Source organism: Pleurodeles waltl, chromosome 4_1 (assembly GCF_031143425.1).
Source record: "Pleurodeles waltl isolate 20211129_DDA chromosome 4_1, aPleWal1.hap1.20221129, whole genome shotgun sequence".
Classification (NCBI taxonomy): domain Eukaryota; kingdom Metazoa; phylum Chordata; class Amphibia; order Caudata; family Salamandridae; genus Pleurodeles; species Pleurodeles waltl.
The window spans coordinates 139,228,465-139,516,822 of record NC_090442.1 but is presented as its reverse complement, the minus strand read 5'-3'; the positions used below and the strand labels follow the sequence as shown (position 1 = coordinate 139,516,822).

Below are 288,358 nucleotides of genomic sequence, written 5' to 3'. Positions count from 1 at the left end.
GTCAGAACACCGAGGCAGTGTGAATGCTAAGAATGTTCTGGAGAGTTTGTTGCTCAGTGAGAAAAAAATATGTGTTTATTGGCAGCCCTGAGAGAGGTTGGGACATGGTCACGCTCTCCGATTGTGGTGTTGTGTAGATGGAAGCTTAGATTCCAACTTGAAAACGAAACAATGATTTCAGTACACTGCACTGGCCTCGCCCCCAGATAAGTAGTAACCCAGACACTGGGTAAACTTGCCCATGTACTCTAAAGTTTCAGTAAGGCCATCACATCTCGGACTGTTTTTAGACTATGACAAAACTATTTCAAGGTGGTTCCGATGTATGCACGTGTTGGCACGCGTAGTCATGTTGGAATGGTTTTGCCATGAAGTATAGCAACAGCCATTCAAAGATAGCAATCCGTATGCATGTGAAGCCATTTGTGGAGTATTTTTTGCATACATTAGTATTCTGAACTGTTTCAATAAGGCGGAAGCATTGCTTCTAAACATGTTGGCCATCTTGGAATGGTATAGCAAGCTTTATTGCCAAAGCCAGCATCTATGTCCGTATTTAAAGGACAGGCCGACTGGTTTTCCCAACAATGTTTATGTCTACTGCAGCACCTTTTTGTCCTAATCCTACAATGACCTAATAAACACAGTGATTGGCTTTAAATCAAATTAGGCAACTGTGTCACCTGAGTTTGTGTAGTGTGAAGTGCGTTTGGCCTGAAATGTGGTTTAAAGTTTAGTGACGTCTTTTAATTTCTCATCTTTGATAAGAACGAGGAGGCGCGGAGAAATAAGACCAAATCAAACCCATTATAGCGGTAATTATTTGGAACGCTTTACTGGTAGACCACCATGCTCATGGCCAGTTGTTTTTAGGTGCCTGTGAGGGAGGGGCCATAGAGGGACGTTGGGAACTGTTAGAGAGTGATAGTCAGGGAACCGATAGACGCCATTGGGCGGCACCAAGAAAGATTGTTGCACGGCCCTGGTAGGAAGAACGTCCAACGCTCTTCACTTTGTTGTTTGGTTGAACTACATGCCACATGGCAGTCTCCCAAGTTCCTTCTTTGTCGAAGGTCCCTAAAAGTCAAGCCAAGGAGGGTGTAAAGGTGGCTATAGAGGTTGGCTACCGCCACATTGATGGAGCCCTTGTGTATCAAAATGAAATAGAAGTTGGTGAGGCCATTCGGGAGAAAATTGCAGATGGCACGGTGAAGAGAGAAGAGATATTCTAGACTGGAAAGGTAAATACATAATTGGCCAGTGTATTATGTGAAAATATTTGTGTTTCATGTTGGACTAAGTCCTTCTTACAAGAATGTAAGTATTTCTTCTAGTTGTCAAAATCGGTGTCCGAATAAGAGCAGTATCACCTCACTGTATGAGTTACAGACCCAGCATACAAGTTGCTAGGTGCATAGGTCTTTCTTTGGCATCCAACTGATCACCCACTGCACGCCTCCTGCCATTTTGTGATAGAAGTGAGTTCATTTGTTCCCACACTCCAATTCCTACTGTTCTGTCCTGTAAACTGGAATAGTCTTCCTGATCTGGAAAGCCAGACTTCCTGTATTTCTAATTACTTCCAAGTATTATGCTTGTATTGTCAGCCTTTGTCCCTTACACATCAATTCCACTGTGTTGTTTTATGAAGTTGTAAGACGGCAATGGAAACATATACTTGTCGGGCTTAGAATAGACATATTAAGTTAGGCATCATGCTTATTTTTGTTGTCCCTCACCTTCCAATGCAGTACACAAATAATCCACTCCATCTGTGGATGTTTTTGTACCTAAATGTCAGTAACTCAGGAATATCTGCCGTGTGCAGGTCACTGAAACTGTCTGCTGCCTTGATACTCAAGAATATCACTGGTGCTTGAGCCATTTTAAAGTAATAAGTCAGTTACATTGCATCCCTTTCCACCTCCCTCCAATTTCTCTGATTTCCCTGTTTTGACCTCAAAGTGCAAAGAACATTCCTGAATAGATCTGTCTTTTCTGCTAATCCAGGAGTTGATGACACACTCGGTCAGCGACACCATGACATGATCCACGAATTCAGATAATTTCTGTTCTTTTCCCTCAATCCTAGTTCCTTTTCTGACCTCACTATGAGTCACTGTAGTGGTAAATGCTTTTTTAATCAGTGGGGTCAAAAGATACCCCAGAGTAGACCTCTCAGCATTTGCCCTTGTATACCAAAAAACCCTTCAGTGTGGTCATTGCAGTAGGTGCTCGTACCTAACCATCACCAATCCAGATGCCAGTTGATCCTTAACAATTCCGTGAATCGACGTGTGTATTGTTGGCGCTCTGATGAAGTGTGATGCCTTTTCTCTGTAGCAGATCTACCAATTCCTCCAGTTAAAGTTTATAAAACAAGGCTCACAAGACCTAGGCATCAGGACAGAGTTGTTGATGGTATTCGAAGAATAAACTGTTGCAGTACAGAATCTGCCCTTGAAAACCTCTTTGATTTTAAAGGTACTGTTAAGTGGTATGCAGAATTAAAATTCCACCATCGAAGTTGTACAAAGTTCAACATGTTTGTATTCTTTCAAGTTGTGAAGTTTGTTATCAGACAACTTTGCTTTCAGCCACCTCCCTAGGCTAAGAAGGGCTCGCAGTGGTATCAGCAAAGAATTATACCCTGCCACCTGACAGGAAGAGCTGCCAGCTGTGCTCTCCTATTAACTTATCAATTTCCTACAACCAGGTCCTTCTGCCTAGGGGGATCTGGATGACACATCCCATGTTTAAGAGTGTGTGTAATCTATGTATGTATTGTAGGATGTGATTGGCTATTGAGTGGTAAGTGTGGCTGCAGTGACCCAGGAGTCCATTTTTGTTTCTGGAGATTGAAATGTGCCTCTCAGCAACGTGAATTGCAAGGCTTCTTCAAAGCATTTGTGAGGTCCTTTGTAGTGGATCAGACTGCAGGGTGTGGAGACTAAGAAATGACTATGACTGGATCAGTCTGAGAGGAATACATAAACACCTTAAGTTTTAAACCAGTCCCAGAGCTGAGCCTTTGAAGTACAAATTCTCTGTATGCAAGCTTTTTATACATATATGGCAGATATTACCAGTCACTCTGCCAGATGTTCAAATCAGCTAGAGTAGAGGGATCCTTAGCAGAGGCGAATGAGAAAATCGTCTGTGCTCTAGAATTAGGGTCATTGACTGGCCATTATTATAGCTAGGTTTGAGAACAGCAGGCTGGACGTTCTGCCACAGGAAGAGCTGCCATGAGTCTGCTGGGAGGGAAGGAACCGGTTGACTGGTGACTAGGAGTGCTAAAATGATCCCTGCGTGAAGGAGAGGCTGCATAGAAAATAAGAACTGTGAAGAGCTGGCTCAGATGAGCAGAACTCCAACTGCTGAAACAAGGGAAGGATCTGCATTACCAGATTGTGGCGAGAGGCATTGAGACTCTGATGCCCCAGCAGCATGTGCAGAAGCTCCTGTGTTTGCCACTCAGGGAAACTGTGACTCATGTTTTTCCCTTAGGGATAGTAAGGTGTCTGTGATTGTTTGATGTTTACAGAAACGCTAGAGGAACAGAAGCCAAATCGCGTTCAGAAGTTTGGCTCTAAATCGGGATCAGGAACTCAGCCAGCAGGTTCTCCAAACTCCAGGTGGTGGGTTTTTGTTTGGGCCCAGTGAAGAACTCAAAGATAAGATCCACCCAACCACAATTAAAGCAAATGGAGCCCAGCCTCCCCCTCTGGTGTGTGTTCTCATTTGCTGGAAGTGTGTACCAGCACACAAGACACGTTGGCGTACAACAGCAACAGCATCAGCCGAGCGATGCCACCTAGGCATCACAGTGCCTATTGGGCTATGCAGAACTGCATATCACAAGTAAAGGTGCAGCCCTGCCCATGGCAAGCTGAAATGGGCCAACCTCTCCACAAATTAAAGCTAAGGATCATGCATGGAAGCAACTTGCATGAGAACTATTCACATGCTACCCGCAAATAAGTCATATTTCTTTTTGTGTTGATAGGCAATGAACCCAGAGAGGCCAAGAAGATTTGCACCCACTAGTTTTTTTCTCCTGTGAGGGCAATGAGCTTTCACTAAGTGTATTCCACACTACTTAACTACTGGGAACGGCATCCACTAATACCAACTGGTTCCCTAACAGAGTGATTGTTATCTGGTTAATACCATATTTTTGTCGTATGACTTTTATTGTGTTGAGTGTGGAAATAAAATACTTTTCTGTTGTGTAACATAGAAATTTGGACTTCTCACCATCTCCGCCCTGAAGGTCAAGTGCCAAAGGGGCATCATTTTTGCTTAGTTTTGAGTTCAATGGTAAGCAAAAACCCCAGCACACCAGAGATAAAATGCTGGCATTGTTACAGTTTGAGCTCTTTAACTCCTGTTGGCCCTTGGACTTCTCAAAAGTTCCCACACCATCCTACACCTTTGAATTACATCGAATTTTTCTTTAACTTAGGCAAACTTTGAGAAGTTTCCTTAGTTTTACATGGCTCTTCCTGCGTTCTTTCACTTTGGGGTCCTGGTCTCGAGGAGAGAGGAGCCCCCAGGGTGCAATTATACTCTTGTAGGAGGGCCCACTCATGCCCCTCTCCAACAAGGAATGAACATGTAGTGATGTGCCGACCCCCAGACACTGGCCCATCCCTGCGGGTAAATATAGCAGAGCAAAACACACTCGTTTTCTGGTATCTTCTTGAAAAGAGGCGGTGTTTAAAAATGCATATCATAGGTGTAGGAAAGTCCTCCTTTTTGCCCAAGTCACCCCCAAACGTTTTGGACAGATACTGATGGTTACTGACTCTTGGGTGTGCCCTGGGTACTGCTTACCAGTCACAGGGCCAGTGCTCTGTGTAAAGTGGATATGCAAATTAGGCTAATTATAGTTGGCAGTATCAAACTACCTATAAGTCCCTAATATATGGTAGGACATATAGATTTAGGGGCTCCAGCATAAGTAGTGCACCCATAGGTACACTGCTGAGGTGCCCAGTGTCATTGCTGGCTTCTTTTAAACTAACGTTATATGCAAATTCGACTTTGGAATTAAAAGTACTAACAAAGTCTCAAACTACCTTATTTTTACATATAAGTCACCCGTAAGGAAAGCCCTAAGTGCCCCTATGGATGGGTGCCATGTAACTATAAGCAGAGACCTCAATAAAATTGTTTCATATTTCATAAGCACTGGTGAGGTAAAGGAGCCAAATTTGTTTTTCCCTCACTGTAGTGAATGGGCTCCATAGGCTAAAATGGGGAGACTTTATTTTAATTAATAGAGTCCTCTTAGGAGCCAGATATTTCGAGTTTGTTATCAAATTAATTGTTATAATAAATCCCACTTGCCATTGTTGGATTTAATGTAACTAGTTTAGAGAACGAGTTTTAAAACTCTTCCTGAAAGTTGCCAACCTCAGGTCTGTAGTGCCCTTCTCTGATTGGCCAAGCTGCCTTGATGAGGTGTGATGTGGCCTGGGCTGAACACAAAGGATGTGCCTGGGAGAGGAAATCTGCCTCAGCAGATGGTGAAACAGGATGGAGGGAGAGCAGCCAAACTGGCCTTCGAAGGAGGGAAGGACATTTGGAGCAGCTCCGGACCTCCCCCATTTCCTGCAACCCCAGACAATTAGGTGCTCTCTTGATTAGATTAGGAGAGGGCAGGAGAGGGGTGGGCTCAGCGACACCTAACCTCCAAAAATCTGTTTCAGCCATGTTGGATTTTTAAAGAATGTTGCTCCCTGTGATTGATTTGGTGAGGGACACTAGAGGATGGGGGACCCCATCCCATGAAGTGGTCATCCAAGGGGGTAGTGGCCTGCATGTGATTGGACAGTAGCCCCCCGCTTATCACTCCAGGAGCAAGGATAAATATGTAAAAACTGCACCCACACCTCAGATCCCTACAAGGAACAATACCAGAAGGGGAAGGACTGCCCTTTGGTCATTTTGGAGTTTGAGCCAGGTGCATTCTGGGACTTGGAGTCCTAGCCCTCGATGAAAAAATCAGAGCTTCTGGAACCTTAGGTGAGCTGTGGACATCGGATCAAGATTTAATTTTGGCCCAGACGAAGATTTCCATCCTGAAAAAGTGTCTAAGTCAGAAGGTAGAATTCTTCACCAAGGTCTCCTGTGACACGTATCCAAAAAGGGTTCCAGGAAGGTCGGGTCAGATTGATGACTTTGTCCTACTGAAGAAAATCTTCAAGAAAAAAATTATAAGTGGCATACTTATACTCTGTTTGTGCCGTTTGGCGCCATTTTTTTTACGCAAAAACAGCATAAACGTAACTCCATATTTATATTTTTACGCTAGACCTGTCTAGTGTCACAATATAGGAGTTAACATAATTTTTTGGGATGCCTGAATCCACCTTGCGTCAATGAGATGCAAGGTAGGCATCCAGTCCAAAAAATGACTCTAAGCCGATAGTGCCATATTTACCCCCCGTGCAAAAATGGTGCACAGGTGGGAGGTGGGACTAAATAGTGGTGCTAAGCCTGCTTAGCGCCATTGTTTAACGCCTGGGTCAGACAAGGTGTTAAGCTACCTGTGGGTCCATTTCCATGACCAAACACCATGGAATGGGCCAACAGGTGCCCACCCCAAGCCCCATGGACACCCCCACCCACATCAGAGGGACACCAGAGGATGGGGGACCCCATCCCAGGTAAGTAGGGTAAGTATAGGTAAGTATTTTTTAAAAGGTTTCTAAGTGCCATTGAGGGCCCTGCCATGGGGCCCCTTGCATGGCACTGGGTGCAATGGCCATGCTCAAAGGACACTGGTCCCCTGTGCTGGCCATTGTGGTGGTGGGCATGACTCCTGTCTTTCCTAAGACAGGAGTCATGTGTTATGGATGGTTGTGCTTCAGGAATTACGCTAGGCTGGTTAACAGCATTTTTTTGCCTCTAACCAGTCTAGCGTAATTGTTTTAGGCAAAACCCCTTTCAACCCTACCGCCACCTCCACCCAGCTAACTGCATTTTTTCTGACGGTAGTCCAAGCATAGTGCCGGCTTGCGGCATTCCATAAATTTGGTGCCCGGCTGGCGCTTTTGAATGACGCAAGCCGGCGGTAAACCTTTTGATGCAAAACTGCGTTAGCGCAGTATTGCACCAAAAAGTATAAATATGGGCCTAAGCCCGAAGGTAAACTTTTGACCAAGGCCTCCTGCTTACTGCATAGCGGTTGGCCTCAAACTTTGACTTTGCCTCGGTCTAGTACGACCAGATTGGAACTTGTAATTTCTATAAAAACTTCATATCTCTGATTCCCCTTATCCGATTTTATCCTTTTGGTGCTAAATTAAAGATAATAAAATATTTCCTGTCTTTATAAATTGGTTTTTGAATTTTTAAACTGTTTCCTGTGTTTTTTATGACTGTTTTGTGATACTTGAATGCTTTACACACTTTGTCTCCCAAGTTAAGCCTTGTTGCTCATTGCCAAGCTACCAAGGGTTGAGCTTGGGTTAATTTAATGAGACCTAACTGAACTTATTGTGGGTTAGTGGCCTATTGCTAAGTGTAGGTACTTACCTGCCCTTACCAATAATCCACTTTCCAACAACGAGTACCATTGGGCCAATTTATTTTATCTTGTTTTTATCCTAGTGGGCATGCCTATCCAATCCGATGATTTTCATCAGGCCTCCTGGCCATACAAGGGACACTTTCTGTGGGGAGATGAATTTTCTGTCTCCCTGAACCATCTTTCTCCTCTGCCTGACTCCTGGTGCTCTTCTCCTGCTGGTGGTGGCATCGTAAGCAGCCCCTTCAAAAACAGGTGGCAAAACACCCTCCTGTCCACACTCTCCAGGCCCTAGGGCCTCCTGGCCTATTGAAGAGCACCCGAGGGGAGGCAGTGGAGTCTAGGTCCTTTCCATTGAGATCCTAGGGAAATCATCCAGGTCATTTCCCCCAACTCATCCTCAAGAGGCATTAGGCGGCCAACACCACTGGCCCTAGAGAGACCGATTTCAGTCCCGGGGTGAGCTGGAGCCAAAGTCCTTAGTTCATCCTTTACAGGGCATCAGGGGGCTTTTTTTTTTTTTTTTTTTTCCACCACTATCGCTTCACAGATTCAGGGTCCTCTCATGTGTCTGTCTCTTGTGCAGGGGTTTTAAGTGGAGTTGAAAGTTTTAGGAGCCAGGCACACCTAGCCAATATTACAATGCCACCTCACCCCTCTCCCAACAGTCATGCACAACTTTCTGTGACAATCCAAAATGAAGAGTTAAAATTTTTCTCTTGTACGGGCTCCTCTGAATGCCTCAGGTTCACCCTTAGCTGACACCACTGGCTGGTTGCCTCCAGAAGCCCTGGCCACCGCCTTTGTTTCAATGGGCCTGGGATAATTATCAGATGCAGATTTCCTTCCCAACCCTTCCTTTACCAGTAACTGGGCCAATCACTGCTGATTGCTCCTTTTGTCCGCAAAGGCCTTTGTTCCCTCATCTGGGGAGCAGAGTAATTTACAAACAGCCTGTCTATCTGGGGCAGGCAATAGATTTAGAAAGAAGATGCTGGCTTGTAGCATTAATAATTATTAGACTATATGGAGCCACACTTCAAAAATCTCATTATGTTAAAGCGGTTTTGCAGGAAAGGAACTTAGGGCCAGATATAAAGTTTGATGGTCGGGTTACTGTTCATCAGGTGGCAGAGGACGTTAGGTCCACCTTGACATACTACCGTCAGTCAAATTTAAAGATCACCGATGGCTCATTATTAATAACTAACAGTCAAGATACAAACAGTTTATTGGATGGCTGCTGTTCACCTTGATGGTTGTTCATCATACTTAAACAAAGTGCTTGTTTTTAAGTAAAAGACGTTTGTTATTAAAAAAGCAAATAACTGATGACCACTAGACCCAGGGAGTTTTTTTTCTTTGGATGTCGGGGACATTATTTGTCTTTTTTCTGTCTGTCACCACCAGGTAAAATGGACTGAAAAAAGGACATCACATTATCCCCTTTAAATAGAGTGGTCAGTATAATGCCCTTCCTCCAACAGGAGGAACTACAGAGCAGAATAGGGTGTTCGAAAGTTCTGAAGAATTGCGACTGACCCGTCATGTGCATTAACATCAAAAAATAAGTTGAACTCGGGGATCCATAATATCCCATGCAGTGGCATAACAAAGGCCCCGTGTACAGGTACTTCGCAGGTGGGCACCCTTAAGGTGTATTGCGCCACTGATCCCATGAGCTCCCTTTATTCTTTTTAATCTTTACCATTAGGGATACAATTATTCGGGACATCCACAGTTAATTTTATTTTCCATCTCAATCTATCATCTCTTCTGCTTAAACAGTAAAAACGGCAAACATGTATTGTTGGGCTGACCGTTGATAATGAGAATTGATCTCTAGCAAAATGTTCCCTTGTGGGGCCCAATAGGTATTACACTTCCCACCCAGCAAGATGTTGTGAATTTTATTTTGGAGGTGCTTTCCATTGATACATTGTTTGCTGTATGGTAGTACAGGAACTCGGGTTATGGGACAACCATTGTGTCCATCAAATACTCAAAAGGTGATGAGAGGAGTGCTTGAAAATAGTCTAAACGACAGGCAGTTACTCTGGGTAGCCCTCCAGCCCATCGTCCTTCACCTACTATGCCACTCTAGACAGAGCCCTGTCTTATGCAAATGGAGTGGAGCACCAGCAGCCCCAGACTGGTTTTGGTCTAACCTCATCAGTGATGAATAGCTTGGATCGTATGACACAGTGAGCAAGCTTTTGCGTCGTTTTTTAGCGCCTGGTCAGGGCAGGTGTTAAGGGACCTGTGGGCTCGGAAGGAGCCCAGAGGTGCCCTCCCATGCCCCCAGGGACCCCCCCTGTCACCCTTGCCCACCCCAGGAGGACGCCCAAGGATGGAGGGACCCATCCCAGGGAACATAAGGTAAGTTCAGGTAAGTATTCATTTTATTTTATTTTGTGGCATGGGGGGCCTGATTTGTGCCCCCCTACATGCCACTATGCCCAATGACCATGCCCAGGGGACAGAAGTCCCCTGGGCATGGCCATTGGGCAAGGGGGCATGACTCCTGTCTTTGCTAAGACAGGAGTCATTTCAATGGGGGTTGGGAGTCGAAAAAAATTGGGCAAATCGGGTTGAGGCGATAATTTTGCCTCAGCCTGACTTGCCCCATTTTTTGGCGCCCAAGCTCCATATTCCCCTACGCCGGCGCTGCCTGGTGTACGTCATTTTTTTTTACGCACACCAGGCAGCGCCGCCGGCTAACGTCATTGAATAAATACGGCACCCGCATGGCGCTTCAGAATGGCGTTAGCCGGCGTTAACTTTTTCGACGCACAACTGCGTTGGCGCAGTTGTGCGTCGAAAAGTATAAATATGGCCCTTGGAATCATAGCGAAAGGAGGAACCGCATAAGAGTTTGTTCCTCTCCATGTTTTAGGAATGTGTTCACTGCAAGAGCATCCGGGTCTCGCATCCAACTGAAATATCTCTCCAGTTGAAATGTCAGTCTGCTTGCAAACAGGTCTAATTGCAGAGGGCCCCAAATCTGGGATAGTCTTCTGAAACAATCTGTGTACAGCTTCCAATCTCTGAAATCCCATAAAAACCTTGAATTCCAGTCTGCACTGACATTCACCTTTCCAGGAAAATACTTTACCTTTAGGCTGATCTTGTGTTCCAAACAAAACGACCAAAGCTTCTTTGCTAATGTTGACAGGTCTGAAGATTTTGTTCCACCTAGTCGATTTATATATGTTACTGCAGAAACATTGTCCATCTTTAGCAGTACTGCTCTGCCCTGCAAACATTTTTTGAAACTCATAAGGGCATAAAGCTCTGCTGTCAACTCTAAATAATTTATATGATGTGACCTCTCTATGTGTGACCTCAAACCACCACTGTCCTGCGTTCCTAGATGTGCAGCCCAACCAGCAGAGCCTGCATCCAACACCAAAATAAATCTGGAGAGCATCCAAAAATCGCTCTGGCATTCCACGCGTCCAAATTCTCCAGTCACCAAGATAGCTCTGCTGTGGCTTCCCCATCCAGGACTACCTTGTCTCTATACTATAATAATCCCTAAGGGCATTTGCTTTTATCCTCTGCAACGCCTGGTAATGTAACAGACCTGGAAAGTTTGCTTGAATGGATGAAGATAAAAGACCTAGGAGTCTTGCTAGTTCTCTCAATGTTTTAGATTCTCATTTGAGAACAAATCTTATTTCTTATTGTGTTTTCGTGATCTTCTTAAGGGTAATTGAAGAAAGATGTTCACAGTATGTATTGTGAAAACCAAAAACTCTAGAGTCCTGGAAAAGGTTAGGACAGATGTCTTCTTGTTTACAATAAAGCATACATTCTGTAGGAGAGAAAAGACCATATTTAAGGCCATCACAATCTGCATTCAGCATTGGGACATAATGGGACTATCGTCCAAATAAATAATCAGCCAAGGTGCTGATGAGAGGCCAAAATGGAGTGCGTAGAATTGGTAAAGACGCCCCTGCCAGGTGATTTGGAGATAGGGCTGATATTCCTTGGCCATTGGGATTGTAAAATAGGCATCTTTTAGATCTAATTTCACTAGCCAATACTCTTGTAACAACAAATCTCTTAGAAAATTGATCCCTTACATCTGGAAGTGCCTGTAGACTAGGAGTTTGTTTAAATTTCTTAGATTTATCATGGGTCTCCACCCTTTGTCCTTCTTCTCCACTAAGAACAGAACACTTACGAACAACATGTCTTCTAGAGGCACCTGTAGGGTGGCTTCATATTGTAACAAAGTGTTTACCTCTTCCTCTACAATGAGCTATTGTGTAATGGTTAAATTCAGCTCTCAGAAACAGATTGGAAGAGTTCTCTCCAGAAATCTATTTTGAACCCTTGGATGGTTTCTAATATCCATGGGTCTTGTGTAATTGTTTCCCAAATATGGAAGGAGAATTTGAGTCGTCCTCTCACTTTTCCCAGGGAAGAAGGAAAAACTGTTGTTCTTACCTTGATATCTTGAAGTGGGTTGTTCATGTGCTCTGTTCTGTCTTCTACAAAAGGCGCCTCCTCTCTGGGAAGAGAAAATTCTATCTTGATAGCCTCTGCCAAATCTTCTTGATTGTCTGTAGTTTGAGAAGTGGGACCTTTGTGAGTCCTGCCCGACAGAAAGTCCCCTTCTGCTGGCCCGTCCAAAAAGACTTGGAATGAAGACTTTCTGTGCATTTTGAACAGAGCCTTGTCGAGGGCAGTAAAGGTTGCGACATACCTGTTTATCCGTTTTACTCATATCCTCTCCAAAGAGGAGGCCTTTGGGGTTTTAAGAAGGTTCTTGCTTGGCAAGATCCTTTGGTTTGGGACAAATGTTTAACAGAACAATTCTAAGTCTCTCAGTATTCAGCCCGGTGTTGGAGTTTCAAAAGAAAACAATAGCCCTTTGGCTCCATCTCCAGAGCAAAATAATATCCAAAGGAATTTCATTGATGTGGGTGTCCTCCACCATATCAGTAATCCTTGCCAGGGACCCGACCACATCAAGGGGATAATCCTGGCAAGATTTTAGAGATCTCTCAAGCCCTCTCTGTTGTGGTGCTTATGTCATTGTAATGATATAAAGGAATTCCACGTTCTGAGCACACCGAAGTTCGACGGCAGACAGTTGTGGAGCTCGATGCAGTAGGAACGTGGTACCCTGTTTCCTGTAAGGGTGAACATACAATAAAGGAATTGTGCACCTACAGTTTAGTGTCTATGGGTGCAGTCACTTCACTCTTCTTTGATCTCTACCCAGTTTAAAAAGGAAGGTTATTAATTCTGGGTCTAAGTTTGGTGCAAGGCAAATCTTAGTTATGACAGGCCGAGAACATTCAGCCTTTAGGATGTTCCTGATTCTCTTCTCAAGTGGATTAGTAATGAATTTAGCAATGTATTCCTGTGGACACAATTCTGCACTCCTTGGGTGCTTGATATTATTAGGAGAAAACATTTCTTCGCCTAAGGGATCTCTGATTATGTCATTTGAGGAAGAGGGGCGGTCTTCCTCCATAAGGAATTCATCCTGATCAAATGTCCCATTGTCGAAATCTAAGATATATTAATCTAGAGGGCTTTCATCAAAAGGTTCTTCATCCTTTGCATCAAAATCTTAGATGTCACTTGGAGCATCAGAATCCACTCTGCCGCAAAAGGTGCTATTCAATTTTGCGTTGCGTAGGGCACCCGTATTCTGCGAGATGTTTGGACCTCCATTCTACTTGAGGTGCTTTGACCTCCCACTCTTTTTATATGTTTTATATGTTATAGCCTCTCTTTCAGTAAGATCAGTATGCTTTGTCTTTCTTTTCCTCTTACCCCCTTTGTTACTCTACATCATTTTGTCAGATAAAATGGGATGAGGGTCCCCTTCCTCATCATCAGAACCTACCATAAACATGATTTGGTTTACTGTCTCTTTGGCACAAGGATACATTGCATGTTGGATCAACTTTTGGAAATAAATTCTACTTCAGGACCGGAGGCTCCGATTATGCTATCTCCTTCTTTACTGCCCAAAACACAGCAGCTAATCAGTTAACAGTAAAGTGAAAAACTACATATCCCATGATGCTAATACATGTATCACATGCTCCAATCAACAGTCATGACCTCAGTCCATAAATCCCATTGTCCCCAACGTCACTTTCTCTTTCTTTGCTGCTCCACAGCAGATAAGTCCCTTTATTTCTTCTTCTTGCTAAACTGTTTTATTTGATATGTTTAGAGCCTGTTTTTTTACATTAATGCTCAGCGAAGCAATTCCGCTCGCTTAATTTTAAACTGTAGTGTTTCTAGTGTGTGTTCTGTTATCGGCTTCTGCCGTCTTTTATTGCCCTTTTTGGTGGAGTGGGAGCATAGTGCGCGCGTAGTCCTTTTTCTATGTTTATGCCCTTGTTCATGCGTCACGTTACGAGCTGATCCTTCGTTTTCTCTTTTGAAATGGAGATCAGCTCGTGGCTGCGACGCGCTTGAGGGAAAGCCCAGTTTTTCCCTGTTAAATAGTTTGGTGCTCCCTGACGCCCACCGTGTAAAAAAATAACAATTGGGTTGTAAAATTAACAGAGGCTTTGCTTAGAGTGTCATCCAGGCTGCTCCCTCCACACTTTATTGGGCATAGTTATATGCTTACATATAATTATTTTTTCACTGGCCTGACAGGGGGTTTTACACTCCCCCTTGTGTGGATTAACTGTTAAACTTCCACCTGTACAATGGCTCACTGGAGTGAGCAAGAAGCAGGGTACGACCCTGAAGATATTGGTAATCAACTTGAAGTTAATTTAGTGGAAGCCCTTGATACCAGGGTACAACAGTCAGTTAATGACGCCCTGGTGAAAGCCTTAGGACCCTTTTCAGGGCAACTTTTCGATTACGCCCGTTCCCAGGGCTGGCTGCATGGGCAACAACCTCCTCCTGAGGGAACTAAGGCTAAATCCAAGTCTAAAACAAAGAATTTAGAAGGAAATTAGTTTCCTTCTGGAGAACTGCATGCTGATGCATTTGAAAAATTGCGCAAAAAGCGAAATGCTGAACATAATTACAGTTCTAAAGGCCTGACAGGCTATTCCCCCTCTTCCTCAGACAAGAATTCTTCTTCCATAGACTCTGACGACTCGGAGGATCAAGGTCAGAGTAAAAAAGAAAAGAAACAGTCCCCTCCTCTGCAAGTTCTGAATTTCGATCCAAACAAGATTGTACATCCGAGAGCCTCCTCTTGGATTCCTTCAGCTGAAGTTGCACAGTATGTTCACGACAATCTCAGGAAAAGTTTTGACAAGGAGGTACGCTCTCGCCTCAGAGCGGAATGTCCTCGACCGGATTTGGAAGTCAAAGTAACTGACACTCCTGTTATTGATCCCACTACGGTCACATTCATGAGAAAATTAGCTAAAGATCCTAAGAAGGGTTTGGACAGGACTTGGCGCTTATGTCAAGATAAGCTTTTGGATCTTGCGGGTCCTTTAACCAAAATCTTAGATATGGCTTATTTGGCCAAGGAGTCCAATTCACCTATAGATAACGATGTCCTGATTGCATGGGCTCAACGTGCCATTTGTCTTTTGGGCAATACTAATTGCGCTATTTCTTCTGAACGCAGAAGATCTGTCCTTATGCGCACTGACCCCAAGTTAGCAGATTTATCTTCCTCTGAAGCTGGTCCATCGGCTGATGGACTCCTTTTTGGCCCCACTTTCATTAAAGAACTGGCAAAATTTTGCTCCACCTTCTCTTCCCTGGACAAGGCACAAATGTCTCTTAAAAAAGTCTTCCGACGAGGCCTTTTTGTCAGGGCCGATCGTTTTGGAGGACGAATGTCCGGCCGTGGTACCTTCTCAGGTCCTCAGAACCACTACCCCAGAGGTAGAGGTGGTGGATATGGAGACCAGCCAGACACCACCTTCTACCCCACTCGCTAGAGAGGAGGTCACGCCAGATTCTGCAGAGGACCCCGTAGAGGTCAGCAGGGAGCAATTCAAGAAGCTGGTTACTCAGGTGAGCATTATCCCTCATTCTCAGGTGATTCTGGGAGGCCGAGTGGGATTGTTTCTAGAAAACTGGAAAAAGATTTCTGGAGATCCTTGGATTCTTCAGACAGTGCTGGGGTTCCATCTGGAATTCATTGACTCTCCGACACAGCTTACTCCTCCGATTCCTATGATTTTTTCCCATGCAGAGCAGACTTTTATAGATATAGAGGTTCAAGCCTTGCTAGACAAAGGAGCAGTACGTTTTTCAGTCCTCCATCCTTCAGGGTTTCTCAGTCCCAACTTTGTGGTAGACAAGAAAGGTGGGGGTCATCGATTAGTATTAAGCCTAAGAGATTTCAATTATTGGATCCTGTACAGGCATTTCAAAATGGAAGGGATTCACATGTTAAGGGATATTCTTTTGGAAGGAGACTTGATGGTCCGTCTGGACCTAAGGGATGTGTACCTCTCGATTCCGGTGTTTCCCCCACACAGGAGATTTCTTCAGTTCCTGTGGAAGGGGCGTTGTTGGGAATTCAATGCTCTCCCTTTCGGTCTGTAGTCAGCAGCTTGGTGCTTCACGAAACTGTTGAGACCAGTGATGGAATGGTTGAGACCCAAGGTGGTTCGTTTGATCATTTACCTGGACGATATTTTATTGATGGCCCAGGACCCTCGATCTCTTCTGACTCCTTTAGACTGGACTATCAATCTGCTCCAAGAATTGGGTTTTCTTATCAATGTTCAGAAGTCATTATTGATTCTGACATAAGTGATAGAGTTTCTGGGCTTCAAGATAGATTCGGTCCGTGCTTTGTTAATTCTTCCCTCGCAAAAGATTTGCAATATTAAGAGGGAGCTGAGAGCAGTTTTAGTCAGTCCAACTATTTCTCTGAGGAATATTGCCAAAATAGTGGGTCTTTTGGCCTCTTCTAGTCAGGCAGTCTTTCGAGCCCCACTTCACTACCGTGCCTTACAGAGACTCAAGATCAGACACCTGCAACGGGGCCTGAATTATTCAGAGCTAATTCCTTTAACTCCGGAGGTCAAATCAGAGATTCTTTGGTGGCTCCAGCACATGGAAGCGTGGAACGGCAGAGCGATTTTTGGTTCTCACCCAGAAGTGGTGATCGAATCCGACACCAGCCGCTGGGGTTGGGGAGCCCGTTGCGGTCCCCTTGTCACTGCGGGTCATTGGTCGAAGGAGGAACAGACTCTTCACATCAATTGTCTGGAACTCCTGGTAGGATCTTTTGCGATAAACAGTCTTTCCCCTCAGAAGACAGACTGCTGTATGTTACTGAGGATGGACAACATTTCAGCAGTGAGGTATGTCAACAAGTTAGGGGGAACGAAGTCCAGAATATTGGCGGAGATTGCCAAGGATTTCTGCACTATTGCCTCAAACATCGTCTGGTTGTTCTAGCAGAATATCTCCCAGGAGATCAGAACACAGTAGCAGACTGGAATTCGAGGTTTCTGAAGGACTCCAGTGATTGGAAAATGAACCCAATGATTTTTCTTCAGATACTCAGAGAGTGGGGCCCTTGCGATGTGGACCTGTTTGCATCTCGCCTCAACTCTCAGTTAGTAAAATTCTTCAGCTGATGTCCAGATCCTCTTGTTCTGACGACAGATGCTTTCCTCCAGGATTGGTCTCTATTTCGGGGTTTTGCCTTCCTACCTTTTCTGATGATTGCCAGGGTACTGTCTCAGGTGTGGAGACAGAAAGTAGACATTGTCTTGGTGACTCCTTTTTGGAGAGCTCAACCTTGGTTCCCAGTTGCCCTGCAATTAGCTTGGGCTCGACCACTTTTGATTCCTCCTCATCAGGACCTCCTCCTGAGCCCGGAAGGACATCAACATCCACTGATCCTATCAGGAAAACTGACTTTGATGGCCTGGTTGGTTTCCAGGAGAGGTGGAACTCCCCAGGCCTTTCGTCACAGGCTGCAGAGTTCATCAAACAGGCTTGGTCATCAGACACACATAAACGATGTTCATCAGCATGGCGCAGATGGCATAGTTGGTGTGATGGAAGGGGTATTAATCCTGTGGAGTCGGACGTTGAACTTATAGTAAATTTCTTAGCTGAATTGGCAGGTTCAGGTCTGGCATATAGAACTGTTAATAATTTCAGATCAGCTAGTTCGGCTGGTCATGGTCATATTGGTGGTAAACAAGTAGGTGAACATCCCCTGGTCTGCAAATTGTTAAGGGGTATTAGTTTCGCTAATCCTCCTCAAACCAGGTACTTTGTATTATGGGATGTGTCCATTGTCTTAAACTTTTTAGACGCGTGGCCCCCTAATAAATATTTGTCTCGTAAGCAACTCTCAGCTAGGCTGACTATGTTATTATGTTTAATTTCCTGTAAGAGAGTTTCAGATGTAAAAGCTTTAGACTTGTCTGGTAGGGTGTATTCCCGTGAAGGTGTTACTTTCAACATTACCAGAAGAACAAAAACTAATTGCAGGTCAGTAACTTATCATCTGTACCCGGATAATTAAAAACTATGTGTGGTTCAATGTTTGAAGGATTATGAAGTAGCTACTGATGAATACAGGCAATTTGCTAATGGTCAATTATTGATTTCCTAACAAAAACCTTTTAAACCCGTATCTTCAGCCACCCTTTCAAAATGGGTGAAATGGTTAATGAAGGAAGCAGTCAATTTGGTGCTCACTCTGTCAGAGGAGCTATGGCTTCAAAATCTTACTCTTTAGGATCTTGTTTAGAGGACATTATGAAAGCAGCTGACTGGTCTTCTGAAAATACGTTTTGTTAATTTTATTAGAAACCTGTTGTAAATGTTGCTTCAGTAGCAATTGAATAGCTTTAAACGAGCATAATCGGAGCCTCCGGTCCTGAAATAGAATTAAAAAAATTCTAGCTTTTGCGTCAAGAATTTTCAATTCTATTAAGGACACGGAGGCGAGGATTATCCCTCCCTGTAATATTTATGATATAGACAAAAAATGTTACATTTAATTTACCCTCCCTTTTTTTAATATATTAACCAAATCAATGTATTTCGGTATAGATTGACTGGTGTGCGATATTACCTTGTATTATTTAATGCTTATAGTGTCTGAGCAGAAGACTACCTGAGTACGTTTTTTCGTTGGTCGTTTGATGAGGACATCTTGATATGGTTCTGTTCCTTTGGAAGTTTGTTGGTTTCCAGTTTATGCCGAAGTTCCTTCTGGTACTCCATGACGGTGGGAAGGACTTGGCTTCAGCATCGTAGTAAGAAGTTTTCTTCTGAAGTTTTAAGGATTATCTGATTTGTCAAAGAAAGAGGAAGTGACGTTGGGGACCATGGGATTTATGGACTGAGGTCATGACTGTTGATTGGAGCATGTGATACATGTATTAGCATCATGGGATATGTAGTTTTTCACTTTACTGTTAACTGATTGGCTGCTGTGTTTTGGGCAGTAAAGAAGGAGATAGCATAATCCTCGCCTCCGTGTCCTTAATAGAACTCAAAATTCTTGACGCGAAAGCTAGAAATGTTTTTATTCCTAATTAATTCTACCCTGTAAAACTTCTGAGGTCTGTCCTTCCTTATCAGACATTTACATTTTTTACTTATGGATAAGTACAATGCAGTAAGAATAAATCAATATTAAAATTAAAGGGTGGTCTCTTAACTTATGAAAATTGTCAAATTAGTGCAGGAAACTGAATCATAAATGTAAAAGGATATGCCCGTATTCCTAAAATATGTGCTGATAGTGTTGGAAACTGTAACTGATGATGAGGAGAAGCTAAGAGTGTAACAGTGAACTGTCAGTGTTGACATGTTACTATCTCTCTATACGTCTGAGTGAAAACAACTTTAAAGGATAGGCCGAAGCCCAAAGAAAAATGGTGCTCAAACTCTCAGGTTGGGACTGGTATCTGTTGCTCCATACATTCCTCTAATATCTTCGGAGCTCCCCAAGTCCGATGGCGGCCGATGTCTGCCAGGACGTCAGACCCAAAACTCTTCAGACCTCTTGGATCGAGGCACAGGTAAGGGTTAAGGCAAGGGCGCATGTGGAGGGGCGCAGTTGGGGCTAAGGAAAGAAATATACAAACTGACTATTGTGACACTGATAGTATGAACTGCCTACATGTCAGTGGGGGTCATCGAAGACCACGGTGAGAGGGGGATTTGATAGGCAGCATGGCCCTAGTGCAGCTCGGCGCTCCGTAGCCTGTATGGTAGGCGATAGCTCTCAGACAGTCTAAAAATAAAAAATAGTGGAAGAAAATAGACAATTGGTTCCATAAATTGCAAACTGTAAGGGAACACAAAATCAGTGCAGTAAGGCAATAACATTAATCAATACAGTAAGGCAAACATATAGTATACTCATCTGCTAGCAAGCATAGAAAGGTGCTTTTTTGCCTAGAGCAGCATTTATAAGAGGCACATTTTTGTCTGCACAGACTTATTATGTACACTGAATTTTACGTTCTAGAATGTTTTGTTTGTGATGTTAATCTCTTTAGAGAGCTGTGTGGAGTGGCTTTAAAAGGAACAAATGCATAATGGTAGCCTCCGGTCTTGTAATGAAATCCGACAATCCCCAACCATAGTGTCAAATCCAGCAGGGAGAACAATTTACTGCTGCTCTTATTGACACAGGAGCTTTGATCTACGTGATGGCAAGGACCCAATTTGGTCTTTTGCTACTGAAACCAACAATCAAACCAAACTAAGGTGAACATCTTTTCAATAGGGAAAAAGCACCCCTAATCCTCAGTGGGATGTTTCTAGCCACCTAGTTCACAAAAGTTTTCAACTTCAACTAAAATATATGCTATCCAAAAAAAGTGAAAGCTCTCTAATCAGCTGTAAAATGTCTGAAGAATTGTGATTCATACTGTTCACATACAGTGTGCACACTGTTAATATCACCTTTGTCTTGGCTAAGCCTGAGGCCCTGTTTGATGGCACTAGCTTTCTGAAGAGCAATATGGTCACCTTAAAGTTCAGACAAATTAATTTTACCTGTTGCCGTCTGCTATTGGTGAGCGAACTTACACCCCAGCCGAAAGTAGAGGTAGAACTGATCAAACTAAAAAATGCAGGTATGATTGAGCGAGTGAAGGGGCTGACTCCATTGGTCTCCAGTTGTTGTTACCCGTAAACCTGACAACCAGATGAGGTGCACATTTGTGTGGCTATGCATCTTCCAGATGTCTCAGATACCACCTGACCCCTATGGTAGATGATTTAATAGCTGAGGTAAATGGCTCCAAGTTTTTCTCGAAAGTTGACATCAATCCAGGGTACTATCAATTACTCTTATACCGATGTCACAAGTGATCACAAACATTTAATTGTGCTTTTTAAATGGTCTTTATTTGAGGTGCCACAGTAGAAAAGTGGACTATTCAACCTCAGGAGTACTCTTTTTCCATAAGCTACCTCACCGGATTCCCTAATCTTGGTGATTTTCTATCTGGACACATTTGGCTGGCAACTAATCAAGAAACCATAGGAACCACATAGACCAAGGAATTTGTCAGCTTTCCAGTAGATTGATCCAGACAGGAGACAAACGTGTTTGCCAGGGCTGTGTTTTAGCCCCCTACTCTAGTTCTTCTTTTTAACAATAGCTGCATTAGTTTTTTGTCTAATGCTTACCTTGGACTTGTCCTCGAACAAGACTAAGGCCCTTTTGGACCTGGTCATCTGCCACAAGACTCCGCCTCCCTGCGCTTCACCTCTCTCTCTCTCTCTCCTGTTTTCACTCTGATCTGACTCACTCCTCCACTCTCTCGCTTTGCACTCTGCCTTCTGTGCTCTTCTGTGCTTGCCATCTGTGCATGTTCTGTCGTTGTGCCATCTCTGGCTCTTGCGCTCTTTGTATCTTTCTACTTAGTGGTTATTTGTCTTTTGTGGTTGCTTGTCTTCTGTGCTCGTTTGTCTGTCTTTTGTGCTTTTTGCTTGAGTGCCCATTTTTTTGTGCCCACTTGTCTTTTGTGCCTGCTTGTCTTTTGTGCCTATTTCATTGTTCAGTCTTCTGTGCTCATTTTTGTGCTCTGTTCCTGTCTTGTGTGCCTATTTCTGTTGCCTTTTTGTTCCTTCGGCTTTTGCTCCTCTTGTCTCCCCTGCTTCTCCCATCACTGCAGAGACCTCCCTGTCTTCTCCACCCTGTGCTTTTCTTGCCTCCCTCCTTCCCCTCTTCTTAACTGCTCTTCTGCATGCCTTCTCCCACTGTGATTTCCCGCCTCTCCCTAGCCCCTCCTCACCCCTTTTCTAAACTGCTCTCCTGCATGCCTTCTCCCCCTGCGGCTTCCCGCCACTTCCAAGCCCCGTACCCTCTCTCCTCCCCTTTCTAGAGCCTACTCAATGGCAGCTGCTTCTTGACCCCATTGAGCAGGTAACCAGGTCCTAGCTCCCAATTACCTTGAATTGGTCCCCCGACCAGTCTAAGGCACTTTTGCATCTGGTTGTCTGCCACAAGGTCGCATCTTGTTGTGCTCCACCTCTCTCCCTTGCCTTTTGCTTTCACTCCGCTCTCTGCTCTCACTCCCCCCTCCACACTCTCGCTTTCTACTATACCTTTGGTGCTGCTTTGTGCTCCGCATCTGCTCATTTTGTCTTTGTGCCCATTTGCCTATCTCTGGCTCTTGTGCTCTTTGTGCTTTTCTGCTTAGTGCCCATTTGTCTTATGTGCTTACTGGTCCTCTGTGCCCGTTTGTCTGTCTTCTTCCCTCTTGTACTTTTTCCTTTAGTGCCCTTTTTTGTGCTCTTTTGTTTTTTGTGCTTGCTTGTCTTCTGGACCCACTTGTCTCTTGTGCCCATTTCATTGCTCAGTCTTTTGTGCCCAGTTTAGTGCTGTTTACCTGAATGTGTGCCTGTTTCTGTTCCCTTTCAGCTCCTTCTGCTTTTGCTCCTCCTGTCTCCCCTGCTTCTCCCAGCTCTGCAAGGATCCACCTAACCATCCCCCTCCTGTACTTTTCCTGCCCCTCCCCTCGTTACCTGTTCTCTGGCATGCCTAGTTTTGCTGCAGTTTCCATTCCCTCCCTAGCCCTTGCCCTTGCTCTCCACCCCCTCTTAGGACCTACTTAGTGATGGCTGCTGTGTGCCCACCCAGCGGGCGAGCTCATGGTGCATCAAAGGTGCACCATAAGCAAGCCCATCTATGCGTGTCTGGTCCTGGACCGCACCCAGCACCACTGACCTTGGTCTGTCTAGTCACCGCCACTACACTTTCACCGACTTATTAGCACTCAGCACCGTATGCCGGCACGACTGCTGCCCCTGGTCTGCATCGCATCGCATGGCAAGACCTTTCTAATGCACTCACTGCCTCTTCTCTTTCAGCAATAACCCCCCATGCGACCCACTGCACACACCTCAGCCCGCATTGCTTGCATGCTCCTCAACATCAGATCTCTCTACAAACATGCCACAGAGGTCTTGGACTTAATCGACATACACTCTCCAAACATCCTCTTTCTCACCAAAACTTGGCTCAGCCCATCATCCACACTTGCCATCGCAGTGGCCATCCCCCAGCTACAAGATCGTCCACAGTGACAGCCTTCATAAAGCTAGAGGAGGCCTTGTAATTATCCCCAAAACACCATCACCTGCAGTACAACAGACCAACCAACCACTTACATGGAACTCCTGCACTTCCAACTGCATCTTAACCACACCACAACACTCTCTGGCGCCTTCGCCTATCGACCGGTGGAACCACCTTCAGCAACCTCCTCACCGACTTTATCACTGCCATTGTGCTCAGACAGGAATTCTGCTCCAACTCTGGCAAAGAACTCCTCAACATTATGAAAGAATTCACCAATCCAATAGCAGCATCGAGCACCATCTTCCCTCACAGATCCTGTATGATGACCTTTCTGACTTTTCCCTCAACAAAATACTCAAGATCTACACCAACTTTGCACCCCTTCCCATCATAAAGGACATCATCACACAGGCCCCCCACAACTGCCAGGCGCACCCACCTCCTATTGAACTGGAGCCCTCTCAACATGGATGACCGCCAGAATCATGAAGACCATCCACTCATGGTCCCCAGAGACTCCTGTCCTCATCACATGTACAACCCGGAAATCACACTGATCAGAGCCAACCTCACCACCATCATCAACTCCTCCATCCTCAGCAAAAACTCCCCTGACAGCGGGAAACATGCAGAGGTCACAGCTCTCCTGAAGAAATTCTTGGCCAACAGGAAGGATCTCAGCAAATACAGGCCCATCATGCTAGTTCCTTTCCCAGCCAAAGTACAGGAGAAAGAGATCAACAAGCAGCTCTCCGCCCATCTTGAACATCACCACTTCTTGGACTCCACCCAGTCAGGGTTCCGTGGGAACCACAGCATGGAAACCACCCTCCTGGCAGCAACAGATGACATCTGGTCCATCATGGGCAGAGGAGAAACCAGTGCTCTCATCCTACTCAGCCTTTTGGCGGCGTTTGACGCTGTGTCCCATGTCACTCTCATCACCAGACTCCAGGACTCAGGAATCCAATGGCCCGCCCTGAGCTGGATCACCTCCTTCTTCTCCAACAGGAAATAATAAGCCAGATTCTCCACTTTTACCTCCAAACACATCAGGCTCATCTGCGGAGTCCCCCAGGGCTCCTCCCTCAGCCGTACCCTGTTCGACATGTACATGGCACCTCTTGCCCACAACATTTGAACCCAATGTATCAACATCATTTTCTATGCTGACAACACTCAGTCCATCCTCTCCTCACCAACTCAAACAACTCCACCAGGATCAGCTTCACTGCCTTCATGTCTGATGTGGCCAACTGAATGTGCGAGAACTTCCTTTAACTCAATACTGACAAGACAGAGATCCTGATCTTCAGAAGTAAGAGCTCCTCCTGGGGCTCTCCTGGTGGCCACCCGACATGGATCCCATGCCCACCCCCACACACCACACCAGAAACCTTGGCATCATCCTAGATGACAAAGTCACAATGAACGAACAAGTCAATGCTGTGATTGCATCCTGCTGCCATGTCCTCAGTATGCTTTGCAAGATTTTAAAATGGCTCCCCATGCACACAAGATGCACAGTCAACCAGGTCCTCATCACCAGCAGAGTCGACTATGGCAAAGCACTCTACATTGGCATCTCCAACCAACTCACACAAAGACTCCAGACCATTCAAAACACTGTCACCAGACCCATCCTAGACATCCAGAGAAGCACTAACATCACTTACTTCCTCAATAAACTACACTGGATACCCATCCAGGAACACTGCATTCAATCTGCTCATCCATGTCTACAGATTCCTCCACAATGCATGACCTGTGTACCTCAATGACCGACTCCAACTCTACCAACCTCAAAACAGCTATGCTCCACTTCTTACTCACACAAATCCCCTGTAATCGCAGAAGCAAGACAGGAGGGCAGGCTTTCTCTTTCATCACCATCAAAACTGGAATGAACTTCCTCAATAGATCAGGTCTGCCACTCCACTTCTCAACTTCCACAAGAAACGGAAGCTGGCTGTTCAATGAGGAGCACCAAGCATTTCTTTGCTGCTGCTCCTACTCCAGCACCTAGATACCCTCATGGGTGATAAGCTGTTTCATACAAATCTACATAACATAGTACAACACAACATGACACAACATAGCATAGTTGCAAAACCGATGCCCCAATGCTAGCTGGGTAGAGGAATCTGGCTTTACTCTTCACCAATGATACCTTGCTCATTTCTAAATCCCCAAAGGGACTAACTAGGTTGTGGGCAGAACTTGCAGAGTTTTACTCCACGGAGTTGCACAAAATCCCTGTGAGATTCCACAGAGTTCTGCGGGCAGGTGGTATCTGGCACATTGTGCTGGGCCTGCCGATTTTTAGCAGCAGGAGCTTCTTCCACTCTGTAAAATCAGCATGAACGGCATCACGCAGCACGCCAGAGGGAGCTGCTTCTTTTTGCCACTTGAGTAGATTTTCTGCTTGAACAGCAGCTTTCTCAACGCAAATGGTTGCAACCTGCTGTTGAGAAATCTCACTGGGAGGCATGCTCGCACCTGAAAATTAGGCTACGGGACGCAATCTCTTGCTTGCCAATTTAACATTTTCAAACTGCATGCAAGAAAAAACTGCAACACATGGCGGTTGGCAGAGTTTTGCCCAAACTCTGGGGTCCGAGCGGACCGTGGAGTGGGCAAAAGTCTGTGAACTGCGTCGGTGGAGGGGAATTTTTCACCCACCCCTACTCCAAACTCTGCTCTGTAGGTTTCTACTTTTTGCCACACACATGGTTTGGAAGTAAATGCCCAGAAGACCAAATTAATGCGTTTTAATCACAAGAAAATGTTCAGCTGGCGTTTATGTGGTTGAGGGAGAACCACTGTCATAGAATCATTGAATTTGATTATGTGGGTATAAAAAGCGCTCTTCTCATAAAGCACATGCCCTCGGCCATCCTTAGGTTTGCTAATCTTACTTCCTCTTGTCACATCTTCCCCGTAATGGAAATTTACAAAGCCCAAGCAATTAATGCTGCTCTTTATGGTTCTGAATGTTGGGGCCACTGCAATGTTGCAAACTTTGGGAATGAAGTGAATAAATTCATAAGCCCCTTAACGAAACTCGCCAGAATACTCCTCTGCTTCCTCTAAGACTGGATGTTGCAATAAAGCCCTTCAAATAGCTTACCGAGCTGAGGCCTATAACATATTGTATTTGCATTTGGAGAAGCAAGGGGCTAAGCACATTTAGGAATCATGATAATACATGATAATACTACACTCTTGGCTAACTTATATCAGTACTTCTCATGAGTAACTATTTCTTTAATCCAGCTTCTATTTGTCCAGGCACAACCACCAGAGTAAAGGCCAGGTACTGGGAATTACTTAGTGAGAATAATGAATATTCTGTAGTGCAAGGCAATTATTCAATTTTTCACCACAAAACTGTTTTTAAGTCCAAGGGATTTTTAGATTATTTTAACCCACCACTTTTTAAGATCTTTGTACTTGAGGTTTTGATATGATGTTGTACCCCAGTAGCTAAATACATATTTACTTGGACATCATCTGCCACTAAGTCGAAATTATGTGCTTTTGCCTGATGGTAGAAGAATCTGAGGAACATTAATCAATGTTTGTGCTGCCTATTCTAGACCTGGGGCTATATGGGCCACTTTGCTATTCGGATCACAGGCATATCGGACAGTGTAAACGCACTAAGAATATGTAAAACTAATCCAAGAATGCATATTGTATCGAAATTTCTTCATGCAGAATGGCTGATAAAATCCAAAACTCTGGGATATTTAGGCCATTCCAATCGCATTTGTCGTTTTTAACTTATTTAGTTACCTAAATGTTATTAAGGGAATTTAGGATTTTAAGAATATTTATTAGTGTTTTTCCCAAATGTACTTGCGTGAGTTTATCCGGATGCTAAAACTGTTTATTCTGCATCTTGTTGATGGACTTTATTATCTGATCATGCAATAGAGAAAACGATTTTCAAATGGAGGGAACATATAAATGAAAGGTGTGATCGCAAAAGTGTTTTCGTTGAAACCAGGATTTGTTGTGTCCCTAGAGGATAGTTATCAAGGGTGCAAGTTCAGATTGCTTTTTGGGAACTTTATTTAGATACTGGTGAGAGTTAGAGGCAGTCAAGTGACAGCGAAGAAAGGAACTGAGACTGTGACACGCAGTGTATCAATCTTGAGGAAATTCAGAGGGGTAGTAATTCTGTTGAGAATTGTTACTCCTTGTAGAGTGTTTGCCCACTATCATTTGAAACCCGGAACTATAATGTCTCCTTAAGACCTCTGAGAACTGACGAAATACATAACTGTCAAGTTTTCAGATTGTCCATGGCTTCAATGCACTTATGAGTGAAATTCCACCACCCCATGTATGACACTTGGAGTGACACTTTCTTGTGGGCAAAACCAAACGAAAACTGCTCAGAAATGGATAAATATCAGAAATTATATCCTTTTGAGCAATGTGAAGTTCTGAAGTCTGAAATGAAAAGTCACAAACTCACAGTCTCTTTCTAAGATGAGCACACAGCTAGGCTTTTAATGCTGCATGGAGCTTGAAATCACCATCATTCATCGCACATACACCAGATTCATTCTCAATGTGAAACAAGCTTACACTAAGCATTTAGGCCCATATTTATGAACAATGATGCAAAACTGTGCTAACGCAGTTTTGCGTCATTTTTTTTAATGCCGGCTACCGCCATTCCTTACAGCGTTCTTTGCGCCATATTTATTAAATGATGCAATATGGCTCTAAGGAATGGCTAGCGTCTAAAAAAAAAAGACCCTAGCTGGTTAGGGATGGTGTTAGGGAAAATTGGGCTAGTGGGTCTGAAATGACGTTAGGCTGGTTAGCGGCAAAAAATGTGCTGCTAACCAGCCTAGCGTAATTTTTTGACGCCCAAGCAGCCAAAAAATGACTTCTTTCTAAGTGTAGACAGGAGTCATTACCACCACCCCAGTGCCCACCACAGGGGACTAGTGTTCCCTGGGCAAGCCCAACACACCCAGTGCCAGGCAGGGGGCTTCATGTAAGGGGCCCCCAATTGCGCTTACAAAAAAAAATTACACTTACCTAAACTTACCTGGGATGGGGTCCCCCTCCTGTAGTGTCCCTGTGGTGCGAGTTGCGGTGTTCCTGGGGTTTGGGGTGGGCATCTTTGTGCCCATTCCATTGTGTTCCACCATGGAAATGGGCCTACTTGAACACTAACACCTGATTTGACCTAGGTGTTAATAAATAATGGCTAAGCAGGCTTAGCACCATTATTAAGGTCCACCTCCTCTTTGCTGTCATTTCTGCGCCTGGAGATAAATATGTCACTAGGCGGTTAGCGTCATGTTTAGAACGGGAACGCCTACCTTGCATCTCATTGACGCAAGGTGGTTTCACACATCCTAAACGTGGCACTAACTCTAATATTTTGATGCTAGACGAGTCTAGTTTCAAAATATAAATATGGAGTTAGGTTAGCGCCGTTATAGCACCAAAATAAATGGCGCTAAAGCAACTCTAACCATCCATAAATATGGGCCCTGGTGTCAGTCAGAAATATGAATTAAGAAAATCATGCCTGTAAATGCAAGGGAATTGTGGTGGCCTAGGATGGTTAAAGTGCATGCTGCAGAGATCATCAGATGAGTAAACTGCGCACAGTCTAAGAAACAGTGAGAATGGGTGACTCACCTCGCCTAGCTACCAGCCTAAACTGTGCCTGGGGAGTGTGTCTGCGACTGTCAGCTGACCTCTTGGCTTAGGAATGGTCTTTTGAACGTCCTCCTGAACTTCTGTCTTCAACAGGTCAGCGGGGGAGGGGTCTGGGTTACCGCAGCAGGCGACAATTGTGAGCTACGCCACAATTGCACAGCTGTATTCTGGTCCTAGAAATTAAGCAGAGGTTTAACAGCATCTCAACAACAGGCATATCATAAGACTGACAGGAAACTGAAAACAGCTGCTGCAGTGCTCAATCAGGGCATCAAGGTTCCTCATCAGTTTACCACCATCACTCATGCACCCTCAAAAATCTTGTACTCCAATCTCCTTTGCGCCTCTCACCACAATATACACCCCAAATCCTCCCAGAGGGCATAAAGCACTTCATACAGAGGATATTGGCCCTTAGCAACATGTCCGCCCTCTGGCGGCGGTTCTCACCTGCATCCAGGAATATCTTTCCTTGGTTGGGATGATGGTTTTCTGGACGCTGCCTCGCTGCAGGTGCACAACTTTCCTCGACCAACTGTGTGTCTGGATGGATAGTGCTGTACTGCACTTCGCCAGGATTCACAGGCTGCTGGGGCCAGGAGTAGAGAGCTAGGACAGTCAGTATGTAATGCCTACCCCCTCCGTGTCTTGCTGTAATTAACTCTGGTGCGCACACGGCCAGCACTCCAACCACTTGCAAGCTTTCAGCGGTCTCAGCTGCTTCACAGCACCACCACTAGCCGTCTGGGCTGGAGCGGTGGCAGTACAGATGTAAGGAGGGCAACACAATCTGGTTTTGTCTGCTGCAGCCCACCTCCGGAAGAATTAAGTTAGGTTTGCAGCAACTTTCTTGCCACCTGGATGATCCAGCAGCCTGCTATGTGTGTTTTGGAGAGGCCTGCCATGGAGGCCAGAGAAAGTAGAATTTGTTTTTGCCACACATCATGGTAATTGAAAGAATGTACCTCACTGTCCCTGGTCACCTTAGCAACTAGTTTCCCAGGCACCTGCAGGCTAAATTGCCAGGCAGGCAGAGCTGAGCACAGGCTTTGACCGAGAGAAGAGCATGTCTGGACACGGCAAAGGAGGGAAGGGTCTGTGGTGTCGTCACCGGCATTGGACTGCACCACTGCAGGAGTATGGGAGTGTTGAGTGAGACATCACCCCTCCTGTCGGGGCAGGATGGACTGCGCAGTGACGAGGAGTGGGAGGTGATAAATAAGGAGGGAAAAGGGCGCAAAGGCAGTGATAGTGTGAGAGCTAATAAAGAATACATGTGCCCCCACTACGGTGTCTCTGGTGTTTATTCAGGGCCCTCCCGGGACCTGACAATTGGCGACGAAGAGTGGGCCTACCACCTATGGTAGTGACACCACCCACGACCAGGAGCACCAGACTGAGAGCCTCGAGAAAGGGCAGAAGGGAGAACACAACCCGGTGCGCCCCAAGGAGCTTTGCCTACCTTAAGCAGAACCCAGCTGCCTGTCCTGGATGGTGGCGAGTTCCCCGCTGCAAGCGGCACTGAATAGCTGCAAGACTCCAAGGCCAGGCCCGGCCTCCCCAGCAACTTGTGAAGAAAAGCGGCCGGTGTGCTGCCGCGACCAGGTACCTGCCCCCCCCGTGGAAACACGCGCTCCTCGGCGCGAGGGCGGCCAACGCCCCACCAACACACGCTGCCCAAGCGCGAGCGCTACAGGCACCAGGAAGGTGCCCCACCTCCAGCAACACGGGAGAAAAAGGCAGCCGGTGTGCTGCCAGGATAAAGGCACCCGCCCCCGGCTCTTACCAGCAGGAAAACGCGCTGCCCAGCGCGAGTGCGACCGGCGCTCCAAGAACACGCGCTGCTCAAGCGCGAGCGCCGTACAACACCAAGGAAAGTGCCCCACCCCTCCCGGAGCTACCCAGTTAAAAGAAAAAAAAAAAAAAACACACCGGGATTCCCCAGGCACTGCCCAGCGGGCGGCAAGAAACAAAAAAAAACAACAAAAAAAAGAAAGACTGCAAACGCATAGCCCGGCCTCAGCAGCCTGCAATCAAAAAAAAAAAAGGAAAGCATATATATACAAACCAAAAAAATAAAAGACACACCGGGCAGAATTATTGTCTGCCCCTCAAAAAAAAAATATATAAAAGAGAGGAACAAGAAATAACAGCAAGGCACAACAGGAAGGCGCACAAAACAAGCCCATCCCTGCAAGATTTTTGTTTTCCTTGTTGCCTCCCAGTCCAGACACAGGGGGTCATTCCGACCCCGGCGGGCGGCGGGCGAGACCGCCAAAAGACCGCACCGCGGTCAAATGACCGCGGCGGTCATTCTGACTTTCCCGCTGGGTGGGCGGGCGACTGCCAAAATGCCGCCCGCCCGCCCAGCGGGAAAGACCCAGCAACGATGAAGCCGGCTCCGAATGGAGCCGGCGGAGTTGCTGGGGTGCGACGGGTGCAGTGGCACCCGTCGCGATTTTCAGTGACTGCAAAGCAGACACTGAAAATCATTATGGGGCCCTGTTAGGGGGCCCTGCACTGCCCATGCCAGTGGCATGGGAAGTGCAGGGGCCCCCAGGGGCCCCACGACACCCGTTCCCGCCATCCTGTTCCTGGTGGTAAAAACCGCCAGGAACAGGATGGCGGGAAGGGGGTCGGAATCCCCATGGCGGCGCTGCAAGCAGTGCCACCATGGATGATTCCCTGGGCCAGGGGAAAACCGGCGGGAAACCGCCGGTTCCCCTTTTCTGACCGCGGCTTTACCACCGCGGTCAGAATGGCTCAGGAAGCACCGCCAGCCTGTTGGCGATGCTTCCGCGGTCGTTGACCGCCAGGGTCAGAATGACCCCCACAGTGCCCAAAACCAACGTGCCCCACTTTCTCCCACCTCAACTTGACACTGTTCAGGATGGCCGGCGTACCGCCATTAGAGCCCTTCACCATCACAGGCGCCCCCCCCCACCCAAGCGGCAAGGTGGAAAGTCTGGGTAGAACGCCTGGAAACGTATTTTGAAGCCCTAGACATCCAAGCAGGACAGCGCAGACCTCTCCTCCTCCACATCGGTGGAGCGGACATCCACAAAGTATTCAAGTCGGTCACAGAAGCACGACCACGCACGTATGAAACACTAAAAGGGGCGATTACAGCACATTTTGAGCCATACGCCAACCCAGACTATGAAAGCTTCCTATTACGTCAAGCACGTCAAATCACGGATGAGTCCATCGACGTTTTCTACGCCAGGCTAAAGGAACTAGCCAGCACCTGCACTCTGCCCGACGAAGAGGACGAAATCCGAGCACAATTCATACAGGGGTGCTCATCGTCAAAACTCAGAGAATGCATTCTCCAGCAAGCCAACATGCTGATGAAAGACATCCTCACACTAGGGCGCTCCCAAGAATTAGCGCGGGCTAGAGCAGCCCACATGGAACAGGCACCTGCAACCCAGATAAAGGCAGAGGCAGCCAATGCAGTAACAACGAACACACCACGGGCAAAAAGAGAACCCTATAAAGGAAGGCTACGGGGCAGACCATGCAAGTGGTGCGGCGGCCCAGCACCACATCCGACCACCTGCCCAGCGTGGGACAAGATATGCAGCGCATGTGGGAAGCTCAATCATTTTGCCAAAGTCTGCAAATCAACACCGAAGCAAGCAAACAACCCCGCAAGGAAGACCGTCAAGATGGTGGAATCCACACTGGCCCAAGACTCAGACAGCGACATGGACAATGACCAACACACAATCCATGTAGTTCACGCCGTCGGAGGCCGACGCTTACCCACATGCACCGTCATAGTCAAAGGCTCTCCAACACAGGCACTGGTGGACACAGGCACGTCCATAAACTTAATGGCCATGGACATATACAACAACCTGTCACAACCACTACCAGCACTCCGACCCACAAACATACAGGTATTTGCATTTGGAAACAGCCGACCACTAGACATAGCAGGGGTCTTCACAACCGACATCACCCACGACAACACGGAAACAGCCACTAAAGTATATGTCTCCAAAGATGGCACAGGGTTCCTACTTGGCTGCCGAACTGCTCAAGACCTAAACCTGGTGCATTTCGCTTTCACCATCCATGTGAACACACTCCAAGACTTAATGCAAGAATTTAAGACTCTGTTTGAGGGTATTGAATGCCTCAAAGGACCGCCACTACGACTACACATCGACAAATCAGTCGCCCCCACAGCGCTCAGACACCTTCAAATAGCTTTTCATCTGCGCCCCAAAGTTGAACAGGAACTACGACTTTTAGAACAAGCGGGAGTCATCGAAAAGGTATCGGGCCCAACACCGTGGGTCTCCCCATTGTAGTCGCTCGGAAACCCAAGCAACCGGAGGCCGTCAGAATCTGCGTCGACATGCGCATACCAAACCTAGCAATCAAAAGGGAACGACACTTAACTCCAACAATAGACGATATCCTCAGTGAATTGACAGGATCTTACTGGTTCTCCAAAATGGACCTCCGATCAGGATACCATCAAATCATGCTGCACCCAGAATCACGGCCCATCACCACCTTCTCCACCCACAATGGTCTCTGGAGATACAAGAGACTAAACTTCGGCATCTCCAGTGCAGCAGAAGTCTTCCAGCATGTCATTAAAGAAGTCCTTCAAGGACTCCCGGGAGTCCTCAATGTGAGTGATGACATTTTAGTCCACGCACCTACCGTTGAAATACACCTGAAGAGGTTGCGAGCAGTGCTCGCTAGACTACAAAACAGAGGACTGACACTACACAGGGACAAGTGTGAATTCCTGAAACAAGAAATTTGTTTTTTCGGATATCGCTTCTCTAAGAACGGAGTCGGACCAGATCCCCTGAAAGTCAGAGATATCCAAGAGGCACCAGCCCCCACATCAGTCTCAGGGGTAAGGAGCTTCCTAGGCATGGTCACGTACTGCAGTTGCTTCATGCAAAACCTGGCGGACATCACGGGACGTCTGCGGCAGCTCACACAAGCAAATCGCCAATGGCAATGGGGCGAAGAACAAGAGAACGCATTCCAAGCCACGAAGAGAGCACTATCCGCAAAGACCACACTGGCGTTCTTTGACTCGCGACGCCAGTCACAGTTAGTCGCCGATGCCAGCCCCACAGGATTAGGAGCAGTGCTGGCACAGAAACAGGATTGCGGAGAGTGGGCACCTATCGCCTTCGCCAGCCGCACACTTACACCAACGGAGCAGCGATACTCGCAAATCCAACGTGAAGCCATTGCCATACACTGGGGATGCCGTCATTACCATCTTTACCTGTACGGAAAACCATTCTCGGTGGTGACAGACCACAAACCCCTCCTACCGCTGTTCAAAGGCTCATCCTCAAAACCACCACCGAGGATAGAGAAATGGATCCTGCAACTCCAAGGGTACGATTTCACACTGGAATACCAACCAGGCACAAGAAACCCAGCTGACTTCCTGTCCCGACATGCCCGCACAGCCACGCCACAAGAAGCGGAGGAAGCACGGGAAACAGAAGAGTACGTCAGGATGGTAGTAGAGCGCGCCAGGCCCCTGCCCATACCACTCAGCGAAGTTGTCACAGCAACTGCCCAGGACGAATGTCTGCAGCTAGCCATAGCAGCCACCAGGACAGGAAACTGCACGCCCAGACACTTTCAGAACACAAGAAGCCCAAGCCCGACTGCATGCACTGTTCAATATACGGCAGGAACTCTCCGTAAGTGAAGAAGGCTGCCTGTTGAGAGTCATCCGTTTAGTTATTCCATCTAGTCTGATAACCAGAACAGTATCCCTAGCTCATGGAGCACACCAAGGCATCGTAAAATCAAAAGCCCGCCTCAGAGATAAAGTGTGGCTCCCTGGTCTGGACAAGCTGATGGAAGATACAGTCAAACGATGCCTAGTATGTCAAGCCAGCGGCAACCCTGACCCCCCGACGCCGATCCTCACTGAGGAAGGGCCTACAGCACTATGGCAACAAGTCAGTGCAGACTTCGGGAGCCTCCCCGATGGCTTGCACATGGTCATAGTGATGGACGACTACTCGTGTTATCCGGAAGTCGAAATCATACACTCCACATCCGCCCACACAGTCATCCCCAAGTTCGAAAAAATTATGGCCACCCACGGACTCTTCGGAGAGGTGCGCACAGATAATGGGCCCCCGTTCAATGGCCACGAATGGGCAGAGTTCTTAGCGTCAACAAACACCAAACATCGGCGCATCACACCGCGATGGCCACAAGCAAATGGGGAGGTGGAGAGGTTCGTAAAGACACTAAACAAGGTCATTCGCATAGCGGTGGCAGAAGGCGAAAACCCGGAAAGAGCAATATATACCTTCTTAAGGGAGTACAGAGTCACCCCACACGCCACCACAGGAGCCACCCCCAGCCAGCTCTGCTTTGGGAGGGCGGTGTCTGACGCCATTCCCCATCACCCATCGTGGGCAGCGAGGTTACCGCCGCCAAACAAATCAGAAACAAGAAGAGCCAGCACCAACGCACAGGCCTCCAAGAGACGGAGAGCCCGCGAGATGACGATACGAATTGGGGACACCGTCCTGGTAAAAGACCGCCACCCAAGAGGGAAGTTCTGCCTTCCATTCGAAGCACAACCCTGGACTGTGACTGCAGTAAAAGGCACCATGATAACAGCCCGACGAGGACTGGAGACAGTAACGTGCAACGCAGCACTATTCAAACATGTACCCCAAGCAACATCTGGCGAAAGAGACAAAGATGGCACTGAGGAATGGGCAGACCTGAATGCGGACACGGAAGGCTCGGAGTCCGCAAGCGGAGAAGCAGGAGATAATCCAGAGCACAGTATAGCCCACCCAGCAGTGGAGCAAAGGCAGAGACAACCCACCGGAGAGACAGCATCCAATGAGAGAGCAGAAGAGACCCAGGTATCAGACCGGTCCGGGAGTGGGAGATACATGTTAAGACACAATCCAGGCCCATCCCGGCGATACGAGGACTATGCCTGCGATTGACTAACTCCAGGGCTCCCTCCGGAAGAGCCGAGAACAGTCCCACAGGAAAGAGCCACACAGGCCAAGTAAACATGTTACCCGTTGTTTTTGATTGTTCATGTTAAATTATTCCCTTCCCCGTTGGGGAGGGATGTGGTGTCATCACCGGCATTGGACTGCACCACTGCAGGAGTACGGGAGTGGTGGGGGCGTGGCCAAGGACCCGGAGATGGCGCACCCCTGAATATCTCGCTCCGGAGGGGCCGGCGAGTAAAGGTCCGGAAGCGCACCTTCCCCGGGCCGATCGAGGTCCAGGCTGTGGGGCGAAGCCGACGGAGGGGACCGAGCGTGGGTGGGCTCCTGCGGCGACTCCGGAGAGTGCCGGAATCGGCCCGTCGGAGAAATTGGAAGCCGGCGGCCTGAGCGCGCAGCCGAAGCCGCGGCCTCGCGTGGAGCCGCGATCCGTAGCGGCGTGAGGGCGGACGGCTCAGAGCGACGGGGGACGCCGGGCGAGCTCCCCAGCGGCAGCGGAGGTATCGGAGGGGGGCCTGGGAGCCCAGGTATGGTCGCGGCCAGTCGGGGTGCGACGAGGCGGCGCCCCCGGAGGCGGGCGGCCTCGGGAGAGCACGAGAGCGGGCCCGAGATCGAGGTTGCGCCTCCGGGCTGGGCTGCGGGCCGAGGCGGCTCGGAGGCCCGAAGATAGCGGGGGACGCCGGCGGAGTCTCCCTGCGGTGTCGGAGAGGCCGATTGGGGCACGGTGGCCCAGCGGAAGGCGCGCTCTGTTGGGCAGCAAAGAGGCGATATTATAGAACACGGGCGAGGCCCCAGAAAGGATTGGGGACGGTGCGAGGCCATGAATGAGTGAGTAACGGAGCAGGGAGATTCCGAGGTGACGACCTGACCCAGGGGCAAACGGTGAGGCCACTTGACTTGAGGCAGGGCTCTGGGCCCTGGCACACACCAAAGAAGCGGAGTGAACAGAGGACAACGGGCCCTGGTGAACCCCAGCAAACACTGGCGAGATTGTTGCGGGACAGATGGTCCACTCGAGTTGGGTGCCAGAGATGGGTGGCCCTGGACCGCATCGACCCGGGACCCCAGGGTGCTGACCTGATATCCGGGGCAGGAGGATCCAGCTGACAGGGTCAAGCCAGCGAGGCAAAAGGATCAACTGACGGAACTGGTGAGTGGCGGATCGCGCCCTGGGGGTGAGCGGAGGGTGGATTGCCCAGTAGATTGAACTTCGGACTCCCCCGGGCGCATTGGAGTGCTGGAGACCCTCTAAATGAGCAGGACCGAGTGTAATTGGTGCAACAGTTGTGAGCCTATGACGGGCTAAAGGGCCCGGAGTTGAAGAGGCTAGCGCCTAAACGGAGAGTGCCAGCGCGGAGCCCCTGGCGCCACGGCCCGGAAAAAAGTGGGTCCTGATGGGGTAGAGGGATCCCGTTGAGTATCAACCGGGAATAGGGGCGAGGCCTATGGTGAACGGGGAGTGACGTCCCGGAGTGGAACTACAGAAACCGCTGGGGCCATTGCCGAGGGCCTCTGGGGCGAGGCCCGTTGTTGATCTGATGCCCTCCAACAGCCGCCACAAGAACAGAAACATGGACACTGCGGCTCTGGCTGAGAGCGGGGAACCGGACCCACAGGGCCACACGCAGGTCAATGTCCAGGATACTTTAGATAAAATACTCGGGGCGATTGAGGACACCAAAACAACGTTGCAACGGGAGATCAGCCAGGTAGCGGTTGAGGTGAGCCTACTGAGAGCGGACCACCATAAACTGGCAGACAGAGTCAAAGAGAAAGAAACCGTACTGGCGGACATTGCACCAAAGCAGAAAGACCTGGCGGCTGAAGTGACCTCCCTGGTTGACAGAGTGACGCGCCTCGAAAAGAGAGCTGAAGATGCGGAGGGGAGGAACAGAAGGAACAACGTGCGCGTGGTGGGCCTCCCGGAGGGGGCAGAGGGGGCGAACATTGTTGAATTTCTGGAAAAGTGGTTTAGTACGACAGTGGCGCCCGGGCGCCTGACCCCCTTCTACACGCTGGAGCGGGCACACCGGGTACCGGCGAGACCCCTTGCTCCGGGGAGGCCTCCCCGGGCCGTGATAGCTAAACTCTTACATTACAGAGACAGGGACACTCTCCTGCAGAGGGCCAGGGAATCAGGCCCATTTAAAGTCGCAAATGGGGAGGTGACACTATTCCCGGACTTCACCCTGGAGATACAAAATAAGCGATCTTCGTTTCTGACAGTCAAGAGAGCCCTAAGGGAGGAAGGAATCCAGTACTCGCTACTTTACCCAGCCAGATTAAGAGTGATGCTGGAAGGGAAAACAACGTTCCTTCAATCCCCTGAGGAGGCATGGGAATGGCTGGAGACACACAGCTCCCAAGCGGGAGGTTCCACAGGAGAGGGCCCGACTGAGGGCAGGGCTCGCCGAGCTCTGAAGGGAAGGAAGTCCAAAGATCGTAGACGACTGGCACCTACGCAAACACAGAAAGAGAAAGGCAGGAAGGAAGCACTGGAAGCAGCGGCACGCATGGGTGGTGAGGCATCCCCCCAGGAAGGTTCTGGGAATGAAACGAATGACACATTGGTGTCCTCTGCGGGAGACCTGGAGCATTCGGCCCGAGCCCCGAAGGTGACCCCACAAACGTCTGACGAACTTGGCTAGCCTGGGCCTGCGGAAGGTGCCGGAGACAGGACAAGTCATGTGAAATAGCGGCCCCTCCGGACTTGGCCACCCCCCGGACCAGAACCTCGCCTATTCAATAGAATGGCGAGAACTGCTGATAAGAGATTGAACAAGTTGCACGGTTGCATAGTTTTCTGGGCAGCCCACAGGTTAAGAGGTGCCCTGGGGATCAGGAGTTGGGAAACACAGTTACAAGTTAATATGGCAAAGTGGGTGGCGGAATTAGACCATGGCAAAGACATGAATACGTGGGAAAATAACTCCGAGGCTTGGGAGAAGCGGGGACATTGTCACCAGACTGTTATCATGAAATGGCTGATTACAACTTATTGACCTGGAACGTTAGGGGGATGGGCACACCAGCTAAAAGGCACAAAATACTCTCTTACTTAAAGAGAAGGGGGGTACAGGTGGCATTAATGCAGGAAACTCACTTGGCGCCTGGAGAGGGAGAGAAGCTAAGACGCAGGTGGAGGGGGCAGGTGTTTGCATCGGAATACTCAGCCTACGCCAGAGGTGCATTAGTATGGATCAGAGCGGGGGTCCCCTTCACAGTGACCTCTTCCAACATAGATCGTGAGGGAAGATTCGTGATATTAGAAGGGAGGCTACAGGGTATACCGATATTCTTAAGCTGCATTTATGCCCCCAACCAAGACCAGGTTCCCTTCATGTCGAGTCTATCGAGACACCTCACACGCCAAAGTGCCGGAGAACTATTAGTAGGGGGGGATTTTAACGCAGTGCTAGACACTAATATGGACAGGTCCACCCCGCCTCTACAGGGGGCTGCGACAATTAAAACAGCCAAAAGGTTGAGCGAATGGCTGGACACGTGGGGGTTGTCGGACGTCTGGCGAATGCATCACCCAACTGCCAGAGACTACTCGGGTCTCCACCGAGTGCACACAAGAATTGACAGAGTAGTCTGCACGGCAGGCCTGATAAATAATATGACACGCTCGGAATACTTAGCCCGCACCTTGTCTGACCATAATCCCTTGCTAATAACGATGAGGGTGTCGGAGGATAGACCCCCCATAACGTCATGGAGACTCTCTCCCTCAGCACTTGAGGACCAGGCGTACAGAGAGGCCCTACGTGGTCACCTGGCAGAATTTATTGAGACGAACAATGGGTCCACCCAATCCAGGGCCTTGGAATGGGAGGCACTCAAAGTGGTGACGAGGGGCTTCTGTTTGGGGCAGTCGGTGGGGGTGAGGCGCACACTTGAAAAGGAACTGAATGCCCTGGAAAAGGACATGCACGAGGGGGAGCTAGGACAGGGTAAGACAGCTCAGGAGAATGAAGAATATAACTGCGCCCGCAGAGAGCACTCCCGCATTGAAGAGCAGCTCCGGTGCCACGATAGGCAAAAATACTTAGCATCCCTGCAGGCGGAAGAGGGCAGATCGGGGAGACTGCTGGCATGGCTGGTCCGCCCGGGGGGGCAGGGTGAGCCTATCACATGTGTGATAGATGGGGAGGGATCCCGCAGGCTCAGGCCGGGCCCCATAAATGACGCATTCAGGGAGTACTATACGCAGTTGTACGGGAAACCCAGCGAACTGCAGACGGAGTCTTTTGATAGGTACTTACAGCAAACTCCACTACCAACACTGAGTGTAGAGGAGAGAGACAGCCTGGGGGGACCAGTATCGGTGGATGAAGTAAACAAAGCAATAGCGCAGTTAGCACCTGGAAAGACCCCAGGAACAGACGGTCTCCCCATGGATTTTTATAAAAAATACAAATCGCTGCTGGCTCCCCAATTGACAGGGATGTATGCGGAGGCACTGCAATACGGAGAGCTACCGCGCACAATGCGGGAGGCTCTAGTGGTGCCGCTCCCCAAGACAAAAGACAGGGAAGCTTCGGTGACGGACTTTAGGCCCTTATCAATGTTAAACAGTGACTTCAAAATTCTTAGCAAGATAATGGCTGCTCGGTTACTCCCCCTTATGACCAAGTTAGTGCACGCAGACCAGATCGGCTTTGTCCCCGGCCGTAGTACCTCCCTGAACCTGAGACGGGTTTTCACGATTTTGCACATGCCCAGGGACCTGAGGCCGTCAGAGGGGGCCTTACTCGCGGTGGACTTCGAGAAGGCCTTCGACTCAATCAGGTGGGACTATTTAAGGACTGTGATGCTTAAAATGGGTCTGGGGGAGGAGTGGGTGAAATGGGTGGACTTGCTGTACTCATCCCCACTAGCAAGAGTAAAAACCGGAAGGACGATCTCCAGTGCATACCCAGTATACAGGGGAACTAGGCAGGGCTGCCCCTTATCCCCACTATTGTTTGCCCTGGCAATTGAGCCCCTGGCATCGCAGCTGCGGTGTGAAGGCATGGGTAAGGGAATCGTTTGGGGTCCGACTGAGCATATAGTTTATCTGTATGCAGATGATATACTTATCTACCTGAGGGACGGGTCAAGAAGACTCACGTGGGCACTGGGGATATTAGAAGACTTCGGGGGCCTATCTGGACTCCGGCTTAATCGGAGGAAGACATATGTGTTCCCCTTGATGCCAGACAGCGCGCGCCCTGATGCGTGCCCAACTGACGTAAATTGGGCCCCGCGGACATTTAAATACCTGGGCATACAAATATTTCACGAATTGAGCGACCTTAGGGACGGTAATCTTGGTAAGACACTCAGATCCCTGCGCTCCTCGGTGGGGTTCTGGAGATCATTAAAACTAACAATCATGGCCAGAGTGGCGCTCTCAAAAATGGTCATGCTTCCACGCCTGCTCTACTACTTTGCTAACTTACCACTACAGGTCCCCTCTGCATGGTTCCGAGAGTTGAACGCCCTGCTCAGAGAATTGATATGGGATGAGGGCCGCAGAAGAACGGCGCTCTCGACCATCTGCAGACCGACACGGTTGGGGGGTCTGGATGCCCCAGACTTTGAGGCTTATTACCTGGCATCCCAGTTACAATGGGTGGCCGGCTGGCTGGCGGGTAGGGGACGGCTGGACCTGGCTACCGCACAGTGAAATTGATACAGCTCGGATAGCAGCAAATATGGCGGGCAGGAAGATTGCCCCCATTGGAGACAACATAATGTACAATGTGGCGATGAAATGCTGGAAAAAGTGCGAGAGGAGGACTGGGGTGGGGCCACCGTACTCTCCCGCTTTGCCACTGGCAGCCGTCGCTCTGGACACGGGTGCGGGAGAGCGAGGGGGACTGGGATTGGGACCATGGACGAGAGCAGGGATAGTGACAGTGGGGGGGCTATTCAGGGAGGGGGTGCTGAGGAGCTTTGCGGATGTAGCAGGTGGGGGAGTGCCACAAGGACAATTTTTACTCTTCGGGAGGCTGGTGCACACCCTGAAGGGGCATTGGGACACGATCAACGCAGAACCCACTGCCCACGGGGTGTTGCACCTCTTGCTGACAGCAGGAGAGGAACCCCACTTGATTGCAAAAATATACCGAGCCCAAATAGAGGCAGCCGTAGACCCCCTGCAATCCCTAAGAGAAAAATGGGTGAAGACAATTGGGCGGGATATGTCCGAGTCAGAGTGGAACAGAGCACTAGCTTACCCTAGGGTGATCTCACGCAACACGAGGCTGAGGTACATCCAATACAACTATCTACACAGAACATACCTCACCCCTCAAAGGCTGCACCGCATATATGGGGGGGTGCCCAGGACATGCCCCAGATGTGGAAACGGTGAGCCCGACTTTGATCATATGATGTGGGGATGCACGACACTCCAGAGGGGTTGGGGCGCGATGATGGGGACCCTTACGGAGCTGTTCAGGACGGAGCTCCGGCCAACCCCTGACATATGCCTATTGGGCCTTAGAGCCAGCGCCAGATGGAGCAGGGTTGGGGGTCGTTTTCTTGACCTGTCCCTAGCCCTCTATAAAAGACTGATTACGAAGGGTTGGAAGTCTACTGCACCCCCCTCACTGACGGAATGGAGAATCGATGTCACAAGATGGTCCAGAGCTGAGCTACAGGTCCTTAAGGCTGAGGAGGCCAGGGGAGTTCGCCAGACCCCCATCGCCTCGGAGTGGGAAAACCTAGTGACAAACTGGGACGACCTAACAAAGGGGCCGATAGCACCTGAGGGGGGTGGGATGAACTAGCCGAAGGGCCCAACAGTTATGCTGGTAGGGGGAAGGTTTCTGGAACCATGACGGGAGGAACACTAGGCGCCCCGCCAGGCCGGACGCAGGGAGAGAGACTGCGGGGGATAGGACACAATAACAAAAGAATAGAGGAGGGTGGGGTAGCGGAATATAGGCCAATCCCACATAACATGAAACTACATGACAACCCTCCCCTTTAGAATCGACGCAGATCCACCCACATAAGCCAATAAGTTTATATACAGTTTGGAGTTAAGTCTGTTATAAGGTAATTAATATAAAAAGTAACAAAGGGTACTGTAAGAACTGACACCATAAAAACTGAGTGATTAAGAGATGGAAACAATGTTGTATAAATATTATAAAATTACTAAAATGAATAGGTAATTGTGAAACACATTGAAAGCAAAGCAGAACAGAGGTGCAGATCAGTTAGTAGAAATGTACAACAAGGACAAAATGTTACTGTAAATTGACCTACATATGTAAAACAGCAAACAGTTAATAAAAATATATTAAAAAAAAAAAATTAAAAAAAAAAGAGTACGGGAGTGGTGAGTGAGACATCACCCCTCCTGTCGTGGCAGGATGGACTGCGCGGTGACGAGGAGTGGGAGGTGATAAATAAGGAGGGAAAAGGGCGCGAAGGCAGTGATAGTGTGAGAGCTAATAAAGAATACATGTGCCCCCACTACGGCATCTCTGGTGTTTATTCAGGGCCCTCCCGGGACCTGACAGGGTCCCAGCAGCTGACCTGTTGGAGACTTCCTGATACTTCCATATGTTATTATCTAGCTACTGGGCCTCACTTGGAGAGAACACCAGCTTGCCTGTGCACCACCCAAAAGCTTTGAAACAGCAACATGCCAAGGATTGCGACGCTGATCTGCAAAACAACGGGACGACTGGAACTGAAACAGTTTCATGCCCTAAAAAGCAACTGTGGATCCCACCCATCACCTTAGAGAACTTGTCCACTTACAGCGATCTTGTTGAACTCCCGGAGGAACACTGTGCCTCCACTTTCACAATAAAGCCCCGGCAGGACCACGCCAAAATAATGCTGACAACACCGGAAGACTATAGGAGTGTGACCAGTGTACTCACGGAGCAAAAACTTGAATACCACAATTTCTCCTTGACCACAGTAAAAGCCGAGCCCTTTATAATACAGGGACTACCAGTTAATAAATCCCTTGACACATCACTTGTAATTTATCGGAACTTGGACTCCCAGTAAAGAATATAACCCAGATTACCTTGCCTACGGGCAAGAACAAGACGTTTCCCCTGTTCATTGTAACCATGTCTGCAAGCCAAGAGTGAAAACCGTCTGATCTTCCAGTAGTCACAAGACTCTGCAGCTGCACCGTCACCACAGAAGCACCTAAGGGGAGATGAGGCACAGTCATGTGCTACATTGCTACACTTCAGGCACACCTCTGCATTCTGCCACCCAAAACCAAGGTGTGTATGCTGTGGGGCAGTGCATACCTCCACCCTGTGCACTAGGAATAGAGAAAGGGAACCAGCCATATTTGCAAACTGCACAGGAAATCATCCCGCAAGTTATCGCGGCTGCCCTTATCCAGAGAAAGCAAAGAAGGACGAACTATGGAAGCAGCTACCACTAAAGGTATCTCGCCACATACAGACACCAGACAAGGGCCAGCAGAAGACATACGCCCAGAAACCCGGAACATCACACAGGACCCCGACACAAACCTCAAGAACAACCATGGCGATGCACATGTGGATGGAAAGACTTACGCAGATGTCACAAGGCCCAGGCAAGGCAGTCCACCAACCACAACCACCCCAACTTCATCCTGCGACGTAAGCACTGCTGTCAACTGGCAAGAACTCATTGTGAAGATTGCAAAAGTAGCTGCAGGTATGAATATCCACCCTGTGGTGACAACGGTGGCGAACATCATTGACAGACTTTTCCATGGTGAATGAATCAACCTCAGGGCAACCAAGACTAAGAAAAACTCTGTCTTCTTGATGTGGAATGCCAACAGCATTCGAAAGAAAACAGAGTGAACGCCTGCACCTGATGGAGTCTAAGGATGTGAGTGTAGCGCTTATTTCTGAGACCCATCTCCAGGGAAACCAGAAGCACAACCTATCAAATCATAGAGTAACTCTGATGAGCAGCACACTGGTAAAACTCATGATCAGAACTGGATTCATGGAGGCCATATAGGGAAAAGGGGATCCTGCCACATGTGTCCTTTAAAAAAAAAAGATACCCATCTGGCCATTTATAAGTTGATTCCTAATTGAGTCTTCTCCTAGTTGTAAGTCATTTCCATTAAAGTATTGATTGCTGAAAATGTTAAAGTTAATTTGCAGGTCTCAGTTTCGTGGCCAAATGAATGCGGGGCTTAAGTGTTCACCTCAGAGAATAATACAAAAAAACTGCTTTATTCCTCTCAGTGGGCCAGTTGCAAATAATTGGCAAACTTGTCCACAGCACCTTACAAATAAAAGTAAGATTTACTGTTAAGTGGTTTATATTTCTTACCAAATGGCTGACAACGTAGAAAAGAAGTGCCCGGAAAAAGAATATTATTTCATGGAAAATGTGCCTCCTATGTTCCTCTAGTGTACAACTGAGATGTCTTTTAAGAGGCAATTTGAGAGGTCACCACCTCCACCATGACCTGTCAAAACTAATCTTCGTACTTAGATGCATCTTACCTTGAAATGGACATCAAAGAATGCCAAAGGTATACAACTTGCCTCTTGACCCGCTTAATAAAACTTCAGAAGCTAGGTAAGTGCAGCAATAGCATGAGGGAGAGGGTCGGCTATTGGGTGACTAACATCAATGCACAAGAATCTGTTGAGTATAACAAAATGGAGGGATTGCTGAGGCAATCCGAAAATAAGATCGGACAGCGCCAAAATTATGACTATGAGAGCTTCGGTGGAAAACAAAAATCAGCAACATATGAGATAACCTAGTAATTCTAGCTACCTATGCCAATATATATCAAAATTATGAATTTAAAGTAAGTTGATTCCTGGTGAGTATGTACTGCCTGGTTCTCTTCCAGCACAGTAGAGAGAGACGGAGATGCACACTATTTGTGGAGGAAAGTAAACTTAAAGGGATTCAACCTCAGTGGTCACATAGAGGCCTACATGTAAATTGATAATTACCACCCTGCTTCCTTTGCAAACATTGCAAAATGTATCCCATATTTATGGCACATAGGTTGTCCCAAATAATCTAATGCATCCATCATCTAGGCCTCAGTTGTTTCCTTTGCGGTCATTAATCAGCAGACAGCAGTAGACTAGTGAAGGGCTAGCTTATCTACCCTTTTTGGGAGCCATTAACTTTGCTGCCTCTCCATATGACAAGCTCTCTACAATATCTCCCACATCATCATCTTCAGTAGGATAATGTCCCTCTTTTCAGTTGTACTGATGCAGTAGGTAGGGTTGTTCCCTTTCCAACCTAGTACTGCTCTGATCTTGGAGCTTTTACTTATTTCTCCAAGAGAAGGAAAATGAATACAAGTACCAACCCAAATAGCCACAATGGCATTGCATACAGGCAATATAATAATTTATTTGAAAGACCAAGAATCATGCATCCTGAGCATTGTGAAGGATATGTACGCCTACACCTTTGTTTCGGGTTTTCTGTTTTTTGTCACAGTTTCGATTTGCTCACCACAAATCCTGGTAGTCCATGGCACCCAGCGGTTTTCCCTCTTTGATTAAATAATAGGTCATTTTCTTTTCGGTTAATACCCAAGGCACCATCACCCTGAATAATGAAAGAGTACATTCCATAGTTGAAATCATAGTAACAGATGGTTTGTATTTATCCTGTTGTGGTGGGATGTACTGATACTACTAAAATGGACTGTTTCTTAAATATTCTATGCACCTGCTCTTTCCATCTCAATTCCCACCATGTTTCTATTCCTGAGTAGACAAGCTGCTGATTTCAGGGTTTCAGTGGAGGGACAAAAGGCCTGATATATTTATTAGGACCCTGAAATATGACAGGTTTAATCTGGACTCACACTTTGTTCTATTATGAGGCCTTCCTGGTAGGTAGGGGCTTATGGTGTATCATGTGGGCTTCTTTTGGGACAACACTCATATGTGCTTAAAAACTGAATATAAAATGTATCCTGATAAACTCTTGATAAACTTAACTAAGAGCAAACACCATTTATAAGAACTGTTCCTTTTTATGTTGGACACCTGGTAAGCCACATATAAACTGAATGCTATCAATATCAATTCATCCAAATTATATTTACTATCTTCTGTTTGGCATAACTCCTACCATAGCTACCATTTCTAGAATGATAGTGGGTGAGTATGGAAGCACCCTCCTTCTTGGGACCTCTTCGCACAGTATGGGTAATCTAGTTTGGCAGAGGATGGCAACTCATGCTGTCTGTGAACACGCTCCCACTAGCTGCCACACATCACAGCATAGTAAGGATATGCATTTTCCCCAATTCAGGATCGGAATTGAACTCAAAGTCCTGATTTAGACACATGAACCTCTTTTTGGAAAGGCCAGGAGTAATATAATTGAGTGGACAAGACCTTATCAGTAACAGTATTAGCATATTTTTCTCAGAATCATATTCGGGTATATGATTATGTTAAGACCTGGTGGAAAGTTTTTCCAAGTCGGTGGCAAAATCAAGCCAAGAACTTCCTATAAATAGGGAAGGAGAATATTCTCCTCTGCTTCAGGAAAACTTTAAAGATTTACCTTTCCTAGATCTGTATTCAATTTTTGTAGTGAAATAATGATTTTTAGGGTTGAGCGCACAAAGCACTCTGTCCCTGGTGTAATCTCTCTGTGGGCTCTTAACCTCACCCATATCACGCCCATCAGTTTGGTTGGTTTGTGGGCTTGCCTTTTAAAATTTCTTGATTTAATTAGTGCAAAGCATGCATATGTCATGCCCTTTCCGCTGTTTAGCCCGCCTCGAGCGCAGCAGGCAACTACTGAAAACATACAAGGCTCCATGTTTTCCGTATGGTTTCTGGACTACTTTTTCTCTTTATTTCGTAGGCAGCGCGAACTCGCTGGGCAGTAGTCGAGCACTTTGCATGACATCGACCCTGTCACATGGATAATTGCACTTTTGCCGATTACATGGATAATTGCACTTTTGCCGATACGTTTCACTGCGAGCGAATTTCTGGTTTCTTTTGTGTGTCTGCTTTGAGCTCATGGTGGCCATGGGCTTGCTTATGTGAAACTGTTTAACTTTTCATTTTCAGTTTATGTGCAGAGCAATTACTAGAGAAATTGCTGTTTCCACACTGATTGCTGCAGGTTTTTCTTCCATTCGGGAACTTTTTCCACAATCACACTGGTCAGGATTTTTCCTGCCAAAACGCGGGTAGGTAAAACACTCGAAGGCTCGGCGTTCACAACCTATACCCGGCTGAAGATAAACAGTGGCCGATAAATGAATCGATAAATAGGTGCGCCTTGCTAATACCTGGCACCACAATCCAACGGCAGCATGTGTTATGCTAATGTTAATACCATAATATATCATAACATACTAACAAGAAAAAAGAGAGGAAAATACATGATTACCATCTGACACGTGAGTTTTTCATTCCAGTTCTGAATGACGTCCTAAATAGTTTATGCACCGAAGTCTGGGATAGTGCTCCTCACACTACTACACTATCAGCTGCGGACTACTAGAGGAAACTGGCACTGCTGGTGTCATGTTGCACTGAACGGGCACTGCAGACTGAAACTAACATTGGTAGAGGCAAGGCAATACCAGACAAAGCTTGCACTGCAATACTGGCAGAGCACCATTGTACTGCTATGTTTCTACAGCGCCAGCTGGGCACTGCAATTGTAAAATAATTCTACTGGAACCCTAACGCACAGACAGAGCACTGCTAAAGGAATCTTGCACTGCTGTATATCCAGAGCACTGACTGGGCACAGCTAGAGGAAGTTCACACTGCTATAACATAGAAAGGCCCTAGGCGCTGCCAGAGATAACTCGTACTGCTGAGGCCCTATCAGTGTTGGACTTGCTGTTTTGGGCAGTCTGCCACTGCCAAATGGGCCAGTTTGAAAGAGGTGGTCTGTGGGAAGTTTATATTTGAGCACACGGGCCAACAAAACAGCCCACACTCGGCCCCTTTTGGTGGCCCATCTGGAAGTGCCAGAACGCTAGAGTGCCCGAGAGGCCAGTTCATCACGGGTCCTGTAGCAATGACAGGGAACTGGCGGAGATTACTAGTACTGCTGCAGACCCAGGGCACTGACTGGGCACAGCTAGAGGAGGCTCACACTGCTGAAGTCCTAAAGCACAGCAATGCTGGCACTGCCGGAGACATCCAGCACTGCTGTAGTTCTGTAGCACTGCCAGGGCACTGCAGGAGGAAGTTCACTTTTCTGTGTCCATGGGGCGCTGCTGGGAGGAAACTCAGGCCGCCGAGGCTCATAAAGACAATGGTAAAGCAAGCTGAAGCTAATCTAATTCTTTACAAAAAAAGATTCAACATCCCAGTGCTCCCAGACGAGCACTGCCTGGAGACTGGGACAGCCTTTCTGCCCCATACAGTGTAAATCACATCACCAGCGCTGTCTCTCTCTTTCTCTCTCTCTAACCCCTCTATTTCTCATTACAATACAGTTTCACCGGTTGAAGCTTTAACGGAGTGTTTCTGCTCTTAAATCACTAGTTTCTGCTAATTTAACCCCATTTCAGTCTAGATGACATAGGGTCAAAATGTTATGTAACTCCGGCTTTCCTGGGCCCCAGTCCTCCCTTACACCACAGTCTGTTCATAAATCCTTCCTACTCCACAATCTACAACTCCTTTTGATGCCCCTTTCCTGTAATGTTTATCTGCGCACAGGCCATAGATGGGAGGTATGGATGAAAAGGTTTTAAAGGGAGACAGCTAAAATAGTTTCATTATTACCATAAAAATCATGATTCTTCAGACTAAGGCCCTCATTACAACCCTGGCCGTAAATACCGCCTACCACCGTACTGACGGCCACCAACATACCGTGACCGTGGCAGTATTCCACTACGGGTATTATGATCCACACTGAGAAATCCGCCACAATACAGGCACCCATACAAGTCCGCCAGACCAAAGGTCAGTGATAAATTGGCCGTACCAAAACCCACACTGTTACGCAAACAGGAATACACCCACAGTTTCAGGACCCATGAGTCTATCAACCGCGGTAAACCATTGGCGGTACACACCGCCGCGCTCAAAACACACACACACTAACAAAACTACACACACCAGACACACATACACACACCACACCCACACTCCCAAACCAATATAAAACACACACCCACATTACCCGAAACCATTTCAACTAAAAAAAAGATTGCCAACAGAGAGAGACACAAGCCAGGAGCACCCACTCAATCTGAGCCTCAGAACACCATCACCCATACACCATACACGCACCTCATAGCACACACCACAACACATCACCCCACACATCCTCACACATATCACTCACACCACATCCATGGCACCCCAAAGACACCCCAGGTTTTCAGAGGAGGAGCTAAGGGTCATGGTGGAGGAAATCATCTGGGTAGAGCCACAGCTATTTGGATCACAGGTGCAGCAGACGTCCATTGTTAGGAAGATGGAGCTATGGCGGAGAATCGTGGACAGGGTCAACGCCGTGGGACAGCATCCAAGAACAAGGGATGACATCAGGAAGAGGTGGAACGACCTACGGGGGAAGGTGCATTCTGTGGTTGCAAGACACCAGGTAGCTGTACAGAGGACTGGCGGTGGACCCCCACCTCCTACCCCACAACTAACAACATGGGAGGAGCAAGTCTTGGCGATCATGCATCCTGAGGGCCTGGCAGGAGAAGGAGGAGGACTGGACTCTGGTAAATCATATCTTTACTACTATATCCCCCACCCTACCTGCATGCCATCACAAACTCCTACCTCCTACCCTCACCCCCATCACTCCACCACCTCAAATATACCTCACTATCACAACCCACCCATCCCAAAACCAAGCACTGCATGTAACACCAATGCATGGACACCCCTTACACACCTGCATAGACACCCCTCACTAAAGCATGCACATTAGAGAGAATCACCTAGCCCACAAAATCACTACTCACACAACGCAAAGCTGCCAGGGCAATAACAACCATACAGGGCAACGCACCCATGCACAAGATGATACACACTGAAACAATAACACTGCATTTACATCCCCACAGGTCCCCCACCCAACGTCACCGGAGAGGAGGTGCCAGCAACTTCCAGTCCACCCCCAGAAGAGGCCCACAGTGATGACAGCAGCTCTGCACGCCTGGATCACGATGACCAACGTGGCCCATCAGGGACCTCTGGACAGTCGGTTACCCTGCCACAGTCCCAACCCACCACAGAGGCTCCCCCCTCAGGAAACACAAGCACAGCACCCACCCAGCGGGCCCATGCCACTGTCCCCAGAACACTTCAATCAGCAGTGTGTCCACCACTACAGGGACGATCAGGGACCCCCACCAACACAGGACGATCAGGGACCTGGGGTCAGTGGCAGTGGGCACACGGTTCAGGGGACAGAGGCACATGAAAACAGGGAAACTGGGAGGACTGCTGTGTGACAGGAGGAGGACATGCCCAGGGAACTGACTCTCCAGGAGGCACTCTCCAACATCCTGGGAGCATACCACCATTATCAGGAGACCATGGACCAGATACTGTGCAAGTTGCAGGAGACCCAGCGGCTGCAGGAGGGACAGTACCTGGGGATCAGGGAAGATCTCAAAAACATCTACACCATCCTGGTCACCATTGCAGGGGTGCTGGCAGACATTGGCAAGACCATGAGGGAGGCAGTGGCACAACAACGGGCCCCTGACACTGGCCACACCGAAGAACAGCCCTCCACCTCCGCCGGTGCTAGTGGACAGGATGTCCACAGGACCAACAGGCCACCAGCACCCCATCCCCTGCTGAAGGAGAACCACCCCGCAAACGGTCCCTGCGATCCAGGCAGAAGCCAGAGAACATTGCCAAGACCCCTGCCAGGAAATATGACTCTCCTGATTGTCACCCTTCTGTCCCACTCTGTCACCCTCTCCACCTTGAACTGCCATTACTCCCCTTCCTATTCCCCATTGGACAATGCACCTGTGATACCAAGAGACTGGACTCTAACTGGACATTCCTCCACCATCACCCCAGCCCATTGCACATCCCCCTCTACGTATGAGCACTTAAATAAACACCCTTGGAACAAATACAAATCTCGAGTCTGTCAAATGATTGAAATATGTATTAGTGCAACATTCTGAAAACATTGCAAGTCATATGTACAGTTATTTATACATTGGTATGGCCTTTAGTGGACAGCAGTAAACATACCAGGAGGCAACGTGGGCCACAGAGATCTGAAAATAGAGATGCCAAAGGGTACAAGTAAGTGGCCATAGACATAGGGAAATCAGGCTGCCATGTACAATGTCCAACAGAAAACTGAAATTTAAAGTGAAGTTACAGTTTCTTACCTGTGTGTCACTGGAAGTACTGCTGTATTATATTACTTCTGTTGTCCACATCTTCTTCCTCTACCTCCTCTTTGTCACTGTCCACAGGCTCCACCACTGCCACAAGACCATCTCCAGGCTCATCCTCCTGCAGAAAAGGCACCTGGTGTCTAAGGCCAAGTTGTGCAACATGCAACGATGATCTGGCACACCTTCTTGGGTGAGTAGTACAGGGATCCACCTGTCAGATGGAGGCACAGGAACCTGGCCTTCAGGAGGCCAAAGGTTCTTTCAATTATCTTTCTTGTTCACCCATGTGCCTCATTGTAACGTTCCTCTGCCCTTGTCCTGGCATTCCTCACTGAGGTCAGTAGCCATGAGCGGTTGGGGTAACCAGAGTCACCTGCAAATATCTAGGGATACCTGTTAGCCACACACTAACCCTTAGGGACAACAGCATACCCAGACACCAACGTATACTGGGTGGAGACCTTGGGCTCACCTATTAGCCACATCCGGTGCCTCTGGAGTTGGCCCATCACATATGGGATGCTGCTATTCCTCACAATAAAGTCGTCATGCACAGAGCCAGGATACTTGGCATTCACACAGGAGATATACTCGTCCTCCAAACACACCATCTGCACATTCAGAGAGTGATAGCTTTTTCTATTCCTGAACACTTGTTCATTTCTCCGGGGGGCGGGACAAATGCTACATGTGTACCATCAATGGCACCAATGATGTTGGGGATATGTCCCAGGGCATAAAATTCAGCTTTCACTGTGGCCAAATCCTCCACCTGGGGAAATACGATGTAGCTGCGCATGTGTTTCAGCAGGGCCGACAACACTCTGGTCAACAAGTTGGAGAACATTGGCTGAGACATCCCTGATGCCATGGCCACTGTTGTTTGGAAGGAACCACTTGCCAGGAAATGGAGCACTGACAGGACCTGCACTGGAGGGGGCATACCTGTGGGCTGGCAGATAGCTGACATCAGGTCTGGCTCCAATATGGCACACAGTTCTTGGATTGTGGCCCGATCTGGTCTTATGTTAGGATAATGTGTCTGTCCTCCATAGTCGCAAGGTCCACCAGGGGTCTGTACACCGGAGGATGTTGCCATCTCATATTCATCCTCAGCGGTTGAAGCCTATGGAGGAAAACAGTGAGCAGAGGGTCATATTCACACATCAATTGAAATAATGATGCATCTTTTCCTTTACAGAACCTGTATGTGAATCAGTTGCTCTGCAAATGTCTGCTGTGACGCAGTTAGGTGCCATGGCCTGTGCCCCCCTGAAATTGCGGCTGCCTGACCTGTGAGGAGGGACAAGTGGAAATGAGGTAATTCCGCTGGCGTTGTGCGCCGTTGCGGTAGGTGGTCGACGACCGCCACGCAACTTTGCATTGGTTGTCATTGGGCCCTATGGACTCCAGGAGCCAATGGTGTTGTACGTCGGCGGTGACGGTACGCACCCCCGCGGCTGTGACCGCCATTTTCTATCTATTCACTCACTTGCTACCTGACCTTCAACAGGAGAGGACCTACACTGCAAGTGCTGCTGTGACCTGTGTCTGGAAGCAACAATGGCTCATGTGTCTGGGGAAAGGGCCCCTGCCTTCACTGCAGAGGAGTTGGAGAAACTGGTGGATGGGGTCCTACCCACGTACACGTTACTCTACGGTCCTCCAGACAAACAGGTGAGTACACTGTGAGCATGATGCGTAGGCCATGAATGTATGGATTGCTGTGTGTGTAAGCCACGTGTAGGGGCAGCTGAGGTGTCCTGGCCAGGGTGCTGCATGTATGGTGGTCAATGTATGTGCGTCAGGGGATGGGAGGGATCTGGTGGGCCATGAGTGTGATGGTCTGGACAGTTAACTAATTCCCCTTTCTGCTGTCTTTTCCATGCAGGTCAGCGCCCATCAGAAAAAGGGTATTTGGCGTGCAGTCGCCAAGGAGGTGCGGACCCTGGGGGTCTTTGACAGGCTGAGCACCCACTGCCGCAAACGGTGGAAGGACCTGCGCCGCTGGGCAAGGAAGACGGCTGAGGCCCATCTGGGTTGGCCTCCCAATGAGGAAGGGGTGCCCGTCGTACCCTGACCCCTCTGATGTCCCGCATCCTTACGGTGGCCTATCCGGAGTTGGCAAGGAACTTGAAGGCATCACAGCAGCCACAAGGGGGTGAGTACAGATTCAGAATCATGACTGTGCGCGTGTTAAGCTTTACCGGGGTGGGGGATGTGGGCTGTGGGTGCCCCTAGGCGAGGGCGAACATGGCAGGGTAGGTCCCTTGTTGGGCAGGCTCTGAGGCACTCCACCCCCAATAGTGTTAGTGGGCATCTACTACTGGGCAGGGTCCTGTGGGTTTCAGGTGTGCAGCTAATGGCGTTATGCATTGTACCCCATGGGCTGGTGACTATCTTAGTAACTGGTAGTGCATGGCCTAGTGCCTAGGGCTGCTCCCTGCGTGTTGTGTACGCCAACAGTAGTGGTGTTGCTGGCATTGACCAAGTGTATCCTCTTTCTCCCCCCCCCCCTTTTTGTTTTGTCACCCTGTCCTTGCGTGCATTTGCATCATCTGACGGAGGAGCAGAGGCACCAGCAACGGAGGAAGCTGCATTGCACATGGGCCTGGAGGCCGAATCCACCGACGGTGAGGGCACCAGTGGGATGGAGGGCAAGGGGAGCACCACGACGGGGAACAGGAGGAGACACCACAGACAGCGACTCCTCCTCCGATGGAAGCTCCCTGTCGCCTGGCCTCCCCAAGAACAGGTACAGCTGCCACCCCCGCTACCAGCACCGCCCTCCCAGCAGCCCCTCAGCTTGTTTCCCATGCCCGAGCTCCCTCACTGTTGGGCGGTCAACCGTACTGAGTGCCATCCAGGGTGTCGAGAGGCATTTGCAACAGACAAATGCATACCTGGAGGGCATTCACTCTGGGGTGGCTGCCCAACAGAGTGCATTTCAGGCTCTGGCCTCAGCACTGATGGCAGCCATTGTCCCCGTCTCTAGCCTCCAACTTCCTCAACCCAGTCCTAATCCCCCCAACCTCAACCTATCCCAAGCACACCTTCAGACCAGCATGCACCCAAATCAACACACAAAAGTGGCTCAGGCAACACACATCATCTCACAGGCAATCACACAAGCACCATCCCCATGCAGACACGCCAACATCGACTGCCTCCACTGTGTCCCCCCTCCTTGTTGTCCATCTCCCTCCCAGTAGCGTCTCCACTCACACCTGCATGCACTACATCCTCATCCACTACCTCCATCACCAGCACGCCCATCACAACACACCCCTCACTGGCAGTCACCACCCCCACATCTATGCACACGTCCCCTGTGTCCTCTCCCAGTGTGTCTGTGATCCCTCCTCTCAAAGTACACAAACGCAAGCACCCACCCACCCAACAGCCTTCCACCTCACAACAGCAGCCAGCCCATGCACCTGCACCCAAACTCAGCAGACAGAAACTTCCTACAACCACTCCCTCTTCCTCCACTCCCAAGCCCTCTCCCACTTCCCGCCCCAGTGTCCCTATGAAGCTTTTCCTGACCAACTTTGACCTCTTCCCTACCCCTTCCCCCATCCTTCCCCTTGGGCCAGGGTGGTCAGAACCCAGCCCAGCACCTTAGCTACCAAGTTGACATCCGCTGTGGTTCCTGCAGCTATCAGAGGCTCAAAGGGGGCACCCGTCAGTCCAGCTAGTTTGCCACCAACCCCTGCCAAGGCCAAAGCCATTCCGCCACCTGGCAAGGTGAAGAGGGGACAGGATCCAGCAAGGGGAAGGAGCCACAACCACCCAGCAGGGCCATCTCAAAGACTCCAGCTGCCAGGTCACACCACCATCTGCCAAGGTGAGGAAGGGGCAGAAAACACCAGGCAAGGCACTTCAGCCATCCGATGCTGCAGGTGAAGGCCTGGTGGCTACCAGAACAACCCCCAGTACCACCACCTGCACTGCGGCCAGCACCCCTAGCAGCCCCACCGCTAGCACCGCCGCAAGCACCGACACCTGCACCGCCGCAAGCACCACTCCTGTCAGCAGCAGCAGCCCCAGTGGGCAGCCTCCGAGGCTGCAGGAGAAGGGCTGGAGCGTCCCTCCACCAGTGGCAGCACCGGCACCTGCACCACAGCGAGCACCCCCACTAGCACCGCCGCAGGCCCTGCCGCAAGCACCGCCACCTGCACCGCTGACAGTAGCACTACTACCAGCAGCAGCAGCCCCAGTGGGCAGCCATCCGAGGCTGCAGGAGAAGGGCTGGAGCTTCCCTCCACCACTGGCAGCACCCGCACCAGCATCGGCACTACCACCAGTTTGCAGCCGTAGCCGTCGCCGGATAGAGTCTAGCCCTGCCTTCATGTACTATCATGCAACCTGCAAATCTTGTGCCTCAGACACCTAGGTGAGGGACTGTGAACTGCCACACCCCAAGTGTTGCATCACTGGGCACAAAGCCCCCTCCAGAACCACTGGAGATATGCATCCACTCACCCTATCCTTGGCAGGATGAAGCACACTGGGCACAAAGCCCCCTCCAGAACCAGTGAAGATATGCATCCACTCACCCTATCCTTGGCAGGATGTAGTGCACTGGCACAAAGCCCCCTCCAGAACCAGTGGAAGAAGGCATACACTCACCCTATCCTTGGCAGGATGAAGCACACTGGGCACAAAGCCCTCTCCAGAACTAGTGGAGATATGCATCCACTCACCCTATCCTTGGCAGGATGAAGCACACTGGGCACAAAGCCCCCTCCAGAACCAGTGGAAGAAGGCATCCACTCACCCTATCCTTGGCAGGATGAAGCACACTGGGCACAAAGCCCCCTCCAGAACCAGTGGAGATATACATCCACTTGAGACTGTGGCCTTGCACTCCCCAGGACCAAGCAGAGGGCAAACCACCCACTTGAGAGACTGTGGCTTTGCACTTCCCAGGATCAAGCAGTGGGCAAACCACCCACTTGAGAGACTGTGGCTTTTCACTTCCCAGGACCAAGCAGTGGGAAAACCACCCACTAGAGAGACTGTGGCTTTGCACTCCCCAGGACCAAGCAGTGCGCAAACCACCCACTTGAGAGACTGTGCCTTTGCACTCCCCAGGACTAAGCAGTGGGCAAACCACCCACTAGAGAGACTGTGGCCTTGCACTCCCCAGGACATTGCTGTGGGCATGACGCCCCCTCCAGGAGTAGTGGCGTTTTACCATCTTCCGGCTGAGGTGCCCCCCCTTCACCCTCCCCCTGAGGTGCCTGTGTGTTTTCGACCTGATGCCCCTGCAGTGTTCTCTCCGTATTGAGGCAGGAGTCAATTGTGGGCTTGGCCTATGAGTTTTGGCCCAGTGGCCCACGGACATTTTGAGTGGACAATGTACCGCCTTATGTACATATTGTATATTTTTGTAAATACTGTTTTTAAAATGATTACGTATATCTGACTATTTCTAAAATATCACTGATTTGACTCTATTCCTTTTGTCCTTGCGTTCGCCCAGGGGGTTATGGGGTGTAAATGTAATGTTGATGCATGTGTTTGTGTGTATGGTGTTGTGGGTGAGGGTGGGGGTGTTGCATGTTGTGTGTGTGTGTCACTCTCTTTCTCCTCCCCCCCTGCCCTGTGTACTAGGTGCAGTACTCACTGTGGTCGTTGCCATCGCCGTTCGTACTCCTGGTAGATGAGGAGGTAGACGAGCATGGGCAGGACGTGCAGCTCGGGCTCCATGGCGTCCTGGTTCTTCGTTGAATGTCGAGAGGTAAGTGGTTTCCCTTCCAAGTACTGTTTCTGCCGTGCTTTTGATGCCGTTGGTACCGCCCGGAACAGCTGGTGGATGGGTGGGTTGTGATGGGGTGGGTGGAACATTGACTTTCGCCTGTCTGTTGGCGGTTACCGCCGCTGTGTTTGTTGCTACTGCCGTGGCGGTCGGAGTGCTAAAGTGGCTGAATGTGTTGGCAGTTTCCGCCGTGGTTGTGATCCCATTTTTTTTTACCGCCAGCCTGTTGCAGTATTACCGCCGCTTCAACACTGACTGTCAGGGTTGTAATGAGGGCCTAAGTCATCAGTGTTGACATGCATCAACGTATTACTATATTTCTCCTCTTAAGTGCATTCCCTGGCACTTTTTATGTATAACTAATTAGTCCCTAAATGAGGATGATGCTCATTGTATCAAACTTGAAAGGATGAAAGGCTGAGTAGGCCTGACGAGATCAAAGCCGCAAGCTGAAGCACACACATATTTCAGCTGTACTTTCTAATTAGTTCCAGGCAGTGGGCAGGGTGAGGCTCCATTTATTAATTGACCGTTGTCACAGTTTTCATGTGTAGGTTACAGCTTTTCCCTTATGCCGTGCTACTACAGGGCTAATTTTAGCACTAGTGGCGGCTGGTGCAACAGTCTTTGTTGGCGCCACCTCCATGACCTTCTCCACATATTCCCTCACTACCACCCTCCAGTAGTGCCCCTCTTCTCTTCATAGCTGCTCTCTGACATGAATTTCATATTTTCATAGCACTACTCGTAGTTCACTCACACTCTCATCTGTGATCTGAATGATACACATTCTTTGCAGCAGGCACATTAACCCTCTGAGCTACTCTATGATGAGGCAAAACTGCCACTAGACAAAACTTAGATCTCCCTCCAGTAGGAACATTATTCACCAGAGTTATCTTGACATTTTTATTGTTGCCTGAAAACTGTTGGGCACAAAGAGAACTCTACAGCAGGGGCTTGTAAACTCATAAGTTATTTTTAAAAACAGGGCTCTCTTCCACAAAGGTCAGCACCACGTCCGGCTGCACCAGTCACTTTGCCTAAAATCCAGCCCTGGTGCTACAGCATTAGCCAGTTAAGAGGACAGGGTACAGAAAGCCCTTCTTCAGTGAGGTAAGCCCTTCCCTCCGTCATACGTAATTTTGTAGCATTCACCTCCATTAATAAGGGCTCGCATCCCTGATCAGCGACATTGGAAATGCAGATATAAATGGCGGTTGTAAATACCTTTGCACTGCTGTCAGCCTGATATTGTTTGCTAGCAGGCAAACCTATCTTAGTATTAAAAGAAAACTTACAGAACAGGATTCCACCCACCCAAAAATGTTTTAAGTTACCCCTGATGGGATCAATTGACAAAGGCATTTATGAGGACGGTCACTAGGACTACAGTAGTACTGCTCCATTTAGTATTAAATTCCTCTGTGAGTTGGCCTCAAAATATCTGACAGGAACATACAGGAAATATTTATATACACTGCTAGAAAAGAGGGAAACCCAGTCGGATCTCTGGTCTGTTGGTCATTAATGAGCTGGATCTGGTGTGGGAGTTGAGCAGAATGACCTGCGTTCACTTTGTCTCAGGGATGCATGCTCACACTTTTTAGGTCAAGCGCGCAAGCACTCTGATGTGTTGTAATCTATCTGTGGGCTTTTTACCACGTCCACTGCATGCCCATCACTATCACTTGTTCAGGGGCTTGCCTTTCAAAAATCCTTAGTTATTATTGGTAAATGCTATACGTTTGTACCTCCTTGGGGTAGTTTTGTTACCTCCGTGGCTATCGACCCTGTTACATGGATAATTGCACTTTTGTCAATACATTTGACTGTGAGCGAACTTCTTTTTCCTTTTGTGTCTCTCCTCCGCGCTCATGGCAGCCGTGGCGCTTTGAATCGGCTCACTTATGTCAATTGTTTTACTTTTCATTTTCAATTTATGTGGCAAGAAAAGTCCAGTTAGGAATTTACAACACTAATAGCTCTAACATGAGCAAATGCGAGACCCATTGCATTGCAAGTGCTTGTTATCTGGTCTTACCTATTTGCTTGGGAGTGTCAGGGTTTGAAGCACTATATAAATGTGTAGTATTACTAATTATGTAATAATAATAATAATAATGATAATAATAATGATAAAACAAACTATAACCCGAGAAAACGTTGTTTCAGAGTTTGGGAAAGTCTCTGATCAGCCATTAGCAGTAGTGATATATTTCAGCCTGAAACAATTTTCTTAATCACCTAATACACCTCAAAAATTCTAAAACCTGTCAGGACCACACTGTCTGAATCCAAGGCGCTGGCCTTGCTTCGGGCAGTTGGGGGGACTTTTACACATAAGATATTTTACTGCCCACCCATGAACTGCTTCTGGAAGTGAATATTCACGGATGGATTTATTTGAGAGTGTAACCATTCGGTTACATCAGATCACCAGGTGAGGACTGAAACACTAGCAACATTGGTAAATGCTTTATGTTTGTACCTCCTTGTAGCAGTTTTGTTACTGCCTTGGCTATCGACCCTGTTACATGGACTTTTGCAAATACATTTGACTGCAAGTGAACTTCTTTTTCTTTTTGTGTCTCTCCTTTGCGCTCATGACGGCCGTGGCACTTTGAATCGGCTCACTTATGTCCACTGTTTTACATTTCATTTTCAATTTATGTGGCAAGAAAGGGCCTTTTTGTTGCCCCCGGGTCCCATAATAAATGTCTTGTTCAATTCATTTTTTTCTGCTTTTATTGCAGCACAGGCGAGTTTGCCTTTCTGCATGAGTGATGGACGTGGATGGGGGTGGGACTTAACAGACACAGGCTCAAAGTGACAGCTGGGCCTTGGAGTGAAGTGCGCATAGCAGACTGGACAGATGCCTTGCTGTAACCAGCCAGACATGCGCACTTGAACCCTCCCCTACTTGCACAAAGTTACGAGCCCAGGGGTTTACAGCCATAGCCCCCAGGGTCTCCTAAGACGTGCTGGGCTCACCTGACCGTGCCAGTCTCTGCGCTGCTGTCATGCAGTGTACTAACGAACAGCAAGGTAGCAGCGTCTAGATTGGCCCTGGAGACGCAGGGGAGGGACTGGAGGGCAGATCTGTTCAACAAAGCATGGGCACAAGGTTCCATCATGCACACGCATAGGCAGCTCCTCGTGAGTTCTGAGCAAGAAATGTTCAGGTAAGGATTGTGCCATCTTTTAAGGAAACAGGATAGTTTACATTGATTTGCATTACTTATGAAAATAATCGGCACAAACTCTTATTAGGTGAAGTGTTAGTAGAATATAATGACGGTCAGTCTCCGCCTGTTTCGCTTCTTGTTTTCGAGCCTGAATGTCTCAGCGCCAGAAATCTCCTACATGTTTGCATTTTTTAAACTTTACAATTACTTCACAACTCTGAACAACTTAGCGTAGCAGCCCTCCGCGCGCTGCCTGTGGAGTGCGCCTGTCATGGCGGTGCGGCCTTCGGGTAGTGGTTAAGAGTGGTTTATCAATCTCTCCTCAGCTACCACACGGGGCCTGGTCATGAGCACGCAGGATGACAATGGCCAGAATCCTGGCACGGGGAGATAGGACTATCTGCAGACACCAGGGGGCGCGATGGCCCCACTCGTTCACACACAGTAAGACTGTGTGACTGTGCACCATTTAAAGCAAGTGCACACAAGATCCAATGTGTTCAATGAGCAGAATCCATTTCAGGTCTGAGGCTTGCCATAGAAGCAGAAAGGGGGAGCTGCCCTCAGCAGCCAGAACTGGATGGACCATTGAAAGAGGGACGCACAGAGAGCGTGTGGTCTGCGCACGAGTTTATGAGAAGAGAGATGGGATGACGATGAGGGAGAAGATAGGAAACCAATGGCAGACAGTGCAAGAAAAAAGTAGGGAGAGAGAGGGCATGCACGACGAGGAAACACCCTAAGAAAGACCTTTAAAGAGTGTAGAGTTACCAGATGACCACATGCCTTCAGGGGCACCGAGGTTCCTTTTACAAATCATTGATTTTTTAAAGTAGGCGTGTAAGTCCACTCCTTCGCCTGTTTAAATAAATCAAACCTACAACTCCCAGAATGCAATAGCAAGTTAGAGGAAATCCTTGACTGGCCTATGGACTTCCTGATGACATGGAGTTATATCGTAACCTTTACAGAATACAGGGAGCGAGAGGGCGGAACCATCAGACTGTGAGAGAGAAAGCTACCAAACTCAGAATAGAAAGTAATAATAACAATATTACATTGGTTGTGCTAATTACCTAAAATCATTACAATCATACACAAACGAGAACCGGACAGAAGTAAGACGGACATTAAACACAAATTTAACAAATAATAGCGGGGACTGCCCTAATAATAACAGAACCTAAAAACAGTTAATCAAACCCATCATTCACAGCCATGGCCTTGACTATAATTGTGTTACAAATTAATGGGAAGAAACCCACCCTGGACCGATCACTGCGCTTAATAGGCACACTCTTTCAACCAGTAACTGTACCTTCATCGGCACTCCTGGATTTGCAACCACGTGCTAAGCCCCTCAATTCCACGCAGGTGTTTCCAAAACGTTTACAAGACAGCCCAGCTGTTAGCTGTTAGCTGTAGAGCAAAGGTCACTTGGCTTTGCATTGTGTGACAGGGGGCGCAGGAGAGGCCCAGGTTAACGTAGACATGGCTCTCTCCTCCCCGCCCATTAGCTCCGGCGCTGATTTCAGCTGCCGCGCGCCACGCACACACCTTAGCGCCATAGTGCAAGGGCGTGTGGGTGAGCCTTGCATAGGTTCTGTACAGGAAGGGTATACTTCCTGTGCGAAATACTATGCCTAGACAAGTAAAAACCTTTTCCTACTTTGGATGTGTGCTGTACAGTGCAGCGCACATGCAAAGTCGGAGAGCACGGAGAACATTTCTCAGTTTAACGCCTGTTTTTCAGTGCCATTAATTTTTGGCGCTAAATCCTGTCCACTAATGTTTGTGAATATGGTTTAGCGTCAAAAAGTATGGGTGGTTGCATGGGTATGCCCATGTACCACCCATATAACGCCCCATTGACTCAAAGTAATGCAAAGCAGTGTTTAGCGCTGCTTTGTGTTACTTTTACATACAAACACAAATACCAATTTGTGTTGATTTGTTAATCCACCAAAAGGTTTAGCATTAAAAAAGTAATGATAACCCAATGCTAAACCTTTGAGAGTCTGTGCCCCTCTGTGCTGCCATTAACTGTAGTATGGTGCGTTCTTTGCCTCCCCTCGCTAGCCGCACTGTCACACATCTTTTGCAGCAGTATGGTTTTGAGTGCAGTCATTGCCACACGTCAGTTTCTACCTGTCATCGAGATACTGAGTGGCAGTGCAGTGCTACGTAATCTAGGGCCAGATGTAGGGAGATTTGATTTTGCGACTCGGAAATTGCGAGTTGGTGCGACTTGCAATTTCCGAGTCGCAACATCATATGCAGAATGGTGTCTCAGACACCTTCTGCGAATCGCAAGGGGGTCGCAAAGACCCACCTCATTAATATTAATGAGGTGGGTCGCAATTTGCGACCCCCTTGTGATTCCCTGCACTCACAGGGATGGTGGCCTGCTGGAGACAGCAGACCTCCATGTCTGTGACTGCTTTTTTAATAAAGCAGTTTTTTCTTTGTATTGCAGCCCGTTTTCCTTAAAGGAAAACGAGCTGCAATACAAAAGAAAAAATGAAACCATTTGGTTTCGTTTTTTCAGAAAAAACATTTATTCTGAAAAAATATTTATGGCGACATTCACAAAGGGGAAGGGGGCCCATGGGGACCCCTTCCCTTTTGCCAATGAGTTAGCACCCACTTGACATAGGTGCTAACTGCAAATTGCTTTGCGACCGCGTTCGCAGTCACAAAGCAATTCTGCATTGCGGTGCGAATCGCAGATAGGAAGGGAACACCCCTTCCTATTTGCGAGTCGCATTCCCATTTTGCGAGTCGGAACCGACTCGCAAAATGGGATTGTGCATTGCGATGCGCGTTTTGCATGGCGCAAACTGCGAATTTCGCAGTTTGCGCCATGCAAAACGCTTCGTACATCTGGCCCCTAATCTCTCTTGCTGGGCACCTTAATTTTTTTAATCTGGACTGTGTCTTCAGCCCTCTATCACTGCTACCAATGGCAGCACCAGTCAGCAGTCCTAGATCACAGGCTGACTCCTGAGCCCTTTGTGCTTTCAGTAGTGTAACAAAACATGAGGAGGGAGTCCTGCTAAGTCCATCGAGGGGCCCCCCTCAAGACTCACTCAGGAGCTCTCAGACTTGGTACTGTGCTGAGGGGTCCCCCTGGACCTCGGCACCCCATCTCACACCCCTCCGAAAGCCCTAGTTATGCCACTGCTGTCTTTATGGCCAGATAGATGGCTTGCAGACCACATGAATTGGTTTGCTGAAAGCTGGTGCTTTCCAAGCAGCAAATTCAAGCCATCTGTCAGGGCATTAACAAAAACACAGGGCCTGGTAACAGGTTCCATAGGATGGCACCGACATACTGCCTTGGGCTGTACTTTGTTCTAGTACTGTAAAGTAATCTTTGAGAAGAGAGATCCCAGGAGGCCCCACTTGTCTTCGATGCACCCTGCTCTTGTGAACAGACCACTGCAGGGAGTTCCAGGTATGTGAAAATGCAGAAGTGGATTGTTACTTGGAAGCAATTATAGAACATCTATCAATAAAACCTTATTTTTGTAACACGGGAATGAACAGCAGCGATTGCGTTGTGTGTCATCATGTGTTAAATAATAGTTTCTGCAACACTTAAAGGCTTAGGTTTTAAATATTGCAGTAACACATGTTGCAATACTTGCTGTTCATTCCTGTGCAGTGCTAGTTATGATTGACATTCTATTTTTAATTCTGCTCGTGCTGTACGGTAGTACTGAACAAGAAGCTACTCATGTCATTTTCACATGAAATCTCCTTATTGATGTCATAACTACGCTTCCACAATTGCTTTATTCACCTTCTTTCTTTCTCAAATTTGCTTGTGAATGCACCATTTGCTCTCTTTTTTCAAAATGTTCCCGGTGGGAGAACCACCCTGAATCCTCCTTTTGACGGTTAGTCTTGCTCTCTACACTTGCTCGCCACAAGGCACTCATCCCAAACTTTTACACCCCACCACTTTCAAATGTCACCAGCCTCCATGGATAGTCAAAGTCCACAGCACTGTAGGTAAGTAGATATCAGTGCCAATACTAAGGGCCAGATGTAGCAAAGGGTTTTACCCATTCTGTGTCTATGGGAAAATGTGTTCGTACATATGGCCCTAAATCTCTTCCTTTTTGTAGCATGTCGGGGGGAGCAATGTCTAGAGGAGATCCTAATTTGACTGTGTTCTTTCTATATGAAGTGCGGGAAAATCAGAGAAAGTAGGATTAGCAGGAGTCCTGGTCATGTTATCATTGAGCTGATCTATATCGATAGTTGTAGGTAAGGTGCGTATGATGTTATTCACCGTTTCTAAAAAGAATTCAGCTAGGGTGTTGCACCACTCCACTGATGGAGCTGGTCCCTTCTGAGATTTTGCTGGCTTCATAAAGCTGTTCATTACTTTAAACAGCTCCTTAGAAGTATTTGCTGCACTTTCTATTTTGTCACTCAGATAAATTATCTTTGCCTCTCTGATGGCATATTGATACTTTTTTAATTGCTTTTTTATAGACCGTTTTACCTTGTTCATCGTAATCTTTTCACCATTGTCTTTCATTTTTTTTGCTTCCTTCTTTCGGTCCCTAAGTTTTTTGGAATACCAAGGTGCGCAAATATCAGGGCTGCCTGCCCCTGCCATTGTCATAGGGATAACGGCATCTAAAGAACTTGTGAGCCATCTCTTGAAATGTTTGTATCTCCCTTCCAGTTCTCCCATCTTTAATCACTTGTTACTTTACTGATGCATTCTCCCAATTTTTTATATATTATCTGGACCACTACAGCTTTAATTTAGCCATATAGACTTGTTTCCGTGCTTCCTTATTGGTGCTAAGAGAGAAGTGTATTAAGTAATGACCAGTTCAGCATATTGATACTGGCGTTTCTATCCTGAGATCATTGATATTAGTGGGGTGGGGTGCTTTAGTCTTTGAGTAAGCTGAATTGTCTTCATATCATGCAAAAGGTTCTTTATATTTTGCATATTATCTTCACTAAAGTGTGTTTAAATCTCCTAGAACTGTAACATTTGATTCTCCAAACTACATTATGCGACTAATTCAGGGAGAGCTGAGTTGAATGCAGTGGCGGGGCCTGGGGACCGGGAATTTAAAGTTCCTGAAAAGGTAAAAGTGTCAGAAAATTCTAGAGAAAACAAAAGACATTCACTTACTGGAAGTTTCCTTGGAGAGAACTGACCTTTTATATTATCTTTAACGATTATTGCAACCCTTCAACCCCCCCTTCTCTGTCTTCCCATCTACATCTATAAATGACATAACCTTGAGGTAAGCCAGAACAATGTCTGAACAAATGTCTGCAAAATATCTCTAATACACTCTCACCCATCACTCCAATTCAAAATAAATTACAGGAAGAGAGTAGTTAGAGCAATCTGTTTAGGAAGTATTCAAGTTCATCAGGCCAAGACTCTCTGCAGAACAGTGCTGGCTCTATCTGCCCCCCACTGAAAGCTATGGGGCCCTGAGCCAGAGCCCACTTTGCCCATGCCTTGAAACGTCTCTGAACACTATGCATTATGCCCATGCCAAAACGTCAGAAACCTGCATTACTCGTCAGTCCATCTGATTAAACCTTGCCCATAAAAGAAACTAAATTCTAAAAACTAAAAATGGTCTAGGATGCTTGATCTACAATCTTTCTGTGCACCTGACTGTGGTAGCCTAGGTGACATATAAAACTCCTACTTAAATTAATCAATAAACTATTGCATGCGGGTACACACTGCAAACATTTGTGAGTATCATGGCACCTGGTGAGCCCAGTGAAAATAAATTCTTTGCCACACTATAATGGTGATCATGGGTGTTGTAACAAGCAACCCAACATGACATTAGCAGGCGTGCACAGCTGGGCTCCAGAATCTGTTGGGCCAGTTTACTTTCACACCATTTCTTTTAAGGCTATTAGAATGGACGTTTGGCTACAAGGGCTCAATACTGTCTGTTGCAGTGGGACGCTGCTCAGAAACTGTGTATGGAAGTCTTTATCCGAAAGGTGCTCTGAGCTGCTTGGGCCTGGGTGGATCCAGATAGCCAGCAGCAGTGGGTGTACATGGGATGTGTCATTTACTCTCACATGCATTAACATGGCCATTTACACACCTGAAACAGCAACAGGTACAAAACCAACTTGGCCCAAATAAATAAGCATTGGCTAGCCAACTGATCTTGCACCTATCATGACTTTGGTGGTAAGTCATGGGTAAAAAATAGGAAATGGTTCTCCCACTAGCTTTGTGGATCAATTCTGTTTATTGTTATTAAAGCCTCCACAAGTTGCAAAGAAACACAGTTGATCGCCTACAACCCAAAGGGCCAGCAGCGCTGAGTACCGTTCAAGAGGCAGGTGGCAGCTTTATGCCTACAACCCTGGGGCCAGCAGCGTTGCAGAGATTTAAAGAGAAAAAAGGGGAACAATAACACCCACAACAAACCTGAATCGATCGTCTACGGCAGAAAAATATGTAGGCGAAGGTTGGTCATAAAGTTGAATGGATTGAGTGTGAGGTTTTAATGTGGGGTTAAGTTGTCAGTAGGTTCAATCGGGGGGAGCAAAGGGAGCAGTTTACGATATGTGGGGCAAGTGAGTTTGTTACATTCTGATGATAGTATGCGTAAGAATGGAGCCCATATCGCAGGACAGGTATTGTTACGATGGTCAGCCGCTAAGCACATTGGTTCCATCCCTAAAATGAACCACAGCGTGTGGAGCCAGGTGATATAATCCAGAATCTTCTCAGTGCCTCAAAAGGACAGAATCTCTTGGTGGGACGTACCTAGCGAGAGGGGCATTTGTTTACCCCTCAAAGAGCAGAAAGGGAAGGTTAATGGATTAGACAACCCCAAATTAGAGTAGGCCGGGCACTATGGGATCTCGCTGTTGAAGGCTTGGTCTGTATCAACAATATGCGTTTCCCAATATCGTTCTAGCTTTGGATAGTGCCATAGAAGGTGGAGCAGGGTACCTGTAGCCATGCAGCCTCTCCAGCACTCTTTGAAATGAGCCAGATTCCATGTCTGGAGCCTAGCTATGCTTAGATACCAGTATGGCACTATTATGTAATCTGTTTCGACGCCAGCCATGTTGTGTGCGAAGTGTTGGGTTCTGTAGTAAATGTCCTCCCACTCTGTCGGATAACGTCCTTCTTTACTTCTGGTTTGGTCTGCTGTTCTGAACGGTGGGACCCCTTTTCCTAGCAAGGCTTACAGCTCAGTGATGAGGCATTTGTCATCTTATTTAAGGAGAACCCATTTCTCGAATGGCATGAGTGGTCTCTCTGCGTGTGGTTTAAGAGAGTGTTGCATCACCGAGTGCAGGACCTGCAGATACTGCAGACGGCCAGCTTCTGACAGTCAGTAAAGTTGTTCAAATGAAATAATCCCTTGAAGATCAAATCAGCACACTACCCGTTTGCACCCTCCCTCCTACCAGCGTCAGAACTAGTCCTTCTACATCCCAGGGTAAAATCTGGGTTAGAGAATATTGGGGCCCTCGGGGATGGGAAGGAAGTTAAGCTTGCGTTGTTCGCTACTGCATCTCAAACCCAGAAAACCGTGCTAGTGACTGGGAAGGAGTAGAGTCCCCATGCCCGATGTTTGCGTGGGAGCCCAGGTTCTTTCCAATCGTGGGAGCCAGTCACCGCTTGGTGCTTGAAGCAATACTGTTTCTCTGAGAGCAGGTAAATCCACTCCACTAAAAAGCAGAGCTGGTGGACCTTGAAATATTGTAGTAGACAGGGTAGTGCCAGCCCTCCCTCCCCTGTTGGGTGATGGAGCATACTTTTCGAGAGACAGGATTTCTTCCCATCCCAAATGAATTTATTGAGTGAAATATGTAGGGTCTGCAAACTATACTTCAGGGTGATCAGCAGAAGGGTCTGAAAAAGGTACAGGATGCAAGGTGATATGGTCATTTTAATGGCTGCTATCCTGCCCAGCCAGGAAAGGTGGAGTTGGAACAAAGCATTCAGATCAGCCAGTGTTTGGGACGTAAGGGCTGTGTTGTTCACTGTGATGGTTTAAGGAATGGATCGTGCAAGCTTGATCCCACGGTAAGGTATAGATTCCGCCACCCATTCGAAAGGGAAAAAGGTGCGGAGGAGCATTTCATGGGGTGGGGCATTGAAAGGTTCAGGATCTGGTTCTTGTGCATGTTTACCTTAAGACCCGACAGATTCCCAAATGCCTGGAGTTCTGTAACGAGGGCAGGCAGAAGTACCATTGAGTCTGAGATAGCTAGGATCACGTCGTTGCCGTAGAGACTAATGAGGTGTTAATCTCCTCCAAATTTTATCCCCGCAATAGCTGGTTTGGATTGGATCTTTTGAGCTAGGGGTCCCATATAAAAGGCGACAAGGATGGGGGAGAGGAGACATCCTTGTCGAGTCCCACGTTGGAAAAGGAAGGGCTTTGATGTCACCCCATGTACCCTTACTGAGGCTCTAGGGGCCCTGTACACCCTGCGTACCCAGCATCTGAATACACATTCCCAAAAACAAAATGGTTGAGGGTCACAAAAAGATAGGGCCAGTGAACTCTATAAAATGCATTTGCGGCATAAATAGATAGGAGGAGAGCTTCTTTCTGGGATCTATGGATCTTGTCCAGTAAGTGTGGAATGCGCTTGGTGTTGTCTCCGCATTGTTGGGTGGGGATGAATCCCGCTTGGTCCAGGTCCGTCACGCCGGGCATTAGCAGATTGAGGCGGTGAACCAGTATGCTAGTAAAACGTCTAGCATCAATATTGGGCAATGAGCTGGGTCTGTAGGACCCACAAAGAGCCAGATATTTAACAGGCTTTGGGATGACAGGCATGTGAGGAATGGTGCTGGGTCATGACAGATGACCTTTTAGAATTGTGAAGAAAAGCCGTCGGGACCAGGGGACTTTACTGGTTTCAGACAGGCAATGACCGAAATGACCTCTTCAATGAAGATAGGTTTCTCTAGGGCCTCTCAATGAGATGGGGTAAGAGGGGTGAGCGGGCTATCGCCTAGATAGTTCAAAAAATCACTGGGAATGCCTTCAGTGGCAGAGTACACAGTGCTACAGTACCATTTTCTAGTTCCCTCTGCACCTTAGGGGGGCCCTTGCAACCATATATGGTTTCCCATTCTGAGACTTTCTATTCTAATTGCTGTCTCTTCTCCTGGTGGCTACGATTCTCGGCAGCGGAAAGATCTATGTGTTTCCCTCATACCACTAATTTCAGTGCTTCCCAGAGGGATGAGAGAGATGTCATACCGTCATCATTGTTATGAAGGTAGTCGATAAATACCTTATGGAGGGATTCAATTGTGGATTGGGATTGGAGTAGGCTCTCCCTTAGATGCCAATGTGAAAACCTATACTGACTGGAGTCGATATGAGATACTAGTGTCAGGTGCGCATGGCCAGAGAGCGACCTGTGTGCAATGAAAGTGTTGCCGACCAGTGCCTGTAATGCTGTCTTGCTAAAAAGTGGTCAATACAGGCATAGGTCTTGAGGACGGCAGAGTAGAAGTGTAATCTTGCGCATGGGGGTGGAATTCCCGCCAAATATCTTTCAATCCACAATTGTCTAACCATCATAGTCCCTGTTCAGAGAAGGCCTCGGTCTGGTCAGAACATTGGTCACATCTGTCCTGCTTGCTGTCCACCAGAGTTCATGTCACCACCTATAAGTAATGCAGCATCTGGTGAGCAGAGAACGGGGGCAAGGGCCTCAGTGATAAACTTGTCTTGGTGTTCATTAGTTGCATAGATATTCGCCAAGGTAAAATGGAAGGAACGCACCCGTAGTCTATAAACTAAGAGTCGTCCCTTAGCTTCAGTTATTTTAGGCAGGATCTTGCCCTTAAATCCTCGGGCGAAAAGGATTGCCACCCCCCCTCACTTTGTGGAAATGGAGGACCAGAGATGATGGGGAACCATTTTGACTGCATCCTCAGTATATCTTTGGGAAGTAAATGAGCCTCCTGTGGGAGGCAGATGTTGCTACCAGAGTAGTATAAGAGGGAGAGAACTGCTGCACGCTTGATAGGGCTGTTAAGGCCTCAGACGTTGAGGCTTTTTATTTTAAGCTCTGGGGGTGGAGTAAGGAAGTTCATGGTGCGCTGTAGAGTGGTGGCAAGAGGGCAATAAGGAAAGTAGCCTGGTATAGCCAATATTATGTTGATTGCTGCATTATGCCTACGAGTTACAGTGTAGTGTGTAGAAATAAGTCTACAAAAACAGTGCCTAGAATCAATCAGGAACAAAACAAGATTTAGGAAAGGTCCAAAGTTGAGAGTGGTGTGCAACAGGGATGTGGACTAGCAGACCATAATAATAATACAATGCCAATAAAGCGACTCCTCAGGTGGCCCTCCGCTACCACAGGCCTTGCAGAGAAGGAGAAGGCCAGTTCCAGTGAGGAGCAACCATGAACAGACTGTGGATGAGAGAACTTCATGTGATGGGACTACTAGTGCCTGAGGCCCGGCTGTCCAGTACAGCTTGGCGTTCCTGTGTGTGCTCTTCTGGACCTGGCCGACTGTGTTTCTGGTGTTTGCCCGCCTTCTGGCACACTGGAGTCTGAGGTGGAGAGCTCCGGGGAAAGTTAGGCAATGAGTGGATAAGTGACTCATCTGGCTCAGCACCCAGCGTGCATCCTGTAGGGGTTTAAGGTGATGGAGCAGGCCCCACCCAACGGAAAATTAGTCAGAAAGAGTGCCTCCAGCTATAGGTCACCTCCCTAGAGTGTAGGAATTCAGTAAAAGGTTTAAACTCTCTGTGGCGCTAAAGTGTGAGGAGTGAAACGTCCTCAAAAAGACCAATAGTGTGGCCACGAAAGTGGATAGTTTGCTTGCATATGGCTACCTTTAGGATGTCCTCTTTGATTTGGAAGCCGTGCACACAAGCAAGGATATTCAGAGGTCTGGTATTGGGTCCCATGGTGCAGCTGACCCTATGTACTCTGTCCAGTTGTAGGTCAACGTCCGCCTCCCAATCCAGGATGGAGCGAAACAGTGCCTGGGTTTAACCATGGATGTCCGAGCCCTCTGCACCTGTGGGCACCTGAAACATATTTTATCCCATTGTGAGCGCTGTGTTCAAGGTCCTCGGCTTGTGCTCCGAGGTTAATGTAGTGTGTGTGGAGGCATATGATTTCTTGCCTCAGCAACTCCACTTCTTTTCCTCTTGTGGTCTCCTTGTCCTCAAGGGTGGGGATTCATTCTCCGACAAAAGATAAGTTGGTTTGTAGGTCCCACATTTCCTGGGAGAAGTCCTTTTTGAGATCCTGGATGTCAGACTTCAATGAGTCAAAGAGGGAGGCAGGGAAGCCATGTGTTACATGTGCCAGATCATATTAAGAATACCCCTCCTGGTCCGGTTGTGTGGAGGGTTGAGGAAAAAAGTATATGTCCTTGGAGGGGGTTGGGCGGAATGGGTGAGCATCTCCTGTACGGATTGGTCTCTTTTGCCCGGAGCACCTGCCATGGTCGGGGGTGGAGGGCAATGTGATGGACCAGACCTCACCGGCTCTACAAGCCAGAGACTGAAAGCCCCATCTACCCTGGAGTAGTCCCCACAGGTGACCGCTATGAAAGGGCACTGAAATACTGCTTGTCTGGGGTTATCTACAGAGCAGAGTGAGTTCAAGCACCAAGAGAGGGGCGTAGATTTAGTAGTAGGCCGGCATCCATGGCCAGGGTAGCCCAAAAGGAACAAGAGCAGGTCCAGCCTTGTGAAGCTTTATTCTGCAGTCTATGTACTCCTTCTGCTCCCTCCCATGCAACGTGGAGGTTATGTTGCTTGTATTCCTTGGGGTGATGGCCGGGGGGACCAAATGCCCATGCTCTGCAGGCGTGGAGATCTGAGAAGGCTGCACTGTGTTAGAAAGGGCACTCCAGCCTTTGTAAGGCAGTAAGGAGTACTTGCATACAAGGTCAGAGTGTTGGGATGTCTATTTTCTCTAATTGGGGCCTGGAGGTGCTCGTCCACACTCGTTCAGGCCCTTCTAGGCAGGCCCTAAGTCCCTGGGCCCCTCACTCCCTCCGGTGCTGGTGTGTGTGCTGCCCGATCACTTCCTTTGGGGGTGCAGGTCATGCCTTTGCCACTGGGCCCTCCGCCCTATGCACTCACCAGAACTGAGTGGATGGTGCTCAGGCAGGGGTGTGGGTTTCTCAAGAGCCACGCATGAGGTCGCCTGACTGCTGGATGTGCCTGCTGTGACGCTGTTGCTATTCAGGGTGAGGGGGCCTGTCAACGAGCCCATCTTCGCTGCTGTGTGCCAGCCACCAGAGAATGTCCCAACAGCGAGGTCCAGGGGAGTCTAAAGCGCACAGGGCCAAGGCTGGGATAGCCATTGCACATGTGGTCTCGCCGTTCCTCTGTAGGCAATGATGGCCGCTGCTGATCTCCGGTTTACCTGCTAGGCGTTCTTGTAAAACACAGGGGGTGTTGCAGGTTGGGCAATGTGTGTAATTCCTGTCCCGTCTGTTGGAGCAGGCACCTGTATCTTGGAGAGTGCTGAAAGGAGCCCTTCCAACAAATTCTGTTTGTATTTCTCCTCCTTGCTGAAAATAGATTATACATGTAGATTCAACAGAACTACCTTTACAAGAACATTCCATATGAATTTATAAATCTGATTATAAACCCAATTGCACAATAATCTTGACACAGTTTTTCTCTGTCTTCATTTTTAAGCGAAATACAGGCTTTGTAGCTTCTGGTTGACAAAGGTATGTACCCTGATCAAGCAGAGATCACAATCCTACTCAGGGTAAGTCACAAACACGCCATAAATTGAACTGAATTCACCCTTCGCTAGCTTGGCACAGAGCAGTCAGGCTTAACTTAAGAGGCAATGTGTAAAGTATTTGTGCAATACATCAAACAGTAAAACAGTGAAAACACCACACAAAAAGATACCACACCTGGTTAGAAAAATAGAGCTTAATTTAATAAATAAAACAAGACCAAAACGACAAATATTCAATCAGTATAACTGGAGTTATGAATTTGTAAATAATAAAAGACAGTATAGCGTCTAAAAGCAGAAAGCGCCAACTGCAGCAATCTGGGTGTGCTGGACCGGGTTAAAGCCAACAGTTCAAGCTGACCGTGTTGGAGCGCAGGTTGGATACAGCTCCAGGTTAGGCATGCTGGAATGTAACTTTCTCAAGAATTGTGCCAAGAGTCCCGCCCATGGGGAAGAAGGTCATTGGAGGCAAGGAGAGCATCACTGGCGATGGTTGGTAGGGTGCGAAGAGCAGGCCGGGTGTTGCGGACAGGGGGGCTGGAGTCTTGTGGTGATGAGCCATGCTGGCGGACGATGCATGCTGTGTGAAGAAATAAACTGCAGCCTCTTGCACTGGATTTTCAGGTGAGTGACAAGGTTCACGGAGCAAAATGGCCTGTTCACGGTTGTGAAGAGCCCGAAAACTTGACTTGAACAGCTTAAAAGCCTCTTCGTCCAAGGGCCCAGGACCTGAGAGGCACCTTTTGGGGGTCAGGTCCTCATTGAGGATGGGTCCAGGAGCCATGGGACACCTGTTATGTCTCTGAGTCACTGATCAGGAAACCTGCAGACTAGTCCTTTGAGTCACTCTGGGGTCCTAGGTGCAAGATACAGGTGCAGGTTGTTTCTCTTTCATAGGCAAGAAGGTAGCAGGCAGCAGGTCAGCAATTCCTTGTAGAGCACCACTCCAGCAGAGTGGAAGTCATTTTAGCTGTGTAACAGTCCTCCTTCCTAGCCGAGTATCCACAGGTCTAGAAGTATACTGAAGTGGTGGTGTCTGACGTCCAGTACTTATATCCAGTTGGGCCTTTGAAGTGAGAGAGAATTCAAAGGCACAGCTTTGAAGTGCACAGATGTCCTGCCCTTTCTGCCCTGGCTTCAGACTCACCACAGGGGTGTATGCAGCCCTTTGTGTGGGTGCAGGACACAACCTATTGAGGTGTAAATTAGGCTGGGTGCAGCTCCTCCCTCCCATCCTTCCAGGATGGCACATCAAGTCACACCTAAGCTCCCACTGTGTGTGGCTGTCTAGGGGGAACAGACAAAGCCCAGCTGTCACCCACCCCAGACAAGTGAGCAGAGACAGGCAGCAGGCACCAAATGGCTTAAAATGCCAACATTCCAAATGAGGCATTTTCAGAATTACAATTTACAATCCGACTTCACCATAAATTGTCATTCCAGAGACACCAAACTCGAAAAATGTACCTCTTCCAGATTGTGGATTGCACTTATAAGTGGTAAAAAGGCAATCCCAAAGTTATCCGATGGGAGAGAGAGGCCTTGCTGTTGTGAAAAAACGACTTTCACAGTTTTTCACTACTAGAACATGTAAAACGTAGAAGTACATATCCTGTCTTTTAAATACATTGCACCTGCCCTATGGAATGCCCTGTCCTACCTTAGGTTGATTTATATGTATAAAAAGGGAAGGTTTGGGCCTGGCAAAAGGGATATTTAGCCATATCGACATAGCAGTGAAAAAATGCACATACAGGCTCTGCAATGGGAGGTCTGATACATGGTTTGAGGGGTACTTAAGTGGGAGTCACAATCAGTGGTGCAGGCCCATTAGTAGCATTTAAGTTACAGGCCGTGGGTATATTTAGTACCACTTTACTAGAGAATTATAAGTAAATTAAATATGCTAAATGGGGATAAGACAATATTCAAGCAAAAATGAAAACAAAATTTTGTGCACACAATCTAAACACAATTGCAGCAAAAAGTGGCATAAACTTTGATCAATTGAAAACTTTTATAGTGTGCTGTGCTGGATAGGATCCTGCCCATACCCCTGTGACAACTTTATATGCAAGTTAGAGCCCCCCTCCTGTTTAGGGAATCGAGCACAAGCTCTTTGGCACTGGTTAGCTAAAGCCAGTAAAAACAAGGTCAGAGAAATGGAGGAGGCAGGCAAAAAGTTGGGAGAAGACCACCCCAAGGCTGTCAGGTCTAACCCGACACAGCATAAGTTTTTTTTGTACTCTGACATACACCAGAGGCCACATTTATTATTAGGAGTAAACTCAGTCCAGCTGTATACCTTCTTGGTATATGCTGCGTGCAGAAGGTGTGCTGCAGAATGCAGCACACATTGAAAGAATAAGTAACGAGTAGCAATAATAATATTTATTCTCATTAGGTCTCCGTTGAGTAGGCACACATGTTTTGCACAAGCCTAGGTTTGCATGTCTTTGAAAATATAGGTTTACATCAAGGTACATGGGTAGATGCACGGGAATGCCTATGCTCCACCAATGTAATGCGTAACTGATGCAAAGCAGCGCTATGCACTGTCTTGCGTTCCTTTGTATCTACTAAGGTACGAAAAGTTATGCAAAGTAGCTTTGCATGGCTTAGTAAATGTCAAAAATGATTTTGTGTCAGGGATGTATCACAGAAGTGACGCAATCCAACGCAAAATCATAGTAAATCTGGGCCCCAGTTTATATTCCATAAGAGAATATTCGATACATGCCCCTTGTTTTCAAAACCTAGTTGCCTTTCATGTACTACAATTCCAGTTGGTGCTGAAATAGGTCATTATATTATGCACCATTTTTGATTTTTTTTTTTACCATGAATGGCAAGGAACAGAAATTCCTGAAAGCAGTGCTTAAGTTATAAGAGAATCAGGGCCTCATTACGAGACCCTAGCGGCACACTGCGCCACCGGAGTGTCATTTTTTTAATGCTTTGGTGGTGCAGTGTGCCGGCCATATTTACATGGCCACGCAAAGCCACCTTGCGCAGTTTTTCACGGCCTTGTAAATATGGACCCCTTTCACGTTTAACACTGCGTGAAAGGGGCATTCCATGGCTGTTCCCACAGCAACACCAAATGTAATCCAACAGAATCTGACACATTCCCAGATTTACAAGTCTGGAAATATGTCAGATTTCCTACGCCATCTCAGGGGTGGCATTAAAGTGGCACAACAGGGAGAAATAACATTATTTCTTCCTGTTTTTTCCCTCCTTCTGTGTGTGCTGCATTCTGGAGCACACATAGAAAGAGGAAAATGCCATTAATGAGAAATCATTCCTACAAGGCAGGCACCCTTGCAACACAGTGCAAGGATGCCTGCGGTGGTGCTAGGGAACAACTTTTGCACCAGCGCAGGAGACAAGAACAGGAATGTCTTATAGATCTTATAGATCCGGTGCATTCCAGCCGTTTTGTTTTGATGCAGGGCAGCGCAGCAAGAAGGCTTGTGGCTCTTCCCTGCGCCAAAACATTGCAAATAAGGCCCACAGTGAGGGTTTTCTCCGGAAGTCGGCAACTTGCACTCCTGAATGTCAGGGATACCACATACCAAGGTTATCTAGTCTTTATTCCACGGCATGCCTCTTTTATCTGCCGCAGTACATTCCCTTCCCCCTTACCTCCGTCTTTATTTTTCACCCCTGATCTCAACCTGTGTCACTGTTTTTTAAATCTTTCTGTTCCTCCTTCTTTCACCTTTTTGTAACTTTCATAAAGAAAAATAAGTTCCAGGCCCCAAAAATGAGTACTGGTGTGCCTACAGACACCGGCTCAAATTAAGCACTGAAACATGAGCATGAAGGCGTGCAATGTGACCTTATTTTTAGTTTTCAGACTGGCATTTGCACTTTTGTATCAGGCATAACAACCAACTTTAATAAACTAAGATACTGCCACCAAAGAACCTGGGATATTTTTGGTTAAGGAACCGCAGGGGTTTTCAGCACGATCATGTTAGAAAACCAAAGTAAGTTAGTTATTCAGTACAAGCGCAGCAGAAGCACCACAACTTTATTTCGCTCTTTTAGGGAAAAACAGGATGTTGCAGAGAGGGGTGCCCTTCATAATAATTAGAATATAATTCTGGTAGAGAAAAGTAAAAATGCATTTCAGCATGTGCAGACCGAGGACACTGCAGGAGAGATTTACAAACTTTTGCACTTGTTTAGTGTCACAAAAGTGACGCAAATTAGCACGAAATGAGGCATATTTACAAGGCCCTAGCGCCCCCAGAGAATCACTTTTTGTGACGCTCCATGGCGCTGTGCACTGCGCCATATTTAGAAGGCGGCGCTAAGCCACTTTTTGTGGCTTAACGCTGCCTTGTAAATATGGGCCCCTCCGATGCAGTTTTCTGCGTCAGAGGGGCGTACAATCGGTTTTGTTGTAGGTGTTTTGCCCCAGGTGGCGTTAGCATGGCACAACGAGGGGAAATACTTTTATTTCTCCTTGTTTTTGCTTTTTCCATTTGTGCTGTATTCACAGCACACATACAATGTGGGAAAAGTTGTAAAGTGTGTCTAAGCATAGTATTTTGTACTGGAAGGGTACCCTTCCAATACAAAACGTATGCTAGATCCTCGCACGCACCCTTGCACTGTGGTGCAAAGGTGTGTGTGGCGTACGGCAGCTAAAATCAGTGCTGGCGCTAGGGAGAGGGGAGGAGAGAGACATATCTCTGTAGATATGGCACTCTCCTGCTCCCTCCCTGTCATGCAGTGCAGCACAGCATTTTTCAAAGTTGCACTGGGCTGCATGACTATATGGTAAATCTGGGCCTGCTAGTGCAATTAGTCTTCAAACAAATGCGGCATCCCAGTAATTTTATGCAGGTTATGATCCCATTTTCAGAGTTAGCGAACATGTGAAACAGAATGTGTTTTTGTAACCTGACTATGTACAGTTTCCACTTTGTAAGGCTAAAGTGTTTTTTGGGATTTCACACATCCTCACATGATGACCAGCTGTCTATGTCCAATAGATTAATGGCATGCTGCATTCCCATTATTGAGGACTGGCTAAATACAACTTTAGTTGTTGCCACAGATCATGTTATTGAAAAATGATAATAATCAAAAAGCATCATTGAAAGAGGAACTTTGGATCGCTCCTTTGTCCCCTCCACCCTCCCCCTGCTTTAAAGGGCCCCAGAGACCCCATCTCCTGGGGCCAGCTAACACAATGTGTCCTGTGGAGACCACCCCAGGACACAGTAGTTTCCCTGCCCGCAGGAGTGCAGGCAGAGAAGGGAAGTCTGCTCCCACCCGGTGTGAGCTTTGAAAATGCTTTCTGTTTCCCAGCCCATGCTCTTTCGAGCAGGGAAACGCAGACTGCTTGCACCCAGCAGGAGCAAGCACAAACCAACTGCTCCTGCCAAACAGGATGGGTGCATGCCAAGAGCCAGCAGGCCGTGGGGCCATGGGACTTCTTCGCAGCCTCCAACGGTGTGTGGTGTGGGTGCCTGGTGCGGACACTGGTGTTATAGAGAAGCGAGGAGACATATATATATATTGACAAAGATGTAGCTGTTTATTGGAGCATCCAAGCAGTTACACAGCCCAGGTCCAACTGCCTCCCACCTTCAAAGAACTTAGAACATTATATAAACAATTATAAAGCTCAACTATTAATATACAGGGTGAATTCATGCACAGTCACAGCAACTACAATTATAACTGAGGATTATAACTTACCACATACCTCCCTTCCTATAAACAATGAAAACAATAAAGAAAACAAATACATGAAACAGATGAAACATTTAGTACATAACAAAATCCTCAAATCTCTTAGGCATCCTAGTATTCCTTTTTTCTTTGACCACATCTGACACAGCATAATTTTCTGAAATACCTATTTCATTTCTATAATCACAATTATTTTCCACTTCAATTTATTCACTAGTAAAATCAGGGTGGTTCGAACAATCCTCATCCCCACTTGTAATCTAGTTGTCTGTATTGCACTTATTGACTTTGTTATCTGTGTTGCATTTGGCCAACCTAGAAGTACCCCACCATGTGGTGTTGTTAAGCAGGGCAGATGTTCTTCCTACTTTAACAAATTCCTAAGATCTAGAAAATTTAGAACACCCTTTCTTAACATGTCCAGGTAGCTTGATTTTAACTTTATCTCCCACATTTATTCTGATGTGTTTTGGAAAAGCTACGGTTAGTTTTTTCTTTTTTAATTCAACATTGTTCTTTACATCATCATACATTTTTTCCACCTTACAAGTTTCCCTCTGAGTAAACAACCAGCTAGGATTTAACTCTTGTCTGGGTTTTCTTCCTTTAAGTAGGAGCAAACTTGGCTGTACAATGTGGAGTACAATGATGCAACCACAATAAATCTGCCACATGTTTCTTAACATCAATGCATGCACTAACGGCTAGCTGAATACCTTCCACTAATGTCTTATTAAATATTTCCTCTAAACCATTCATTTTAGGTGCATATAAAGCAGTCTTAATATGTTGAATTCTCACACTTTTCAAGTAATCATTTATTTTGCTAGATGTAAACTGTGGTCCAATGTCAGAAACAATGGTATCTGGAAAACACTCTCACCTGAAGATGTTTTGGAGAAAGTTGATAACTGTTTTAGTATTGGGCTGAGAAATCCATTTCAATTCCACCCACTTCGAGAAATAATCAATTAATATTAACACATACGTTTTTCCAGAACCAACATTTTCATAAGGTCCTAATAAATCAATAGCTTGTTTTGACCATGGTATCTCTGGAAACATTGTTTGAACTTTAGAATACTGTTGTGTATTCAATACTTTTTCTGAATTAAGACATAAAGAACATGTTTCCACAAATGTGATGATATCACCATCCATATAAGGCCACCAGAACAGTTCTCTAACCTCAACATATTTCTAATTCCTGCAGGAGTAACAAAAAACTCCCTTTAACAATTGGATAATTTTCCAAAAATACCTCAGCTCTTACTTTCCAAAATACTTGTAGTTGTTCATACAAGTGTTTCTCTAAAGGCCATTCTTAAACAATATACTCTTTAAAGTATTTCAATGTTTCAGCACTTGAACTTGCCATTAACCATTCATCTTTTGAAAGAACTTGTCCCACAGATAACACTACATCTTCGACTGTGGCAACCACACACTCTTCCTATGACTGTTCATCATCGGCAATATGGGTACTGCCTGACAACCTGGATAAACAGTCTGCTCTTACATTTTGAATGCCTGGGTCATACATGATGGTAAAATTATACTCATATAACTTATATAACCTCACTATGCTTTGCCCATTCCGTGTTTTGTCATTGATAATATTAACGGTTTGTGGTCCGTTTTAAGATGAAAAGACTTGCCCCTCAAATACATTTTAAAGTGTTCTACCGCCCAGTTACATCCCAATGCTTCCCGTTCTATTGTAGAATACCTGGATTCTGCAACTGTCAATGGTCTGAAAGCAAAAGCAATTGTGCGTTCAACTCCATCTTTTAATTGACTAAAAACATCTCCCAGACCAGTAGCACTAGCATCCACTGTAACTACATTCACAGCATTGTGGATGAAAGGACATAAAGGTTTAGACTGAATGATTTTCTCTTTAAAACTATTGAAAGCTTAGTTGTGTTCCACATCCCATTCAAATTTTGTTCCCTTATTGAGTAACAACCTCAGAGGAAATACAACATCAGTGAAGTTCTTAACAAACCTCACGTAAAATTCGCATAAACCAAAAAATGATTTCAGTCGATCTTTGTCACTAGTATTTTGCATATTACAAATCGACTCCAACAAATCCTTTTTTTGGAAAAATGCCCTCTTTTGTAATCGTTTGACCCAAATATTCTACTTCTTGCATAAACAATTTACATTTGTCCAAACAAACAGTGATGCCCTTTTTTTCTAATATATCTAATACTTTGTTCAAAACCTGAAAATGTTGATTTGCCGTATCCGAATACACCAAAATGTCATCCTGAAACGCGACTACACCATCGATAACCATAAATAAACAAAACATTAACTTTTGGAAAACCGATGCAGCAGTTGCAAGTCCAAACGGCATTCTGATATATCTCAACGCACCATCCGGTATGATGAAAGTGGCAATGTGTTTACAATCATTAGTCAATTTGACTTGGTGGTAAGCCGCCTTTAAATCAAAAGTTATAAAGTATTTTGTCCCTGCTAGATTGGCCAACATCTCATGCACTTTTGGTAGTGACAATCAACCACAATTTGTCTGTTAACTGACCTCAAATCAACACACATTGTGATTTCGCCATTTTTTTTTTTTAGCAAGCACAGTTGGAGATACCCATTCTGATGAGTTCACATCCTCAATGATTCTCTCTTCACACATATTTTTTAACATCTGAAATAATCCTTTACGAACTGATAAAGGCACATGTCTTAACTTATGTTTGATAGGACCAGCATCTTTTTTCATTTGTAGTTGATGAGAAAAACGTTTTACCTTTCCAAGTTGTTTATCAAATAGGCTCTTATGTTTATCTAGAATACTATCTAATTATTTTCCGTCATCCACAACACTTTGTACATTTCTCATTTCTTCTGCCAAGCACACCTGTACTTTAGCATTAGAATTAAGTGTAATACCAAACTTTCCTTGATGCCTCCAGCCCAACACCTGTAGTCCATCAATTTCCACATACACTTTACCAATGATAGTTTTATACTTTAAACTTATTTCCGTTACAAAATATCTCATCATGTTAATTTCTTTACCACCAAAACCAAACACTCTCACATCAGGAGATTTTAATTTTTTGCATTGCCAATTCTTTTGAAAAAAAACATCTGAGATAATGGTATATGGAGATCCAGAATCCACCATCACACTAGTTTTCCTACCATCGATCAAAATTTCACACATAGATGGAATATATGGTTCATTATCTATATCGTCACACGTAACTTCAATATTGGTAACTGGATGAGCTTCCTCACTACTGGCAACAGTATAATCTTCGTTCTTTCCAATACAAGACTTAGGCCCTCATTCTGACCTTGGCGGTCGGCGGAGAGGCGGCGGTCGGACCGCGAACAGACCGGCGGTATTAAAAATGGCATTCTGACCGCGGCGGTCACCGCTGCGACCGACCGCCACTTCCCCACTCCGACAGCCACGGCGGTCATGACCGACGGGCTGGAGTCTGCGCACTCCGGTCCGGCGGTCGACCCAAGACCGCCAACGGTATCATGACCCTGCTTACCGCCGCGGTTTCTGGTGGTCGGGAACCACCATGCGAACCATGGCGGTAGGCACTATCGGGGCCAGGGAATTCCTTCCCTGGCACTGATAGGGGTCTCCCCCACCCCCCACTGCCCCCCCGAGTCCTCCCCCCACACCCTCCACCCCCCTGCCACCCCCCAGAGGTGGTACGAACCCCCTCCCCACCCCCACCCCGACATGCACATACACGCACCCCGACATGCACACACCCCCAACATGCACATATACACACCCCCTACACACACACATACACAACGGGGACACATACCCGCACACATACATGCCGACATGCGCACCCGCCGAACTACACACATTGCCCATAGGCACAGCAGCACTCCCCGCCCGCATGCACGCACTCACACACCCCCTCTACACACTCACACGCACACCCCCATGCACGCACACATCACACAACACCCCCCCCCCACCCCCTCCCCTCACGGACGATCAACTTACCTTGTGCGTTGGTCCTCCGGGAGGTGACAGGAGCCATGGGGAGGTGACCGCCAACAGAAGACCGCCAACAGAAGACCGCCACACAGAAATGTGGGTCGTAATTCTGTGGGCGGTGTTCTGCTGGCGTGGCGGTGGAGGTTGACCAGTCTCCACTTTCCCGCCGACCGCCAGTGTGGCTGCTGGCGGTTTTCCGGCGGAACGCTCCCAGCGGTCAGAATGCGCACAGCGGCATACCGCCGCAGTCGGCGGTCTTCACCGCGGCGGTAACTCGGCGGTCTTGCGAAAAGACCGCCAAGGTCAGAATGACCCCCTTAATATTATTACCTTCACTTCCTCCTAGCAACATATTATAAGGAATAACATGACTACTAACACTTTATTCACTGACACATAACACCACATTCTCACCACCTTGTATAACCTCATCTTCCAAACCCTCTTCCTGTATACTAGATACTCTTGTGGTACTACTTTGACATACTGCACTAAAATGTCCAATTTTTCCACACTTAAAACACTCTTTTCCCTTAGCAGGACACAATTTAAATTGAGCAATATGTGTTTTGAACCACAACAATTGCATTGTGCTCTACTCTTATACCAGTCATAGATGTATTAGGTTTGCTAGATCTACTAAATTTACTTTTAGTACCCATAGGTTTGTCTGAATTTGTAATGCTAACACAGCTGTAGGAGGCTGGCCTGGTGTGTGGTGGGTACCTATGGTACATACACCTTATACCAGGTCCAGGTATCCCTTATTTAGTGTAGTGTAGTCAGTGTGTAGAAGCCAGGCTCTCTAGATGTAGCTGTGGGTGAGCAGCCAAGGCTTATCTAGGAGATTTGCAAAGCTCATGCAATACCACTGTGTCACACAGTACTTACACACATGAAAGAAAACACTCAGTGTTACAAAAATAAAGGTACTTTTTTTGGTGGCACAAATACCAAAAATACAATAGAGGCTATACTCTCTTAGGAGGTAATACACAAATTATATACACTAGTATACAGAAATAGGCATAAATACAGTTAGAAAATAGTGCAATTAGTTAAAATCACAATAGAAAGAAATAGCCCTAGGGTGAACACAAACCATAAACTAAGAAAGTGGAATGCTAGAGTCCGTCCCCCAGCTAGGTAAGGGGAGTGTGTAGAGGGGAGCTGAGAGTACTAGGAATGCCCAAAGGTAAGTACCACAACCCACCCCAGCGACCAGGAAAGCAGGAGTAAATCACTGTAACTTCCCCATAACACCCACTTGAAAGGAAAGAAGAATAATGGAAAGCCCGGAAGAGACTGCAAGACACAAACAGTGGATTCCTGGACAAGAGGACCTGTGGAAGAAGGAGACCAAGTCCAAGAAGCCAGAGTCCAGGAAGGGCAGCAGCCCCTACCCACAAGGCTGAAGGTGCAAGAGGTGAGTTGAAGAGTCAGCACTGCACCCAAGAAGACGAAGTCGAGTTCCTGGAGGATGCAGGTGATGACCCACGCTGGAAGGAGGACTGCAGTCATGTTTGTGTCTTGGTGTTCCATCAACAAGCCTTGGCACAGGCAAAACTTGCGGTTAGCGGAAAGTGGAGCTGCCCAGGACCAGGAAGGACCAGGTGGACTTTACCCAGGAAGGGGGGTAAGAGAGGTCCCTCAGCGTCACAGAGAGCCCACAGAAGCACAGGCAGCACCCACAGGAGTCCCACAGGACGGGGACACAAAAGTCGAAGGAGCCACGCAGCACTACGAAAAGGGGTCCCACGCCGCAAGAGAACCAATCAGGAAGATGTGAGTCGCAGGAAGGAGTTCTGGGGCTGGAGCTTCAAGATGCCTAAAGATCCCTTGGAAGAGATGCCAACAAGCCTTGGCAGCTGCAAAGGACGCGGTGTATGGGGGTACTGTCCTGCAAGGGCAGGCAAAGGCTTACCTCCACCCAAGTTGGACAGCTGCAAAAGAAGACTGTCGGGACCACTTAAGTCCACCACCCGTGATGCAGGTCCACGCAGCTCAGCAAGAGAGGGGATCCACGCAGCAGGTGGCCGTTGCAGTGGTGCCTGCAGATACAGGGGAGTTACTCCTTCACTTTAAGGGAGATTCCTTCTTTCTGGTTCAGGCTGAAGACGGGCTGTCCTCAGAGGATGCATAACCGGGGAAATGTTGCAGTTGCTGGAAGGAGCTAGAGATATAATGTTTCAGGAGGCTTCATGCTTCTTTGTTGCAGATTGTAGGGTCCTGGAGAGTCCAGATGCAGTTTCTTCGGTCAGAAGTCAAAGTGGAGGTTGCAGAGGAGTCTTGCAAGGGGTGCCCACCTATCAGGAGGAGGCTCTGATGTCAGCTGCTGGCACTGGCCACTCAGATGCTCCCAGAGTTCCTTGACAACCTTAAATCCAAGATGGCAAAACCCAGGGACCCTCTGGAGGAGCTCTCAGCTCCAACCCTGGGGTGGTGATGGACAGGGGAGTGGTCACTCCCCTTTCCTTTGTCCAGTTTCACGCCAGAGCAGGGACTGGGAGTCCCTGAACCAGTGCAGACTGGTTTATGCAAAGAGAACACCAAATGTGCCCTTCAAAGCATAGTCAGTGGCCTGGGGAGGCTACCCCTCCTAAGCCTGTAACACCTATTTCCAAAGGGAGAGGGTTTAACACCCCTCTCCCAAAGGAAATCATTTGTTCTGCCTTCCTTGGCTTGAGCTGCTCAAGCAACAGGAGGGCTTAAAGCAGTCTGGGAGGTGGCAGCAGCTTCAGCTGCCCGGAAACCCTCAGAAGGCTGAAACGGCAATACTGGGGGTCCTCCATGGAGCCATCAAAGTGCATTGGATCATACAACCAATGCTTGCAAAAGCCTTGGGGTATGATTCCAACATGTTTGATACCAAACATGCCTATGTTCAGAATTACCATTATGTAGCTGGACATAGGTGGTGACCTATGTCCACTACATGTGTAAAATGGAGTCCCCGCACTAACGAAGTCTGGGAAAATGGGCCTGGAGTTAGTGGGGGCACCTCTGCTAGTGCAGGGGTGCCGTCACACACAGATACTTTGCACCCTGCCCTGTGAGTTAGAAAGCATGCCATAGGGGTGACTTATAAGTGACCTGGTGCAGTGAAAAATGGCAGTGAAAGGGTGCTGGCACCTTTTCATGCAGGCTGCAATGGCAGTCCTGCAGAACCCTTTGCTTGGGCTCCCTGTGGATGGCAAAATATATGCTGCAGCCCATAGGGATCCCCTGGAACCCCAATGCCCTTGGTACGTAGGTACCATATACTAGGGACTTATAATGGGGCACCAGTGTGCCAATTGCTGAGTGAAATACAGAGTTTTGGGAGAGAGAGCTTAATCACTGGGGTCCGGGTTAGCAGGATCCCAGTGGACACAGTCAAACACACTGACATTAGGCAGAAAAAGGGGGTAACCATGCCAAGAAAGAGGGTACTTTCCTACAGCAGCTACCCCCAAAGAGACAATATCCACTTTAAGAGTCTTGAACGAACTAATGGATCGTTCCACACTCTTAGTAATGTCAATTGCTTCCTGCAAAGATTTATTGCGTTGATGCAATAGTTGTTCCTGAATTTTCTTATTGGAAAATTGTATAATTAATTGATCTCTTATATATGTGTCAACTTGTGTTCCAAATGCACAATTAGGCTATCTAATGCCTCTGAGAAACAATCGTAATCACCTGCTTCTACTCCATGTGGTGACATTGCAGGTAAATGTTCAAAAACATCTTCCACATGCGTGCCCATTTAACTTAATAGTATAGCTTTTTTCCTTGCTGCTGGAAATGTTGTGCCATCAATTTTCCAAAAGATAATTTTGAAATTGCAGTAACCGTTTTTTCCTATTTCATTGAAGGTTTATTGGGATCACTATAAAAGGCTGTTGGTGGATTTCCACATGTAACAGACATGTTGATACAAAATCCAGCTACTGCAGTAGTGAAAAAATAATTCTGTGAAATAGATGATTAAATAAAATGTAGCTCTGTCAATACTAAAAACTGTTTGTTTTGTATGCTGTATATAAGTGTTAATAGAGTGCCAATCACCGAAACAACAATTGATTGGCAAATAAATGGCATCCAAATTCCTTGCGCAAGAGCACTTAAAATAATTTATATTGTGAAATAGTCAAATGGTGAGCCAATCACTGTAATATCAATTGATCATCATTCAAAATTCTTCACATAAGTTTATTTGACGTGGTTCATATCTTAATAAATTTTAATCTTCCCAATGTCTTAAAATGGCCGCCTTGCGTTGTCATGCATGCAATTCAATCTATTTCTTTGGAAATAGGGCTTGTTTTGTGAACAAGGACTTTTCTAAAGGAATTTGGATGTATAGGTGGCAATGATCGATGTGAATTGAGATTTTCCTAGCCTTGGTGTCTGAAAGGCTAGATTTTATTAAAGACACAGAGGCGAGTATTATGCTCATATTATGCAGTCTTTTCTTGCTTTAATTTTTAATAGCAGCCAAGTAAAAGGACTACAGTACCCAGAAAAAACACAAACTACAACAATGACATCATAGCTGAACAGCCAATAGGGTATCATACAGCAATACTAATATCTTAACTGCGAGCAACAAGTCCTCTTTTCTTGCTGCTCGCAGTCAAGATAAGTACCTCCATTATTTTCTCCGTATTATGTTATACCAACTGTTTTCACTTATTTCTCATTGCACTATGTTTCTGTGTAAACGCGCGTTTGGTGTTCCTGCTTAAACGCGTGTCTTCTATTTTCTCTGCAGCGCGTCTTTCAACTGTCGTTTTTCGGCCGTTGTAGGCGCGCGCGTAGGCATTCCTAGCATTCCTGTCATACCTTCTTGACAGGGCCCGCACCCCGTCCGGCATTTCGAGCGTATTTTTGCTCGTTTTTCTCCCAGCTGGTCTCTGCACCTCGTTTCAGCCGCTCTGACGCTTTCGGTCTCCTCTCAGGTTCTGCTTTCATCTTAGTAACCGCCCCTATTTCCTGGTTCCTGCCCCTTCAGCCACTCCCTCCCTTTTTCTTCACATTTAACCCCTGTTTCTCCAGTTTCCTATAGATTTCAGGTTTATTATTTTTTATATACTTATTTTATATTTAATTTAAAATCCTTTATTAAGGACTCTGTTCAACAGGCAGTGGCTGTTTCCATGTCAGATATCACAAAAAATTTAGAAGCCTCCTTTTCCAAAATTATGTCTTCTTCCAAGAAAATACTAAATACTGCTAAACTGCTAAATACTAAAAGCAGTTAAGTCAATAGAAATACTGGTAGCCGCACTATCAGACCATTCTCCGGTAGTAATAACCCTGGAACTCGGAATGATTACACCCGGCCGTAAACCCTGGCGCCTCCCTAACACTAGATACCGATCCCCGACTGGGAAGGAACAACTTAAGACCCATATGGCCACATACTTGAAGGTCAATAAAGGCTCAGTGACCTCACCACAACTTCTCTGGGCTGCGGCGAAAGCAACTATCAGAGGGCAATTAATGAGAGATGCAGCTATCTCCAATGCCCAAACACACCCGACAACACACGCTAGAAGACACAATAACACAGGCCATGAGGAAATACACACCACAACCCACCCCCCCAATCGCCGCTCCCTAGAACAGGCTAAAATGGAGCTTAACACCCTCTACACCTCACAGGCAGAATATGCCCTACAACGGCTGAAGGGACGCCACTATGAGCACGGAGAGAAAGCGGGCCGCTTACTGGCTGCCCAACTACGCCAACGGGAAACAGCACTTGCTATACCGGCACTACGCACCCAGGATAACTTACTCATTACACACCCCCAGGCGATTGCAGAAGAATTCGGCCGGTACTACCAAACTTTATATTCCTCAGAAACATCTGAAGACACTGCCCACTTAGACGCATTCCTGCAGAGGACGCACATCCCCCATCTTACAGATGAAGGCAGGGCTCTTCTAGAAGGGGATATTAGTAAGGAAGAGATACAACAAGCAATAGCTAATCTATCATATCACAAAGCACCGGGGGAGGATGGGTTTACATCTGAATTCTATAAATGGATGGGAACCGACACTGTAGATGTCTTATACGAGGCATTTCAAGGGGCCGAAAGGGAAGGCTCCATACATCCTATGTGTAATAAAGCCACTATCACAGTCTTGCCGAAACCCGGAAAAGACCCACTTCTTAGCGGAAGCTATCGCCCTATCTCCTTATTGAATGGAGATATTAAAATATTAGCGGGAATACTGGCCACTCGCCTTAAAAAAGTTATCCCCTCGTTAATCCATCACTCCCAAGTAGGCTTTGTACCGGGCCGCTCCTCCAGGAATCACCTCCGCACACTTTTCCATGCCATTTGGGCCGCCCGCGATACACGAGAAGAAGCTCTAGCCCTCTCGTTGGATGCCGAGAAAGCGTTCGACCGAATAGAATGGTGGTACCTCTTCGAAATCTTGAAACGATTCGGGTTAGGAGAAGGCTTCATTAACAAGGTGCACCTCCTATATGGCTCCCCGACAGCACAGGTAAACTGTGGGGGGTTCCTGTCGGACACTTTTGAGATCCTGAGAGGGACACGTCAAGGATGCCCACTATCACCCCTCCTATTTCTACTTGCGGTGGAGCCTCTGGCGGCAGCCCTCCGTAGTTCCAACCTCATATCAGGAATCCCACTACCAGGCGGAAAATCTGACATATATTTATACGCAGACGATATCTTACTTACCTTCACTGACCTGCCCACTTCCATCACTGCCCTGAGGGAGATTCTAACGGAATTTGAATGCATATCAGGATATCGAATCAATTGGGACAAGTGCGAAGCTCTACCACTTTCCCCAGTCACAGTGAGTGCCTCCATACAAGGCTTACCGATTAAATGGAAACACTCCCGACTAAGATATCTAGGAATTGACGTAAATACAGGGTTGGTCAATGTAGTGTCAGACAATATAGACCCACTGATCAATACCATGAAACGGGACTTTGAGAAATGGGGCCAACTGAACCTCTCCATGTGGGGCAGAGTACAGGCGGTACGGATGGTAACCTTGCCAAGGTTCCTATATGTCCTAGGCATGCTCCCCTTACAGATCCCCTTACCTGTATTAAGAGAGATAGACCGCTGTATCCGCTCCTTTGCTTGGGGATCCATGCGCCCACGACTACCCGAAACCACCTTGTTAGCCCGTCGGGAATGCAGTGGACTAAGCCTTCCCTCGATCGAACACTATTCGTACGCGTTACATCTTTCACAAATGGCCCTCCTACTCCCGACTGTAATAACCCCGTCGCTATGGGTGGACGTAGAATGAGCTCTTACAGGGGCCCCCTACGGCCTCCAGCTATTATACGATACGAGCCAAAAATGCCCCCGACCCACCAATCCTATGATAGGAGCCATGAAGAAAACCTGGCAGCGGTACATCGGCTCCTTAAGATAGACCCCCACTTACATGACAGGGCTCTGTTATGGGGCAACAAAGGGTTCCAAATCGGAGGGAAAACTATTACCTGGAAGGATTGGGGTCAACGAGGCATCAGACGAGTGGACCAACTTATATCAGGGGAAACCTGGAAAACTTTTAGGGACCTACAGGTGGAATTCAACCTCCCGGAATACCACTCATGGCGTTACCTCCAACTCAGACATTGTCTTAAACAGAGACTAGGTGCCCTTCCCCGACAGCTCCCGCGCTCTCCTATACTACACTATCTAGAGACATGGGGGAAGATGAAAGGTGCGATATCGGGACTCCAGGCATTGCTGAATCGCCACCTCTTCTCACTCCCACTCCTGACTTCCCTCAAAAACAAATGACAGACGCACCTACAAACTGAATATGACCTGGAGGACTGGACTGACCTGATCGAAGCCAGGGACCGCGGAGCACGCGAGGCTCGTCTGAAATTCTGCCTCTTTAAGACACTACATGATTGGTATTGGACCCCACAAAAATTACATATGGCAAGACTTCTCCCCCATGCAAACTGCTGGAGGTGCCCACACACACACTGAGACTTACTCCATATCCTACACGGTTGCGCAGCCGTACAACCTTTTTGGAGAACAGTGGGAAACACCCTCCGAGAATCCCTACCCCTCCCACCACTCCTCACCCCATCTCTTCTATTGCTACACGACATGGGAGAACTCCATAAGATCACACGAACTCAAAGTGGACTCCTACACACCGCGCTAGCAACGGCCAAATTATGCATCCTTAGACACTGGCGTGCACCGACCGTCCCCTCCCATGATGAATGGTTGACAGCAATGTACCAAGCAGCCACACACGAACGACTTATCTACAGTTTACAGGACAGAACGGAGGTGTTTCTCCAGACCTGGTCATCCTTCATCTCCGGACACTAGGACCAGATTACCCCTAGAGAACTCCACAAAATACCACGTAGTGGGAATATACCATTCCTGCTATCATACCCATGCAGGTACATCCACCCATACCTAACACACCATCCCTCCCCTCCTGGACTCAGATGACCCCCCCCCCCCCCCACCCTCCCGGTAGAAAGGTAGAAAGCTACTGTATAACCTATGATAAAAACCGCTGCTCACCATCCACTATTCATTGACCTTTTTGGCATAACCTATTCCGTTATTTATATCCCAATCCTTATACATATTATTGATGTTCATATCACCGTGTCATTCCCCGATCCATTCCCCCCCACCACACCCCCCTGCCCCAAAACATCTTATAACACTTTATAGTCTGGCTCTATTTTTCTCTTCATATGGAAGCAGCCACTATAATGATTTGCCTTTTGAATTCACACGGCCCCCTCCCCTTGGTCACTATCGCTAACTAATGTTAACATCATTATTATTACAGTGATTTTTATTGTTACTATCGTTGCCACTTCCTTATTCTTCTTCTGCCTATTAGACACCATGGACACTAATACAATCCATATATATGCCCTCTTTCCCCTTACCCCTTCCATACCCTCCCTCCCTACTCTACATTTTCTATACACTTAGATTCCTACCCAGACAGCTCTCCCCCTCACCCGCCACCCCCCCTGCCTTCCCCCATTCTCATAACCCACACTAATCACTACTTTTCTTTATATCCCTCAGTACACTCCTAATGGTCCCCCACTACCCTTGACCGTATCCCACCCTTACCACAAAACATTATGACTCACACTCTTTAAATGACTAGCAGCATATTCCAGGGAGACTCAAGAAGATGGCAAATGGGACACCTGGTTAGTATGGACCCCGACTGTTATTACAGTAGAATTGTATAACGAGGACATCATGGAGCAAATGGATCCTTGTTTTTTTTGTTCTCTCCCTCTTCTTTTATAAGTTGGTTTCATTGAATCGTTTAACATATCTCTGATTGTATATGCATTATTATAAGAAAAAAGCCGCAACTATGGCAAATGGCATAGCAATAGACAAGAGAGATATAAAATAACAATTGTACATGTATAATGCCTAGAAAAAACAGACATGTGTATTGATAATGACTCATAGAATGTAAAACTGTACTTGTTGTCTTCCCTATTGGAAACAGAAATGGCTTAGGTTAAAAGACTGTTCACTATACTATGTAATATGATGCAATTAACAATAAAAAAAATACAACACAAAAAAAAAGAGTGTGAGTTGGCTTTACATTTGGTAACAAAATATTACTGCACATTAAAGAATACCCTAGAAATTCACAGCAAAAACAAGGATTAAAGTGATGTTATAGTTACATGTAAATTTCAATGACAACGTAATGTTTTAAACTCAAAACGCCACTGAAATTCTCCAGCTATATTTATCTTTAGTAACTATAGCTCATGCCCTCACCTTGCAAAGCTAATTACCCCACATATTACATCACTCATGACATGGCATGACATGTTCTAGAACATCATTGATACAATCACTGCAGCATTTGAAAGTATATTATTGATGAAAATACTAAGCATGGTGAAGGCACAAGTTATAATTACCTTAAGGCATGAGTTATATTTACTAGAGATAAGTATAACTGGTGATATTCAATGGTTTTTTGGGGTTTAAAACGTTACGTTGTCACTGACATTTGTACCTAACCATAACTTCTCTTTGATCTTTGTTTTTTCAGTGAATATTTTAGAGAGAGAGAGGGAGATTGCAAAACACATAAAAACATTTTTCTGTTATTTAATCAGTTAAATTGCTCCTTTATGATATGTGAACCTTGTGGTGAGTTCAAGGGTTTGTCTGCAGTGCTTACTTTGTAAATAAAAACGTGCCGGTGCCAAAAACTCTCCTTTGAAACACGCGTCTGCTGCAATTAAATGTGCAAGCAATGAATGCTGAGGCAGCGTAACCCTAAAGCCGTCTCAGGCCTTTTTAATCCATTCACAGCCACTCCCTTCCCTTTCAGCTCAATCTTGCAGCTTTATGCTTGCTGTCTTCATGAAGCTTTTCCGTCTTTCTTTCCTCTGTCTTTCCCATATGTCTCTTTTGTTCGCAGTAAATGCCTGATGCAGAAAACTAAGTCCTAGCCCACAAAAATAAGTGCTGGTGCCCCGCACCGGAAACCACCGGCTCAAATTAAGCACTGATAGTCTGTAATGCACCTTTTTGCACTTTTGATTGCATTTTAAGTATAAGAGGGCTGTCAATGAATTATGTTTATAAATGGATGCCATTCCCCTTTTTCTGGAAGGCAATTATGTATACTTTTTGGTGGAAAAAATGTTGGATTGAATATTTGATTCTATTGTATGTTGGAAATATCTGATGAGGCCCCTATAGTTTCCATAACTATTGAGGTGTGAAATGTTTCTAAATTACAAATTGACACCATGTTATATTTGTAGAAGAATGGTGGGAGCATGAAAAAGAATTGAATTTGAACGTTTATTAATTTGTGTATAGCGATCTTTATTGTAAATTGTATTTCTTTTGTTTGTTACTTTGGTCTCTCATTCCTGATATTCACGAGTGCCGTTTCCTATGAGTGGGGTGCAGTTTGCAAAAAAGTGGCACCACACCCTCAAACAACATATGTAGCGGCCCATTACAAATGGGGGCTATGATAACTATGCCTCTCTTGTATGCCCACAGGTATCAATGACGGACACCATAAACGATGGGCATCATCTTATGATACCACATTAGTTAGGTGAATTGCACCATATCACTGAGCATGTATTATTTATGCTTTCATTAGAGGTAGTCAAACTAGAAGTAGCACCCGGGAGTCCACCTTGGTCCCGAAGAGGTGCCTTGGGGTAAGGCTCTGAAACATGTAGACTAGGAAGTCAGGTACATTACATTCCCCACTTCCACAGCCCCCTTTTTAATCATTCCACCTCCAAAAAATATATTAAATCATTGGAATGACTAGGAGAGAGGTATTTTTAACTCACACAAGCCCCACCACTCCTATCCCTCCTGTGATTCACATAGACGAGACTACATTAGTGCTCCCACTTATGCCCCAGGTCGTAGCACGCCCCGCTCCATAGTGGAATGGGGAGAAACCCAATGATGAAGCATGCCACCAAGGAGTAACCCTGGTGGGTGAGGGTTTTTCTAACAGGAAAATCCTTTTTCCTATCCATCCTGTGGTAGTTCTTTTAGCTGGGCCTCTTTTGTAATGTTATATGGGCTATAAGGAGGACAGACCCAGCCCCACAACCTCCTTCTCCCTCTTTGTTTTTGTATGTCAGAAATTGAAACATCATTTGTTATATAATTTCCTCTATGTTTATTAAGGTACCTATGTTTTAAAGGGTGGTAGTGCATGGCATTTGTGCAGGCTGTGATGAAGACCATTTGGTAAACACGTCTGTTAATAAATCTTTGAAAAGCACATCCTGGAGCGCGAACAATTTGACTTTTTTGTGTAGCACATGAGAAACTCACCGTTTAATTGTAACAGGTTGTCTGCACACGTTCAGCACTGATGCCATAGATGTGACGTTATAGTTGGTTCACATTCCACAAAACCATAGAAAATCAGCAGTTATAGTTACTGTTATCTCAAGTAACTATAACTCGGGCTCCCGCCATGCCCAGTTTTTTCGTCATTAATTTTACAGCAAATGTTGCTGAGACATTATCAATGATGTCATATAAGATGTTTTGAGTGTTGTAATATGTAGGGTAATTAGTAGCGCATGGCAAGGGTTATAGTTAGTTATAGTTAGTTACCTAAGGATACAAGTCATAATTTCTATGGTTTTGTGTGTGTGTAAAATGTGAACCTAACTATAAAGTCCCTGTAACCTTTGTTTTTTAGTGAATTTCTAAGGTTTTTAAAATGTCGTTTCCAGACTATAGTGTCCCTGTAACCTTTGTTTTTTTTCAGTGAATTTCTATGTTTTTTAAATGTAAAGTAATATTTAATCACCATACGTTAATTCAACTTCCAACGCGCACGCAGGTGGTTGGCCACATGCAGCCAAACCCCCAGAAGGACTCAACCTGGGTGGGGGGGGGGGGGGACACACAGCACCCTCCCTGAACTGATTTTGGCCCCAGGGACCCCATCGCCCGTGGCCTGCCATCTTTTTTTAAGGAAGTGGTATGTGCCCCGATCCCCAGCCCATATTTGACCCTGCGGACCCGAGGGGGCAAGGTGCCGCCCCCCTCCCCAAGCCAGTTTCAGCCCTGGGGACCCCATCTCTCAGGCCCTGGCCTTATTATAAAGGGAGGGTGCATGCAGCCCCCCTCCCGAGGCCAAAACTGGCCTTGGTACCAATCCTATGGAGCCCGCCCACCAACTAAAGGGGGAGGGGCAGCCCCCTCTTCAGGCCAATATGGGTCCCGGGGACCCCATCCCTGAGGACCGGTCCACTAGATAGTGGGTAACCACCCAGGGCACCCACTTCTTGTAGATAGAGGCTGTGGGGGAGCCCCAATGCCCCCGTGGCCTCAGCCGGCTCCCTGCCTCCAGCGGCATTGCTCCCTCACGCAAGGAGCAGCCAAAAAGGTTGCTCCCTGCTTTTGGGAGCAACTTTTTCATCTGTTTCACTTCCTGCCTGACAATGAGCAGGGAAAGAGATAAAAAATCTGCTCCCATTGGGCGGCAGCATTTTAAATGCTCCTGCGCTCTGGGAACAGGCTTACTGTTCGCTTATAGGCATAAAGAACATCAATTCATCAGTCAAACAATCCTCAATTTGAAAATTAATTCATTATAATTATTCGTTGTGAAGCAGTAAGCTTAAAAAATAAATAAATACTACCAGTATTCCTCAAGTTAAGTCCATCAGAATGCTCATATTTCCATCAATACATTCATAGTGACCACCTTATCACTAGTCCTTTGTTGGCACGTATTCTATAATAGGCCCCTCCATTTAAATGTTTAAAAAAATATAAAAATTCCATCCATTGTGTCTTGGTGTGGTGTCTCAAATTCAAACAATAAATCAGTCGTTCATGTTCACAGTCTCTAGTCCATAATTAAATCCTGCCTCAGTGAGCTAAGTTAGAATATTTTCAGATCTTCCTCCATATTTTGCATTAGCAATTTACTTGCTAATAGTTTCCGTCCTGGGCCGCATAAACAGAACACTCCATACTGCTGATTTTTAAGTGTGTAAGTTGCAGTTCAATCTCATGTTCCAAACAACAAGGAATAATCTGTAAAGGATTGCGTAAAAAAACAACAGAGAAACCACTTTACAAACTTCAGCACATAAAACACATTAAGCTAGCAGGTAGGAACTGTTATTTGCATGAAAGAAATAGGAGAACGTGAGCCAAGGGTCAAGATTAATAAGTACTGAGAAATGGCCTGGAGCACACCTGAAGAGTCACAACAATAAATAAAATACATGAACATAAGTTTAGAGTGTTGTGGAGGTGGACATTGTTAACGCTAAATTTTACAAATAAATATTCATGTATTCTGAATGTTGAATCTGCATAGAAAATGAGTTGATATAGAAAAATAATACACAACTTTGAAAACGTGCCTACTTGAGTGGCCATCAGTAATCACGAAGTGTCTTTATTAATTGCGTACTAATATGAAATGTCATGCTCATGTTTAAATTAATGTAGTATGTTATATTAATGATTATGTATTATGAATTTGCTTTAATAATTGTAGCCTTAAATTTGTGAGGTCTTGGGCTTAGTTGCACAGCCTCATGTTAAGTTGCACTGCTTAAATAAGTCACATGAAATGGCTGCATAAAGAAATTAAAATTTTTATTTTTCCACTGTGTTGACCAAATGCTAGTAAATGATTTTCTTTCCCATGAGAATTGCTTGTTAGAATACGCTGTATTAGTTATCGTTACAATGTAGAGTTTAGAGGGTGTGAAAGCGATGTTACCAGGAGCTAACAATGAATGTACTGGAGGACAGAGAGATACAAAATTGTTACCTGACGAGTCTGACGATGGGAACAGGAGAAGAGGAGCCAATCATCGACATGTGAAAGACAGTTTAGTTATATCTTAGATTTGAGGTTCTACTTTAATTGGACTAAAAGTAAACGTATGATTTTTGGACCAATAGCAAGGTGGAAAGAGTCCTAGAGACCTTTGACTTAGCCTGACTGCACCGAGGGGAGAGAGCTCACTTTTTCTTAATCTTTTACTGAGAAGCGTTATTCCGCTTATTCCCATTCCTGAGACATTTTTCTATCTTTAACTTTATTGCGTATATCCCGATGCTGATGTTGACAGAACAGATGAGCAACTGACGAAGACTAGCGGAGCTTGTTGATCCATACCCAGGAGAGGTATATCAGAATGTTATTGTTCTTGATGTAATTTGTCTTTTGTTGCAAGGTACCAACAGCTAATTTTTATAGAGCCATAGCTAGATATTTTTCCAAATTTGTGTTGACTAAATTGTTTTGCATGAAGCCCAAACATGCTATTCTAATCAGAAGGTTAAATAGGAGACTCACAGAAGATGTTTGCTAATTATTAGCAACAGTTGATGTTGGTTCTTTGCTGATTCTAAATGTATGCTATTACTATTGCTCAGTTACTCTTGCTCTTGATTTGTACTGTGATTCTAGAGTGCATAACCATACATGCTTTGATTAAATTGAGATTCTTTAGGAGATTCGGTCAACCGGTATTGTTTCTGTATGTTTATCATTTGATTTTGAGGCTAAGTTATGTGATATTAGCATTGTTAATATAGGGAAATAAACATTCTAACTTTTACATAAAGGTGTGGTTATTCATGGCCAAAGGGGTCATGGTGTGTGAAATTACTGACTTCCAAGATTATAGATTCTATTGATTGAGATTGTTATTGATTGGTATTGGAATTGGGTCCGATGGTGGGAATTACTCTAAGCGCAGTCAAAAGGTCCATCGAACCTCTAACGCGTCCCCTGATAAATTAAAGATAAAAAGCCAAGTAAGGTCAGACGCGCTAACAACCGTGAAGTCCTGTTCACTATGCACTGTAGTATGGAGCTTGTTATTTCATTACCATTTCTAACTATACTAACCCTTGCGGGTGCCAAGTCCCCCCCCTTTGCACAGGGTTTGATCATGTGCTGCTTATAGTTGTGCACAGGGTCTGGTATGCGGCCAGCCGATGCGTTCAACTCTCATGGGTGCCAACCCTTCCTGGGCGCCCAACACCCCCACACACACACACACATATATGTGTGTGTGTGCGTGTATGAATGTTTGCATAAGATGTTTAAGTCAGACTTTGTGTGTCTATATAGCTATATATTTATTTTATATAGAGATATCTATACACACTAATGTACAAACCCAGATTTAAACACTTCTGCAAACAACACTTCTTTGCATTGAAACGTATTTGAATACATTTTGTCTAAAGGCAGTATCAGTTCTGCTGTGTGCCTCCTGGTACAGTCACCAGCTGTGGGCCTGGGTCTGAGAGGTGGGGGTCCAGGACAAATAAAGCTGGGCACATGCCCTACCTGTCCTCCCCCTGGAGACACCAGTGCCTGGAGACATAGCTTGATGTTTTCCCTTGAAATGAACCCCAATTTCTGAAATGCAATGCTTAATTTGAACAGGTGGTTGAAAGGGTGGGTGCCAGCATTCATGTTCGATGCCCAGGGCTTATTATTCATCATTAGCCTTTGACCCAGAGCAAGACAGAGAAAGGTAGAAAATGAATAATAGGAGAGAGACAACTGTAGGAAAACAGGGACAAGGAGAGAATCCTGGGAGGAAAAACAAACTGTAGGCGTGCGATAAGATGTTATGAATTGTAGGGTGGGCAGGCGTGGCCCGTCCTTTAGGGTGCCCCCCCCCCACCTTTTGCACCTCATGAAGCGTGCCAGTCAGACTGACAGACACTCTTCATGTTCAGGTCAGGCTCCTGAGCAGACATGCACAATTTGCATAGACTCCTGGCTGCCTGAGCTGAACTTTGGTGGGCTGAAGAGGTCACAGCTCCTGTGGTCGTGAACTCCTTGACTCAGCAAAGGTGCCTCAAGGCCCTCCCCGGGTGACGAGGGAAGTGTCACCCATTGACTTTGACCTGGGCGCGTGTCAATCAGTGGCTCCTCGTCACAGAGTGGGGTGGAGTCAGCAGTCTCACTGACTCCATCCCACTCTGTGACAAAGTTGGGACTGCTGCCTTCCCTCATTGGCTGACCTAAGGTCAGCCAGCGAGGGAAAGCAGCAGTCCCAACCCTCCTGGGACCTCCGAGGCTGAAGGTAACTGTGTGTGATCTTTTTAAATGAATGTTTCATGCGTGCATGTATGTTTGAATGTTGATGAGTGTTGTTAATGGATGTGCGTGCATGCGTGTGTGTGTGAAAGAATGAGTGTGCTTCCCGCCTGCCCCCCTAAAACTGCCGGCCGCCACTGAGGGTGGGTAAAAAAAGAGGCATGAAGTAGAAATAGGACTGGCAGCCCTGACATTTGGAATGTCCGATGGTGGTCTCCTAAGAAAAAAATTGGGCCCATGCCTTTTTTTAAACAAATTAAGCACTGTTTACGTCCTGCTGTATCCCATGTGGTGAAAGCCATGTGTTATCAAATGCCAGGAGGTAGCTGTAAGTCTCATTTGTTTCATTTGTTTACTGTGGGATCACAGGAAAGAGGACCGCTCCCCATTAAAGGATTATGCGCCACATTTTCAAGGAACAGTCCACTGGCTACTCTTAAGGTTTCTTGTATGTGCCTGGACACGTGAAATAAGTTCCTGTGCCAAAGGGCTCCTAATGTTGCCTACGTAATGTAGCCTATCTATGCTAGTATTTAGATCTAGTATTCAGCCCTGGATCCATTTCGTTTCCCAAGTAAAGGCAAATTGAAGTGCCTTCTTAAAAAAGAGTGACAAAGTGCATGTATGATGGCTGATTGAGTGCCTAAGCCCATCAATGACACAAAAGGCACTTTCATCCACACGTTGATAAGCCAGACCTGCAGGCATTGCCAATGCTTGCTTTCTTTTGCTAATAGTCAAAGACAGAAAGTCTAAGACTGAATAGATACATTTCTACTTCCTTGGATGTACAGCATTCTTTGTGGCTCAGACTCAAGGCCTGCCTCAGTCGAATAGCATTTTGCTGGACTGTGCCGTCCCATACTTGCAATACTTCGTTCATCTGCTTCCAATCTCTCGGGGACGAAAATTCCATTCCGCTGATATAGGTTTCGTTTTTTTTCATGGAGCCTGTTGATTTTGTTTCTGTAAATGTTTAGCTCGCCCTGATGTAGTCCCTCCCACTGCACGGCACATTTGGCAGCTATAAGAAGCATTGCTCGGCTTGAGATCTCACTGCATCAAGCAAACAGCTCCAAGCTCTGTTCCAGCACCGAGAGCACACGGGCCTGAAGGAGAGACCATGGCGCTTGACAAGGATTCCTTCATCACAATGAGTGATGGGAACCGGATACCAGTCCTGGGCTTCGGCACCTATGCCCCGGAAGACGTAAGTCACCCTCGCCTCTCTGTCTCTTGGGAATCTCTGCAGCACTAGTTGTGACATGAGCTGAAGTTGCCCTGGAGTGTGGCTTGATTGTAACCGAAGGTTACTATTTGTGTTTCCTTGTGTAACATCCTCCTCAGCAAGCCAGCCATAACTGCCTACGTTGTGTCAATGAACAGACACTGGCAAAGCCAATAGGGTCTGTCTCTTTTTAATGTGAGAATGTGTCAAAAAGATGATGGATGAGTGAGTGCATGGATGACGGTGTGAGAGAGTGACAGAGTGAATGGATGAATTACTACATGTAGACATCTGAGTGCATGGATGGGTAAATTGGTGTTTGAATACATGTTAGTGTTCAAACTCCCCACCGAGTCTCTGATTCGTCCGATGGCGTTAATGATCAGGGGGTGCTGTTGCATGGTGTAAGATCATGAGAGTGTGCATGTACAACCAAGGCAACATGCTGTAGGTGCCGTCCTCCCGTTGCTCCCACTTCTCACATACATTTTCATCCATACCTGTGCGCGGCCACTCACCCATTCATGCATTCAGATATCAGTTCCATTCAGAATCAGTGACCTAGTTCGCACTCCCCTCTCCTCTGCTACAGCCACACACGCACTAGAGGAGGAGCTAGAAAGGAGGGACAAGCGGAGAACGCTGCACACCGGGCTGGCTACCGTGAGCACCATCACAGAACGCGGCCAGTGGAAGCAGCACTGAACACCCCAGGATTGACTGCACTGAACACCCCAGGATTGACTGCACTGAACACCCCAGGATTGACTGCACTGAACACCCCAGGATTGACTGCACTGAACACCCCAGGATTGACTGCACTGAACACCCGAGGATTGACTGCACTGAACACCCGAGGATTGACTGCACTGAACACCCGAGGATTGACTGCACTGAACACCCGAGGATTGACTGCACTGAACACCCCAGGATTGACTGCACTGAACACCCCAGGATTGACAGCACTGAACATCCCAGGATTGACTGCACTGAACACCCCAGGATTGACTGCACTGAACACCCCAGGATTGACTGCACTGAACACCCCAGGATTGACTGCACTGAACACCCGAGGATTGACTGCACTGAACACCCGAGGATTGACTGCACTGAACACCCGAGGATTGACTGCACTGAACACCCGAGGATTGACTGCACTGAACACCCGAGGATTGACTGCACTGAACACCCCAGGATTGACTGCACTGAACACCCCAGGATTGACTGCACTGAACACCCCAGGATTGACTGCACTGAACACCCCAGGATTGACAGCAATGAACACCCCAGGACTGACAGCAGCACGGAACACAGGACTGACAGCAGCACTGAACACCCCAGGATTGACAGCAATGAACATCCCAGGATTGATTGCACTCTGTGACATTCAGAGCTGCAACCAGACACTCCGGAAAGGCACAGCTGGAGAACTGAATGTTTAAGGATCTGTTACTTGAAAAAGTTGGTCACATGTTGTCAACATTTCAACAAGTCACACACAACACAGCCACAACTAAAAGTTCACCGCTTTACGTAAAAAGCACCAAGCTGAAAAAGATCCCCCTAATAGCAAATTAATTCTATGCTTAGCTATGAAATATTTTGGGATGTTTTCTTAAGAACTTTATCTGAAAACGGGCTGCAAGAAGCATACTTTGCGGGCTTCTCTTGTGAATTCTATGGGCCAAGTAGGTGGGACGCTGCCGCCTTCCTCAGCTTGGCACAGCACGGAGCTGCGTTGGAGACACACGAGAGGGAGGTCTGTAGAGGCCAGTGGAGCTCACCCAGGGCACCGCCACCTTCCTAAGTCTAGGACAGCATGAAGCTGCTTTGGAGTTGGGACTCCCCCAGGGCACTGCCTCCTTCCTCCGTCTGGCACCGCAGGCACGCTTAGGGGGTCTGCGGGGGTGTCCGTACAGGCCACGCAGCGCACTGCCGCCTTCCTCCGTCTGGCACCGCAGGCACGCTTAGGGGGTCTGCGGGGGTGTCCGTACAGGCCACGCAGCGCACTGCCGCTTTCCTCCGTCTGGCACAGCAAGAAGCTGCTTTGGAGGCACTCTTAGGGGGGTTTTGCACTGCCGCCTTCCTCAGACTGGCATGAAGCTGGTTTACAGGGACTCCGGGGGTCCGTGCAGGAGCGCTCACCCATGGCACTGCTGCGTTTTTCAGACTGGCACAGTATGTGGGTGCTTCAGAGGTGCGCTAGGGGTGTATCGAGGCCAGGGGGGCTCACCCAACGCACTCCCATCTTTCTCAGACTCGGGGAGTGTGTACAGAAGTACTCTCGCAGGACGCGGCCTTTTTTCCTCGGACTGGCACAGAATGAGGTACCTTCAGGCGGCCATTGGGTGTGTGGGTCCAGACGAACTCCCATGGGCCACTACTGCCGTTGTGAAACTGGGTGTCCTGGGGCTCTGTGCAGGGCACCGCTCCCTTCCGCAGACTGGTGGAGTAAACAGGAGCTTCAGAAGGGGGGGGGGGGGGGGCAGGCAGGCAGGTCAAGGTGCATGGCCCACTGCTCGCAGCCTTCCTCCAACTGAGCCCGAGCCTGGCAACCTAGTGCAGCTCGTGAATCATTAAACCCTACAAAATACACTGATAGTATAGATTACCAGCAGCCAAATATAAGTATCAAGTTCACTTCTAAGAGTTGTGTTCCCACAATCAGACCGTACTACAGCCAGGCTGTCGACAGTTTCCTCAAAGAGACAAAACACGGTATCAGGTTTTATCATTCTCATCACGTGTTTATCGAGAAATACCTTTCATGGCACAGCAACAGGTTGCCAGCGGTGCCCGCGCAAGAGAAAGCTGGGCCTGGCAGTGCTCAGAGACTGAATAAACGGGTGAGCGATGAAAGATCCTCAGGCCTTCTGTACTGTGTTTTTGCAGATGTGAGCACAAGTGCCATCTGTGAACAGAACAGCGATGCTACGTGTAGTGTTTCGAACTTACACGTGGTTGCGGTGTTTGGAACCTACACGTGGTGCCCACAGACGCTCTACTGAATAACCACATGCACGCTGCATGTGCCCTGTGGAGGAAACACCGTAAGTGGCCTTCACCCCATATATTTATACCCTCGGCCGCGCAATGGATGATGGTCTGATATTACCCTAAAAGGCCCTCCACACTAGTATAAATGAAAATGTCCACATGCCCATTTGATGGCGATGGCTTCATCCTCTATCTGGGTGTACCTGGATTAAGTTGTTGTAAGGGCTTTATTTTCAAATTCCAATGGCACCTACCTGCACAGCTTCACCTGGTGACACGACTCCAGACACCCTGCTGGGCTGGCATCCACAAGGACCTTGGTCCTTTGCTTGGAGTCATAGTAAGCTATTGTAGTCTTGCTAAGAAGCGCTGGCTTAAGTGTTGGAACAAATCTTCTTCCTTAGGCCCCTAGAACTACCTATTCTCTTCTCCCATCAAAGCCCCGAGTAGTTCTGCAATGGTTGATAGTTGAGGGATGTACTTGGCACAGATGGTTGCCATCCCCAGGAAGCTGCGGACTTCGGTGATATTGCTGGGAGCAGGGTCCTTCTGTATGGTCTGGGAATTCCTCGGGTCAACCTGGATGCCATCCTTAGTAAACACATATCCAAAAATCTCTAATTGAGATTTGGAGAAAGAGCACTTCTCGCAATGGAGGGTGAGGACATGATCACACAACCTTTTTAGAGTGACTCTCAGTCACTGGTGATGTTCTTCAACTGTGGTGAATGTTGTGGCTGACATTCATGATACCATGGAGACCAGACAGGACCTCACAGATGGATTTCTGCAAGACCTCCCCCACGGATGATATTTCAGAGCTAAGGAGTTAGCACCTGCGTAGGCCAAGGTGTGTCGAAAATGTTGTGATTTATTGACTGTCCTCATCCACCAGAAGTTGGTGGTAGCCGGCATTCAGATCAAGGTTCGAGAACCACCTGGCACCATTGAGTTCAGCCATAATGTCATCAATCCTTGGTTTGATGTGCCTTTTTATTTGATCGCCTTATTCGGGAGTCCATGCCAACAAAGAAACCGATCTTGCTCAGGTGCCTAGGTTTTTCAGCGATGTCCACAGAAAACATCCGTGGTGTGGGCCCAGAAACCTTCTCCACCACATTCAGTCTCTCCAGTTTCACCAGTACCTACTCAACAAAGAGCTGCAGGTGAAAAGGCATCCTCCTGTGTCTGAGGGCCACTGGTTTGCCAGATCTATCAAAGTGCAGCTTTATCTGAGGTGCGCAAAGACACCGTAGACCTTGAAACAAACTGGGAATCTGGTCAAGCAGTTCATCCACTTTGAACTGTTGTCCATTTTGTGCAAAGGATACTAGTCCCAAGTCCTCTGCTGTTCGGCATCCAATGAGAGTCTGCGCCTCCCCGTCAATGTGAAATTCCGCCGGGTATTCTATCCCACTGGACTGTACCTGTACTTCCATAACTCCTCACAGTGGCATAGGCGCCTGCCCCCCTGGCTGTAAATCTTGGTTGCCGATGGCAAGAGCACCGATCTTGGATAGAGATCGTAGGTATTGATGATAGCACATCACATTCACTGCCGCACTAGTGTCAACAAGAGCCTTAACTGTTGTGCCGGCTGTTTCTACTGTGCACGTTGGCTGAAGCTTGCATTGCCTCTTAAAGTGGTCCGTGAATTATATCAGAAAGACCTCCTCTTCCTCTGAGGTCACAGCCTCTCACAGATCTTGCAGCCAGTTGCGCTGTTCGTTGGGGCTTTGCCATCCATCTTGATTCATGGATAGTTGCTGCACCACTTTCATTAGGAACGGGCGGCCTCTGGCTCCTCAGTTTTTTGGGCCACCTCTGTATACCTTGGTAAAATGATTGAGTTTACCACAGTTTGAATATATTGTATCTTGAGCTGGAAGTTTTCCAGTGTATGCTCCTCCCTTCTGCATTTCCTGCATTGTCCTATTGCGGAGGGTGTCAGATATTTTGCTTGTGTAGACCTCATCTTGGAGGTGATTGCAACTATGGTTTCCATTTTGACGGTGGGCATTTTAGCGCTGCTTTGGTCATGTGTCAGCGTTATATCTATTTCGTAATGTGAGTGTGCCAAACTGAGGCTGTCCTCTAGGCTGATGTCGGTTTGTCCCAGGATTAACCATGAAACGTCTTTGACCTGCACCCCTGACTGATCTGTTCACAGACTTTTTTTCTGGTCATCTGCAGTGTTGTGCCGCTCGGCCAGCTCGCAAAGATGGGCATAGAAAGTGTTTACTGATTCTCCCTCACGTTGGTACGCTTATTTCAACTTAAAATGCTCAAAGTCTGGGTTTAGCTAGGGATCAAAAAAGCAAAAAGGATCTCATGACAGCACCATCAGTTTCACATTTTGCCCTAAAGGAATTGTTTAACCTGCCCACCCATGTCTTCCACCTGGGGCAAATGTGGCAGGATCCACCAGCTCACCACAGTGCGTGTGCAGCATTGGTGTCCTCTGCCAGGTGGCTTTACACTCAAGTGGCACACCTAACTCATGAAAGATGAAGCGCAGAATCCATGCTGTGGTACTCACAGAGGCGCACAGGAAGGCGTCTTGGCATGTGGGCATCGCGGGGCAACTGTCGTCCACTGTGAGGCCCACTTGTAGGAACGGCGGAGGGCATGTCAGCAATCAGGCAAGAAGTCAGGCGGAAATGAGGCCTCTGCTGTGGCATTGACGCCTAAGGTCAAGTGCTGTATAGGCCAGGAATCCTTGGCAGACATACAGGACACCTTCCTGAAGTTGCACTCTCTAGGACACATTTCAGTCAGAAAATAGCAAGGACAAGCAGGGACTCAGTGAACCGGCTAAGCCAGCGCACAGTCTCCGCCATGTATATTAAAGTGCAGCACTACCTCCAGCGTAGGTGCACCACCATTCAAGGCAGGCTCCGGTGCCCGTGCTGCCAGCAGACACACAACACTAATCCTACTGCGGGCGGGTCTGGTGAGGGGCGCCGCAACGGCAGGAAGGCCAGATAGCAGGAGTGGGCCGCTACACAGTGTCAGCAGCTCAGAGGCAGGCAGGCAGCAGCACGGACAGGGCTGCGCGCACATCAATGCAGTGATGCGCTGTTGAGGCTCAGGAGAGTGTGCCAAGTCTAGAAAAGCAATCAGGCCCGCCTCCTTGTGCTGGCCAAATACCCTCTACTGAATAACCGCATGTACGCTATAGTTGCCGTGCGGGGAAAGACCACAAGCGGGCTTCACCCCATTTATTTTTACCCTCGGCCGCGCCCAGCCCTGAAGGCTGCGTGCGCAATATCCGAGTCTCTCCGTCATAGCCTAGTGGCCGAGTTGCTCACTATAGTACGGTCCGACCTTTCCTCTGAATGAGCCTGGCAAGAAATGAATGCTTTTTGCGCACAGTCAGGGACGTAAAAACAAGCACATGTGCGCACTTACACAGCATAGCCTGTTCTGCTACATACAGCAGCTCCCTCTGATGTCCAGCCAAGGGCGAACGAAGGCCCCTGCAGTGAAGGGACAGGCCACCGTTCTGGGCCCACAACCCTTTTTGGACCATCATTCAGCAAAAGGTAAATGCATTAGTGTAAGATATGTAAGAATCAGGGGCCTCTCTTCACCTGTCTTTATTATTTACTGCTAATCACAGTCCGTCAATCCCAAACTTTAGGGATCAAAATTGTGCCAGAATTATATGTAAGTATTGGGACAAGGGAGGGTATTCAAAGTAATGAAGATTACTGATAACTAATCAGGACATCACCTCCTAACTCTTGCTTTGTCCAGGTCCTTACATATGACGATACAGCAAAGCACTATATTACAACTCTAATCCAAAAAGAAAAAAAAGTAGCACACCTAGCATGGTGCCTGAAATCATACTTTTATTCAACAAGTACACCTTAAACCATGAAATAATTTCAGAATTAACTAACTGCATCCAAAACACCGGTTCCATATTGTAGACTTTTTATATTTCCCCAACTTCAAAGGCTCGCTACAGTATAACTACTGGTACCACACTTCAGCAACTTAGAGATACACTTGGAGGAATGTGGGACGGAGACGTTGAATCACGAGGTGCACACTGCCAGAAGAATCTGTTGTGCACAAGGAGTAATTACTGCCCTAGGAAGGGATCGCGCACCATTCCTGCATTATGGCTGGCCTAGGCAAACTGGTAGCTGCTTTGTGGCACTCTGAAGTGTGCTCTCCAAGAGCTTGTTGGCTTGCCCCTGTTCTTTTGTGGAAGTCTCATAGATATCAAAGACCTCCCGTGAGGGACCTCCACTTTCTACCTGTGGCATCTGGAGAGCGGTGCCCTCTTAAGTGCCTACATCGTCTGCTGGACGTTACCTGGTGGTACCAGTGTGAGTGTGGAACTAAGTGTTGCACCTGGAGGCCATCAAAGTGCTGCCCACATTCAAGGAGTGTGGCTCTTCATTATGGGGCCACGGCACGCATAAGCGTCATTGGTAGTGAGCATATTCACTGGTTGTGGGACCAGCGTGACCCTCTTTTGACGAGCGTGCTGCATTTCTCTCGAGCGACAACCGAGTGCATGCTCATTGTTTGTGGTGACAGATTCACTGGTTGTGATCCTCAGAGCTGGTCGCGTCACCGAGCAGTGCCGCATTCTACCTACGGGATTGGTATGGGTATGGGTACCAGATTGGTAGGTTTCCATGTGCGGCATCGCTGAACTTGCGCCTGTGTGTGTGTGACCGAAACTGTCTGGTGCGGCGCAAGTCATCGCGCACCAGACATTGTGTCTCATTCCAGGGAAGCACAGGAGTGGAACTCTGTGTGGGTTCAGAATTGTCTGATGCAACTAAAGTCAGATGTTGGGCCTCATTTAGGGGCAGTACAGGATTGGTAGCTTTCCATGTGCAATCAAAACTGTCTGGTGTCACCCAAGTCATCACGCACCAAGTCATCGTCAAAGAGCTCTCCAACCCGGACGCAGAAAACAACCCTATTCCCCCCTCACAGGACCTCTGCAACTCCCTCGCAACCTTCTTCCACCACAAGATCATCGACATATACAACAGCTTCCCGACCGCCAACGCAAACCCCCACCCGGAACCCGCCACCGACATCACCACCATCCTCACCTGGAGCCCTACCACCACCAAGGAGACCACCCGCATCATGAACTCGATCCACTCCGGATCCCCATCAGACCCCTGCCCGCACCACATCTACAACAAGGCCGACAACATCATCGCACCGCACCTCCGAGACGTCATCAACGCCTCCCTCACCGCCGCCACCTTCCCGGAGAGCTGGAAACACGCAGAGCTCAACGCCCTCCTAAAGAAACCTACAGCAGACCCCACCGAACTCAAAAACTTCCGGCCCATCTCTCTCCTACCATTCCCCGCCAAAGTGATTGAGAAAATCGTCAACGCTCAACTCACCACCGCCCTGGAAACCAACGACTCCCTCGACCCCACACAGTTCGGTTTCAGGGCCAACCACAGCACCGAAACCGCCCTTATCGCAGCCACGGACAACATCCGAGCCCTGACCGACAAGGGAGAAACCGTGGCCCTCCTACTCCTGGACCTCTCTGCAGCCTTCGACACGGTCTGCCACCGCACCCTGATACACCGCCTCAGCAACGCCGGCATCAGAGGCAAGGCCCTGGAATGGATCGTCTCCTTCCTCTCCGGAAGGACTCAGAGAGTCCGCCTGCCCCCCTTCAGATCCACAGCCACGGAGATCATCTGCGGCGTACCCCAAGGATCCTCCCTCAGCCCCACTCTCTTCAACGTCTACATGACCCCCCTGGCGAACATCGCACGCAAACACGGACTCGACCTCATATCCTACGCCGACGACACCCAGCTCATCTTATCCCTCACAAACAACCCCACCTCAGCTAGGACCAGACTACATGAAGGAATGAAGGAAGTAGCGAACTGGATGACAGACAGCCGGCTGAAACTGAACACAGATAAGACGGAGGTCCTCATCCTCGGCCCTACTCCCGCCACATGGGACGACTCCTGGTGGCCCCCCGCCCTAGGCAGCACTCCCCAACCCACCGACCACGCACGCAACCTCGGCTTCATCCTGGACTCATCCCTCTCCATGACCAGACAGGTCAACTCGGTGACCTCGGCATGCTTCAACACCCTCCGCATGCTCCGCAAGATCTTCCGCTGGATCCCCACCGACACCAGGAAGACCGTCACCCACGCCCTCGTCACCAGCCGCCTGGACTACGGGAACACCCTATACGCCGGCATCATCACCAAGCTGCAGAGGAAACTACAACGGATCCAGAACGCTGCCGCACGACTCATCCTGGACATACCCCGCCACCACCACATTTCCGGACACCTGAAGAGACTTCATTGGCTCCCAGTCAACAAGAGGATCACCTTCCGACTCCTCACCCACGCACACAAAGCCCTCCACGACCTCGGACCCAAAATCATCAACAACCGCGTCTCCTTCTACACCCCTCCGCGCACTCTACGCTCGACCGGACAGGCCCTGGCAGCCGTACCCCGCATCCGCAAAGCCACCGCCGGAGGAAGATCCTTCTCTTTCCTAGCAGCGAAAACCTGGAACTCTCTGCCCAGCCACCTTCGCGCCATACCTGACCACCTCTCCTTCAGAAGGCAGCTCAAGACCTGGCTCTTCGAGCACTGACCCCCCCCCCCCCTCCAGCGCCTTGAGACCCTTTATGGGTGAGTAGCGCGCTTTATAAATGCGATTGATTGATTGATTGATTGATTGTGCCTCATTCCAGGGAGGTGCAGCATTGGTCACCTTGCATGTGCGATCCGAGTTGTCTGGTGCGACTCAAGTCATCGTGCACAAGACACTGTGCCCCATGCCAGGAAGACACAGAAATTGGTAACTCTTTGTGGGTGATCAGAATCGTCTGGGATGACTCAAGTCTTTGCACCCCAGACGTTGCCCCCCCCCCCCTTCCAATGAGGTGCATAATTGGTAACTATTTGTGTATTAGAGTGCCTGGCTTGGCTGTGTGCCACTGTGAACTGCGTGTGTCCCAAGGGGACCCTCCCATGTGCTTTGCAGACCAGGGCTTGCACCAGAAGACATGGTGCGGAGACCCCAGAATGAACTTCTATGGTGGTGGACAAACCTCAATTTGTCAACTGTTGCCATCTCCAGCTCGTGGGGGCATGATAGGAGGAATTGGTTGGAGGGTGGAGGAAGGTTTTGTCCTAGTGGGGCCTGCAGACACAGGGACAACTAACCTGCTGGATATCAGTGCACCGCATTAGGGTGCTGGGATTGAGTGTGTGAGTGAGTCTTATAATAGCCTGCCTGATATCAGTGGCACCTCATAGCGGTGCCCAGCGAGTGCGAGGGAGTGATTGCCTGTGATTGACTAACCGCACGGTGGTGTTGCCATTCACGTTGTTTCTTTGTCAGAGGACTATAACAGTTGACATTAGGTTTTACCTGTGCAATTTAGGCCATGGAGCTACTTAAAAGTGCTGAAATTCTCTGTATGTACACATTGCTGCTATTGTTGTGAACTGGGATGCACCCTATAACTATGTGATATCGAATTGGGGTGATCGCTAGGGTGGGTCTCGTTCTGACATTCTGACACCGCATGAGGGTGCTGGGACAGAAAGTATTATTTTTCTCACATGTACATACTGCTAATGTTATTTTAACACAGTTGGTCCTAGTACTGCTAGTGATATTTCTAAATGTGATTTATGTCCATATTTACATGAATTTCATGTTGTGTTAACTAATGTGTGTTTCATACAAACGTTATTTACCTACACCTTGTGTGAAGTCTCTTTTGTGATGCTCATTGTATTTGTTGTGTGAGAGATGCTGTGCAAATGCTTTACACACTGCCCTTGTGATAAGCCTGACACTCTGTGCCATGCTACCCAAGGGTGAGCGCAGGTTATAAACTGAGTGCAATGCCCTACCCCTGACATGAATTGTAGGTTTTGCCTGGTTAGGGCCTTGCCTCACTCAGACAACCAGAATATGCCTCCTCCAACACAGGCTTACCGGAACATGAAGATTAGCATGTTCTAAATCTATTGAAGTCATCCTTTCTTCTAGACTTATCACAGGAATGATCTTCTGAACTATCTCCTTTTTGAAATGTATTGTCCTTAGGAAATTGGTTCAGGGTTTTTTAGATTTATAATGATCATGAATTTCCCTAAAGGTTTGGGGACTGGGAAGGTCCTTGAGTAGACACCTTGTCCTATCTCTACTGGTGAAACTGTGAACACTGTTGTTGTCTGTAAAAGTTCTGAGATTCCCTGAAGAGGTGCCAGTTTCAAATTCAGAAGTTGGCCATGGGGTCTGGATTTCCCCCGAACTTGAAGGTACAGAAGAGAACTCTATGGAATATCCTTGCCTGACCGTGTCCAACACCCAGTTGTCTATAGTCAAGGTTTCCCAGACCTGCATGAACCAGTAAAGTCTTCCTCCAACTGGATCTGACAGAGACAAAGTATTAGAAGAATCATGGCTGCGTCTTCTTTTTTGGATAAGAAGAAATCTGAACAAGCATAAATTGGTGCTTACACCTTGAGCCATTTTTTTCTTTTATGAGCTTTTAGGTGATATTTTCGTTGTCTCTGATTTCTATTCTATCTTCTACATTCCTACAGGCTTAGGCTTACTTCTGAACTTCCACGCATGTTTTTCATTGTTAAATGCTCCCTTATGCAGCTCTGCCAATTTTTCTACAAACTAAGATGATCTATCAATTGTTAACTTGATCACAGCAGCTTTATGAGATCCTTCCAGTCTTGAAGATGGATTTGCCTTCATGCAGCAATATTTGTAATAGTTGAGTATACAACAGCTTTTAATGTATCACAACAGACATCATAGATACATTCAGCTTGCATCTCTGTTTGGGTTAAAATACCTGCATATTCCTTTCTAGCCAATGATTATGAAGATAGCAAATGAAAGTCCTTGACTAATGACCAAGATGCGTAGATTGCATATAGAGAGGCTTTAGCAGGCAAATTTAATCTAGAACATTTCTTCACAGAGATATTCTCTAACATCACTAAGGTTTTCCTGGAAAGATTGGCTAGCATTGGATCTAGGGTCGCTGTAGCTGTAGAAAGAAGATCTAGTTCACTCTTTGCCACAGGTTATAATCTTGCCAAGAATATAAGAAGACCAGATGTCTCTGGAGTTTTCCACTTTCTCTTCAAGACATCCTTAATTGCTTTATTCACTGGAATTCTAGGAGGAGAAACAAACTGTCACAGATTAACATTCCTGAACTCGTTCTGGGTTCCTCAACCTCCATTTGCAAGTTCAGATTTTCTTCAAGATATTTAAACAAATTCTTGCATACTTGATTGTGGTATAAATTATAATTTTTATAGGTTCAGGCTTTGTTTCAGTATCTGACTCATACTCGGGTGATAAATATGATAATACTAACTATGGTGAAAATATTTGTCCAGCAGAAAGGGAAAATGGAGGAAAAATTAGTGTCTTCTGAATCTGTTCTCCTTCTACTGGCTGAACAACCGTCATCATCACCTCTAGAAGTATGGTGCTGTTTTTAAGTCTGCTAGCATGACTCCATCTCTGTTCTTTTCTGATGCACAGGAACCAAGCTCACCAATTCCCCCTTATATAACCAAGGAAGTAACGACTTCGGTGATCAATGAACTGCCTGATAGACTTCTCAATAAAATAATAAGGGGACAACTCATACAGCACACCTAAAGAAGGGAACTAAGTAGAACAGCTACCACTTACTTTCAGTGCGCCATTTAGTGTACAGGTGAGTGGTATATTGAATAAGATATAGCTTACTCTCTTACCATCAGTAATTTAGAAAAAGAAAAACATTCTTTCCTTACCTAAAGTAGAGTGCAGGAACTTGAAAGCGAGTATTTTCAAAACAAAAGTAATCCAATCATGTAATGTCAGCTAGGCAGTCACAAAAAAACAGACTGTATGAGTGGTTATGGAGGTAATACAGGCTCATTGGGAAGGGTCAAGAGAACCTTCTATGGTATGATCAAAGTTGTTCTTAAAAGCCATTTCTGGAGGGGCAGAAGGGGCAGCATCTAACGTAGGAACTTAAGAACTAGGACAAGACAAGGATTAAGGAGGTAATAAGGGCATGCAGTGAGCAGACCTAGGAATAGTGGCAAGAAGCACAAAATTCCAATGATAGTCAGTGGTTGTGGCACAACCATTGTCAGGGTGAACCCTCAAGGTCATTAAATTAAACTGAGCTCAACCCCTGCTAGTTGTGGCACAGAGCAGTCAGAGTTAAAGTAAAGGCAACGTGTAAAGTATTTAGGCACTACTGAAACAGTAATAAAGTGAAAACACAACACAAGAAAAATCCCAAACCAATTTTGAAAAAAAGAGAATATTTTAATATAAAAATGGCACCAAATCTCAAAAAAATCCAATTACAAGAAACAAAGTTATGAATTTTAAAAAATTGTATTAAAAAAGCATGAAAAAGCACTAAGCACCTAGCACAGGTAGCTGGTAGCGCTATACTGGGACAAGGGTAAGATTTAAGGGTGACCGCAATGGAGCATGGGTCAGATAGAAGTCTTGATCTTGGTCACAAATTTACCTTCTCACTTAGAAACTTTATGGTGGTAGAAAGTCTTCAGCGGGGCCAGACAGTTGACTGGATCAGAGGAAGCCATGGACTGTGACAAGGAGCTTCTGTGCAAGGTCCTAGAGTGGATTGGATGTTGTTTGGCATCAGTCCTGGTGAAGCCGCTGACAAAGGTTGTCAGCATTGCTCAGTGAATCCTTGGCCTCAAGTCTTGTGAAGCTTGGCGCAGAGACCAAGGAAAGTGCCAATAAAGTCCTGCTTGGTGTTGAGTCTGGTGAGGCCCTTGGTGAAGGCCGTTGGCACTGATGCTCACCACCAAGTCCAGTGAAGCTTTCACTTAGGTAAGGAGAAGCACTCTCTGACCGCAACCAAGGGTCCATGACCTTGGGGATAGATATTGAGAGTCCAGACTCACTCCGATAGGGACCAGCTGAGGGGACCCGGTCAAGTACAGTTGGGACTGGTTAACTTGACATCAGGAAAAAGTCTCTGGAAGCTTGCTGTAGCACTGTAACTCAATCAGGAGGTCAGACAACCAACCCTTATAGTTGCTTCTGGCTTCAGGGGTCCAGCCTCCTTTCAGATTCTTCAGACAGCAAGACAGTCCTTCCTCTGATTCTTCTCAGTTCCAGGCGTGTTCTGAGAAGGTTACTGGGAATGCCACATTTATGCCCAGTGCCAGCCTGCAGGTGGGGGCAACCAATGAGGTAAGAGTTTCCAGAGGTGTCCTTACCCATTTTTACAGAATTTCCTTTGTGTTGCGCTGTTAACTACCCCGCAGTGCCTCTCTACCTAAATCCAGGATAACAGGACTTTTCTTCCCTTAGTTAGAACTCCCTGGGAATTTCCAGAGGTGTGCTATGATAATGGGAAATCCCCACCTTGTGGTCACTCCAATCCAGTTCTGGGGCTGCTTCTCCTCCCCACTGGGCTTGGAGCTAAGCTGACAAACAGGACAAAGGAAAGGGGCAGACTTGGTGTCAGGATCATCTGTTTATGACCAGGTAGGCCTCTTTGAAGTATAAGTAGCCTTTGGGCACAATACCCAAGCCATCCTGTCAAGGGAAGGCCAGCACCTTCTCACACCCAAACCCTGTGTCCTCTATCTGGGAGCAATCCACATTGCACCACAGGAAAAATAAAAGTGCCATTGAGGTATATGCCAACTTCAGTATGTTTTAGGGGCGAGCACAGCACTATACTGCAAATTAGAAGGAGTAAATTGTGCAGAGTCCTAAAGCCAATCGAATAAGTTCAGGCAAATACATGGGGGAATAGCACACAAAAGATGGTCATTTCCCACAAAGTTCATGGGGTGGCTATTTTAGATTAAGGGAATCCCCTTACAAATTGAGTTCACCTGCTGGTCTAATGTGTTTTTTAATGTGCATTGCTCAGCCAGCTGAGCTCTTGTACACTTTGAAACATTCTGTGCTACAAATGCTGGCTCTGCATCTTAACATTCTCTGTATGCTGCTCATTGGCTAATTTGAATGATGCTGTGTCTTCGATCGATCCAAAATGTGACTGATACTCAACAATAAAATGAGTATGCCTCAAGACATACTCCAGGTGAACTCAGAGACTTATTGGCCATCCAGGCTGCTCCAAACATTTTTTAGTCAGTGGTATGTGGAGGTTGTATGTGGAACTGATGGTATGCAAGGTGGAACCAGATACAGTTGCTGAGTGACTATATCACTTTAACTCACAGGGACACCTCATTTCCAGTCCTGACCTTTCCTTGTACAACACTGATTATGCATTGTATTAAAAACCAGAACAACAACTCCCAGAATGTATTTTGTAAATGAATGTCCAAGCCTGGAAACATGGTGGCCAAATAACATGGGACCATCTAACATTTGAAAATGTACACAAGTCACTGTAATTCTTATTATAGCGTTACGTGGTTCCCAACTGGCCCCTTGTCATCTACGATACATTCTGCCAATATTTCTTTTAGCCATCGGTTAGCCACATTATGGCACTTGTAGTTTCACTTTTACACAGTAAGTATGGGCAGAAAAATCCCAGGATGCAAAGAGCTGTTGGTTGAAATGGCATGATGGACTGGCTGAAGATGTCACTTAAGGCATGGAGCCACTTGACAACTATGCAGTCTGTCTACACCCAGGAAGCTTGTCAAATGCCTGTGCACATTTTCCTGTACGCAAGGTAGACACTGATTAGAGCAGGCACAAACTACCCATCCCGTCTGCACTTTCATTGCTACCCACTTCAAAGGTATCTCACCTGCTTACCTCCTGCCAGTATCAGGCTGTGGGGACCTTGTTAAACACGGGACTCGAATCCATTAGTAAAGGGGTGGTAGGTGAAGAATTCATCGTAATGCGCAGCAAATGGGTCTGTCCATGTCTTCGGCTACAGCAACCTTGTGCCAGCCTGAATCCATGCTGTCCCCGTGGCCAGTGCTGTCCACCGCTGCATTGCCTCTCTGGAGGTTATTCCTCACAAGCGCACACACCACAACATCATTACGGTTGGACGAGGCAGACATTTTGGATAAGGAAAATCCCTACCTAGTTTAGAGTCCCTGTGGACGGCTAAGACTGATGTGGCAGTAGCAGGAGTGGATTATCCTGCTGGCGGTGTGTGGGAAACATATAATAGAACAACGTGCCTCCTTTGCAAAGCATGAACACTTGACTGTTGATGCAGTGCACTGGAAGCACTCCTTGGTTGAGCTAGTAAATGTGTTGGTCAGTCAGATGCTTACCTGTCCTAAGGGTGCTTACTCTAAGATCCCCACCTTTTACGTTCTCTCCGTTTTTTGCTGTTATTGGATGAGTTCTGGCAGACAGGTAAAGTTGCCTCTACTACATGACGTAACATTGGCAGGCCTACAATGCAATCACACACATCTACTGCTTCATTCTCACTCCTCCCCTAGACCATCAAGGAGTTTGCTGTAAGAAATCTGCTTACGTTGGCGTGTGCTTTAATTACTTAAAAAGGGACACAGTGTTGTGTACATTAGAATAAATCAGGAGGATCTATTAAGCGATGACTTAAATGCCTTAAGCAAGGGAGGGCCTTTCAAGACTGAGCACCAAGCACGGGTGTTGTTTTTAAAGTATAAACTATGCCCTGGAAGGTAATGGTAGATACTCCCCTCATTTGTCTGCACTCTGCATGGAGTGCTGCAGCAGGGCTTCCTCTCAGTACACGACTTGCGTTGACCACCCTAAAGTTTGTGGCTAGTTTGCGTCCTAGGCACTAGAAGGAGGGGGCTGCTTAAGTGTCGGAGCTGAAAAAACATGCCTTTGTTAGTCGATGTCGAAAACTGCCACAGTAAATATGCCATCTGCAGTCAACAGGGGGTTGGTAGCGTGGGCAAGCACTCTTGAGTGCTGGCCGTGTATGCTGGCAGAGAGCGCTGGCAAGAGGTGGTGCTGGAGTCCAGGCACTTTGCTGTCCCCTCCTTCCTGCAGCAGGAAAGGACAGCCCACTTCCCTGGTGACGCCACGACAAGTGCTGGGGCTTTGGTCGAAGCTTCCCCCTCTCCAGTATTACAACACAAACACACTAACACCGCAGGAAGGTGACGTTTTGTGCATGTATTCCAGGATTACGCTTCACTTACATCATGTATTCACACCCAGACTGCAGAGCATTTCAAGAGGATGAACACATTGGAGCCTCGATCTTCACAAAAGTAAATTAAGCTATAAATATATGTTTGCAACTGAATGTACGTGTTTTTACAGCTGCCACAAATTCACAAAGGGATTCTTGAAACGCATAAATAGTTTTACAGGACAGAGATGTCCCCCTCGAGTACTAGGAAGATGTCGCGCCCGTTAATCCCACTCAAGGGGTGGGCAGTAGGTATTCCAAGGTGTTGTTGGCCTTGGGAACTGTCCACGAAGGTGTATTTGTGGGCATTCATAGGCTCCCACACCTTTGCATCCTGGAAAGGGTGGCACAATTAGGACGGGCTAACATAACATGTTTTCCAGGGTGGGCGGGAGAATTGATCACCCCCGGATTGGGGTAAGGGTGGCGAGGAAGGGCTTTCTTCGAGGGGGAAAATGTTTTCCTCTTGCAGAGAAAAAAATGAGCATTTACAAAAAAGCGGGCTCCATTTTACCTGTGCGAATTTCCGCTCCACCAAGAATGCTGGTGAAAATTCAATAAACAAAAAAATGCGTTGAGGTGGAAATCTTTACCTGTATTATTACATTTATTTTTGTAAATAAGCTATGTAGAGTTGGTGTAGCATTTTTACTGAGACTTTCTCTGAGGGTTAGCATCACTAACAATATCTGCTGCCCGACTATGGCATCCCCTCCTCCATTGAAATTTGGGCTGTCAGGTTATGCCACAACCGAACATCAAACACGTCCAAATGAAAATATCGTTTTTCTAAATGGTTGTGTGATTGATGTTTTAATAGAGGAACGTCTGTAACAAAGTCCACGCAAGAACCTAACTTTCCTCTCATAGTTGTTTTTAAAATACCGAAGGGAATTGCTATTTTGAATTTTGTCACACCATTTTGTGTCGGTTGTTATCCAAACCACGGTGCACGTGACGCTCCAGCAGCCAGGGCAGCTCTGTATGGCATGTAATCCAGTTTTGTGTACTTCAAACCTTGACCAGCCAGTTTGGTTGACACTTTTGGGCCTATACTCACTGAGCGGTCCTGCGTGACGCACTTTCAGCGGTCTGTGCTCCAGAGTTACTTCTCTCTCAATTGACTGACTCCCGCTTCTGCACCGGCCCCTTTCCTGGCAGGGCCTGTACCCCCCCTGCTGCCAAGTGAACCTGTGCTCAGGACGTTTCCTTGTCCGAGCCAAGCTAGGTCCACCCGGTTAATTGTCAACAAAGCTGTGCTGTGGCAGGTGGAAGGGACAAGGTGGCTGCCTTCTACTGTTACCGCATTGCCTTTTGTTTGTTAGTGTGGGAATTCAGGCTTCATTCTTGTAAAGCGACCCCGAGCTCCCAGGTGTGCTTTCACACTGCATTGTATTGCATTGCATTATACAGCATATGTATAGTGCTTAATATCCCTATATTTGGTCCTGAAGCACGTATCCGCACGCATAGCATTCTACACCATTTCTGTATGTGGCTGGCGTGTACTTCGTTTTAAACCCATGCTTGAAGTGTTCGTGCGCGGTGATCATCAATTATCATGCTATATGATGCTGCGATTGGGGGTGTGACGAATAAGGGAGTGTGAGTGTTAGCAGTTAGCAAAAATAGAGTCCCTCTTGTGTGAAGCAAGTCCTAAAGTCCTAATCACATGGAAGCTGACAATTATTTTGTTCCTCCTTTACAGGCAAACAACAGTGTACATTTAAAATCGATGTCGCAAGTTTCAGCGGATTCCTCTTTTGCCTGTTTTACCTTCTTCAGGAACATCTGATATACTCGAACATTTATAGTCAAAAGAAATCTTGATCTGACTGTATGGCGGGGGGGGGTCTGACACAAAAATGAAGTTAAAAACAATATATAACTAGTACCAAGAAGTCTAGTCTTTAAAAGAAAATCTATTGTGAGTCACACATATCTCAAACCCTTATAGAGAGCTAGTGTGTTCTCCGTCTTGTAAATACTTTCACAAATGGCATTGCTAAATCTTTTGATTCATAACACTTTGTAGGTCACTCTATATTACAGTACAATTTTCATAGTGGTCTAAGTAGCACTAACAGTAATAATATAATCTGTTGTAGTGTATCCTTCATAATGTATGACACATTATGATCCATCTAAAAGCTACATAATCGTTGTTGCTATCAAGAATGGCACATCAGACATTATTCATTCATATTTCACAAAATATTTTAAGAGGCGTCTATTAAACAATAATATCACCGTTCAAAACTTACATGATTCATGCTACTTTAAGTGGTACTCTACATATTATTAACAATTTTCATAATGATCTATAGAACAATAACAACAATGTTATAAACATTCATATTTTTGCCCTGTATATCAATGCAGTAAATAAAGGCAAAAATAAAGCCAAAGACAATACAAAACATGTCCAACCCCCATAACACAAAATAAACCATGGATTTCTTATGCCATGTTAGGCATTGTAATATAAATCCTAATGCAGGCTTAGGATCAATTCTCAATTCTTAGAATTTAGTAAAAATGATGCATATATGTATTGTGAGACAGAGCTAAAGAAATGGGCTATGCAGATCAATAAAGAAATGTGTGGCTCTTGAAGAGTTTAGTTTTTTCTTGGCAAGAATGTGACTTGGACATCACAGTGAAAGTGGAAAGCATGGAATCTTGGAGACATTGACTGACAGCTGTGCGTATGTGCAAGTGATTCAATTACCTTTTGTCAACAGAGTTGGAGCTGAACTTTAAGATCTGTTGGATGCATCTAAGTCATCATTCTGCACATCTTATCATGCATATTTTAGAAATAAATAGCAACAAGTTAGGCCTTATTTAGAATTTGGCAGATGGGATGTCCCAGTCACAAAAGTGACCAATATCTTATCTACTGTATACTAAAACGATAGGATATAATGCACTTGCAGTACGGTGGACAGAATAGGCACCATGTCTGTGAATAAGTATTCCATCCACCAAATTTACATAAAGCCCTATTTCTTTTAGAGCAGACTGAATGTAAGTTTATAATTATAAAAACAATAATTTAATTACACAAATAAACAGTGATATCTGCAAGCTATCTAAATTAATCTGATCACTCTTGGAGGATCATTATTATCAAACTGATGCAGAAGACAATGTGTGTCTGATATAGAAGCATATGTAACACAGATTCAATATCTCCTAATCTTACACTCCCCTTCAACCAAGGTTTCTTCAACTTTACTAACACAATCCACTACATTTAATTCTGCATAAAAATAAAAAATACCATCTCAATATTTCTAAAAACAAAATTGAGTGTTTTGAAGTAAAAGCAAAACATAAATTTGAGATAAACAGTTTTAGCAGTATCAATCAATCAATCAATCAATCAATATTTGTAAAGTACGGCTACTCACCCGTGAGGGTCTCAAGGCACAGTATAAATACAGTAGTGACCAGAAACTAACCAAGCATAGATGTTTCTGTTTAATGAAGGCTAAATTGATTTTTGGTAACAGCATTAACATACTTAGAATACACTGTAGAATGATATATATGTTTATTTTTCAGCAATCCAATAAACGTGTCTCTAAACATGTACGCCATATAAAAACTGTTTAGAAGTAAAATTTTAGTTTTGTCATAGTTTAGGTTATATCACAAGATGACAGAATCAGAGGCTATTTCTGTTTAGCAGAGGAATATCAAGGAATCTTTGTAATAATTTTCGGCCAGCACCAAATTAAGAGATTTAAGCTGAAAGCTTAATCAGTCGCCTGCACAGTGTGTAACAAAAGAGAAGCTAATAGCTGTTCCACTAAAAAGGATTTTAATATAACATAGAAAAATTAGCATTGTCAGGGGTGAATCTTCCTTTCATAAAGGAAATAAAATATGTGTTTTGGCAACAAATATCAGAATCACTGTTTATTAATGAAATTAACCTGAAATGTTTGCAATAGTAGTGGTCTTTATTCTGCACGGGTAGGATGTCATTTATGTTTTATTTGTATCTTGGCATTTAACTATTTAGTACCATAAATTGATAAAACCTACGCCAGTAAATCGATGCAATGTATTTGTTTTAACAAATGCAACAAATACCTTTTTCACTTTTTAAAACGTGTTTAGATTCTTAAAATACATTTAAAATTGTGATCCTATTCTTCCATTTAATCTGTGAAGGTGTAGGATATTTTGGGATAAAAACATGTAAAATCCTATTTTGGTACCAGCATAATGTGAGATTTTCAAAAGTACCTCTTTTCGATCATATAGATGTAACCATAGTTTGTTTCTGTATATTCTCTAAAGTCAGCCGTTCTTCACCATGTGTTCTATGCTATAGTAAGAGGTAAAGTCTGCCATGCCTTCTCCAGTTGTATGACAGAATATCTAGGAGCATATTAGCAAAATTCAGAAATAGTGCACAAAATGTGATCACAAAAATCACAACTACTGACTACAGAAACATCACAGTTAAAGATATCTAAAATACACAAATATCGAACCAAAAAAAAAGAAATGCACAATATTGTGATCTAGTTAAAGATTCCCACCACTACTCAAATAAGGAAAAATTATCAGCAACCAAAATATAATTACAAATAAATAAAAAAATGATTATAATTTAAAACACAATTACTAATTGTAAATGCAGTAAAATATTACGTAATACATTACATTATTTAAAATTATTTAACATGTAACCACAAATTACAATTTTGCATATAGCATGTAAAATATATTAAAGTAACATTATACTACATAAACAAAAATAACATTCAACCAACATTAATTCTGCATTACACAATCAAATCAACCAATAAAACAACTATACAAATTAAATATTTTTATAGCATTTATATAACATTAACACAGAAATACTGATTAGAGTCCACCCAAAATGGGCTAAACCATGAAAAAATAAAATTTTAAACAAGAGAACATACAACATTAACCTAACTTAATACTAATAAATACCAACATTTTACTAATTATATCACCATTATTTAAAGGACACAACAACAAGCACTCATTTTCAATAAAAACTAAAAGATTTCAAGAGGGCGACACTCCTTCACATTCTACTAAAAAACCATAAAATCCAACTCCAAAACAAGAAGTAAGTAATTTAAATTAAATACCAGTAACTAAGTACTACCATCAGTCAAACTTTTATTGTAAACTAAAAAAAAATCAAACACCTGCACCCTCACCTTCCAACAAAAACTAGAACCTCATCAAACATCTTTACAGAATAAAACATCACATCCTTAAGTATAAAATGTAAAAACATGTAATGCATGTTTAAATATTAATGCTACTTAAAACTACACATAATGCAAACATAATACATATATTATTCTAAAACCCACATATATAATGTTAAACAAGCCACATACATAAAATCTAAAAAGGTAAACTGTTATTGACTCACATGGGATATATTTAACAGTCAAGAGCACGAGCACAGAAAATTTACACTGGAAATGTACAAAGTATTATTCAAATGTATATTATGGGCGGGCTGGGACTAAAACAATATTGTACAAAATGTTGGAGCGCATAATCACCCAACAAACGCTACAGAAATCAAAGTCAGAAATATATTATATACTAATCGAAGCTAACACTAGTTCAGATGAACGTACAGAAATTATTTTGAAAAATATCATGCCAACAATTCCTGATTATACTACACAACAACTCCCAGGTATTTCAAAATTAAAAAGGCTCATAGCCAGAACCAGAAAAGCCACAAATGAAACCCATGCTTCCCATAAAAATGTGAAGACATATCCCCATTTACTTAACTACAAAACATGTATGACAACACTAACAATGACAGAAGAAGAATTTATGCAACAGAAAAAAAAACCTTCTATGGTTAAAGCAAAGCAACAAGTAGGTGATGGATGGCATGCTGCTATTGTGCCCTTAATCATTCACACAAATCTACACAATCCAGGGTGAATACCACAACACAAGCATACCTTTAGGGCCTTATTTCGAGTTTGGCAGAAGGGAAAGCCCGCCTGCCAAACTCCCGACAGGGTGGCCACCGCCTTTGTGGCGACCACCCCACCGGAGCTATTAAGAGTTTCCCGCTAGGTTGGTGGGCGGAAACCTCGGGTTCGGCTCACTGGCCTGGCAGGAAACAGGCTACAGCATTGTCTCCGGCTCATAATCGAGCCGGGGCAATGCTGTAGTCAGCAGGGTGCACCAGCACCCTCCCAATGTTCACTGTCTGCAGATCAGACAGTGAACATTGTGACGGTGCTGGGCAGGGGGGGCCCTGCACTGCCCATGCCAAGTGAATGGGCAGTGCAGGGGCCCCCCTGGCGTCCCCTGCACCTGATCTCCACCAACCTTTTCATGGCGGTGTTACTGCAGTGAAAAGGCTGGTGTAAAACAAGGTCGTAATCCACAGGGCAGCGCAGCATGCAGCGCTGCCCTGGTGGATTACGATCTCCACCACCGCCAGGCCATCGAGATAATGGATCCTGGCGGTGCTGGTGGAACCCTGGTGGTCTGACTGCCAGTGTTCTAATGGGGCGGTCGTAATCAGGCCCTTAGTCTCTACACTTTTGCTTAAAAAACAAAGTGCAACATACAACTAACTACTGACTAATATAAAATTCAAAACTAACAACTGCTATCCCCCAAAAATAATCATTGTCTTTGAACAAACAGAGATCAATTCCATTTTAAAAATACCGCCAAAAAAGTGTTGAGTACATGACAAACACCCAGTTTGCCTACAAAATGAAAACATGAACTGCCCTAGCACACTTTCCTATAACAGAAGCTGCAAACTATTACAACCTTCTCATAGAATCAGCCTTTTACCAAACACAGAAACACAAACTAAGGGCCTTATTTTGAGTTTGGCAGTCCCACCGCCGGACACCTCATGGGGAGGACGTCACTGCCATGGCTCCCCCAAGCACATTACAACGTTCCTGTTGGGATGACCGGCGGGAACATTGTAGTACGTGGTTCCTGCAGGGCTGGCCAGTGGGAACAGTGCTATGATATTGATCTCAGCTCCCTTAAGGGATCCAAAGCCAATACCATAGCACACAGCACCCTCAGAATGCGCACTGTCTACAAAGCAGACAGTGCGCATTCCAACGGTGCCGGGAGGGGGCCATGGCATGGGTAGTACAGGGACCCCACCTGTGCTCCCCGGCACTGGCTTTCTGCCAGCCTTCTCATGGCGGGGACCTCGCCTTGGGAGGCTGGCAGAATGCTGAGTTGCAATCAGCCAGGTGGCGCTGAACTCAGCGGCGTCCTGGCTGAGTGTAACTCAGACCGCTGTCGGACCGTTGGGAACTACGTTCCCGGCACAGACTGTGGTCCCCTGGCAGATCCGTCCGCCAGGGTTGTAATGTGGTGGTCAGATTGGCACAGTTGCAGTGGTCCGACTGTCACAGCAAGGCTGGAGGTCCTTGTACCACCAGCCTCGTAATGAGGCCCTAAGTCCGTTATTGAACTATTTTGAATATACTTGGAGAGCAAACTGCACAATTTCGGTCACAAATGCCAACCCAAGTATCACATACAAAGGTGAAACAAGGTATGTAACACAGGGCCCTGCAGCACAAGGAGCCCACAACCCTTCCAGGACCCCCCATTCAGGCCAAAGCCTTTGTAAGCTACTGGAGATTCAGGGCACTTTATTTCATTCTGCGGGGGGCAATCATTTTGCGTTGCATCATCGGGGGAATGTAAATGATAGTAAAACAAGCCAAAACAAACAATGTAGTGAAAGGGTAGCACAACTCCTTCCAAGGGACACTAAGCTGAAGCCAGTGTATGCTCTACCAGTTCCCAGAAATATTGAAAAATTAAAACTGCTACCAACAAGCTTCATTGGGGAAGGATTTTGACTTACAAGGGGTAAATTACTAGATTACAATTCCCACTTTAATGTAAGCTACATTGGGGGAGGTGTTGAGCATTAAGGGGGTATGAATTTACTATTCCCACTCCATTCAAAACTACATAGGCGTAGATGTTGGACGCTGAATGGAATAGATTCATAATCCTACTCTAATATAAACTACATTAAGAAAGATTTTGGACAGTAAAGGGGGTATATATACTATTCCCACTACAATATAAGCTGCCTCGGGGAAGGTGTTCAACCAGAATGTCCAGCCAGAAAAGAATCAGGGAGTCATATGCGTATATGTTGAAATCAGGTTTATATTCCCAAATTCTAAATTGAGAGGCCTCACTTAAATATAGAAGGGATGAGGGGAAAGAGATGATCCCTGAGACATCCCACATTTAACCCTGACTGCCTTGGCTTTAAATGGGCCAAAATACACAACTTGGGTACCATTCTCAAGAATGGATTGAACCCATTTTAAGTCTTTGATGCCAGTGGCTTCCACACAATTGACCAAACTTTCATGATGGATCGTGTTGTAAGCTCCAGGAAAGTTCTGCAGGACCAAGGATTCTTCTTTAGTGGGATTATAACAGCCTTTCTGAAAGAGGTAGAAACCATTCCATGAGAGATGGAGTCATGTAAAAGGGGTAGTAAGGAGCAAGCAATTTGAGATTTAGGTTTAATAGGTTTAAGATTGCGAGGAGGACAAGGATCAAAAGACGATCCACATTTCACCTTAGACATCAAAGATGCTAAGCAGTAATTGTCGATCAGAGAGAATCTATGCAAGTTGATAGGATTCCTGATGAAGCCAAAAGGTAACAAAACCAGCTCCACAGGAATGTTAGAAATACTATCCGTAATTTTGTTTATTTTGTCGTTGAGGTAGACATTCAACAAGTCACAAAACTCCTGAGTTGGTGCATTCTGATAGGCTATTCTTTCAGAACCTGAAAGTTCATTTATGGTTTTAAAGATTTAATTATGTGTTTTGATAGATTTCATTATTTAATTAGTAAAAAAGGAGACTTGTGCTGACATTGCCCAAGATCTCTGGGAATTGTAGACCCTGAATACTCTGGTTTAAGCAGATACCAGGTACTTTTGCATTACAGTTTCTCAGAGAAACCAAAACATACCCAAATTCTAATTAACTTTCTAAGTTACTTTCACTCAAGATCTTACCTTAAAAGCTCATCTGCAGTTTATCTTGGAGTGTTGGAACAGACTAAATATTTACTGACACACAAGCTACTTAACTTTCTTTCTGGGGCTGAGAGATAAAATAGGCCTCATTGATCACTTTTACCCCAAACTAAATTTGTGTCAGTGTGACACCAGGCAACTGTGTCATGTGGGCCTTATGAATAAATGTCTTTGATAAAAGTCTCTGCTATATGTTTTACCGGACTATGTGCTTCTGGAGATAATGTGGGGCCAGCAACAGATAGGTGCTCAGAACTGTAGAGAACAAAACTGACAAAATTGTGCCTCCACAGGAGTTTATATAGCATTTGCCAGCCTAGAGTTGGATGGCTCACAACCAAAGATAATGTTCCTACAGAGAAACAGACCACCTGAGCCAGAGGAATCAGCAGATGCCTGAAAGGGAGGGAAACACCTACCGTAATGCACTCCCGTGAAAACAAATCAACAGTATAGGCATTGGGAACAACCCAAAAGATGAAAGCTCGTGTAGGCCAACCACACTGATTTATTTATCTCCACCTAGGGGTGGCAAATGTTAGTGCACACAGTTCAATATATTACTTAGCTCTTAATCCGAGTGGGCTAATAAATGTCAAATTGGACACAAACAGTGATTGTGGTTGATCTGACACTGTCACTGTTTTTTTGACATTGACTCACTCAACGAGTTGAGGTATGCCCTTCCACCGTTGCTCTCTGGAGATGAGGGAAAGTAGATTCTCTTACTTGCCTACTAGCAGCAGGCCCCTGCTGAAGGGTGCAGGGCCAGCAAGTAGAGATGGCACACAATGCAGTGGATAATAAGTGATCCATAGGTTCTAAGCACTCAGGGAATGTTGGTGGAAGGGGATTTACCTAGCCAGTCTTTGCAACCAAAGCAGCAGCTGCAGCTCTCTTTTAGTCTTTAATAATATCAGTGCACCCACAGGAAGAGAGAATGAATGAATGGCAGGAGAGTGTTCATATACCGTCCTCTGCACAGGGAAGACTGACAGCATGTTGTAGGGACAGGCAACTGTGTAAATCTATTTGGAGCATGAGTACCACACCCTATCCTTCCACTCTTTGCAGTGATACATAGCAACTACGTGGCTGACCTTTAATATCTCTTTGTAGGCATGTGTTAGCAGGGCTGCAATAGGTTAATGAAACAGTCGCAGGATGCCGCTGTAGAACTGCTAACAAACAGTAAGGTGTAGGCTATTCTTAGTAAGATATGAGACACTTTCTGTGGAGAAGTACTGACATTTTCCTGCCAGAATGTTCTACTGATAATGGAGAACCACCAGATCATCTCACGTCTCAAGAAGGGATGCCACAATTTTGAATGTGAAAGTTTTGGCACTTCTCTGTTGGGATGCAGGGATGCTATGCCAGGTGAAGCACCACATGTCTCAGTGGGACTGCTGTAACTTTAATAAAGATGTAAAGTTGTATATATCTCTACAGCGGCCAAGTGCTGTCTAAAGAGCACCTCCTTTCTATAAATAAATACACTAATTGGAGTCTCTTGCAAGACTGAGCCCCTGTCCTATATAATGGGGTGCAGTATGCTGAGATGTGTCTCTGTGCTGAGCTCCTCTTCTAGATCAGGAAGTGTTTCAAAGTTGGACCTGCCCCTGGATAGCACTGTTTGTCTTTCATACTGCTTATATCTCTCCTTGCATTCCATGCAAGACAATCACTAGGCACCAAAGTGTATGCAGTAGTGTTGTGTGATAACAGGTGCTGGGTCACCTGCCAAAGCCAAGCGTGGTAACACGTTCTGAATGTGTTGGCTCTCTTGGAACCCTCTTAGAATGGTAATGTCACCATATCGTATCTTACAGTAATTGTGAAAAATTATTGTAAAATGCATGCATATCTAATCTTCTATGAGAACTTTAACACATTGCCATTACATTTACTGTGATGAGAAGCACTGTCCATCAAGGTCTTAGTATGTGTGGCATTACAGAGCTCCTTATCCAGCTGACATGGCTTCTCTGTGGAGGCATACATGGATGAGTACAAGGGAACCCACCAATTTGGATGAGTGCATAACTGGGAATGCAGGAGCTGCCAAAGCGACAATAGACCCAAGTAAAGGGATCACAGTAGCACCTACAGCTCCCACACAATGTGATAATGCATTGCATATGCTTCCTGTGACCACATTACAGACTAGGTGAACTGGAAGGGCCTGATTCACAAAGGTAAACTTACATTTTTGTGTAACTTTGCAGTTGATGTCTTAGCTTTACTACTGTTTTGGTATTCACAAATTAGAAGTGTGACTGTACCACTACTGATTTTATGAGTGTAATTTCACTACTAGTAAGGTTACTAGTAGTATAATTGTACTCTATGTGCCTGATTCACAAAGGGCCTCCGCACTTGTGGGAAAGTCCCCACAGTTGTGGAGGACTCAGCACTTGGGGCAAAATCTCCACAGTGAGAGTTCTCATTGCAAAGATTCAACCCTGAGTGCGGAGACTCCCTCACGACCGCAAGGCTTTCTCCACAAGTGCGGAGGCCCTTTGTGAATCAGGCTCGTAGTTTGTGAAAACCTAAACAGTAGTAAAGTTACTACTAATCAAAATGTAAACTTATACAAAAGTGTTTATTTAGCTAAGTTTACTGCTGTATTTTGTATTCAAAACTACGAGTCTGGTTTTAGTACTAGTATTTTTACTAGTGTGATTTTACTGCTAGTAATTTTACTAGTGTAATTTTACTACTAGCAATTTTACTAGTAGTAAACTTACGCTCATAGTTTGTGAATACCAAAAAGTAGTAGAGGTATTATTTACTTTTGTGAATTAGGCTTAAAGCTGAGTGGCGAGGGACTGTGTGACTCAAAATTCACTAGGAATTATAGCGAAACAGACACAACCTGGACATTCATAACTGAGTGAGGTGGTAACTCTGAACATGCATAATGCTTTTAATTCTTGACATAACGGGACATTGTCACGTTGTAGTCCACTCCAGTGTAATGTTTATGCTTGCATAATGGTGGTATTTTAGGCACACTTGGCAATTCTATCACCTCTGGTGCAATGCATACACTGGTGGTAGTTCTTTATATATTGTGAGCATTCTTGGCACGTTGTAGCCCAATGCAGCGTAATGTTTACACTGGGAAACAGGTGGCAATGCTTGGCATATTGCAGCCACGTTTGGCACACTGTTGTCCATTGCTGGCACTGGCATATTGATGATTCGTTTTATTTTTATAGCATTATCACTATCGCTGCTTGAGGACAAGGTAAGAGTAACAATGCGGGTATACGTGTACCCATGCTCTTCCTTACTCATCTATCCATCCCTTCGTTCATGCATTCATTTATTCTTCTATCAATCCATGTGCTCACTCACCCATTATCCATGTGTTGTCACTCACTCGTTTTTCCAACCATTCATCCATTAAGGCTTTAACTCAGTTTCACATTCATCCACTGACATATCTACACAACTGCACATAGACTCGCCAATCAAGAAAGAAGCACTTTTACTTTAAATATTTCTACACCTATTGGCTTTACCACTGTTTGTTAAGCAACAGTCCCCCACCCCTAGCTGAAATAGTTTTGGAAGTCCACTAGACCTCTCCTCACTAATTACCAGACTAGTAAATCAGAAATGATTCTACAGGCTGTAGTAGATACACCACAAGGCTGACATCGGCTTTTCTTGTATCACCCTTGATTATCACTCATTAAGGGGCATATTTAAAAAAAGTGGCGCTGCACTATGTGCAGCGCCACTTTTCTTGCACTCTTTACCACCCTCCTACCGCCGCCATGCGTGCCCCGTATTTAAGATACGGCGCACCATGGTGCAGGGTAGGGGCAATAGCGTCATTTTTCATGACGCTATTGATGTACTCTGCAGGAGTAGCAGCAAAATGCTGGTGCTACTCCTGCAGAGTACATAGGGGCCCATTCTAAAGAATGGAAGCCCCCTTTTAACGCCTGATCTGATCAGTGGTTAAAAGTTCCATAAAAAAATGACACTATGGCTATTTTTTCGTCCAACCCCCCCCCCACAACGGGGGAACATATCTTAAATACAGTACACGCATGGGTGGCAGTAGGGGGGCGGTAAAGGGCGCAATAAAAGTAGCGCCGAAAACAGTGCAGCGCCACTTTTCTTAAATATGCCCCTTTATGCCTGGCGCAGGCATAATGAAGCGCAAAGGGTTACAAAGTGGTGCAATGCATGCATTGTGATACTTTGTACATGTGGCTCGAGGATTTTGGCCTCGTTGGGCCACATTAGCGTGAACAAAATGGCACTAATGCGGCACAAGGTGGCGCTAGGGATTTATAAATATGCCCCTAAATGCAGCGCATGGAACCGTCTTAGGCACAAACAACTATGGAACATGGAAGGGGATGCTGTGTCTGCCACCAGCCTCATCTCATTACTTTCGACCTGGGGGGCACTGCGTCTTCACCCCACGTTTATATGGCATCTAATACAGGTGCTTATGTGTCAATTGCACACTCCAACTGGTGGATCTTAGTGCGGGGATCATGCCTGGCATTTTTTACCTTTAATCCCTGGCCTCGGATGGGTCCAAGTTTATAGTTCATTTCTACATGGCCCTGCTTCAGCACAAGAGGCAGGCAGCGAGTCTTGCATTTGTTTTACTCTTAAAACATGGATTACAAACAGATAGGTATCTCTGAAATTGATTTTTTCATTAGTTTTTTTAATTATGTTTAGAGCTAAATGTTTTCCTTATTTAGCAGTCGATACCCTAAGCACTTAATGGGACCTTATTGCTATATTGTGGGTTTTGGGGGAGCACTTGCACTTTACTATCAAGTTTATTTTTGCACGATACGATAGGATTGTCATTTAACTGCACTGAAGACTCGCACTGTATATTGTGTGACTGACACTTGTAAGCTGAAACAATAAAGTTGATGGCAAAATGAGTTTCTGCATTTTTTTACCACCTTGCTGAGCACCCGTTGTATCGTTTGTGCACTTTGCTCTGCACGACAACAGTGTGAACTCAAATCAGTCAAATGAGGGGAAAGGATATCAAAGAGGAGAAGCCTGAGGTGGTTTTGTAATGTCACCAAGAGAGCCCAGGGAGGGAAAGTCCATACTGCAGAAAGAGTAACAAGCGGGTGAGAGGTTGAATCCCCCAAGGGGATGAGGGAGAGTGAAGCTTTCAGCCTTCAAATTCGGGAAAAATACACTTGGTGGTTCTGCTAAGTGACAATTTCCTAATAACTGCATGTCTTCCACTAGTTACCCTTTTGTTGGGTTTAAGTCCGCCTCCATTTGTTGCTTTGGTATAAAAGCTAGACGCCTTTTTCATTCACACCCCAGTCGATCACCTTTTTAGATTACAGTATGACCTGTTTTCAGACACAAGCACTGCAGCCACAATCCTTCCAAACAGAAGGCAGGTGGGACCAGGGGATCCTGATAACAAAGAGCTCAGCCATAGAAATCTTCAACCCCCAAGTACATTTTATCAGGAGGCTTCAGCATCTTGGCTGATCTTCCTGTTCAGAAAGATTCAGCCTTGCTCCTTGATTCATGCGCGGCACTTGTTCAGACACAAATTGTTACACGCTTCACATACAGTGCTAGTAATACATGTACCTGACACTTGTCTGCCTGGACCATGGAACAGCTGCTGTCCCATTCCACTCCTGTGGCCCTACTTCTCCCTCCCCCGTTACCCAGAGATGCACAGAGATGTGGATGGAATACCCTTTCCCCTTCCACTCTAGGTGTAACGCTTGGTTGTCCTTGACTTACTCTTGTATGTCACCTTCCTGAAGCTATTTCTCAAGTCGATTCTTGGATTACCTCCAGCCAGGATTCTCTCACCCTGGTCACAGTTTTGGGCACTACCTCTCAGTTCCTAGGTATACCTAGGAGGTGAAGGAACAAACACTTATCCGATAGGTCTTTCAGCTCCTCGTGCTCCCATTCCACTTGCACTCAATGTCAAGCCGCTCTTCACTCTTAAAAGACATCGCTTCCTACCACTCAGCCTCTTTCTGTGCACAAAAAACAGCAAATCCTATGAATATACCAGAGATTTTTAAAATTGCTTCCGGCACCCCAATTGTTGTACTTTCCTGGTATCACTCACCCAGATCCTCTGTGATGCCCTCTCCTCATTTTTTTCTGCAAAAGTCACCTCTTTCTGGGATTCTAAGTCTTCTGCGCCCAAGGAGGCAGATATTGCCTCCAGGGATGGCATTTTCCCCTCTTCCTTCTTACATTTCTCATCTCTCTAGATGGAACAATACTACACAACTGCTTGTGTTAATTAAATAAGGCTTTACCTTTGAGTCAGTCACTTAGCCCTCCAGATCGTTGGACCTGTAATGCATGGTCTATTGCAGCTGTCTTTGCCAATCAAAATCCTTGAGAAAGAAGTTCACTTTCTCAAATCACAACACATTTTGGACCCTGGTCAATCAGGTTTCCTCTCACTTCACAGCGTGGAGGTTGCACTTCTGTCAGTTCTTGATGATTTTTGCTTGGTGACTGACTGGGGTGGCTCTGCCGTTCTATCTTGCTTGTTGTGTCAGCAGCTTTCAGCATGGAATACCAACACATCCTTCTGGATCGCCTCCATCAAGTCGGTAACAGAGGTGACACACTGGAGTGGATCACAGTCTACCTTCGGGATCGCAACTTTGTTAAATATCTGAGTTGCCATATTAGTCTGCTTGTTGATGCAAAGATTCTCTGGTGTCTGGACGATGGATAGGTAGACTTTTGCTACATTTAAAATTGTCATTTATTTATTTATTGATTTATTTAATAATTCTTAATGAGGTTTTGGAAAGGGCAACTATCAATCTAAAAGTCTCATGGTGCTAAACTGCACATGAGCTCAGAAGGATGGGCCTATAGTGTATTATACAGACAAAAGCCATGTGTTTAAAGATTTCCTGAATTTCAGCAACTGATGAAGAGATACCTGAACATGGTCTGCCATCGACTGCTGTTCGAGAAGTAGCAACGTAGATTTTGGTTTGATCAGATTTGTTTTCCCCACATTTGAACACAATTTCCTCTTCGTGTTGCTTTCATTTGCAATTACTTTGTAAAATTGTCCTTTTCTCCCTCTTCTATTGTGTCAGCTTATAGTTTAGTCAATAACACTAGCATGTCTAGACTACTGCAACTCATTGTATCTAGGTCTCCAGACTGCACTCTCCATGATCCTCTCCACATTCAATATGCAGCTGTATGGCTTATTTCAAACTTTCCTAAGAATCCTCATGTTTCCCATCACATTACTTCTTTAACGATACCCGCTTGTATCTTGTTTAAAACTCTTTGTCTGATTCACCATACATTTCATAAATCAAGCCTGTTTTCTCTTCAAGACAAATTCCTACACTGGTGTCCTCATTGAACTCTGTCCACTTCGCTGGACAGCTAACTGTCCCTGAAATCCTCCACTTTCGAATTTGAGACCACTCATTCTCTTCTTTTGCAGTTAAACTCAGTGGCTTCTAGCATCTACAGAGAGTGGTGCGGTGGGCAAATGGGTGGTGTATGCACTAACGCGTGCTGCAAATAAAAGAAATAAAAATTCACTTATCTTACATGCTGCCTGCATAACTTGACCTCCTCCGGACTGCACTGGCCCTAGCCAACTCCCTTGACCAATTGTGGTGCTGCTTTCATACTGTTAACAAGCATGACAGAAGTACCAGGATTGGAGTGAATGGCCTCTCGGTACTCCAGAGGGCACTGGTGGCCAGTGCTTGCTCTCAGCCCAACTATCATAAGACAGGGTTAGAGAGGTTTAAAGTGTGCATGTCTGACTTTCTGTCGTAAGACAGCCGACCAAAGGGGCATGCATACTTTAAAGTTAAGTGCACAGGCAGCCCACCACTCCTCCTTGGGGCAGCCACTCAGCAGGCCCTGTCCCGTCCTGACACTCTTTTCCGGACAGCATTATGAAAAATAAAAGATAATAAATGAACTTTATTACCATTTTATTTTTCATCTCTTGGCCTTTTGGGGGCATTTTTGTTGGTGGGGCGACGTTCCTCCACTCTAATTAAGGAGCAGCTCCTAACATTGGATTTGCTCGTGCTCCTCATCTATCTGGTAGATGACCAGCCTCTTTTTCGCAAATCATGCTAACTTGCCAACTTATCCTTCAGCGCAAAAATACCTTCCTGGGTGACAGCTGCTCACTTGAAATTTTAGCATCATCATTATCAAAGCTTTTTAAAGTTTGTTACAGAGTTCACAGTTTACAATCTGTTTCTAATATATGTATTATTATATTTTTCAGTGAGTGCAAATAGTTGAAATTGTGAACTCCCTCTTATTGCATTTGTTGAAGAATTCACAATGTACTAGAAATTGGGTTACACCATGTAGTAGCCCTTTTTACTCTTCTACTTTATTTGACACAGGGTCTCTGCTGACAATGTCTATGTCAGATGTGAGCAATGCAACTGTTGTGACGTCAAATGCCTACAAAGAAGATTAATATGTAGAAAGAGCCAAGGCTTCTCTCCCAACATTGCTTCCCAAATCTGTTTTGGTGATCACAAAGCTCTCACAAAAAGCTGTCTTTAACCAGACCTAAAAGGTACTTTACTTCAAACACAACTAAACAATAAACATACAATTTGAAATGTACAGAACAAATACTGGAACTCCATGGCCCCCCTGAACTACACATATGTACTAAAAGTTATTTAGGTGTTAATCAATGTAAATCTCTTCCTGTCTTATCATAGAGTTCACAACGTAACACCATTTTCTATTGTGTTTGGCAACGTTCACAATGGAAGCCTTCTTCCCGGTGTATTTTTTTTTAGATAGTTCGCAACGTACAAGCCCCTCACATTGTATTTGTCATGAGAATATACCATGCAAAGCCCCTTCCTACTTTAAGTGAAATAGGGGCTGAGTTAACAATGTTGTGGTGATTTGTGATCAATGTGACGTCTTCATAGGTGAGGTAATACAACTGCTGTCCAATCAAATGCCAGTATAGTAGAAGATGATCGAAAGAGGGATGAGCTGGACCCCGAGGCCACCTTACTATTGGCCCCAAATGGAGCCCCTAGTGCACCCTTTTAGAACTTGATCCTCAGGGTAGCAAGGCAGAGCAGTCCTAGGCATGCCCAGGATGGTGGTGTGGGTTAGAAACTCAGAACTCAGCAAGCACACAATAACACTTAGTATATCAGTCAGTAGTCCAGTGAGTGAACTGACAATTGGTAGCCGTGAATGAGGTTGACATTTGGTGAAGCTGTCATATGGGAATGTGGTAGAGAACGAATTCTCACCATAGACTGCACTCTTTTAGTCTCAGTCTAGTGTAGGGGTTCTATTTCTGGAACTGAGGAACCCCTGTGTTACTCTCCAGCAGCTTCATCACCAAAATATAGGTTTTGTTGCTTACCTAGTGATTGGTATGTACGTTAGAATGTTTTCACAGTATATGGCGTATGTCAGACTGCCCGAAAGTAGTACGTTTGGTTATTTTGCCTTTTAGATGAGGAAACATTGCTAGTGTCAATGTGTTATGAGTCTGAAACATAGAGAAAGCTTGGGGAATATTTACAAGAAAGTGGCGCATCGGTCCCAATGCACCACTTTTTTTGCGTCCCCCCCGTACCCCATAGCGACACCATGGTTGCACCATATTTACAATATGGCGCACAATGACAGTCGTTACCTCAACAGTATCTCAATTCATGATGCTATTGTGGCGCTTTGCTGCACTAGCGCCAAAAATGCTGGCACAGGGAGGCCCACAGGCCAATACAGGAGTGGTACTTTAACGCCTGCTTTGGGCAGGCGTTAAAAGTGACAGAAAAAAATGGCGCAGTGAAATCTTGTAAATTTCACTGGGCCATTATTCGGACCTCCCTGCAGGGGGAACGCCCCCCTTCTATACATTATGTCTGGCGCAGGCGTAATGTGGCGCAAAGGTTGAAAAGTGGCGCAATGCATGTATTGCGCCACTTTGTAAATATGGCACAGGGAAATTGCCTACTTAGCTCCGCCTTAGCATTAAAAAATGACACTAAGGCGGCGCTAAGAGGCACTAGGGTCTTATAAATTTCCCCCCTAGTGCTTAACTATATTGAAGGACAAATCCATGCGAAAGCAATGCAAATACACAATAAAGCACTCCAAACAGCTCCCCTTTCAGGAATGACACACTGTTCCTGCTTGAAAAAGTACTAGAATGCTATGTTTATTTACTGTCTCCGTTCATTTCGTCATATTTTATCACAAAGAGTACAGCATGAAACGAAGTAATTGAACCGGTGTCACCAGTAATGTGTTAATATTGTAAAAATTTTTATGAAGTTCAGTGAGAATTAATATTTGCCTTTTTGGGCAAATACCTCAAGGCTCTTGAAAGTAAAGTCGTATGAAACCAGTGCAGTGATAGAAATAGAGAAAATTTTACTAATAAACCAATATTGCTCCTTCACCCTTTCTTTATAAGAAGCTGCATAAACATCAAGGTATCTGCAGTATCGCCATATTCCGAGTACAATTTGGGCAATCCCCCAGTAGTCGTGCTGGTGGTCGGCGGTGCAGAGGTGGTTCCACCGCTGGTCCCACCCGCAAAAAGGGCTCTGCCAGCTGTATTACGACCTGTAATATGGCCTGGAGGTGTCCTGATGGCAGGGCGCTCGTGGTGGTGGGAGAGCTGGGTCCCGTCCCCTCAGGGAGAAGCACCTCGTCAGACGATGTAAGTGTCCTTTGCAAGGGGATGGGGTGTGTGAATGGGTGTGTGTATGCATGTCATGAGTGTGGGATGGGAGGGGAAGGTTTGTGCGTGCGTGCATGTGTGTCTGTGTAGATGTGGTGATTCGAGTGAGTGTAAGGGTGTTGTGAGTGTGTGTCAGGATGTGTGTGTTTGTGGGTGTGTGTGTATGCAGGGCGGGATTGAGTATGGGGATCAGTGGGTAGGGGGGGTTACTACTGGAAGTGGGGGGTTGGGGGAAGTCATCTACCGGTAACAGGAATGCAAATTCCTGTTGCCAGTGGTAGCCTTTTCGCCAGGGATTTCATTGCGGTGCTACTGTTACGGAATCCCTTGCGGATAGGAGACTCGGAATATCGGCTGCGGTATTGGGTGGCCTGCCGGGTCGGAGATACTCGTCTCCAGCCTCGCGGGTCCAACCGCCCTGGCAGTAGGAACGGGTAAATGACGGTTTGGCACAGGCCAAACCGCCACACTCGTTATATGGCGGTCTGCACCACCACCCTGACGGCGATCAAAAGACGGTAGCCGGTGTGGTGCTTCAGTTACTGTCATACTCGGAATGACCCCCTCAGTGTTACAAAAATAAAGGTGGTTGATTTTGGTGACACAAATACCAAAAATACTATAGGAGGTAAGTAATACATAAATTATATACACTAGTTTGCAGAAATAGGCATACAACTGTTAGAAAACACTGCATTTAGTGAAAGTTACAATAGGAAGAAATAGGCGAAGGGGGAGCATAACCCATATACTAAGAAAGTGGAATTCAAAAGTTGGTCCCTCACCAAGGTAAGCGTAGTGTGTAGAGGGGAGCTGGGAGTACTGGGAAAGCCCAAAGTTAAGTACCACAACCCACCCCAGTGACCAGAAAAATAGTAAGTTTCCCAGAACACACACTGAGGAGTAAAGAAGAATTTTGCAAAACCCAGAAGAGACTGCAAGACACCACCAGTGGATTCCTGGACCAAAGGACCTGTGGAAAAAGGGGACCAAGTCCAAGAATCACAGAAGAGTCCACGAAGGGCAGGAGCCCCTACCCACCAGGATGAAGGTGCAAGAAGTGAACCACCGGTGAAGAAGAAGAGTCAGCACTGCACCCAAGAAGATGAAATCGGGTTCCTGGAGGGTGCAGATGATGTCCCACGCCAGAAGGAGGATAGCAGTCTAGTTTGCCTCATTGGGTTCCACTAACAAGCCTTGGCACACGCAAAACTCGTGGTTCAGCAGAAAGTGGAGCTGCTGGGGACCAGGAAGGACCAGGTGGACTCTACCCAGTAGGCGGAGTCAGAGGGGGGCCCTCAGCAACACAGAGAGCCCACAGAAGTCAGGCAGCACCCACAGGAGTCCCACAGGATGGGGCCAGGAGAGTCACAGAAGAGGCCCGCGCAGCACTACGAAAAAGGCTCCCACGCCGCCGGAGAACCACTCAGGGAGGTGTGCGTCACAGGAAAGAGTGCTTGGGGCTGGAGCTTCAAGATGCCTGGAGAAAGAATACCAACAAGCCTTGGCTGCTGCAACGGATGCGGTGCACGGGGGTACTGTCCTGCGTGGGCAGGCAAGGGCTTACCTTCATCCAAGTTGGACAGTTGGAAGAGAGGACCGTTGGAACCACTTCAGTCCATCACTCGTGATGCAGGAACCACACAACTCAGCAGGAGAGGGGATCCACGCAGCCGGTCGTCGTCGCAGTTAGTGCCTGTAGCAGCTGGGGAGTGACTCCTTCACTCCAAGGGGGATTCCTTCTTTCTTCTGATGGAGGGTGAAGACAGACTGGCCTCAGCAGATGCACAACTGGGGAAATGTTGCAGTTGTTGGAAGGAGCCGGAGCTACAATGTTGCAGAAAGTGGTTTGCTTCTTTGTTGCAGCTTGTAGGGTCCTGAAGAGTCCAGATGCAGTTTCTTCGGTCAGAAGTCGAAGTGGAGGGTGCAGAGGATTCCTGCTGGAGTCTTGCAATCTGAATCTAAGGAACCACCCAAAGGAGAGACCCTAAATAGCCCGAAAAGGGGGATTGGTCGCCTAGCTGAGTGACCGCCTATCAGGAAGGGGCTCTGACGTCACCTGCTGACACTGGCCACTCAGATGCTCGTAGAGTTCCTTGCCAACCTTGAATCCAAGATGGCAAAAACCCAGGAACCCTCTGGAGGAGCTCTGACCACCACCCCTGGGTTGGTGGTGGACAGGGGAGTGGTCACACCCCTTTCCTTTGTCCAATTTTGCGCCAGAGCACAGACTGGGGGTCCCTGAACCAGTGTTAACTGGTTTATGCAAGGAAGGCACCAAATGTGCCCTTAAAAGCATTTCCAGTGGCTTAGGGAGGCTACCCCTCCCAAGCCTGTAACATCTATTTCCTAAGGGAGAGGGTGTAAAACCCTCTCCCAAAGGAAATATTTTGTTCTACCTTCCTGGGCTCGAGCTTCTGAAGCAGCAGGAGAGCAGAAACCTGTCTGGGAGGTGGCAACAGCCTGGGTTGCATGGAAACCCTCAGAAGGCTGTAATGGCACTACTGGGGCCCCCAGAGTTCATGAAATCATAGAACCAATGCTTGCAAAAGCCTTGGGGTATGATTTCAACATGTTTGATACCAAACATGCCTATGTTCGGAGTTACCATTATGTAGCTGGGCATAGGTAGTGACCTATGTCCAGGACATGCGTAAAATGGCGTCCCCACACTCACAAAGTCTGGGAAAATAGGCCTGGAGTTCATGGAGGCACCTCTGCTAGTACAGTTGTGCCCTCCATACAGGTACTTGGCACCCTGCCCTCTGGGCAGGAAGGCCTGCCATAGGGGTGACTTATAAGTAACCCGGTGTAGTGAAAAGTGGCAGTGATACAGTGCTTTCACGCAGGCTGCAATTGCAGTCCTGCAGAACCCTTTGCTTGGGCTCCCTATGGGTGGCACAATATATGCTGCAGCCCATAGGGATCCACTGGAACCCCAATGCCCTGGGTACCTAGGTACCACATACTAGGGGCTTTTAATGGGCCACCAGTGTGCCAATTGTGGTTGGAATACAGTGATAACAGTTATCAACAACTAAATTTAGGGGAGCAAGCATAACTAATGGGGTCCTTCCTGATTAGCAGGATCCTAGTAGACATTCTGACAAACAGGCCAAAAGTGGGGGTAACCAAGATAGAAATAGGCTACTTTCCTACAATGCGGTAAGCACAGCTGCATAAAGGCGGCAATTTTAATGTACGCCGGAGGAAACCAGCCAGCACCTGTACTCACAAGTGCAAATAATATAGGTCTGCAAACCATCTACCCTAATGATTTCGATCCTGAAGGAACCTCATCCATTCTCATGCCTAATCCATCCTCATGCTTGGCAGGTCATACAATCCACACTTATCCCACAAATATCGAGACTGCACAGTTCCAGATGTCCATCAAATCAAGGACTACCCTCAATCAAAAATTGAAAATTCATAGACAAGATAACTGCATAGCATACAGGAAGTGGGAGCCACCAAGAATGACCAACAGATTGCAAGAATGTAGACAATGTAGTAATGATGCACACTAGCCGGATGCATGATCACGCAAGAGTAGAACAGTTTTCAAAGGCATATCATGGTCTGACCACCCAGGATATTGCCACATCATCTTTCCGTGAAGATTATGGACAAGAATAATGGAAAATGACAAAGCGGTGTGGATACCACTCACCCATATCAAATGGAAGATGAATAGAAGATCTTCCTGATAACCTTTGTGGACAGAACTACCAAACTTAAGATCCCAGATCATGTTTGGTGTGACGCTGCAAAGACTAAAGCCCATATTTAAGAAAACGTGGCCCATCAGAGCTGATGCGCCACTTTTTCTGCGACCCCCTACTGGCACCTAACAACAGCATGGTTGCGCTGTATTTATAATACAGTGCACAATGGCAGTCGTTAGCACAATAGCGTCAAAATCTTTGATGCTACTGTGATGCTTTGCTACACTAGCGTAAAAAAATGTTGACACTAGTATAGCGAAGTGCAAGGAGGCCCATAGGTTTCTATGAGAGCATCACTTTCACGTCTGCTCGGAGCAGGCGTTGTAAAATGACACCAAATACTGCACAGTGAAATTTGTTAAATTTCACTGTGCCATTTTTGCAGGCCACCTAGTGCTGGAACACCCCCTTGCATACATTATGCCTGGCGCAGGCATACTGTGGCGCAAAGGTTTACAAAGTGGTTCAATGCATGTCTTGCACCACTTTGTAAACATAGCGCATGGAAAAAGCCACTTTAGCAACGCCTACGCATTAAAAACATTATGCCATGGCGGCACTAGGGGCTTTTAAATATGCCCCTAAATTTGACCACTCTCATCAACACAAATGGATTCCATGAATATCATGGCCTACCAACAGGTTCTGTGTTGAATCCCTCACTCTCAACTGCAAAAAGAGACACTAGCGTCCAGGCTTAGGGAGGCCTTGAGCCTTCCCATGTCTAGGACCTATGAAACAAACAGTCCACATACAACTGAAAACATTGAAGACCAAGTTACATGTGACAGGCAGGTACCACAACTCTGATACGCAGAAACCTTGCACTTCATACAGCTTACACTGTGTGTTAAAGTGTAAACTCAAAAATACACTAATTTTAGCATTTTTTTACATGCCTAGAGTGCAATCAGAGAAGCCGAAACTGGCCTGGTGGGAGTCATGTACACGAATATTAACATTCTCTTCAATGCTACAATGCTCTCACAAAAGACTGAGGCTTGACCTACACAGATTTTCAGAAAGGTGGCTGACCCTGCTGATCCACTTAAAAAGAATACTGGATGTTTTGACCAGTGGATTTGTGGTTACAGACCATAGAAGTACTTTTATATTGCTTGCTCATCCCGAAATATCACTGCTGTAGTTCCCCCAGAATGGCCACATACTACAGAGTGGTCATTCCTAATCTGGCCACTCTGACTGAACTGGTGATGAAACTGACCAGAAACAACAGACCGAAACATTCCAAGTCTCAAAGATACCCTTCTATATTATCCCACCATGAAATACATCCATCTTCTGAGGGCCACCAAGCTAATGGTTAATGTCAACCCCTGTGGGCAAGGGGTTCTAGTGCAACAGTAAAAGGAACCTGACAAATGGGCACCCATCAGCTTTGCTATCAGTGCTGTGACACACATTGTACCTCTCAACTCATAGATTGTGAACGAGGCCTAAGCCATTAAATGGGTCAGACAACATTTTCAATTATACTTGTATAGTCATCACTGCAGAGTAGTTACAGACCACACAATGTTAATTCCTTTTTTCAGGAATCAGCCCCTCATCAATTTTCTTTAATAGAAATGTGGGCTTTGAACTCAAAGTGTATGACTTAGACATACAGTTCCATCCAAGTGTCAAAAAGCCAGAAAACTATCTTACTCTGTAATTTAGGCCTCCGCACAAAGGCAGAACAATGCCAAGCAGAAAGCATCGAACAACATGTGCAATAGATCCTACAACAGAAAGGAGCATGCCACAAAGCAATATCGATGGAAGCAAGTCACAATTACACTAGATTAAATGAGTATCTGCAAGAAGCAATCATTGTTATCCAAGTAGGACAATAACGGAATCCATGAACTCAAACTACACTTTAAACTTTGTGGGGTGTGAGAAGCAAACTGTGCAGAAGTGAGAGATAGGTAGTCCCATGAGGAGGTTTCATTGCCATTACCACATCATTGAACAACAGAAAACTGCAGCTATCAAACAATAGTAATCGAGGTGTGTTAAAACCAAAGTGTACCTGCTGTAGAAGATCTGATTTGCCCATCTCAACACCCTAATAGAGAACCTACGTAAGCTAGTGCCATCTCTGCCAAGTCTCTTGCAATACAGAAATCGAAGCATCTATTATCACTGAGGAGAAATGTCAATCTACCTGGACAAAACTGAGCCCTGAATTCAGCACCACATCAGGTGGTCAACATCTAGCATTTTCTGTTGGTGCAGGCATCTCTAGTAGTTGAAATTGTGACTGACCTCATTTAGGACCTCATGTGCCCAAACTTGAAAAATTGCTAGCACCAAATATACCTGAAATTGTTAAGATGGACAGTAGGCTCCATTCCAAGGGTCTGAGTTCCAAGGATACCTATAGAGACTGAACAAAAGGCATGTGGATGTGGAACGGTTTATGAGGACATTCAAGAAGACCCTGAGAACTGAGTGGAGCAGAAAGTTCACACTTGCCATCTACAGCTTTTTCCAAGTGTATCTACTTCTATTAATTGCTCCTACTTGGCCATTGCCTCTGCTCCTCAGTGGATCCCAACCACCGCCATCACTGAGGAAACCTAGAAGAGAAGACACTAATACAATGAGGAACTCATCAACCCATTGTTGACTTGGGTAATATGGCATTGTTGAAGATTGACATTCCGGTGGGAAGTTCTGCATGCCATTTAGGGCACAGTTGTGGCAAAGAATGGAACTGCAATCACAGCCCCAAAAAAGAAAGGCAGAAGCATGTTAACGGCAGCTTAGTAGCAAATGAGAAAACAGGCATACATAGGACAACAGATAATAGCTTCCAAATTGAAGATGTTGTGGGCGATGTAGGGGGAATTTACATTGCTACCGAAGAAGACTCTATGGCAACACTCAATATTGTTGCATAATTCCAAGGTCAGACTCTACTTTGAGCACCTTAAATTAGTCTGTCTGCCTCTGGTCCACTTTCAGTATGTCATTATCTTTCACAGAGCAAAGACTCTGCTATAACGTCAGGGACACAAGCATGCTTCAAGCTATGCAATATCTTCATGTTCCGGCTTTGACATTCGATATGTTAAACATGTATTCTAAGTTGAGGCGTTTTCATCATGCTGGTTTAGACTGGGTAAATCACATATTAATGGAACGTTTCCCAATGAAGGCTAAAAGCCAGTGGTCAGACCTATATAAACTCCTTGAACTGATCACTGAATTGGAGAGAGCCTTCACACCAGGTTATGAAGAGAGGTCCTACCAGACTTCCATAGCATCAACTTTTATTCCAAGATTCAGTACAGTGATGAGAGGAGCTGAGCTGAGAAGACTGTGGCCCTCATTACGACCTCAGCCGCCCGCCAAGATTGGACTGCCGGGAGGCCGCCAATGCAGCCGCACACCCGCTGCAGCCATTTGGAGATCCCCGCTGGGCCGGCGGGCGGAAACCTAGTTTCCGCCCGCCGGCCCAGCGGGCGGAAACCTAGTTTCCGCCCGCCGGCCCAGCGGGGATCTCGGCTGCAACACAGGAGCCGGCTCCAAATGGAGCTGGCGGTGTTGTGGCCGTGCGACGGGTGCAGTTGCACCCGTTGCGCTTTTCACTGTCTGCATAGCAGACAGTGAAAAGCAGCACGGGGCCCTGTCAGGGGGCCCCTGCCAGTGGCATGGGTAGTGCAGGGGCCCCCAGGGGCCCCGCGACTCCCCGTACCGCCAGCCTTTTCCTGGCGGTTCTAACCGCCAGGAAAAGGCTGGCGGTAGGGGGACTCTTAATCCCCTGGGCAGCGCTGCTAGCAGCGCTGCCCTGGCGGACGGTGCGGCGGCAGCGCTTCCGCCGCGGTCGTAATGACCTGGGAAGCACCGCCAGCCTGTTGGCGGTGCTTCCGTCATAATAGCCCTGGCGGTCTTGGACTGCCAGGGTTGTAATTACCCCCTGTGTGTTTTCCTTCCAAGGGATCACTCTCTCCTGGCTGACGTCTAATAATCACAGCTGATCCCCTGTGAACAAGGTATGCAGTACGCTTAGCCCCAAGAAACTCTAGAGGCAAGTTAGCTACTCCATGCTGTCCTGGTGGAGAGCACAGATGTAGTCCTGAGGTGATAGGCAGTGGGTAAGGAAGCCAAATCATATAAAACTAGGCCACAGTCCCTGGTTACACAACAATAGTAGACCGCATCCAGCAGCAAAGACACAAGAGAATGGGGATATTATGGATGTTGCAACCTCTGTTCTCACCCTTGCCCCCTCAAAGACTGTGAACAAAGTAACACTTTGTAAGCCAATTTTCGACCCTGCGTATCTCTACTGTTATTTCTGTTCTGTTATTAGAGGGATGTTATGTTTGGATTTGTTGGCAGCCAAGCATGTGTTTTGTGGCGTAGTTAGGGTGGCATGGGTCATCATGCAAGCAAGTAAAACGGTATGCCTGACTGGTATGGGTATGGATGGTAAAATGCAACAAAATCATAGTTCAGTGGTCCTCTCAGGCCCCAAAGCGCTGCATATACTGCACATTGATAATATGCCCCTGCATTTGTTCTGTTTTCAATGGCCGGCTCCCAACACACAGCTATGAAGTGAAAAACAATGTACTTTCTACTTTGCTTATCTTGGCTGGGGTCTCTGGGAGAGTAGAGGTTACTGGCCTGGGTACTTAGCAGTAATGTTTTTTACTCCAGGTCCTGGCATTCTTTGTCAGAGTCCTAAGCTAAATGCATAAGAAACAGGATAAGGAAGATCGACGAGGAGGTAGTAACTAAACTCACCAGTATCATTTCCCACTGCACTAGGAAAAGAGTAAAGGAGCACAGCAAATGTTGGCGAGGTCTAAGCTGCCACACCTGGACCTGCATTAGTTGTATCATGCATTGTCCTGGACTCCTGTCAATACTGTTAACCCAGAACAGTCATTTACCTGTAGCCTGACGGGCTCTCCAACACAACGAAGGATGCCGGGCTCATTTTAAGCCTTGCACAGTGTGAATGTATAAGAAAAGACTTTATTAAATGTGTATTTACTCCATGGGTAAGGTATTAATGATGTGGTTCGATTGTCAGTCACGCTTCGTGTCAGCAAACAGGGAGAGGGCTTGCAACAAGACAAACCAGAATGTATGTACGACCCTAGTCTTTTGGTGAACTGAAGACTCCCATCCTCACAAGTCCACTTTAATTGATGCCCTAGGTGCCCAAAGGTCAATGTAAGGCGGGCGTAAAGGCGGCTATTGAGGTTGGATTCCGGCACATTGATGGAGCCTACCTGTACCAAAACGAGGTAGAAGTTGGAGAAGCCATTCGGGAGAAGATCGCAGATGGCACAGTGAAGAGAGAAGAGATATTCTGCACTGGAAAGGTAAGGTTAAAATAAACTGACTTGCTAATATTTTAGTTCACAAGTGTCTTTGTGTCTCATTTTCTCTGGAGGCTAAAGTTCTCCTTATGAGTTTAAATAAATTTGCAAATACCTATGGCAAGCTTTCCTCCAGTTATCAAACGGTGATCTTGTCCTCACTGAATTGAAATGTATGATGGCAGGGAGGGAGCAGAAGGAGGTAAGACCGTTTCTGATGGTGTTTAGACAAAATGTAGGAAATAAAGTTTGTGCCAAGTATATCGAGGACAAAGATATTGTGAAGGTAAGTTTCTATAGGTAAGCAAGGTGCCCTAAAGTAACTACGAATTGAAATATCTTTATTTTGATTATAAATATCATTATAAAAGCATAACCACAAAACAGGAGAACATGCATAAAACAGTTAAAACCATTCCATAGAAAACCATATGACCACATTAAAAATAAGAACATACATAATCCAGTTAAAACCATTCCATAAAATCTATATACATCATAGGAAGACTGCTCAATAGGTAACTAAAAAAAGTGTCATTCTTCATTACTACGCACATAAAATAGAACAGCAGAGCATTATACTGAAACCCATAATTCTTCACTTTATTTCAAAACAGGGTGCTTTTCAGAAAAGAGGAAACTGCCAAAACAGGAAGGTCATCTAGCAGATGAAGATAAAGAAAGGTGGGACTAAATTGAATGAAGCCCTTCGCTTTAAGAATTGGTGTTAAAAATCTCCTCCTGGGTGGTTCATAATGCCTGCAAAACAGGACAAAATGCTCAAGAGTCTCGAGCGAGGCACCATCGCAATGGCAAGGCTTGATAGAGAGGGAAGGAAAGATTGACCCAAATGATGCCCAAATTGAATCTGGTAAGAAGCGATCTCTCCCACGGATTTCTGACAAAGGAGATATACGCTTCTGGGCCAACTGTAGTTTTCAGGAATAAAAGGTGTCTCAAAGATACTCAGAGCTAGGATTGCTCTCCGTTCTCTGGCCTGCTGGAGAAATTGCTCCTTGACTAACCTTGTGTCACTCCTAGCTATTCGCTGTGGGCTATGGTACAAATCCGGGCGCCCTATCTGGGAAGCAATCCCTTTAATATAATTTAACCACAGGATTTTGTGATCTTGCTCACAGCTGAGGCAATCTTTAATGATCTCTCTATTGAAAGCAGTGTGCTCGCTGCTCCACACTGTAATCCATAAGATCATCGGAGTAATTTTCGCAAGGTCTTCTGCATAGTCAAGATCGAGCTCATCATGTACGAAGAAGCTAGAGCTTGAAGGACCTTGGCCCAAAAGCCTTCTACAAAAACGATTTTCTTTCCGTTGTATGGACTGGCAATTTCGATATCCCCAGATAGCCACCCCTTATAAGAGAACTGGCAGATTTTCAGCTTATAGATCTAGAGGAGTGGTAAAATCGGTTAGGTTTGCTCCCCAACATACAAGAGAATCTAAACAAGGACCCACAAGCTTGATTAAAACTAGAACAATGATTAGCAAGACAAGGGGTCCAAGTATACTGCTGATCAAAGGTAACCCCCAGATAGGGAAATGAGGCAACCCTATTGACAACCTGCCCCTGAATCGTGATTGGTCTAAGTTTAGAAGGACGCTGCCCACAGACCATTTAAGGTGTCTTCGCAGTGTTGACATCTAGCTCCAGTTCCCCCATGAATTGAACAAAAAAGGTACACCAAACCCTCAAGGCCATTTGATGTGTGCGATAGTAACACCGCATCATCGGCATACAATAGTGAGGGAACCAAGGTGGACTTTACCCTCAGTATATCTTTGCCATTGATAGCCAGGAAGGGGTTCAGCAGGAACAGTGTAGGTGCCAAAGCACACCCTTACCTGACCCCTCTTGTTAGACTGAAGGAGTCAGAGCACTCACCCTCGGGGCTGAACTTAACTGAGGTTTTAACCCCAGTGTGTAGAGCTCTAAGGAAATTAACAAGAGGTTGTGGCAATCCCAAATTCTCTAGAATACTCCAAAGCTTGGAGCAATTTACCTTGTCAAAGCACAACTTGGTCCATAAAGGCAAGGTAAATCGCTCCCTTCCTCCACACTACATATTTACCCACCAGCAGATTTAAGTTCAGGCACTGCTCCATCGTCCCCCTACCGTCACTAAACCGATAATGGGCTGGACAAAGGACATTATTAGCCCAAGCCCAATCCTCTTTGCAGCTTAGAATAATGCATCCTACAATCTGGGCGATAGCAACCTGGGTCCTGCCTACATCACTTTTTAAAGACCGGGACTATATGACTGCTGACTTCCAAGAGCTCTGGATTTCAGTTTGGGCAGCCGCGTTCAAAACAATAGTTAAAAGTGGAGCCCAAAAACAAGTATTCCCCTTATAGAGGTCCATAGGTACCCCTTTGGGCCCTGGGGCTTTGTTAGAAGGGCTACCCATAATGGCCAGCTCGAGCTCCTCTATTGCAAAATCAATGCCCAGTGTGAATGGTGGCAATGTCTTGGCCGTGCTCAAGTAAACGTCAACACCCAGCGAGCACACCTTCTTGAACTGTGCCACCCACATTGTGGCAGAAATGCTAGTCACTATCCCATCGATAGAAACCTTATAGGCTGGCTTCCCATTGACAAGTCTCCAAAAGCCCCTCGTACCCCCCAAATGACAGGTGCTCAATAACATCTCCCACATTTATTCCTTAAGGACTTGCTTTCTATTTTCCACTGCTACTTTGTAGGCAGCCCTGGAGTTGTTGGTCCCTGGGCTTCATCTTGAGGGCATTATACAAGTGCTTACTTGCCAATCTACAGTTTTTGTCAAACCACCCTGCTACAGAGTTTCTAGGGGGCCCAGGCATATCAAACATAATGGATCTGATGGAACAGTTTAAGATCTGGAAATCGATCAGAATCACCTCTGCTGGGGCTTTGTACGATAGCAAGGAATCTAAAATCATAGTCAGGCTTGCCTTTATCAAATTCTTCTGCAGCTTGGGGATCGGACTTTACGCCATCCAATCCTTCGTCCCTGATCTTTTGGAAACAAGCCTGTCATCCTGATGGTTCTAGTTGGTGGAGCAGTGGTTGGCATAACCAACCTCACTTCAATTGTGTTATGGTCTCTGTACCGAGAATCGTATTGAAAGGTGACAAAGGGATTTAGAAGTAAATATATTATCAATAGTCGCCTTGCCCCACCCTACAAAGGTGAGCAGACTACTGAGAGAATCCCCCGCCAGCACCATGAGAATGCAGAGGCAAGCCTGCCTAAGCATGTTGATCAGCAGCCTTCCTCTGGCATCAGGGCCCTCATGAGCAAATGAAAAGTCCCCTGCTAAAAAAGGATCAACAAAGGTAGAAATGGTGCCCAGTTCTGCATTAAAATCTCCTGCCGAAAAGACATTAAAGCAACCCAAGTTTGAGCCTGACCTGCCCTCCAAAATCGAAAGTACTTGAAAAAGTGTATTGATCTGGCAGCCCAAATCACATACTGAGTTGTAAAAATTTACTAGAAAAAATTGAAAACTTTGGGAGAAAACAGCCCATAATATCTGAATCCCATTATGGGAGAAGGGGACCTGGATAACTCTGGGGTGTTTTGCAATCCGTAACAGGGTAGCCAGACCTCCTTGCTCTATATGTCCAGCGGATGGCCAGGGCTACAAAGCTTTCAAATCCCTCCACTGTGAGTGATCCCTGGGTCCATTTTTCTTGTAATAAAATCACATCGAATTGGGAAATAAATATCAGCCACTCTGAGTCAAAGATGTTATCCCTGAGTCTCAAACAGTTCATTGAAAGAAACCTGTTTTCTCCACCCCCTTCAATACTAATTCCTATGGATGACAGATCATTGGATTTGGTGTCCCCTGTGGTAGACCACAAAACAGTGCTACTTAACAGTCAATCATTGCAATCCAGGTCAGTTGGGGGGGGAACCTGTTACTAGTCAGGGTAGGTGGTGGCACTCCAACACCCAAAGCAGAAAGGGCAGGCCCTGCCACAGTTTGAGGCTGCAGGTGTCTGTAGAAAAAGCCCAAAGGCAAGATTTTAATTGCTGTATCAGGCATAAAGGTTTCACATGGGGTGTAGATTAATCACCTTGCATTGTTCTACAGTTGACCACTATTCAATCGCCAGCAATCTTCTTTCCCAGAGGACCCACCCAGTCCACCCTTCTTGCAAATAATATGTCACTATACTCCCTGATGTTGAAATTAACGTTGCGACACAGCCAATGGCAGACTTTATTTAAAAGGTCAGCGGTAGATTTCTCCCTAAGTGACCTAAGGCAGGGCAACCCTGTTATAACCACAACATATGGGCAGCATTGAGGTGGCAAATTTAGGGTATGGTAAATTGTTGGCCCTCCGAGCTACCGCCCCTTCAACCTGGGCTAAAGGGCCTGAGAAAAGGTCACCAGAGCTGGGTGCCAAGATTAGGGGGAGGGTCAAATCAGTGTGATCAACAAAAGTCTCTGGGACTTGTGTGACTTGTTGGTCTTGACCATTAGGTATGGGCAAACTATAACTTGTGCCCTCCTTAACATCCAGGGATAAATGCTGCTCTGCAAGTTCAATCTTCTTCGCAATCACCCCCATTGCCCGGGTTAAAAAAAGAGTCAAGATTAGAGCCGTGGGAGGGCTTAGAGGGGATTTCCCTAGGTCCCTGCATGGGCTGTTTATGTTTCCCCATAACGCCCTCTATTAAGTAGAAGATAATCCTTGAAAGCAGAGGAGGAGGAACTCACCACAAAAAGCAGTGGGAATGCTGAGTTCACTTTATGCGCCTCCGGGCACAGGCAAGATGATGGCGGCCCCTCCTGCCATGTGTGGAGCTGGGGGAAGTAGTGCAGCCCCCGCTCTCTGTCAACTTGCCCCACGCAGCAGGAGCACAGAGTTCACTTTATGCACCACCGGGTGCAGGCAAGATGATAGCGGCGACCTCCTTCCACGTGTAAAGCTGGGGGATGTAGTGCACCTCCCAGGTCTCTGTCAGCTTGTCCTGCATAGCGGGAACGCTGAGTTCATTTTATGCACCTCCGGGTGCAGGCAAGATGATGACGGCCCCTCCTGCCATATCTGGAGCTGGGGGATGTAATGCAGCCCCGGTCTCTGTCAGTGCGTCCTGCACAACAGGAGTGCAGAGTTCACTTTAATGCGCCATCGGGCACAGACAGGATAATGCTAGCCCCTCCTGCGGCGTGTGGAGCTGGGGATGCAGTATGCCTCCCACCAGTCTCTGTCAGTGCATCCTATGCAGAGTAAGCGCAGAGTTCACTTTATGCACCTCCGGGTGCAGGCAAGATGAAGGCGACTCCTCCTGCCGTGTGTGGAGCTAGGGTATGAAGTGCAGTTACCCCCCCTCTGCTCCCCCAGTCTCTGTCAGCACATCCCACGCAGTGGGCGCGTGGAGTTTTCTTTTTGCACCTATGGGTGCAGGCAAGATGATGGCAGCCCCTCATGCTGCGTGTGGAGCTAGGGTGTGTAGTGTGGCTCCCACCCGATCTCTGTCAGCGCGTCCCCTATAACTCACACCCTCACCATGCACTGCTTATTACCCCAGAAATTTCAGCCCTCATGACATCTTTGATAACATCACTGATAATATCAATGTAATACTTTCAGTTAAACAAATTACATAAAAATTGTGCATGGCGGGAGCGCAAGTTCTAGGTACTTGAGATAACTCTAACGATAAAAGGTGAATTTGTGTCTGGCGATTTTAACATAGATATGAAAAAAGGTAGCACAAAACCCTTTAAAGGAATACATCTGAATAAAAGGCTAGAAAATCTGGGTTTGTGTTGCTTGACGCCCCTCCCAGAGGATGCTCTCTCTGCACAAGTAACTTTTTCAAGTGGTACAAAAAATATAAAATTGACTTCACATTAATAAGTGAAAACGCACTGCCACAGATCTTAGCATACAACTTCCAAGAACGTTCAGAGAGCGACCACTTCCCACAACTCATTAAGATACGGAATGAATGGAATCGGCTTCCTTCCACTAGCATCATAATCTCTGCTCCAGTGACTTAAGATACAAAAAAACTGAAATGGAAGGAGCCGGGCCTTGAGAAAATGATGGAAGAAGTGTATCGCTGTACAGGTAGCACTAAAGAGCTTAAAGAAACACTAAGAAAACAGGAACAAGAAGAACAGCCTCCTGGAGAATGGGTGATGGCTTGGAAGCACTTGTTTGACACTTTATTGAACAAATTCACCATTAAAAAGCGCCTCCCAATTTCAGTAATAGAGGCAAATAACAAAGTTAAAAGCGGTCTAGCGGAACAGCCATGGTACAACAAAACACTGCGCAAACAGAAAAACCAAGTCTCCAGAGAAACAAAAAAAGTTGTAAAGGACATACATTGGGGAAGGAAATCTGATAAAACAAGGCTTTTTTAACTAAGAGTCAAATACAAGAAAAATTTCTGGATGGCAAAATAGAGATATCATGAGGATTTGTGGACCAAGCTTCTCATGTCTAACAAACAGAAAAACAACAACAAGTTCTGGCAATTGATAAATGGGCTAAATCAGGGAAAAACCCACAAGTGAATGCAGGTATTGACACAGCTACATGGGAAACCCACGTATTATCAATTTATTCACTCCCAGAGCATCGTGTGAAGGAGGAGGCCTCTGAGGCAGCAAAAGACTCAAGTATGACAAACTTTGGCTTTAGAGTGAAAATGAAAACAGACTTATCCTTGACTGACAATGAACAAAAACATACTCTAATGAACATAGATATCGAAAAGCTGAGAGGCTTTATAAAGAAACTAAAATGGGAAGGGGCAGCTGGCCAGAACAGAATCCAGAGCGCCCTTTTCAGAGGAGATTCCACGTTCTGGACTCAATATCTGGCTCTGTTTTTTAATGACCTCCAGGGCACTATGGGGCTACCAGACACATGGAAACGCGGTATTCTCCACCCGATATACAAGACAGGAAATCCTGCACCCCCTCAAACTACAGGCTAATAGTCTTGAGTGATGTGGAAGCAAAACTCTATGCAGCCTGTCTATTGCAGCAACTAGCGGAATGGATATTTGAAAGACATCTAATTCCACAATGCCAGACAGGTTTCAGCGCTGGCATGGGAGCCACAACCAATCTGGCAGTCCTGGCTCTGTTGCGAAATAAAGCCAGGCTCAAGAATAAACGTGTTTTATTGACCTGAAGGCTGCTTTTGATTGTGTGCCACAAACCCACTCATGGGAGAAATTGAAAGGTTGGGGCATACCCTGCAGCGTTCTGAATGCAATGATGGACCTGTATACAGGCACTTGGGTGCAAGTAAAAATTGGGGAGGGTGGCCAACTCACCAACAGAATTCCAACAGCAAAAGGATTAAAACAAGGGTGTGTACTAGCTCCCACGCTGTTCAATCTATACCTTGCAGACCTAGCCGATGCCCTAGCAGCCATAAATAATCGTCCACCAGTACTGGCCAGGAAAGGAATAGCATGGCTACGACCACCAATCAGGAGGGGGCTATGACGTCACCTGCCTGACTTGGCCACTCAGAGGCTCCCAGAGCTCCCTGTCAACCTTGGATTCAAGATGGCAGAACCCAGGGGCCCTCTGGAGAAGCTCTGAGCACAACCTCTGGGGTGGTGATGGACAGGGGAGTGGTCACTCCCCTTTCCATTGTCCAGTTTTGCGCCAGAGCAGACACTGGAAATCCCTGAACCGGTGTAGACTGGTTTATGCATGGAGGGCACCAAATGTGCCCTTCAAAGCATACCAGTGGCTTGGGGAGGTTACCCCTCCCAAGCCATGTAACACCTATTTGTAAAGGGAGATTGTGTTACCCCCCTCTCCAAAAGGAAATCCTTTGTTCTGCTTTCCTGGGCTTCAGCTGTTCAAGCAGCAGGAGGGATGAAACCTGTCTGAGGGGTGGCAGCAGCTTGGGCTGCCCTGAAAAACCCCAGAAGGCTGATAGGAGCAATGCTAGGGGTCCTCTAAGTAGCCCCCAGAGTGCATGGAATCATACTTCCAACACTGGCAACAGTAAGGGGGTATGATTCTGATGTGTTTGATACCAAACATGCCTAGGTTCAGAGTTACCAATATGCAGCTGGACATAGGTAGTGACCTATGTCCAGTACATGCATAAAATGGCGTCCCCGCACTCACGAAGTCCAGGAAGATAGAACTGGAGTTTGTGGGGGCACCTCTGCTGGTACAGAGGTGCCTTCACACACAGGTACTTGCACCCTGCCCTCTGGGCTAGGAGGGCCTGCCATAAGGGGTGACTTACAGCGACCTGGTGCAGTGACCTGTAGTGAAAGGGTGCATGCACCCATTTCACGCAGGCTGCAATGGCAGGCCTGCAGAACACTTTGTATGGGCTCCCCATGGGTGGCATAATACATGCTGCAGCCCATGGCGATCCCCTGGTTAACCTAATGCCCTGGGTACCATATACTAGGGACTTACACCCCACATTTGGCATACTGGTGCCCCCATGTAAGTTACTAAGTTACCCAGTTAGAAGGTAGAGAACATAATCACTGGGGTCCTGGTTAGCAGGATCCTAGTGAACACAGTCAAACACTGACAACAGGTAGAACATGGGGTAACCAGGACCAGAAAGAGGGTACTTTCCTACAGATTTATTGTTACAATTTAGAAAATGCCACTTTAATGAAGTTGGCATTTTTCTGTGCTTAGCCCTGTGAACCTGCAGCCATGGTAATTGATTTGAAGAGTTCAACATCAGAAATCAAAAGGTGTTTAATACCATCTGGAGAAAAAAAATCACTCATTCTAAATTCATACTCTTTCATGCAACACACAACACAAAGTTTTCTACAAGAATTAAAGCTTGGATAAAAAATAATACCAGACATGGTTTTCGTTCTTTCAGTAACCTCAAAGGTAACCCCAAAGGCATCATAAACGCTATTACTTACCTTTAAAGCCTTATCACCCGACAAACGTCAGCAAGAATTCAAAGTCTTTTCTGATCTAAATACCTATTACCAGGCCAAGAAGAAAACATGGATAAGACAAAATTTACATCCCATAAAGAATTGTATCTAGGTCTTGGATGTCTCCTTGGCCTAATGCTTTTAAGCGCCCCGCAAACCAAAACATTCCTACCTACAGTCCTGCCATTGATCAGACTTGGCCCTGCCAAATTCCAAGACCTATAGCAGCTAATAGTTTTATAATTAAGACCCTTATCAAACTGTTCTACAAAAAAATTACCTGCTTCTACTATAGGTGACTCCATGGGATCCATATCCCTTTCCAAGCACCAACATATCTTCCATATTCCTCTATACCTCCAGTGGACACCCAGAGTCCGGGATTATCCCTGGGGTTCCTCAGCTCTTCCCAAAAGGCCTGACATTTTTCTAGATCTCCTGATACTCTCCAGGCAGCAAAAAGTTTCAAAGTTCCAGTTAGAACCAGAGGGTGTTTCTCTTCATCTGTGTTTCACAGTAGACCTTGCACTACAGGAAGAAAGAAGGGAATGTCACAAGCTAGTTCCAATGTCACTGGGAACCATGCCTGTGAGACCCAAAATGGAGTTACTAGAACAAGTGAGCACTTCTCCTATCTTAATTCTCAGGATCATGGCGAATGAGGGGAATGCATACAAATTTGCTCCTTTCCAGGATTGTAGAAACATGTTCACCGTTAGAGCACCAGGGTCTGGCATCCAACTGTAGCATCTCTCCAGTTGAAATGTCAGCCTGCTCTCAAAGAGATCTATCTCCAGAGGGCCCCATATCTGACAAAACTTCTTGAAACAAAGACTGTTCAGCTTCCAGTCGCTGAAATCTTGTAAGAACCTTGAATTCTAGTCTGCAGTAACATTTGCCTTCCCAGGCAAATATTCTGCCTTCAGGCTGATCTTGTGTTCCAGACAGAATAGACAGAGTTTCTTTGCTAATTCTGACGGATTTAAGTATCTTGATCCACCTAAGCGATTTATACATGTTAGTGCAGAAAAACTGTCCAGTTTTTAACAGAACCGCTCTGCCATGTAAACACTGTTTGAAACTCATAAGGGCATAGAGTCCTGGCGTCAAATCCTAAAAGTTTATGTGATGCAGTTTCTCTGCATGACACCACAAGCCAAAGCCACCAGTTTCTCGAGAACCAAGGTGTGCACCCCAACCGGTTAAGCTCGCATCTGACTCCAGAACAAAATCTAGAGAACAACCGATGACCACTCTGCCATTCCAGACATCCAGGTTCTTCAACCACCAAGATAACTCTGATCTTGCTTCCCTAACTAGAAACACCTTGTCTCCATATGACAATCCTCCCCAAAAGGCTTTTGCTTTTAATTTCTGCAAGGCCCAATAATGTAAAGGGCCTGTAAAGATCGCTTGAATGGAAGATGACAAGAGATGTAATAGTGTGGCTAGCACCCCCAGGGTTAAGGACTCTTGTTTGAGAACATATCTTAGCTCCTTCTGAATTTCGGCAATCTTTTTTACAGGTAATAAAAGAACCACTTGTATAGTATCTATTGTGAACCCCAAAAAATCTAGGGACCTGGAGGGAGCAAGTACAGATTTCTCCTTGTTTACGATAAAACCCAAACTCACCAAGAGGGACATAACTATGCACAGATCTTTGATAATTTGCGATCTGCATTGTGCATGATAAGTATGTTGTCTTATTAAACAACTATCCAAATTCCTCTCTCCCTGCGGTAGGAAGCAACTTATCTCACCCCCTTGGTAAAACACCATCGTACTGATGATAGGCCAACGGTCAGCACTTGGAATTGGTAAAGTCGAACCTGCCAGGTGAATTGAAGGTAAGGTTGATACTCTCTGGCCATAGGAATGGTAAAATAGGCATCCTTCATGTCTGATTTCACTAGCCAATCCCCCTTTAGTAACATATTCCTTAAAAGATGGATCCCCTCCTTCTTGAATTCTGTAGTCTTGAAATCTGAAGTCTGTAGACTAGGAACTTGTTCAGGTCTCTTAGATGTATCATGGGTCTCCACCCTTTGTCCTTTTTTTTCACAAGGAACAGTGTACTTACAAAAACCTTGTGTTCTAAAGAAACCTGTAGAAAAGTTATTTTTTGTTACAAGGTCTTTACCTTCAATTCTTTCTTGAACGGTGGTTAAACTCAACTCTCTTGGCAAACCTGTTTGAAAGGGCTCTTTCCAAAAATCTATTTTGAACCCTCGGACAGTTTCTAAGGCCCAAGGATCTCGCGTAATTGTTTCCCACACTTGAAAAACAATTCTGAGTCATCCTCCCACTTTTGAAAGGGAAGAAGAAGAAGAACATAAAATCATAGTACTCACCCAAGTATCCTGATGAGCCTTGTCCATGTGACCTAAATCCTCTTCCAAGCTGGGCACGTCTTCTTTGGGGATAAAAGGATGCAGCTGTCCCAGGCTGGTAGCCTTAATTGAGCCTCTTGGATATCTGAAGTTTGTGAAATGGGGCCTTTGGGAACCATGGCCGACAGAAAGTCCCCTTCTGCCGGGCCATTCACAAACACCTGCACTAAAAACTTTGCACATATTAGATTGTGCCTTATCCAGTGCAGTTAATGTCGCAACATATCTGCTGGGTGATTTAATCATATCTTCACCAAAAAGAAGACCTTTTGGATTCTCGGAAGGCCCTTCTTTCACAAGATATGCAAGCTTTGGGTTAATCTTCATTAATACATTTCTTTTTTTTTATAACAACTTTTATTGAGTTTCAGCATCTGAACAAAAAGACACACAGGCCTCATCCCACACAAAATCACTTGAAAATTACATTAATTGAGTACTAGGCATACCTAACTTCGAAGACGTGGCAGTTCTAGATCCAATCTTCTAACTTCCCTCGTTGCAGTTCTACGGGATCTGTCCCAGCCATATCCCCCACACACAGCCGTGTTACCTGGGAAACCCTTAGCCTCATTATCCACCTTCTCCCGTTGAGAGCACTAGTCAACCCCTCTGCACCACTGAGTCATGGTAGGGGAGCTGCAATATCTTGTTTGGCAATCAATAGGGCTGTTCCTAAAAAAGACTTTTCAGCTCTTGTGCCCTCCACGCCTTCCTGGACCTCCAGCAGGATCACCAGGGGGGATGGGGAACCTCCCACCCCAAGGTCTTACTAAGTTCAGCTGTTATAGCAGACCAATATCTGTGGATCTGGGGGCATAACCAACCCATGTTGTAAAAGTCAGCTGGTGTGGCATTGTATCGGGAGCAGCCAGGTTCAGAAAGTAGACCCGCCCGGTGTAATCTCTGTGGTGTTAGATTGGTGCCATGTAAATAGTAGGTGTCTATCGGCCACAATCACGAGGAGATAGTAAGAGTTCCGGGTCCCATCTGGGCATCTCTCCAGTCGTCTTCTTCAAGGGGCCCCATCAAGCCCTCCCAGCAGGCTCTAAGTCAGTCCAAGCTACCTGGGATATTCATGATGAGTGTGCAATAGATTTGGGATATTTTCCCCCTGCCCATAGACCCCATGAGGAGTTTAGCTTCTAGAGGATTAAATCCCAGGAGTGGGTCGGTGTGTGGGACTTGTTCATAGAGAGCCTGACGTAATTGTAAGTATTTATAAAATTGAGTAGGTGTGAGTGCAAATTCATGTCGAAGATCTGGGAACGACTTAATGTGTGTTCCTGACCATACGTCTCCCAATAGTAATAGTCCTATAAGATCCCATCTTTTGAAGCCCTGCAATTTTGTGGATTCACTGAGCCAGGTACCGTACCAGAGAGGGGCTTGTTTTGTGAGTATGTTTGTCCACTGAATGTGTGTTAGTGCAGCCCTCCAGGAGGGCAGGCCAGGCTGGAAAAGGAGACCATGCCCTGGGGGATGGGAGGCCCAAACAGCCTGGATAGAATTTGAGGAAATCCCATAAGTGACAATTCTAGATTGTAGGCAGGATCTCACCAACCACCGTTTAACCAGTTATGCACTACCACAAGGTGGGAGGTTAGGTAATAGAGGTATACATTTGTCATCCCCAGCCCCCTTCCTATGGAGCATGTTGGCAGGTTTGGAGGGCCAGATGGAACCGGGTACCTTGCCATAGAAAGGAGGTCACCATATGATCCTGGGACCAGAACCACGTTTGGGGTATGGTGAGTGGAGTATTTTGGAATAACTTCAGCTGAATCATCACTTTATGAAGAGCGATGTGGCCCATCACATTTAGTGGAAGGGATTGCCATTTAAAAAATCCTGTTTTTTTCTTTTTCACCAATGGCTCCAGGTTGGGATTCTAGGTAAATTCTGGGTGTAGAGTCACCAATATGGCAGAATGTGATGCTAATTCTATGGAGGTGTATGGTGGTTTGCCAATTGAAGCAGTCTCTTGCAGAGGCTATGGGCATCAATACCGATTTGATCAGCCTTCAGTCGGAGGCCCAATGCTTCCCCGAAACACTGAAGGATATGAAGACTTCAGGAGCTTGTGATGGCTGGATTTGCAAGATGGAGGAGGAAGTCATCTGCATAAAGTGCAATGCAGTAGCCAGTTCCAACCCTGGATCTGACCGTCTGTATGGATCAGGTGTGCTAGTGATTCAATTGCGAGCGCAAATAAAAGGAGTGACATGAGACAGCCTTGTCTCGGTCCCCTCCCGATGGGAAATACCTCAGTGAGGATCCCGTTGATATGCACCCTTGCCGTGGGGTTAGAGTAGAGGGCCAACACCAGCTTACAAAAACGTGGTCCCAACTAATCGCGTGTCAGAACTGCCCTCAAGTAGCCCCAGTCCACCAAGTCAAAAGCTTTCTCAAAATCAAGAAAGAGGAGTGCTACATCAATTTTCAATCAGTGTCAGTGAGCCAGGGCCACATGGAGGCGCCGGAGGCAGTGGTGTGTGCTGTGTGTCGGCATGAAACCACATTGGTCTGGGTGTATCAGGATGGGAAGAACAAGCCAGAGGTGCGTGGCTTGTATGGTAACTAGTATCTTAATTTCACAGTTAAGAAGACATATAGGATGGTAGGGCACACAGGAAGTGGAGGGCTAGCAGTCTCGGTATCATCAGTTCTTTGACGTTAGTATAATATTCTGTTGGAAGCCATCAGGACCTGGAGTTTTCCCGGGGGACTTCATGGATAGGGCAGAGGATATTTCTATGGTTGTGAAAGGCTCGTCTAGTATCAGTGCTTCACTTCAAGGCAGTCTGGGGAGAGATAAGTCTGCAAGGAATAGCGTGAGAAGTTCTATATCTTCCGTGCTTGGGCCTGCATATAAGCTGTGGTAATAATGGGCAAAGGCTTGCACTACCGCTGATAATGTTTGTAGTTTGTTGCCTTCCTCATCTATGATCTCAGGCATTATCCTCGGGGGGTTTTATGGTGGGAGGCTAACCAGTACAGGAGTTTCCTGTTCTTGTTCCCCCAGCCATATATCTTGGCTGTCGTGGCCCTCCAAATATGTTTGGCCACCTCCAGTCAGTGGTAGTGTATTTCACTTCAGATGAAGCCAAGTTCTCGAGTTGTGAATTTGCTGGGGTCTCCAGCTTCATTGGTCTCTAGGCGAAAGGTGCGGGTTTCTATGTGGGTAATTAGGAGCACGCTCGCATGTTCGAAGATAGCTCTTGGCAAAGCCCTGTAGCGTTGCTTTACTGGCAGCCCATAGGGTGCCAGGAAAGGAGACCGATCTCTCATTACAGCTGAAGTCATTTTTAAGTTCTGTCCTGAGTGTCTGAATTTAAGTTTATCCTGGAGATACCAGGTTTTGAGGCACCATAGTGGTCACAGACCATCTCTTGGTGCCCAGACAAGAAGATGGGGGCATGGTCCAAAAAACCTCTAGGGAGAATTTGTAGCTGGGTGACGCCATAGAAATCTAGGTCCATATGTACGAACACATTTTCCCATTAGCACAGAATGGGAAAAACCCTTTGGTACATCTGGCCCCCAGTGTCTGCATAAATATCAGGTCTGTGCGTGACTGGGTGTGGTAGGCTGTGTATGTATGTGGATACTGCATTTGTCTTGGTTGCCATATCTGTCTCACATCACTGAATCACAGGGAGGCAGTTCAGTCTGATAGGTGTCAGGCGTTTGTGTGTCGGGTTGTGGAGGGGATCCCAGAGGCGTGCAACCCAGGTGCAGGGACTGCGTTAAACTTACCCTCTATTAAAGTTAAGCCCAGGGGCATGTTTAGTGGGTGTGTGGAGACAGTTTGAAGGAAAGAATGGAGGGCCATGGGGGGGGGGCATATACACTCACCAGGTTAATGGTGAGTCCTTCAAGTGTACTGGTGAGAATTAGAAATTGGCCTTGCGGGTCTCGTACAATATGGGAAATTGTCACCAGGAAGGACTTTCTCAAAAGTATGGCTATTCCAATGAAGCCTCTAGTGTGTGCTGAATGAAAAGCCCTATCACAGCCCCTACGCGCCAGGAATTGGCAGTGGTGGCCCAGTAGGTGAGTCTCTTTCAGCATTAGGACATCTGGGGAGCATCGATGTGCAAACAATATCACTGCTGTTCATTTCACCTGATCCAGCAGGCCATTCACGTTCCAAGATAGGGCCCGGAAGGTTGCCATTGTGAAGGCATTGTAGATCGTTGTAGTGCAGGGGGAGGATGGCAAAAGTACCTTCTTGTGACCCGCAGTTTGCGGAGGGAGTATAGGTGTGTGTCGCTCAGTGGCTTCTAAAATGGTAGTGAGTTGCGCAAGTGGTGTTCCTGAGCGTATCTATGTCCAAGGGGAACAATCAAAAGGTGGGTTAAAATTAACATTATACTGAGTCCCTTCCCCCCAACTCCTGCCCCACCCTATTCTTCAATCCCAGAAGTATCTGTCGCCCTCCTGTAGAACTGCAACATAAGAACACAACAGAAACAAAATACAACAACACTAAACACTAAATGAAGATCATGGGTGTGAGTGTTGGACCCCTCCTCTGTGAAGGATAAATGTTAGCCACCAAAGTAAGTATGTGAGAGTTACAGCACAGGGCTGCGTGACAAATCAGAGTCATCATTGCGGTCCACAACCGGAGAGGCGACTCAGTGAGTTTTCTTTCATCTGATACATGTCTGGCTTCCTCACCTGTGCTCCGTTGATGCCCTGACGGCGATGTGGAGTCATCTTGATGTCTGGGAGACTGCGAGGAGGAATTATTGTTGGGGTCACGGTGCCGTCTCCGTGAGCGGGTCCTAAGGTGCTAGGGTTCAGGCTTTAATTCAGTTGCAACAGTTTTTGGGCCATTTGAAGTATGTGTTGGGGTCCTTCTGGTGTTCTGGCACGGGTGTTCCTCCTTAAGCCACTGCCAGGCCAAGTTTGGCAATTCGAAGAAATGAGTCTTACTAGTGTAAACTACACTGACTTTTGCAGGAAAGAGGAGACGATATTGGAGGCCCATTGCCAGCAACTTTTGCTTGACCTCCTTTGTTGTTGGATCTCACTAGTGTAATCAGGGAAGAGGAGGACTTTGGTACCCCCACAGTGGAGGTCTCGGTGATTGCGAGCCTCGTGGAGTATGGCGTCTCTATCCCTTGAATTTAAGATGCGGGCTATCATTGGTCTTGGAGGTGCACCAAGGGATGGTCTTGGGTTTAAGGCTCGGTGGGCTCGCTCGACCGCAAATCCCAATAGCAATGTGAAGAATGGTTTTTATTCTTGAGGACTTGGCGGGTTAGCATGGGTGTCCTCCCCAGCAGGCGGGCATGAGGGGACCGTAAGTGTGGGCGATTAATTGATCGAAGGCTATGGAGACAATCCAGCAACTAGATCATCAGAATTGTCCCAGCCCTGTATTGCTTGAACAGTTGCTGGGATCAGTGCTTTGGAGGCGAGGCATGCCTATACTCGCCAAATCTTTCTGAAGTCACTAGGGCTGCCCGGGGCCTCATAAGGAAAATCCCTTCGCTATTACGATATTGCGTTCCTCTTTGGTTATTAGTGCAGTATTTTCCCTTCATTTGTGGTCTTGTCCTCCAGATGGGTCTCTTTTATAAGCAGCTGAAACGTATGACCGGAGGTAAGTGGGGCCGGGAGGAGGGCCCCCCTCTAGCCTGTGATCCCCATTGCTCTGAATGGGTGTGAGTTAGGATCTCACCAGCCTCTAGGTTTCCTCGAGTCCTGCAAGTCCAGAGTGGGTCACCCCAGGTAGGGCTCCTCCAATGCGGCACCAAATGCAAGTGAAGGGTGAGATCCACCGCTGATGGCAGGTCCAACGTGGACAGTCCAATGGTGAGGGCACCACCGCAATGCGTTGCAGGAGTCCAGGTGTCGGCGTGGGCCAATGCAGAGTGCTCACTGTCCTCTCCCATTGTTCTGGAGCTGACTGGGAATCCTGGGCAGACCACCACGGGTATTGCAGGCCACACGGGGAAGAGAACCTCCTCTCGGCCGCACAGTGCTGGCCCTGCCACTGTTTCTTGGCTTCCCTAGGTACACTTCCTCTCCGGTAACTCCAAGCCCCAGGCGCCGGAACGAGGAGGCCGGGAGAGTCGTCCTGAGCACTCACCGGCTGATCTTCTTACTTTGGGTCATGGCGTGCAGCAGCACAGGGTAGCTGCTGCAGCCGAAAGGACTTCCCCCAGCAGCACAGGATCGTCAGCGTGGTCACAGTCGATGTTCACTCCCACTTGTAGCACTCCCTCCGGGCTTCTGGTAAGTTGGAACGCCATCAGGCTGCTGCGGTCGTCGTTTTGATCCGGTCAGGCATTTCTCCACTAATAGGTGATAGGGAGTGATTCTCCCAGTAAAGGGCCTTCGCCGTGGCAAGCAGAGCACCCAGAAGCTATGGGGCTTTTGGGGCTTTGATGACTTTATTTTCAGATGGATATTGGAGGGGATTGGGAGCACTTCTAAAATGCAACCGCCATATTAGCGTCCTTGGCCACGCCCCTATTAATACAATTCTACGTCTCTCGGCTTTAAGGCCTGAATTTGCATTTCTGAGGAGAACCATAGCTCTTTGGCTCCATCCTCCAAGTAGGCTTATGTCCAAAGGAAGATCATTGGCGTGAGCCTCTCCCACCATATCAATTATTCAGCTAGGGATCCAACCACGTCAAGAAGGCAATCTTGAAAAGATTTAAGGGATCCCTCCAGTCCCTTCCTATGATTTCTACCCAGTTTAAAAAGAAAGGCGATGAGCTTTGAGTCTAGATTAGGAGTAAAACATACTTTATCTTGTATGATCGTCCTTAAAATGTTGCTTGTGCCTTTATCAAGCAGATATCGGATGCAGCGCTTTATGAATTTGGCTACATGGTCAAGAGGCCACCATTCAGCACTCCTAGGGTGTTTGATGTTGTCTAGGGAAAACAATAACTCTCCTAGGGGGTCTCTTATTACATTTGTGGAGGTAGATGGAGCATCCTCCTCCATAAACAGTTCATCTCCTTCAAGATCCCCTTGATGTAGGTCCAAAACATATTCATCCAAAGGGGAATCATCATGTGGGTCTTTCTCACCCTCACCAGTAATTAAAGTGTCACTTAGGACATCTGAATCTGATGTGTCACATCGGGCACCTATCATTTTTGTGCTGCTTGGGACACCTATACTGAGCGAGGTGCTTAGACCTCCTATTCTGTTTGAGATACTGAGACATCCCATTTTCGTCGAGGTGCTTGGACTTTCCTTTTTTTTTTTTAAAGTATAGCTCCCTTCTCAATATGTTTGGATTTCCTTTTTTTACCACCTTTATTTTTCCAGTCATGATTTCCCCTGAAGTCAACTCCTGTTCCTCCTTATTTCTGGAGTCCCTCAGAGACATAACCTGATTAAGGGTCTCCCGCACACAAGTGTACATTTTGTGATGAATCATTTTTTTAAACATCTCCTCATTCATTTCAAGTTGAGACGTTGCAGGTATTTCATTTTCTTGGTTAGACATTACAGTCTAATTTTAAAAGGGGATATGGGATATATAAATAAAGATCTGCTGCTAAATATTTCAGGAGTATTAATAAGCTAGGATTCAAACTTCTACTGCTAAATAATTCAGGATTTAGATTACTAAATACTAATAATAACAGCAGACAGAAAAAGTAGGCACTGGGTGACAGCTGATCGGGACACTGCAACTACCACTTTTGCCAAGGTGACATGTTACAGTGTCCCACGGTACCCATACAGAGCCTTGAAAAAGGATGGAAAGGGTTAGAAACAATATGGTGGCACGTAAAAAACATATGTTCCTTGCCTGGGGAATTCCTCTAATTCTGACCGACGCATCACTGCCTGAATGGACATGTCGGTTGTATGTGGCAAAAAGAAATGAGGCGCTGCGGCCCACAAATAAAGCTAAGCTGGCGTGCCCGGTCCGAGAGAGAGATGGGTGCCTGCAAACGCCGACTTAGCCCAGCAGAAGAAACGGCCGCCCGGGAGAGACCAGGGTTGCCTGTCAGGACTCTAGGGGGCACTGTGGAGTTACTGGGATCAGAGCACCTGTGTTGCGCACCACGCTGTGCTGCGGGCAAATTCACTGATCTGAGCCCTGTTTTAATTAAAAAGGGGCGATGTCGGAACAACAGGAATACAGAAGGAAATGATAAGCGAGGCCACTCTCTCTGCACAAGGTAACAGGCTCAGTAATGAATGAGGCAAAACCAACAGCAAGGAGGTAATAATGTAAATTTTGGCACTAATAAACAAATACTACCATATCAAAGTAATGAATTCCATAAGTTGGAAGCTGCAAGACATAAAACAGATATACAAATGACAGTATAAATGGAAAATGTCACTTACAGTGTACATCTGTTCGTGGATGTTGTGCTGCAGATTCACATGCCATGCATATCGATTCCGACATCTAGTGTTGGGCTCGGAGTGTCACAAGTTGTTTTTCTTCGAAGAAGTCTTTTAGAGTCACGGGATCGAGTGACTCGTCCTCTCGGTTCCATTGCGCATGGTCATCGACTCCATTGTTAGATTGTTTTCCCACAGAGGGTGAAAAAAGGAGTGATAAAGTATATAAGAGAAAAGAGATGTCCATATAAATGTAAATGTATATAAATATGTACAAATGTTTTAACTTAAATGACTACAGGCTTCCAGGGAGGAGGGAGGGTGCATGTGAATCTGCAGCACAACATGCCACGCACAGATGTACAGTGGGTAAGTGACATTATCCGATCAATGGCATGTGTAGCTGCAGATACACATGCTATGCATAGACTACAAAGCAGTTAGTCTTCCCAAAACAGCGGTGGCTAGCCTATAGGAGTTGAAGTTGTTTGGAATAATGTTCTTAGGACAGCTTGTCTTACTGTGGCTTGTTGTTGTGAGAAAACATCAAACACAGTAGTGTTTAGTAAATGTATGAGGGGTTGACCATGTAGCTGCTTTACATATATCAGCCATTGGTACGTTTCCTAAAAAAAAGCCATTGCTGCACCTTTCTTTCTTGTAGAATGTGCTTTAGGAGTGACAAAAAGTTGTCTTTTTACTTTGATATAACATGTTTGTATACATCTATCAATCCATCTTGCTAAACCTTGTTTTGATATAGGATTGCCTGTATGTGGTTGTTGGAAAGCCCCAAAAAGTTGTTTTGTTTTCCTAAATTGTTTAGTTCTGTCTATGTAATACATAAGAGCTCTTTTGAGATCTAGGGTATGAAGAGCTCTTTCTGCCACAGAATCTGTTTGTGGAAAGAAGACTGGCAATGCCACTGTTTGATTAATGTGAAATGGTGATACTACTTTTGGTAGAAATTTTGGATTTGTTCCTAGTACAACCTTATGTTTGTGTACTTGGAAAAAAAGGTTCTTCTAGAGTGAAAGCTTGTATTTCACTAACTCTTCTTAAAGAAGTAATAGCCACAAGGAAGGCAACTTTCCATTTTAGAAATTGAATTTGGCAAGAGTGCATGGGTTCAAAAGGTGGTCCCATAAGTCTTGTAAGTACTATATTTAAATTCCATGATGGAACTGGTGGTGTTCTTGGTGGAATGATGCATTTTAACCCTTCCATAAAGACTTTAATAACAGGAACTCAGAATAAAGAACTATGTTGAATAGTTTGTAAATATGCAAATATTGCAGTAAGATGTATTTTTATGGAGGAAAAAGCTAAATTTGACTTTTGTAAATGAAGTAAGTAACATACAGTATCTTGTATTGATGCTGTAAGTGGGTCTATGTTTTTAGCTTAACAGTAGTAGACAAATCCTTTTGATTTGTTTGCATAGCACTGTCTAGTAGTGGGTTTTCGTGCTTGTTTAATGACTTCCATACATTCTGATGGGAGTTTTAAGTATCCAAATTCTATGACCTCAGGAGCCAAATCGCTAGATTGAGAGCATTGGGATTTGGATGCCTGATTTGACCTTTGTTTTGTGTTAACAAATCTGGTCTGTTTGGGAGTTTGGAGTTAGGTACTACAGATGGGTCTAGTAGTGTTGTGTACCAAGCCTGACGTGCCCATGTTGGTGGTATGATTATCATGTTGAGTGATGTTTGATGCAACTTGTTGACCAGAAATGGAAGGAGTGCGAGAGGGGGAAAAGCGTCAGCAAATATCCCTGACCAATTGATCCACAGAGCATTGCCCTTGGATATGGGATGTGGGTGTCTGGATGCAAAGATTTGGCATTTTGTGTTTTCGCTTGTTGCGAATAGATCTATGTCTGGTGTTCCCCACTTTTGAAAATACTTTTGAAGTACATGTGGGTGAATCTCCCATTTGTGTGTTTGTTGGTGATTTCTGCTGAGGACATCTGCCAACTGATTGTCTATCCCTGGAATGTACTGTGCTACTAGGTGAATTTGATTGTGAATTGCCCTTTTCCAAATTGTTTGGGCTAGAAGGGACGGTTGAGATGAATGTGTCCCTCCCTGTTTATTGAGATAATACATGGTTGTCATGCTGTCTGTCTTTATAAGAACAGTCTCCAGAGAAGAGGTTGAAATGCTTTTAGGGCAATGAACACAGCTAATAACTCTAAGTGGTTTATGTGTAGCTGTTTTTGTTTGACATCCCATTGCCCTTGAATATTATGATTGTTTAGGTGAGCTCCCCAACCCATCATTGATGCATCTGTTATGATTATGGTCTGAGGCACAGGGTCTTGAAACGACCGCCCCTGTATTAAATTGCTGCAATTCCACCATTGAAGGGACATATGTGTTTGGCAGTCTATCAACACTAGATCTTGAAGTTGACCGTGTGCCTGTGACCACTGTTGTGCAAGGCACTGTTGTAAGGGCCTCATGTTTAATATTGCATGTGGGACTATTGCTATGCAAGATGCCATCATTCCTAAGATTTTCATGACAAATCTTACAGTGTATTGTTGATTTGATTGTATAAGTGGAATGAGGTTTTGAAAAGCTTGTACCCTTTGTGTATTTGGATATGCTAGAGCTAGTTGAGTATTTAGGATAGAACCCAAATACGGTTGTACTTGTGCTGGTTGAAGGTGTGACTTTTGGTAGTTCATAGAAAATCCTAGTGTGTGCAGGGTTTCTATCACATAACGTGTATGTTTTTGGCATTGTGTACGATTGTTTGATTTTATTAGCCAATCTTCTAGATATGGAAAGACATGGATGTGTTGTCTTCCTAAGTATGCTGCTACTACTGCTAAGCACTTTGTGAACACCCTTGGAGCTGTTGTTATGCCGAAAGGTAACACTTTGAACTGGTAGTGTTTTTCTTGTATGGCAAACCTGAGGTATTTTCTGTGAGCTGGGTGTATGGGTATGTGGAAATACGCATCTTTGAGGTCTAGGGCTGTCATAAAATCTTCTTTTTGTAGCAGTAGATTAACATCTTGCAGAGTTACCATGTGAAAATGTTCTGATAGGATGTAAAAATTGAGGGGCCTGAGGTCTAATATTGGCCTGAGGGTGCCATCTTTTTTGGGAATTAGAAAGTATAGTGAGTATACTCCTGTTCCATGTTGAGGTTGTGGAACTAATTCTGTTGCCTGTTTGAGTAGTAGAAATTGAACCTCTTGTTTTAACAGAATGGTATGTCTGGGGACAATTTGTGATATCTTGGTGTAATATTTGGAGGAGTGTTTATCAATTCTAGGCAATAGCCATTGCGGATAATTGATAATACCCAGTTGTCTGTTGTAATATTTTGCCAATGTAAGTGGAACTGCTGTAGTCTTCCCCCCACAGGAGATGTGTGGAGTGGAAGGGAGGGAAGGAAGTCACTGCTTTGGTTGTGTTGCTGGTTGTTTAGAGGTTTGGAATTTACCTCTATTTCTAGAGTATTGGCCTCTGTACCTCGCTGGTGCTGGGTTTGATATGGTTGTTTTGTTTGTGAGGTAGAAGCCTCGGAGGATTGTGCTCTAAAACCTCCTCGAAACTGAGGCTTACGAAATGACCCCCTATATGGTGTAGTATACAGAGCACCCATTGCTTTTGCTGTATCAGAGTCTTTTTGCAATTTCTCTATTGTAGTGTCCACTTCTGGGCCAAAGAGGTGTTTTTTATCAAAAGGCATGTTGAAAACAACCTGTTGGATTTCTGGTTTAAAACCAGAGGAGCGCAGCCATGCATGTCTTCTGATGGTAATGGCTGTGTTCACGCTCCTTGCAGCTGTATCACCCGCATCAAGGGCAGACCTTATCTGATTGTTACTGATGGCTTGCCCTTCCTCTACTACTTGTTGTGCCCGCTTCGGGTGTTCTTTTGGGAGATGCTGTATGATATCCTGCATCTCATCCTGATGAGCTCTATCATAACGGGCTAGTAGTGCCTGAGAATTAGCTATTCTCCATTAATTTGCCAATTGGGACGCAACTCTTTTCCCTGCAGCGTCACATTTCCTGCTCTCTTTAGAAGGAGTGGGTGCATCTTCTGAAGACTGGCTATTTGCCCTCTTTCATGCAGCACTAACCAGTACTGAATCAGGAGGCACCTGATGGTTAATATAATCTGGATCAGAGGGTGCAGGCTTATATTTCTTTTCTATTCTAGGTGTGATTATTCTGGATTATACAGGCTCATTAAAGATTTGGTCTGCATGTTTTACCATGCCTGGTAACATTGGGAGGCATTGGTACATAGAATGTGTTAAACAAAAAATCTTCCTCCAGTGGTTCAGTGTGCATTGTCACCCCATGGTAAGCTGCAGCCCTGTCTATGACCTGATTGTATACTGTTGTACCTTCAGGTGGAGATGGTTTCGATGGGTAGGTATCTGGGTCGTTATCTGGGATGGGATCAGGATCATAAAGGTCCCATGGATCTACAATGCCTTCTTGCGAATAGAAAGAATGTATTGGAGAAGGCATTGGTGGAGGACTGGTGTGACGAGAGGTAGTTAGGTGTGAAGAATGAGGAGGAGAAGAATGAGGAGGTACTGGCTTCTCTTTTTGCTTTTGCACTTTAGCTGGGGGCCGTGCAGTGTCCAGTTCTTCTTGGAATGCCAGCTTTCTCTCTGTCTTTAGAGGAGGTGGTGTAATAATTCTCCACGTCTCTTTATGGATGTGTATCCTAGATTGTCTCTCATCAATAATTTGTAGAATGGGCTCAATTTCTGACTCTTCCTCAGAGGTTTTATGGCTTTCTCGTAATTTTTTGGAAAAACCTTGCTTGTCTGTATAAGATGTCTTTTTCGGTTCCAAAGTTTGTTGCTTTTTCGGTATCGAAAATGTTGTGGAAGGACTCGGCTCCGAAACTGCCTTTCTAATTTTCGACTCCAAAACTTTCTGTTCTTGCTGGAGTCCGAAATGGAGCCCTTTATAGTTTTAGTCGACTCCGAATTACTCGGAGGTGTGGCCTTTTTCGGTGCCGAACCCGGAGGTCGGTCACCAACAGTCTTTTTTCGTACCGAACCATGGCCTTCCGGCAGTGGTGCATCCAAGGCCTTAAGATGTTTCTTGTGTGGGGGTGCAGGGGCAGACATACTCACATGCTGGCCAGCTGTGATGGGTCTGCTGTCTTTGGATTCCTGCTCAGAGTCTGTGTCTCGGATAGAGCCTGCTGTTTGCGCCTGTTCCTCTTCGGTGACGTCGAGATATTCACTGCTCTTCGACGCCATTTCCAGCCTTCTTGCTCTTCAGTCTCTAAGAGTCTTTTTTGATCGACACGATCAACAGACCTCACAGTTTTCCTCCCGATGGGTCTGGGGAAAGGCACAGGTTGCAAACCAAATGCTGGTCTGTGTACGGGTACTTGGCGTGGCACCGAGGGCAGAATCGGAATAGAGTCCGATCCATCATGCTCTCTACAAGGTTGGCCCGAATAGGCTCGATGGGCGAGCAAAGTGATTTTCCGACGGTACTACCGGTTTGATGCTAGATGGAGAACGTGTTCGAGACAATACCGAAGAAAGGGAAGGTTTTCTAAAGTTTTCCGAATCTAAATCTCGGAGCGAGAGGAAACATATCCAAACCCAACGACGGAAAGAAAACAATCTAACAATGGAGTCAATGACCATGCACAATGGAACTGAGAGGAGGAGCCACTCAATCCTGTGACTCTAAAAGACTTCTTAAAAAAAAAAAAAACTTGTAACACTCCGAGCCCAACACTAGATGTCAGAAGCATATATATATATATATATATATATGTATATATATATTTATATATCAGAAAAAAATAATAGTCTGCGAGGAGCAGCATTCAAAAGGGGCAGATTGTTGACTGCACAGACTAATTATATGTACTGAATGTTCTGTTCTAGGATGTTTTCTGTGTGATGTTACCTCCTGTTGAGTGCTGCATGGAGTGGCATCAAAGGATTATGCATAATGGTAGCCTCTGGCCTAGTAATGAAATGTAAGCAATGTGCCCTCCATGTGCTGAAGCAGAAAGACAAAGAAAAAATGGGAAAAAGCATGTTACTTTCAACAGAACAGGTTAAGAACTTGGGATGACGATGCTGCTCAGAAAGATAGCAGTCTAATCGCAAGGAGAGGTTATCACATTACCCCCAGAACTGAAGTGAACTTTTTAGAGTCGAGCGCAAAGCGCTCTGTCCTTGGGGTAATCTCTCTGTGGGCTTTTAACCACGCCCATCAATTTGGTTGGTTCGTGGGCTTGCCTCTTAAAATTTGCTTGATTTAATTAGTGAAAGGTATAAATAATTAATACGTCATGCATTTTCTGGTGTTTAGCCTGCCTCAAGCTCACCTTTCAACTACTGAAAACATAAGAAGCTCCATGTTTTCAGTATGGTTTCTGGACTACTTTTTCTCTTTATTTCGTAGGCAGCGCGAGCTCACTGGGCAGTATTTGTGCGCTTTGCATGACATAGACCCTGTTACATGGATAATTGCACTTTTGACGGTTACGTGGATAGTTGCACTCTTGCAGCTACATTTCACTGTGAGTGAACTTCTGTTTCCTTTTGTGTGTCTGCTTTGCGCTCATGGCGGCCATCAGCTCGCTTATGTGAAACTGTTTTACTTTCCATTGTCAATTTATGTGGCAAGAAAAGTCCGGTTAGTTACGTGAAACTGTTTTACTTTTCATTTTCAGTTTATGTGGCAAGAAAAGTCCGGTTAGGAGCTTACAACGCTAATAGCTTTAACTCGAGCGAACGCGAGACCCATTGCATTGCAAATGCTTGTTTTGTGGTGAAAGCACACAAGTGCACAAGCAATATGCAGTCACTCAAACTTTAGAAAGCCAATGACCAAGTGGGGTGACCCATTGCTCCATGCTGTGGTGGGTGGAATCAAAATGTGAATGACAGTTGATCAGACCAATGGGAGATGGGCACTGACTGAAAGCCCCCTCTACATGTGTATAATATGTATATATATTTTTTTGAGAAAAAACAGTAGTCTGATGAGACAGCTGAAGCTGTCACAAAGGCCAGACCTAAATTTATAGACGGCTCCTACCCCATTCCCAGTGATCGGAATGCCCATATGGTCACATATGTCACATGCCCTGATTACGAGCTGCACGCTATTAGAGTGCATGCTATTTTACCGTTACCGTCTGGCATAATCACCCTAATACCATGGAATGGGGAATTACGATGTCGTACCGATTTTCCGGTTGTAAAACCATATTGAATTCGGATTTCATAGGGTTTTGCCCAATATATTTACCAAATATTCTGAACAGGGGGTAAATTTATGCGTGGGCTTGTGGGCCTATGGAGGGGAGGGAAGAGGATGCAAAAGAGTAGTGGAGGGAACACACAGATGTTTTCTGTTTAAAAACATTGACGTAGGCTTGGCTGGTGTTTCAGCTAAAGCCTCATACAATTTTTCCAGACGGAGCAATTAACTAGAAAAATTAGACCCGGTTCGCCCACTCCTCATAAAACCAGGTGTGGAAAAACCTAACAATTCATAAACAGGTGGTAGAAATTAGCGCATACAAATATCCCTTAATTTCTCTCTGCCTAACATAATCATAACCGGAGGACCAAAAATCCAGTGGGTGTAATGACCTTTTGCATATATCTGCAAGCATGTGACACGTGCAATGTAGCTCACAATCCGAGACAGCTGTTTTCTTGAACTTGCAAATGTTTCCCACAATCTTAGACTTCATGTGAATTCCTTTAATTGTTTTTTTTTTTTTTGCTTTGTACAGCTCTGGGTAACGTTTCACCCTCCAGAACTGGTAAGGCAAGGACTGGAAAAATCCCTGAAAGCCCTGCAATTGGACTACATCGATCTGTTTCTCATCCACTGCCCTTTCAGCCTAAAGGTAAACCACATAACCAACAACTCAACTGAAGGGGGAAAAATACTCGTCTAAAATATTATTCACAGTAACTATATAGGCATATTGTATGGCTTTAGTCATCTGTCTAAGGCAATAAGTAGACCACATCATATATTCATGTATGTACAAGGATGCATGCAGGGGGAAGCTGATGGACTACAGTCTCTTCTGGATGTTTGTTTACTGTTTGTTTCCAACAAGGAGGAGCGGGTTAAAGGTGCTGAGACCCAGATCCATTCCCATTGGCTTCTCTCAGTAATACACCTCAGAAAGGGAACTCTACAGCCAGAACACACATCATGTGACTCAAACTGTTAACACTGTAGTTAACTTTTGTGGAAAAAAATCAATGCCTACAATTTTGGAAGTCATTCCATTCTTTTGGAAGTCAGTAGTTTCATGAGGTGCAGGGCAAAAGTGTTTTAATTTTCGTTTTTTCAATTAATATATCAAAATGGAAAACAGAGTAGATATTGGGATTTGGAATTGCCCCAAACTGGGCAGAGGGAGAAGTAGTAGGAGATCCAGGAAACATTTATTGAAAAAAAAAAAAAAGAAAACCATGGAGACTGTTGGCGCACTCGCAGAGGTGTTATTTTTGCCTCAGGTTCAGAAACCCCCTACCAAGCTGCAAAGAAAACATCAATATTCCCACCATTAGAGGTCGACTAGATCTTTGGACTTGGCGAAGAGTATAGTAGTCAAAATCATTCAATTCCAAATCAGTGACATAAAACCATAACCAATTCTGGACACCATGAATAATGTAAACACTAAATGAAACTCCAAATCGAATAAAGGGGTATATTTACAAGCCCCATAGCACCACCAGGGCGTCACTTTTTGTGACGCAGCACTGTGCATTACGCATATTTACAAGGCAGTGCTAAGCCACTTTTTGTGCCTTAACGCCGCCTTGTAAATATGCCCCCAATGCAGTTTTCTGTGGCAGAGGAACATGCAATGGGTGTTGCTGTGTGCGTTCCACCGCAACACCCATTGCTTTTGACGCTGCCCTAGATTTACAGGAATCTGTAGATCTGTGGCAGCACCTAAATTTAACTCCACCCCAGGGGTGATGTTAGCATGGCATAACCAGGAGAAATGCTTTAATTTCTCCTCATTTTTGCTTTTTCTATGTGTGCTGAATTCTGCAACACACATAGAAAGACCAAAACTGCCATGAATGATTGTTTATGTGCACATAAATAATCATTCTAAAATGACGTTTGGCACTTCATGTGTGCTGCATTATACAGCACACATAGAAGTGCAAATCACCATTGTAGATTGTTTATGTGCAGGAAGGCACACCTTCCTGCATATAAACAATCAAACCCCTCAACGCAGACACACTTGCACTCTGGTGCAAGGATGCCTGCTTTGGGGCTAGGCAGCTAAATTTAGCTGCTTTTGGCTCAGCACTGCGTTGCCCCAGTTTGTTGTAAATCTGGCCCAAGGTTTCAGAGCTTTATTACAATCCCAAAATTAATGTCACGTACATGGTACCCAAAACCAATTTATAAACATACATGAGAACCAATGGCTGACCAAAAGTCTAAAAAGATTTAACCTACTGTTAGAAATTGTGTCTCTATTTGGCAGAGGTATACACCCTAGTCCAAGTAATTACCCCAATCCTAGTCATGGTACGTCACAACACAATACAAATTATTCTGTGCCCCCCTTCGGGTAGCTTGGCACTGAGCAGTCAGGCGTAACTCAGAAGGTAATGGGTAACGTACTTGTGCAATAACTCATACAGTAATACAGTGAAAACACCACAAAAATACACCACACAGGTTCAGAAAATAGATATCATTTATCTGAATAAGATAAGGTTAAAAGGACAAAAATCCAATATGCACAAGTTGAAATATCACTTTTAAAAGGTTTAAAAGAGTCTCAATCCTTAATAAACAATAGTTGGTTCTTCTTTATAGCACACAGTACCTGGGATGTGTTAAAAATATCACCACATGGGGACCACAGAGGAGGAGGTGTGTGGAAAAATAAGGTGTTGTGTAGGATTAACCGAAGGGGCACATACGATGCGTTGTTTCTTTCCACGCTGCAACGGGTTGCATTGCTTTTTAGGTGTGCAGTCTTGGTTCCTCACTGCTTATGGGGATATTGTGATGCCCAGGGAGGATGCGTTGAAAATCCTTGAGGCGCTGGCAGAAGGAGCAGGCGCTGCATCGATCCGGTAGGCGATCCGTCAAATTTTCTGTCGCAAGGCAGGCTTTGCATCAATTTCTGCAGGCGTTGAGTCGATTTTCGACACACAAGGATTTTCTTCAAGAGGTGAAGTTTTGTTGCCCTGAGATTTCAGAAACAGGAGGCAAGCTCAATCCAAGCCTGGGAGAGTACTTTTGGGGAAGGCTGAGTCCTTCCAGCAAAGTCAGAGGCCAGCAGGGAGCAGAGCAACAACAGGCCAGAAGTCCTTCTCAGCAAAGCAGTCCAGATGAGTCCTTTGGACAGCCATGTAGTTCATCTGACAGAGTTCAGGTGTAGGTCCAGAAGTGTCAGACTTGGTGGGTTCAGAAATCCAGTTTATATACCCAAAACGGCTTTTGAAGTGGGGTAGGCTTCAAAGAGTGGTTCTGAAGTGCACAAGTTCCTCTTTCATCCCAGTCTTCTCTGCCAGGGTCCCTGTGGGGGTTATCAGTCCTTTGTGTGAGGGAAGGCCACTGGCCTTTGAAATGTAAGTGTGAGCCATTCCACCCTTTCTGCCCAGGAAGACCCATTCAGTATGCAGATTTGACTGAGTGTCCTGTGTTTGTGATTGTCCGGGTGGAATGCACAAGGGGAGCTGTCAACCAGCAGAGACCAGACGTGGATTGGAGACAGGCTGTAAGGCACAGATGGCAGTAAGTGCAGAAAAATGCCCACTATCTAAAAGTGGCATTTTTAAAATAGTAATATTAAATCCAACTTCACCAGTAAGTAGGATTTTCCATTACTATTCTAGCAGTGCTAAACATAACAGGGCCACTCCTTCCAGATCAGAATCTACCACCCAAAGGTATATGAGGGCAGTTCTAATGCTAGTCTATGAGAGGAGCAACCCTCGCAGCATTGGAAAACAAATGTATGAGTTTTTTACTACCAGTACATGCCCTGCCCTTTACCTATACAGCACCCGGCCCTGTGGGTTACCAAGGGCCTACCTTAGGGGTGACTTATATGTAGAAAAAGGGGATTTCAAGACTTGGCAAGTAGTTTTACATGCCAAGTCGAAGTGGCAGTGAAACAGTACACACAGGCCTTGTAATGGCAGGCCTGAGACATGGTTTCACGGGCTACGTAAGTGGGTGGCACAATCAGTGCTGCAGGCCTACTAGTAGCATTTAATTTACAGACCCTGGGCACATGTAGTGCACTTTACTAGGGACTTAAAGGTAAATTAAATATGCCAATTGGGTAGGAACCAATGTTACCTTGTTTAGGGGAGAGAGCAAATACACTTTAGTACTGGACAGCAGTGGTAAAGTGCACAGAGTCCTAAAGCCAGCAAAAACAGGATCAGAAAAACTGAGGGAGGCAGGCAAAACGTTGGAGGATGACCAACCTAAGACTGTCAGTTTTAACACTTACTAAACATCAATACACTCCAAAAGAATAACATAGATCAGCAAAACCACAATATGCACATTAACATTAGATTTCAAGGCAGATGGTGGTGACCAGTAAATCATCAAAATACAATGTTTGCAGTCAATTACAGAGCTGGACCATCCTTATCTCTAACACTAATTGGGACTTGCATGTGTGGGAGCGGGCTAACACATGCGGGCAAAAACAAAAGAGAAAGACAAAAATAATTTTGTAAAAATCATCGAGCTAGGGCTACTCTCTATAAAAATATGCAAGCCTAATATCTAAGCTGAAAAGGAAACAAGAAACCACATTTAGTTATAACTCTCCTCATGGGACAGCAGACAGGATAATTCATCAGAAAGAGCGGTCACCTTCCTCTGGCGTCAGATGACAGCATCATCTGAGCAGTGTAGAACATAGGCTGCACATAAGGCAGTTCAGCAGTTTGGAATTAGCTTGGGCATATAACTGAACGGCATAAACAAATGGGGCAATTAAGACTAAAGGAATCTCATTAGAAGACTTAGAAAGGGACAGGAGGTGATAGTAGCAGACAAGAAGAAGAAGCAAACTGACTCTGACAGGGTTCAAGACGGACTTGAGACAGAGATAGACTGGGCTAAGACTAAGACTTCCAAAGTCCCTTACTAATTAGAAACAACCATCATCCCCTTGATTGGTCCTTCAGGTGGGCCCATTTTACATGAAAGATTCAATGTCCAATAGTTGTTGGTGGCACCATCAAGTTTACTACTGTTCTGGATTGTCTCAGCAAAAGGGCATTGTTATTTCAATGATTTCATACAGTTCTGACACATTATTACATTTTCTAGTTGTTTGTTACTTCAGAATACTTTCTCACGATACACAATAAACTGAACATTTCACATGAGAACTAGAAATTTCTTGTCTTGTTCGACAGCTAGAACAAATATTGTTACATAATTAATACTGAAAAATGTTGTCCACCTTCATAACATTAGGACATTCAACATTACATCAGCAACCTAGGAAAAGAATTCAGATCAGAGGGAACAGAACATGCAGACAATTTTCCTCTACTGCTGCAAAACGAATCTTTCAGGCCTGGCAAAGCTAAGAAAGCCTAAATGCACATACAATTTATATACTTATAAAAGCTATTGCGCACCTTACAATTTAAATCTTATAAGCAAAGCAAATTATTTAATTGCACACATTATTTACATCATATTAGAACAGTTTAAACGTGCATTTATTGTTCTGCAGACATGTAACTCATATTAATATAATCCATTTAGATCAATATAAATTTCTACTGTTTCTTCTTACAAACAATATTCTTCATGCTAATTCTAATTAGTAATTCACTCTGATATATGTGCATAATGCTTTTATGATAAACGTGAGGTCAAAAAACAAATGGCTGCTACATTGTCCATCATATTTTAAACATGCTCATTTTACATTTCTCTGTTAATTTCTCTGTTAGACCTTTAAATTGAAGGTTTGTAAGTCGCCATATGCTAACTTCTTTGCCACTAATATATTAGTAAAATTTGATCTCTATCAGTCCCTCCTCTGACAGCAACCTATGCTGTCACAAAATAACTTTTATTATTTACAATGAGACAAATCAAAACCTTGTAGTTTGATAATGCATAGGTCAAGGTCTGCGATAAACATCAATTTTTTTTATAGTCTGATAATATCTGTTTCTCATATTTTCTAATTCTATTCCTCCCCTCCTCTGTTTATACTTTATTCTTTGTACTTTCCAGAAATTGTAAGCCTTGTAAAATCCAAGTGCAAAAATTATGCACACTGTCACTGTCAATCAAGGTTTCAAGATCATTTTCACAAATTAATTTCCCAAGTTTCCAAACCAAGATCCTACCTTAGTGAATCCTTCACCTATTGTCTCCCAAACATTTGTCTGTTTCAGGTCATTCAAGTCATGTCTCAAACGTATCACATTAGATAAGTATTGCCTTATCTCCTTACTGTTATCAGGAATGTAAGTGCAGAATTCAACAGACTCTGCCTTCTTTTGCTAAAAGGATGTCTACCACAAGATGGTGCTGCAGAACCATAGATCGAACCGCAACCATTTCTGTATCCATTAGCAGCATTGCACCTGATAATTCAGCTGACATCTTATCTACAATCGTTGATAACTTCCTTATCTTTATGTCATTCAAGATCACACCCTCTGATGGAATAAAAGCTCCACAACTATCTCCAGTAATCTCTGAACTACTTGCTTGTCTTTTAAATCTTATTTTAAGTCTCGCAATCCCTGATGGATTGTCAATGTTGTCCATCTGGTATATTTTTAGAAAAAACACTCCTAAATAGCATGTGCCATGCCAACCTTTTGGTAACTTATAATAAGTGTTCTTACCACAGATGTAATATATGCTAGCCACAGATCTTGTCCAGTTAGCATAAAATCCCATATGCTCTTACACAAAAACACATATCTGCATTCACTTGTTCCTACAAACTTATTGTCTGCTTTTGATTGCGGCCTATATATACACAAAGCTTCCTTACACGTTGCCAATCTAAAGCTAATCGTCTTTATGTATCCGGTGTCTAATGAACTGTTTTATTTCTGGAAACTATACCTGTGTCAATTTTGTCTTTCATTGCCTTTCTTCTGTCATCAACTTGATTAATGAACTCCTTCTCTACCTGTGTAAGAAGACATGTTAAATTATTTCTGTGCTGAGATGTCGTTGTATGCACTGAAGTTGCTGTACTTTGCATCTCTCCTTTCACTGAAAAACTAATTCCTGCAATCAATAAAACGCACACAATCATACACACTATAACCAAACCAATGCACACATATTTACATTTACTCGGTTTACCCTGTCCTGGGTTCATCGCTTTTGTAGAATCAGAGAAGGAAAGAAAAAAATGAAAAATACAAAAGCAAAAGCAAGCAAAAGTCCAAACAAAGATCACTTTCAAAGTCTTTTGCACTGCTTACAGCAGTTCTCAATCTACAAAAAGTTCATCAGGTTTGATTAAAAGATCTCAAAAATAGTTCAACTGTTCGTTTTCAATAGAACACAGTCTGATGATCACTTATGGTCACTTCCAGAGTGTAATGTCTTTGTTGATCAATTGGCAATTATCACCGTCAAAACAAAAGGCCATAAACTCATTCTACCATTCATTTGTAACAAGATAGATCCATTCAGGTGAAGAATATCTGCGGCTTGGCACTCTATTTCTTTTCGTTCTTCTTATAGCAGCATCTTCATCTTCACTTTGATTTGACTCTTCAACTGGTTTTGTTATTGATGGGAGTTTATCAGCAATCAGTTCACATACAGCTGCAGGCCATTTATCTCTTTTCACAGATCTCTTTTTGGGTGCAACTGCATTCACAACGTTTGCTGTGTTGGCAGGAGTCAATTGGTTTTGACTTTGCTCTCCTACACCATTGTCTGCATTCAAGTTGTTTGCACTTTCACCATTTTGTAACTTTTCTGCATCAGCCACTAGTTCCGTCTTCACAGCCTGGTTGAGCTGAACCCCTTCTTCATCAGCATCCGTTCTTGTAGGATCAGACTCTGGCCCTCATTATGACATTGGCGGTAAATCCCACTTACCACCCCAGTGACTTCCACCAACACACTCAAAATACACACACTCAAAAAAAACACCACTACATTAGTCAACTTAAATAACACACACCTGACACCTATACACACACCACGCCCACACCATTATAAGACACACACTCACATTACCCACAACCCCTTACGACTACAAACCATTGGCACGAGACAGACACCACGACCACAGACAAGACCAGATCCACACACCATCATCACCTATACACCACCCACGCACCCCACATCACACACCCCAACACATCACCTTACACCCACACCACTCACACAACACCCATGGCACCACAACGACACCCCAGATTCTCTGAGGAGGAGCTAAGGGTCATGGTGGAGGAAATCATCCGGGTAGAGCCACATCTATTTGAAGCACAGGTGCAGCAAATATCCATTGCTAGGAAGATGGAGCTATGGCGGAGGATCGTTGACAGGGTCAACGCCGTGGGACAGCACGCAAGAACCAGGGATGACATCAGGAAGAGGTGGAACGACCTATGGGGGAAGGTACATTCCATTGCAGCAAGCCACCAAGTCGCTGTACAGAGGACTGGCCGTGGATCCCCACCTCCTCCCTCACAACTAACAACATGGGAGGAGCAAGTCTTGGCAATCATGCACGCCTGAGGGCCTGGCAGGAGTAGCAGGAAGACTGGACTCTGTTAAGTCAACTCTCTATTTTTATCACCCCCCTACCCACATGCCATCACCCCCAACCATCACATCTCACTTATTCTCAATTCCAAGCCCTGTATGCCATACCAATGCATGGACACCTATCACTAAAGCATGCACACTAGAGAGAATCAACTAGCCCACCACATAACAACTCACACAAGTGCAAGCTGCCAGGGCAAATACAACCAAACAGGGCAAGCCACCCATGCACCGTATGTCACACACAGAAACAATAACACTGGATTTACATCCCCACAGGTATCCCAGCCAATGCCAGCGGAGAAGAGGTGCCAGCAACTTCCAGTCCCCCACTGAAGAGGCCCACAGTGATGACAGCAACTCTGGTCATCTGGATCTGGATGACCAACCTGGCCCATCAGGGACCTCTGGACAGTCAGTTACCCAGCCACAGTCACACACCACCACAGAGCCTCCCACCTCAGGAAACACCACCACAGCACCCACCCAGCGTACCCATACCTCTGTCCCCAGGACACGTCAAACAGCAGTGTGTCCACCACTACAGAGACCCCAGGGAACACCTCATACCTAAGACAGCCAGGGACATGGGGTCAGTGGCAGTGGGCACACGGTTCAGGGGACAGAGGCACAGGACAACAGGCAAACTTGGAGGACTGCTGTGTGCAAGGGGGAGGACAGGCCCAGGGAACCAACTCTCCAGGAGGTACTCACAGAGATCCTGGGAGCATACCAACATTCCCAGGATACGCTGGGCCACAACGTGCAGGAGAACAGGCAGCTGCAGGAGAGAGTTCCAGGGGATCAGGAAGGACTTGCAGGTCATTACCACCACCCTGTTCTCCATTGCAGGGGTGCTGGCAGACATTGCCAACATTATGAGAGAGGCCGCCTCACAACAGCGGGCCCCTGTCACTAGCCAGACTTCTGAACTGCCTTCCACCTCTGCTCCCGCCAGTGGACAGAAGGCCCCGCCACAGGACCAGCAGGCCACTAGCACCCCTCCCCCTGCAGAAAAAGAACCACCTGCTAACGTTCCATGCAATCCAGGCAGAAGCCAGAGACTATTGCCAAGACCCCCGCCATGAAATGAGACTCTCCTGATTGTCACCCTTGTGTCCCACTCTGTCACCCTGTCCACCTTGAACTGCCATTGCTCCCCTTCCTCTGTCCCCTTGGACAATGCATCTGTGCTACAAATAGACTAGAACTATACCCTGGACTTTCCTCCATCATCACCGCAGCCCAATGCACTTGCCCCCCTACTCCTTAGCACTTAAATAAACATCCTGTGAAAAAATACAAGTAAGGAGTATGTCAAATGATTTCAGTATGTATTTGTTTAACCAGATTCAAACATTGCATTTCAAATGTACAGTAATGTTCACATTGGAAAGACCTCTAGTTTGCTGCAGTGATCACACTGGGAGCGATAGTGGGGCATCAACATCTGCAAAATGAGTTACTAAAGGGTACAGTGAGTGGTCATAGAAGTAGGAAATAACAGCATGACAGTGCCAAAGATAATCTAAATAATGACAATGAAATGTGAAGTAACACTGTCCTACCTGTGTGTCATTGCAAGTATTGTCTGATCTCTGCAGTTCTGTTGTCCTCATCTTCATCCTCTGCCTCCTCATCCTCACTGTCCACAGGGTCCACTGCTGCCACAAGGCAAGGTTGTGCAACATACAGCATGCCACGATGATATGGCTGACTTTCTTTGGTGAGTAGCACCTCTTAGATGGAGGCACCAAAACCTGTCCCTCAGGAGGCCAAAGGTACGTTCTATACGCCCATGTGCCTCATTGTAACGTTCTTCTGCCCTTGTCCTGGAATTCCTCACAGGAGTCAGTAGCCCTGATAGGTTGGGGTAACCTGAGTCACCTGCAAATATGGAGGGACAACATTTAGTCATACGCTATCCCATATGGCCTATACCATACCCATACACCAACATCCACTGGGTTGGAACCAGGTCTCACCTATTAGCCACACCCGGTGCCTCTGTAGTTGGGACATCACATTAGGGATGCTGCTATTTCTCAGGATAAAGGCATTGTGCACAGACACAGGATATTTAGCATTGACATGAGAGATGTACTGGTCCGCCAGGCACACCATCTAGACATTCATGGAATGATAACTTTTTTGATTTCCGAATACCTGTTTATTTTGCTGGGGGAGGAGGGGACAAATGCAATATGAGTTCCATCAATTGCCCCAATTATGTTGGGGATATGTCCCATTACATAAAAGTCAGCCTTCACTGTGGCCAAATCATTCACTTGGGGGAAAACAATGTAGCTGCACATGTGTTTAATCAGGGCAGACAACACTCTGGTCAGCACTATGGAGAACATTGGCTGTGACATTCCTGCTGCCAAGCCCACTGTCACTTGGAAAGAACCAGTTGCCAAGAAATGGAGCACTGATAGAACTTGCACAAGAGGGGGAATCCCAGTGGGGTGACTGATAGCAGATATCAGGTCAGGCTCCAGTTGGGCACACAGCTCCGTGATTGTCGCCCTGTCAAGTCTATAGGTGAGGATAATGTGCCTGTCCTCCATTGTTGCCAAGTCCACCAGGGGTCTGTACAAGGGGTATGTTTCAATCTCCTATTCATCCACAACGGTTGCAGTCTAGAGGACAAAGGAGTGAGGAGACGGTCACAAACTGAACATTGTAGCCACAACATCACAATGCATGATGTCAAATTTAAATGCATATGTGGCATTTGTCCTGTATGTCCAATTGTGAGATGTGACACAGTTATAATGCAGGGCCTGCCCCCTCTTTTCCCTGAAATGGCGTCTGCTGGTCCTGTGTGGAGGGACAGGTGGAAGTGAGGTAATTCTGCTGACGTTATGCGCCTTTGCGGGAGGCTGTCGGGAACCAACGTGTAACTCCTCATTGGATAACATTGGCCCGTTTGGGGTACAGTGGCCAATGATGATGTACGCCGGCGGTGACGATATGCACTGCCGCGGACGTCACCGCCATTTTCTATCTGTTCTCTCACTTGCTTCCTCACCTTCAACAGGAGAGGACCTACACTGCATGTGCTACTGTGACGTGTGTCTGGGACTTACCATGCACATGTGACTGGGGAAAGGGCCCCTGCCTTCACCTCAGAGGAGTTGGCGAGACTGGTGGATGGGGTCCTACCCCAGTACGGACTACTGTATGGGCCCCCAGACCAACTGGTGAGTACACTGTGAGCACGATGCATGGGGCATGAATGCATGGAGTGGTGTGTGTGAAGGCCTTGTGTGGGGGGGGGTTGGTGGGGGTCCCCTGGGTGGCGAGCTGCTTGTGTGCTGGGCCAGGTCTGTACAATTGGGGATTGGAAGGGGTATGGTAGGCCGGTCTGACTAATACCTTTCCCTGTGTGTATTTCCTCTGCAGGTCAGTGCCCATCAAAAGAAGGGTATATGGCATGCCATCGCCAAGGACGTGCGGACCCTGGGGGTCTACGGCAGGCGGAGTACCCACTGTCAGAAACAGTGGGAGGACCTGAGACACTGGGCACGGAAGATGGCAGAGGCCCAGCTGGGGATGGACTCCCAACGAGGAAGAGGTGCCTATCGAACCCTGACCCCCCTGATGACCCGCATACTGGCGGTGGCCTATCCAGAGCTGGATGGGGGCTTGAGGGTATCACAACAGCCACAAGGGGGTGAGTACAGTGCCCATCATTACTACTTACGCCTGGTGGGGTGGTACCCGGATGGGGGATGTGTGTCTGTGGGTGCCCCTAGGCCAGGCCTGACAGTGCAGCGTAGGACCCCTGGTGGCAAGGGTTCTGATGTGATAGTCCTCCTACCTAGCTTGTAGGCATCCACTACTGGGCAGGACTGTGTGGGACCCAGGTATGCTGCAGATGGCAGAATGTGTTCCTCCCCATGCCCTGGTGACTAGCATTGTTACTGGTAGTGCATTGCATAGTGCGTAGACCTGTTCCCTGTGTGTGAGGATGCTGTGTACGCCAACGGTGGTGTTGGTGCAGCCATTGACCAAGTGTATCCTTTGTCTCCCCCCTTTTTGTTTTGTCATCCTGTTCTTATGTGCATAAGCATCATCTGGCGGAGGAGCAGAGGCACCGGCGACGGAGGGAGCTGCATCCTACAGGACCCAGGAGGCAGAGTCCACCGACGGTGAGGGCACCAGTGGGACGGAGGGCGAGGGGAGCACCACAGCGGAGACTGGAGGGGACAGTTTGGACGCACGATGGAAGCTCCCAGGTGGTGGCGGACACCTCTATGACCACCTCAGCTACAGGTACAACCGCCACCCCCATCCCAGCAGGCCCTAATTGAATTGCCCATACCCGCTTACCCAGGAGGGTGGGCATCTCCTTCGCCCAGGCACCTCAGGCCCTGCCCCAGTTAGCCCTGCTGCCCTGAGTGAGGAGGCTATTGACCTCCCGAGATCCATCTCTGTTGGGCAGTCAACCATTGTGAATGCCATCCAGGGGTTGGCAGCCCAAATGCAACAGACAAATGCATTTCTGGAGGGCATTCACACTGGCTTGGCGGCCCAACACAGATCAATCCAGGCTCTGGCCTCCTCTCTGATGGCAGCCATTGTCCCTGTTTCCACCCTCCCCACTCCAACTTCCTCTACCCAATGCCAGTCCCATTCCCTTCAACCCCAACCTATCCCAAGCACACAGACAGATGAGCATGCACACAAGACAACACACAAGAGTGGCACAGGCAAACACAAGCACCACACCTGCATGCACTACATCCACATCCACTACCGCCATCAAAAGCACACCTAACAGAACACACACCTCACTGGCAGACACCACCACAACAGCCATGCACACGTCCCCTGTGTCCTCTCCCACTGTGTCTGTCACCCCCCTTTCCAAGGTACACAAACGCAAGCACTCAGACACCCCGAAAGCCATCCACCTCACAACAGCATCCAGCCCATGCACCTGCACCCAAACACAGCAGGAAGACACCTCCCACAACCACTCCCTCTTCCTCCACTGCAGCAACTTCTCCCTCTCCCCGCCCCAATGTCCCTAAGCAGCTCTTCCTCTCCACCATTGACTTCTTCCCCTCTCCTCCCCCCGTCCTTCACGTCTGGCCAGGGCGGCTAAAACCCAGGCAAGCACCTCAGCCACCCAGTCCACGTGCCCAGTAGTGTCCACACCCACTCGTGGTGGGAAAGGATCCAGGGCACCAGGCTGACTCACCGAAAGGGTACCTGCTCCAAGTGCTGCCAGGAAGGGCAAGGAGCTATCCCCAGCTGCAGCCAGGAAGGGCAAGAAGCCATTCCCAGCTGCTGCCGGGAGGGGCAAGGGTCCTGCACCAGCAGGCAGGAAGGATAAGGGGCCTGATGCTGGGACTCAGTCGGAGCCCCCACCACCAACCATGGTTGTGCAGCCGTCCGAGGCTGCAGGGGATGGGCTGGAGCTTCCCCGCACAACCACCGCCAGCAGCAGCAGCACCACCACCAGTGGGCAGCTGTCTGAGGCTACAGGGGATGGGCTGGAGCTTCCCCCCACAACTACCGCCAGCAGCAGCAGCAATACCACTGCCACCACTGAGCAGCCGTCCCCGGCGGGCGACATTCTGTAGACCTGTCTCCATGTGCTGCTGTGCGGCCTGCCCCCTGCAAATCCTGTGGGAAAGACACCCACTTGATAGACTGTGACCTTGCTCTCCCAAAGATCTGCATCACAGGGCACGATGCCACCTCCAGAACCAGTGGTTATGGCACTCAGTCACCCCATCCTCCCCAGGATGAAGATCACAGGGCACAATGCCCCCTCCAGAACCAGTGGGGAAGCCACCCACTCACCCCATCCTCCCCAGGAAGAAGTTCACAGGGCATGTATTCCTCTCCAGAGCATGTGGGCAAGTCACCCACTTGAGAGACTGTGGCCTTGCACTCCCCAGGACAGAGCAATGGGCATGTTGCCCCCTCCAGAGCATGTGGGCAAGTCACCCACTTGAGAGACTATGGCCTTGCACTCACCAGGACAGAGCACAGGGCATGATGTCCCTCCAGGACCAGTGGTGTTGCTCCATCTGCCGGCTGAGGTGCCCACACCCATTCCCCGTCCCCCTGAGGTGCCTGCCTATTTTCCAAATGATGCCCCTGCAGTGTTCTCTCCGTGTTGGTGCAGGAGACAAGTGGGGCCTTGGACTTTATATGTGGCCCTGTGGCCCACGCACATTGAGGACTGGGCAGTGTCCTTTGAATTGTACATATGTATATACTTTTAGATTGGATGTACGTATTTCTACTGTATTTATATTATTACACTCACTTTCATCTATTCGTGTTGTCCTTGCATTATTCCTGAGGGGCATGGGGTAAAAATGTTTTCTTACTGCATCTGATTGTGTGTATGGTGTTGGGGTGGGGGGTGTGTTGTGTATGTGTGTGTCACTCTTTTTTTCCTTCCCCCTCCCCTGTGTGCTAGGCGGCTGTACTCACTGTGGTCGTCTTCGCCATTGTTGGTGTTTGTGGTGGAGCAGGACGTAAAAAATCATCGGGAATATTTGCAGCTCGGGCTCCATGGTGGCGTGGTTGTTGCCTGTGTCTCCAATGGTGAGTCCTTTCCCTTCTGTGTAGTGTTTCCGCCAGGCTTTTGATGTCATTGGTACCGCCCCGGAAAAGGTGGCGGATTGGGCTTTCATAATAAGGTAGGGGGAACATTGACTTCCGCCTGGCTGTTGGCGGCTACCGTTGTGTTGGCTGTTGTTTCCGCCCTGGCGGTCGGGGTGGTAAAGTGGCTGTCTATCTGAGCTCTTTCCGCCATGGTCATATTTTGGCGGTAATTATCACCGGCCTTTTGGCGGTATAACTGCCACTTTATCACTGACCACCAGGGTTGTAATGGGGGCCTCTGTGTTTTCAAGAGGACACTGAACTTTGCGGGTGTGGCTTGCGTGAATCCAGTTTGGAAGACCAGACCACAGCTGTCGTCGTCACCAAGGTATCTTGATACGTTCCTTTCCACCTTGGCTTTAGGCAAGTCTTTCTTACATGTTTCTTTATGATAATCCAATCGTCAGCTTTCAAGCTGTGACACTGTTCATGAGACGTTTGCACTGTTGCTGCTTCAACCTGATGAGACAAAGACCGAACCACATGAGCCAGACCCTTGCAATAACCCAGCGCTTAGGGACACATGTACGTACCATTTTTCCTGTTGCAAATGGCCCGATTCGTATGACCCACTGCCTGCTCTGAAAAATTTAAAAGAAAACTTTTCATTTTTGTTTTTGAAATGCATCTCGTTTGACGGGCTGCATAAAAAAAAACTGCTTTATTTAAAAGCAGTCACAGACATGGTGGTCTGCTGTCTCCAGCAAGCCAACATCCCTGTGAGGGCGCCCATTCCAAATTGTGTCGCAAATTGCGACCTACCTCATAAATATTCATGAGCTAGGTCATTTGCGACCCCATTGCGAATCGCAAACAGTGTAAGGTACACTATTGTAATCCAAGTGCATTTGCAGGTACTGCTGGTAATGTCATTGCACACTACATAAGAATCTCATGGGGAGACAGTCCTGTCTTCCTGTCAGGGGTGCTACACATGCTCATCAAGACAAGTGGCAGTGCATCATGCCATTTCAACAATGTAGAGGCACAAACCTTTGTCATTCGAGTTTTCAGTGTTCCACTCATTTGTTCCACCAATCCTGTGCCTCCGGTCTGTAATTGCAGTGCAATTTTTGCTTAATGTTTAGTGCTGCATACAACAATTTAATAATCTCATTATTAAAATGAGTTCCTCGATCTGATTCCAAAGAAGTCGGGATCCCAAACATCGGTATCAATTCCCGGAGCAGCAGCTTATCTACAGTAAGACTGTCATTCCTACATGTTGGATAAGCCTTGATCCATTGGGAAAACACGCACACAACAACCAATACCTACTTCAATCCATTGCAGCCAGGCATCTCAATACGATCAAGTTGCATTCTGTTAAATAGACCTCCTGATCTGCCTATGTGGCTCAAATTAACCACTGCACGTCTCCCTACATTCATTTGTTGACATATAACATATCGGTGACAAACCGCTTCTGCAATCAATCTAAAACATGTCTGTTTGAATGTGCAGTTCATTACATCTCTGGCGAGATGAACCTGACCATGATAATATCTTACCATTGAGTTTAACAAACAATTTGGCAACACAACTTCCCCTTCATTTGAAATCTGAAACATCATCTTCCTCCCTTTGAACACAACCTGCTTTTATCCAACCTCTTTGTTCTTCCTCTATTGCCTCTGCCTGCAATCTCTTAATTTCATCCCAGATATCAACCATTAACAAAAAGAAATTTTGATTTGTCTCACTGGTGCCACTTCCATCACCCCACTCTTCATTGAAGGTGACACAATGAAGTGCACAATATCTGGCAATTTGGTCAGCATAGGCATTACCCAACGATACATAGTCATTTGACCTCTGATGGGGTGTGCACTTCACAACTGCAGTCTTCTAAGGTAACTGCAGAGCATTTATCAAAGTATGAATTCTTTCACCATTTCGAATGGGTGATCCTGATTGTAGGAGACTGGCCTGGCTTATAGTGGGTACCTGATGGTACTTACACCTTGTGCCAGGTCCAGTTATCCCTTATTAGTAGATTAGTAGTGTTCTAGCAGCTTAGGCTGATAGAGGTAGCTATAGCAGAGCAGCTTAGGCTGAACTAGGAGACATGCAAAGCTCCTACTACACCACTTATATCACTTTGCACTATATCATAAGAAACACAATACTCAGAGTTACTAAAAATAAAGGTACTTTTATTTAGTGACAATATGCCAAAAGTATCTCAGAGGATATACTCCCTTAGGAGGTACGTAAAATACACAAAATATACACACAAACCAAAATCAGGTATGTAAAACACTTAGTGCAAATACGGTAGAACACAATGGAATGCAATAGGAGACAATAGGCCTAGGGGCAACACAAACCATATACTCCAAAAGTGGAATGCGAACCACGAAGGGACCCCAGGCCTAGTGTAGTGTGTAGAGGGTCACTGGGAGTGTAAGAAAACACTAAGGCCCATATTTATACTTTTTTAGCGCCGCCTTTGCGTCGTTTTTTGACGCAAAATCAGCACAAACTTACAAAATGCAATTGTATTTTGTAAGTTTGCGCTGATTTTGCGTCAAAAAACGACGCAAAGGCGGCGCTAAAAAAGTATAAATATGGGCTTAAGGGTGTCCAAGATACCCCACCTCAAGACCCTGAAAAGTATGAGTAAAGTTACCCTACTACCCCAGAAAGACAGTAAAGTCGAGATAGGGGATTCTGCAAAGGCAACAACTGACTGCAAAGCACTGAAGACGGATTCCTGGACCTGAGGACCTGCAAAGGAAGAGGACCAAGTCCAAGAGTCACGCAAGTGTCCAGGGGGGGGCAGGAGCCCACTAAAACCCCGGATGAAGGTGCAAAAGGGCTGCCACCGGGTGGAAGAAGCCGAAGATTCTGCAACAACTGAAGGTGCCAGGAACTTCTCCTTTAGTCAGAAGATGTCCCACGGCGTGCTGGAGGATGCAGAGTTGTGTCTACGCAGAAAGACTGCAAACAAGCCTTGCTAGCTGCAAGAGTCGCAGTTGAAGGTTTTGGGTGCTGCCAGGGCCCATGAAGGACCAGGAGGTCGCCCCTTGGAGGAGGAGACAGAGGGGGCGCTCAGCAACACAGAGAGCCCACGCAGAAGCAGGCAGCACCCGCAGAAGCACTTGAACAGGCTTTCAAGAAATCTGAGCATGGCGGTCGTCTCAGCAACACAAAAGAGGGTCCCATGAAGCCGGAGGTCAACTCAGCGAGTTGAGCAATGCAGGACGGAGTGCTGGGGACCTGGGCTGTGCTGTGCATGAAGGAATCCTTGCAAGAGTGCACAGAAGCCCTAGCAGCTGCAGTTCACACAGTACACAGGATTACTGTCTGGCGTGGGGAGGCAAGGACTTACCTCTGCCAAATTTGGACAGAAGGACCACTGGACTGTGGGGGTCACTTGGATCCAGCTCCTGTGTTCCAGGAACCATGCTCGTCGAGATGAGAGGGGACCCAGAGGACCGGTGATGCAGAAGTTTGGTGCCTGCGATAGCAGGGGGAAGATTCTGTCAACCCATGGGAGATTTCTTCTTGGCTTCCAGTGCAGGGTGAAGGCAGACAGCCCTCAGGGCATGCACCACCAGGAAACAGTCGAGAAAGCCGGCAGGATTAGGCACTACAATGGTGCTGGTAGTCTTCTTGCTACTTTGTTGCGGTTTTGCAAGTGTCCTGGAGCAGTCAGCAGTTGATCCTTAGCAGAAGTCAAAGAGAGAAGTGCAGAGGAACTCTGGTGAGCTCTTGCATTCGTTATCTGACGAGAAACCCACATGAGAGACCCTAAGTATCCCTCTGAGGAGGATTGGCTACAGAGAGAGGTAAGCACCTATCAGGAGGGGTCTCTGACGTCACCTGCTGGCACTGGCCACTCAGAGGCCTCCATTGTGCCCTCACACCTCTGCTTTCAAGATGGCAGAAGTTTGGGACAATCTGGAGGCGCTCTGGGCACCACCCCTGGGGAGGTGCCAGTCAGGGGAGTGGTCACTCCCCTTTCCTTTGTCCAGTTTCGCACCAGAGCAGGGTCTGGGGGATCCCTGAACCAGTGTAGACTGGCTTATGCAAGGAGGGCACCATCTGTGCCCTTCAAAGCATTTCCAGCGGCTGGGGGAGGCTACTCCTCCCCAGCCCTCAACACCTGTTTCCAAAGGGAGAGGGTGTAACACCCTCTCATAGAGGAAATCCTTTGTTCTGCCTTCCTGGTACTGGGCTGCCCAGACCCCAGGAGGACAGAAACCTGTCTGAGGGTTGGCAGCAGCGGTAGCTGCAGAGAAAACCCCAGAGAGCTAATTTGGCAGTACCCGGGGTCCATGCTGGAGCCCCGGGGATGCATGAGATTGTCCCCTCAATACCAGAATGGTATTGGGGGGACAATTCCATGATCCTAGACATGTTACATGGCGAAGTTGGGAGTTACCATTGTGAAGTTACACATAGGTATTGACCTATATGTAGTTCATGCGTGTAATGGTGTCCCCGCACTCACAAAGTCCGGGGAAATTGCCTTGAACAATGTGGGGGCACCTTGGCTAGTGCCAGGGTGCCCTCACACTTAGTAACTTTGCACCTAACCTTCACTAAGTGAGGGTTAGACATATAGGTGACTTATAAGTTACTTAAGTGCAGTGTAAAATGGCTGTGAAATAACCTGGATGTTATTTCACTCAGACTGCAGTGTCAGTCCTGTGTAAGAATTGTCTGAGCTCCCTATGGGCGGCAAAAGAAATGCTGCAGCCCACAGGGATCTCCTGGAACCCCAAAACCCTGGGTACCTAGGTACCATATACTAGGGGATTATAAGGGTGTTCCAGTGTGCCAATCAGAATTGGTAAAATTAGTCACTAGCCTGCAGTGACAATTTTAAAAGCAGAGAGAGCATAAACACTGAGGTTCTGGTTAGCAGAACCTCACAGTTAGGCACCACACAGGGAATACATACAGGGCGAAGTTATGAGCACTGGGGTCCTGGCTTTCAGGATCCCAGTGACACAGGCAAAAACAAACATACATATAAGTAAAAATTGGGGGTAACATGCCAGGCAAGATGGTACTTTCCCACACTGATGAGATAATGAAACCTCCCTGGTGCCAAAACTGCCCAAAGTTATGAACAACACCAAATCCATATTGACTATCTGTGAATATTATCACTTTGAGCTGCTCAGATACGCAGCATGCTCTTGTGATAGCAACCAATTCAGCTACTAGGGCAGAAATGACTCCTTGAAGCCATGAAGCTTTGACTACTCCTGAGAGGGTGAAAACTGCATAACCAGCTCTCAAAGTACCCTCACTGTCTCTTAAACAGGAGTCATCAACAAATATAACTTGGTCATTCTCCTCTAAAGGAGTATCCTGAATATCAGGTCTGGGTTTGGTGCACAGTTCAGTGACATCAAGGGAGTCATGTTCCACTTCATTAGTATCATTTGAATCATTAACCTTAACAGGTAATAATGTAGCTGGGTTCAGAACAGCACACTCTTGACCACACCATTAGCAGATCCAAGAATCAATAATTCATAACGGGTGAGACGGGTACTGGTCAAATATTGGGTTTTGGTCCTTGTCAAAAGTAAACAGTTAAAGAGTCTCCCATCACAATGCCTTCGCATTGACTGATACTTACACAGCAGCCACTACTGCCTTTAAAAAACCAGGCAAAGCAGCCGCTATGGGATCTAATGTGGTGGAAAAATATGCCACAGGTCTGTTTGTTCCTCCATGCAACTGTGTCAAAACAGAAAGAACACAACCATCACGTTCATGACAAACAGTGAAACGTTTTCAGTATAATCAAGCATTTCCAAGGCTGAAGCTCTGCACAAACTCTCTCTCGACTCAATGAAAGCTCTCATGCATTCTTCATTAAAAGGGACTGAGTCTGTAACTTCTTTGTGCTTTATCCTTTGCAGAGGTTTAGAAATTAATACAAAATTTGGGACCCATTGGAGACAATAACTCACCATTCCCAAAAACATTTTGACATCTCTCTGCGTAACTGGGGGATTCATTTGCATAATATCTGCAACTCTCTCTCAAGACACTTTCCTCGTGCCTTTCTCAGTCTGGTGACCCAAATACTTTACTTTCTTCTGGCAATAGTGTAATTTGGTAGGGGAAACCTTATGTCCATTTTCACCCAGATGATTTAATAATGCTATTGTATCTTGTCTGCAAGCCTCATGTGTATTAGATGCAACCACCAAGTCATCAACGTACTGTACTAAAGCAGACTGAAGTGCATGATTAAGGACTCTAAATTCTTCTTGAGAATCTGATTAAAAATGGACGGTGATTCTGAAAACCCCTGTGGAGTTTGACACCACAAATACACATGGCTTCTGAATCTGAATGAGAAAAGGAATTGACTTTCCTCATGTAAATCTTGCAACAAGTCAATAATGGAGAACCATTCTGCTTCACATGGAATCTGAAATAAGATTACTGCTGAGTGCATTCCAAAATGTTGTTCACTTTTCTCCAATCCTGAACTATGCAGTATTTCCCAATCAGCTTTCGTAATCTGATAATTGGAGAATTACATGGGCTGCTCATTACGTCTTTCAAAACTCCCTGCTCAACAAAATCTGCAATTATTGGGGTAATTCCTTCAATCAGTTCTGGAGTCATGTTATACTGCGGCATTCTAGGAAAAACTGCATTTGGCTTCACAGTTACTCTAACTGGCTCAACACCTCATATGAGTCCAATATCTTTTCCAGAAGGATCCCAAACTCTCAACATCACTGTCTTGTAATTCACCTGGCAGGTCTTTAACTAACATGGCCAGAAACAATGTAAGGAGAGAATACATCTCATCAGTTTGACTGGAAGTCTCATCATTGCTATTGGTTTGAATTGCTATCCCTTCATCTGTACAAGTGATGGAACATTTTCTTTTTGCATAGTAGGTCTCTTTCTAACAGACTGAGTACTGGAATCGCAAATTACGAATTGTTTCAGATCCTCGAAGGTTCCTATTTTAACTGGAATGGGCTCTGTGATGGGGTTCACCAAATGCTGGTTTGCTACTCCTACAACCTGACCCATCCTTCCAGAAAAGGGCACATTTGGGGCTTCTGCAGATCTAACAGTGGAATGTGTTGATCCAGTGTCAATCGGAAATGAAACATCATAACCCATAATGCTTGCATTCACATAAGGACCATGCGGATCTACCTCCAGTGAGGCAGCCAACACACATTCTTCCTCTTCTGAACTCACTCATGCATTCTTCATTCACTTCATCATCACTAAAATCAATCAATGTGTATTGTGTGATTAACTGATTTACATTTGCATTTGCTCTTTGGTTCATGTTCTGCTGAGGAACCATTACCTGTTGCTGTGCCATCGGAGCTTGTTGAATCTGCATTTGCTGTGGGGCTTGAATCTGGTGTTGGGGAAACTGTACTTGATGCTGGGGAACTTGCATTTGGACTGCTCCCATAGGAACATTCATGCTTTGATTTCAGGGCATTTGAACTCTTTGACTTTGAAACTGACTCCTGTCAACCATCTGTGCAACACCACCACCTTGCACCAAATTATTTTCATTACTATAGGGACGCTCCCGTTTCCAAAGTCCGACTTTGCTGCACGCATGACAAGGAAGCATTTTCTTCATGTTTTGGACATCAGCAACATTAACATTCAGATCTATTTGAATTCCACAACCTCTACCTCTGAACTGAGACACCAAATTGCCTTGTTCCTATATTCCTTGCATTCCTCCTGCATTCACCATACCTTGCGATCCCTGCATATTTGCTGCTTCAGCAGATTTAGTTTTGCATCACCATTGCTTTTTCCTTCAATCTCTTCTGCTTCCACTCAATTTTGTCACTATAGTATTTTGCGTAATGCATTACTTCATCAATTGGTTTCCCTTTCCCGTAAATCAAATGATTCTGAATCATGTTGCTAATTTCAGGCTTCAATCCTTGAACAAATCTCAACACAAAATGAATCATGTCTCTGGGTTCAATAATCTCTGTGCCACTATATTGCTTAATCTCTCATAATAAGCATGAACAGACGCCTTTGCCTCCTGAGATGTCCTGTCAATTCTTTGCCTATTGGTATCTTTAGGGGAAACTCTGGTTTTCAAAATCTCAATCACCTTGTACTAACTTTTCATCACCTTTTCAGACAATGTACCTGTTACCGCATCTCTTGGTGGTTTTCACATTGGCCTATCAACACTCCACTTACACCTAACCCATAAATCTGCTGGAACCACAATCTCAAACAAAGTGTTCAGATCCTTCCACAGGCACTTTGCAAGCTTGATGAACCTCTCCGTTTGCTGATACCACTCCACTGGTTTCTCCCTCAACTTTGGGTAATGATTTGTAAATGACAGTATGTCACGTCTGCTTCAAGGAACATGAACAAAATTCCCTCCTGGGATTTCGCTCATCAGCATCATTTTTACAGCTCCCTTATGTTGTACATCATTTGAGATGCAGTCGGCTTTTGTTTCTGAACTCCTTTCTTTGCCCATCTGCCTTCCCATTTATCTAATGCTCCTCATGTTTGAATGTTCTGGATGAATTCTTTAATGTGAATTCTCATTCCAGGTGACCTCATGTGTGCAGTGTCTCTCGAATCAAATTCTAATCTGTAATTTTTCATTAACTGTTTGGATTTATTCATCTTGATTTCATACATTTCGGCTAAATTAGTTAATTTCTCATAAACCTGTCCTGGTTGAAGAGTAATGTCCTTGCACATAAAGCGTAATTCGTTTTCATTGTAAGAATCTAATCTGTCTAATTCAAGTGTACCAGCAATCATTTAATTTAATTCTAATTTTAGTCTGGCCATGTTCAATGTCCTTACTCCCTCTGGCGTGTCTCCTGAAGCTGATGCTCCGCTTAAATTGTCTAACCAGCCAGTCAATTGTTGAGCTGTCAATCCTTGTAAATTAATGTTATTACTTTTGTCTTGGGCATAAGCTGTGAAATATTGCATGGAGCTCTCATTGCCTGTTCTTGACCTATTACAGATGAGCCTGTAGAGCATGGGGGACATGTCATATCATTAAGTTGGCCCACTCTATCATGTGTCTGGATTGAACCAAAATAACTCATAGGGGTCATGGCTTGCACAGTCATGTTCAATCTTTCTTTTTCTGCATTAGTTCCTAAAAGTTAATTGATTGCTGATACCAGATTTGGAATCTGTGAACCATTCAGATTATTACCCTGGGCATACAATGGGACTACTGGTCCTATTGTCACAGGAACTGTCAATGCATCTGGTCCTGCCAAATTTGTTTGACATGGTGGGAACATTCATCCGTCACCTTCGCCAGTCAATACTGTACCAAAAGCCTGATTTGAGATTCAGGGCAACATCCTGTGGTGTCATTACCTGAGAATACATAGGCATTGTCTGTCTCTGGTTCACAATTTGTGTAGGTGTCTGTACATTAGGTGTGGACTCAACTTGAGCCAGTTCTGCATTCCGAATTGGCTGTGGCATAACTGGAACTGTGACATTCTGGGCTGTGCTAATATTTGGAAGTATTGAATAAACCGCTGGCATCTGTGCAACATTAGCAGTAGGCACATTTGGTGTTAACTGAAACTGGCTTTGTTAAACTTGGGCTATGGCCATATTCAGAACTATATTCTGATTTACTAATTCAACTGCATTGAACGGGGGGCGATTTTGCAACAACTGCATTATATATTCATCCTCCAAATCACTTTTGGTGACCTCTACCTTTTTATTTTCACCTAACTTCTGTTCTGAATCTTCCTCAGATTTCTTTTTGGCTTTAGATTTAACACCTCCCATCACCTTCCTGTGAAATTGCTGGGAATAACTTCACTGCATGTAATATATCTGCTCTCCAAATTCTGTGCTCCTCATCCCATTTATCTTCTGCTAATGTCTTTTCTGCTTTCCTCTTTCTCCTTTCAAATTTCTGGGCCCCTTTCTACCTCTCAGTTATTTCCCAAATGGTAAATGCTGCAAATTGTTCAGGTCTAAGAGGGGTTTTGATTCATACAACACCCTCCTCAGATTCCATAATATTCTTAAAGTAAAAGTTTCATAACAGGGAAAAGCTGAAGCCCCTCCTTTCTCAGTTATTTTACACCATTGATTTACCCAAAGACATTGCTGAATCCTCTCTTTCCTCCATGACCTCGAATTCTGGTGTACCCTCAGGTGGAATACGTTCACCCTGTTTAACTAAAATAAAAACATCTCTCAATGTACTCCTTCAAGCTTTGAAAAACGTCATAACTTCATTTTTTTGCAAGATTTACTCCCAAACACAAATTTTATAAAACCCGGAGGTAATTTTCGATCCCACAATCCTCTTCATGAGCTATTCTCAACCTATGGCAGCGCAGTCTTGTCCACCAATCCTTGCACAGCTTTTCTCAACAACCGGCCTATCCCACCACAGACCAAATGACAACACACTCACTTCACTTGGCAGCTGTGACTCACTTCAGAGCCATCTCATGCACCACTCACGTAAAACACCTAAATGCAAATATTGCCAGCACAAAATCCAAACCTATCTGCTCACTACGGGTAGGACTAAAATGCTTTGAAAGCTGTATGGAACTTTTGACTGTGGCCTTCAGCACAACAGCTACTTTTCCAGCTGTGGCTTTCTCACATGCACAAGTAAGATCTGACCGACAAATCTCACTCTGGTTGACACGGATTCTCCTCTTTCACTCAGGATTCACCTAATACCAACCAGTAACTCACACACTCAATGGAAATCTGCTGGTATTGTTGACAACCCTCAATCAATCAATACCTCACTGCAGACAATAAATTAACCAAGTGTCTCCATAAACTTGTACAATACTCCAGGGACTTAGGCCTTGCAGGACCTGTCAACAACAAAAACCACATGGGCAATTTTTGAGCACAAAGCGCAACATTCACTTGGAGTGTGCCAGCTCCCCACTGTCATACTTGGAGTACGGAAACGCCCTACTCAGTTACCTGGAGTACGCAAACTCTCTACTCACTTCGTACACTACACTTCACTGTGATTCAGCCAAAAGCAGTGTAAGTGAAAATCTACTTAACATTCATACTGTACACTTGTAACACAAAGCTGGAATTTCATCAACCCCTACACAATGCCAAAACCACTCACAATGTGGGCAAACTCTGACTCTTCTCTTCACAAGACATAACCATCCTCTGCTACCAAAAACTGTTGGAGCACTCGTGGAAGTCTTCTTCCCGCCTCGGGTTTAGAAACCACAAGCACACTGGTAAGAAAACATAAATATTCCCACGATTAGAGGTCGACTAGATCTTTGAACTTGGCAAAGAGTGTAGTTGTCAGAATCATTCATTCACAAATCAGTGATGTAAAACCATAAACAATTCTGGAAACCATGAACAATTTAAACACTAAATCAAACTCCAAACTGGATCAAGTTTCAACACTTTATTAGAATCCCAAAAGCAATGTCACGTGTAAGGTGCATAAAACTAAGTTAAAAAGATACATAAGAACCATTGGCAAACCAAAATGTCTAAAAAGATGTAACCTACTAAACATCAATACTGTTAAACACTCCAAAATAATAACATAGATCAGCAAAACCACAATATGCACATTAACATCAGATTTCAAAGCAGATGATGGGGACAACAGTAAATCTTCAAAATACAATTTTTGCAGTCAGTTACAGAGCTGGGCCATCCGTATCTCTAACACAAATTAGGACTTGCATGTGTGGTAGCGGGCTAACACATGCAGGCAAAACAGAAGAGAAGGACAAAAATAATTTAGGAAAAATCATCTAGCTATGGTTACTCTCTATAAAAACATGCTGGTGTAATATCTAAGCTGAAAAGAAAACAAGAAACCATATTTAGTTATACCTCTCCTCATGGGACAGAAGAGAGGATAATTCATCAGCAAGAGTGGTCACCTTCCAAAGGAGTCAGTTGACAGCATCATCAGAACAGTGCAGAACACGGGCTGCACATAAGGCAATTTAGCAGTTCAGAATTAGCTTGGGCATATTAGTACTGAATGGCATAAACAAATGGGGCAGTTAAGACTAACGGACTCTCAGAAGACTTGGAAAGGGACAGGAAGTTATAGAAGCAGGCACGAGATAGTAGCAAACTGACTCTGACAGGACTCAAGACGGACTTGAGACAGAGATAGACTGGGCTAAGACTGACTAAGACTTCCAAAGTCTCTCACTAATTAGAAACAACCATTGTCCTCTTGATTGGTCCTTTAGGTGGGCCCATTTTACACATAAGATTCGGTGTCCAATCGTTTTTGGTGGCACCAACAAGTTTGCAACTCTCCGGATTTTCTCAGCAAAAGTACGTTGTCATTTCAATGGTTTCATACAGTTCTGACGAAATATTACATTTTTCTAGTTGTTTGTTACTTCAGAATTCTTTCTCACAATACACAATAAAGTAAACATTTCACATGAGAACTACACACTTTTGTGAGTCACCATATGCTAACTTCTATGCCACTAATGTATTAATAAAATTTGATCTCTATCAAGATCTTCCAGTCTAATAATACTGTCAATGCTCCAAACCTAAAAGTCATAATTTAAAAGCAGTCAACTTTATTGAAGTCTAAGCATTTAAGTGCTTTGTTTTGCTTTTTGTGATCTTGGGACATCCAAAGTGGTTTAAACCTAAAATACTACAAACCCTGGGGTTAATTCACACAGACACTTTTAAGCACATGTTTACAATCAAATTTACCTCATTTATCTGCCACAAATGCACATAGGGATGCATTCATGAGTGCACTACGTTTCCTCCATGGGGAAAATGTTTTCACCTGGAGAAAAAATAAATTACTGAGTACTCAAACTATATGGATGCCTCAGCTATGACAAGAGATTCCTAGAAGTATGTTTGGAAACCTACTTGGAAACCTGTACCAGGTGCAGCTTTACAAGTGTTTATGATTTCCAAAAATATAGCACACTTCTCTGCCTGCACTTTTCCATTTTTTGGTGAGTAAGACCCATTGTACTTTAAGTAGCGAAGGATGTTAGTGCAAGTAGACATGTGTTGGTAAACAGGTCAGTAAAACATGTTGGCGGCCCAAGTGTCCAACAGATGTTGGTATAATGAACATTTACACTAGTGGTGGAGTCAATACCTTGAGGAACTGAGGATGGATGCTAATACACTGCAGCATGCAGTCCTCACTTGTCCACAGCGAGGACTCTGACCACCACTTCCTATCCTATGAACTTGACAGAAAGTGTGTGGAGGAGCAGAACATTCACACCTAGGGACTGCAAGATTGGAGACAAGCTCCCCAGAAGTAGAACAAGGTAAAAGAGAGAGCACCTATAACAAAGAAGTATCTAGTACAAGCACTGCACCTTCTATCACTAAATAAGCCAGGATACAACAAGGCCTTTTACCAATGGTAAGATGTTTTACGGAACTGAGGTAGGACTAGCTATGTAGTGTCCATTAATGAAATAAAGCCACGAGGCACAGCAGAATGCTAGGTTTTGAGGGCCTAGAGCTCCTAGATATGGCAAAATACCATCAAAATCTGTGAACAGTCAAATTGATGGAACTAGTCTAGCAACGCATCATTTGAGGTCATAACTTAGCTTTCCCCTGGTCTCTTTAGCAAGAGGACCACTTGACGTCTAAGTGATACACTTTTTGATCTCTTAGGAAGAAAACCAAATGGTTGTATATATATGTTTCACCTTACATTCTCACTCTTCTTTTATAGCCTGGAGAGAGCATAATTCCAATGGATGAAAATGGAAAAATTATTTGCCATTCTGTCGATCTGCGTGCCACATGGGAGGTATGGAGTTATACCACAAAACATCGAAATAAGAGTGCATAGGATAGAGTGGATGTCTATGAAAAGCTCACTTCCTAGTGAGTGTTTGTGTGTGTGTATGTGTGTGTGTGTATGTGTGTGTGTATGTGTGTGTGTGTGTGTGTGTGTGTATGTATAACCCACACTGGGAGGACAGGATCGGTCCTCATACAATGGGTAATCACTGTCTAGCCCAGACAAAAATATCCTTGTGAGGACTGGTGCGTTATGAGGACCTGTCCCTGTAGAGTGTTTAGGTAGTTTTGAGCGAGTGCATCAAAAAACTAAAAGTGCAGTTATATTTGCCTCGGTCTGCTTTATAACATTCCCTACAATCAAAGCGCGCACAGAGTTAGAGTAGTAAATACACACTTCATTATGGTCAGTGGCCGGTCCTCATGATTATAGGTGTGTTATGGGTGGGTGGGGGGACGGGGTGCCACCATGTCTCAGAGTCAGTTCAGGCTGCAGTGTCTGTGTCTCATTGTTTGCCATCTACATGCTTGTGCCAGTGCACATGCCTCTCTGCCCCACTGTTATTTCTGTTTCTCTCTTTCCATAGCCTATGATTTCCTATCCCAAAGGTCTGTCCCTCCAATCTGGTGTCCCTGTCCAAATCTCCCTGTCCCTTCGCCCCTGTCCTCAATCTGTGCTTATTAATTGGACTCCCTGCCTCGGGGTCTCACTCTTGTCCCACTCTCTACGTCCACCATTGTAGTTTCTGTCTTTCACTGTGTACTGCTCGTGGGGCATGCCACAGCACACCTCTGCCTAGCAGGCCGTGACCTCTATATGCTCTGCATTGTATATACAGGGCACTGCAATGTACTGCCTGCGGCTATGCCCCCCTAACAGTACGTTCAGGGTATGCCACAGGGAGGAATGCCACCCTCTCTGAAAAATAAAAGCACTGTTAATTTTATTGAGTATGCGTACTGATGATACACATCAATTTACTCTCTTTAATAAATACAAACTGTCTCTATCTCATTTGCAGCGCTTTGAGTTGCAATTGGCTCCTCTCTGGTCTTTCATAAATATTTTAATCTCAACTTTTGTCACTGCTATACCCTTTTATGCCCTTGTCTGATCTTTCTCATTGTCACTCTTCTGATTTCTTTTGTTACTTCTTTGTGTTTCCTTTCACCCCAAGCCAGTCAGCTGCCCCCGATAGTCAGTCTGCTGTCCCTTATTGTCCTTCGTCTACTCTCGCTCAATGTCATTCCTTTCTTTATATTTTTCTCTACTTTCCTCTCCCTCTCTGTCTTTATCACTACACTACTCTCTCACATTGGCACTCCTCAGCTACATATACCTTGTCACTCTTCTTCCCTCACTCTCTTTTCATTCAGTCTTCCACTCACTTTGTGTCACTCCTCTCGCTGTGTTTCCACTGTCGCGCCAATCCACTGTCATGGTAAAACAGGTTTCTACTTCCTAGCACTTGCTTGTTTAAAATGTAATTTCTTTAAAAACTGAGCAAAATGTCGCTTCCTTAGTGGTTTAAACAAACTACAAAACATAATGAAGTGCACCATAGCAAAATGCTGATACTTGGAAAGATTCCAAAGGTGATGAAGAATATTCAATCCGAAACAAGTCAACCAAAAACACTGCGTCTACATTGGGGTACACAGAACAAGTAAGGGTCGAGTGTGGATACAGTTTTCAATAATATATAAGTCTTACTGAGGATTTAGTTAATTCCTTTTCCTACATTTTAAAAATATGATGTTTGTCTATCTAAGTCAGCTTTGGTTATGAGATTTTGCTAGCTGGATAGTTTTGGTCAACCCAGTGCTTAATTTGAGCCGGTGGTTGATGGTTGGGGGCACAAGCACTTATCTTTGAGAGCATAATTTATTTTTCCTCTTTGCTTATTTACCGAGCGCAAAAGAGGGAAATTACAAACGAAGGAGGAAGAGAAAGTCTGCAAAACAGTCATAAAAGGAGAAAGCAGGAACTTGCTGGGGTGGGGTAATGTGGAGGGTCTGGTGCTGGATTAAAGAGGTTATTTTAAAATGACCAGCCTTGGTATTCCACACACTGACGTTTGAGTGCAGCAGCAGTGGGCTTCTAAGCAGGGTTTCAAGCACCAGCACTTTTTCTTTCACAAATTAAGCACTGTGTCAACCCAAGTCCGCAAAAGAATTGGATTTTGATGCCCCTATCTAACCATAAACAATCTTTAATGATAAGGGGGTTGAGTTTGCTTTCTGTTTTTCCCAAGTTGGTAGCCTTCGTGTCCTCAGTGTATCACTGGCTAAACTCTTTGTGACAGGTAAACAAATGAGTGCTATGGGGCACAGACAAAAGGCATCTAAAAATTAGTTTTCTTCTTTCTCTAAGTTGGGGGTACTGATGTAATCCCAAACACCTAAATCATAACAGGCAGTGGGGCCACATTCAGCCTGCTATATCTTGAGCAATAGCTATAATAGATTTGCTGCCTAACTTAAAAGCAAAATCAGAAAATGCAAAGATAGATCCACAACATGATCATCCCTTAACAGTTGGAAGATGGCACCATTCGTGAGATGAATCAAATTAGACCCCTAAATAAGAGAACAAATGTACCTTTACTGATGATAGTATCCTTACTCCTAAAATCCCTTCTCCTGGTGAATTTAAGACCCATTAAGAGGATATGTGTTTTGCAGAATCAGATACTCACACCAACCTGTCCATAAAAGTGACAAAACAGTCAAATATTTTTTTTCAACCTATTAATCATATTTGAAAGTAAAACGACAGTGTCCGTACACAAGAGAGCAGGTGTGGGACAAGCGGCATATCCTGACCACTGCATTTCAGAAATGTCTCCATCTGATTAATGTACAATAAGACATGAAAACAGGCAATTACAAAGCCGGGATGTAATCTCCTGTGTAAAGTAATAGTGCACTCACCACCGGCCACAAACCTGACTTTGGTGTCAAGTTACAGCGCATGTCACAGAGAAAATGAACTCTGTCTGCATCTCCCCTCTAGAGTTTACAGGGTGGACCATAGTTTGGAGCAACTGACACGATTAAATGCCGACCTAAGAGCCATAAAGTATATAGACCGTGGTTTGGCAACTGTGTTTTTGTTGTCAATGAGGTTTAAGTTCAGATATTGCGCGATTGTGCCCAGGCCGGCTCTGAATTCATACTACAGGTCAGAAATGATGTGTCTGGCTATCTTGACAATGGAGTCCAACAATGAGATAGGTACATAACAGTTAGGATGGTGTTTGTTACCATTTTAAATACTGGGACGATTAGTAATTGTGACCACGAAGGGAGAGGGGGAGCTTTAGGTGACACTAATTGAGGTGGCCCAAATGTGAAGATTGTGCTTGTTTACATCCATAGGGATTCCATCTGGGCCTGGTGCCTTCCTTGGGTTCTTAGTGCTAGCCTTAATAATAATTTCCTCACAAGTGAAAAATATCCCAGGTGACACATCAGACAAATGAACTAGATCAGAAGCAGGACATACATTTTTGAGAAGTGGGGGACACAGTCACCTGTGTGCATCACCAAAGGGATGGGGAGTTACTGTTTTCACAGAAATGGAAGTTCACTGCCCCCAGAAAGCCCCTCTGTCCTTTAGCTTGCAGACAAGTGCTGGTTGATCCAATGCCTCATCCCTAATGACCACCCTTTTTTACTTCAAAGGCGTTGTTAATAAGCCAATCAACATCCAGAAACTTCAGAATGAGAACACAGTATCCTTTTTGGAGCAAGCATGACATTGTGGTGCGCTAATGTGCAATGAGTGTCAAAACATTTGGAAGAGTTCTTTGATGAAACCCTAAAAGAAGCAGTTAAAAGTCTCTTAATGTTAGAGCAAATATAGGGCCTGATTGTCGGTCTAATTTAGAATACGGTGGACAACTGTGACAGCTATCCTGTCCGCCAAAACCTAGATCACATTATAGTCTGTGGGATTTAGATTTCAGTGGACGGGATATCAGTCATTGTTGTGAAGGAGTAACCCATCTGCTGAGCTCTAAATCAGAACCTTAGATATTGGCGGATGGGTTAATCTGGCACAAAGGGTGACACGTATCCCATCTGCCAAAATCTAAATCCCATTATTTCCTATGGGTTTTAGATTTTGGCGAACGGGATATCCATTACCATTGTGAAGTAGCAACACATTCACCAAGTTCTAAAACAGGTCCATAGTTTAAATAATTAAGGACTACATTAGATGAGGTAGCCCAGTCGATTCAATCATAAAAATCTTTAAAACAGCAGCACATCAAATTCTGACAATAATTAATTGGATTCATGTTGCCCCAACAAAGCCTGCCACCCTGGTCCTGGAGATGTTCTGTCCTGGGATATAATATAGCTGCAATTTCTTTACTAAAGCACCGATTAAGGGAGGCAGAAGACAGGTTGTGGTTGTTAAAGTTACTAACAATAACTTCAAAATGAACAGAGACAGTGCAAGGATTAGAAGAGATAAGATCGTAATCAATGATGCTTTCGTTTTTCCAGGCCCATTAGGTGGGGAGGTTAGAGTTGAAAGAAACATCATGGTGTAAAGTGAACAGTAAGTACATTTACCAGTGATGCTATTCAAATACAGGCCAGGCCATGCCTTGTGAGTATTATACATAGATCACATGTAGGCATGCCCTGTATGTGTTATGGGCAGGTGTATTTATCAAAGAAAACCAAGCGTGAGGGACACACATCCTTATTGCTATTTCGAGCTCTCTGTTGCCCTTTCATGGATTGGTGTTAGAATCATAAGTAACTCTTATAAAAGTATATGGGGGTCATTCTGACCCTGGCGGCCGGTGACCGCCAGGGTCACCGACCACAGGAGCACCGCCAACAGGCTGGCGGTGCTCCCTCGAGCATTCTGACCGCGGCGGTTCAGCCGCGGTCAGAAACGGAAAGTCGGCGGTCTCCCGCCGACTTTCCGCTGCTCGGGGGAATCCTCCATGGCGGCGGAGCACGCTCCGCCGCCATGGGGATTCTGACACCCCCTACCGCCATCCTGTTCCTGGCGGGTCTCCCGCCAGGAACAGGATGGCGGTAGGGGGTGCCGCGGGGCCCCTGGGGGCCTCTGCAGTGCCCATGCCAATGGCATGGTCACTGCAGGGGCCCCCTTAAGAGGGCCCCACTTAGGGGGTCATTCTAACATTGGCGGGCGGCGGAGGCCGCCCGCCAATGTTCCCCTTCCAAAATACCGCTGCGCGGTCGCAAGACCGCTGAGGGTATTTTGGGATTTGCCCTGGGCTGGCGGGCGGCCGCCAAAAGGCCGCCCGCCAGCCCAGGGCAAATCAACCTTCCCACTAGGACGCCGGCTCAGAATTGAGCCGGCGGAGTGGGAAGGTGCGACGGGTGCAGTTGCACCCGTCGCGTATTTCAGTGTCTGCAAAGCAGACACTGAAATACTAAGTGGGGCCCTCTTACGGGGGCCCCTGCAGTGCCCATGCCATTGCACTGCAGAGGCCCCCAGGGGCCCCGCGGCACCCCCTACTGCCATTCTGTTCCTGGCGGGAGACCCGCCAGGAACAGGATGGCGGTAGGGGGGTGTCAGAATTCCCATGGCGGCGGAGCGCGCTCCGCCGCCATGGAGGATTCCCCCGAGCAGCGGAAAGTCGGCGGGAGACCGCCGACTTTCCGTTTCTGACCGCGGCTGAACCGCCGCGGTCAGAATGCTCGAGGGAGCACCGCCAGCCTGTTGGCGGTGCTCCCGTGGTCGGTGACCCTGGCGGTCACCGGCCACCAGGGTCAGAATGACCCCCTTAGTATTTCAGTGTCTGCTTTGCAGACACTGAAATATGCGACGGGTGCAACTGCACCCGTCGCACCTTCCCACTCCGCCGGCTCAATTCTGAGCCGGCGTCCTAGTGGGAAGGTTGATTTGCCCTGGGCTGGCGGGCGGCCTTTTGGCGGCCACCCGCCAGCCCAGGGCAAATCCCAAAATACCCTCAGCGGTCTTGCGACCGCGGAGCGGTATTTTGGAAGGGGAACATTGGCGGGCCCCCTATGTGTTCTATTTCTGTACCTTGTGGGATGCTACATTTGTGGCCAATGGAGCTCATGTATTTGTCCCACGCAGGCTATGGAGGCCTGCAAGGACGCCGGTCTTGTGAAGTCCATCGGGGTGTCCAATTTCAACCGCAGACAACTGGAGCTGATCCTTAACAAACCAGGACTCAAGCACCAACCAGTCTGTAACCAGGTAAGAGATTCATTCCTTTTTACAGCTATTATGCATTAAAATATATGTTCAGGTATCCTGTTTCTGGGAAGAATTCACAAGTTATTTCACTTACAGGCCTGTTTTTAATAGGATTCTTTTCTCAGGTATTACCTGAGTGGAGATGATTTTTTTCTTCTGGGAATAATCTTGCGGCTGTTTCTAAGGTGGTTCCCATGTAACCCCTGAGAAGGATCTTGCTGGAATCCGCAGTCTTAATATTAATGTTATCCAGAGAGGGTTTCTCCTGTACGTAGTATGGAGATTAATGTTAAACCTGGCTCTAACCCAATTTCATGTGAATCTCCACTTCTGAAATCATTTACATGTTTACGTGACTGACGTTTCATGCTGTGCCCTTTGCTTTCTCTATTGTCCTTGGACTGAATCTACACTCTATAGTTGGCAAAGCTATTGATTATATTTATAACATATTTCTGCTGAAGCATGCGTCTTGCGGTTATATTGTGGATTGTTGCTGATCTCTAAAGCATGGACGAGAACTGCTTTTTAAATAGTTTCCAATAAATGCAGCTCTATACAGTAACTAAATGTATTTTAGGACAACCATTACAATTGATAAAAACATAGCACACAAATCAGAAAGGCGCAATCCACATTCATATGCAATATGTTAAAAGCATTATTACTGCTAAAAATAAGTGCGTGACAAGTGCAAAGCAAAATAATCAACATTTAAGACATATAAGAATTACTGCTCGAGTCATTCGCTATTAGTAACGGACTTGTTCCCTAAAGTGCTGGTGCAATGGATACGACAATAAGTATAACATCGATAAGGTGGGAGGTACATAGAACATCGCTCTGAACTCGTTGGTTGTTACTTTATCGTAAAGGGATTTGTGGTGCCTGGGTATAAATGCCCTGGCTAATCAGTCGGCACTTGCTCACAGGGATCCTAGACATGCTGCTGCACAAAGCACGGTAGAGGGTTTTATTTGTGAAAACTGACAGCAACAAGAGCAGTTAGTTTGATCCGCTCGTTCAAGCGGGCACCCAGTTCTGTGTGAATACCAGAGTTGCATAAGTAAAGAGTAGATACGAATATTGGCACAAAATTGTGTACCAAATCAATCTTTAAGCCCCGGAGCCCCAGGAAGTTAAACCTGCTTAAAGCAGTAGTGACAAACTTTGTCAACAGGATATTCAAAGTTATGCTGTCAGGATTTAAAGACGTGATGATGTTTTGCCAGCAAGTGCGGACTCCCAGCTTATTCCACACTAGCTTGGATATGCGTTCATTCAGTAACACTGGGCAGAGGCACACAACATCTTCAAGGGATACTTCACAGCAGCCACAGCCCTACAGATTGTTCCAGCCGAGGGCTGGCTCCAGGTGGTTTAATGTTTCAAGAAAGCCCATTCTCCTGGTCTGAGAGCCATGAATCTAGCCTTCTAGTCTAGCTGACTTGTACATGTTGATGACTGCCCTGGCATGTTTACGCTTAGCGAGGAGAGCTCTGTCTGAGTGACAGGACCAAAGACGGACAATAACTAAATGTGTTGACTGTAAAGAATTGACATTACCTAACATATTAACACTGTTAATTTATTAAAGAAAACTGCAGAAAGTGTGCATCAGCCCTATGTTGGTTGCCATATACCTTCTTACAACCTGGCCCATATGTTTAGTTTTCTTCTGCAGACAGCTTAAGCTGGCGAGGGCTCATATCATCACACACCACACATAACATAGCAGTTAATGCACACCCCTGCAGGGAAACACACACACACATGCGCGCGCGCGCGCCATCATACACAAAGACAGCTTTATAGACAGCACTTTTCAGACTTGTTCAGCTGGCTGTAGAAAATGGATCAAGTAGCTGTCCATCAGCCTTGGTATTAGCCCACTGCATTTAGCAGATGTGAACAAATTAAACAAGAATCGTCAAACCCAATAGGTCTGGGTTTAAGGTGACAGAAAATGGAACCACATTTAAGCCAGGCAAAAGTAGTTCATGAAAACTGGATGTTACGATTACCTTGTAGAGTGCACATTCACCTGGCAGTTTCTTGGCACTAAGTACAACGAGGAGCCCAATCTAACTTAATGCGTACATAGAGCAAAAAAGAGCTAGCAGTGCTGGCTAAGATACCACATCTTTATCTCCTTCCTAAACTTCAAGCAATCTATCTGATGACATAGAGGTGGAGGTAGGAAATTCCATATGGTGGAGATTTGTACAAAGAACCTGACACTACCCATTGAATTTGGGAATAGGAAAGAGATTGGAGGAAGATGATCGTAAGTTCCTAGTCAGTAAAGATTTAATGATTGTAGTTCTTAAGAATCGAGAAGCCTCCTCCCAGAATGCCTTTAAAATAATACAGCAGGCGTTATAGACAATCCCTTGCTCTAGTGTGAGCCAATGATGATCTCTCAGTAAAGGAGTAATATAGTGTGAGAAATTGGGTTTTTGGTTGACTGGAGTGTGAACCCAGACTTAGGGCCTGATTTAGAGTTTGGCAGGTGGGTTACTCTATCACAAACATGACGAATATCTTACGATCTCCATTGGCTATATGGGGATCGTAATATGGCGGATGGGATATCTGTCATGTTTGTGATGGAGTAACCCCTTCTGCCAAACTCTAAATCAGGCCCTTAGTCTCTAAAATGGAAGTCAAGAAACTCCGGCGGGGTGAGGCAGAGGGCTGTAGCCGAAGAGAGTTCCACCACGCCAGATACCCTTTGGTGAAGGATGACTGATTTGTTGCTGTGGAGAAGAACATAGCGGGAGAAGCCACAAAGTCAATCCGACCTGCAATGTACATTGGTCCCTAAGCCAAGCAAGTTTTCTCTTGAGTCTCAGAGAAGTTTTTGGCAAAAAATGTTCTCTGTTCACAGTTTTGGATTTGGCCATCTAGATTGCTTTAGCACCACAACCAAGGGTGCATGACTGTTGAAACACCACTTTGGTGTTCAGGACTTACTCAAGCTGGGTCCAGGTGTGGGTTCAAAATGGTGTTACACGGTTCCTACTATGATAATAGGACTGCGTATTATGACAATGAAACTTCAAAATGTGGAGGCTGAGTCCTACCACACCATCAGAAACACACCGGCCCAATTCCTTCCTAGCTCACAGTGCCTCACCTAAACCCCTGGCGACCTGAATATGACACTCTAACTCCCTAGGGAAGTCATGGAAACAGATCTCACCCTTTCGGTATATTACTCATGCATGCCCAGGTAAAACACTAAAGAAATACGAAATATGCTTTCAATGCATTTATTAAAACAATCATATTCTTGCATAGAAAGAATGAGCTGTGATAATTAGGCAGATGAAACAAATCAAACATAGTAAAGGTAATGAAAAATCCAACCTTGGTAAATGAGTTCTAGAAGTTCTAGAGGTTCTATAGGTGCCTACTTCACCCTAAGACTATAATAAAAGCATTGTGGGTGTATCCTTCTGCCTGTCTGATCTATAGGATTAGCCTTAGCCCCATACCTAAAAATGGTGTCAGGAATCAGCCTCTGGTATGAATGGCAATCTCTCTGGAAGCTGGTAGATTAGCACCAGCAGAGGTGCATGTCGAATGCAGTGACCGTCCCAGGATGGTCGCAGCTGGAATGCCCCCTCCACCATTCTTGGTCAGTACATCATTGATGTAATAAAACTGCACTGTGTTAGAGGCACAGCTCTGATGCAATGCTATGTCTAAATGTTAGAAGCTGTCTCCTGAACAGGCAATATAAGCTCTAGGATATTGTATATTTTGTTCCTATCCTTAAACAGAATGTACAGAATACATGCAGAGGAAAGGCTAACTAAAACAAGCAACTGGAATAACATCATGCCGGCAGAGTTAAATAAAATATGTAAAAAGTTCACTGCTAAAAATCATGTGGCTAAAACGTGTAAACTATGCTAAAAAATGGAGGAACCAACTTGGGTCCAAGAGGTCCTCACAACAATGGTGGGAGCCTTCCTGGAATAATATCATGCAAGCAAAGCTAATAAAATATTTAAAAGGTCATTGCTAAAAGTCATGTGGCTACAACATGTAAAATATGCTAACATTTGGGGAGACCTACTTGGTCCAAGAGGTTCTCATGACAGTGGTGGGAGCCTTTTGTGGCCCTGTGGCTCTGAACAGGAGGCCAGCAAACTAACCTCGGAGTCACTCTGGTAGTCCTGTGTTCAGGAGAAGTTGCATGGTTCAACAACAGAGCTGGCTTCTGAGGGTTCAGGGCAGGCCCCAGGCAGCAAAGCAGTTCTTCCAGGTACAGCAGCAGTATTGCCGAGTGCACAGCAGGTCACAGCAGAAGGTAGTTCTCTGAGAGTCCTTTGGCAGGTCCATCAGTGAACTGAAGCATTGGTGTCCGAGGTCCTATTTTTATACCCGGGTGCCTCCTTCTGGGAGGTGGGAGAAGCTTCTAGACAGTGGCTTTGAAGTTCATGGAATTTCCGGATTCCATTGCCCTGGCTCCAAGTTGGCTGCAGTGACAAAGTGGAGGTGATAGGTCCTCTGTGTGAAGGCAGTGCACACTCTATTTAGTTGCAAGTTGGGCTATGCTTAGATACGCCCCCCTATTCTGCCAGCAGATGGCCCACCGAGGCACACCTATTACCTCTATGTTGTGACTGTCTGGGAGGAATTCACACAGTCTGTAAGTTACACCAAGCCAGGTGACATAAAACAGGCAGCAAGCATAAAAGGGCTAAGGGCAGAAAAATGCCAACTTTCTAAAAGTGGAATTTTCAAAATTAAAAACCTGACTTTACTATTAAATTGTGTTTTCATTGCAAATACACCAAATATGGCATTGCTAATGATCCCAATTACAAATTACAGTTTATAAAATGTAATAAGAAATCCCCAATGTTATCCTAAGGGAGTGGTAGGCCTCACAGTAGTGGGAAACACATTTAGGAGTTTTTCAATACCAGAAATTAAAAATACATGCCCACCCTTTCAATTACAAGGCACCCTGCCCTATGGGCTATCCGGGGCCTACCTTAGGGGCAAACTATATGCAATAAAGGAGGAGTTTAAGGCTTGGCAAGATGGTTTTATTGCCAAGTCGACAAGGTAGTTTAAAATTGCATTTAGGCTGCAGTTGCAGGCCTGGGACATGCTTAAGGTGCTACTTAAGTGGGTGCTGCAGACCCACTGGTAGCATTTAATTTACCTGCCCTGGGTATATGGTACACCACTCTACAAGGGACTGATAAGTAAATTAAATATGTACGTTGAGTATAAGCCAATTTTACCATGTTTTAGGGGAGTTAGCACAAGCACTTTAGCAATGGTTAGCAGTTTTAAAGTTCACAGAGTCCTAAGGTCAACAAAATAAGTTCAGCTAAATTGAGTAGAGGCAACACGCTTGGGAGAAGATCACCCTAAGGCTGACAGGTCTATTATGTGTCACTCTCAACTGAAAGTGGGGAGAACTACACAACCCCTTGGGAGTTCTATTCAAGAAGGTGGGAAAACATGGATAGACCATCAGCACCAGGACTGTGTTCCACCGTAAATTCCATTACCTGTAGGGAGATGGACCTGGTGCCTGGTGGGGCCACCTTTAGTACCAGCACCACTGGGCTGGACAGATCAATGGAGGGCTCAATTACCCCAAATACCAGCATTTTAGAGACTTCTGCTTTGATGCTGGTCCTTTCCTTACCAGATATCCTATGCATTTTATTTTGACAGGCAGGATGTCCTCACTATCAATATCATGGGTACACAAGTGTGTAAGTCCATGAGTGAGGAACAATAGGGAGGCAAACTGTTCCAATAACTGGCAACAGTCTCCTTGCTACTCTGGGGTCATGGAAGGGGTGAGGTAAACACCCTCCACTAACACATCCTTCTTTTGGATGATAGGAGATCAGGGAGAGGTTCATTCCCCTCCTCCTCCCCATCATCTATCACCAGCAGCATGGTGACCTCAGACCGCTCATGGTGGGACTAGAGATGGTTGAGATGGAGTGCCCTTAAGGGGATTCTGGAAGTCTTGATCTCCAAGACCTCCAGGTGGGCTCCCCCTTCCTCTGTACCACCTTATAGGGCCCGGTACAGTGGCCTTGGAGAGCCCTGAGCACCAGTGGCTCCATCATCCACACTTTCTGTCCAGGCTGAAACTCCACCATGGCAGCTGCTTGGTCATACCATTACTTCATTACCTCCTGGCTAGCCTCCAAGTTTTTAGAAGCCTTGTTTCAGAACTTGGCTATCTGGTTCCTGAGGGCTTGATGTAGCTAACCACATCCGGGGGAGGTCTCTTAGGTGCTTGCTCCCACCCCTTGGCCAGACTGAGAGGTCCCTTGATATGGTGACCACCCTTCTGTAGTACCTCCATGTAGCAAAAAGCAAGAGAACATCTACCTTCTACTTTCAGGACTCAGGCAGGCCCATATTCAAGTTATTCAAGGGCCTTGTTAGACCTTTTAACACGCCCATTTGTTTGTGGATGGTAGGGGTGGGGAACTTATTTGTAACTGCACTCTCTTTCCACATAGACTTCATGTATGCTGGAATAAAGTTGGTGCCCCTATCTGACACAACTTCTTTGGGGGAACCTTTTCTAGTGAAAATCCCCACGAGGGGCCTGACCACTACAGGTGCAATTACGGTCTGGGTACCCTGTGGCATGGTCGACCAAGTCAAGGATAAACCTGTTGCCTAGGGCTGATTTGGGGATTCAAGGGACCTACAATATCAATACCCACCCTTTCAAAGCCTTTATCTTTCCCCCCGGTCCGTCTACTAGCATGGCATGTAAGACAAGTCCTACAGAACGCATTAGAGGTTGTCTTTATCCAGGGCCAATAAAAGTGGGTGACAAGCCTGGCAAAGGTCATGTCCTGCCCCAAATGTCCTGCCAGGGGAATTTCATGAACCAGCATTGGTAGGAAGGCCCTGTAACATTGGGGGACTACCAACACATGAGTTTCCCCATGTTCAGGAGCCTTACGCTCACAATACAGGAGGTCATTCCCCCAATATATGAGGTGATTTCTAGAGATGTAACCAGCTGCCTGGGCTTCAGCTTGCCACCTCAGGCCCTCAAGGGTTGGGCCCTCCTTCTGTGCCTTGCAGAAGTCCTTTGTGGTGGGTCCCACTTCCACTTGCCATCCAGAAAGGTGATACAGGTCACAAAGGGAGGCAATGTCCCACCCTCCCCCAGTAGGCCCTGGGGCAGCCATCTCCAGAGCCCCATCCCCCTGCAGGGGTTTGTTTCCCATGCCCTTTGCCCTTTTCTTTCCTGGCAGCTGTCTGGGTCATTCTTCCAGGTGCCAGATATTCTTGACTCCCCTCCTGACCAACAATGAACCTGGTGGTTGTGCAGACCCACTCAGGAAACCCTAAATTTTCCAGGTGTGACATAAGCTTCACTTCCTTCCGGGCAGGATGCTCCAGAACATACCCCAACTGACTATCAACAGGCATGGCAGGGCTCACAGCAACTTTCAGAAGACCTGAAATCCCCTCACTCAACGGGAACTAGAGCCACAAGGTAGTGGCTCTCCCAGTTGTCTGATACTACAGTCTGGTAGAATGCATTGGGCAACACCTGCCGAGGACATCAGATGACAGTAGTCATACTGGCTCCTATGTCTTTTAGAAACTCCAGGTTCTGCCCATTGAAGGTGACTTATTGCCTATACTTTGTAACTGTAATATTTGAGGATATGTGGGATTTGGGCACCATCTACCTGTCACCCAGGGACACTAGGATAACCTCACTAATCTCCCCCAGACTAACTGGGGCCATCCCTTCCCCAAGCCCTACAGTGGCTATCTCCTGTGACTGCCCACCACTGGGAGGCGGTGCTCTCTTGCAGCTCTTGGCATATCCCTTGACACGCCCATATTAATAGCACTCATAGCACTTAGAGACACACTTTCTGAAATTATTGTCTGTGAAGCCTTTCTTCTGGTGGGCCGATTGGGATTGGTAACCCTTCCCCTGTGATCTGTTTTGGAGGCCTTGAGAGACTCCTGAGTTTTATTTTTATCTCCCCCCTCTTTCGTCTGTAAGGAACCCTTTAAGAAGACCCCTCCAGATGCCGTCTTAGACACTCTGGTGCTGACCCAGAGTTCTGCCTCCTCACCAAGCTTCCTAGAATCAGTACATCTGCTATCCACTAGGTGTTGGATTAGCTCTGTAAAATGGGTATTGAGCTTGTGCGCCTTCACAATTAGGTTGTACAGCCCAACATAATGATCCACTTTGCTGCCCCTCACAGTGCCCTGCAGTGTCTTGCTGGTACAATCTAAGAAGTCCACCAAGGACTGGTTTGGGAGTTTTCGGCTGTCCCTGAATAACTTTGACAGTATGTCTCAGGGGTCAGGTGAAATTTGGTAACAAATATTACTTTCATGGGGGCAGACCTGGTCTGATCAGCCTCTGGCTCCAGTGTCAGGAGTGCACCCCTCCACCCCCACCGTGGGCATATGTTTCCACAGGCTACTCCCACCCAGGACTCCTCTGGGACCTTATGTACCCTTAGAGCAACTTCATATGCAGCAAAACACTTGTTTATATCATCTCCCAACACATAGTGAGCACCAGCTCCTGTGGATGCTGGCTCTCACCTCTCCAACAGACACTGCTGGTACACTTCCACCATTACTGTTGGGTCCTGAAGGTTGCCTTGACTTTAGCTCCAACTCCCTCATGTTCTTTTCATGCTCCAACAGTAGCTTTTGCTTAGCTAAGGCCTTCTCAACCTCAGCCTTTTGTTTTGCTAAGGCCCTCTCAGCCTTAGCTGTCTTCTCCTCAGGCATGGCTTTTTCTCTGGCTAAGGCCCTCTCAGCCTACTTTCTCTTCAGCTTCCAGTTTTAATTTGCTCAGTGCTTTCTCCCCTCCCTTCTGTCATCCAACTCCTCTGATGACAGGCCCCCAGAAGACACAATGGCCCTCATTCTAAGTCTGGCGGGCGGCGGAGGCCGCCCGCCAGACTTCCCCCCTCCAAAATACCGCTCCGCGGTCCAGAGACCGCGGAGGGTATTCCAAGTTTTCCCCTGGGCTGGCGGGCGGTCGCCAAAAGGCCGCCCGCCAGCCCAGGGGAAAACAACCTTCCCACGATGAAGCCGGCTCGTAATCGAGCCGGCGGAGTGGGAAGGTGCGACGGGTGCTACTGCACCCGTCGCGTATTTCACTGTCTGCTATGCAGACAGTGAAATACTAGCGGGCCCTCTTACGGGGGCCCCTGCAGTGCCCATGCCATTGGCATGGGCACTGCAGGGGCCCCCAGGGGCCCCGCGACACCCCCTACCGCCATCCTGTTCCTGGCGGGCGAACCGCCAGGAACAGGATGGCGGTAGGGGGTATCAGAATCCCCAAGGCGGCGCAGCATGCTGCGCCGCCTTGGAGGATTCATTTGGGCAGCGGGAAACTGGCGGGAGACCGCCAGTTGTCCCGGTCCGACCGCGGCGTTACCGCCGCGGTCGGAATGCCCAAGGGAGCACCGCCGGCCTGTCGGCGGTGCTCCCGCCCCCGTTGACCCTGGCGGTTCTGTACCGCCAGGGTCATAATGAGGCCCAATGTTCCTAGCACCATCTTGGTGATCCTTGTTCCTCGCTGGGGGGAAGTTGGGCCCTCACCGTAGCTCAGGGTCCCTCTTCTGGTCCTGCTCTTTATCCTCATTTAAATCCATGTCCTCCTCAGGGTCATCCTCTTCTGTAGCTGCCTGCAACCTCTTAACCGCCTCATAGACCTGAAAGGCAACCTGTAGATCCACTTTGGAAGCTTTCTTGACTACATTCAGCCCCCTTTCCTTGCAGAGCCTTTGCAGTTCAGGCCTAGTGATGGAGTGGTGTTTGGATACATGAAGTGGATTGAGCCAGGTCTGCGCTTATCTTTGAACTTAAAAGAAATTTTGAGCAAATTGTTGTGAGATGGTAAAGTTCAGCGGGGCAAGGCTGCAAGAGGAGCCTGAGAGTAAGTGTCATTTTCAGATACCTTTGTGTCAAAACCACGTTGAAGATTTCTATGTTTGGACTTTAGTTGTAATATGGAAGTCGAAAATCTCCATTGGGACGAGGCAAAGGGCTTTAGCCGAAGACAGTTCCAAAAGGCCAGATACCCTTTGGCAGATAGTTAAGGAGATTGGTTCAGATCTCCTTCTGTTTCCTAGAACAGTTTTGATATATTCTATACCTATTTTATATATATATTCTATACCTATTTTATATATTCTATAACTATATTCTATAACTGTCCGGTCACCACTGGATAGGTATTGTTCTATAAGAAAAGCATTTTTGTGTTGCTAATAACTTTGGCGCCAACTGATCAATCTTCATAAAATTTTCCAAAAAGTCAATACTTTTTCACTATTTTGTGCATGGAAAGTTTCAGGATGATCCGTCTAGCAGGAGCTGAGCAAGAAAGGAGGGGGTCCCAAAATGCAAAATCCCCATGCCTTTTTTCGTTAACTTCTTTAAGAAGGGCTACAGCAAAAACTACTGAATGAAATTACACCAAATTTGGCAGGAAACTATATCTTGGTCCGCAGATTGTCCTTTTTGTGATTTGGTGTTGTGATCTGTTAAGGGTCAAAATTATTTGTATAAAATATTTGTATATCTGGACGGCCTCTTATGGAGCGCCATTTTAAAAATAGGGTGTCCTGTTTGGCTCAGGGAGCTTTATTTCCCTTGGTCCAAATTGCACCTAGAGAATAGGAACACCGCCCCCCCCCCAAAAAAAAACTGCAAAAATACAAATATAAAAGCAATGAAAAAACAAAAATCCTCCAGGCAGAAAATAAGGTAGTGGAAATGACCCTTAACAACCAAAAAGGAAATTGTTGAGAAACAGTGTGCCCAACAAAAAATTAAACATTTAAAGGTTTTACTTTAAAATGTGAGATATTAAAAATCTCTAATAATTCCTTTTAAAAACAAAACCTCAAAAATGGAGAAGCAATAAAAATACATTGATAGTAGTCTTCATAGTCCCTGTAAAGAAAAATATAACACAATATCCCAACTCAACCTAAATACATCAATAAAGTAAATAAATAACAATACACCATACCATGACATACCATGACCTTAAACATATTCCCATATTACAATGAAAACAAAATTTACATGTATCTATACTTCACTTCAATACTAACACTCAAAAGTTAAACTACATACTCCTGTGAAATACAACATACCTAACATTCATCTCATAAATACAATTTAAGTACTAAAAAAAGCTTGCCCTTATCCACTACTAAAACTCTAAGTGAACCTTATTTCGAACAGACATAGCCCATTCCTGCTCTCCACAGCAGCCTACGCAAATATGCAAGAAACATTAGAAAATATATATATATATGTGTGTGTGTGTATATATATATATATACACACACAAAAAAACCTACTAGTGGTTGCTAGTAGGTAGTTATAGTTAGGACCTAGTTTCCATATGAACGCTAAATCTTGGCCCAGAAGAGTGTCTTTTTTCAATTTCGTGTAAACCTGTTCAGTAGTTTGGGAGTTATTGAAGTAAAAATATTTATGTATATCTACAGACATGGATCCGGATGGATTCACGGATCCACACACCCACAGCAATGCCGTGATTGGCTGGCTGCAACCTGAGAGGAACGTTACGGCCACCATTTTGTTCATCGGGTCTTGGTTCCACATAGGGGATCTAACATTTAAAAGTGATAGAAGCGTTCAGGTTAGAGGTACCTTGACCCCATGGGACTCATAAAGGGGTATGTAAGGGACTCCTCATGGGCAGAATATTGTCCAAAATATATATAAATATATTTTTTTTTTAGCATGCAAGGATCCATGGTTTCTCACAGATTCTGGTGGATTTGGGTGGATCTGCAGATCCAGAACCAATTAAAAAACACATACACCAACTCACAGACGCACACATCTACTCACACACTCACTCACACACCCACTTATTCACCAACACAAATACTCGCACACCCAGGTTACAGGGATGTTATAGTTAGAAAATAGCATTAAAAACCATAGAAATTCACTGAAAAAAAGACAAAGGTTACAGGGACGTTAGAGTTAGGTTCCGATTTTACACACACAAAACCATAGCAATTCAGCTGTTATAGTTATGGTTATGGTAATTTCAAGTAACTACAACTTGTGCCCTAAGGTAACTATACCTCGTGGCCTCACCATGCACTGCTAATTACTTCACATATTACATCACTCATGACATCTTCTATGATATTGATAATATCTCTGCTTCATTTGCAGTGAAATTATTGATGAGAAAACTGTGCATCCTTATAGATCGAAACATTGTCGACTGTAGTACCATGACTCAATTATAGAATATTGCACATATGAGCATTGGTACTTTTGGATAGTGACAACCATTTGATTAAAATCGTCACACTATTGTGCCTGGGTTTCTTGGAGTCAAAATCTATTGTTTTTCTTTTGGTGGTTCCCACACTGTTGTTGGGTACATGTGCACAATAAACATTCATGAATTGTCTATCAAACAGAAATTATAGGTTTGTTTGTATTCCTATGTACGTTATGATGTTTTCATGTTATGCCCGAGGAACCCTTGTTCCTTTATAAATATATGTGAGGTTACAAGCAGTACGTAGCGGGGGCGCAAGCTGTAGTTAGCTCTGCAAACTATAACAGGTGAATTTCTGTGGTTTTTTAGTTCTAAATGTTAATGTAGTCACTGACATATTCATCTAACTAAAAAGTTACTTTAATCTTTTGTCTATATATATATAAAAATATGTCTATATATATAGACATACATATATAGATCACGGTGATCAAGACTCATCAGAGTCAAAATTCATTGGTGTTTGCTGAACGACAAATAAAATCACCTTGATATTGGAAGAAAGGTATGCGGAGGTGACTTTTGTCTATCTTTGGTTTGAAATATGTATATATTTATATTGTCACTGAAAAAAATATTGAAATGAATGCATGGTTAGTTGACGAAATTAAATAAGAACTAATGTTTAAAAAACTAAAAAACTCCTGAAATCTGCCAATTGTAGATTTGACTACTAACCGTAGCTTTCATCCCTAACTTGCACTGCTTATGACCACACATTACATCATTCAAAATCACGTTATTGATGACAGCACTGGTCACATCACAAAGAGCCTTATTATGAAGCATGCGGTCCAACGACCGCCAGTCTCAAGGTGACGGTCAGACTGCCGCATCACAACTCTGGTGGGCAGACCTGCCAGGGCACCGCTGTCTCTGTTGGGAAAGTTGTTCCCAATGGTGGTCTGAGTTGTACTCATAAAGAATTTGTATTATTAACAACGCACCAGGGCTACATGAGATAGAAGGCGAATTGGTATAGTTTTATTGTTAACACGACTAGGATGTGTTTGAGTACAATCAAATAGGGGTTAGTACGTCTTCAAATTGGTTTATTTTCTAAATCAATTAGGTACATTTTCTTTCTATCTCTTAAGAGGTTGACTAACTATCACATAAAGAAGTAGTGACCTCATGTTAAATATGGATTTGATAATATAACCATACAATATGTTGTACTGTTGAATTAATAGATGGTGACCAGATGGAGGGCAAAGTACAAATACATGCTTTCTGTATTGTATTTTAGGTGCTTCCTATTTCAATATTCTGTTCTGATGATGACCCGCCTGAATTAATTTTTTTGATTGGGGTCGAAACATCGACATTGTATTAGAAACTGTGGATTGACATTTGAAAAATTCAGCAGGCTCACAGTACCTATGGTTATAGGTGCTTATTGGCGACCTTATGCTTTTAACCACAGTTTGGTTTTAGTTTTCATGTAAATAGCACTGCAAGACTTATACTAACAAATAATTCACTCATACTGCACCGTTATACAGGAGCACCTCGATTACTTTACTTTAATTGTTGAATTTAAGTATCTAATAAATGTGATATATTACTCACAAACCTCATCGGTACAGAAAGTTCTTTATGGTACAACCACTGTCGTGGAGGTTAATTCATATCCTTCCCCCAGAGGGACCAAAACATTTTTCTGTTACATTATTCACTTACCCAGGTCCCAGCGTACTGGGTTGCCCCATTTTTTCAAAATAACTTTTAGAAAGTTGGCATTTTCCTGCACTTAACCCTTCGTGCCTGCAGCCTGTCTAGGGTCACTTGACTATGTGTAGCTGACAGTTAGATTTTGTGAATTCCTCCCTGACAGTAACACAATAATGGGATTAGCTGACCCTCAATGGGCCACCAACTGGCAAGAGGAGGGGTTGGAGCTCAACACAGCCCCACTTGCACCTGAATAGGCTGTGTCCTGTTTCCTGACAATAGGTCTAACAACCCTATATTGTCACTTCAGCCAGCGTGGAGTCGGGGCAGTGGAGTCAGAAAATTCCAAGGACTTCACAGAATCTTTCTAGAAGCTTCTCCCACCTTCCAGGGTAAGGGCACCAGGGTATAATAATAGGACCTTCAGACCCACTCTTCAGTTCACTACTGGACCTGTGGAAGAACTTTTAGAGGGCTGTGACCTGCTGTGTAGTCTCCCACACTGCTGCTGTACCTGGAAGGACTGGTTTGCTGCCTGGAGCCTGCCTTGAACTTTCAGAGGCCAGCCCTGCTGTTGAGCCCTGCATCTACATCTGCACTCACGACTACCAGAAGTGACTCGAAGAGCCTCCTGTTCAGAGCCATAGGGACATAACATGCTCCCACCATCTTGTACTCGCACTTGGACCTAGCCTGAGGGAGCCCTGAACCCCCAAGATGTATCCATACATTCCTGAACCCTTGCTTGCAGTGCTAATGGTGCCCAGATGGCAAATTTCCAAAACTAAGGACGGACAAAATTTGGTCAAGAAGTGCTCTGAGAACCAGGAGGAGACTGGGACTAACCTGCTTGCTTATCTGCCCGAGGTGCATCGCCGGTCGGATTGGCTTTGCGGCTTCTCCTGCTTTGTTCTTCTCCGCAGCAGCAAATGCATTTCAGCAGCCCTTTGCCAAAGGGGTATCCGACCTCATGGAACTGCCTTTGGCTACAGCCCTCTACCTCATCCCGCTGGAGATTTTTTAATTCCATTTCTGTGACTAAGTCTGAAGGTAAAAATCTTCACTGTGGCTTCGCTCCAAGGTCATCTGACGATGAAGCTCCCGCCTAAGACACTGGAATGGGCTTGTCCCGCTGAACTTCTGCCTTCTCAGACATTTTTCTTTCAAAATGTTTCTAAGTCCGATTGTAGGAGCTGACTGGGCCCAATCCACTTCTTGTATCCAAACCGCACTCCATCACAACCAGCCTCAACTTCTGACTTTGACCCGGTCTTGTGCGACCAGATGTCCAATATGTCTGCAGTTGGTGCTGTTATATTTTAGGTGCTGTTTTGTCCCTTGAAGTTTAAAAATTCATAACTCTGGGTCTACTGATTGGATTTTTGTTGTTTTAGTGTCAAATACTATACTAAAATGATTTTTTTTGTGCTGTGTTTTCACTTTATCGCTATTTGTGTGCTGCATGAATAATTTACATGTTGCCTCTTAAGTTAAGCCTGGCTGCTTTTTCTACCAAGCTACCCAGGGTAAAGCACGAGTTGATTAATGACTTTTTTGTGGTTCACCCTACAAGGGATTGTGACTATTGCTTGACCAGGGCTCACACCCCAGTCAACCAACAACCCGATTTCTCACAACCAGAAAATGTGGTAAACCAAAAGAGAAACAGACCAGAAGTGAGAAACCAACAGAAAAAGAGAAAGACAGAGAAGTATTTGCAGAATAGAAAACAAGATGGGGCAAGAGTTAGTTGCTGAGCTATCTGTCCTGTAAATGTGGGTGAGTTCTGTGTTATTCTTTTTGTGGTTTTATATTATATGTATTCAGCGAGCCTATATGCTATTCCTATGGTTGTTGTAGATACTTTTCACAGGGTAAGTGAACACTATATTTGTAAGGCATGGATGTATGCACCATTGATGGTGGCTCCAGGTTGGGTGTATTTATATAGTATTCTCTGTGTGGATTTACTCAATTCAAGTGTAACTCTACATTTCTCCAATACTGTCTTCCTGGGGTGACGATAAGGACTCTGTCTGTGACACATTAGCCTCCTAGAAATTATCTTCATGAAAAACCAGGTGGCATTCATCTTACCTTTCCTAAAACATTTTTGAGAAATGTTGGTCTTCACATACACCATTTGCTAACATTATTCATTTTTTTAAATTTTTTGCAGGTTGAGTGCCATGTGTATTTGAACCAATGTAAAATGCTGGAGTTTTGCAAGTCTAAGAATATCGTGCTGGTGGCATACCAGGTCCTCGGATCAAGTAGAGATAAATGGTAGGACAGTGACAGAAAAATATGGCTGTACATACTGGGATACTGTGGGGAGGGGGGGAAGAGGGTGACCATGTCCCTCCAGGTCATTATAAACACAGGCCCTCATTACGGCCCCACAGGACCGCAGTGGCGATCTAACCGCCGCGGGCCGGTGGTGAAGACCGCCATATTACGACCATGGTGGTTTGGCCTCAGCCAAACCGCCGCTTCCCCACCCGTCCTGCCGCTTTACTGTAGCCGCTGGGCTGGAGGTTTCCACCGCCATCCCAGCTGGAGTCAAATAACCGGTCTCACCGCCAGGAAAATTCGGGTGGAAAGGTATCCCGATGACAGGAACCTCCGTTCCTTTTGCTAGAATACCCCCCAAACACCTTTGCACACACTCAAGCATGCACCCACACAGACACCCCCCCACTCATACACGCACTCACAACATTCACCCCCATAGACACGCACCCATACACATCACACACACATACACTCTCCATCAACCCACCCCTTACTCACTCATCTTCACACCACACTCCACACCCCCGATCTTACGTCACCGCACGTGCACACACACACACACCATATACACATACAAACATACACGCACCTGCACACACGCACTCACTCACATCCTCCCTTCCACATGCATACACACACGCACCAGACCCACCATACACATTCCCCACCAAACACCTCACCATCACATTTACACACAGACACACATGCACGCACAAACAGTCCCCCTCTCTCCCCCCACATTCATGACACGCATACACACACACCCATTCACACACCCCTACCCCCTCCCCTTGCGGGCAACACTTACCTCGTCTGACGAGGTGCTCCTCCATGAGGGGATGGGACCTGGCGCTCCCACCGCCGGCAACACCCTGCCACCAGAAGACCGCCACAGAGAATTACGCGTCGTAATTCTGCGGGCGGTCTTTTTCTGGTGTGGGAGTGCCGGCAGTGGAACCGCCTAAGCGCTGCCAACTGCATCACAAATGCCACCGAGTCTTCGACCGCCGGCTCTGCGGATAACTGGTAGCAGTCATAATACGGCGGTCTCCCAGGTGGCTGCGGCTATCTTCGGAAAAGACCGCCGAAGTCATAATGCGGGCCACAGTTACCAGTCTTGGATTTTTGTGTGATAGCTGAACGCATCCTGTGGCATGTGGGCTTGTTTTGCTTCTGTTGAAATAAGTAGACTAACTCACTTGAAAACAATGATCTTTAGGTAAAAAGTTTAGAACTGAGGACTGCTACTGACCAGGAGTGAGGTGGTCGCCCTAGTGTGTGGTTTAAAGTGTCAATTGAATTCATTCATTCAGTGCACTTACAATGGAGATAACACTAGTTGTGTGCAAGATCAGGCCTATAAAAGAGGAAAGAGCAGCCCTTTAGCACTCTGGAGTATGCTCTCACTTCTGTAAAATCATGTGGTACAGGCAGTATTTGCTGGAAAGTATTTCACTTGGATTCAAGCTAATATACATTAATACTATGGTTCTATATTCAGTAGTATGTGGCTATCTTCCTTTGCCTTGTATTCGGTGTAAACAATCATTTGTTGCAGGGGGAACCATTAACTGTGTAGAAATGAATGCTCAGCAAGGGATAGTTAGGCATTTGTTTACCATTAACCACACCCCAGAAAAGTACAGAATACCGCACTGCCAAAATAATCTGAGCATCATGTGCATACTCCAGTGTTTTACCAGAAAATTTAAAATTTTCCCTTGTATGTCCCACCCATGGTGTATTGGATGGATACTACCAGACTCACCACTTTGAATCAAGTTCATATATTTAAACATTGTAAAATACTCATACCCTGTGGACATCTGTGGTGAAGGCCCAGATTCTGCTTTCTCCCTGGCAAATCTGAATGTTGTTGCAAACAACTGTGCATGCTTCTTTGTTTTTCACAACCCCCCATACAAGAAAGCAGAAATTTGTGGAAAAAAACATGGATCTGACATGCAGGAATTGTTCTCCTTCAGCCAGTAGGCCACTGTTTATTTTCCCTTTGCTGGCCTGACATGCCTAACATGGCAGGCTAAGGCTGGGGAAAACATCTCCCAGTAAGAATACACTGAGTAGGACAGACCTGTTATAATCGTCATATATACTATTTAGGTACTCCCCATTGTATTTCATATATTCATTTTTTCAAATACATGTTTTTACCTTTATAAACTCAGAGGAATTAGCATCATGTAATGATTGTTTCATTGCAGTGTGATAATTCAGCTTGCTCCAACAGTGTTTCAAGATTCTTTCAGTATAATCTGATATCTTGATTTTCCAGAGTAACTTTTAAACAGTAAACAAGGTTTCACAGGCATATAAGTAGGTAAAAGGGCATTGGTAAAGTAATTGTTTCCATAACGTTCAGCAAAGTCCGAGTATTCAAGCTGCATTTGAACGTTAATAGAAGAGAGAGGAATATACGCTAAGGGTCATACGGACAAAAGCTGTAAACACCTTTCACTTTCTGATGGCTAAGAGAAGGCACATTGACTTTTCTGACTGGATTATTAACCTGCCTGGAGACACCAAGGGTGCTGAGAATGGAGACCGAATGTTCTGTTGTTTCACTAATGTATGCGAGTGAGAAAAAGGCCATCTAAGAAATTCTCACATACTCCTTTTGGTAGCTAAGATTAGCTTAGTTAAAAGGAAGGGACAGCTTGGAGAACCTACCCAGATAAATTACTGTTAAATGTTCCAGTATCTTGCACATTTCTGTTTGCTAGCCAATATTGTTGCCAATAACTTATATGGAGCCCGCTATACATATTGTCTGTTCTCGGATAGGTTTTTTTTTTTTTAAATAAAATTATAAAGGTATATTCCTAGTATGAATGCTTTAGTGTGTTTACTCAAAGTGAAAGGAGGGTTGAAGCCTACCAATTACAAATGTTACTGTGAGCGTCATAGGACTGATTGTTTCCTAATACACACCTTTTTCAAGCAAAGCTCAGTGGGTTGTGTGGGTTACAGTCCATTGTGTTGTCTGTCTAATGATGGCATGCTGCTAAGTCTGCGCTGCAAGAGGGTCTAGATAATCTGAATTGTGTTGGTCGTATTCAGGAGAGATTCCAGAAAATGTATGAGACCAGTTAATGTATCATAGGCAGTGGCCATGTGGCCGAGGCTCCACTGGTAGTGAATTAATCTGAGAATCCTATGACTATAAATGAGTTGTGGGAACCATGATGTGGCTGAGGTAAGAGCTGTGGAAATTTCTGGTATATCTCGTGCTCCACCAAGGTCTAAATGATGTAGATGAAACAGAGACACGACCAAGTATTCGACTCACCACAAGACCAGGAGTAAATTTTTATGAGGAAGTATGAAGGCATCATTTGGACACGGCACAAGACAATCGCACAAGACCACCAAGTTCCACAACTCAAGAACCAAGTACATCGGGTATATAGACAAGGGCTCGCAGCAAGGAGGCCAGGAACAAAACTTGAACGAGGAATTAATTCTAAACCTATCTGATAAAGTTCTCTCAAGATCACAGATTGAGATATTGACAAAGGGACTTTCTTTCTGCCCTACTTTTGAATGTGACTTAGTTGACACCAAAATTGATTTATTCAAATTTACTAGAAAATTAAAGTTAAAATCTTTTTTGCTGCCAGAGAACTATCAAATACCAAGGTTACTCACTAACCTATTACAAGCAACCTAACTGTACAAGACCTGGAAACTGTCAATTTACTTAATCTGTCAAGAACAGAAGGAGTGGACCAACCAATCAATGAAACAGCATCAGAACTTGGTATTGACACTTCCTACTCCAAACCTTCAGCACTACCAATTAAATCTACTTTTACACCTACATTATCATCTGGCAATACAATAGATCTTTTTTTTACGGCAATGATGCAAGACTTGGACAGGGAACACAAGAAAATATTTACCTGTGAACATTAATTATAAACAGAGATAAGGTATACGTGAATTATCAGATGACAAGACAATCATAATTAAGGAGGCAGATAAAGGAGTTAATATTGTAATCCTTAACAAAGAAGACTACACCTGGGAAGTATATCGACAATTACATGATAACACTTGCTATATGAAATTTCCTAATAATCCAACCTAGGAAGTCCAAAACAAATCAAAAGGACTACATGACCTTCGGCACTCCAAAGAACTACTTACTCTGGAAGAAAAGGCTTATTTGTTTATAAAACATCTCACTACTCCAACCTTGTACCTTTTGCCTAAAGTTCACAAGGGAGGGTTTCCACCCAAAGGCAGACCTATTATTGCTGGAATCAACTCTATCTGTTCAAATATAGGCAACTTCATCGACCTTGAATTGCAACCTTTCATGAAAAATGTACCCTCTTTTATCAAAGACATAAAAGATATACTTAAAAAATTACAGAATATTGACTGGCAATCGGACTATATATTAGCAACAATAGATGTCAGCTTATACACTTAAATCAAACATAAATATGGCATTGAAGCAGTATATAAATGTCTATCAACACGCTCAGTACACTTTCTTGACAGAAATAACATGATTCTTGAAATGCTCACTTTTTGGCTAAAAAATATTTTTTTCTTCTTAAAGGGTGAATACTACCTCCAACTACTAGGTACTGCGATGGGAGCTTGTTTTGCTTCACCGTATGCCTGCATTGTGATGGGATAACCTAACCAATAATATCATTTTCTGGGGCCGATATTTAGATGATATTCTACTTATTTGGCAAGACTCACATTCGACAATTTTTTAGCACATTAACCCAACAGGTGGGATATCGAAGTAACCTACCAAATCTCACACAAATCACTTGAATTTTTAGACCTGACTCTGTATATTGAACAGAACAAACTTTATATTCGTCTCCACCGAATAGAAACAGCTGCCAACTCTATCCTTCACGCATCTAGCTGCCATCCACACAACACAATAATCAACATACCCTCAGGGGAATTTAGACGGGCCAGACAAAGCTGCAGCACAAAGGAGGAATATGAACAACAGGCACTGGAGATCACACAACGGCTAAGTAAAAGGGGATATCATCAAACAAGGCTGAACCAAATAAAAAGATCGTATTGCTAATATAGATCATAATAACATTTTATATAGCATAAAGATTCCGGAAGCCAAAACACCTATCCGCTTCATTACTAAATTCAGCAATGGCCACCAACATGTCCGCAAACTGTTACAAAAACATTGGTCCTTACTCACTGAGAACCCATCTATTTCACAAGCTATTTCACCATTTCCTCAAATGTTCTTCAAAACAGCACCTAATCTTAGGGATAAACTTTGCTCTTTTTTTCCCTTCATGATAAAAAAACATTGCAACATTTTCTTCAACCAGTCTCTGGCTTCTACACCTGTTCTAATTGCTCAATCTGTAAACTCGGACTGTCAAATTCAAAACAAATTAACACAATGGTCAAGAATTTACAATACGTGACTTCATCAATTGTGCAAGCATTACTGTAGTATATCTCATCACCTGTCCTTGTGACAAATATTAAATTGGGAGCAAGACCAGACCCCTAAAACAAAGAATACATGAACATTTTCACAATATACAAAGAGATGACCTGCACCTTCAATTGGTCGAACATTTTACATCATGTCATTTATATTCTAGGACCTTTTCCTTCTGTGGTCTTCTGAAATTAAAATATCACCCTCAAGGAGGGGACCTGGAACTACAATTACGACAACATGAAAGTTCCCCTATCATTCATTTTGACACTGTTTGACATGGTTTAAACAAAGATGCAGAATGGCATTATTGGTTACTGTAGCTGTCAACTGTATACTACCTCTATGTAACATTATGGATTAAGTATTTTCATGATATGAGATTGCTATATACGAAAACATATTTTTTAACATCATAAATAATCTCAACAATTAACACTTTTACAGGGTATTATCAGCACGGAGCACATACCACATGCTCTCCGAACAAATACATACAGAACCAAATTATATCGATAAATAACATGATAAATGCCCCCCCTTACATGTAATATCACAACAATTGCCCCCCTTACATGCACATTGGTGGACTAAGATTTTGAAATAATATGTCTTAGCTGAAAACTATGTACATCTAAAAATGACAAATGCATAGCATGAGCCTCTCCTGAATCTCATGAACACTGAGATAAATGTCCCCTTTACATGCAATAATACAATAAATGTCCCCCTTACATGCATATTGATGAACTACATTTTTTTAAATAATATGCCCTGCCTGAAAACTATGTACATCTAAAAATGACAACTGCATAGCATGAGCCTCTCCTGAATCTCATGTACACTGAGATCTTATAATACAACATAACTCTTCTGAGTCTCTGTGAGAGTCATATTAAAATGAATACCTAGCTCATAGATCTTATAGTTTGCATTAATATGCACTGCATGAATTTCATGTTTCCAAATACTCCTCACAAAATTGTAAGGATATAGATGTCCTTCTTATAAGTGATGACTTATGACATAAGCCTTTTACTTGTATACAATATCTTTTAAACATGGCCACCACCTACAGCCTGATGAGAACTAGCCTCATGACTAATGTAGAAGTAGGACAAGGCTTCTAACCTTGAATATCCTTTGACGTATTAGTATAGCCTTTCGGTTCTTCACTACCCCTTTGAAAACAAAATAAAGTCACTGCTATGCTTCTTTAGCAATTACTAAACTACAAGTAGCACTTAGATCCTTCCCGACAGCATATGAGATACCTAAGTTCTAACCTCTCATCTTATTTTAATACTCTGCCCTTCTCTTAAGATGGCCGTCCTCAGTTTTTATTTCATAACATTAGCTAGTAAAAACTAAAGCAGGACCAATCCACCTTCCCTAATGAATATGGTGCTGAGCTAATTACGCCCAACCAAAGTTTAGTTTGTCTAAGACCAGAGGATTTATCCTGTGACATTCCATAACGCGGTTTCTTATTTTCCACCTTCAAGTTCCTTTGGTGAGTGACATTTATAAATATTTTTAGATAACACATTTTTAGATAACACATATATCAATTCATAATAACTTGCTTACTTATCTATTTTAGGGTCGTCTGACAATTAAACCGGCAGCATCGGTTATCGTATTTCTTTTCTCTGCAACCGGCAGCAATTTTCAATTAATGGCTAAACACGACCAGTGCATACTTCTTACAGAATAACATAATTCCATTTTAGCAATAGGAAAACAGATGATAAAATCTTATCTTATAGTTTGCATTATTATGCACCACTATAATCTCTTAACATATATACAGCATACAAACTCTGCATTAATTTCATGTTTCTCAATATTCCTCACAATATTGACTAAACTACAAGTTGCACTTAGATTTTTGCCGATGACATATGGGACGACAAAGTTCTAATTTCTCGTTTTACTTTAATACTCTGCCCCTCTTCAAGATGGCCGCCCCCCGGTTCCTAATTCATAACTTTAGCTAGTAAAAACGAAAGTAGGACCAATTCACCGTCCCTAATAAATATGGTGCTGAACTAGAACGCCCGACTCAAGGTTAGTTCGTTTCAGACCAGGGGATTTATCCTGTGACATTCCATAACGCGGTTTCTTGTTTTCCATCTTCAAGGTCTTTTAGTGAGTAACATTCATAAATATCTTCAGATAATACACATTTTGTTTTATAAAAAATTGCTAACTTATCTGTTGGCCTTCTGAAAATTACATCGGCCATCGTATTTTTTTCTTTGCAAACCGGCAGCAATTCCAATTAATGGCTAAACACAAGAAGCGCATACTTCTTACAGATTTTATTTTAGTAGTAAGAAAACAGACCATAGAAACTTTAAAACTGGTTACTGCATTGTCTCTCCATATAATTGACACCCAATTTGCCACATTGCCAACAAAAACAAGGCAACACAATAATAAGAACATCTTACATAGTGGCATAACATTTGACTATACTCCTATTAATAATACTAGCTTCTGAGGGCTAATAATTTTTTCCAATGGTATCTTATTTTGCAATTTACGACCCATATATTTTCTTGGGGTCTCATTATGAAAAAAGAATCAAGGACCAGATGTAGCAACTTTGCAAATTGCGACTTGCAATTTGCGAGTCCGAGCGACTCGCAAATTGCAACTCGCAATTTGCAATGCAGAACGGTGTCTCAGACACCGTCTGCGAGTCGCTATGGGGTCACAAAGACCCACCTCATTAATATTAATGAGGTGGGTCGCAAATTGCAGCCCCAGAGCGACTATGGGCACTCACGGATATGTAGGCCTGCTGTAGTCAGCAGACCTCCATGTCCGTGACTGCTTTTAAATAAAGCAGTTTTTTTTTTCAAGTGTAGCCCGTTTTCTTTAAAGGAAAACGAGCTGCACTTAAAAAAAAAAACGAAACCTTTTGTTTCGGAAGTTTTTCAGGGCAGGTAGTGGTTCCTTGGACCACTGCCTGCCCTGAAAAAATAATTTGGGGTCCAGTCACAAAGGAGAAGGGGTCCCATAGGGACCCCTTCCCGTTTGCGAGTGGGTTACCATCCACTTCAAGTGGATGGTAACTGCGACTCCATTTGCGACCGCATATGCGGTCGCAAATGGAGTTGCATACCACTCCGACTCGCAAATAGGAAGGGAACACCCCTTCCTATTTGCGACTCTGAAATGCATTTTGCGAGTCGGTCCCGACTCGCAAAATGCATTTCTGCATAGCAAACTCAGGTTTGGTACTCGCAAATGGCGATTTTTTTCCATTTGCGACTCGCAAACCGTTTGCTACATCTGGCCCCAAGTTAACTATTTTCTGGACACAAAAATATACATATACAATACTTACTCCCCCGTTCCTATCAAGACTCATGTTATGTATTGAATGTATACTCTATCACAATAGCGTCTTGGACAGTCTTTATTCTCAGATTTCCTATTGTCAGGAGTTAATGTTGAATCCATACTTACCTAAATAAGATCTGTATAATACATGAATGATAACATGGGAACATACAAAAACATATGTGATTTTTGTATACTTTTTATTGGTGCAGATATGTTTCTTGATCAACATAATATGACAATTAACTTTAACAAGGACTTACCTTAAGAATTATTGAATAGGTATTGCATCATTCCGTTGTAACTAGCATGGGGGGATTTTTGCATGGGTGGTATCAATGATTAATCACCTTTCACACTTATTATTGAATTGGGTCACTTGTACAGTCGCTTAGTCATTTATTCCTGATCTCGAGTTCAAATTTACTACTAACATGGAAGCATCTTACATGCATTCATCGCTTGGTTTCTAGCTCAACACTTGTGGCTAGTCTTGACTATAATAATCCTCTTTCTTCTGTCCTTGGGACTAATGTATTTGCTTGCTCTAGTCACATGCTAGCACTCATTTTTAAATTAAATTCACTATATCTTTGCACTGGTGTTTCAACTGAAAGACAAATGATATACACTATGGGGGTCATTCTGACCTCGGTGGTAAAAGCCGCTTACCGCCGGTCAGAAGGCCGCCACAATACCGCTGCGGCCGCGGTCAGCCGCCACGGACATTCTGACCCACAACTGCCAAACCTCCAAAAATCTGCCCTCCACTGCAGTCCGCCACATCAGCGGCCAGCGGTAAACTGGAGAAGACCAAACCTCCACCGCCACGCCAACAGAAATACGCCCATCCCATTATGACCCGCAAATCCACGCGGCGGTCATTCAACCGCGGTATTCCATTGGCGGTACACACCGCCACGGTCAAAATACACACACCTTTACAAACCCCTACCACATTGGACAATTTGAAAGACACACACCTGAAACACCTACACACACCACTCCCACACATCCAATACCATATAAAACACACACCCACATCACCCACAAACCCCTACCAACAAAAACCAGAGACGAAGGAGAGAGAGACACATCAGAGAATAGATAGCCAGACACACAGAGGCACACCAAAACATCACACACACCACATAGAAGCACAAAGCACCACACACCAACACACACATCATCACATACACCACCCCACACCTCATACACACCACCCCATGGCACCACAAAGGCACCCACGCTTTTCGGACCAAGAACTCCGGGTCATGGTGGAGGAAATCATAAGAGTGGAACCCCAGCTCTTCGGCTCACAGGTTCAGCACACCACCATAGCAAGGAAGGCGGAGCTCTGGCAGCGGATCGTGGACAGGGTCAACGCGGTGGGACAGCATCCCAGAAATAGGGACGACATCCGCAAACGATGGAACGACCTACGGGGGAAGGTGCGAGCGATGGTCTCGCGACACAACATCGCAGTGCAGAAGACTGGCGGGGGACCCCCACCCACTCCACCCGAATTCACAGCATGGGAGCAAGAGGTACTAAACATCCTGCATCCTGATGGCCTCGCTGGAGTACACAGAGGAATGGACTCTGGTAAGTACAAGGCCAACCACTTCACCCCCCCCGCCCCCAGCATGCTAACCCCCACCCTCACCCCCAACCCCCCAGCACACATCCTCCCTGAGAATGTCTCTCCAGCACAACCCACCCAACACCAACCCCTGCATGCCATCCCCAAACTATGGACACCCATCACCTAAGCATGACCACTGCACATACCCATCCCCCCCCCCACAAAACACCCTCACAACACCTCCCCCAAGGGAATGCCAGCACTGGGGGACAAGGGCACCCTTAAAACGCAAGCTAATGCACACACAGAAACAATAACCATACCCTCTTACCCCATGCAGGACCCGAACGACAACACACCGGTCAGGAGGGACCAGAAATGTCCATCCCACCCCCGGAACAGGCCCCTAGTGATGACAGCAGCTCTGTCGACCTGGACCCTGATGACCAGCCCGGACCATCGGGGACCTCTGGGCAGTCGGTTCCCCTCACCCAGACACAGGCCACTGCAGACCCAACCCCCTCTGGGAACAACAGCACAGCTCCCACCCAGCGGGCCCATGCCTCTGTCTCTAGGACAGGTCAAGCAGCGGTGTGTCTACCACTACAGGGCACCCAGGGTAACCCACCAACCCAACAACAACAGGGACCTGGCAGTGGGAGTGGGCACACCGGTCAGGGGACAGAGGCCCAGGGAAACAGGGCAACTCGGAGGGCTGCTGTGCGACAGGGGGGGGAGGAGAGGCCCAGGGAACCCACTCTCCAAGAGGCCCTCACCACCATCATGGCAGCCTACCACCACTCACAAGAGACGATGGCGACGGTACTGGCCAGGTTCCAGGAGATCCAGGCACAGCAGGAGCAACGCTACATGGGGTTCAGCGACCAACTCAGCAACATCTCAACCGCTATGGGGAGCATAGTCCAGGCCCTGAACCGTATAGAGGACACGTTTCGGGACCATGTGACATCACACAGGGCCCCTGTCACTAGCCAGGAACAGGAACAGCCTACCACCTCCGCCGGCGCTAGTGGACAGGAGGCCCCACCACAACGACAGCCCACCAGAACCCCCCCTCCTGCTGAACAACAACCACCCCGCAAAAGGAGCCTGAGATCAAAAAAACCGACAGAGTAGGATGTCAAGACCCCCGCCAGCATCACATACCCCCTGAAGTCCTCCCACTGTTCAACATTGCCACCCTGTCAAACCTTGAACTGCCCCTGCTCCATCCTGCCACAGGCGTATGGACAATGCACCTGTCAGACTGAGAACTGGACTCTGCCATGGACATTACTCCACCCCCACCCATCACTGTTTCACTATCATGTACCAATATCTATGCACTAATAATGAATCACACATTGCACTGAAATCAATCAGGACTCAGCCTGTCTTATTTACAAATGTATGACACATTACATATCAATTACGTAGTTTTAACATTGTGAATTACACATACCGAGGTAACTTAGCATTAGTCCATGGGCCAACCAAGCCGAGGTCACGCAGTGGCTCATACAGCACAGAAAAGGGAAGGGCAAATCAAACATCATGTTTATAGTTCTGGGGGGAAATCGACAAAGTTGAAATGCAGGAGGTTTTCAGGAAATGTAAAATGACATGGGTGATTATTACCTGTGTGCTACTGAAAATACTGTTCTATGACTCTGTCCCTGTTGTCTGTGTCGTCCTCTGAGTCTTCCTCCTCTTCACTCTCCGCAGGCTCCACAGCTGCTTCAACACCACCATCTGCACCATCCTCCTGCAGGAAAGGAACCTGACGTCGCAATGCCAGATTGTGAAGCATACAGCAGGCCACGATGATATGGCACACCTTCTTTGGTGAGTACATCAGGGATCCCCCTGTCATATGCAGGCACCTAAACCTGGCCTTCAGGAGGCCAAAGGTCCTTTCGATGATCCTCCTAGTTCGCCCATGGGCCTCATTGTACCGTTCCTCTGCCCTGGTCCGGGGATTCCTCACTGGGGTCAGTAGCCAAGGCAGGTTGGGGTAACCAGAGTCACCAATTAGCCACACACGTTGTCTCTGTAGCTGCTCCATCACATAGGGGATGCTGCTATTTCGCATAACATACGCGTCATGCACTGACCCTGGGAACTTGGCATTTACATGGGAGATGTACTGGTCAGCCAAACAGACCACCTGGACATTCATCGAATGATAACTTTTTCTGTTTCTGTACACTTGCTCATCGTCTTTTGGGGGTACCAAAGCCACATGGGTTCCATCAATGGCACCAATGATGTTGGGGATATGTCCAAGGGCATAGAAATCACCCTTCACTGTAGGCAAGTCACCCTCCTCTGGGAAAATGATGTAGCTCCGCATGAGTTTCATCAGGGCAGACAACACTCTGCTCAAAATCTTTGAAAACATAGGCTGAGACATTCCAGATGGCATGGCCACTGTTGTCTGGAATGACCCACTTGCCAAAAAATGGAGGACTGACAAAACCTGCAGCAGAGGGGGAATCCCTGTGGGTTGGCGGATGGGGGACATCAGGGCTGGCTCCAGCTGGGCACACAGTTCATGGATAGTGGCACGGTCAAGTCTGTATCGAAGTATTATATGGCGTTCTTCCATTGTCGACAGGTCCACCAGCGGTCGGTACACGCGAGGATTCGTCCTTCTCCTCGCAAGTCCCAGCGGACGGTGCCTAGGAAGGACAACATGGAGCACAGAGTCAGGAAAACCACAGGTACGTACAGACAGCTTGCACAGTTAAAGAATGGCAATGGGTTGAAAGGCGTGTATGTGTGGCAATGCAAGGCCTAGGCCTGTGTGTCGCAGTCAAAATTAAGCCATGTAGGCCCTTGAAATGGCGGCTGCCTGACCTGTGAAGTGGGACAATGGGATGTGAGGTCAATGCGCTGGCGGGACACACCGTGGCGGTAGGCGGTCGAAGACCGCGGCGCAAAGCCGCATTGGTTAACATTGAACCCTATGGGTTTCAGGAGCCAATGACGATGTGCGCCGGCGGTCGCGGTACGCACCGCCGCGGTACGCCCCGCCGCGTGCGTGACTGCCATTTCCTAGCTGATTGATCACTCGAGACCTGATCATCCACAGGAGAGGACCTATACTGCAAGTGCTGCTGTGACCTCGGTCTGGAAGTGACAATGGCTGCTGCGACTGGGGAAAGGGCCCCTGCCTTCATGTCTGAAGAGTTGGAGAAGCTCGTGGATGGGGTCCTCCCCCAGTATGCGCTACTCTACGGTCCTCCAGACCAACAAGTGAGTACACCGGGTGCACATTTAATGGGCTATGCCTGTGTGGATTGGGGTGGATGTAAGTTGGTGGGGTGGGGGGCGAATGAGGAGTGCAACGCACGACAGATGAGAGCATGTGCCATATGGCAAAGTTGGTGGGGGGGGGGCAATCACATCTAACATGCAGGTAATTGATGATTTCCTCCTTTCCACCCTGTACATGTCAAATAGGTCAGCGCCCATCAAAAGATCGAGATTTGGCGTGCCATCGCCAAGGAAGTCCGGAACTTGGGGGTCCACAACAGACGGGGCACCCACTGCCGCAAGAGGTGGGAGGACATCCGCCGCGGAACAAGGAAGACCGCAGAAACACTGCTGGGGATGGCCTCCCAACCTAGGAGGGGTGCCAGTCGCACCATGACCCCCCTGATGTCCCGGATCCTGGCGGTGGCCTACCCTGAATTGGATGGGCGCTTTAAGACATCACAGCAGACACAAGGGGGTGAGTATCAGCACATTCCCCTATCTTTCTGCGCAGTGGAGGCGTCTGGGTGGGGGAGGAGGGCTGTGGGTGACATTAGGCCAGGGCGCTTTCTGTAGTGTAGTCCTCTCCCTTAGGCATGGCCCTGTGCCCCCGGCCCCCACCTCTGTAGGGTGACAAGTACAGCCATTGATGGTCCAGCATCACCCATGTGCGCGTTTGACGTCTCTTGGCCTGTTGTCCTAGTCAGTAGTACAGAGTAGTGTACCCCGAATGCGCGGCTTAGTGCATGAGGCTCCTGTGTCTGTCCTCTCCGCCAACGGTGTTGACATTGCATGCACTCAACCTGGTCTTCTTTTTTCTCCCCCCACCCTTTCTCTTCATCTTCTTGTGCATGTGTGCATTAGCATCATCAGGCGGAGGAGATTTGGCATCGGAGCACGAGGGAGCTGCAGGACACAAGGCCCCGGTGGGCCCAGGAACAGACACCGAGGGCACCAGTGATCCGGAGGGCGAGGGGAGCACCACAACGGGGACCGGTGGTGACACCAGCGACTCAGACACGTCCTCGGATGGGAGCTCCCTAGCGGTGGCGGCAACATCCGGGCCCCCCGCCTCTACAGGTACAGCCGCCACCCAGCGCACCAGCACCGCCCTCCCAGCAGCCCCTCAGCCTACGCTCCGTGCCCGCTCGCCCAGGAAGGCGCGCGTCTCCTTCGACCCAGGCACCTCAGCCCCTGCCCCTGTTGCCCCTGCTGCCCTCAGTGCGGAGCTCATTGACCTGGTGAGGACGCTCATTGTTGGCCAGACGACCCTTTTGAATGCCATCCAGGGTGTGCAAAGGGAGGTGCAACAGAGCAATGCGTACCTGGAGGGCATTCATTCGGGTCAGGCTGCCCATCAACGAGCGTTCACTGCTCTGGCCTCAGCACTGACGGCAGCCATTGTCCCTGTTTCCAGCCTCCCTCTTCTTACTGCCTTCAGCCTGTCTCTGTCTCCTGTTCCTCAGCCTATCCCATCCACACCATCAGACCAGCCTGCACACACCTCAACACCCAAGAGCAGCTCATCCAGACCCAAGCACCACAGATCCCACAAACACTCACCCAAGCAACACACCTGCATGCACCCCAACATCAGCCAGTGCTTCCATCACCACCTCACCCTCCAGTACAGTCCACACTCGTGCAGTCACCACCCCCACTGCCATTTACACGTCCCCTGTGTCCTCTCCCACTGTGTCTGTCACCCCCTCTTCCAAGACACACAAACGCAGGCAGCCACCCACCCAACAGCCATCCACCTCACGTCAGCCTACAGCACCAGCACCTTCACCCAATGACAGCACACCTGACTCTCCTACAACCACATCCTCTTCCTCCACTCCCATCACCACTTCTCCTACCCTTTACCTTGGACCTAAAAAGCTTTTCCTGGCTAATCTTAACCTCTTTCCCTCCGATGAGCTCCCCCCTCCATCTGCAAAGAGTCCCAAGAGCACCGCAGCCACCACCAGCCCAGCTTCGACTGTCACTGTTGCGCATGGGTTCTGGAGTCCACCCATTGCCAGCAGTGACACATCGATCAGCAGCAAGGACACGTCCAGCCCCCCCCCCCCCCCCCGGGAAGAGGACCCGCAAAAACAAGGGCCGCCGTGCGAGGACTGACAGGGCTGCCCCCAAGGAGCAATGTGCGGCCACTTCACCAGCCACACCATCTAGGGGAGGCAAGGGCCCGAGAGCCCCATCAAAGGAGCGGAAGGGCAGCAGGAGCGCGGAGAAGGTGGACCCCACATGTCACATCCCAGCTGGGAAGGAGGACACTAAAGAGGCCAGGAGTCCGTCCCGAAGGGTCCAGAAACGTCACGGTCCAAGGGAGACTGAGCAGGGAGTGCAGCACAGGTCTGGCTCCCTTGACCTGCTGGATGAGCACCGCTGAAGAGGGCCCACGGTGCAGAAGAGCACCGCTGAAGAGGGCCCGCCGTGCAGAAGAGCACCGCTGAAGAGGGCCCGCCGTGGAGAAGAGCACCGCTGAACAGGGCCCGCCGTGAAGATAGGCACCGCTGAAGAGGGCCCGCCGTGCAGAAGAGCACCGCTGAACACGGCCCGCGGTGCAGAAGAGCACCGCTGAAGAGGGCCCGCCGTGCAGAAGAGCACCGCTGAACAGGGCCCGCCGTGGAGAAGAGCACCGCTGAACAGGGCCCGCCGTTGGAGAAGAGCACCGCTGAACAGGGCCCCGCCGTGAAGATAGGCACCGCTGAAGAGGGCCCGCCGTGCAGAAGAGCACCTCTGAACAGGGCCCGCCGTGGAGAAGAGCACCGCTGAACAGGGCCCACCGTGGAGAAGAGCACCGCTGAACAGGGCCCCGCCGTGAAGATAGGCACCGCTGAAGAGGGCCCGCCGTGCAGAAGAGCACCTCTGAACAGGGCCCGCCGTGGAGAAGAGCACCGCTGAACAGGGCCCGCCGTGGAGAAGAGCACCGCTGAACAGGGCCCACCGTGGAGAAGAGCACCGCTGAACAGGGCCCCGCCGTGAAGATAGGCACCGCTGAAGAGGGCCCGCCGTGCAGAAGAGCACCTCTGAACAGGGCCCGCCGTGGAGAAGAGCACCTCTGAACAGGGCCCGCCGTGGAGAAGAGCACCGCTGAACAGGGCCCGCCGTGGAGAAGAGCACCGCTGAACAGGGCCCCGCCGTGAAGATAGGCACCGCTGAAGAGGGCCCGCCGTGGAGAAGAGCACCGCTGAACAGGGCCCGCCGTGGAGAAGAGCACCGCTGAACAGGGCCCGCCGTGGAGAAGAGCACCGCTGAACAGGGCCCTTCTCCTCAAGCCCCGCTCCGCTGGGCACCGCCATCTCAAGCACCGCTCTGCTGGGCACCGCCATCTCAAGCACCGCTCCGCTGGGCCCTTCATCTCAAGCACCGCTCCGCTGGGCCCTTCATCTCAAGCACCGCTCCGCTGGGCCCTTCATCTCAAGCACCGCTCCGCTGGGCACCGCCATCTCAAGCACCGCTGGGCACCGCCATCTCAAGCACCGCTCCGCTGGGCCCTTCATCTCAAGCACCGCTCCGCTGGGCACCGCCATCTCAAGCACCGCTCCGCTGGGCACCGCCATCTCAAGCACCGCTCCGCTGGGCCCTTCATCTCAAGCACCGCTCCGCTGGGCCCTTCTTCTCAAGCACCGCTCCGCTGGGCAACGCCATCTCAAGCACCGCTCCGCTGGGCCCTTCATCTCAAGCACCGCTCCGCTGGGCCCTTCTTCTCAAGCACCGCTCCGCTGGGCCCTTCTTCTCAAGCACCGCTCCGCTGGGCCCTTCTTCTCAAGCACCGCTCCGCTGGGCCCTTCTTCTCAAGCACCGCTCCGCTGGGCCCTTCATCTCAAGCACCGCTCCGCTGGGCACCGCCATCTCAAGCACCGCTCCGCTGGGCCCTTCATCTCAAGCGCCGCTCCGCTGGGCCCTTCTTCTCATGCACCGCTCTGCTGGGCACCGCCATCTCAAGCACCGCTCCGCTGGGCACCGCCATCTCAAGCACCGCTCCGCTGGGCCCTTCATCTCAAGCGCCGCTCCGCTGGGCCCTTCTTCTCATGCACCGCTCCGCTGGGCACCGCCATCTCAAGCACCGCTCCGCTGGGCACCGCCATCTCAAGCACCGCTCTGCTGGGCACCGCCGTCTCAAGCACTGTTTATGGTTCACTGTGCCCACCATGCCTCCTCCTTGACCAGTGGAGACTGTCATCCACCTGATGGACTGTGGCTTTGCACTCCCCTGGATGGTACAGTGGGCAGCCCACCCACTGTAGAGACATTGAGAGACTGTGGCTTTGCACTCCCCAGGATGGTACAGTGGGCAGCCCACCCACTGTAGAGACATTGAGAGACTGTGGCTTTGCACTCCCCAGGATGGTACAGTGGGCATGGTGGCTCCTCGTGGATCTGGCGTCGTGGACTCATGTGGCTGTGGTGCCCCCCCCTTCCCTTCCCCCTGAGGTGCCTGTAGTTTTTACATCTGATGCCCCTGCAGTGTTCTCTCCAAAGGACTCAGGTCTCCTGTGTGGGCTTTGCCCTTGTTTCTCAAAACTTTGGCCCACGGACATAATGAATTCGTAGGATGTGCAGGACTTGTTACTTCAGTTTTACACTGATGTGTATATCATTTGTTTTCTTGTAAATATCTTTCATGGTTGTACGATAATTTTCTGGAGCTTTTTGGTACATAAATATTTATTCCAAATTTGATTATGTCATAGCATTTTTCAGGGGTGTTTGGGTGGTGTCACTGTGACTTGTTGCTCTGCATTGGTGTGTACATAGTTGGGGGGGGGGTCGCATATGTGTGTGGCCGTAACCTTTCGTCCTCCCCCTCCCGTGTGTCGTAGGTGCAGTACTCACCGTTGTCGTCTGCGCCGGACTTCGTACTCGTGGTAGATGAGAAGGTAGACGAGAGCAGGTAGGATGTTTAATTCGGGCTCCATGCTGTCCTCCTTCCTCCTGGAGTGCGTAGTGGTGTGCGTTTTCCCGTTCGTAGTCTGTTTCCGCCGTGTTTTTATCGGCGGTGCTCCCGCCCCGGAAAAGGTGGCGGATTGGCGAGTTGTGATAGTGTGGGCGGTACATTGTCTGCCGCCTGGCTGTTGGCGGTGACCGCCGCGCTGTTTGTTTGTACCGCCGTGGCGGTCGGAGTGTTAAAGTGGCTGTCTGTGTTGGCGGATCCCGCCAGGGTCAGAATTCCATTTTTTTGACCGCCAGCCTGTTGGCGGGTTGGCCGCCGCTTTAACACCGACCGCCAGGGTTAGAATCACCCCCTATATTTGGAGATGGTCCCTCTCCCAATATTTTAGTTTTCTTGCACTTTAGTTTTTTGCACTTGGGTGACATTCCGTAACTTTCCTTTTTTGTCTTCTAATAAGAAGAGCGATTCCCTTTAATTCTTCTTTGTATTTTTACAGCCTTGAGAAAGCCCCAGGTTTACATACCACAAGGGGGCGAAACATGCATCGGCGTTTGTTTTCTCATCTATGTACTTCATAATAATTCTTCACTGGATTCACTGACTTGGCTGAACGTGCTTATTCAAATATTACTTTGATGTGAAGACATGGACTATTAATTTGAAATATGGGCTTACCAATATCCTGTTGTTGATTGCTATACATAAACTGAGGTCAATATAAGGGGTCTACACCTCCTTGGTAGCCCATACCCCTTTAAAAAATAGGGCATTTATGAGGAGAGTGCAGAACCTTTCTGGAGTGTATGTTTCTAAACGATGCCTTATTTATATGTGTGACGTAGCCTCTCTAAGGAAGCGGTCATGAGGCTGCACTCTGTTGATTACACAGGCACAAATTCACACTCTTCCACAGTTCCTTTCTGAGCTGTTGTCGTAATTCTCGACTCAGCTGTGGGAAGGAAGAATACAGCATCCTTACCTTTTGGGACCCAGCTGTTTCTTCCTGCAGGCTGGCTTTCGATGCATAGTAAATAAAAGAATAGGCAAAAAAGTCTCTTCTTAATTTTCATCTAAAAGATTTGGCCAGTGGAGATTGGCAAGACAGAATAGAAATCTTTACTTTTCAGTAACACCTACTGGATGACCGATCATATGGCATGTAAACAAGATTATTAGTATTTTCTATTGCTTCCCAATTGAAGATGGCAAGGAACCCTTTAATGGTTTCCTTGGGCATCACCAACAATGGTAACTATACAAGGGGGCGAAATTGAAGTGTTTCAATGCTCATGGTTCCATCCTCACCACATTCTATGCTCCCTTGCTCCTCAGTCCCAATTTCTCACTATTTGGGAATTATGTGTTTGTAATTTTTTCTGCATGTTCTTAGTATTACTTGATACTCTTTTTCCAATTAGCTATATTTGTGTCATGCCAGTTTGTCATCATACCTGTTTTGCTATGCAAGAGATTTTTTATGCATTGTTCCTTTTTACTGTTAGCACCTTGATACATTATGCCTTAAATGTAATTTCTGGAAGATTCCTGCTTTTTTCTTTGGTACCTTATTCGGCGTCTCCCTTTTGTCCATCCAGGAATTCTGGAGGATGGTAGTGTGGCTAAACAAGAAAAAGTTAATATGTTTGATTTTCAAATTTTTAAAGCATGATAAATTGACCTTCACTTCAAATGAGCTTTTGTTGTCTCTCCTTTCTTTCTATTGAATGACACTATGCCAACGGTCCATCCTCTGCTTGCTTTAATCTCTAGATTGTACCATAGCGTGTCACATGTGTGTCTGTCTTACTTTATGCTATTATATTTCTGCAAGGTTCCACTCCTCATCCTATAAGTCACAACCATTCCTTCTATATATTCCTTATGTAATTGCATGAAAACAAATAAAACGTATCTCTTACTTAATATCCTCTAGCCTGTCTGTTCATTCTACAAATCATTTGTATAAATTCACACTAATTGTCGCAGGTAACTCCTACTAATTTAATCTAGCTTAAAGAAACTGGAGTAAACTCTTTGAATGGTTCGCTTGAGAGCACCAGACTAATCCCAATAACCAATGACACTGGACTAACCACTATCTTTGGGCTTGGCCTCCTTCATGCCACAATGCGTCATCAGGAGTAGTAAATGCTAAACACATGCAATTAGAATACATTACAAACTTGCCCTTGCCACTATAGGCTTATGTTGACCCCCTACCGACCCCACCATGCTTTCCTTCCTGCCAATCAAAGTGAGCTGCATTTAATAAATCATCCCAGGTACATCTAAGTCCAGCACCAAGTGCAATAAGGCCGGTTATGGTAAGGCAAATGTATATAGTGTCACTGGGGTAACCTAAGTAGCCTTTTAGTCTTTTAGTGCTTGGTTCATATTAATACATTTCCAAAAAGAGGTACTGAACTGAGCCTACCAATTCTGGAATCAACTTTTAGTCAATATAATTAGTATAACTTGAAATATTGGGATCCATTGGTTCTCGTTAGGTTGAGCCGATCTGAGGTCCCGTAAAGATGTGCAATTTTAACTTGTGTGATGGCGGTGAAGAGAAGGAGGAAAGTGAAAGAAGGCAAGATAGAAAAGACATTATAGGGAAAGTGCATGGCAGAATGAGATAGAGGAGAGCAAGCAAGAGGGCGAAGAAGAGAAAGCAAACAAGAAAGAAGAGGGGCTGGACTTTCAATGTTAAAATATGGAAATCACATTCTCTGACATAGATGTACATGTTGGAATCATTCATCATTCCCTTTTGTCTGGCTAGAAATCTCCAGGCAGGATCTAAGCATAGCAATTAACAGTATGAACATGGGTATGCTACCTTTACTTCACAGATATTACATCACTAGTCATTATATCGCAGGGAGGTACGTCAGGAGTCTCTACATTGCAGGTATGTTTTCAGTACTTTACGTCACAGGTCAGTACTTCACAGGTAATTATTTTTTTAATAGTGTGTGTATGTGCGTGTTAGAAATGGGGTCTCCAGATGGCAGTCAGCTTACACCCTGTCCAAGTAGGGACCCTCACTCGAGTCAGGGTAAGGGAGCCACATACCTAAGATAACCCCTGCTCTTCTTCCTGGCAGATGGCAAGCCCGTCTGCTCCTGGACCGCAACCAGTGCCATAGACCCTGGCTCTCACACCATCCACCGATACAACATCCAAAACTTCCATGCACTGAAGTATTGTGTACTACAGTGCAAATACCAAGAACTTAACGCGTTAATTTTTTTGAAAAAGTACATTTGTTGCATGGTATTTCCTAGAAACTAGTGCACTACTCCGTAAACATTTTAAAAAATAAATAGAAAAATATAACTAAATTTCCCTACCTATAAATACTTTAATAAAGTGGTGATAGGTAGGAAACAACAAAACTACCACTTGCCTATATATTAGGACCTAACCCAGAACACAGCTAAAAAGTAGTAAAAAGAATATGGCTGCGAACGAGTTGTGTACGGAGCTGCGCAACTTAAAGTTTAAAGGTGTGGTATAAATTATAAATGTAAATTATAAGTCTAACTTTAGAATTTGTAATGTTTGTGTAGTTTAAGTTGGCTTTATTTAGTAAGAGTGAATAATAAATGTACGTTTTAACTATAACTTCAGGATTTCTAATGACTGTTTAGTTCCATGGACAACCTAAAAACCCATTTATGTTCACATGCTAATGAAAACCTATAAACAAAGACACAACAAGTAGAATACATCTTAGTTTGGAAAACTCGTAATGGGGCCGGTGGGGAGACTGTCAGCTTTGCAGCAGGCAAATTTGTAATCAGGCCCTAAATCTCATTGCTACTATGTAAGTACTATCAAAGATAGGAATTCCTGTGATTAACTCCCTAATAACTTTCCACCTGTTTGATGAATCAACACAAAACTTTCCAGACCTATAGCATTTTCTACATTTGGAGATAATGTACATTTTTGAGGTGCATCATTAGGAGGTGCAAAGATAAAAAGGTGTCCCAAAACACCCTTTTCCACCAATGCATTTAGCATGAAAATGGCTGAATGGATTTATGTGAAATTTGGCAGGATTACGTGGCGCAGAGATTAAGCTTTTTGGGTACTTCAGTAGGTTACATTTTATTTAAGGTATATGCATTTAAACTTAGTGTCATCTGTCACCACTGGACTTTTTGCGGGATTTCACTAAATGTTGTGAAACTACCATGGTAAATGGCCATAAACTTATTTAAAAAATATAAATACATTTCTCTACATATTACCACTTTAATAAAGTGGTAATAGGTAGGGACCTACTACTTATCTATACCTAAGGCCCTAACACTGAACTCAGTCAAAGTGTAGTAAAAACAGTATGGCTGCCTTTTCTTTCTCTAAAAACAGCCATTACCTACTCATATGCTGGCTTGTTATAGCCATGTACTATGGTATACTGCAAAGTTATCATGGTGTACCATGGCCCAACCTATAACTAAGGCCTAGTTGTATTTTTGGATTGCATGGGCAATAAATGATGCGTGGCCCTGCACTGATTGGTAAATCTGGACAAACGCATGGCAGCGAAATTCGCTGTTTTGCATTACTCTGCACACCAAAATATACATTGCTCCTAAATTTCACATACATCCCTATGCCATGCCACTATGCGCTTTGCCACTCTAGGCCGCTCTACTCTACGCCTCTCCACTGTACAAGGCTCCACTCTATGCCACTCAACTCTATACTATTACACTGTATGTAAACCACTCAATCAATCAATCACAGATGTTGTAAGGGTGCTGGTCAGTCGAAGATCCAGATCTTGAGGTCCTTCTTGAACTGATTCAGCGAGGGGGCCTGCCTGAGGTGGGTAGGTAGCGTGTTCCATGTCTGTGCTGCAAGGCAGGAGAAGGATCTGCCTCCCACTGTCCTCCTCCTGATTCTAGGGGTGGAGGCGAGGGCGAGTTGAGAAGATCGGAGTTGTCTGTCAGGGGTGTAGAAAGAAAGGCGGTGGCTGAAGTAGGCCGGTCCGATATTGTGCAAGGCCTTGTAGGCGTGTCAGGAGCTTCAACGTGATGCGCTTGTAGATGGGGAGCCATTGCAGGTCTCTAAGGTGGTATGAGATGTGGCTGTGGCGGGGATGTCTAGGATGAGTCTGACCGCTGTGTTCTGGATTCTTTGGAGGCTTGCTTGGAGCTTCTTTGTGATTCCGGCATACAGAGCATTGCCGTAGTCAGGTCTGCTGCTGAAAAGTGCATGGGTGACTGTCTTTCTTGTCTCGTGGGGATCCACTTGAAGATCTTCCAGAGGAGGCGGAGGGTGTGAAAGCATGATGATGAGATGGTGATGACTTGGCGGGTTATGGACAGTGAGGAGTCCAGGATCACTGGGTCCTTCCGGTGAGGAAGGAGCAGATCCACTCCAGGGCTTTGCCATAGATGCAGGTGTTGTGAAGTCTGGTGCATAGGGTGGTGTGGGACACGGTGTCAAAAACCTCAGAGAGGTCGAGGAGGATGAGGGCAGCCGTGTTTCCGTGGTCCAGTACTGTGAAGATGTCATTAGTGGCTGCGAGGAGGGCAGTTTTGGTGCTGTTGTTGCTCCTGATTGGGATGGGTCCAGGATGTGGTTTGATTAAAGGAATTCTGTGAGCTGCATATTGATGGCTTTCACTGTTAGGTTGGCTGAGGAGAAGAGAGATGGGTCTGCAGTTTTTCACATCTCTAGGATCGGAGTATGGTTTCTTCAGCAGAGGTTTGATCTCTGCGTGCTTCCACTCATTCGGGAAGATGGCAGTTTCGATGGAGCGGTTGATAGTCCGACATATTCGGTGGTGATGGTGGAGCTGACTCGATTAAGGATGTGGTGTGGGCACAGGTCCGAGTGTGCCCCAAACTGGATAGAGTTCATAAGCTTTTGGGTGTCTTCCTTGGAGATGGTGATCCATTGTCTCAGCGTCGGCTGGGGGGTGGGATCCGTGGTTGTGCTGGGGAGCGGTGGAGGTGAGATTTGGCTCTCGAATCCTCCGTATATATCCTGGATTTCCCAGTGAAAAAAGGTGGCAAGGTTGTCGCAGAGGTCTTGAGAGGGGGGATGTCTGTAGTGTCCGAGCTGGGGTTTGCGAATTCCTTTACTATGTTAAAGAGCTCCTTGCTGTTGTGCGCATTAGTGCTGATGTGTTCCTGGATGGAGGCCTTTCTGGAGGCTCTGTTGCATTGGTGGTATGCAGTGATTGCGTTTTTGTATGCTGTGCGGTCTGCCACGTTTTCGCTGTTCTCCCATTTTTGCTCCAGTAGTCTGCAATTGCGTTAAGAATCTTGGAGGTCGGTTGTGAACCAGCTGGTTTCCGCAGTGCTAATTTCTGCAAGGTTTTCTCACGGGGGCTACGGTGTTTGCACAGTCGGTGATCCAGCTGTGGGGGTTGCAAGATGAGTCATTTGCGTCCGAGGTCTCTAGTGGACGGGAGTGGCTGAGTGTGTCGGCGAACTGGGCTTCGGTGACCTTGCTCCAGTTCCTACCGGGGGGGGGGTCGTGGTGGCATATGGTGGTCTTGGTGAACGCGAAGTGGACACAGTGGTGGTTGGTCCAGATGAGTTGAGTGGTGTGGGAGAGGGAATTGTTGTTTCCTGCTAAGAAGACGGGGTCAAGGGTGTGTCCTGCTGAGTGAGTGACCAGTTGCTTGAGTCTGAGGGTGACAAGGCTGTCCAGGAGGGATGTGGTGTTAGGGTAATTGCGGTTTTTGAGGTGAAAGTGGAGGTCGCCAAGAAGGATGTAGTCGGTAGAGTTGGGGTACGATGAGGTCTGCAGTGGCTTCGCTGAACTGGGGGCGGGGTCCAGGAGGTTTGTAGATGAGGGTGCTACAGTGAGAGGTGTTAAGATCAGTCAGGATATGGAAGAGTAGGTGTTCGGTGGCGGTTGTCTGGGTTTGGGCCTCAGTGATGGTCGTAAGGAGGAGTGTGTTCCTGTAGATGATGGCGATGCCGCCTCCTGGTAGGTTGACGCAGTCCTTGTGGATGATTTTGTAGCCATCAGGGATGGTGGTGGCGATGTCTGGGGCTGAGGTGGGAGTTATCGTCAGGGCCGATTGGGTTGAGGAGGTCCCATACTTCTACTGTGTGTTTGACAAGGGAGCGGGAGTTGAGAAGTATGCATCTGAGGTGTCTAGCTGGGCTCGGGTGGGGCGTTGTGGGGTGTGAAGACAGGTGAAGGCGAAGTTGCGGCAGGAGAAAGGGCCTTGCGTGTCCTTCGGAGAGACGTGGTGACATGCAGTGGAGCCTCCAGTATTGTGGGCGTGCAGGGTGCTGGCGTCGTACCGATGGATGGTGCGGGCGACCAGGGTCAGTGGCACTGGGCGCAGTCCAGGCGCGGATGGGCACAGACGGGCTTGCCTTTGGCGCACCAGCGGCTGCCATTAAGAAGTGGAGGGAGGTGCCGCTGTATGCCTCACCAGTCTACATCACTCCAACGTACGCCACTCCACTGGATGCTACTCTGCTATATGTTTTTCCACTCAATGCCATTCTCCGGTACGACACTCCACTCCACTCTATTCTACTGGGTACAACTCCACTCTACAACATTCCACTGTGTGCCATTGCATTGTATGCCACTCCACTGTACACTACTATACTCCAAGCCATGCCAGTGTATGTCATTCCACTCTACACCACCACTTCATTCTATGCTATTTGATTGAACCACACTCCAATGTACAGCACTTAACTGTACTCTATTATACTCTACCTCAAGCCACTGTACGCCACTCCACTATACACTATTATACTCTATGCCACTCCATTGTACAACACTTCGCTGTCCGCCACTCCATTCTATGCTGTTACACTGTACCTAACTCCCCTCTATGCCAGTCCACTCTAATCTATTGCACTGTATGCAACTCCACTCTACACCTCTTCAGTGTACGCCACTTCAATGTACACCACTCCACTATATGCTACTCTACTCTACAGCATTCCACTGTATGCCTTTCCACTTTATGCTATTCCACTGTGTGCTACTTCACTGTGTGCCATTCCACTCTACCCTACTCCATTCTACTCTATTCCATTGGATACCACTCCACTGTACGCCACTGCACTGTACGCTACTCCACTATGTGCTATTACAGTCTACACCACTGTAGTGTACACCACTCCACTCTATGCTATTCCACTGTATGCAACTCCACTATACGTTACTCTTCTCTAACCACTCCAGTGTACTCCACTCTACACCACTCCATTCTACGTTAGTCCATTGGATGCCATCCATTCTACGTTAGTCCATTGGATGCCATTCCCCTATATGCTATTGCACTCTACCCCACTCCTCTGCACACTACTCCACTGTTCACCACTCCAGTAGTATTGTCTGTTTAATGAGTTCCGCTACTTATAATAGTTTTAAGATGGTGAATAAACTATAAATGAAAGTTATAACTGAAACTGTACAATTTTTAAATATGTGCAGTTAAAACGTGGTTTGTATAAGCAAAATAGGTTTTCCTAACTATAACAAAACTTTAACCTTAGTTTTTTAATTGAAAAAATATATATATACACATACATACATGTATGTATATATATATATATACATATGTGTGTATAGATATTCATATATATGCGTACATACATGCAAATCTGTGTGTGTGTGTGTGTATATACATATATAATAATAAAACTAGGTTTAGTGTTAAGCATGAATATGTACAATTATAGTACTGAATTTTTTTATCTCTTCTTTCCTTTCCATTTCTGTCCCTTTTTCATTTACTGCATGTCCTCTTTTTCATTAGCCTATTCTCTCCCTTTATTATATCATTCTTATCTGTTCTCATTTTTACTCCGTTTATCCATTGAGTGTATAACCCTATTTAGTCAATGTACACACCAACAGTTTGACCCTTTTTAGTTAGATTGTTAGATCCAAAAAAATGACAATTACACAAAGAGCGGCTGAGCACTGTGACTTTCCCTTCAAAAATACTGCATGATAGGGATTGAAGCCTGGCTTTTTTTCAAGAGAAATGCTCTTGCTTACCTGAGGATGCAATACCCCCTGATCTGGAGAGAATCCCCTTTAAAGTGCCTTACCAAACAATTCAAAAAGAGGATATAAAGAAGAAATATCCAGATTTGCCTCAGTTGGAGTTCTCAAAAGATGTGCCTGCAAAAATAGTTCCTTAAGACAAATCAGCCCGTTCTGTGTCAGCTCACCCCTCGATTGTAACCTCTTTACTTGCAACCACAGGTTTCTTTTCTTCACTGCCTTAATCAGTGGCACTGTCAGTATGTATTCCGCTGTCACTGCTTCAACCAACAACTCTGTCAGCAGTGTCAATCGATGAACAAGCATCTGATACCTCTACCAATGCAGATGGCTGCCACAATGTTGCTCTTTTTCGCAGTGCCTGTCTTGCCGATTACTTTTGGACCAATTGGTGCTTCCTTTCCCAGGAGTACAACAGTCATCCTGTTGACAGCCCCCTCTTTGACAAAACGATTGACGGACACTGGAAAACGAACTTCCAAATCTCATTTCCACATTCCTATTCACCCACATCACAGACACAAGCTGCCCATGTGAGAAAAGGGGGGTCATCTGTTGTTTCCATATTTTTGGCTGCTGAAGGATTCAATTGCTCAAGAAGAAAGCGTGTATGTGGAAAGTTGCCTTGTGCTCTTTCGGGACCCTGCTGAGAGGGCCAGGTCGAACAATGAGCAATCATCTCTCCCTCTGAGCTTCACAAATGGTGGCCAAGACAGCCCTAAGATCCCTCTACCACTCCTCAGACATACTCAGCATTGCTTCAGTGTCCCTGAGACACTTGTAACTGGGGAAAATGGTGTGCTGGTAAGCAAGAGCTGTTTAATGATAGAAATCCTATGTAGTATTTACAAACTTTAACCCCAAAGAGATTGGCAGAGTCAACCAGTCTGGGCAAGCTGGTGCAATGGGTCCCAGGTGATAGTGCAACCTACAAATCTGCATAGCAATGTTTGTGTTTTGTTAGAAATTGGGGGCTTCATTTACAAGCGGCTCGCCCGGCTGGTGCGTCACTTTTTGTGAGGCAGCATAGGCTGCAGGTGCAAATCTACAAAGCCATGCAAAGCCACTTGCGTGGCTTTACATGGCCTTGTAGGTATGGAGTAAGGCAACAGCACAAGTCGCTGTTTTGCCTTACATTGCATCAAAGAGGCATTCCATGGGTGTTGAGATGGGTGTTCCCACGCAATACCCATGGATTTTGACGTATTCCCAGATTTATACGATTTTGTGAAGGTGGGAATGCGTCAAAAAACTACGTCTCCCCAGGTGAGGCATAAGGGAGGTGCATTCTGCAGCGCCATAGAAGGAGGTAAAATGCCTCCATTGATTGTGTCTGTGCAGGTAGGTGCCCCTTCTTGCACAAAAACAATCATCCCTACAATGCAGACCCCCTTGCACCATGGTGCAAAGGTGCCTGCGTTGGCGCATTATCAGCCTATTGTGTGCCAGCGCAAGGGGAAAGGACAGGCTAGATATGGCGCTTTCCTGCAAACAACTAAATCAAAGAATCTCAACAAAGTAAGCTCCAGTGATATCTCGGAATCTGAAGTAGGAACAGGTCCCTCGGAAAGTGAGAGTATCAGGGAACAGGGTACTCCGAATAAAAGTGCAAGTGTACATTTTCCACAGGAAAACAAATTAATCAGAGAAACCAACAGAAAGATCCCTTAACAAGCATGCCCTGCAGACCACACAAATGAAAGAGCAGGAGGGGATTAAGGGGAACCGTAAATACCCAGTCACAGAGGATTCTCAAAAGCAGAACGGTAGGGGATTATCGAAGGTAAATGAGACCAGCCTCACAGTGGTCAATCTGACAGTCAAGAGTACTTAGTGGCATCGAAATACAAGTCCCGCAGTTGGGCCTTACGCTCTGTCCCTCAATAAAATTGGACTTTACTCAGACTCGTATTGATCTATTTCAATCCATAAGGAAATTGAAACTTACGAAAATTCATTCTTTGCATCCTAAATAACCAAAGTATAGTGATGTCAGTATAAGGGAACTGATAGATACTCTCAAAGGAGGAGACCTTGAAACATTATTCATCCTTCAGGAACTGGGGGACGGAATCCTGGAAGGTACAAATGAGGATTTGGAGGAGACTGTCCAAAGATTGGAGTATGATGGGATAACGCAGCTGAGTGGCAGAAGTGATTTTAAAATGAAATCATAAATAATCCCCCAGACTCCTCATGATGCCATTGATTGTTTTCAGGCAGCAGTAATACGGGGCTTGGCGAGGTTAGTTGCGCAGAAGCCAAATAGGTATGAATTTAAGTGGGACAACATGACAAAAAGACAATGGCAAGCCGTGTCAGCCCTAAACAATTACTACACCATGATCAAACCATCGGACAAAGGGGGCAATGTGGTATTGCAGTCAAAGGACCAATACCGCAAGGAAGCTTTCAGGCAACTCATGGACACATCATGCTACAAGCCTATAACAAAAGAGCAGTGCTTGGATAGTAAACAAGCTTATTATGAGTTGTACGATTTTTGAAGGGATAGAGGCATTTTGGAATATGAGGAATACCAGTATTTCACAGTAGAACATCTAAGGATTCCCACTTTTTACCATATATACCTAAAATCCACAAGAATGCAAGAACTCTGTCAGGATATCCCATTGTTTCATCGAGGGGTAGTCTTTTGGGGAATGCCTCTGCCTTCATTTGATTCATTTCTTTTCCCTTTGGCAAGGATTTAAGTTCATATGTAAGGGACACTATGGACTTCTTGAGACTCGTTGAGGGCATTCAGTGGGAACCAGGGCTCCTTCTGATACCTTTGGACATAATAAGCTTGTACACAAGCATTTCACATGAGTTGTGATTACAGGCAGTAGAGTTCTTTCTCAAGAGCAGACCTTTGAAATACAAATACTATGAGTACAATGTGCTGTTGTTGCAAATAACTACCTTCTGCTTGTACAATCATTTTTTTCTATTTTCAGGACAGCTGTATCATCAACAAGGGACTGCCATGGGCACATGCTTCGCCCCAGCTACACAAATTTTTTTCATAGGTTGGTGGGAGAAGCACGTGGCCTGGGCAGAAGAGAATGATAGCTGGGTGGAACTGGTGGTCCTATGGGCCAGATATATAGACGATCTTTTTGTAGTATTGAAGGGTTCCAGAAAGTCAGCGGACGAGTACATTGCCAAACTCAATACCAATGATCTGAATTTGAACTTTACTAGTGAAATCAGCAGTGATATTGAAGTGCCATTTCTGGACTTGTTTATGTACAGGACAATCAACTACAAACTAGGCTGTCCAGGAAACTGACAGCAGGTAATTCCCTATTACAAGCGAGGAGGCAGTATCCGGGGACTTTGATTAAAAGTATCCTAGATGGGGAGTTATTGCGCATAAAGCACAATTGCTCCGCACTTAAAGAGTATGAGGAGGCTGAAAGAGAGACTTGTGAGAGATTTGCAAATAGGGACTATTCCTGGAAGTTACTACGAGAAGCTTCTCAGAAAGTTCGGATGGAAGACAGGAAGAATCTATTTGTAAGCAATCAAATAAACGCTTCCTAAGAGGTTTCCAGGATGATAACCAATTTTTCAGAGGATTCCAAAGATTTCTATTAGAATATGGGATTGGTGATGGCTCAATAATCTACAGTTTTTAGAGGAAACATATATATATATATATGTATATATTGCCTAAACACTTAATAGGAGCAACTTTAAAAATGGGAAGGAAAATTAATCACAATTTACCCGGGCACCCAAGGTGCAGGCAAAATAAATAGCTGGTATTTAACAATATTTAAGAAAACACTACCAAAACAAGTAAAAATACACTCTTTAAAACAGATTTGACACTGAAGAATAAGAAACTATTTTAACTGGATGTGAACCATGTGCACAGGCGTTGTGCAGTCACTCAAATGAAAGGGAGTCAATGGATAAAGTGGGTTAACCCACTGCCTCATATTGTATGCTGTGGTAATGGAAGCAAAATGTGAATGACAAATTTATACACAAATGAATGACACCCACTGACTAAAAGCCCTTTTATATATGTTTATTATGTATGAGCATTTCGGAAATAACAATAGTCTGCCAAAAGCAGCTAAAACTGTCTCAAAGGAAAGATCAAAAAGGGATAGTAATGCTATTCTGCCATATTTAATTGGCGATAGACAGCATTTTAAAATATCTTAAGATGCATGTTGCAGTGTATAATACTGGTAGGATAAACCAGATGGTTAAGGCACTTGCTGGAAAGGTATGTGTGTATTTTTTGGTAATAGACTTAAATCATTAAATAGTTTGGAAAGTTGATGTGTCTGTAGTCTGTAAGTCACACATGTCTACTTTATATATGACAACTTAATGGGTTAGTGTTTTTATTTTAGAGATTCAAGTTTGGGTGATAAGTCAGCTTTGCATAGAATCCGTAATGCATAACTTTCAATTTTTTGCAGGTAATTTAAACAACTGGCAATGTATTTTAATAGCAAACAAACTGATTTTTTGTGAGTGTGAACTTGTTCTGGTGTCAGCACACACAGCACACATTTGGGAAGTTATAGTATGATAACCCGCATCCTATTATACAAGTTATAAATTCAGGACTACAATTCTCAGGAGCATAAAAAAAAGACAGGACTGCAAGACCTACTCCCACATGATTCAACCATCATTTGCTAGGAACGGAATAAAAGTTTCCTATCACAGCTTTCAATTCCATTAGGATCTCCACGGTACCTGCACTTGCAATGGACTCTACTCTAGGACCCAACCCATTTTAAGCAGAAGCTGAACTCCTGCTCTCAATGCTTGCAGGTTGAATTCTATTGAGGGGTGTGTTTTAGTGGCAGAAGGTGATATCTTTTTCAAGCTAGATCACAAAGCATACCTCTGTTTTTGTTATGAAATAACAAGTGAGCTATTCTCTATCATAGCTCGAAAATAAGCAGAAGGCCACTTTTTCTTAGTGTCCCCGATGTCGCCACGGATTGAGACTAGTTGGTGCTGCACACTGGAGTGACCTCTGGGTGATAGACCTAGCGCGAAGTCAATCTCTGACTAAGATTTGATACTTGAGTATTTATTGTATCTAATTGTGGATTCTATCTTATATTCTGAAAACAAATGTAGGGATTGAAGACACTAAGGCATCAGACTAAACAATCACAGTGACAAATGTGTAATCTTATCACATTGATTATAGGTAACCATCATTATGAACAGTGACAATATGTTATCCTAGACATTAAGAAGACATGATACAAACAGTTCTACTCATATCTTTAACACTTCATAGAAGGTGTGAAAGAGATAGAAGAGTCTGAGAACAGGCACAGAATAGAAATGATCTAATAGAGCCAAATGATGGAAATAGAAAACCTGGAATGGGAACTTTCACAATGTCCACAAAAAGAGTGCTGTGTTTGTAAATGGCATTTTATAGGTGGATTGTGCATCAGCCACCTCCTTCTCCTGTCATTGGCAGACTGTGGAGAATAAGAGGGCTGACCTGCACACTGGCAGTGTTCTGAGTTGTGTTTTCATGAACACTACTAAATTAAATAATTAGCAGCATGGGCTAAGGCTTGGGGCATTCTGTAGCAGCTGACAGATGGCAGGGCTGTGCACAGATGTCCCTGTTCATGAGCTGCCTCTGGTTGGATATGGCTTGACGTCCTTCTCACGTGGTGTGTGCACCATTGCTAAGCCTTTTTCTCTAAAATGGCAGTGCTGGAAAAGAGGGAGATCCTTGGATCTGGCATGTATTATGGAGCCAGATCTGTAATACAGCCTGGCCCCAGAGAAATATGCGGACTGTGTCCCCATGTAATTTACCACATAGGATGATTTGTCACTTGGGTACCATCCACTTAGTCAACCAAGTGGACTCCTTAGGGTTGAAAAACTTGGGGGACACTTATTTCCATCTTCACATACACCCTTGGCACCACAAGTATCCCTCCTTCATGGTGAATGGTTACCATTACCAATTCAGTTTAACGAGAAACTGCATAAAAGGTAGACTCATACGGGAGGGGTGACTGGGTTGGAATATTTTATATGTGACTAATGCACAGTGGAAGTTGTGTTAGTTTATTTGTAATATAACTAGGTTGCATGTTGGATGTTGATTGTTCTTTGATATAAAAGTGACATATATATATATATATATATATATATACATACAATTTTCTTTTAAACACTTGCCAATTCAGACTACTGCCCTTTAGTTTAACATTGGCAACATAAGTGTTCACAAATTGCCGGCCCACAGTAGCAGCCCACTAGAGCTGTCAAGGATTTTTCCTGATCTCAATGATTAACTGAACAAAGGACCCTCATACCTGCAATGCATTCATTACTTTCACTCAGCTGTGCCTTCTAGATGGCCAGGCCCTTACCTTCAGAAGAAAAAAATCCATCCTCTGTCCAAGTCAAGACCCTTATTCTACCAGTCAAGACCTCTTATTCGTGGGAGGTTGTCCCTGCATGGTTATTCTGAAAGCCTATAGATTCCAAGAAAGCGACATAAAAACCTCTGAACTTGGCTTGAGATATCAATAGAAACAAGAGAATAATCTACAAATGCAGAGTCATTTTAGAAATGATGTCATCATGCATACGTGTGGTACCGCAATGTTAACATTTCACATGTGACTACTGCAGAAACATGTAGATCAGCAATGGAGGCTAACCATAGGTCACAGGGAATACCTGGCACTTATCACCCACAAATACAAGCAAGCACTTCTTGAGGGGAGAATCCTCAGCACAGGTCAAGGCCTTTACTCAGTAGGTATTCACTATGTTTTCACAGTGGACTATCCTCTTAAAAGGTAGGGTGCACATCAACAACAGCTGTCCAGGACCGGCCTCTGGTCTGTTCGGGAGTCCACATCAGTGTGCTAGAGCCGAGGGCCGTCAGGCTACTCGGATGGCCTTCTTAGCACACAAACACAACCCCCAATGACACACTTTACTCAGAAGAGTCAACATGAGCACTCTGCATTATGTAAGTAAACAAGGTAGAATATAGTCTCAAGTTTGTCCAAGAAATCACCAGAAAAATGTCATTGGGTCCTCCAAAAGGGTATCTTACTATCAGTGGAACATGTGATAGAGCTGCAAATTGTAATGGCAGATGCTCTCAGCAGATATAATTCTGACTGCCAAGAATGTGAGCTGGATGCATGACAAAATCACTTGGCCTTTCAGAGATGGAGAAAACCCCCAGAGTATTTCAAAGACCTATCCTTCACCAGCAGGTGGGGGTGACAGGGGACTCAGGGAGAAGCACTTTAGATCTTTGCTTACATCTTTCAACCAATTCTCCTAATTTTGAGGGTTATACATTAACTCATGAAAGAGGCTTGTAAGCTGATCTTGGGTGCAGACATCTGTGTACCTCGAAGATTTGTCACACAGACCTCAGAGGTCTGTCAGTAGACACCCTAATTTGGTGTAAATCAGAGTCTTGCCTTCTCACAGAGTAACTAGGATCAAGATCAGTATCGTGACCCAGCATCACTGTACAGGACTGCCTGACTGATTTAGACCTAGAATTTAAATGTCTCAACATCCCTACAGACTGCCTACCAGTGTCAAGCACTTCTTTTACAACCAAAATCTATGCCTTAAAATGGGAACATTTTTGCATCAGGGAGGCTGCTCATTAGAAACATTTTATTCAATGCAAGAGGAATGAAATTCTGCCATACTTCCCGCACCTAGTAGACTGTGGACCCTGATTTGAGCATTCGTCAGTACAAATACATCTGGCGGTGTTTTCCAGGTCCCTAAATTCTTTGATGGTTTTCTAAGGAGTGGAAAAAATTGACAAGGATACCATTCCGCTCCCTTAGCAAATATTCAACCTGGTTGTGAAGTCAGTATTGTTCTAAGGGCTCTGATGAAAACCTTGTTCATCCTACACAGAGGCTTCACACCAGATAATATCTTGAGAAACAGCTTTCACTCAAGTGGTCGAGGAAATTCAAGCTTTGTGCATTCAACTCCCTATTTCAAGTTTGAAAAGAATAGTAATGCTATCCAAAATATTTCCTTCATGCCCAAGGAGACTCCATCCTTCATTTAACTGAAATGATTTGCCTAACAGCATTTGTTAATCAACCGGTCTTTCCAATAAAGAGAGCATTTCATTCACTGGACATTAAGCACTGGATAAAGTTCTGCATCAAAAGTACAAAAGACTTTAGGAAGTCCAACAAGTTCTTCATCTCCTCTGACAACATTATCAATGGGAGTTCTATGTTGAAGCAAGGCATCACATGCTGGACAACAGTGTGTACTACATTCTGCCACTCCAAAGCTGGCAGACCTCTGCAAAACAGAATTGTAGCTCACTTCGGTAGAGGTATGGCAGGGACAGTCAAACTGTTCATAGAAGTAGCTTTAGTGAACATTTGTAAAAGAGAAATGTGGGTCTCCAGCCCCTCCTTAAAGGAGCACCACTGCTTCCACGTCCATTCAGGATCCAAGACAAGAGATTGGGCTGCATAATCTGTTTCATTCAGGTGACCATCCTCATTTCTACCAGGCATAAACCAAATTATTTAATACTGCTGCTTTGATAATCATAATTCAAGCACACACACCTACGAAAGATTCATTGCTGGTGAAGAAAAAGCTACTTACCTGTAACTACATTTCTCCAGCATTGAAATTCATAGATTCACATGCAACTTGCCCTCCTCTATGTTTCTCAAACTAGAAATCATTACTCTTGAAAATCTGACAGTGGAAACCGATGTGAGGAATTGAAACTCAGAGTCTCTCTCTGTATCATTGACCACAGTTCTGGTTTTGAAATGGGGTTGATAGACTGCAGGTATTCTATTGATATTTGAATTTATGAATAAATCTAGGAACAATACCAATTCTGCAGAACTGTAGTTACAGGTAAGTAACGTTTTCTTTCTAAATCTGTCTCATGCTATTTTGCCTGCCACCCCCCCCCCCATTTCAGAATGTACATTTATGTACTGACATTTGAATGACCACTGAATTGTACTGGAACACGTTGACAGACAGAAGGCCAATTTGTGTTTTCTATATCTGTTTACTGCACAAAATAATTTAACTGAGGTTATTTTTTAATAAAGTTGTGATAGTTGTGTTTCATAGATTCTTGTTTTTTTTGATGCAGGATTGACCAAACAACTCCAGTGCTTTTGGATGATCCTGTACTTTTAAAGATTGGTCTAAAGTACAAGAAATCTTCTGCCCAGATTGCTGTTCGCTACATACTCCAACGAGACATTGTAGTTCTGGCTAAGAGCTTCACTCCAGAGCACATTAAACAAAATATTCAGGTTGGTATGTACTTGTGTATTGGTGCATAGAGGATGGACCTAGCTTCAATGCAACAGTGTTATACAGGAATAGGGTATTGACAATTCATTGAATGGAAAGGGTGGTGTGGCTATGTATAAGTGGAGAATCCCTTAGTAAGGAGGTGGGGGGGGGGAGGGATTAAAGTGTTCACAGGGAAAGAAATGGAATTTACTTGGGAGAGTTGGCTGCAAAAAAAGAGGAGAGATGTGTGGTAGATAGGGTCTGGACCTGATGTATGTTTAACACAAGAAGTTTAATCGGGGAAACACGACCTAGCGTCCATCCATTCCAGGGAGAGACCGGTAACTGATCTCCCTGGAACATTGAGGCACACACATTCTAAAGCTCAAAACATCACACATCCTTTTCCCTTCACCCTATAAATAATCATCACAAAAAATGAAAAGATACAAAATAAATACAAAATAAGACTAAAGCAAAACAAGGGAAACTAAAAACACATAACAATTCAAGATCTAAAATAATCATTCAAATAGACAGGAGACCTATGTATTCTTGCACTCCTGATGGGCTCAGCAGTCTTCTTCTCTTTTCCAGCCGCTCTCCACTCGCCGTTATGCGCGTACACTGCAGCCGCTCTCCTCACCTTCACTTCTTAAGTATACAGTTGCCAGTATGCGCGGTATGCGCATTCACCAGAGCCGCTCCACAACCAGTGAACGGTACAGAGTCGAAGAAAGCTAGCTCTCACCAGTGTTGAGACGCCATAAACAGTACGGAAGTCGAGGGTATTGACGAGCAGACGGGTGACAGCTGGAACCAAACGGGATAACCTAGGTCGTGTCAAATCAGCAACTCGTCGCCAAAATGTGGCAGATAGGGTTTGGACACGATGTATGTTTAACACAAGAAGTTTAATTGGGGAAACACGACCTAGCATCCATCTATTACAGGGAGAGACCGGTAACTGATATCCCTGAAACATTGAGGCACGCACATTCTAAAGCTCAAAATATACCAAGATGACTTTCACAAATGTGGTAAATACTCTGGGCTTAGACAGACAGATGTGTGGCACAAGAGCTTGCCTGAGATATGTGTTTGTAAATCACCAACCTTTGTCTACTATTGAGAACCAGAAGGTTAACAGGTGACAGAACATCTAATACCCCCTTTAATTTTTGAATGCTTTAGATGGAATCCATTGTGTCACTACTCTCAAAAATCTTTGACTGCCTATGCTGGATCTTAAAGGTGAAGGGTCACGTTGACATAATACCTCTTCTTTTATAATTAGAACCTAAAGTGCCCATTAATGAAACATGTTGTTTCTCGCTTCTGTCTGACCTGTATGAGCACTAGTTTTTCTTTAGATATCCAGTCCTAGAAATGGAACAAAAATGAGCTATTATCCAGGGATGGCTGGGAAGACAGAGAGAGTTTGAGTGGGAAGCGTTGGGTGTCAGGCTTGGAACTAATAGGTAGTTGCCTTGTCGAAATTTACTTCAGCAACTCAACACATCAATACTTTATCATTATTGACACAGGTAGCCGTACATATTGATTTTGTGTGCTATAGTTGCCTAGTTCCTGCATCCTCTTAGTGGTTCAATAGCCTTGCTGGTGTGAGATGCATCCACTTATATAGAGTTTTGAAGAGTGTTTCCCTAACTTGAGCGAGACTGGAAAAGTTACTTTTCCTAATTAATATCTCTTTCCACAGACCCTTCCTGAGCTAAATCTTAAGCCCCTTTTCTCTGTCTTGTAGTTCTGCTTATGCCTATAGGTTTGGACAATCAAACATCCACCATTTGCGTCAATAACACCTCCAGGAGTGACTAATTTAAACAACCAAGTGTTATAAAATTGTGTTCGGTTGTTGCCTCAAGTCTGTTAGTTAAAGCACCTCTTTATATATTTTTTTTTATGTAAATGTTTAATCGCATATTCTGCTTTGTCTAGTTTCATTAATCGTCTAGCCTCATACTGCTATGATGTTCCCCAAAATATGCTGATTAGGCACATTTCTTCTTTAAATGTTAACAGTTTGTGCTTCGTTGCATCACTTTGTGCCTTCCTCTCTCTCTTCAGCCGCGCTATCTCTGCTACAAAATTACCCTTTATTACCACTTTGGGTTCCTGCCTAAGTCAGCCTAAAACATTTTCTATGCATAGGTCTATAGGAGAACAAGACACCATCTCTAGTTGGAATAATTTTGAAAAAGTAAGATAGGAGTAGAAAACATATTTATTAAAGACCCTTTGGGATAATTTAACCTATCTAAACAAGAAAATAAAACACTGAGAGATTTAAAATAAAAGAAACAGATGACTATAAAACCCATAGGTGTGTAGGCTATCATTACTTTTTATGCCCCAACTACATAAAACAGACAGTATTATATTGGATAATTTAAGAAAATATATTGACTTTAACACAATAAGCTCTAGAATCTGGCTGGAGTTGCCGAGAATAGTATGAGTTTCTTATTAATCTGAAACCCCACAACCCCAGCCCTTTATGGGATATCCAAAATACATTTAAGGATCCACCACTTATACTGATTGTGTATTTGCTCACCCACAGAAACACTGTCTAAATATGTAGATCATTTTTAAGACCATTATTTCAGGCAATTCCATCTTATGTAAAGAATACAGCATGCATGATTAAGAAAGTAGAGGGTCTCAAGTTAAGAAGTGGTGAGGATCACCTGGTCACAGTGGGCATCAAGGTCATTTACATCAACATACCACAGAGAACAGCAATAGGTAAAGTATGATAATTTCATATGGAAAAAGGCATCACAGAACAGGTTGACTTGGAATTTATAATTCGATCTTTAGAATTAGTACTGATGTAAAACATATTCTTCTTTGCTATACAGCGTTACTGAGAGGAATATGGGCACCAGTATGGAGGCATACTCAATATATGTGTCGCTAACTTGTATGTAGCAACCTTTGAACGAAACCTAATTTACAATGAGGTACAACCATGTTTGAAAACATCTATAATTGGTCACAGTATCTATAATCAGTCACAGCATAGATATTCAAGAAGAATTATTGGTGTGGCTAAAATGTTAAATGTTCCCCATGTGTTAGTAATGAGGAAGTACCATTTTTAGACATTAACATTCTTGAATTTTAAAAACATTTACAAACCCTACTTCCCTTACTTTGGTAGCTAACATTTGAGGAGTAGAAAGTAAACTTTTGGACAATTTCTCCAAACAAAAGTAGCTGAATTAAAAGACATAATAAACTGTTAGAACACGGTTTTCAGAATAGACTTGTGAATCAGCCACTTAAGATTGCCGGATATTATCATCCTGAGGCTGCCTTCAACAAAGATAATTTGTGTGTCATCGGATTCATTGAACAAATAAATAAAATAATGTAATCAATAAAATTGCCATATTCAGAATATGAATATTGAGACACATTTCTGTAAACCATAATTTGATCTAAAAAGATATAGAAATTTCAGATGTGAAGTTCTACACACTCACAGTGACGAAGAGTAGAGGGTCCAACAGAAAACAAGGATGTTTTGCCCCAGTATTAGGTCATTTCTTTTGTGGTGACTGTCAACCTTATGATAAGGTCTGGAAAACAATTATGATTGAATTTTAAATCAGGCCCCTCTGTTTAAAGGAAATGACCAACTGCAGAACAAAAATTTAATCTATCCTTGTGTAAGATGGAAAGAGAGATAGAGAGATAGAGGACTAAGACTACAGATATATGAACAAAGGTCCACAATTAGGAGAAAAGTCTTCGTACCTCCTTTGGTGAATCATTTCACATGAACCACTCGGAAAACAATGTTTAGTGGTTAGTTCTTGTAGGACTAAGGCGGTCAGTAAGGAATGGAGGAAATTGAGGGAACAACTCGATCTTCAAATTAAAATCGTAGAAGAGTGGGCTTAATGAACAAATAAAGCATGAGGACGTGATTCTGATTCCTGCAATGATTTGAATGCCTGAAACAATGAGTTGGGCTTCGCTCAACTGGATGATAACAAACTATACTTCTTTGCAGTTACTCGTGTAGAATCATAGTCTTTGGGCTTGATTTAGAACTCTAGGGCTGGATTACTCCATCGCAACAGAGACGAATAACCCATTCGCATAGACTATAAGAAAACAAGTTACTTACCTGTAACTACAGTTATCCAGTATTGGTATCTTTCATAAATTCACATGCTTGAATCATCCCCGTCGTCGAAGTGGGAGTCCCACGGTACATAAAATAGCAATAATTAACATTTTTTTTTTTTTGCCATTGGCTATAATGGAGCCAGCAATTGCTCACATAGCCTATCCATGTCCTTTTGTGAAAGGACCCAAACCTGCCTGCTGTCCAATCAGGCACCAGCACCCTCTAGAACCTTCTCCAGAGAAGCTCCCTTCATCAGATTTTCCAGCACGAGAGTGAAAAATTATAACCTGAGAGGAAATGCGAGCATCAAAGGGGAGGAGGGTGGGTCGCATGTGAATTTATGAACGATACCAATACTGGATAACTGTAGTTACAGGTAAGTAACTTGTTTTCTTATCCAGTATTGGATCTTTCATAAATTCACATGCTTGAATCTAAATAGACAGCAGTATGGTTGATAAACATTGTATCCAACGTGGATGGAGGGTGCGAGCATGAAGACCCTCTATCTCCAATATAAATAGTTAACTCATACATTTCTCATCGTGAGCTTCGAAGGAACATAGATACTTTTAAGTACATGTACACATATACTGAAATTCATGCTGTAAATGCCGATATATATATATATATATATACATACATACACATTACATATTCATATGGAAGCATAATAGAAAACATGGTTATTTGCATTTCAAACCATTTGTCAATAACTAAGGAAAGGTCTCACCTTAATGAAAGAGATGGCGTAGAACAGCTTGTCCTACTAGAGAGTCGGTTCTTTGTGATGACTCCAAACAATAGTGCTGCGTAAAGGAGTGCGAAGTTTTCCATGTCGCAGCCTGGCATATTTTATCAAGGGTAATACCTTGAAACAAAGCAGCTGATGTGGAGACTGCTCTCGTGGAGTGGGCTCTCGGGCGCCTAGTCAACAGTCTTCCTGCCTTGGTGTGACAAAACTGGATTGTCGAAGAAATCCATCGGCTATAGTGGCCTTGGTTACTTCTGTTCCCTGTTGTCCAAGAGAATAAGATACTAGGAGTTGGTCTGATTTTCTGATGTGTTTGGTACTTTGAAGATAACATTTTAGGCATCGTTTGATGTCCAAAGAGTGTAGAGTTTTCTCTGCGATCGTAGTAGGGTTTGGAAAAAAGGTTAGTAGAATAACGGGTTCATTGAGGTGGAACGCAGATGGAACCTTGGGAATGTATTTGGGTTTGGTTCGGAGCATAACAAAGTCTTCAGAGAAAACTAAAAAGGGTTCTTTAGTAGTGAACGCCTGTATATCACTGACTCTCCTGGTAGAGGTGAGAGCGAGCAAGGTTGCCACTTTCCAAGTGATGTACTTGAGCTCTGCCCTATGAATGGGCTCAAAAGGAGCTTTCATGAGCTGGGAAAGGACAATATTAAGATGCCACTCTGGCGGAGGTAACCGCACCGGGGGAAAAGTGCGGAAAAGCCCTTTCATAAACTGTTTGATGACTCTGGATGAGCCGATAGATGGCATGTCAGCCGATCGCCTGTAAGAGGCTATAGCTGCTAGGTGAATCTTGACTGATGCATGGGAAAGACCAGCTTTGGAGAGAGAGAGAAGGTAAGAAAGAATTTGCTCAGGGTTAATTTGAAATGGGTGAAAATTGTTCTGAGAGCACCAAACACAGAATCTCTTCCACTTGAGTTTGTACGTTTTGTTCGTGCTCTCTGCTCGTGCCTTAGAGAATATAAGTCTACATTCTTGATCAATGTTCATATCGTGAAACTCTCTGTTCTCAGGAGCCAAGCATGCAATTGTAGTGAAGTTGGGTGGGGATGTAGGATGAGACCCTGATTCTTCGTTAGAAGATTGTGGTTGCAAGGCAGGGGGACTGGATTGGCTACTGACCGGAGTAGGAGCTCCGTGTACCAGTACTGCCTGGGCCACTTGGGGGCTATAAGAATGATCCTGCAGCATTCGGCCTTCATTTTCCTGAGGAGCCTGGGAATCAGTGGAATGGGGGGGAAAGCGTATGCAAAGATCCGGGACCATCTCATCAAAAGAGCATTTCCCCACGACCCCGGGAGTGGGTATCGACTGGCGTAAAACTGGCATTTGGCGTTCAGATTGGTGGCAAACAAGTCTAGGATCGGCCGACCCCATCGTTGGAAGATGCCCTCGAGTATGTTCTGGTTGAGGTCCCACTCGTGGCAGTTGTCGTTGCCGTGGCAGACCCCGTTGTTGCACAGGAACTGCCTCTATAGCTCCTTTGGCAAGAAGGCTGAATACTTCCCCTTGAAGCAGACGAAGATGGAGAGATCTGCCTGATGTTGGTGGATGATGCGGTGGCTTTTGTGTGAATTCCAGGGTATGACCTCTTGTCACTATATCCAGCACCCATCTGTCTGATGTTATTTTCTTCCACTCTTGGATGATGTTGGAAATATTTGCTCCTATTTGCTGATGTTGCGGGCATTGGGGGAGCATAGCCGGTGCCTGTAGAAGATTATTGTTTTCTGGGTTGATCCCTGGATTGTGAACCCTGTCTTCGTTTACCTCCTTGTCTGGTATAGGAAGCAGTCAATGATTGCCTGTACTGTTGGTGGTAGGAAGGCCTGTACTGGGATTGCTGGTATTGCCTGTGGAAGGAACCTCGAAATTAGGTGAAACCTCTTCCTCTAGCCCCCCGAAAGGGCTGTTTCCGATACTGCAGGGTACTCAGGGACTTGGCAGTGTCCGTGTCAGTCTTGATGGCTTGGAGCGCGTCATCTACATGTTTGCCAAATAGAGATTCGCCATCGTAGGGCATGTCTAGGATTCGGGACTGCACTTCTGGCCTAAAAGATGTGGCTTTGAGCCAACCTTGCCGGCGTAAGACCGCGGCACCCGCTAGTTGATGAAAACCAGTAGAGGCTATGTCAAGAGCGCAGTCGATAATTTCTTCCGACGTACGCTCACCCTCTTGGAGGATTTTCCGTGCCTCTGCTTGCTTACTTTCAGGGATGAGGTCCAAGAAAGGTTGCATGTCAGACCACATTTGGCGGTCATATCAACCTAGAATTGCCAAAGAATTTGCTGCTCTGACAGTGATTGCTGACATGGAGGAGAATCTTTTGCCTATATTGTCCAATCTCCGTCCTTCCTTGTCTGGAGGAGTAGAGATAGGAGTCGATGGGTTTTTGGAGCGCCTTTGAGCAGCCTGTGAGATCACTGAATCAGGCTTTGGATGGCCAGTAAGGCATGCCGGAGAATCTTGGGTTGCCTTGTATTTCTTGTCCAGTTTTTGCGGAACTGGAGGAACCGTAGCCGGGTTTCGCATAATCTTTGTACCTTTGCTCCATATGAAATCAATAATCGGAATGGACCGTACAGACTTCCGTGATTGCTCCTTAAAATCATGTAGGAAACATTCCGACTGGGAGACAGATGTTGGAAGGTGGAAGCGTACCGCGGCTCTGTCTATAAGATTATGGAAACCACCTATGTCCTTAGGTGGAGAATCAGAGGGGCGAGGAGGTGGTGGAGAAGGAGTGGGGGCTAAGTAATCATCCCATTCCTCTGTAGGATGTTGTGGAGTGGAAATTTCTCCTTCCTCTTCTTCCTCTTCCCCTGAAGTGGAACCTTCGTCTCTAGGGGGTGCAGCTAACACCGAGTGGGATGTCAATCTTGGAGTAGCTGGAGGAGGAGGGACATTGACTGGTGTCACCGGAGAAACTGGCGCTGGTGGCTGATCTTCTGCTGCCAGTGGGAACCTTCTCCTATAATCCTGTAGCATAATTTGTAAATCCTGGATTAAAGAGGAAGGCATCTGTACAGAATCTCTATGCTGAGGCTCTCTTGGTTGGTAATATTGTTCCTGATGAGAGTAGTATGGTTGGTATTGGTCATACTCATCCTCGTCATCCTCATCTTGGTACTTGACATGGAGCTGCGAGGGGCTGTGTGCATCTCCGAATGGACCTTCGTTAGATTCCTCCCAGTCAAGAAGATGACTGGGTACTAAAGTCGACACTTTGGAGATGTGTCTATTGGATAAATGTCCGGTGTGGGTAGAGATGTGATCCTGACCATGGCTCTGAGATCCGGAGACCTGGAAGAGGAAGGAGTGGCCGCGATCTGTCTAATAGGCACCAGTGCTGTCGATGGCGTGAAAGTTGATGTAGCTGTGGACGGTACAGATTTTTCCATCGACGATGGTCTCGTCGACGGTGGTCTCGTCGACGGTAGTGTCGTCGACTGTAGTGTCTTTGTCGATGATGACTTCTTTGACGGTGTCTCCGTCAACGGCGAAACCGCCGATGACCTTTGCGTCGCTGACGTTATAGTCGAAGGAGCAGTCGTCGAAGGTGTTATAAATGACGATGTTTTTGTCGTCGATGGTGTACTCGTCGATGGGGGCTTGAGTGAGGGGATAGGATCCCTTACCGTCGATTAGCAGAGATGAAGATGAACTGAATAGCTACAACAATGAAAGAAATATTCAAACTTCCATGACTTCCATGAAAGACATTTTGTTTCATTCTGATCTCAGTAGAGGTCTATATTTCTCATTCAATTGAGTCACAATGTGTATGAACATGTTTTTTTTGGCATGTTCTAACTGGTTTATGCAATGGTAGAAAGACCTTCACCAGCCCATTATATATTTAAGTTTTTCTCAAGGCAATTATTGAGGATGAGTACAACTAATATATCCGTTTCATTTATGAGAGATTTATCCACTATAATAGGGCATACACATAGGATGACTGGCAGTGTTCTGACATACGAAAACACATAAAAGAATTGGCCGCATTTTGACCTCTTTAAACTACAGAACTTCTATTGACTGGGGCTGAGGCAGACTTATTTTTCTCTACTACCCAGACAGCAGAATATATATACTCTACTTTTAGAGTCTTTATTGAGTGTAGGTGCTCAAGAGACAGATTTATGGCTTTTTGGTGCAGGGAAGCGCAGCAATTCACCTTACTGCGCTGCCCTGCGTCAAAGGGAAAGGTCAGGAATGTGCCATATCTATGCAATACTGGGCATTCTTGTTCTTTCCCACTGTGCTGGTGCCTTTTGGGATGCCTAGCACCAACACAGGCACCCTTGCATGATGGTGCAAGGGTGACGCACTGTATGCAGTATTATATTTCTCCTCCTTGCGCCTCCCTTGGGGAGGCTTAAGGTTTTGGCACATCCCCAGGTTTATGCGTGGGAACACCTCTCTAAGGCAGAGTAAGGCAATGCACCGATTTGCGCTGGCTTGCCTTACTCCATATCTATGAGGCCAAAGTGGTTTTGTGTGGTCTCATAGTTATGGCTGAAAGGTTTGTGCTGCTGTTGCGTCACGAGATGCAATGACGGCACAAGTCTCTCATAAATATGTCCACTAGTGTTATCATTTGGAGGTGAATGTTCACCTTCTGAACTATCAAACAGTAAAATATCAGTTCATATGGGCCTGGAATGACTGTTGATCTTGCAAAAAAGACAGTGAGACTGAGTGGGTATAACAGACTAAAATGTCACACTGAAAATGTTAGGATAATGAGAAAACTGTTGGCCATAAGTATAACATAAGCGCATGCAAGAAACGAGTTTAGCTACACTGAACCTATATATTGAACTTTGAATTGAGTCACCAATGAGCTTCTTCCTCTTTACAAGCTGGCACTTTTTCACTGCCGCTTGCTGCTCCAGCCTGTGTCTCTGTAGCCGACCTGGGTCCTGCTTCTTACCTGGCGTTTATGCCTCCTACATTTACTGGCAGTCCCTGCAAACATTCACCTTCTCCAAAGCCTCCTCCACCCACGGCCAACCATCTTTGGCGCTCCCAGGGCTACCTCAACTCCTTCAAGCATGGGCAGGATCAATTTTGGATTCAGGTCCTTGTTCTTCTCGCAAACGCTGCTGCAGATCGCAACCACTGCCACCACCGAAATTCAATCGGTCAGCTATTACAGCTTCTCCATTTTAGTTTTGTAACAGAACCAGCCTGCTGACTGGCTTCGTGTTACTATAATGGTGCTGTCAAACAGGCAGTCGGTGAGATGCTCAGGTCTATATATCCACTGCCATCACCAGCCAAGTTACACCCCTGATTGAATTCCAAAGACCATCACAGCGGTGAGCCTTTCTGAAACAACGTTTTTGTGCTCCTTTTCCTCTGTGCAGTTTGTCGCGGTGATGGAGAAACACTGGGGTCTCTGTTACATAAGCTGAGTTTTGATCTGGCATTAGTTTTCTTCACTATTATTTTTTACCTGATGGTACATTGACCATAGCGATTCTCCCCATTGTTCTATTAGGCAGTGTAGGTAGGAACTGTGCTCAATATGATAGCCCTTAATCTAGTAAAGGCTTGTTGTGTGGGGGTGAAGGATGTGTGGAGAATGGAGGGGACAAAGATGTCACCTAGGCTTCAGGCGTCTTGCTCTGAGGTGGTCAGCCAAGGGTCCTGCATATATGAAATCTGGATGTATAATAAATGGTATGAGAGGATTTGTGTGTTATGTGTGAATAAATCTGTAGGGATCCATGGCTTTAAATGTTACAGAGAAGATGTAAGTTTGGTAATTTGGGTACAAATGTACAGTTTGCAGTGCATCTTTGTACAGGAAGGTGCACATGCTGTGTGTGTTGTGTAAAAGGAGTTGAAGAGAAAAGATGGAACATTGATAAAATGGACTGGAGACACTTTTAGAGGAAGCTCTGGTCTGGGCCCCCTCTGTCCATTCAGAAGGGCCCGGGGCACACTGCATTCTTTGGTACCACATGTGTGTGATGTATAATAATTAACTTACATTTTTATACAGCCCTTCATACCAAATCTCTTTTAGTAGGGCTCCCAGCCACAGAATGAGCTCCTGGCAGTATGTCACGTTTCAGCAGTGTTGCTAAAAATGTACCTTAATGGCACAAAACATAGTGACACGACAGGTCTGAAGGATGGGTGAGAGCCTGTGTGGTGTTGGGAATATGCTATGCATGGTATGAGGCGGAGGTCAAAGAACAGTTTTATTTTGAAAACTCCGGTTATAGATTTCCTTAAAGTGAGAATTATTTTCTAGTGTCAGTATGGTGTAATTAGACATAGAGTGGAAGACTGGATAGAAATAAAGCCCTACTGTCTTAATTAGGTAAGCTACTCACTTTACAATGACCACTTACCGTGACAGAAAGCACTAGGAAGGGAGCCAAACAGAAACAAGCACTGGCAAAGCCAGTCTGGCATTTTTGGTTTAAATAAACTGAAACTGCTCCTTTGTGAATACCTTAGTAATCTTGTGGCCAATACAATGAATACTAATAAATTGGTTAGTAACATCAGAGCAGTAGAAAGGCCTTAGAGGACGATACAGTGGTATTAAGCACTACACGAATGCACAAACCCATACCATGCCTGAAAAGAAGCAGGGCTCAGCCACTGGTTTCCCTATGCTTTTTACCAACTATGTGTTGCTTCAGCATAAATAAATGCATAATGACGTTAACAGGAGCATGCTTGTTTATGCATCATGACACTACTGGGGGTCCTGTCAGTGTTTATCCGCATGCATTTGCCATGACATATTCACATACATGCCTCGTCATGCATGTGCGCACATACAGAATGAAACAGGCACCATTTTATTTACTATTCCAAGATGGCAGATGTCACTTGGAGCAGTAAATAAAAGCTGAATTCTTTGAAATCGGAGCTTCTGAGCAGCAAATGGCAGCTGCACCCGAAAAATTGATTAGAAATTGTTTCGGTGGGGTGGGGACACAGCGCAGGAGTGATCAATCATTGTGGATGTGGGGGTAATGCAAGGTGGCCGGGGGAGCACTGGAGGAACTTAACAGTGGAGACAGGGAGAGGAAATAACTCTAGAAAAATGCACAGAAATCTTTCTCAAAAGGAAAATAGTCGGTGTGGGATGGAGGAGAGGAGTCAGCATAAATTAGTGATCTGGAATCTCAAAAGAGGGAGATTAAGAAAATACATGCACTCTCATGGAGTGCTTAGAGGAAAAGTAATTCCTTGAATGTGAGCAGTGGAAAGTACATCCATTTTGAAAGATGGTAAAGACGTTATACTCCTGGGGTAGGACAAACCCAAGTGAGGAAGGCACGCAGTCAGAATCTTTTTCAGAGGGCCACGGGGCATGGCGCGCAGAGGTACTGGGCCCACCGTGGTAGGTGAGGCCTTTTACTCCTGATGTCCTAGGGCCCTATCTAATATGAATTCTGAGTAACTGGGCCAAGTACCCCTTCTGCACTTACACTCAGTGGTAGCTGTGGCCAAGCAGTCAAGGCTTCCTTTGAGAGTGGGAAGGGGCGAGGGGTTTGATACAGGTGTGTGAACACAACTCATAACTCAAACTGCACACAGTACGAACAATAAATCAATGTCAAGTCAAAATCTAAATAAGTAGTTTATGTCTAACCCTACACATGCAATAAATTCACAAGCAATAACACAATCTCCTTGAGGTCGGGGCTCTAGTAGTTGTCAGGCATGACCCTGTCCCACCCTGGTGGGGTGTTATTCCCCATTCTCTGCTGCCTGCATCCAAGGAATGCTCACTAACTGGCCATACTCAAGAGTTCCGCTTTGACTCTTAGGAATCTATGGTGCTGTAACACCTTCAGCAGCAAACTCCCGAGGGCAAACAGGCCCTGTTTAAATCTTACTCGGTCCTGCAGCATGGAAGCATTTGGCGATTCAGCGGGTGCCCTGAGTGTGGTCACTTGCGAGTACAGATCCTCCTCAGAGAAGTCAGGTTGTTCATGGCATCTGCGGTGCACCCAGCAGGTGCAGACTCACTCTTCTGGGTGGCGAGACTGGTTCTCCCCAGCGACTGGAGCAGCTTCCACCTTGCAAAGATGTGCTAACTCCCTGGTGGGTGTGAAGAATTCAGTAATTTGGCTCCTGACTTTAGTTCAGCGAGGATGCAATGTCTTCCTTGGCATCCTCTTGGCCCCCGGGGTCAGTCAGAGTAGATCTCATTGAGTGGGCTCGACCTGCTGCACACAACCTCACTACTCCCAGGCGATGGCCTGAAATCCTTGGCAGGTTAGTACCAGCAGCCCCTCCTGGCATACGGGGTTACAGCAGTAACTCCAGACTCCTCTGTTGCAAACCCCAACACCAGGTCGGCATTTCCTGGCACACATGGTCGCTGATAATTGTTCATAGGCCCTGGCATGCTGGTCACACAATTATTTCCATGGTGGCCCCCTCTGGCATATGGGGGTCACTGCTACGAGGAGTATGAGCTTGGAGATTATTGCACAGCACTCATTGCATGGCTCAGTCTACAGGAGCTCTCTCCTGGCATATAAGGGTTGCAGAAAACAATCCACCACACGCGCTACAGACAGACTGATATACAGCTTAATCCTCATACTTTGCACAGGGAGTCCTCACTATAGGACTCCGTACTTGACCTTGCTCCCTCCAACCCTCTCTTCTTCCTCACAGGGCATACTGGTCTTGGCAAGCAGGCAGGTGCTGGTGGTTCAGGCTCCAGGGCGGGTGATCTTGTTCTTCCATGGTCGATGGCTTCCAGTCCTGGTCACAGGCAGATGTTTTGTGGAGCTTCCCCTCTTTACACAGCCCATCTGGTTGCTTGGCAGATGACAAAGTCTGGGGTCTCCACCTCCTCCTCGTAAAGTCAATTCCAGACACCAAAATGTGATTTAGGGTCTGAGGAGTCTTTGAAGTTTTATATTGGGGTTCTGCTTGTTTTGAAGTGTCTACTTATCTTTTTCTTCTTTCTCCTTGAAAGGATGTCCGTCACAGCAGGCAAGATTCCAAAGCTGATTGACCCACAACACAATTCATCGGAGTGACTAGAGTTCACACCTGAATGTCAGCCACAGTGTTATGGGCACCAAAAGGTTAATCCTAGGCTCCTAGCCCTGCTCTTTATGATTCCCTTATAAGCCACATCTCCTTTCTTGAGACGTGTCCAGGTTCGTCCTTGTGATCTTTCGATGAATCGAAGAGAAACTTTTTAAAGTGTAAAGGGAGGGTCCCGGCCTCAAGTGTGCCCCACCCAGCTCACAGGAATAGAGCTAAACCAAACCTGTCTGGGAGATTCCTGTACTCCTCATGTTTTCACTGGGAAGGCCTGGGCTTCCCAAAATGGAAGGGAAGGGTCTTCCATGTAATTTACCAATGCATGCAGACTCACTCAATGTAAATTCACAACACACTTACTGTCCAAACCTGTTACCTTCATGCATTGTACCACATCAAGTGCACCTACATTCAGAAGGCACATTCAGTTTGCGTACACTGTTCAGCACTGAAGCTTTTCTATCTGTACCAGGGTGAGGGCGTGCTGTCTGCAAACGCACACACTGCCAGCACACACACTCAATATGTGCACGCTGAAGAACACTTCACTCTTCATGTATAGTACTTCACACAAGCACTCATAAACCCAGCACATGATTCCATGCATGCACTGCACAGCAGTACATCTCTCATGTAATGCATTACTCGCGGGTATAAATACAGCCAGTGCATGCACTAATTCCACATTTGCCACATATCACTGCTCTATCCTTGTATTGTACCCTTTCCAGGTACACATACATCCAGTGCAGTCACTACTTCTGCGCTGCACACCACCCACATCTACCTGATGTAGGCCAACAGTGAGTTAAGCACACATCAGCTGAACTTTTAAAAAGGTTAGTGAGCCGGTAGGTCTCACTCCAGAGAAACTTGGTAAAAAAGACCTGTTCACTACTACTGATCACTGCACAGTATGCTACCACCACTGCGATTGTACTGCTGAACTCCTGGTGAAGGTGATAGCCTTTCACTACTGTGAGGGCAGCTCTTTGGGTGCCCCTTCCAGTCCAACGAGACCGCAAACCATGAGACAAGCCTATGTCATGGTGCACACGCATGATCCGTGTTTACCAATAACAAAAATCAGCATTAAGGATCCAGACAACAGTACAGTTGGGCCTTCAGGGAAAGGGTACATGTTTTTTTACCATGCAGATGGCTTTTCCAAGTGAACACACACATGCAAATGAAAAGCAAGAAAATGAGAGTTGCAAGTAATCCAACCAATAGCAAGCAATGGGCTGGTACTAAGCCCACTGTAAGTGTTTGTCATGGTCAACAAGAGGTCTTTTGACAATGGACAGCTAAAAGCTGCCTGTAAGAGAGACCTGAAAAGGGAACAGTATTGAAAGCAAGAAGTCATCAGTATAGCCCAACTTTTGTTTCTATGAAAAAAATACCTGGTCCCTGCAGCATTTTTAAGAAGCCACGAGGAGGAAAGGGCAGGGAGGGAAAACAATGGGCACACAGAGGAAGGAAATGCAAGAGGTTGGTGAGCAAGGGAATATGAGAGTAGGGGAGAAGGAGTGATGGGAGTGAGGGAGACTTGAGAGGGTGACAGTTGAGGTGAATGAGGAGTGCACAGGGGAAGAAGGGGACCGGCGAGAGGGAGACACGAGAGGGTGGTGGGTAAGGGAAACAGAAATTGTGCATTGGTAGGAGGATGGAGCATTGGGGGATCAAAGTGAAACTAGCTGGATGAAGCCAGCAGCAGCGGACTGAGTCCCTCAGACAATTCAATGCAAACACTCGAGTGGAAGGATTTTTACTGTGCTGACGAAAGGCATAACTGAAAAAGCTGCAAGCCAATGGCTGAAATAGGGGGGTTAAAGAAACACAATAGTTGAAAGAAAACCTACTCTGTGTATACTGTAAGCAATAGATCTGGAGGGGAAGAGCTGTGCTGTCAATATTTAGTCATTAGAATAGACTAAAAAATACACTTATGCTTATTCTTGCATTTGTTCTTGGGTCTAAATGACGGCCTCAATTCCCTATCCTAGGAAAGTACATATTGTGCAGCAGGCATTAAAATCGCTCTTTGGCAGCAAGGCCTTTTGTGTGGAGGCTTCCACCGTCCACCTTAGCTATGTAGGTCTCTGGCAACATGTGGGTCTTATTTTTGGGTTGGCTATTTCAAGGGTCCTGAATATTTGACCTTTGCAGTCATTCTGGCATAGGCATGGTTATCATTGGTCGAACATGTGGAACCGGACCTAGAAGTGTGATAGGCCATCTGCTGCCAGCTTGTACCTTTTCTTGCCCTCCTACTGGACTAAAGGTGGAGCCATTTGCCTTTCTTGTGGGGCCCATGGCACTCTAGCTGCACCACTGAGTTCTTGAGTGGACAAGGATTTTTGTAGAGTCAGGAAATTATATATTTTGGATAGTCTGTCCATGAAGGGGACCGGAAAGGTGATGTAAGTTTGGAGAAAAATACTTTGCTACAGCGGCAGTGTCATGCTTCCACATCTGGCAGTAGTAGATTTGTTCTGCCTATAATCATCGCCCTAAAATCTTGCTATTAGCCTTCTTAGTGTATTTAGAGAAGTTAGGTTCTCCTCCTGGGATCAACTGTGTGGAGCTGGACATCACAACATGATTCAGGGGGAGAACACACTTCAAAGAGCAAAAATATGTATGTTTAAAAAGTTGTCTTTTCAAAAAACTTGCTGATGTCTGAAGAATGAATGTAAAATTTACTGTTCACTTTCTAGAAGCAGATGAAACATGCAATAACAGACGTGGGACATAATTACAATTAGTCACCCACCTATTATAATTTTAGCATGGTGCAAAACCTGTTTTTCTTATGTGCTCACATAAACAATGATTATTGCTTCATGATGGATCCAAATAGGAGCTGACTCTGAGCAAGTGGTAGAAAGGAGACAGGACTCCTGATAAAGTCATCCAGATATCACTCTTGTCACCAGTTACAGTCACACGAAAACACAAAATGCAGTAACCAAACAGTAAAAAGTCCACAGGAAACATACACAGGCAAACAAATAATATCATCAATCTTAAATCTGAAATGCTTAACTATGTGTGTTTGAACTACTTACGATACACGTTTATTACACCTCAACACAGTGAATGATATATTTATCATAAATAGTAAAACAATAAAGCCAGCTTTTCTCCCAAAATGAACAAGACTGAGGCATGTCCTACCTTACCTTCCATACCATGCTTTTGGATGTGTCACTGTAGCAGCATAAACTTAGCTGAGCTAATGTTCTCACTTCCCTGGAATGCAAATTGTTTGCCGCTGACTCTCTCTGTAAACAGTAAGAGTGATGTGTAGCTCACAAAATAAGTATCAGGGCTGCATTCCCAGGTCATGGCAGTTGTTACACTCCCTAGAAAACTGGGAAGTTAAGAGGAAAATTTACTAAGGACTAGCATTGTCCTTGTGTGACACAAGTCGTTGCAAGTCCACACAAGCCTTAAAATGAATTTACAAAGCCACGCAAGGGGCTATTTGTAACGACTTGTGTGACTTTGTAAAGAAATGTAAATCAACAAAGCAGGTTGCACTGCGTTGCTTTACATTTTGTTGTGGTAGGCATTCCATGGGTGGAACATGGGTGTTCCTGTGCATCCAGCCATGGAATCTGACTCAATCCCACATTTACTAGGGGCGGTAAATCAGTGATTGCAACAAAATGGTGTGCCTACCACAGAGAGGTGTAATGAGCAGAATGTCTTTGTTTCTCCTGGTTTCTTCCTCTTGTTATGCATGATGTGTTCTTATTCATGCACAGAATGAGGAAATCTACTCTTAGGATTCTTTTAGTGAAGGAAGGTAAGGCTTCCTGCACAAAAATATTCTGCCTGCAACGCAGGCACCCTTGAAGTATAGCACAAGTGTGCCAGTGCTAGGAAAGAACAGAAGTGTGCCATATCTTAGTACAGGGGTCTCCAAACATGTCCTCAACAAAAGCTACTTATATGCAGTAACAATCATCTGAAGCTACTAACATTACAAGTGTTGTAATAGAGACTACATCAGTCAAGATTACATTACTAGCCAGCATATGCAAAATTAGTAGAAGTGGTCAGCTTAGTAAATAAGGCAGGCTTGCCAGCAGTACTGTAAAAAAAGCTTTGTCAAACTGGAATGGCTCTACGTAAGTAATACATAACAGCAGTAGTGCCATTGGGAGCAAAGGTAATAAGGTTAGACATAAATCTCCTTTATGCCACATGGTTTAGCTCTCAAATATCTGCTAGATCAAGCATCTAATTTAGAAGGATAGGCTGCAAGCAGAAGAGCTACTTACAAGTAGCTGGGGAGCTACTGGTAGCTCACAAGCTACTCGTTGAAGATGCCTGCCCTAGTAGAAGATTTAGTAAATCTGCTCCTAAGTGTGTAAGAGTTTTGCCTTGGCAACATAATGTATATGCCCAGAGACTGCTCCTGTGATGGGCTTCATCACTGTAAATTAGGTTGTGGGGAGCAAAACAGAAAGTGGGTGGGAAATGAGTAAGGGAAAAAGCACACAGGAGAGAGCAAGAGAAGACATACACTCCGCTGGAATGCTGGAACAAAAAGAAAAAATATATAAAACATACGTTGGGGAAGGATGCAAGTCAGTTAAAAGATGACAAAGAGGCTATGCTGCAGGAAAGGGACGAACACAAGAAGGGAATGCAAGCCATCAAATAAGAAGCAAGTACATGAGACAATAAACCCAACAAATGTTAAGTAGTGGGCAGGCTGTTAGCCCACTGTTAATTCACAATAGGTTTACGCATCCAGACAGTTTAAAATGTCTTATTGGCTCGACCAAAATAGTATTAAGAAAACAAAGCTTTGTCTCTTGAGTCATGGCACTTCCTAATGCGGGATGACTGCATTGTACACAGGCAAAATGCCATCAGTAATAGTGAGGGCAGCCAGTTGCTGAAGGAGGCTGACTCATTGCCCTATGCTGTATACTGTTGTGGGCAGAAGCAAATCTTGACACTACACCGGCCAATATTTGAAGAGGGTTGACTGAAAACCCCATTATGTATGTATATGTATTTATTTTTAAAGATTTTTTTAACCAAAACAAAAAGTCTTGGTTCACGCCAGACCTAAAAACTAAATGCTGGTTGAACTCATCTTTCTAATGATAAAAAGCTTCACAAATGTTCAATACAGCGGTGTAGTAGAAGACGTTTTGCCCTTTGCATTTTCATATCCCCACTTTGTAATGTTTTTGTAACATTGTGGCTTTGCTAAAGAGTACAGTCTAATGTACATGCTGATTGTTAGTTCACCCATAAATGCTTAACAAGCAGCACTTTGCATCCACCAAACCCCTCAGAAGGAATGAGGGCCAAAGAGCCGAGCATAATGCAGTTTTGTGTCTTTAAAGGATAGGATCCAGAGTCTTTCACATTAAAACGAGTAGGCATCACATTGATTGTTCACATCCCCTCATGCACTCCCTACCTTCTAAACAACCATACCCAAATGCTTTTGCCTATCATTTTGCCTGACTAGGAAATGGAATTCTTCTTTATCTCATGTGGAGTTAGCGCCTGTGGACGTGTGGTCCAGTTGCAACGGGAGATACAATCAGGGGATCCTTTTTGGGAGCATTAATCCTGCCCAACCCGTTCCTGACAGCAGTTTAGAGTCATAATAGCAGTCATCCTTAAACTGACACTCATATTGTCCTAACATCCTTGACACAAGAGGCATGGGGTAGTAGGAACACAATTTTACCTGACTCCCCTGTTTATACTCTTGCCTCGCTCCCAGGTACTATTTGTTTCAGCGCATACTAGCAACAGCCCTTGGAACAGTCCACCGGTTGAGTCAGGTCAAGCCTGTGGGTCGCTCCCTACTCCCCCTTTCCAAAGGAAGCAATTCGGGGACCAGCCTCACCTGGATTGGCTTTCGCTCCCATCCTGGACAAGAAAGTAGGAGACTGCCTGGTGCCCGATTCACCCACAGGAGTGATCTTCTAATGGTGACATACATGTCTGGCTCTCTCACTGCTCTCTTCCCGGAGTCCTTAGTATTATGCTGCCTTTCAGGTTGAGGGAATTCCATCCTCAGGAGCAGTTAGCAGATGGCAACCATCTGGGGAGACCCTAGGAATGAAGACTGCAGGAAGGGTCTTCCCCAGGTGAAATCCCCAAAGATTGCTAGTTATCTGCCTCCCAGCCTCAGGTGGGCTTCTGTCACTCCCATGTACCTAATTGTCTAATAATCCAATCCCAATCGGAACATTCATTGCCAAGACCTACCCAGGCATACCAATAAGACTGCTCTCTTGTTGCTTAGTACTACTTGTCAGTAATCCTTGTGTCACTAACCATACACAGCAATGGCACCAAAAGCAGCAAAAGAAGCCCAGTCAATGTATTCACCATCTCATTTGCTCTTTTGGAGGGTGGGGTGGGGAGGTAGAACCCTACAAAGTAAAAGAAAAGGAGAATTATTTAGTGTCTATTTTCATCTAAGAAAAACGATTGCAGGTTTTTTATTTCATTTGTTTCATCAATGTGCTATGAATAGCAAAATCAAATGACAATTTCTGTAAATACATCGGAAACATGTATATCATGGAAACTGGTATGCTGAGGAGTGTTTGCTTCTCAACCTAATTTTAATGTAGTATTGCATAGTACAAGGCTTTGTGTTTGCTGTCTTGAGCAAATACATGGAGGTAGTAAAAGAAAACAACACAGTTCTACAGGTTGTTATACGGTATGGTTCCTTACACTGTCTTATCATATAGGTTTAAGGGATGCCTAGAGACTCAGGGGGTCATTCCGACTATGGTGGGAACTGAACTGCCACACTGGCGACGGTCTTTTGACCGCCGCCAGGCTGGCGGTGCAGACCGCCATATAACAAGTGTGGTGATTTGGCCTGTGCCAAACCGCCATTTCCCCGTCCCTACCGCCAAAGCGGTTGGACCATCCAGGCCGGAGACGAGCATCTCTGACCCGGCGGGCCATCCAATACCGCCACCGGTATTCTGAGTCCCCTTTCCGCAAGGGATTCCTTGGCAGTAATCCCTGGCGGAAAGGCTACCGGCAACAGGAATTTGCATTCCTGTTGCCGGTTGATGACTCCCCAACCCCTTCCTCACTCCCAGTAGTGACCCCCTCCATCCCCATACTCAACCCCCCGCATACACACACGCACCCAGACACGCACACCCTGACACACACTCACAACACCCTTACACTCACACGCACACACATGCATCACCATCACCACATATACACACAGACACACGCACGCACAAACACTCGCCTCCCACCCCCCCATTCATGACACGCATACACACCCACCCATTCACACACTCCTCCCTTTGCGGAGGCACTTACCTCGTCCGACGAGGTGCTCCTCCCTGAGGGGACAGGACCCAGCTCTGTCACCGCCGGCCTCACCCTGCCATCAGGACACCGCCAGGCCGTATTACAGATGGTGATACGGCTTTCGGAGTCCTTTTGGCGGGGCAGGGCAGGTGGTGGAACCGCCTCTGCACCGCCGACTGCCAGCACGACTACTGGAGAATTTCCACCCAAAGTGTGGCGGAAATCCTTCAGTACTCAGGAATATAGCAGTCGGAGGACCGCCAGCACTGGCGATGCTCTGGCACCCGCGACTTCGGCGATCTAAGCAAAAGACCGCCGAAGTCGGAATGAGCCTCTCAATGTTTCAAGAACCTCAAGTATGAGGGAGACCAGCTACACCTTTTCCGGGACCTGTGCTACAGTAAGGCATCTCTAGGCAGCTGCTTAGGACCTACTTAGGGGGAAGAAGGAGGCGTGACAGAGAGCAACAAATATGTTAGCACCAGTCCTCTGCCTGTAACTTGGTGAACATCACTTATGCCCACCTTGGAGCAAAAGTGTTATACAAAGAGCCACATATAAGATAGTCCAAATGTTGCACATTTGAGTTAAGAATGACAGAAGTACTGCCCGTGTTCACTTCCTTTTGCTATGGCATATTGGGATGATCTTCAATAGAAACTCAAATTGGACTTGCAATTTACTTTCACCAGAACCCTAGAGATTGTGAGGAACGTGCCCTCCTCTGCTCATTGAATATGAATTGTCTTTGTCCCGGCAGGTCTTTGATTTCCATTTGGCTCCTGAGGACATGCAAGCAATTGATGGGCTCAACAGAGACATGCGCTACCTACCTATGAAACTGTAAGTAGTGGGGTGGGGTGAGGGGCGTACTTGCACTTTGTACTGTGAAGTGATGCACTGCTTTATGTGCTCCACAGAATGGGCCTGGTGTAGAAAGGGTTTTTGCAATCACAAAACCTCTGGTTTTGTAAAAATACAGGATGTGTGACCGTAAAAACGCTTTTGCATGTGTACTAGCCCCGTTTCATCATTTGGAAAGGTGTTTTTCTGATTAGAAAAATGGGACTAGAAATAATTTCTGAATTGCAATTTGCAAAAGGAGTGTTAGGGGTTAGGTGTGTTTAGAATGTAGACATTGGTGGCATTTTCGTTTGCGGTGCCTATTTATGGGAAAATAAATCTACTTTGCTGCAACACTGTCTACGCGTGTTGCATGCTGAACGGAAGAACCCAATAGGGTGTTACTTCCAAACTGTGATTCAGTAACTTATGTATCAATGATTTGCAACAGTAATTGAAGAAGCAAACCAGTGATCAGTTACCAAGCTGGGGTAGTAACCGATTCACAAAGGAGAAGGCGGGGCACCTTGGGCCAGATGTAGTAAGCAGTTTTGCCCATTCTGTGTCTATGGGAAAATGTGTTCGTACATATGGCCCCTTCTTCTATGCAAATTGAGTTGGCAGCTTTAAACAAAAAATACAGTTATTGGCATGGTGGTCTGCAGTGCCCTGAAGGCCACCACCCTTCTGATTAATGCCAGTTGCAGGGGATCACAAACTGCAACCTGCATCTAGCAAACAAACCGAAAGATGGCCTGTGGCAGCATTAATATAGTAAAAAACATGGTCTGAAATCTCCCTTTCCAGGGTTCACCCTATTTCTATGGAATTTAGAAGAGCACCCCTTGAAGTTAATGTGGAAATCATCCTTTACCAGATGGCCATTTTGTTTACAAGAAACTTGACTCATTGTGATTGGATGGAGCAATGAAAGATTGTAGGAAAAGTATTTAGGATTCAGCAAGAGAACGAAACATTACCTCTATTGATAGTTGTTTTTCAGGGGAATCTGTTTAAGATATACACAAGGAATAGTCTTGTCATACGCTTGGGAACACCAATTACTTTCTGTAATATATATCTGCAAAAATATGTATATATATCACTGAAAAGACATTATATAATATCAATAACAAATTACTATTTTCCTCTATCATCAAAAAGCTGTAAGTGAGAAATATTGCAATTTGTAATTGTATATCTATTTAAATAATCACTTGATGTAGAGACTGGAGTATCTTATACCCGCACTCCCATACACAAATGCTGATAAAAATAACAAATTTGACACAGTGTTTGCCAGACTTGCACATTTCGACCTTCATTCATATAGGCTTGCAGGTCAGTGTAAAGTCACCATGCTGCATTATAGTGTATTGGTTTTAACTTTTCCCCAGTGCAGTGATCAGTGCACCACGATAGGTAACAGGGGCTACAATTAGAATGTTTCTATGATGGTCAGACAGTTATTGCAGGACTTAATCCCAAAGCTGCAGCTAGTTTGCAAATCTGCATTGGACAATGAGAGGAAAAGCTTCCTAGTCCAATGGGGGTTCCCTTATTTTTTTTAATGGATTCACAGATCCTCTTTGGAAGTGTGACTTAGCAGACGATCAGCAAATTTATGGTCAATATATCATTCAACCCTTTGAAGCCAGCAAGAAACCTTTTGGTGATGTGAATTTCTTTAAAATATGCCGAACAGGTTTACAACAAACCATGCAAATGTACTGCTCTGAGTAAAGGTCTAATCTCATGAAATTCAATTCACATTTTTTTGCGGTAGCAGAGACCAATTTACTATACAACTCAACACTGGAATTGTTCTTTTTCTGACCCAAACTTTGTTTTTTCCCTCCAAAGCGAAACTTAATATGCCAAAAGTATGCTTTTAATTTTTGTGGGCAATTTCATGCAAGTTCGTCAAACAGCAGCAAACTTATAAGCAAACCGAAACTCCACTTTTTAGCAGACAATTTGACATCACCATAAATACAGATTGAAATTGCCTTTTCTGAAGAACAAAATGATTACGTTTTCCGCAGAGGGCTTCTGGTCCCGTGCATGGGCAGAACTATACACTGCTTATGAGCATCGCTCTGAAGAAGACCAGATATTCCTTGGTCAGTTATTACATTTATGAATCCATTTTCTTTATTGGCATTTTCAAGCAAACTGCAAAATAAACAATAATATTCAGGTTTTGTAGCCTAATACATATGGGGCGGCTAATGATATTGAACAAAACATTTATCAAGTTTAGTGTTGAATCTGATGGTTACTGCAGAGTTTGAAATCTACTTCTGAGAGATATTAATTCACAATGAAATATATTTGAAGTATTGACCTACAACACAGCTGCAACAAGCAGGGACTACAGAATGTATGTAAATTAAATATTATTTGTGTTTTTTCTACTTATAGATATGCAGAGCACCCAGAATATCCGTTCAGGGAAGAATACTAAGACGCTGCATCTAGTCAGGAAGAGAGGTGGTTCTACACATCAGATCATCTAACTCTTGAAGACTCGTACATACTGTGATCAACTATTGTCTTTGGTGTGCCTAGCATAGACCGTGCTGCCCTGTGTCTCCTTAGAAGAGCCTGTTAGAATATTGATTTATTACCCCCACCTTTCACTCATATCGAGTGTGTAATCTCTAATAATATACTAATAAAGTCCTTTTCTATCAGTTAAAACAAGAACTGATACAGAGAGAACATATTCTGCAGCACCTCAATCTATACTAGACAAATCCCAAAATGAATGTGAAAAATAAACCATGTCAAATTAATCTGGTTGTCTTTTTTGGTGTAATCTTTTCAGGATATTGGACAAAGGGGATGCAGTTGACTTTATTCAAATCTAGACTTGGCAGTTCAGTTGTGAGTCAGAAACAGCGTAATGTGCCTGCCAGAATTGACACAAAGGCCAGACCAGACACCTGGTAGCTGACTCGTGTAGAACTATCGATACCAGAGCAAGAGCCCTTGGAGGTTCCCTTTAAATAAAACTTTGTCCTGGCTGGCTCCGAGATAAGGTGGAAGCTGACCTTATCAGAGAAGGCAACATTAGAAGGCTCAATACAGTTTCTAACACACTGTTACTCAAAGAAAGACTGCATAATCACTGCTTGTGGCAAAGGAAACCTAAAAGAAACCCAAAGGAATTAAAAGCAATTGGTGAGGAAACATTGTATGTAGCTTATCCAGTTTAGTTTTTGCTTTGCATTTTGGGACTTGTAGTCCTGTTTTATGCTATTACAGAAAAAAACAAAGCTCAGAAAGTAATCTAAAACCTGGACTGGATGAGCGTGTATTAATTGGAAAAGTGAGAGCTCGGAGCATTCAAAGCTTAATTAAACATTTTTGTTTGAAAAAGGGCGCCAACCTCATTGACCCCTTTGTAGACCTAGGTGCAGCTATCACTGCTGT

General features: G+C 45.7%; 1 protein-coding gene across 1 annotated transcript; it reads left to right on the top strand.

The window, feature by feature from the left end:
• Positions 1 to 101,157: 101,157 nt before the first annotated feature.
• Positions 101,158 to 287,718, top strand: LOC138287473 (prostaglandin-E(2) 9-reductase-like). The gene is made up of 9 exons (XM_069227914.1): positions 101,158 to 101,344; positions 147,276 to 147,443; positions 174,874 to 174,990; positions 203,245 to 203,322; positions 209,413 to 209,535; positions 225,744 to 225,850; positions 262,611 to 262,776; positions 284,838 to 284,920; positions 287,345 to 287,718. The coding sequence occupies exons 1-9, from the start codon at positions 101,258 to 101,260 to the stop codon at positions 287,385 to 287,387; spliced, it is 972 nt and encodes a 323-aa protein (XP_069084015.1). The 5' UTR covers positions 101,158 to 101,257; the 3' UTR covers positions 287,388 to 287,718.
• The last annotated feature ends 640 nt before the right edge of the window (positions 287,719 to 288,358 follow it).

What these genes read in the sequence shown, in the direction of transcription:
- LOC138287473 (XM_069227914.1), top strand. Translation starts at nt 101,258, where the DNA reads ATGGCGCTTGACAAGGATTCCTTCATCACAATGAGTGATGGGAACCGG. An exon ending in ATCTGCGTGCCACATGGGAG is followed by an intron (nt 203,323 to 209,412) that starts GTATGGAGTTAT and finishes TGTCCCACGCAG; the next exon opens with GCTATGGAGGCCTGCAAGGA. An exon ending in ACCAACCAGTCTGTAACCAG is followed by an intron (nt 209,536 to 225,743) that starts GTAAGAGATTCA and finishes AATTTTTTGCAG; the next exon opens with GTTGAGTGCCATGTGTATTT.